Source organism: Homalodisca vitripennis, chromosome 2, assembly GCF_021130785.1.
Source record: "Homalodisca vitripennis isolate AUS2020 chromosome 2, UT_GWSS_2.1, whole genome shotgun sequence".
NCBI lineage: Eukaryota > Metazoa > Arthropoda > Insecta > Hemiptera > Cicadellidae > Homalodisca > Homalodisca vitripennis.
Genome location: NC_060208.1, coordinates 3,298,639 through 3,542,431, shown reverse-complemented (window position 1 = coordinate 3,542,431; position 243,793 = coordinate 3,298,639). Strand labels below are relative to the sequence as shown.

At 35.5% G+C, this 243,793-nt stretch overlaps 4 protein-coding genes, 1 long non-coding RNA gene and 1 pseudogene across 8 annotated transcripts in view; 3 read left to right on the top strand and 3 right to left on the bottom strand.

Moving 5' to 3' along the window:
* The first annotated feature begins 923 nt into the window (after positions 1-923).
* LOC124356066 lies at positions 924-1,774 on the top strand. The gene is made up of 2 exons (XR_006921780.1): positions 924-978; positions 1,072-1,774. It is a non-coding gene; the product is annotated as an uncharacterized LOC124356066 (long non-coding RNA).
* Positions 1,775-3,714: 1,940 nt separating this feature from the next.
* LOC124356065 (probable chromo domain-containing protein LHP1) lies at positions 3,715-67,356 on the bottom strand. 2 transcript variants are annotated; one of them, XM_046807231.1, is made up of 6 exons: positions 67,210-67,356; positions 55,165-55,412; positions 24,399-24,629; positions 11,347-11,502; positions 10,532-10,644; positions 3,715-6,297 (listed from the first exon to the last, which is right to left on the bottom strand). In XM_046807231.1, the coding sequence occupies exons 2-6, from the start codon at positions 55,402-55,404 to the stop codon at positions 6,279-6,281; spliced, it is 759 nt and encodes a 252-aa protein (XP_046663187.1). In that variant the 5' UTR covers positions 55,405-55,412; positions 67,210-67,356; the 3' UTR covers positions 3,715-6,278. The 2 variants fall into 2 exon arrangements, with proteins under 2 accessions (XP_046663187.1, XP_046663188.1); XM_046807232.1 differs by having other exon boundaries at positions 67,214-67,346.
* Positions 67,357-68,363: 1,007 nt separating this feature from the next.
* On the bottom strand, positions 68,364-74,019 carry LOC124356063. Of its 2 annotated transcripts, none has more exons than XM_046807227.1 (2): positions 73,914-74,019; positions 68,364-69,486 (listed from the first exon to the last, which is right to left on the bottom strand). In XM_046807227.1, exon 2 carries the CDS (start codon positions 69,468-69,470, stop codon positions 68,520-68,522), a length of 951 nt encoding a protein of 316 aa, XP_046663183.1. In that variant the 5' UTR covers positions 69,471-69,486; positions 73,914-74,019; the 3' UTR covers positions 68,364-68,519. The 2 variants fall into 2 exon arrangements, with proteins under 2 accessions (XP_046663183.1, XP_046663184.1); XM_046807228.1 differs by lacking the exon at positions 73,914-74,019 and adding an exon at positions 69,594-69,870.
* Positions 74,020-84,384: 10,365 nt separating this feature from the next.
* Positions 84,385-113,616, bottom strand: LOC124356062 (heterochromatin protein 1-like). 2 transcript variants are annotated; one of them, XM_046807225.1, is made up of 5 exons: positions 113,225-113,616; positions 107,183-107,689; positions 106,265-106,420; positions 97,942-98,051; positions 84,385-84,648 (listed from the first exon to the last, which is right to left on the bottom strand). In XM_046807225.1, exons 1-5 carry the CDS (start codon positions 113,390-113,392, stop codon positions 84,621-84,623), a joined length of 969 nt encoding a protein of 322 aa, XP_046663181.1. In that variant the 5' UTR covers positions 113,393-113,616; the 3' UTR covers positions 84,385-84,620. The 2 variants fall into 2 exon arrangements, with proteins under 2 accessions (XP_046663181.1, XP_046663182.1); XM_046807226.1 differs by lacking the exon at positions 84,385-84,648 and adding an exon at positions 91,510-91,930 and having other exon boundaries at positions 113,225-113,615.
* Positions 113,617-144,102: 30,486 nt separating this feature from the next.
* LOC124356060 lies at positions 144,103-164,364 on the top strand (annotated as a pseudogene).
* A 55,787-nt stretch (positions 164,365-220,151) lies between these two features.
* LOC124356059 (longitudinals lacking protein, isoforms H/M/V-like) overlaps positions 220,152-243,793 on the top strand; it is a 24,467-nt gene continuing 825 nt past the window's right edge. The window contains exons 1-4 of the mRNA XM_046807224.1: positions 220,152-220,307; positions 227,044-227,217; positions 231,676-232,423; positions 234,607-243,793. The exon at positions 234,607-243,793 is cut by the window's right edge and continues 825 nt beyond it. Of these exons, the coding sequence (XP_046663180.1) occupies positions 227,044-227,217; positions 231,676-232,423; positions 234,607-234,821 (1,137 nt within the window). The 5' untranslated portion in view covers positions 220,152-220,307 and the 3' untranslated portion in view covers positions 234,822-243,793. The remainder of the gene's footprint in view (positions 220,308-227,043; positions 227,218-231,675; positions 232,424-234,606) is intronic.

Sequence of the window (243,793 nt, the reverse complement as noted above, 5' to 3'; positions counted from 1 at the left end):
GGTACCCCCTTGTATGTAGTATTGGAGTAAAGTATTCTGGAATTCAGTGCACAGACTACTGCAAACTGTGGTACCATGCAGCATGTATTAGTTTATCTGAGAAAAAATTACAAAGATGTCAAAATCAGAGATAGAGTCCTGGATTTGCAATGACTGTAGTATAGTTAAGACTCCTAAAAACTCCTCCACTAAGGACAACTCTTTCTTGACAAAGGACAGCAACCAGCCATCAGAGCTTGAAGAGGTGAAGTAAAAAGTGCTAGACCACGAAATGTTAGATGACACTGACTTGGAAACCTCTTTGACGCTAGCTGCGGAAGCTGGAACTGCACTACTCAATGAAAATAGTAAACTGAGAGAAGATATCCAAAAAATACAAGGATATAACTATGCTCTGGAAGCCAAATTGGAAGATCTTCAAGTAAACGAAGAAAAATATATAACTAAAATTGAAGCTCTCCCGGAACAATTACAAGACACAATTTTACAACTAGAAAAAAGTAAACAACAACAAGCTGAACTATAACATATTTTTGAAGATCACGATCAAAGCCAAAACCAGCTGCTTACACAATACTCACTGAATACCATTAACTATTTACATGAAAGTGCTAACGGTACACAAAATTCAAAATCCTAAACTACAACAGAAATCCAAACATGCAATGTAATTTTAACTCCTAACTCAAACACACCACTACTCTTGGGAGTAGCTCAACTAAGGCAGAGACAAGATGTAAAGAAACATAAAATTAAGGATCTTGCTGCTAAGCTCATCAATAATTCTAATCTTGAAAATGCCAATGACAAAAAAGTTCTTCATCCTGGCCACTGTAGGGGAAATAAAGCCTTGTTCGAACCAAAGGCCCAGAAAAATGCCAGCCATAGAAAATCAAAACATTTGGAGAGAAAAGGTAATGTTTTAGCATCTCCCTGCAGGTTGCAAAAAGTAAATCTGTTCTACTCTATAGGCAACAGGTTTGACTGGGGGAATCAGCTAAACCCCAACTGAAAAACTGTCCACATCTTTGACAGAAGAGACCAACCTTTTGACAACTCTACAGGCAACAGGTTTGACTGGGGGAATCAGCTAAACCCCAACTGAAAAACTGTCCACATCTTTGACAGAAGAGACCAACCTTTTGACAACTCTACAGGCAACAGGTTTGACTGGGGGAATCAGCTAAACCCCAACTGAAAAACTGTCCACATCTTTGACAGAAGAGACCAACCTTTTGACAACTCTACAGGCAACAGGTTTAACTGGGGGAATCAGCCAAACCCCAACTGAAAAATTGTCCACAACATCTTTGATAGAAGAGACCAACCATTTGACAACTGTACAAGTGAAAAAAGTAACTGACCTGTTGAATGAACCCCTGTCAATCAACTGCAACTACTCAAAAAAATCTCTCTGTCAGGTTAGTTGTAAGGATTCCTCCCCCCCAAAGTGATGATGAAGATTTTAACATTATTGTAGTGAAGACAGATGTTCACCATCCCAACCTTGCACCTAAACCACACAAACCAGTTAATGATCTTACAACCTCATCTACTACTACACCTGCAAACCACCCTTAAACTCAAAGATATTAGCAGAGGGACAAACTCTACATGACTTTTTCAATAGAAATATAGCATTTTACAAAAGACAGATCATTAACAACAACATCATTACAGCTCATACTGAAAACCAGATTTTTGTAGAGGCAATACACAGGAAGAAAGCCAAACTGAAGCACTCTCAAAAAACAAGAATCTTCACGAAAACCATTATTTTCATAAACTCTCAGCTGCAGAAGAACAGAAAACAACTGAACTGACTATTTTGCATCAAAATGATTGGCCCAAGAGGTTAAAAAACTGACTGACCCCAAAAAAAAATTGCTGACTTCCTCAATAACACTTCTACACTAGCTGACAATGCTCTAGCAGCCAATTCAAAACCAAATCTAGTGTTAGCAACTCCAAACTTCACAGACCCTAACTTGTTCCTATTTCATGCTACAGTCCAAGAGGTAAAGAAAATTATGTACTCTCTCAAAAGCATAACATCAGCTGGAATGGACGAAGTATCATCTAAGCTTCTAAAAGCGTGCTGTAATGAGCTTGGTTATCCTCTGACACTTCTAATCAATAAATCTTTCAAAGAAGGAAAATTTCCATCTCAGCTCAAGTGGGCCAAAGTCATACCCATTCTTAAGCAGAGTAATGCTATAGAAGTTGGTAACTACCGTCAAATATCATTGATATCAACGTTCTCCAAAGTAATTGAGAAAGTAGCATTGTCCCGGCTCATGAACCATCTCTCTGAGCATGATATAATCACCAAGCATCAGCATGCTTTATAAAAGGACGGTCTACAACTGCTGCTGTGATTAGCCTAGTGGAGTTTGTAATCGATCAGTTGGAGGCGGGCAACACAACTAGTTCCATCCTTCTAGATTTCAGCAAAGCATTCGATTGCCTTGACCATACTCAGCTGTTGAAGAAGTTAGAAGGCATTGGTATCAGAGATGTTGCAGGAAGATGGTTTGAGAGTTATCTGTCAGACAGACATCAGGTGGTTGAACTAACACACACAGAGAAGAGATGTACTCAATCAGTGAGATCCAAACCGCTTCCAGTTTTAAGAGGTGTACCACAGGGCTCTATCCTGGGGCCAGTTCTTTTTATTTTACTGTATTTACAAATGACCTCCCCAGTTATTTGGAAGAATACACAACAACCATAATGTACGCAGATGATACAGTTCTCCTTCTCAGTGATAGCACACCTCAAACCTTGGAAGTCTCAGCTCACATTGCTACAGAGATGGCTGTTCAGTACTGTCTTAACAACAATCTCATTGTAAATGAGACTACATCCAAGCAGCTAGTCATGGGGCGGAAGAAAGATGAGGTGGGATTGCTGCCAAACATCGAAGCTGTGGATGAAGCAATAGTACCTAGGTATTACAAACTTGACAATGGTCTAAAATGGACCACACATGTTGACAACCTCTGTAAGAAGATGGTTTTGGGAATCTATGTAGTCAAGAGGATTAAGGCCATTAGTGATAAACAAACTGCAATTATGGCTTACCATGCAGTCTTTAACTCTCATCTTAGATATTGTCTTCCAGTATAATAAATATACAAAGACCTCTTATTCTACAATAAAAGTGCATCCGAATTCTTGCAGGTTTACAGCCCAGAGATACTTGTCGAAAAGCTTTCATTGAGCTTAATATATTAACTGTAGTATCTCTGTAAATACTACAAACAATAACAACTTGGCAAGGGGAAGAGACCTGCACACATACAACACCCGCCGGGCTGCAAATTTCTCTTTACCAGCACATAGAACCGCATTGTATTGGAGAAGCCATCATAAATGGGTGCCAAGCTCTTCAACATCCTACCCGAATTCATCAAGTCACAAGAAGAGAACAATGTCATCAAGAGGGAGCTGAGAAGATGGTTACTGAACCACCCCTTTAATACAATTGACGAATTCTAAAACTGGAGGACACAGTGGAACTTTGAAGCTTAAACACCACATTTTAAAGATTGACTCACACTAAAGAATTAAATTTAAACCACACTCACTATGTATTTTGTAAAATGTTGACGCTATTGTAATTCTTGAAGAATGTACAAATAAAGATTATTGTCTATTGTCTATTTAACGAATTGACGCCAACTTTTACATGAGATCTGGGTTGTAACCTTGTATATCACACACAAAAAAAAAAAAAATATATATATAATGACGTTTTGTCTAAATAAAGTAAAATTAGAGTGAAACATAGTTTGTTTAGTGAGAATCAATCAAAAACTTAATCAGTGTTAAATACTTAATACTGCTAAAGAAACTCATAGCAATGACAATGTCAGGGTGGCCACTCAAAACATCTTTTCAAATTCCCGGTTTTTTCCAGGTCGAAAATTTTCGATTATCTAGTCTATTTCCAAACCAAATAGACAACTATAATACTGTATTTAACACACGCCAAGTGCATTTTATCGCCAGTAGCAGTATTTGCAGGAAATGCCACATCGGATCCAATTCGGAAATACAAAGATGATAAATAAATACCAACACAGCGCTACCGTTGGGCAGACTGCAGCCCAGTATTGCGTGGTCAGAGGTCTAAAAGTGGACGAACTTTCGGTACAAGACAATGATTTCGCCGGTACACAAGGTCGGTTCAGTACAATCAACAAATAAACCAAATACTTTCATCTGAACTCTACTTAATTAATTTATCTTTTGTGGGGGGGGGGGGGGAAGATAAAGAAAACCACGTTACTTTAATGGAACTAATGGCAAAGATGCAGGGAAATGAATATATTTTAAATTCCAAGTCATTTTTTCTTTTTAAGTTATAGAAATGGTAGGTTATAAAATAAGCCTCCAGAATATATTACATTTACGTAAAAATGTATGGATGTATATTTATAGAGAATATATTTATTTACAACTACGCAAAGTACGAAGTACGGATAAAATACGAATTCAGTCTGTTTACTATCGAGGAGCTAAAGTTCACACATAGAACCAGCAGACACGATAGCGTTGAAAAATATAGACACAGAAAAAACGAACTTCAACTATAATATTATTTATAAATTACGTTATTCTGTTGTTATATATTTCTAAATTGTTTTATAAACAAAGAACTACAAAAACATGTTTCACCAATCGATAATTTGAGTACCGCCGATGGTTTTTGTCCACGAATAGACAGTGCAGACTCAGTCAGTTAGATTACATTCTTGTTGTTGTTACTACGAAATGCCGCTCTGACGACGAAAACTGATGAGCGTGGCTGATTCGATCGGCTGGCCGTCTGCCGTTTGTAGACTGGCAACAACATTAAGTTGCATGTACAATGAATACTGTAGCTTAATGTGAACAATATAAGCAATTTTACTCACGAGAAATGTCGCAAGTACTTGTATCGCTGAGTATTCCGGGAGTCAGGACGAAGTCTGTTCACACACGACAGTGATGTCTCGGCAATGTTAGCCGACACTGTTCTCCAGGTCTTGTAACCGACTGTCCGGTACTGGTTGCAGCAGCGCTCGCGAGAGCTCTTGCGCCCGTTTAGACTAGCGATGTTTAGTTGGACACAAAACTTGCGCCATTTTTTCCGGTGTAAACGCAGTTCAGTCGAGATTTGGATGTGATCTTGATGTCAACACATAACATCACTTCCTTTGTTTTAACCTATGTAATTTGATGACAATCGGCACATGTGTGAGGAGCAATCGTTCACAGACCAACCGAGGCCTCGGCCGCGATACGAGCAGTTACCGGTGGGCGGTGAGCGCTAGATTGGGCGGGGACTTAAAAGTTTAATGTTTGTGTTGTACATATGGGGAACACCCGACACTAGCCATGGCACACGTGAGCAGCAGGGCAGTACCACACGATGGCACTTATCCGCCGCCAATTCTAAACATTAAGTGCCGCTCAACCCTCAGCTTAGTCTGTCATTGCTGTGCAACAGGACGCAAACGCCCCTATGTATAAATCCAACTGACATTCTGGTGTACTCAAACACCCGGGCTGCACCTCTTATCAAACCGTCAAACATTATATTATTCAACGAACCGAACTCTGAAGCCTGTTTATAGCACTAAACATTTTAGGCTTGTGCTATCTAACTAACACACGTCTTTCCAAAACACAATTTTCTCAAAAGAATAAGAGTGGACAACTTCGTCCGGAGACCCCACTTCGGCGACTGAATAATACTTAAGTACAAAAACCCCGTTTGTATCGCGGTTACTACCGCTCTGCTGCATTACCGCTTAAAGCGTACCGCTCGTTTAGTGCCGAAGTCAGGAACGATCGGTCGGCCGATTTTAATTGTTTAATGCATTGTTACGTACTTTTGGGGGAGGGGAGGCTTGCCACGGCACAGGAGTAGAACTAACCAAGATACACTAGTGGAGGTAACCTCAGATCAAACGGCGTCAGAGTAGCTCACGTACATAAATCGATCTTCATTCACATTTTCACGAGCCACGTCGCGTAAAATACGATGTTTCGTGATTAATGATCAGTTCTTGATACGAGAAGCTGCCAAATTATGTCTTGATTTAATAAGATCTTGAAGACGGGAAAAGTATTTTTAAAATTTTTCCGATTCTCAGAAAAATGGCCGGCTTATTCCTGGTCAGTTAAATTCCCGGCTTATTCCTGGTTGGGTGGCCACCCTGAATGTGAAATACTTCCACGAAAGACATTGACTGCTCCACTGTCTTCACTGTTCATTGCTGATCTCATCAATCTTCATAAAATGGCCTGAAAAAGGGATTATTAATTAAAATAAACCGTTTTAATCCATAAAGACACACTATTTAAACCACAAAACCTGTATTTCTAAAAGGTGTAGCTATTTCATTAAGATTTACTTGTTAAATCACCCGATTATTACTTATTTTAAGGATTTTTATTTGGGTATTTTGAGCATGATGAAAGTAATGTGTTATCAAGATGTGTAATAAGGAAACTTAACATGGTGATAGTATAAAGGAGATAACGAACGGAATAAACCGTACACTTCCGACTATCAAAGCCAATCCATCCTTGCGAAATTATGTGTTATCACTATTTGTTACGGTGGAGCGATGATTATCTGTAAGGTGAAATTACAAACACAAGCAGCCGCAGCTGTCTGACTGGTCCACTGTTCTAGTGCACCGGAACACATAACCTCACTTATTATTGCTGACACCAGTGTTGTTTGTTATGCTGTGAAACATAAATGTCTTGTGTGTAGTCTTTCTTACAAACTTACAATTATAAAAGGGTTAAATAAAGATGCAAGTCTTTGAAACACTTATAAGACTTGATAGTAATTTGTGCTACTACATCGTGCCAGACGTTACACTTTGTGGGATCGTGTTAGCAATAGTCTGTGGCTGACACCTAACCTTCCAGATCTTGTAATGTGTAATAAACCATTGCATTCACATGTCATCCAGTTACTGCCAGCTGATATATCAAAATTCTTCCATAGCCATAGTTGACTATAATAGCTAAACTTTATATATTTGGAAGACAATTAATAATATTATCTTTAATAACAAAAATGTGTAATTTTTTTGCTGTAAAATATAATACAAATACTTTGTTACCATAATTATGAAATAAATGTAACAATGAATAAGTATAAAAATATTGGCTATGTAACAATTTAATAAACTATACAATAAACAAACAACTGCAGAAATATAACAATAATAATAATAAATGTACCAGGTGTCCCACAAAGAGTTTTAAACGTTTGACTTTTTATTATATGCCCATTTATGCACCGAGCATTTTCAAACTCGACACAATTCATTACATAGATTTTAAAAATATTCTATGAAAATTTCACCTTTCTAGCAATTGTTGAAACAAAATTATGGCATTTTGAAAATCTATACTTAATTAATATAAAACAGTAACAATACATTTTTTTTTTTTTGTAAAATTATTTATTGTCATGTTGTAGAGAATAAAGCATTTCAATCAGAAAATTAGAACATAGCCTATACAAAACCTACAATTACAGTCCACAATTATTCAAACTGTAATCCGTCCACAGCAACACACTGACAACAGCGCTTAACAAATTAATCGTAAGCTCTTACAAAGAAATTCTGCGGCATCCGGAGAAGTTCCTCTCCAATTGATTGATTTAATTCCTCATCATTATTGACACTTGAGTATAAACTTGTTCCTTTAAGTAACCACATATAAAGAAATCACACACAGTTAAATCTTGGGGTTGTGGTGGCCAATCTAAAAAATCACTTCCACGACTAATCCAATGGCCGTGAAGGTTGTCATTTAGTAATCGCTTGACAGGATTTGGGAAATGAGGAAGAGCACCATCTTGTTGAAAGATTGCTTGATCCATTTCTGGAACCATAAAATGAGGCAAACTTGTTCATTTAAAACCTGTTCATACCTATTCCCAGTCATTGTACTGTCTGAAATGTTGTAAGTTAGCACCCCATTACAACTGACAGCTGCCCCAACAGTAATTCCTTTTGATCTGAGTAGAGCCTGTTCAAGAATGTGTGGATTACCGGTGTTTTAATAACTAGAAAGTGAACTCGTCTGAAAAAACAACTTGAGTATGCCAATTAGGATCTAGTCATGAAACTCAATGATATGAAAACAAAATTCCACTCTCCTGTCCGGATCATCTTCAAGAAGATTACAGACTAAGTGGCTTTTGTAAAATTTAATTTTGTTTTCCTTAATTATTCTCTGAACTGAAGACTTTGGAACACCAGTTTCAAGTTCAACCTTCCTTAGTGATTTCGGTTCACCTGAAGAGTGGAGCATTGATGCGCATATTAGTACTTCTGTTTCCTTATTTGATACTCTAGAGTACTTTTTTATGACTCTTCCAGTTTCTAACAAAAGATTTTCCCACTTAGTTATTGTTGGATTGCTAGGTGGTTCAACTCCTAGGTAGGCAACCTGAAAATGTCTAATTGCTTCTGTAATGTTGCCAAAAGCAATAGCCCACGAACAACACTTCACTTTTTGTTCAACATTAGAAGCTATTTCTCGAAGCTCTTTCAATATCAGTAAAACTGTAATGGAGGAGGTTAGGTTATGGTTTTATAGCACAAGCAATATTCTTCAATTAAACAGCTGTTCTTTAAAACTGCAATGCAGTAATCAAATCAGGTAATTCATGAAATTAATTGTAGTTTCTATTAGTAAATTACGCTCCAACTACGACTAGGAATTCAAAGTCAACGATTCTTTTTAATGCTCAACACCAACCATAACATAAGACTCACAAACTTACGAGGGTAATTCAGAAAGTAAGGTCCGTTTTTTTATTTAAAAAGAACCATAACAGATTTTTAAAAAAAACTTGTTTTATTTGATTCCTGACATCAATCACTATTTTTCTACATAATTTCCACTTTTGTTTAAACACTTGTCATAACGATCTATAAGTTTTTGAATGCCGGTGTCATAGAAGTCGGCCGGCCGCCTGTGACGATAACCAGTCTTGTACTGCTTGTTTCACCTCGTCATCAGTGTCGAAGCGCTTCCCGGCTAGGAACTCTTTTAGGTAGTAAAACAAGTGGAAGTCGCTCGGCGCCAAGTCTGGGCTGTATGGCGGGTGTTCTGTTTCCAACCAAACGATTTGATGAGATTTTGGGTTTGGTTGGCAGAGTGGGGTCTGGCATTGTCATGCAGCAACGAAACTCCAGCTGTCAATAGGCCATGTCGCTTCTTCTGTATTGCTCGTCTAAGGTTAGTCAGAATGTTGCAATAAGTGGCCGCATTTATTGTTGTTCATCGCTCCATGAACTCAACTAGCAATATCTCATATCTATCCCAAAATATTGTCGCCATAACCTTGCGTGTGGACAATGTTTGTTTTGCTTTCACTTTAACCGGTGACGTCGAGTGACGCCACTCCATCGACTGGCGTTTCGTTTCTGGGGTTATGTGGGAAACCCATGTCTCGTCACCCGTCACAATGTGGTCTAAAAGGTTATCACCTTCCTGATGATATTGGATCAAAAATTAAAGAGCAATACCCATTCTTCTTTTTTTTGTGTTCTTCAGTAAGCAGCCTGGGAACCCAATGTGAGCACAATTTGCGAAAATCCAAAATTTCAGAAACAATTTTAAACAATGTGGTTCTACTCACGTTTGGAAATTCTATTGCTAATGAAGAAACAGTAAATCGCCGACCTTCACGAATTTTTTCATCGACGGCTTTCACCAAATCTTCGGTGATCACTGACGGACGACCAGATCGTGGTTCGTCATGGACAATTTCCCGTCCATCTTTAAAAGCTCTCACCCACTTCCGCACTTTGCTGTTACTCTTTGCATTTGGACTGTACACTACACTTATCTGTCGATGAATATCCGCTGCTGAAACGTTCCTTGCTGTCAAAAACCGTATCACAGACCGTATTTCACAGTCGGCGGGACGTTCAATAGTTTTAAACATTTTAAAAAGGCACAGACAACAGCAGACTACAACGATTTCACTGCAAATGGCGTCGTTCTGCGCGCAATGCATGCCGGAAGTCAGGGCGCATGCGCATTTGGCTGCTCGCTTACTGTTTGTCTGGTTAACGTGAATGGGACCTTACTTTCCGAATTACCCTCGTACAAAACAACATAATCATACAAATTTACATTGGCTCTGGAACATTATGTACAGCTAGGTGTAACATCACTTTGTAAAAGACTATTGTAAATTTTCATTATTCAGTAATAACATCAGTTCATATAAAATAGGGTTTTTTTTAAATTTTAAGTTGAATAGTAGTTTTAGATTCTGATAATTTATAGTCAATAATGTTTCCAACTTCTTACAGAGTCTTAATATTAAGAACTAGTTAACTTTCTGTTAGTTAAACAAGTGTCAAGTGATATTAACAAATTGTGGAGCTGGACTTATGAAAACCATATGACTTTATAATGAAATCTATGACAAATTTCTATAAACACAATGTATTGACTGAGAAATAAAAATCTATTGTCTATAACTTACCGAAATCCAGGATTACGCAGTCTATACCCACAATGTATCCTGGCTTGTGGGACAGGAACAATTTGTTTTCTTCGACTCATCCTTCTCAACTCCTTTGGGGAAATTTCCTTTGCCTTAGGAACAAAACACAATGAATGAAAGATTTTAAATTTAGCACATAATTTTACCAACTGTCTGTGGGATAGTCAAACCACTCTGTTCAATACTATTATTATTCTAAATGTAACTAAAAATCTAGAAAATCTAAGTTCAATTTCAAAGGGTATATTTTTTATCAAATAATTAAGATTTGCAAAATCATTAGCTCTTAATTTTATTGATATGGAAGCAGTTATAGCAATTCAAAAATCTGACAGCGTCAGTTGTAACTATTTATTTATTTGTGGTCTTCATAATCATATATAGATTACATTTTACATTACATTTTATTCAGTTGTTCATCAAATCCAAATCCAAATGTACAACATAGAAGGTTGTATTTCACAACATTTGGTTATATTTTTAAGTGTTCAAATATTACAGTTGTAGCCAGTTTAAATGCAGAAACACATTATTTTACTGAATAATACTTACTTATAGTGTGTAACAAGTAATTCACATTTGTTCTAAAGTCTAAGTCTAATTGCTACTACATTTAAACTGTATCGGTAGTTTAGGTGATGATTTAAACCTTTTCATGCATTGTTATGTGGAAACCACCCATCGTTGAGCAGAATGGAAAAAATTCTCACATTGAAATTAACAACACAAAATATTTAAAATACAGAAAGGAAAACAAAGAACTTGTAAGAAAAAAGAACTCCGCTTCAACATACCTTTTGAACTTTTTCCATGAATTTCTCAATCAAATCTTTGCAGTTCAGGTGAGCCTCTGGTTCCCAGGTGTCATCATTGGACTTGTACCCCTTCCAGGAGACAAGGAACTCCCGAGTTCCATTCATTCTGAAGTGTACATCCTTTATCTTGTTCACCTGTCATTAAACAACTCTCAGTACCGCCCACTCTACTCTTCCTGCACTGATACACAAAAATTGATAACCAGTCCTTTATTTGGATGCTGGACTGTTGGAATCAAAATTTTATCCTTACAACTTGTAAATTTGCACCCAATTATAGTTTGATTTTTTACCATTTGTTACAAACTCCGTAAATGGTAGTGAAAAATAATGATGGTGATAGCTTTGTACCACACTAAAAAACAAAACAAAATAGAAAATTTGTTGATAATTCTTAATAGATGGTTTGTCTGTGATGTTTGATTAGTTCTTGCATGTTCTCTAAACTCGTAGGTTCTATATAAACTCTTGAGTCCACATCAATACTAGTAATAGAGGGTAAAATAAGTGATGGCCATATCTAGTAGGCAGTTTTATTTTTTGTTCAAAATTTAAAAGAAATCATTGTGCCAAAAATTGTTTTTTAAGACACAGCAATAACAAATATTCAGTTTCAAATAATTTCCATGAAACGTGGTAAAATTTTGCTTTGCCAACAAAAGCATCTTTATATTCTACCTTACAGTTATTTTCAGTATGTTATTTATTTTTAGCTTTAACTTATATTGTAAGAGACTTAAATTTCCTAAAAAATATTAAAATGGTGAATGGTTTGGAATGTTTTAGAATTATATATATTATTATTTCTCTAACTGCTGGTCGTTTTTCTTTGTGAAAAAATAATGTTTACAATAACAAGTCTTATATTTATTTTTTAAGAAAGAAATAAATAATACTAAAAACATATTATTAATACTTATCATAATTTCTGCAACACCTATCTTTGAAAAACTTGAAGTAAGTCAAATGAAATGTTTTTATTCACTTTATTTTATCTCAGTCCACAAACACATATATCAAAGAAAAACTAATTATTATATACAAAAGATATACAATTTAATAGTGAAAAAGGTATATATCAAAGTTGGATAATTGCTTCAAAATAAAAATTTAAAAATAGGCATTAAACTATTTACACATGGTTTTTTTCTAACTGTAGTTAGCTACATGTTGAATGATTTGCAGGATTACCCAAAATGAGGAAACTTTATGGATAAAAATTTTCAATGATACATATAATTAGGATTTATCAACCCTTTTTGTCTGAAATTGCATTTAGGGGGAGCGAGACGTTTAACACCACTAAATATGAGTGATGTTATATGTCGTTCTACTAATTGGAAGCCAGTGTAGAAAGTAGACGGACCCAGTATTTCTTTAGGGCATCGGTCTTTGTAACATCCCTTCTCAGAGCATTAAGGGGCGTCTGGGAACGCAGACAGGGTTATCAGAAATCAGGCATTAACCATATAGTTTACTTTGAGAAAGAATCTAGTGAAGATTCCCAGGGAATACAGAATCACATAAAATTTCGAAGTAAATAGACAAATCTTGACATTGAGGGGTCACAAGCAGCAAAAAATAACATATCCGAAACCATTATCCGGGATGTCGCCTCATCACTAATGGCCCGCTGTGGGAAACCAGTTCCGTCCTTGGAGGTCACATGTGTAGACCCGAAAAACCCACTGGCCAATCAAGATTCAGAATTCATGGGGTGCGGCACAGTAGGGGAGGCTCCGCCTCCTCTGGAGAGGTAAGTACCACCTCAGTATATAAACCAAAACTTAGTCAAAATTAGTATGAGTTTGGAGTCAGAAGTAGTGAGTCAGGATCCAGTCGAGTTACGAGTTCAGAGTTCTGCCCAGTGTCGCTAGTCGTGCAGCCATGTCTTTGTTGGGCCTCTTACCATGGTGCTATAGGTAAACCGCTAACAAAAAAACCTTGGTTGATTTGAATTCACGCAGGGTGGGGTAAATATCCCTCCACCGCCCCTCCAAGCATCCCCACCACTGCTCGGCGCTCACTCTATTTCAATCTAATCAAATCAGCTGACTAATCCGGCTCAGTCGGTATCGTTCACTGCTGCGACCCGTTCAGTTGAACCGGTCAGTACAGAGTTACTAAGCCTTCCCGCTAGAGCATGTTTTACCGGTCATCGTGTTGACTGAACAAAATGAACGACTGGATGTAATGACCAAGTGAACGAAAGGATCTCCTTGCAAAAATGTGTTCGGATAGAGGAAGAAACAACATATTTTACAGTGAATGGATAGATATATAACAGTAAATGTATTGTTTCAGGAATCTATTAAATGTAAATATATATTATTAATAGAAATGATTAACAAAAATTAACTGTATGTTACTATATGCATTACTAAATATTTTAAACGTTAATACTTATGAACAATGGACTTGGTTGATTGATGTGCCTTTGATCTATCATAAGATTATTTCCTCCAGGGAGTTGCTAGTCTCCTACGGAGCGCCTCCACAGGTGGCGGATAGTGGAATGCTCGCCAGATATGGCGGGTACCGGGGAAATAAAATACCCGGGGCGGACCAAAACTAGCACCAAAGGGCACGACGGTTCCACATGTTAGTGGCGGTTTTCCCGAAAGCGTCTGTTTCACATGTTAGTGGTGGCTAAATAAGTATCCTCTGCGGCTAACAACCGTGGTTGTAATTTGGAGCTTCGCTCCATCTAAGGTTGATAGTCCATCATGAAAAAGTCTTTTGGGAAAAAAATTCCACCGTCCATCCTCTCAAGGAAGGAGAAGACTACATCGGATTCGGTGGGTAGTCGCCTAGAAGGCAAAAATGAGTCGGAACATTCAAAGTTACCAGTTTATAAAACTCAGATGCATAAAATCAAACACAAATCAATCCCTCAAACTAAACCCCATATAAAACAGCAACTCTGAACTTAACCCCTTAAGCAACTCACTCCAAGAACTCGAAAAAAAGTCTGACAGAATGTGACACACAGAGTAGCGAGGAAAGCTTGATAGTAGCCGCCAAAATCGGATCCGCTTTACTCCAGGAAAACAACTACTTAAAAAAATGAAAATCGTAGACTCCAAGACAAACTGAATAGTCTAGAAGCCAAAGTAGAGGAGTTAGAAAACTGCGAAGGAAAGTATGTCGCACATATGGAAAGGCTCCAAGAAAAGATATCCGAGCTCGAAGCACAGTTGACCACAGGAAAAACTGTATGTGGTTGAAGCACAAACTATTTTTGAGGACCATGACGGGAAACAGATCGAACTTATTAAAGACTATGAAAATAAGATTGAAGAATTAGAGAGTACAATTATGACACTGCAGCAACAGACACCTGAAAAAAACTGACAGGAGGCTCAGGACTACAGGAACTCAAACATTGGCCCCTGACTATCAAAACAAATAATACCTTTCCCCTCAGTTCTCTTGGAAATCGGACTCTTAAAAAACAGCCATAATGCCATGGAAGAAAAGTTTAAAAGTCTGGAAGCAATAATAAACACCCTCCACCCAAACCTCCATAGAAGTCACCCCCTCCACCTGCACCACAATCCTTGTCAGTGAACTCAGAGATGCTAATCCTTAAGAGGAGGCAAGACCAACTGGAGCAACAAATGTCAGCACTTCTAGACAACACTCACCTTCATCTAAATGAGTCTGGAAGAATCCTACCTACTAACTTTATAGCATCTAAATCTACTCAACAATGCAAACATAAAGATGATCCTCTAGATTCTACCCTGAATAAGTCTACCTCAGGGAACAAAAGGAAATCAGGAGTTAGACGGGACGCAAAGGGAAAGAAACCTCTTTAGTGTGTCTCTCCAAGCTCAAAAAATATAAAAAACCACAACATGGGTAATTTTAGAAGGATTTGAGATGTGTAACAATAATGCTAAAGCATTCCACAGGACTGAACATTGGTAACACCTTACAGGTGACGTCCGTTTTAGACACACACGGAGTCGCTAAAGCCTCAGTAATAAAGCCTCCGATGAATGCAAGATCACGAACTAAAGATGAGGAGTATAGAAGTTCTACACCACAAACATTGATTACTACATTTCGATCATGACAAACAATCAATTGCCGAATGCTGATTGCATTGAATCTAATTCATTCACGTTCAATTCCGGCCTCCTATAAGCCAACAATCTCCATCTGAATCAGGCCAGCGGAGCCCACCACGAGCAGAAGATGAACAGCACAAATATTTTTTAGACAAGACCGGCCTCAGCAATCTCAAAATGAAAACAGCTTTACCATACCCCAATTGAACAAGGAACACTTAAAAATTCTACAACCAAAACGTTGACAGGCTCAGCAACAAAATTGACATAATAACTCATCTTCTTCAACGACTTGAGCCTGATATTCTAATCCTCACTGAGCATGGTCTGAGCAATGACCAGCTGCACAATACTAACCTGACTGATTATACTTTGATTGCTGATTTCTGTCGGCAGTTTCATAAAAAAGGAGGTGTGGGTATTTTCTGCAAAAACTCACTAATAACTCTAATTGATCCAATCTCTATTGAAGTGAAGAGTGTAGAGATGGTTTGTGTGAAATGGCCCTTAAAAGAATAAAAACTTCAGGATCGGTGTCTGTACATTGCAGGTATTTATAGAAACCAAGGCAACCTAGAGGAATCCCTTGAGATTATATCCCAATGCATACAAGTGGTACCGATATGGAGGTGTCCGATAATTGTTATGGGGGACATCAACATAGACTGCCTAAACGTTAACAGAGACAACATGCTGTTGGAGGATATAATGAGAAGCTGTGGTATGTTCAGAATTTCTCTTCCATCCACTCGCATAACACCTTTTTCACAATCATCAATAGATTGTGTGTGTACTAATGTAGAAGATGAAACAATAACAGTGGAAGTTTTTGGATGAGGGGATCTCTGACCATACGGCACAGCTCTGTATGCTACACCACCAGCAGGTAAAAACCAACAGCCCAGATGACTGAAAAACGACAATTTTCTGAAAGGAACATGAGGGACATTAAAATAAAACTACAACAAGAATCATGGGAAGATCTGATTACTGCTATAGATGCAGACACAGCCTACAATTTGTTTAGTAACACCTTGGGAATGATAAATAAATTCTGCTTGCCCACTAAAAAAATCTAGAGTAAAAGGAAAAAGGAGAAATAAAATAACAGATGCTGAGGCTGAAAGACTACGTAAAGTTTTTTTACAAGCACAGATTTGTATACAACACTACTGGTCAATTGATTCATAAGCAAGACACTGCCTCTAAAAAGAAAGCCTATGATTTAAGACTTAAAGAGTTAAGGCGTAAAGAAATAAACAGACAAAATTCTTCATGCAGAAAATAAGTCAAAGGCCTTATGGGCAGTAGTAAATAATGAAAGGAAAACAAAAATATCACATAGTCCGAAGGAATTAATGGATCCGGTATTAGGGAAAATTACTGACTCTACCCAGATCGCTGATTACCTAAATTCTAGGTTTGTTACAGCGGCAGACAAGGCTCTAGAGGCTAATCCAAAACCACCCCTACTTGTAACTGCTCAGAATAATGTTCCACCCTTAACACTCTTTCCTACCACTTCAGACGAAGTAATAAAGATCATATCTTCTTTAAAAAACAAAATGTTCTTATGGAATTGACTTGGTATCTTCGAAGCTGCTGAAATTTTGTGTAATGGAACTGACGGACCCAATAACTCTACTGATAAACCGATCATTCGCAGAAGGGAGGTTTCCAACAAGGCTTAAATTGGCGAAGGTTATTCCCCTTTTCAAGCAGGGTAGCACCTCTGATGCTAGTAATTATCGACCAATATCGCTGATATCAACAATATCTAAAGTTTTTGAAAAGGTGGCCCTGAACTCGTCTTATTACTCACCTCCTGGAAAAATAATTTACTAACTAGTCAGCAAACATGGTTTTATCAAAGGACGTTCTACATCAACCGCTATAGTTAGTCTAATAGAACACATTATTGATCAACTTGAAAAATGGCAATACCTGTGCATCTGTTTTATTAGACTTTAGTAAAGCATTTGACAGCCTTGATCATAAACAACTCCTAACAAAACTGAAAGCTCTTGGAATTTCTGGAATTTCAGCGAGTTGGTTTGACAGCTATTTGACTGATAGACAACAACTGGTTCAGCTGGTTCATTCGGACAATGGTATGACTCGTTCGGTGAGATCTAGCCTGCTAACAAACTCGAGAGGCGTACCTCAAGGCTCTGTAATTGGGGCCTGTTTTATTTGTACTTTTTACAAATGACCTGCATAAGTATCTGCAAGAATTTGCTACCACTATTATGTACGCGGATGATACTGTGCTTTTATTAAGTAACCAAGGAAACAGAGCCACTTGAAGTGTCAACGTACATAGCACTGAATGTAGCCACCTCAGTACTGCCATCAGAACAGCCTGGTACTAAATGAAAACAAAATCGCAACATTTAATAATGGGAAGAACGAAAGCTTGAAGCGGGAACTCTACCTAACATAGATAGAGTAGAAGCTGCCAAGTATCTAGGTGTTATAATTGACACAAGTCTTAAATTGGACCTCTCATGTTGACAGTCTCTGCAGGAAGCTAAGTTCTGGACTTTATGTAATCCGAAGAATAAAGACAATTAGTGATGTGCAGACGGCAAAAACTGCTTATTATGCACTTTTTGAAACACATCTTCGGTATGGTATTTTAGTTTGGGGTATATCTAGTTCGTCAAATATACAAAGAACCCTAATCTTACAAAAGAAGTGCATACGAACACTAGCTTGGGTTGCAGTCTAGAGACAGTTGTAGAGCTGCTTTTGTTGATCACTCAATTCTAACTGTAGTATCACTCTATATACTCAGTGTAATAACTTATGCCCATGAGAATAACTTCACCCGTGGCCATGACGTACACCAACACAACACTCGCTATGCTGCAGACTTCGCTCTTCCCCAACACCATTCTGCTCAATTTGAAGAAAAGCCATCCTATATGGGAGCGAAGTTGTTCAACTGCCTGCCTGCTGACATCAAGTCCCAAGAAAACATAAAGAAAACATTAAAGACCTGGCTGTTGAAAACACCCATTCTATTCCATAAATGAATTTTTATTCTTGGAGAACTTTGACATAAACATGTAATAATATTGACACAACTAATATTTGTTCTTATAATGTGATGTTATATATTTTTGACGCTAATGCCATTCTCTATGATTGTTGCAAAATAAAGTACATTGTCTATTGTCTATTGTCTATTGTCTAATCACTTATATTGCGACACACACAACATCAATTCTCTACTGAAGACAGGAAAACTCAAGAACTTCACAGATGAATTGGACCGGCAGAATATTCTACTGGCAGGGCTTCAGGAAATGAGAAACACTACAGAGGACCCATTTGAGTCTCAGGGGTATAGAATTTATAATGGGAAACCAGGACAAAGGGCCATGGTACAGTGCCCACAATTTGGTACAGGATTTATAATGAATTTGAAGATAATAGATTCTGTAATTGATTTTAAGGCTATATCACCTAGAATTGCAACTTTAAACCTGAAGACTGCCACCAAAATATATACAATAATAAATGCCCACGCCCCCACTAATGAGAAAAACCATTTGACAAGGACTATGCAAGAGGTGGAGGATTTCTGGGACCTCCTGGATCAAACTATAAGTCAGACTGATAAGAAGCATGTAAAGATTTTAATAGGGGATTTTAATGCCCAGTTAGGACAAGAAAAGAAATATCAAAATGTAATTGGAAAATGGGCTGCCCATAAACATACAAATAGAAACGGACAAAGATTAATAGAAATCTGCAGAACCCATGGATTTATCTCTAAATCAACATACTTTAAGAGAAAGCTAAACAAACTTAAGACATGGAAACATCCAGACTGGATAAAGGGGGAATGGCAATTAGACCACGTATGCATGGATAAATTCTTCCACAAGGAGATCTACAATGTCAAAGTGCTGAGAGGAACTGATACAGGTTCGGACCATTACTTAATAAAAATTAAAATCAAGTTGACTCCACTAAGAAGAAAGAGACAACAAACAGATGTGAAGAAGAAAAGAACATTTGACCCTCATCAACTAATTCAAAATGAACAATATAGAAAAGTTACAGAAGGTATAAAGTTAACTGAAAATTTGGAGGAAATAAAACAAATTCTCAAAGAACACGCAACAAATTTGGCACCACTAAATCCAAGGAAAAAACATGCTTGGTGGAACCACGACTGTGACGAAGTGCATGAAAGAAGGCATCAGGCTTGGTTGAAATTTCAATCTCATAAAACCGAGGAAAATGCCAATAACCTCAAGAACACAAGGAAACTATTCTCCAAAATTATTAGAAAATGTAAGAGACAATATGAAACACAGTTAATTAACTCTATAGAGAAGAATTACTATAGAACCAACTCTAGAGACTATTACAAAGCCTTTCATACACAATTACAAAAGTACAGCCCTCCGACATTATTGTTGAAAAACAAAAATGGAAAAACTGCACATAACAATAAGGAGAATGCTGAAATAATGGCAGAAGCATTTAAGGAACTCCTGAATTGTAAGGAACCGGAGGAAATTTTGGAAATCAACACTAATACTCCAATAAAAACCAAACCTGTAAATATTAACCCCCCTACAGTAAAAGAAGTGGAAACTGTACTTAAAGAATTGAAGAACTACAAAGCAGGTGGTGAAGACCAAATGTTTGCAGAGGTGTGGAAGTATGCTGGAGTATCTAGTCATACCTCTCTTCATATGATACTACAGAAAATTTGGATTACTGAGAAATTTCCCGATCAATGGACTATAGCTATAATTCACCCTTTACACAAGAAAGGTGACAGATGTAATCCAGATAACTATAGAGGTATATCACTCCTCGATTGTACTTATAAGATTTTTTCAAAGATTCTCTACAACAGGATTAAGGACCAACTAGATCAAGAACTTGGAGAATACCAAGGAGGATTCAGGCCTTGGAGAAGTTGTACAGAGCAAATAATTACACTAAAGTTAATTATGGCATATTATAGAAAACAAAATAAACAACTCTCGATAACATTTGTTGATTTCAAGAAAGCCTATGATTCCATTCATAGAATATCACTATTAAAAATACTGAGACATTTTGGACTTCACCCCAAATTAATTAAATTAATAGAACTAACATTAACTAATACAAAGTCTAAAATAAAGTTTAGAGGAGAACTTTCAGAACCATTTCAGATAAAGACTGGCTTAAGACAAGGTGATGGATTATCACCGCTTCTTTTTAACTGTGCATTAGAGTACGTCATGAGGGAATGGGAAAGAAATAACCAAAAAAACATAAAGATTGGATATCAAAGGGACAACATTAATCTGAACTGTCTGGGGTTTGCTGATGACTTAGCTCTTTTGGCCAATGACATTCAGGAAACAAAACAGCAAATTAAATCTTTACAAGATATAGCTCAGAAAATTGGTTTTAAAGATATCGTTTGAAAAAACAGAAGTTTTATTAACGCAGCCTCCACTTGCAAATAAAATAAGGTTGGACAACCACAATATAAAAATTGTGCAGAAATTTAAATACTTAGGAGAAGTAATCACTTATAACCTGAATGAAAAACCATCTTGGCAAAGTAAAATAGACAAACTAACTAAGATTAAACATGCTACTAAGAATACGTATAATAAAAAATGTCTTTCAATAAATACAAAATTAAGACACTACAAAACAGTTGCTCTGCCACAAATTACATATGCAAGTGAAACAATATTTAAAACAACAAATACTATTGCAATAGATAAGGTTCTTAAGATGGAGAGAAGAATAGTCAGGACTTGCTTAAACAAAAACTATTAAGTAGACGGAGTTTAGAGACTAGCTTCCAATGAAACAGTCTACAAAAATATAGAACCCATTACAAGTATAATTAAAAAGAAACGAATATCATTCCTGGGGCATTTGTTAAGAACACCTGAAAATAGAATTAGCAGGAAAATAGTAGAAAAACTGTGGTATAGTAAAAGTGACATTAAATGGATCACAGAATTAAAAGAAGATATGAGAGAGTTACAAATTACAGTAGAGGATTTAAAACACAAGACAAACACATTGAAGATATTGAATGACAAACACTCTACACTACAGCTGAAAAGAAACAAACAACGAATAGGAAGAGTGGTTCCGGAGGAGGAGAGGACATTACGCTCGGAAAGGATGAAGAAATATTGGGTGGATAAAAGAAGAAAGACTAGAAAATATAAAGTGACTAAAGTGGTCCAATGTAGGCCATAAAATTATAAATAAATAAGATTATTTCACTACAAATGTTTCAATAAATTACTAAATATCAAACAGACACATTGCATTGTTTGAAAATAATTTATTTTTATAAATAAAAACACATTTTAAACATTTAATCGATTAAGTTACCACCACTTTTCATAATACCCAGGCTGAGTCATTAAAATAATATTACGCACACTACTACACAGAACGCCTCCTCTCAGATCGACCCTGCACATCGCACCTATATCGACCATGTGTTACCACATGATAACCTTTTAAATGCTAATTGGCAATCAATTTTTAACAGCACTAATGTTAATGTTTTTACATTACAACTTCAGAATATTATTACAATTTCAATAGACAATCGAATAAATTTAAAACGAGGTCAAAAAAGCTAAAACCATGGATTACTTCAGATTTAGTCCATGCTATAAATTACGTCCAAAGAGATAAATTACGTAAATTAGTGAAAAAGCAACCATTTAATGTGGAGCTTAAAACCCACTATGTCAATTGCAGGAACATTTTAAGCAGAAATTTAAAGCAACTAAAAAATATTATTTTTGTGATAAATTCGACCAAGCTAATGGGGAGTTAAATATGTTTTGGGGGGTTTTAATTAAATTGAGTGGTAGAGGGGTTTAACAAAGTTTCTTCCCTAAATAAATATTTGCCAAATACCAAATTATTCAATGACAAAATTAAGCTTGAAGTAGCTACCGAATTTAATAAATCCTTTACTAATGTGGGTCAGAACTTGGCGAAATCTAATGGCTCAAATATAGATCTAACAATTTTTTTCGAAGACAGATCTTATAGGCTTCATTCGACGTTTAACTTACGCACTGTTACAAGAGGTTATACGTTACGTATCCAGTTTGAGAGGAAATTTCGCTCTTGGGCACGATTCAATACCTGCAAGTATATTAAAAAAAAATCACAACACATTTATTTTTTGTCAAATAAAATCCGCAAGTACATTTTTGCCATCAGACAATTACGAGAAGTACTCACAGATAAGGAAATTAAAGTGGTCTATTTTTCTTTCGTTCAATCCCAACTTTCATTTGGTATTATAGTCCATGGTGCTGCTTTCAAAACTATTCTTGAGCCATTAATTTTTGAACAAAAAACGATACTAAAAATAATGTTCTTTAAGAGTAGAACATATTCTTTAGAATTAATTTTCTTCGAGGAAGAACTAATGACTATAAGAAATTTGTTAATCTAAACCATTCTTATTTACTTATACATTAATTTTCATACTATTTTAGCGTTGAAAACTTATACTCATAACACACGGTAGGCCTACTCGCAACAAGTCGTTATTGCAGTTTCTACATTTAAAAAAAAAACATTCAGCGTAACAAATTTGTATTATATTTCTCAAGTTTTGTACCGTAACGTGTGTTTGAGTTACAACTTCGCTTCTGTGTTGCGATTACCTAATCTTTACTGGTTTAAAAACGCGTGAAGGATGGGTTACTATTGTTACATGGCGAAGAATTATACAGACTTATAGTCCCTTGTTATCGCTGAACTTCTAATCATCCTTCCTCGCTATTTATTGTTATTCGGTCTGTCCTTCACTATAATTACCATAATTAATACTTCATACGACAGTGCAGCAAAACTAGATTTATACTCGGTTACGTATCATTATCAATGTGACTCATCAATTGCCTGCGTGGTCACTGTTGTCATTGCCATCCAGCCGGATTAAAAATAAATTCTAAAACCATTAATAATATCAAAAACTACTAAACTACTATTTTTTACTTATAAAATCATTTGTTCTATTATTAGTTTTGAGTTCCAATATTCACGACCAGAGCCTACGCACAGGTCCTAGGCCCATGTAGGCTCATCCCGGTTATACTACTCTTCTTATTTCAAATTTTAATTGAATTAAATAAAATTAATGCAAGGTTTATTATAATAAGAAATAATTAACTACGTATAAGTACCGTATTGTTACACTCTGAGACATGATTTCAGACATCGTATATATTTACTTACGTTTATTGCAAAACGTGTATATGTGTTTTATTGTTCTATTTTTAAGAAAATAAACCATTTTCATTTCCCCTGATTTGGAAAAAAGTATCAAATTTATTCAGTTGCCTGGTCAAATTGAACAAAACTTTCAAAGTGAACGGGTCTTTTGAAACACTCCGATCCGAATCACTCGTTCACCTGACTGACTCGTTCGAATTGAACGGTCCAAATAAGTAACTGCAGTATAAACAATATGGCGCGAGCAAGACAAGATTTAAACAGCTGACAAGAAGATGCTCCGCCCACTCACCAGTCCCCCCCGCCGGAGGGGGGCCCCTCCTCCACTGTGCTGCTCAAATATTTGCTTCTGCGCAGGTTTCTTTATTAGCGGTTCAACTATAAGTCACGCTATCCCTCAGCTCTAGATTATATCTGGTAGTCTCCAGTAATAAGTAACACTTGTAAGAACAACTTTAGATCAATGTTTAATTGTCATGTAAATGCTTTGGATTAATAGAGTATCACCAGATCAAAGAGAAAAGAGAGGCCAACACAAAAAGAGATGGCTGGACAATGTTAAGGATGATTGAGACAGGTGGGAGTGAAATGGTAAAGACAAACTACACAGTACGGGGGTAGGTGGCGTCACAAAGCCAAGAAGTAAATAATTCTCTTTTTAAAAAGTACGGATTAAAGTAGTATAAAATAAAAACTTACTTCATAATATGTTCCATCAGTTTCAGAATCATCATCGCTCTTTTCTGGTCTTTCATACTGTGAATCGTTTTTAACACTGGACAGAGGAATTTTCTTATTTTGTTTCATCATCTTTTGAGGTGATATTTTGGATTCTGTTTCTGTATTTTTAGATCGTCCTCTTTTCCTGGATACCTTAACTGTTTTATCATCACTCTTTTCATTATCTGATGACAATTCTGCCATGTGTTCCTAAAATTGATAGTTGTTAACACTTTGACTACTGAGTGCCACAGTATGTTAGTTTACACACTACGTAATACTACTGTACCATTGAACGCAAATGTGTTATAATATACAAATACAATACTATCAATCAATACTCACAGTAAATTATTTTGAGAGTATTTTAATATTCACAATGAAAATACAGCACTGGTAAACTAAACTTTATTAAAAGCCCAAAGTTGACGTTGATGAGATTCCGTGTTTATAAAAATTGAAGAACAATGGCAATCAAAGGATACATTCCAATTAAAAAGTTATTACTAGTTTACATTAAAAAAATATTTGGAAATATATATGAATATGAAATTCATGCTATTCTAATGTATCAGAATCAGAATCAGAATTATCTTTATTTATAATCATCAAGATTACAAATGGTGTCAACGTTTTAAACAATTACAATGGCCTTTTATTCTGAGGTGGCTGGGTCAGTTCTGGAATGTTCCTTGTAGGAATTCCTCGAGAGAATAGAAAGGTCTGTCCAATAGCCATTTCTTCAACGCTGCTTTCAGTAAGGAGCTTCTCTTGTGTTGCAGTTCTTGTGGTAGCCTATTGAAGAATTTCCTTCCGATGTACGATGGTTTAGATTCATACAGCTTCATGTGGTGTGCTGGGAGGTTGTACAGTGCGCCATTTCTGGTATTGTGACTGTGAATGTCTCTATTTCTTGGCAGATATTCTCCATCGACATGTAACACTACTTCTAATATGTACAGGGAAACAACTGTCATAATGTTTAGATTAATGAAAGCATCTCTACAACTTTCCATGTGTTGTAGGTCTGCCAGGACTCTGACTGCTTTCTTCTGGATGATCAGAATTCTTTGTAGATTTGTGGCTGATGTGCCACCCCACACTGCAAGGCCATATCTCAGCTGGCTTTCAAAAAAAGAGAAGTAAGCTGTTCTAGCAGTTTTCGTGTTACTAAGGGATTTTATTTGTTTGATCATAAACATGCTGGTGTTAAGTTTTTTGCAGAGGGAATCTATATATGGTGTCCAGGTCATCTTCTCATCAATTGTCAGTCCCAGGAACTTAACACTTGTCTCCATTTGTACTTCTGGTATAACTTTGACTTCAGATGCTCGTCTTCCAAATGCTATCTGGCTGGTTTTGTTTGGGTTTGCAACCAAGCCATTTCCATTGCAGTACTGGTATGCCATGTTTAGAGCAACATAGCATGACACTGCTAGGTCGTCTGGTGATTGTCCATTCAACAGAAGCGTTGTATCATCAGCATACATTAAAGGGGAGCAGAAATCACCTAGGTACTGTGGCATGTCGTTAACAAACAAGATGAAAAGTGCTGGTCCTAGTGCCGACCTTTGAGGCACTCCTCTTTGAACTGGGAGAGGTTTCGATCGTATTTCCTCTGTGATTCCTCTGTGTGTGTGCTTCAGTTCTACTAGCTGTTGTCGGCCCTTGAGGTAACTTTGAAACTATTTGTTAGCAGTTTCGCTTACTCCCATGTGTGTTAGTTTTTTAATGATGAGTTCGTGACTGAGGCAATCAAACGCCTTACTTAGGTCGAGTAGAATTGCTGTTGAGAAATTACCTGCCTCCAAGTTGTCAACAATGGTTTCAGTTAGCTTTATCATCGCTGTGATGGTAGATTTTCCTGTAGTGAAACCATGCTGACAATCACTGAGAAGGTAGTTTATGGAGCAGTGATCGAGCAGTCTCCTTAACACAATCTTTTCACAGACTTTAGAAAAAGTTGAAATAAGTGAGATCGGTCTGTAATTGCTTACTTCAGACTTTTCACCATGCTTAAACTTGGGATAGATTTTTGAGATTTTCAGTCTTGAGGGAAACTTTCCTTCTTTGAAAGATTTGTTAAAGATAGTGACAAGGGGGAAGGTAAGCTCGTCCACACAGTGTTTCAGCATTTTGGAGGAGATCTCATCTATGCCAGCAGAGTTTTTCGGCTTTAATTCAGAGATGATTGCCCTGACTTCTGATGTATCTGTATATGTGATGGCGTTTAGTTTTTTTATTGGCTCATGGACTATGGGTTGAATTGCTTTTCTCTCAGAGTCTGGGATTCTACTTAGAGTTTCTTCAGCTGTATTTATGAAGTATGTGTTAAAGCAGTCAGCAACTTTTTTGGGACAGGATGATAATTCTCCATTTATTTGGAGTTTGAGCTCTGAAGTGCTTTTCTTTTTATTTCGAGCGTTATTTATCACTTCCCATGTGGCCTTTGATTTATTTACTGCCCTTTCTATGTATTTAGCGGATGCCTGTTGTCTAAGTAGCTTGAGTCTTTGATCATAGGTTTTCTTTTTTACATTTGCCTCTTCTTTATCGGTTTGATTCCCTGTCACTTCATATTGTCTTTGATATGTTAAATAGTCTTCTTTTAGTCTGAGTGCTTCCTTGTCTGAGAAGTGTTTTGGCTTGTGTTTTCTTTTAGATCTCTTGTTCTTCCTGGGGCATGCTGAGTCCAAGGCTTTTGTGAGGATGAAGTTAAACTCATTGTATGCTTCCTCTGTGGTAGGAGCTTTGACTACATCCTCCCATGTTTCCCTAGAAAGCTGCAATTTCAGTTCATCCAGGTTTTCTAATTGCAAGCTCCTACACACCTTGATAGGTTGTTTAGCAGGGAGTTTTGTGAGGATTGTACAAATTTGTGCGGTGTGGTCTGAAAGTCCGGCTTCTATTACTTTGCTTGTGATTTTCTCTTCCGTTATGTTGGTACAAATACAGTCTATTGATGTACTTGATAGCATAGTTATCCTTGTAGGTGGTAGGTTCAATCTATGTATGTTGTGAGATGCTAGTATTTCATTTAGTTTGATCATTTTCCTGTTCGGTTTGAGAATGTCTATATTGATATCCCCCATAATAAGTGTTTGGGAACTTTCTATTTTGGTAGTATCAATAGCGCTGGAGAGTTTATTCAGTGCCTCATCTATATTTGCTTCTGGTGGTCTGTATATACCCAAGATATTAAGGTGTGTCCTATTCCGTTTTATTTGGATCAACGACATTTCACAAAGAAGTTCCTCACAGTGCTGTGATATATCTATTGGTTCTGTGTACTCTGCAAGATTTTCAGCCACAAATATTGCTACTCCCCCTTTTCTATGGTGTTTTCTGCTGAAATGTGATTTAAGGCAGTACCCTGGTAATAGTTCTACATTTTCAATTTGGTCCGATTTAAGTCCATGTTCACTTAGAATTACTATACTTGGTGTATGTGTTACAGTCTCTATAAAATGTATCAATCTGTTGGCCTTGTTAGAAACTTCTTGAATGTTTTGATGAAGGATTGTTATGTTATGGTTTGGTTCAGTGTTTTTTCCCTGGTTCTTTTCTTGGGGCTTGTTACTAAAAAAGACCTTCTATCCTGAGAGTAGGTGTTGTTCAGCCCTGCCATTTGTGTTGAGCAGATATTTTTAATGCTTTTCTCAAAAAAATCTTGAATCGTTTCAGTTGGTTCAAGTTTTGTCGCCGTGATTGGAGGGGATATTGTAACCTTAAATTTGTGGTCGCTTTTTTTATCAAGGCCCATATTTTTAGTCCAGTCGTATTACCTGATTGAAAAATAAATGTTTCCTTACAGCAAACTAATGGCACAATTTTGTCAAATACATCATAAATAAATAAAAAAAACCATTCCGAACCAAAATCGTCTATTAGGGGGTATAGGAGGGGTGGTTTTTAGGGGGTGAGTGGTGGAAAACGGTTTTTTGCAATTTTTGAGTAAACAATGCATCCTATTGAAAAAAGTCAAATTTAAAAGTTGTTGGAAATAAAAAAATCTACAACTTATGTAGTAATCATTTTTGCCCTAACCTCAAAAAATTTCCCCAAAAAAATTAAAAAAACCGTTTTTTTGGTTTTTAATTTTTTTCTTTTTACAAAAATGGTTCGATTGAGCTGAAAGTTTGATCAAAATATACTTTGTTCTATTCTAAAAAATACTGTATTTTTTTCATTAAGAAATATTCAGCCATTATAATAAAATTTTCACTTTAAAAAAATATTTTGATAATATTCAATCACCATTTTTGAAACATTTTTTTTAATAAAAAAAGGTTTCTCTGACGGCTCATTATTTTCGTTTTTTTTTTTGTCTATTTTGAAGAAATGAAATAAAAAATATGTAGTTTAATTGAAAAAAAACTGCAGAAAAATTGAAAATAAACAAAATATTGACATTTTTCATTATATACATTGTATTATTTACGTGGAAAAATTGTTATTACTTTATTTATTTAAATTATAATTTTTTTTATACCCCAGTGCTATTTGTAAGCATTAGCAAAATAATAATGAATCATGCATATTTAACAATTACGTGGAAATCTTTAAATAAATCAAAAAACAGAATTCAGAATTCGAGTATTAGTAAATTTTTTTTAATTTGTATTTTTCATCATATATTTTTTTATTTCTTTACAATATTTTTTTACAATTTCTTATTGAAATTGAATCAAGAAACCATTATTTCTTTCAAAAAAGTTTTTTTTTATATTTATGTTTTTTTTTCAGTGAACTTAAAAATATAAATATCTTTTTTTTCATATTCTACGTCATCTGATCGTGATTCATACCTTATTCTACTTAATTTTTTTTTTCCCTGCTTTTTTTAAATGTAATGAATTGTATCTCCTTTCATTGAAGTAAAACACAAGATCGTTATCAAAACTATCACTCAATTTTTTAAAATGTATTTAATGTTGGGATATCACCATCAAAATCTTCTTTAATTTCGTTAAGGGAAAATTGGCACTCGGATGAATTTTTTTTAGTTAATACACGCAGTAACTTATGAAATCTTTAGAATCTACACTCGATGTATGTCTACAAGATGTTGAGCTTGTCCATCATAAAAAGATGACATGCACCTATTATAATAATAAGCTTGAACTTCATCTGATTCTTTGAGAAAAATTCAGTCTAACTAACAGACTTTTATTAAATGATTCTGAAACATATCTTCCCTTTAAAGTTGATAAAATTTTTCTTTAGTCTCAACCTACTGCATGCCGCGAAATGCTCTATTTTGGTTACAAGGTTCTTCACAAAAAACACAATGATGCTCAAAATCAAAATCACATGGCTTCTTTCATAATCTTCTTCCCGATAGATTTTTTTCTTGTTTGTTCTTTGGAAGCTGTAACAATTGATCGAGGTCTATTGTATGCCGATTGACAACCATCATGAATGTGTGCTTCAGTCAATTTCTGAAATGTTTTGTACCGCTGATCATTCCTTTGTTTACTTGACGAAATAAGAGTATCTATCACTCGACTTTTTATTTTCACCAAAATCTCCATCGCGGGCATTTACAAATGATACAAGAAGGTACGTTTCCACCATTTACATGAATCTATAAAATGCAGAAAGCACGATAAAATTAGTATACTGAAAATACGTAAAAATTACTAGATAAATAGCATGCGTAAAATTGTATGTACAAAGACAAAGATTTATGATCTGTATTATTTTAAATAATTTTTATTGAATAATTTGTATAAAAATTTTGTTTCGCAAAATTTTTAAAGTTTTACTTACGATTTGTATTTTATATGGACAAAAATCTTGTAAAGTGCTAATCACGAGGCTTATTTCACGACACTACTCCAATATAACTTGACTGACGACAAAGCAGCTTGATTATTGAATGCTTAGAAAAACATACTGAGACCCGTATAATAGAAGAATAGGATTTGACCCGCCCTTTTGCTTCAAGGACACTATTATATACCTGTACTATATATACCTGTAATCCAACTTACACATTCAACAATGTTTCTAAACTTTTCAAAATATTCGAAAACTCTTCAACATAAAAAAATTATAATTTTAAATAAATAATAACAATTTTTTCCACGTAAATAATACAATGTATAATGAAAAATGTCAATATTTTGTTTATTTTCAATTTTTCTGCAGTTTTTTCAATTAAAACTACATATTTTTTATTTCATTTCTTCAAAATAGACAAAAAAACGAAAATAATGAGCCCGTCAGAGAACCTGTTTTTATTTAAAAAAATGTTTCAAAATGGTGATTGAAAATTATCAAAATATTTTTTTAAAGTGAAATTTTATTATAATGGCTGAATATTTCTTAATGAAAAAAATTACAGTATTTTTAGAATAGAACAAAGTATATTTGATCAAACTTTCAGCTCAATCGAACCATTTTTGTAAAAGGAAAAAAAATTAAAAACCAAAAAAAAACGGTTTTTTTGTTTATTTTTAATTTTTTGGGGAAATTTTTGAGGTTAGGGCAAAAATGATTATTACATAAGTTGTAGATTTTTTTATTTCCAATAACTTTTAAATTTGACTTTTTTCAATAGGATGCATTGTTTACTCAAAAATTGCAAAAAAACCGTTTTCACCCCTAAAAACCACCCCTCCTATACCCCCTAATAGACGATTTTGGTTCGGAATGGTTTTTTTTATTTATTTATGATGTATTTGACAAAAATTGTGCCATTAGTTTGCTGTAAGAAAAAACATTTATTTATTTGACCATTTTTAACTTCTATTTCTCCTGGACTATTTGTTCTCTTAGTTGCTGTTGTAGTGATAATTCTTGTTTTTTATTATACTGTGTGTTATCTTCTTTGTTATCCCTACTTTTTGCCATCTGGAGTGAAACACTGAAGAAATTCCGTTTTCTTTTAGATGGTGATTTGGTGAGCCTGTGTTGAAGGCGGCTTGACAGACTGAAGGTTCCAGTATTGCGGTTAATGGTGGTGTGAGGTGTTAGTGATGTGTTCGGGAGAGGCTCCATGTGTGTTGCTGATTTTTCCTGTAGAACCTTAACCGTCCCAGCATCTGTCAGTTCCTCTGAATTAAAATACTCTGGTCTCCATTCAGCTGACTCGGGTAGACAAGTCAGTATTGTTTTGTGGGATAGTTCAGGCTGAGACTCGGATCTGGTACATTTGGGTTGTAAGTTATGGATGAGCTTAAATTGTGACACGCTGTCAGATGTGAGGTAAGGCTTAAAGCTTTCTAGAACAGTTCTAATATAAGTCTTGATTGCGTTGTCATACTCCATTAACCTAAGTTCCAGTGTTCCATTTACATGTTTTGAATTTTGGACTGATGAGTTTAGGAGTTTTAGTTCTTCTTTTTGGGCTAAAATGCTATGCTTGAGCTTGTCTGACTGCTTGTTTGTCTCCTTAACTGTTACTTCCAGGTGTTGTATTTTTTCTTTTAAGGCCTTGTTTACAGAGGACAGCTCCTTTATTTGATCTGTGTATGTGGTCGTGTCTGTATCAGCTTGTTTAATAAGGTCTTCATTCAGTGCATGCTCTTGTTCAAGCTTATTTCGGAGAGATGATAATTCGTTGTGCAGATTATCATTTTCATCTTTTAGTTCTTTTACTACCTCATTTACTATACTGAGATTGTCTTCGAGTTTAAGTTCATGTTGGGATTTTTCTTGTCTAGTTTCATGTAACTGTTGTTTCAGATAGTTGTTCTCATTTAATAATGCATTTCCTAGTTCTGCAGCTAGCGTTAATGATTGATTTAGGTCCAAATCTTCTTCTAATGACAGGTCTTGTATTTTTGTTTTCAGGTTTTCAATATTTGCTGCGTTGTCATCAGATTTACAAGTGTCACATATCCATGATTGTATGTCATTGGCTGTAAGATTTTTGAATTTTTTAAAAGTCCATGTTAAGCATTTTGAGTGATACCACTTTTTACAAGTGCTGGTGCATTGTATTCCCTGGTATTTAACTCCAGTTTCACAGATTCCACAGGGAAATTTAGACATTTTTTTCTGTAGTCAATTATTAAAATTAAAAATGAAATATTATGCTGTGTTATTATTTATAAGATGCTATATGGCTTGTGAGTGATGAAAATCCATGCTTAGTTTACTATTATATTTAATAATAATTATCACTGAAGGTTGCATCTAATGGAATAATGTTTGCAAATGTCTTCCAGATCAAAGTTCAACCCAAATCAGGCACAAAAAAGTAATAATACTTTCCAGATAATTTTTCTTAAAGTACTGAGTTATTTGTATTTTAACATTAATTTTTGAAGAAGCAAAAAGATTACTGGTCAGAGGGGGATTTGAACCGCAGATCTCTAGGTTTATAGTATAGTGTTCTACTCCCTGAGCTATCAAGTTGATATCTAGGGACTGATGTAAATTACACATAACAATAAAAAATATTAAACGTGCACAATTTCTAACCTCGCCTATATAAAATGATTCTATTCTAAACAAGGTTAGTTATTTTTTAATAAGTAAACAAGATTTCAGCAGCCCAAGACGGGACAGTGAGGAGAACGAGTTCAGACTAAAATTTGAGGTTTAACTCTAACACACTTTGTACATGGTGAGGCGGATCACCCGTGTAAGATGTTTAGCGGTTGAATCAAGAAACTTCTTCGTTTCAATGTAAGCACCCATATTTCGGGCCTAAAGAATTATGGAAAATAATTTGTAACAAACAAAAAAGGAACATTTTACCACGAACAGGTCATTATTGAAAAGCCCTACCTCATTTTAAAGATTTCTATTCACTGTTCATTTTGAAAAAATGTTTTAATTTATTCCGCTTCCTTTATACAGAGTAGTCTAAAATGTCACAGTTGTACAGTTTCACAGATTGTAGTTAAAAATTAATTAATTAATTTTGTTATCTCGTTAAAAAATTTTATCTATCTAAGGTTACCAAAGATGTATTCTTTTGAAATTATGTTACAGTTGTTCCTTTTCAGCACATTCCCAATATATATATATATATATACACACATACAAGTCGTTTGACAGGTATTTGGTCTTCCGATCATATAGTTTGGTTATTTAAATGCATATGTGACAGATACGACCAAATACAAAATAACTGAATCGTAAAAAGTAAGGGCTCTGTAGTGTAATGGTAGCACCATTCACCCGGCAAGTGAGAGATCCGGGTTCCAAGCTCTGCGGGGCAAATACTTTTTGTGTTCAAAGTTTATTCAAATTATATATATATCAAATTTAAGATACTTCAAACTCGAAAATCTACAAAATTCAAGTAGGTATCAAGTATCATAAAGATATGTACTTTGAAAGATGGTATTCCAACCTGAATGGGTTAGTCCTCACCCTCACAGGAAAATTGTCTTTTTGTTTTCTTGATAAATTTTCACATCTTTATGGGACAGGAACTTACAACTTTGCTTTGTTTCCAAATGGAAAAATCGAGATTCGATTGTTTAGCACCGATTTAGGGTTACTGTCACTCAAGCACCACAGACAAGTTCGTTCAAGCAAAAATAGAGGCATCTGCCGTTATCTAAATTGCATCCCAAATTTGACGTTATGTGTGAATTATTATTTTACCTAAAAACACTTTTAAATGGACTTTGGTTAGTTTTTAGTTGCATATCTTACAAATAAATGTGGATGTACAGTATGTTGATCTAATATTCAAATGTTTCTGCGCCATCTGTAAATTGTAGGGAGTGCGTATACATGCCCCCTTTATCCTAACACCCTATACAACCACATATCTTGCTTACATGTCCTGTCTATTTCTGACAACACATCGCACAACTACTTCGCAGGTCTGACAGAGAGTAACAATGTTTAGATAACTTAACAATAATAAACAATCAAAATGTTAATATGAACCATTAGAGTTGATATGGTACTCAAGTGATCACCATTATCATAACACACAATATAATCAAATTCCTATACCTCAACAATACTCTATTTATTCAGAAACCTTCCACTACAAACAGGAGTAACACTGTATGATAAACTTCCTGAAAATATACAATTAAAAACCTATATCACATAACGTAACAGCAAGCAAACTAGGAAGGTTATGAATAACTACAAAAGGTCTAAGTTCTTAACGGGCCGTGCTCCTGTTAATGATGATAACCTGAAAATTGTAAAAAAACATAAGCATATCTTTGTTTCGAGATTTGCTGAAGGTGTAGAAAGTGAGAACATTAAGCAATATGTAATTGCTCGTGTGAAAGGTAATAATAACTGTGAAGTGACAAAATTAAAAAGTAGGTATCCAGGATACAGTTCATTTAAAGTGGGTGTCCCATTGTCCCAGTGGGATACTGTGTATGATGAAGGTGTAGAAAGTGAGAACATTTAAGCAATATGTAATTGCTCGTGTGAAAAGGTAATAATAACTGTGAAGTTGACAAAATTAAAAAAGGTAGGTTATCCAGGATACAGTTCATTTAAAGTGGGTGTCCCATTGTCCCAAGTTGGAATACTGTGTATGATGAAGGTGTAGAAAGTGAGAACATTAAGCAATATGTAATTGCTCGTGTGAAAGGTAATAATAACTGTGAAGTGACAAAATTAAAAAAGTAGGTTATCCAGGATACAGTTCATTTAAAGTGGGTGTCCCATTGTCCAGTGGGAATCCCTGTGTATGATGAAGGGGTGTAGTAGAAAGTGAGAACATTATAAGCAATATGTAATTGCTCGTGTGAAAAGGCAATAATAACTGTGAGGTGACGAAATTAAAATAAGTAGGTATCCAGGATACAGTTCATTTAACGTGGGTGTCCCCATTGTCCCAGTGGGGAATACTGTGTATGAATGAAGGTGTAGAAAGTCAGAACATTACGCAATATGTAATTGTAATTGCTCGTGTGAAAGGTTAATAATAACTGTGAGGTGACAAAATTAAAAAGTAGGTATCCAGGATACAGTTCATTTAAAGTGGGTGTCCCATTGTCCCAGTGGAATACTGTTGTATGATGAAGGTGTAGAAAGTGTTAAAAAAAAACAAAAATAACATTAAGCAATATGTAATTGCTCTTAGTGAAAGGTAATAATAAACTGTGAAGTGACAAATTAAAAAGTAGCCAGTAGGTATCCAGGATACAGTTCATTTAAAGTGGGTGTCCCATTGTCCCAGTGGGATACTGTGTATGATGAAGACTTCTGGCTTGAAGGTGTAGAAAGTGAGAACATTAAGCCAATTATGTAATTGCTCGCGTGTGAAAGGTAATAATAACTGTGAGGTGACAAAATTAAAAAGTAGGTATCCAGGATACAGTTCATTTAAAGCTGGGGATGTCCATTGTCCCAGTGGAATACTGTGTATGATGAAGACTTCTGGCCTGAAGGTGTAGAAAAGTGAGAAACATTAAGCAATATGTAATTGCTCGTGTGAAAGGTAATAATAACTGTGAGCGGTGACGAAAATTAAAAAGTAGGTAACCAGGATACAGTTCATTTAAAGTGGGGTGTCCCATTGTCCCAGTGGAATACCTGTGTATGATGAAGGTGTAGAAAGCTGAGAACCATTAAGCAATTATGTAATTGCTCGTGTGAAAGGTAATAATAACTGTGAGGTGACCCCCCCCCGAAATTAAAAAAGTAGTGAATCCAGGATACAGTTCATTTAAAGTGGGTGTCCCATTGTCCCAGTGGGATACTGTGTATGATGAAGGTGTATGGTAGAAAGTGAGAACATTAAGCAATATGTAATTGCTCGTGTGAAACGGTAATAATAACTGTGAAGTGACAAAAAATTAAAAAGTAGGTATCCAGGATACAGTTCATTTAAAGTGGGTGTCCCATTGTCCCAGTGGGATACTGTGTATGATAGAAGGTGTAGAAAGTGAGAACATTAAAGCAATATGTAAAATTGCTCGTGTGAAAGGTAATAATAAAACTGTGACGGTGATCGAAATTTAAAATTGTAGGTATCCAGGATACAGTTCATTTAAAGTGGGATGTCCATTGTCCCCCAGTGGAAAATACTGTGTATGAATGAAGGTGTAGAAAGTATGGAGAACATTAAGCAATATGTAATTGCTCGTGTGAAAGGTAATAATAACTGTGAGGTGACGAAATTAAAAAGTAGGTATCCAGGATACAGTTCATTTAAAGTGAGGGTGTCCCATTTTGTCCCCAGTGGGATACACCTGTGTATGATGAAGGTGTAGAAAGTGAGAACATTAAGCAATATGTAAGTGTAAATTGCTCGTTGTGAAAGGTAATAATAACTGTGATGTGACAAAATTAAAAAGTAGGTATCCAGGATACAGTTCATTTAAAGTGGGTGTCCCATTTGTCCCTGTGGAATACTGTGATATGATAGAAGACCTTCTGGCCTGAGAGGTGTAGAAAGTGAGAACATTAAGCAATATGTAATTGCTCGTGTGAAAGGTAATAATAACTGTGAAGTGTGACAAAATTAAAAAGTAGGTATCCAGGATACAGTTCATTTAAAGTGGGTGTCCCATTGTCCCAGTGGGATACTGTGTAAGATGAAGGGTGTAGAATGTGAGAACATTAAGCAATATGTAATTGCTCGTGTGAAGGTAATAATAACTGTGAGGTGACAAATTAAAAAGTAAGGTATCCAGGATACAGTTCATTTAAAGTGGGGTGTCCCATTGTCCCAGTGGGATACTGTGTATGATAAAGGTGTAGAAATGAGAACATTAAGCAATATGTAATTGGCTCGTGTGATAAGGTAATAATAACTGTGAAGTGACAAAATTAAAAAGTAGGTATCCAGGATACAGTTCATTTAAAGTGGGTGGTCCCATTGTCCCAGGTGGGGATACTGTGTATGATGAAGGCGTAGAAAGTGAGAACATTAAGCAATATGTAATTGCTCGTGTGAAAGGGCAATAATAACTGTGAGGTGACGAAATTAAAAAGTAGGTATCCAGGATACAGTTTATTTAAAGTGGGTTTGTTCCCATTGTCCCAGTGGGATACTGTGTATGATGAAGGTAGTAGAAGTGAGAACATTAAGCAATATTGTAATTGCTCGAGTGAAAGGTAATTAATAACTGTGAGGTGACGAAATTAAAAAAGTAGGTATCCAGGATACAGTTCATTTTAAAGTGGGTGTCCCATTGTCCCAGTGGGATACTGTGTATGATGAAGCTGTAGAAAGTTTAGAACATTAAAGCAATATGTAATTGCTACCCGTGTGAAAAGGTAATAATAAAACTGTGAGGTTGAACGAAATTAAAAAGTAGGTATCCAGGGATACAGTTCATTTAAAGTGGGTACGTGTTCCCATTGTCCCAGTGGAATACTGGAGTATTGATGAAGGTGTAGAAAGTGAGAACATTAAGCAATATGTAATTGCTCGTGTGAAACGGGTAATTAATAACTGTGAGAGGTGACGAAATTAAAAAAGTAGGTATCCAGGATACAGTGTTTTCATTTAAAGTGGGTGTCCCATTGTCCCAGTGGAATACTGTGTATGATGAAGACTTCTGGCCTGAAGGTGTAGAAAGTGAGAACATTAAGCAATATGTACGGTAATTGCTCGTGTGAAAGGTAATAATAACTGTTTAGAGGTGACAAAATTAAAATAGTAGGTATCCAGGATACAGTTCATTTAAAGTGGTGTGTCCCCATTGTCCCAGTGGAATTACTGTGTATGATGAAGACTTCTGGCCTGAAGGTGTAGAAAGTGAAGAACATTAAGCAATATGTAATTGCTCGTGTGAAAGGTAAATAATAACTGTGAGGTGACGAAAATAAAAAGTAGGTATCCAGGAAAATTTACAGTTCATTTAAAGTGGGTGTCCCATTGTCTCAGTGGAATACTGTGTATGAAGAAAGGTGTAGAAAGTGAGAACATTAAGCAATATGTAATTGCTCGTGTGAAAGGTAATAATAAACGGACTGTGACGGTGACAAAATTAAAAAGTAGGTATCCAGGATTACAGTTCATTTAAAGTGGGTGTGTTCCCATTGTCCCCAGTGGAATACTGTGTATAATGAAGACTTCTGCCTGAAGGTGTAGAAAGTGAGAACATTAAGCAATATGTACGTAATTGCCTCGTGTGAAAGGTAATAATAACTGTGAGGTGACAAAATTAAAAGTAGGTATCCAGGATACAGTCATTTAAAGTGGGTGTCCCATTGTCCCAGTGGAATACTGTGTATGATGAAGACTTCTGGCCTGAAGGAACTTATGTAAGTCGGTTTGTATATAAACGCAAAAGTTCTGGGGAGAAAGGAACCCATGAAGCTTCTTTTTTGGAAAACGTACAGGTGAATTCACAAGTCACATAGTTTATGGTTCTACACACTCCACTAAGGATGAGTCTCAAGTTGAGGTTAGTGACAATGCATCTTTTGAAGTCAAACTTGTACTTATTAATCTTCAATCAATAAAAAACAAATTAAACCTATTGGACATTTTCAATCGTACTATTTTATGTGATATACTGTGTGTCAATGAACATTGGTGTACCCAGGGTGAAATAGGATTATATGTACCTGATGGATATTTTCTAGCTGCTAGCTATTGTAGACCTTCTCCCTATGGTGGAACTGCAATTTTTGTAAGATACTCTTTTCAATATCCATTTGAGGTGGTAAATATTGACATTTACTGTGAGTGCAAAATATTTGAAGCAGCCATGATTGTATCCAATGCTGTCGGTCTGATCATTTTAACTGTGTATCGTACCCCAGATTCCGCAATTGACATTTTTAATGATAGATTATCTGAACTTTTGGACTTTATAACTAGTAACCCTAAATTCTGTAAGTTGAAGATTGTTATCGCAGGTGACATAAACATTGATCCTAGAGTAAATAGTTCACAAACTATAAAGTTCATCAATATGCTTAAGTCTTATGATTGCTTTTGTTTGAATTTTCAACCCACTCGTGCGGAAGCGTGCTTGGATAATTTCATTTCCAATCTCCATCCAGCTACTTATACTTGTAAAACTGTCCAACCTCACCTCTCCGATCACCTTGGCCTGCTGCTGAATTTCGAACTTCCAGTTACAAGCTCACAACCCCGTAATGCGGGTGAAAAAATAACCTACAACTATAGACTTTTAAATTATGTAAATATTAATAGATTGAAGTATAGGTTAAGTAATATTAACTGGCCATATATTTTCTCAGTAGCTAATGATCTTGAAAGTGCCTGTTATTCTTTTCTACAGTCTCTGTCATTAAGCCTTGATGAATGTTGCCCTCTAGTTACTAAAACTAAAACTATTTCTAGGCCTAGGCCTGCCAAAAACTGGTATACCCCTTTCTTAGGAAAACTTAGGCTATTGCTAGATTTAAGCCATCAAAAAAGCAAAAATGATCCTAGCCTGTTACAAAATCATAGGAGAATCAAGAAGTTTTAAAAAGAACAGATTGATATTGCAAAAAGGAATGCCAATGATAAATACATATTAGAATCTCGTAACCCTTGCAAAGCGGCTTGGAATGTCATCAATGCTGAAACTGGGCGTAGTTTAAAAAACAATTGTCAGTCTAAACTTCCCTTTTCTGCCGATGACTTCAATAACCATTTTGTTAATATATGTAATAATGTAAATAGTAGTAATGATAATGTAAATACAGCTAGTGCCATAGAGATATTAAACTCAACCATCAAGAGTCCTCAGGTATTGCCTTTTAAGTGGAGTTATGTTAACCCTGTTGATATTCATAACACTGTATGTAGGCTAAGTAACTCCAAGTCTGAAGATGTCTTTGGATTATCCAATTTTGTTTTAAAGAAAGTTACAAAAGAAATTTTGTATCCCTTGACAATTCTTATTAATTGGATGCTCAGTGTTGGTGTATATCCTAGATGTTTAAAAACGACTGTAACTGTGCCGATATACAAAAAAGGCGATAAATTAAATGTTAATAACTACCGACCAATTGCTTTGGTGCCTGTTGTGTCCAAGATAATCGAAAGCATTATTAAATTCCAGGTTGAACATTATTTTGAGCCGAATTGCTTACTCTCATCGGAGCAATTTGGTTTTAGACAAAACCTCTCCACTGTTAAGGCTGTAGAAAACATTGTCTCCTATATTATTAATGGTTTTGAAAACAAAGAAGAGATATGCACTTTATTGTTGGACCTTAGTAAAGGTTTTGACATTGTACCTCACTCAGAACTCATTGGAAAGCTTAACCATTATGGACTCGGAGATGTTGAACTATCTCTTTTTAGTTCTTACTTGTCTGATAGGTACCAGTTTGTCAAACTAAGTGGCCAGAACTCTGATCTCAAGAGAGTGACTAGGGGGGTTCCCCAGGGCTCTGTCCTGGGCCCCTTTTTGTTCGTCGTCTTCATTAATGACCTCCCAAAATTTCTACCAAACAAGAGTATCTTATATGCTGACGACACTACTTTGATGTGTTCTAGTAAACTTCCTGAGCTTAATCTTGTTATGATGGACTATATGAAAGAGAGATCCTACCTTTGGTTTACTGCAAATAGTCTAAGAATTAATGAGGATAAGTCAGAGGAAATAATATTTAACCTAGGTGTCAACTCTGCAAATAAGTCTGTTAAGTTGCTAGGTTTCCATCTTGACTCAAGGCTTACATAGAGAGCACATACTGATGCCTTGTGTGCTCGTCAATGTAGAGTTATCTTTTTACTTAAGAAACTTAAACTTTGTACTAGTTGTAATTTAGTTTTAAAGGCTTATTTTGCTCTTTTCCACTCTCACCTTCTGTATGGCACCCTTCTCTGGGGTGGATCTAGTGGTGCTAAAGAGGTTTTCTTGTGCCAAAAGAGGGCTGTGTGTACAATTTTTAATATTAGCTATAGTGACACCTGTAAACCATATTTTATAGAATATGGTATACTTACGCTTCCTTCAATTTTTATCTTACAAATTTTATCGTATGTAAAAGAAAACAGAATTATTTAATTTAAGAAGCTCAGTCCACAATCATTATACTAGAAACCAACATTCTATTGATCAGACGTTTGCTAGACTATCTAAAACACACGGTGCATATCTTTATTTAGGCGTTTAAAACTCTTTAATAAGTTACCATTAGTTGTAAGAGACATTTCATGTAAAGATTTTAAGAATTCAATGACTAAATGGTTAAAAGAAAAAGCTTTTTATTCTGTAGAAGAATTTTATTCCTGTAGTATAAGTGATTGCATTTTCATGTAAATTGTGCTATGTTGATTTTTATGTGTCACTAGCTGACCCAGCGAACTTTGTTCCGCCTTAAAGGCAATATCACATGATCACATTTTGTACTTTTTAAAATTTAGGATAATTGTAAAGAAACAAATATAATTATTCAATGATTCTTTATTTGCCATTTATTGTAACACCTTGTGATAAACCATTTTTTGTTTTTTTTTATTAGGCGCGAAAAAAAACAAATACGCGGAAGGTCTTCCGACCCGTGAACATGCCACATATAATGGACCATGGGAAAAACATGGATGTTCGAGATTAAGACCACAAACTTTTAACGATTGGCCTTGTGACTTATTTACAATCATGGCGAATGCAAGACGGATCAGAAATTGAAGTTGTTTAAATTCAAAAATGGCATGTCGGTTGGGATCATCGGGAGATCCTCGGAATGAGAACTAACTTCCTCACCTTTGAATTTTCCTTTGAGTATTGTGGCGTAAATAAAATTGTTCATCAATTTACTTACCACCAATGTGTTCCGTTGCACAGTTTTGGGTGGTTTAAGTTTTTAAGCATGATTTACAACAACCAAACTTTAGTTGTAAATTGTGCTGTGGTAAGCCAGGTACATCCAAGGAGTTAAAAATTCAATTGGATAGTTGGTGGCATCACTTTCATTCGCTTCAACAGTCAATAGATTTGAAAGAATGCAGTGTACCAATGATCTCATTCTGAATTTTGTAGTTTAAGTCATCTACATCTTTATTCTTAGCTGCCAAAATTGCTCGCTCTCTCAACCATTCATTATTTTTGAGGTTAGTAATGATCTTTGAGAATTACTTTGAGTTGATGACTTCGTCTTTCGATGAGACAAATTTATAGAAATTCATGAGGAAATGAAATCAATTCCACTCGATTCGTCGACAGGTACTCGACCATTTACCAATAGTCAGCAATTGCTCAGAGAAAGAAAAATCTTCAGCCAGATGTTATCGTTCAGGCAATGCAACTCTCATGTTTGTTGTCAGCTGAAGTTTTTTTAACATAGTGCCATAGATTCGATGATTTGAGGCAAGCATTTATCTCGTAGGCAGCAGTCGATCTGGGAATTAACTGGCAATGTTTGGCAGAAATCGCCAGGCAGAAAAATCACTGCCGCCTCAAAAACATCTCGAGTCCATTACGTAGATTCTTGCAATGTTCGGTTAAGTGCTTCCAATGCACGTTTATGTGCCATTGTGCATTCGTTGTCCCAGGTGATGATCTTCGATTCTGATAAAACTGTTGGCCACAGCAGCAGGTGTGCCATATTGAGTTTTTATTTTTTTTTTTTTTTTTTTTTTTTTCCTTCTGAGGGAAGAGGACACTTTGTCCCCGCACTTAGATCCTAAAAGGACCTTTGCGCCTCCCTTACTTTTTATTTGTGCCCTCAAAACCGAGAGGCTTTTGCAAAAACCAATCAGATTTTAAGGGCTCCTGTTCTTTGATGTCCTTGGGGCTGAGGAGGTATGCTCCCAGGTATCTTTTCCTAGTCTCCTTACGATGGGCAGGACAATCCAACCAAATAGTGCTCCGCTGACTCCTCCTCCTCCTCCATCATATTGCATGTTGGTTCTTCAATAGATTCCAGATTTAACGGAAATTTTAATGCAGAATGTGCCGTACACATCCTTTTAGCAATGTGGCTGCTATTCCCAGAAGAAGCAACTGCAACCGCAGTGTTGGATCTGCTAGCGCACGAACAGTGGCTAAAAACTACTGAAAATGAGGAATGTCTTACAGTTCCACCAGGGGCATCCAGGAAATAGAAACCACCATTTCCATCATCAATTGCCTTCATTAATGTATCATAAACTTCCATTGTTGGGGATTCATTCAGGGGTACATTCGTTTGAACTTCTAAATCTAATTCCTGGTGATCATATTCACGTTTACGTTCCAATTCTCTCGATTAAATGCGTCATTTATTTCACAATTTGGCACTGGCATTCCTAACCTGAACTAATAAACTACCGCATATTGAGATACCACATGTCTTCGATCAAGAGCAAGGCCCTATTATGTATCTCCTAATTCATTGCAAGATTGGAATGTCTTGAACTGACATGAATTTACCCCCATGTAAAATATCTTCTGCTATATTATCCTTGTATTTGTGCCAAAGGTTAGATGGGTTTGATGGAAAGCATGTCGAAATGATGATAGCAAATAATATAATCTGACTTGGAGATGCAGAGATAATTGCTTTCAATTGCAAAAAATTAAAATTTGAATTTATTATCTGGATATAAAAGAAACATCTTGAAATAAAATTGCAGAAACAGTTGAAAAAAATTTGCTGTTTCTCTTAAACTTACTCTATGCTTTCAAACTATAAATTTAAAGCAATTTAAAATGGTAATTAAATGATATAAACATATTTCTTTTGTCGCATTATACAGGGTGTCCAAAAAGTCCCGGGTCGGTTAAATATTTTTCAAAATATTTAAAAATAGAGCTACAAACCTTACACAAAGTTACTGGACATAAAAAAATCTATTTTATCACATTATTCAATGATCTGCTACTTCCTTCCTCAGGGGGGCGGCCAGCTAGGAGTCAGAAGAAAATCTCAAATGTAAGCATTGGTTGATATACATATCAAATAAAAGGTCTTTATTAGTAGAGTGCAGAGCCGCAAACCCGACCTCAGACGGATAACGAGTCGAAAATGACAGCCGTTTTGAGTTCGGGGTTTGCGGCTCTGTACTCTACTAATAAAGACCTTTTATATTTGATATGCATATCAACCTATGCTTACATTTAAGATTTTCTTCTGACTCCTAGCGGACGGCCCCCCCCAGAGGAAGTAGCGGATCACTGAATATATCTGATAAAATAGAGTTTTATGTCCAGTAACTTTGTATAAGGTTTTGTTGCTCTATTTTATTTCTGATATTTTGAAAAATATTTAACCGACCCGGGACTTATTGGGACACCTTGTATATGTTTTACAAAGAACAGCTGATTAAATTTGAAAAGGCTCTTTCACGTCTTAATAACATATGTTCGCTGCAATGCATTTCTTACGGGTATTTCTGTAACATTTAGAGACCAGTGGGGCAGAATCCTAAAAACGGGAAAAAAAAATCGGGATTAAAAGTATCCTATGTCCTTATCCCAGTTCTTAGCTACCTACCTCTCTACCAATTTTCAGCCAAATCGGTTCAGCCGTTCTTGACTTATAAATAGTGTAACTAACACGACTTTCTTTTATATATATATAGATGTGATTTATAAACTGTTTTGTTGTAGGCTATTTTAATTTTTAATTTATGTGCTCCTATATGTTGGTCATATTTATATATTTATTTAGGCCTACTAGTGCTATTCTGACGTTGTCAATACATTGTTATGTGGGATGACAATAAAGATTCTTGATTCTTGAACTCAAAATAAAACTTGGCTAATATTTACTTAACCCACGCTAAAAATGTCACAGTTAAGAGGTATCAGTTGTTTGTTGCTCCTGGCTTGTGCAAGCGTGTCTTTAAAGTGGTCGTGCTCGCTTATGAATTGACGGATTTTGTTGAAATAAGTACTATTGCAATTTTAATGAAATTGTTCGAATAGTTGTTGTCTAGTTAATTTATATAACTAAACTAGATTTTTTTTTATTTGACATTAAACATTTTCAAAAACGCCATTTTGTTGAAATTAAAGAAAATAACACAATTTTTTTAAAAATTTTCCTCTTATCTACACAAACCTATGTGCCAAATTTGGTTCCTTTTAAGCTTAACTAGTTTTGCAGATAGTACATTTTTTATAAAAAATACAAAATGGTGGTTAGTGACAAAACAAGACATTTCTCAACCTATATTTTTATGAAATTATTTGTTTGAAATGATGAATACTATAAGCCACAGAAGTTTGTGACATCCTTTAGTGAACACCCTCTATAAAAAACCCCAGGTTAAAACCAACACACAGCAAGAGACTCACTAACTCAGTGCTTCCACATGCCATCATCAACTCCTGACCAGGGCCAACCAAATCAAAGAAAAAGTGAAATACCAACAAATAATAAAAATACATCTAAATGGCATGTTTTGTATAGCATAAATGATTAAGGTAAGTTGTCAAAATATGTAAATACAGTAACTATAGATGACATGAGTAGTTTATTAGTAGGGAATAATAATAAGAATAAGAATGATAAAAACATATATAATAAGATAATTTTTCGAAACATACAAACCCTTAAAAACAAAACATTGCTACTTGACAGTTGTTTACAAAACATAGAAAATATACATTTAATCTGCATCTCTGAACACTGGCTTAATCAAAATGAGGCTGTGAATTCAAATCCACTTGAGTACTACTGTGCCATTTGTTTTTGACAATCTAATATTGATAGTTATATCTTTATATCACTCTACTGCTGGAGATCCTGTGATTTTCTTTAAAACTTGCATATTTACTGCATTTCACTACTCAGTGGCATATTACACTATTATTGTTGGTGAGGATTTAAATATACATTGCGATATTACCAAAAAAATTGAAACTGTTATTGTTTTCTTAAATCTTTTAAGACAATTTCATTTTTAATGTACGAATACCAAACATACAAGAGGTAGAAATTGCCGTGATAATGCACTTATCAGTCCATCAACACACCATTTCCAACACCACAAATGTGACATATCCCTTTTCCTTTTTCAGACCATTATGGCATTATTGATAGTTCATAATGTTACAAAAAACAGTTAAATACCACCTATAAACACTAAAATAATTTGTGAATTGGTATTTCCAAAGTCAGTTCTGCATAAATTGTGTGACCACCTGGGTTCTTATCATTGGGTTGATGTGTATTATTATCGTAACAAAAATACTGTAGAAGAAGGGAATTTTCATACCTTCTTTGAGATTATACTGGATACTTTCAATGTTTTAAGAGAGTTATACAAAAACTCAACAAAATTATCATGACTGGTATACAAGTCATCTGGTACACAAAGTATAGCAAACAACATTTATTCCTCCTAATAGTTTCAATAACTATTTTATTGATTGTATCAAACAAATCAAACAAAAATAGGCACTCCAACAATTCCACGTGAGGATTTATTTAAAAATACAAATTCTACAATAGACTGTTTTAAATGGAGTCCTTTAACTCATGACCAGATTTTAAATGCATCCAGAAGACTGAACAAGTCTGACAACAAGGATGTTTATAACATGTCTAACAATATATTAAAATCAATAATACCTACAAGAGTTGTACCTTTGAGGCGCCACCGACTTTCGCTCAAGGCTAAAGGAAAAACATCCTGAAGAATTTGTAAGATTAAAAGATTCTTGCCGCACCATCCATTCCTTTATAATTCACTCCACACAACATCTCAATGCAGGTGGAACTTACAGGAGGCTGATTGTTGATGAGGCACTCATGCCACATGCCGGAGAAATATTCTTTGCAGCAGCCTTGGCAAAGGTAAGAGAGATAATCTTGATTGGAGACCAGCACCAAATTCCATTTATAAATAGAAATCCAAAGTGCAATGCAATGTATTATGACATTCTGAACATTGAAAAAACCACAAAAACCCTCAATCACACTTACAGATGTCCTGTCACTGTAGCAAAGCTGCTATCCAATATGTACAAAGGGGGTATGACTTCAAGCAATGCCATCAGTAACGAGCTTAAGAAATTACCTTTGCTACCCTTCCTGTGGATAAAGAAAAACATCAAATCTTGGTTTTCAAACAATCAGAAAAGCACGAGCTGAAAAAGTGGGGATATAATTGCTCTACCATCCATGAATTCCAAGGAAAACAAGTCGCCCACATAGCAGTGGTAAGAATGTCAAAAGATGAAGAGGAAATTTACAATTCAAACCCCCACTGTGTTGTGGCCGTAACAAGACATACACAGTATATATCGACATCAAAAGAAAATGTGTTGACCAAGTGGATCCAATGCACTGCGCGCAATATACAAAAGAAGATGTGTTGACCAAGTGGATCCAATGCACTGCGCAATATACAAAAGAAGATGTGTTGACCAAGTGGATCCAATGCACTGCGCAATATACAAAAGAAGATGTGTTGACCAAGTGGATCCAATGCACTGCGCAATATACAAAAGAAGATGTGATGACCAAGTGGATCCAATGCACTGCGCAATATACAAAAGAAGATCTCAGTAAACATTTCTCACAAAATTTCAACATTCGGCCTTTTTTAGAGATTGGTTCAATAAAGAAAGAAAGGGACAAGGCAACAAATTGACAAGTCTTAACCAAAATGTAGCCAGAAAGTAAAAAAAATATGAACAACTCACAATACTTCACCAAAATATGGACAGGCTTTCAAATAAAATTGAAAGATTAACTCACCTGTTGGAGGACCTTAAACCAGACCTCCTTGTAGTGACTGAACATGGCTTAAAGCAGGCAGAAATTCAGAATACCCATATTCTAGGATACACACTTATTGCAGAATATAGTAGAACCAGCTACCAAAAAGGTGGTGTAGCTATTTATAAAAATGACAATGCTAGGTACACCATTACACCTACAGATATAACAAACCTCAGCATCGAACTACAGTGTGAGCTAATATCTGTGAAAATAAAACAGGGCCAGAAAAACTTACACGTTGTTGGCATCTACAGAACCCAAGGAAACCTGGACTCGTCCTTGGATATCATCTCTGAAACCCTAGAAAAAGCACAAACATGGAAAAATCAAGTTATTCTCATAGGCGATACCAATATTGACTGCTTGGAGCCAAACCTTGAAATGACAAAATTAAACGAAGTTATTCTTAGCCACAATATGACACGCCTCTCCCTGCTTCCTACAAGAATAACACCTACTACAATAAGCTCAATCGACTGTATCTGCACAAACCTAGGCAATGATGATATCCAGGTTGACATTCTCAATGCCGGACTCTCAGACCACACAGCACAGCTCTGCAAAATAAATACCTCTGCCCCAGAAGCTCAGAATCAAACTTTTTATTCTAGGAAATTCAACCAAAGGAATATTTTGAACTTAAAATCTATCCTTACCCATGAAACCTGGGAAAGTGTCTTCATTGAACATGAACCAGAGGATGCTTATCGTAACTTAGGCAAGATTATTGCAGGAGCTATTAACCAATCCTGCCCAATGGTAAAGTCAAGAAAAAAGACCAGAAAACAGAGTTCTATAGCAAACTACGAAGCTGAGGTACTAAAGCAAGAATTTCTACAGGCTCAGAACAAATACCTACTGAGCGGAACAGCAGAGGACAAAATTACAATGTCAAACAAGAAAAAAGACTACGACCTGAAACTGAAGACTCTAAGACGACAGGCCACAGCAGTCCAAATACAGCAAGCTGATGATAAAACCAAAACAATTTGGAGGGTTATCAACAGAGAAAGAAAGCCAACTCAAGACACAGAAAAATCAATCAAACTAGAAATAAATGGCCTCAAAACCAACAATCCTCAAAATGTTGCTAATCATCTCAATGAGTTCTTTGTTAACATAGCTAATGACACCCTTGCACAAAATCCTCAAAACCACAATCAGCCTGCAGAAATCACAGAGGTACGCTGTCAGATACCTGAGATGTCTCGTCAGTTAACAAATGAGCAGGAACTGACTCAAGTGATCAACAGCCTAAAGAATAAAACATCTGCTGGAGTAGATGATATATCCGCCAGTCTACTAAAAAAGTGCAAAGAAGAACTTGCTGGACTGTTAACATACATCATCAACCGCTCTTTCCAGGAAGGAGTTTTTCCAAGTGGGCTTAAAATTGCAAAAGTTAACCCAAAATTCAAGAAAGGAAACCATCTGGACCCAAAGAACTACCGCCCAATCTCATTAATTCCCACATTCTCCAAAGTATTCGAAAAAATAGTACTAAACAGACTTCTTCAACATCTATCACTCAATCAACTGCTCACACCACATCAGCATGGATTTGTACAGGGAAAATCAACCACATCTGCCATAATAGCTTTAACTGAATATGTAATAGATAATCTAGAAGAAGGAAACACACCAACCGCAATTTATTCTACTTGATTTCAGCAAAGCATTTGACTGCTTAGATCATACACAATTGTGTAACAAGTTGAGAAAAATTGGGATTAGTGGGAAAACTGCAGATTGGTTCAAGAGCTATTTAACTGGAAGAAGTCAGATGGTTGAACTTAAATACACTGAAAAGGGATCTACACAAACAGTAAGATCAAAGTCATTGCCTGTAGTGAGGGGAGTTCCACAGGGCTCTGTGCTGGGCCCCATCCTTTTCATCCTGTTTACAAATGATCTCCCTCGATATTTGGAAGACTACAGCAGGACTCTAATGTATGCGGATGACACCGTACTCCTCCTTGGAGAAAAAACCCCTGAAGCCCTTGAAATCAGCTCGTTTGTTTCCATTAACATGGCAATACAATACTGCCAAAACAACAGCCTAGTAGTTAATGAAGAAAAAACACAACAACTGGTCTTTGGCAGGAGAAATGGTGGGGTAAGCAGGATCGCAGACATCGAAGGCCCAGAAGAAACCAAGTATTTAGGTTTAATAATAGACCAGAAACTGACATGGACCCCCCACATTGACAGCCTGTGTAGTAAGCTGAGTAGCAGCATCTACGTGATAAGGAGGATAAAAAACCATAAGTGACACCAGCATAGCCAAGATTGCATACCACTCACTGTTTGAATCAAATCTTCGATATGGTCTTGAAGTATGGGGGAACTCGTCAGTAACCAACATCAGACGTCTGCTTATCCACCAGAAAAAATCAATAAGAATATTAGCAGATATTGGAAAGAGAGACAGTTACAGACCAAAATTCCGTGAACTAAAAATCCTAACGATTACAAGTCTGTACATCCTAGCTGTGGCTACTTACGCAAGCAGGCTACAGCTCCAACGAGGTATGGATAGGCACGGCCACAACACCCGACAGGCTATGAATTACACACTTCCAGTCCATCATCTAACTCTTTTTGAAGATAAGCCTTCCTACATGGGAGCGAAGTTCCTGAACCTGCTACCAGAGACAATAAAAGACCCCAGCATCAGCAGCACCAGACAACGCTTAACGGCTTGGCTTGTGGAGAGACCATTTTACACAGTTGAGGAGTTCATGAACTGGAGAACATCACCGGTATTCCAGTGAGAGCTACACAACCCTCGTAGTCGTAACCATCACCACCGACAGCGCCTTAAAGCTCAACAACTATATATGCTTTTATTTAAATCTCTGTAATGTTTTGACGCCTATTCTGTACTCTAAGTTCATGAATAAAGTATTCTGATTCTGACTGTCATAATGTAGCAGTGTTTGGCTGAAGGGGTTTTTTTCCAGAACAATTACAAATATCCAGGATCTCTCCTATTTACAAGGGGCCAGAAAAGAACCCTGAAAGTTATAGACCCATCTCAATTATACCAGTTTAATCTAAATTAATAGAAATAGTAGTCTATGATCAAATGAGCCACTTTTTTTAAGTAAATAATATTTGTAATATATCATCTCAGTTTGGTTATTGACAACCTAGTCAAAGGTGTCATTCAGGCTTATGAGTGCAAAGCAAAAGTGCTCAGGCAATCTTTTGTGACCTGAGTAAGGCCTTTGTTTGCGTTAATAACTCTGACCTAATTTTGAAACTAGAACATTATGGAATTAGGGGATCATGTTAAAAAAATTCTTTGCTCACATTTGACTAATAGGTGACAAAAAGTACTTTTGAATTAAATGGTTAAATGAAGGTATGGTAGAGTAAAGAGTTCCACAGAGCTCTGCACTTGGTCCTTTCTCCTTTTAATTGTAATAAATTATCTCCTTTTTTCAGTCATGACAAAAACAATTCTTTATGCAGATGACACTATGATGTTTAATGTTTCAAATAGTTTGGATGAACATAAAGTATTATATGAAGTTACAATAAGGAATTGTTCAGTTCCAAGCAAATGGATTTCTTTTAAATGAGGAAAAGACCCAAAATACAGATTTTAGCATAAGACCTACAGTAAACATTGAGGTATATTTCTCTTCCTCAGTAAAGTTTAATGGAATTTTCATTGACAATCACTTAACATGGACAACACATGTTTAAAATATAGCTACTTGTTTCTCAAGATTTGTTTATTTATTGAGATGCCTAATTACTTGTGTTCCACAAAACTATATTAGAGCAACCTACTTTGCTTTTTTTCTACCTGTTTTTAGATATGGTTTAATATTGTGGAACAAATGAATAAATGAATTTATTTCCAATTAATATAAACATAATTATAACATTATCATTTTTGGAAATTGACTGACCACTTTTACAAGTAGTGTGGCCAGTTAGTAAATTGAAAAAATAAACAATAAATTCACATTTACGAGAGTCTAGCATCATATATTACTTTGAGCCGCCATTTGGGTATCTACAAAAAAATATTTATGCAATAATACAATTCAGAAAATAAATTACATACAATAAACAAACACACAAAATAAATAAATTATACACCACAATACATACACAAATATAATTAACAATAAATATCAATAAATTACCAATAAACAATTATGATAAGCGATATATAATATATACATAATTACATAGACCATGAAACTCTTTACACCTTATGACATCACAGTACTCAAATAGCCAATGTCTTGCTGCAAAGTAAGCCAAATAATTACTTGTTGACAAAATTTTTTTAATACAATACTTAAATCAGTAGAATTTTAATAATCCAAAAACAACTGTAAGAGAATTACTGGTGCCAGTCACTTAACTCATTATCAACCTCTAATATAAAACTTAAAATACAAACTATTAATACATTATGCCTGTTTGACCTAACTGTGTATGCTCTCAACAATTCATATAATTTAACCTTCAACCATAATATTCATACTAATAATACACTAAACATTCATTTTATTTCAACACTTAAATTGTACAATAAATTAGACCCTATAATAAACAGTTACCCTAAAAATATATTTTTGTATAAATTATATATCTGGCTTTTGTATAAATTATATACCTGGCTTTTGTATAAATTATATACCTGGCTTTTGGAAAATCTGTTTTATGCAATAGAAGATATTTTTGCAAGTGGCAATAGTTTCTAATTTGTTCACTCAATATTTATAATATTGCAATATAATATATCATGTAAAAATGATTCAACTACATTTAGTTTTTGTAAGTTCTAATGATCTTGTGTTTTTAATACATTTTAATAAGTTGTCAAACTGTTTTCTCATTGTGTGTGGTTATTGGTTGTTAATTGTTGCGTTTTTAAAACTATTTATATATTGAATACTTGATCTACAACATTTATTTATTAAGATGTTGACCTGTTTGATGTTTAGTATGTTTTAACTGAAAAGAGTACTATCTACAAAGTGTAGTGGTAGAATATCTGTTGTTTGAATCAGATATTTTTTAGTTTCTGGGTCTTTTAATTAATAATAATTCATCTTTACTCATAACATTTTAAACTTTAATTTGTACGTTGTAGATTATTAAGTTTTATTGATCTATTAGTAGCCTATAATAAGTTAATTAGTCAACACAGATTAAATTTTGACTTTACATGTTTCTGTATAAACTGCTGTACTTGGACTTAGTCAATGATTGTAATATATTAATATGACAATAAAGATATTATTATTATTGTACAGTTTCCACACAGGGGTAGAAATTATAAAACATAAAATAATATAAACAACTAATTTTAAAATAAACTTTTAATAGTTTTGATGCCTAAAGTTTATAAAATATTCTTGAGATTTCCTATTATTAAAAAGTTATTAAATCGTAGAAAGAGTGTCAATTTAAAATATTTTTTATAAACCATTGTTTATATAATGCTGAATAACATAGCAAATAAAATCTACAAACTTTACACAATATAACACAACTATTTTCATTAACTTTTTTATGCAATAACTATCAACTCTCGCATTGGGAGGACGGCTTGAGGGGAGGAGCATATCAGATATCTTAAATGCAAGTCTAGGTGAACTTGTTTGAATAAGATCGATATTGGACTTTCCCACAACACCCAAATATTCCTTTTATTAACCAAAATTCAATATTCAAAGTTTGAATATCTTTACAAAAATCCAAATTGAATACTAAGAGTGCTCTATTTTCTTATAAGATATTCTTAAAACATTTATTCTATACAAAATGGCAGCCGTTTACATGATTAATAGTGACATTATTTCAACAGCTTCCATTTTGTAATTAACACGCGAGAGATCGCACTCACTTCCTGGACGCGAGAGGTCGCGCGACGGCAAATTGCTCACGCTCGTATTTTACTCAAATTGCAGCTTTAATTTGGTGAGAAAAGTTAAAAAAAAAAAAACTGTGTGTTGTCTCTATTACAGTCTTTCAGTATATACTAATAAAAGTAATTGGGCACTTAAGTTATAACAAAGAGAAATATTATTATGATACACTGTATATTTGGTTCGGAATTGGTGACTTTTTGGTACGAAAAAGGTCGCGTGTGAGCAATTTGCCGCAATAATATAAATTAGGCTTTTAAATTAAACATATTATTACCATAAAGTATTTTATTATGAGGAAGAAATAAATTTTATAATATGTATATTTTCTTAAAACAAAACAAATTGCCTCAAAAACGTTATAATATAATAATAAATCAATATTTAGGCAAAAGATTACTAATTCAGTAAAATATTATGTACAAATGAAGAAACCTATTTTATATAAAAGAAAAAATTATAAATTTTAACGAAAAATTAAAATTTCTTTCTAAGTTTCATAAAAAGTTAAAATATAAAAACCCCTACATTTTGTTTACTAATTTGTTTCAGTGGACATTATCGTCTAAGCTAACTGAAGAACTGTGTAAGTATTCGAAAACATTACAAAAAACACAAAAACATTAAAATATTGAAGATTTAGAAATATTTCCAATATTCGCAGATTTAACATATGCACTACGGGAGAGATCGCGCGAAGGCATATTGCCGCGGCAGGTGCAGAGCTACAACAAAAATTCCACCACTCGCAAACAAAGCCGGCGACAGATTAACGGTTGTCAAGGTCAGGCGCAGGGATGTACTGGGAGGGATAAAACGAGACCCTGTTATCCTGGGGCATCACTGCAAACGAAAATATAAAGAAATCAAAAAAGCGCGGCAAACTGCCGCGGGCGCGATCTCTCGCGTGTTAATAAAATTTATGATATGTGGTTTGTGCCATTTTTCTAATAATAAAGACCTTTAAAATGATTGACCTGAAAAAGTAATAGAGGGTCTACTCTTGCATTTACAATTTCCTAGACACTCCCCATAAGACAAGCGTGTGTGATGGTTATTGCGCAAAAAATTAGTTACGATAGCTCTATAACGTTGTGCAAAGTTTGTAGATTTTATCGGCTATGGTTTAAAAATATTAAGGTGTTCCAGACATTTTAGACACTCCATATAGATTTACCTAACTTAAATTTATGTACAATCACAGAGCTTTTTCTGAAACAAACACATAGACACAAATGATGGGAGTACAATAACACAAATATTACATTTTTATACATAATCTCTAATGTTTAAATATTGTAGGCCTACGCAAATCTTACCTCCTCATTTTCAGTATCAATTTCAGACTCAATGTCACCAACATCAGTATTCGCTTTACTTCGTTCCAGCTTCTTATTCTGAGTTTGGTTCTTCTGTTTAGGAATTCGTTCTACTTTCTTTCGATATTTTGTGTTTTTGTTAATATCACTTTTACCCCTCAATTTCTCTTTTCTTGGTTGACCACTTCTGCTTTTTTCTACATATTTATCATTTTCAACATCATTATTTTTATCAGGCATGCCTGTGGCTGTTTGGAAAACAACATTGAGTTAGTTAAAACTACAGATTAATCCTGTAAGACTGACAGTTAACATAAACAATAACTTGCACTACCTATACTTGGCTAACATTATATTTATGGAAAGGAGATGTGATATCTCTATGGCTTGGTCGTATATCCCTAATGTGTTGTCAATATACTAATAACATTTTGAACACATTTTACACATATTAATATGTTCTCAATATACTAACTTTTGAAACACATATTAAAAAAATGTAAAGAGTTTGGTAAACGATTTAAAAAAATACAATTTAAAAGCTAGTGCCAGCAGTCTAAAGAAACTATCAAATACATAATTTCTACCTACTTACAGGACTAATACACCGTGACTGACACACCATTGCCAAATGTCACCTAATGCAGAAAGTAGTTATCTTTTTAGCACTGTAACAGCCATTTTATTTAGTGTCCTACTTTACTCGCAATAAACGTAATCAGTGCTTTCTCAAACCAATCCATTCAACGTCATCTCCACAAAAGGCTCCACAACCAAAGCAGAAAACTATCACCCAATTTCACTGATCTCCACCTTTTCAAAGATCATAGAGAAGATTGCACTTTCGAGAATGCTGGTCCACCTTGAACACTATGACCTAATAACAAAAAGTCAGCACGGCTTCCTCAGAGGAAAATCTACAATCAGTGCCATCACAAGCCTTACTGAATACGTCGTCGACTAACTTGAAGACAATAATTATGTATCAGCAGTCCTATTAGACTACAGTAAAGCCTTTGACTGCTTGGGGCATGAGCTGATTCTTAAGAAACTGTCCACACTAGGGATTCAAGGCAGAGCAAATGACTGGGTGGCTAGCTATCTCGAGGGACGCAAGCATATTGTTGAAGTAAAGAAAACTGCAAATGGACAAAGCTGTACTTACAGATCCAAAGAGGAGTCCCACAGGGCTCAGTATTGGGTCCATTTTTGTTTGTACTTTTTAGTAATGATTTTTCACATCATATCAACACTGACAATGTAAAAACTATTATGTATGCAGATGATACAACCCTTCTTATAACAAATGACTCCACACTGGGCCTGCATGCAGACATTGACACATCAACAAACAAAACTCTGCAGTACTGCTTGAAAAATGACCTGGAAATTAATCCAACAAAGACCACCCAAATTAATTTTAGCAGAAGACAAGATCAAGTGCCTAACGTTCAAAACATCACAATAGAAAAACAATCAAAACTATTAGGCATAGTGATTGATGGTGATCTTACCTGGACTGATCATATTAACAGTTTGACCAAAAAGCTTGGATCTGGAATCTACGCAGTAAGAAGAATTAAGTGGATAGGAGGACTGCAAGTGGCAAAGACAACTTACCATGCTGTTTTTGAATCCCGTATAAGGTATGATATATCAGTAGGCCTATGGGGAGGAACATCTGCCCATAATCTTAGCAAGATCTTATTCCTCCAAAAAAAGGCAATAAGGACACTGGCAGATCTGGGACCACTTGAAAGCTGCAGAGAAGCTTTTAAGACTTTAAAACTCATGACTGTCATAGCACTGTACATCTACTCTGTAGTTGTCCAGACAGTTGAAATGGAGTTACCAAGAGCTAAGGATACTCACTCCCACAACACCCGGAGAGCAACTGACTACCTCCTTCCTGGACACCATACTACACGGTACAGCAGGAAACCATCCTACATGGGAAGAAAAATCTTCAACACCTTAGCTCTCAACCTGAAAAATCTTGGAGGGAATGAGTTGAAGAAAAGCTTTCAAGACTGGCTCATGGAGAGACCCTTTTACACCATAACAGAATTTTTTGACTCTGTAAACAGTACATTGTAAAGCAAGAGACCTGGATTTTAATTCATTGTAAATTTTGACGCCATTACACTTCTTTATGCTGATGTAAATAAAGAACTTTTGACTACTGACTATTGACTATTGACTATTGACTATCTGATAACGGGAAAGTACTGATCTGAAATTTCCCTAAATGTCAATGCGAAGTTCACCAACCTGCACTGCTGCCAGCAAAAGAAAACATCCCTCAAGAAAGTATCTAAATATCAAATTCAAATCACCTCAAGTCCTCTTCAGTCAGAGGCGGCACCCGACACTTAAGTAATTTTCATGTTTTTTATTTTCCTAAGACTGAATGATCATTATACTAAAATATTAAAGAGAATGAAGTTGATCCAGAATTGCTCAGAATTATCTAGGGCATTCTGACGCAGCTAATACTGATGGTTGAAGGTACTCATGTGAGGCCAACATGAACTATATTCTCAAACAGTTGTTGTAATAACAATACCGTCGTTCTTTAGAGCCAAAATCCCTCTAAATTCACAATTTCTGATTTTCAATTTTCAAGATAACAAGAAAGTAAACATCATTCGTGACCAATACAACGTTGATTCAATACCGATTGTTTGGTTTAGCTCCAGTTCACCTTCCTCTCATGTGCTGCATCAAAAATCTGATGCTGTTGCAGACTTGACTCCTAAACTTTGTAATCATGTTCATCTGAAGGATCCAAAAATAGTCGGTGATGAAGAACAAAGAAGCTCAAAACGAAACGCCCTGCATCATTTCAACCTCAGAGACACCCAGACTACAAAAAGTAGTGTAATCTAGGTGAAGAGGTATTCTCATTGTCTCACAAGGTGCACAATTGATTCATTACCACAATATCACGTTACGCAAGCGCAGATGAAAAACAAAGAAATATTTCTACATAAGAGAAAAGTAGTTCCGCTTTAAAAAAATATTTTAAAACTTTGTTACTTCATATTCATCTCTTTAAATTTTTTCACTCTTGAGGACGATACAATAGGTTAGTAATATGAAACTCGAATTTTGTCAATCCTGCCATTGATTTCATACCTGCCATTAAAAAAACAAGAAGGAACTACCGGTTGAGTTCACAGATATTAATTACAGAAATCGGGCTATTGGTAGTAGCCTCTTCCTGTTTCATGGTGACATGACAGCTGTTTCTTATAAACTGAAACAACAAGATTGTTTCTTTGACCTCTGCAATGCATCCAGGTGCTGTCAGTGAGGACTCTGGAAAACCAGAAGCTATTATGACGTACAATTCAACAAAAGGAAGCGCTGACAAATTCGATCAGATGTGTCAAGGAATGAAGCTATCACACTGGAAAAGAAAAACCAAAATCAAGAATGGAGTTCATGCTGAGTCTGCATGAAAAGTTAACGTTTTTCACTCAACAATCTAGACTTATGAACTGAAATCTATCTGTTTACTTGAAAAGATGTATTGAGAATGTTTTGGGACAGCATCAAGAACCTGCAGTAGTTGATCAACAAGGACCTCGAAAGTACTGTTCATTTAGTGACTACTAGAAAAGCAAGTAATTATTTATGTTTTATTATATATGTCATTATATTTAGGATGTAAAACATTATAATCCACATTAGTAGGCTAGCTACTATATGTTTTCCCTGTCATGTTGAGTAATTAAATCTGAGCATACATTTTTAGGAAAGATTTTAACGTTTGCCATTTATTGTAAGTATGATTTGTAAAATCATATTTTGATTTTAACGATATTATATTTTTTCCAGAATAACTACAACTTACTGCCATTGTGGACAAGCTATATGTGGCGGACATCAACGTAAAAGATGTCCAGACTGCGTTTAACATGTTCATTACGCAAAAATCTATAGAAGTATGCATCAAGATTTAAAATTTATTGTTTTTCAACTAGTATGTAAATGTAAATGAAGAAAAATAATGTCACTTAATAATTTAACTGTTTTATTTTTTAGTCCTATTTCAGCAAATATTCCACAGAGCATTCATACGCACACACACTCTCACATGCTTTAACACACGTATCCCTACCTTAAGCAAGCACATAGGCAAGAAAATACACAAACACAACACACAGGCATGCAAATAAACCTTCACATAACCTAAATACACATAAAAATAACACAAAAAAATAAACACATAAAAATACATGTATGCCACGTAAAATTTACATATCAGTAGTAAACAAGGGAATTTCAAAACACGGTAGTGTTCTAGGGTTAAATTTGAAACTTTTTATGCTTTATTGTTTTTAGGGGAGCAGGGCCATACCTAAGAATATAAAAATTACTTATACATTTTCTCTAGTATCAGGGTCAACAAAGTTAATGAATGATCCGAGGCGTGCCTCTCCAGTGGCTCAGGTCATTTTTAAGCCACAGAACTCAAATTGTCCAGATCTCAAACAAATTATCTGAACCAATTCACCTGAGCTATGGTGTCCCACAGGGCTCAATTCTCAGTCCAATTCTCTTCCTGATCTATGTCAATTATGTAGGTTCGTCACTTCTGCACGGAAAACTTGTGCAGTGTGCTAATGACACGACTCTCTGTTTCACTACCAAATTGATTCTGGAACAGTAGAGTTTTCTTGAGATCAACAACTGCGTCCAACATTTCAACAGGCTCAATCTTAAGACAAATTCTGCAAAATCTAATTTTCAAAATTTTGCTTTGCGATCAGTAGACAGGCATGATGAGCCAGCTGTTATGTTGGCTGATACAATGCTGGAAGAAGTCTTCTGCTCGAAATTCGTGGGAATCTACCTAGATCGAGGGTTGACTTGGAATAATCACATCGATCACGTTTGCTCCAAATTGACCTCAGGCATTTATGTTTTGAGGTCTCTAGCCAAATACTGCCCGAGTCAGGTTCTGATGATGGCGTATTATGACTTGATTTATCCCCATCTCACTTACGGGTTGGTGTTGTGGGGAGTTTGTGCAAACAATCAATTTATGAGAGTGTTCAAGCTGCAAAAACAAGCGATCTGCATTATCGCTCTGTTGAAATTTAGAGAGTAGTGCAAGGAAGCCTTCAAAAAACTGTTAACGCTGCCTAGTCTCTACATCTTGGAAACAACTCTGTTTTGTATTTCTAAATGTACCATGACGAATGGCCAAGACATAAGAATAAGAATAAGAATAAGAATTCGTTTATTGTCATAGAGCTTACACGAGCATCGACACAAGTCATGTATAAAATATAAAAATTAGCATAAGTCCAGACAAGGAAAATTCAGTACCCAAAATATGAAGTTGCCAAAACAGTCACACCACAATTTAAATTATTTTAAAATATAAATAAATAAATAACAAATTAAAACAGGTATATAACAAATAAACAAATAACAAATAACAACAACAAGTAAAACACGGCCTCAGAAATTACAACAACAGAATTATATAACATTGATAAATTTTTTAATATAGTTTGTATAAATAAAAAACCATGACATTAACATTTAAAATCTAATCATTAAAACTAAATAAGTTATGTCTAGAAACTAACAGTTCTACAGTCAAAAAATTCTTTCAATGAATAAAATGGATTGACTAAAAGCCAGGAATACAATTTTTGTTTAAATTCATTAAAACTATATTTCAAGATAAGTGGTCTTAAACAGTTGTATACTTTCAAAGCAATAACTGTGTGACTATTAATAGTTTTGTTTAGTCTATAAAATTCTATGGATACACTTTCTTTATTTCTGGTGTTATACATATGTCTGTCACTGTATGTCTTCAGAGGTTCAGGATGTTTGAGTATGTAGAGCACAATATCAAATATATATAAGTTAAATATTGTTTGAATTTTATTTGCAATAAAAATTGGTTTACAGTGAGCTAATGGTTGACAACGTGCAATAATTCTAATGGCTTTTTTTTGTATAGTAAAAATTTCTGATATCCTACTGCAGTTTCCCCATAGAATAAGGCCATATCTGAGCACTGATTGAAAGAAAGCAAAATATGCCGTTCTGAGGTAATCAGTGTGCACACAACACGTGAGACGTCTTAAGAGGTAAACAATCCTGGAGAGCTTAGCTGATAGGTGATCAATGTGGGATCCCCAAGTTAAATGATCATCCACACAAACACCCAACAACTTCACATTATCCAACAATTCAATATCAGAATAAATATTGTAATTTACTTGTCTGAGGCTAAAAACTATATGCTGTGTCTTGTTTTCATTCAACAAAAATCCATTGGAGTTAAACCACAATGATGCTTGTTGAATGGATTCCATTGAAATTTGTTTCAATTCATTCAGATCATTACTACTACTTAAAATGGTTGTGTCGTCTGCATATAATATAGTTTTAGAATTGACTGAGAAAGGTAAGTCATTGATAGCTACCAAAAACAAAAGTGGTCCGAGAACAGAGCCCTGAGGAACTCCATACTCAACCAAGAGCTCTCCTGACCACCTTCCCTCGGCAAATACTTTCTGTCTACGATTACTTAAGTATGATTCAAAAAAACTAACAACATTCTCACTTAAACCATAATATTTCAATTTCATAAGGATGTCATTGTGATTTACACAATCAAACGCCCTGCTCAAGTCACAGAGAGTGGCCTGAGCAAAGTCTTTGTTTTCAAAAGCATTTAGCACAAATTTAACAAGGCTGTCTATTGCATCAAAGGTGCTTTTTCCTGACCTAAAGCCAAATTGTGACATACTCAAGAAGCCATTACTTTCCAAAAAAATGCTAATTTGATCGTATACCAAAATTTCAAATAATTTTGATAGTATTGGTATAACAGATACTGGGCGGTAACTATTTGGCTCGTTCTTGGGCCCCTTCTTATAAATAGGACAAATACGAGCTATTTTAAGTTTATTTGGGAAAACTCCCTCAAGTAGGCAGAGGTTCAAACAGTATGAAAAAGGTTCGGCTAAAGTTGTTATCACCTGTTTTATAAGAAAATTTGACATATCATATATATCACAGCTATTGGAGTTACTCAGACGCTTGGCAGCATTTATTATGTCATTGGGAGATATATGTTTCCAAGTAAATGAGAAAGATGGAATTAAATGTTTCCGAACAAGATCTTGAGTACTCGGAGCATGTTTTGACATATTTATTTTTTGTTTAATATTTTTCACGGAATTTATAAAGAAATCATTAAAGTCATCAGGAGGTATACCACTTGTTACTTTACTACCATTTTCTATGTTATTATTTATTATTCTCCATGCTGCCTTACACTTATTATTACTGGACTCTATAAGTTCAGAATTGTACAACATTTTGGCATCTACTATTGCTTGTCTATATTCTCTTTGTAAGGTCTTAATATGTTGCTGAAGCTCATTGCTGGTAGTATCTCCATTCAGTGATTTTAAAAAGAAAAGTCTATCCCTCATGGAAGATAATTCATTGTTGAACCACTTATTTTTTATCTGTGCATAATTTTTTCTAAACTTAACCATTTTAATTTTTTGAAGAAATTTGATATTATTAACTAAAATAGAAAATATTACTTCAAATACTAACTCTGCATTGTATTTACCTGAAAATACAATGAGTGATCAGGCTCAGCCAATCATATGAAGCCAATCTAATGGCTAATTCATTGATTGCAGTTTTTGGAAAAGAGACTGTTTTATAGTTGGAGTCAAATTTAACAGCTACAGTGTCCTGATATTTGTCATAAATTTTATTTGTCAGATTAATTAAAATTGCATCATGGTCTGAGAAAATAAAAGGAACTACATTACACGACAAAACATATTTTCTATGACAGTTAACAAAAACATTATCTAAGCAGTTATGACCTCGTGTAGAGTTGTTGTTCAAGTGATAAAAATTATGTTGTCGAAGGATGTTGAGCATACCTTTGACAGATTTTTTATTTGTATTTACATCAAAATTAATATTTATGTCCCCACCGACTATGACAGTATAGTTTGGCCACTTAGATGTATAAGAAAGCAAATTTTCCAGGGTTTTCAAGAAAAATATATTGTAATCGCCTGCTGTGGAGTGGTATAAAGATATTATTAAAACTTTCAATTCATCTATAAAAACTGCACAACATTCAAAATGAAATTCTATGCAGAAACTATTCACATCACATGGTCTTGACTGAACCTGATCATTTACAAAGATCAGGCAACCACCTCTACTATGAGAATTCCGGCAATAGGCTGAGATGCAACTAAATCCACTTGGGAAGGAAGATGGCAATTCAGCAGGGTTAAGCCAATGCTCTGATAAACAAATGAAAATTAAATTTGAAACATTAGTTAAAGAGGTCTCTAACAGTAATGTTTTGTTTCTGAGCCCTTGAACATTCAAAAACATCCCAAAATAATTGTTAATATGGTTAGCCTATTATGATTCTTATTTGCTTCACATGATAGACTATTGCTATTAACTAAGGCTTTGTTACATGGTGTTTGTTTTTCCTTAAAAAATAACTATTTTCAGCCTGAGGCTCTCTTGTAACATGATTGCACTCATTCACTAATTTTTGCATCAAAATAATTTTGTCAGTGTTTGGTGTGTTAAAGCCCTGTACTGGTGAAGAAATACTATTATTCACAAGAGTTGAGGACAGCAAAGATGTTCCAGGACTTTCCTCCGGAGGGAGACAGGCAGAGTATCCTCGTAGAGGTGTCTGTTGGTTTGACTCTGAGAGTTGGACATTTGGTTCCGACTGGGACGACTGCTGTAATTCTTCCAAACTATTCTCTCTAGAAGTGGGCCTGGTAGTCTGCCTTGGGAAGAGTGTAATCCTGCCACTGCCACGGCTGTTCACAGTTTGAAGGGGAACTGGTGGTATTCTCCTGTGGGTTATCTTCAGTCATTTGACTGATCTCAGTCACAGATGGGCTTTTTATGTGACCTGGTGGGGGTGTCTGCTGGCCACTCTCACTACTATCCATACATGTGTTGAGACTAGAGGCAGAGATAACTACCGAACTGGTAGACAAAGGACGGTGGTTTATGAACGCTTGCCTTCACAGGCAGGTGCTCATTTCATCAACAAATTACCAAATTCAATAAAAAAACGCTCCAACACCCAAGGTGTTAAAAACTCGTTTGAAACGCTTTTTAGTGTCACAAACATTTTAAAATGTAGACGAGTTTATAGCATAGGAGACCACCAATTAAAAAGACTGACTAAATCCGTCGCTGGAAGTGGGAATCATTGGCGAATGAATGGATGTATGTAAATTGTATGTTTTGAATGAGATCTATTGTGGGGTGTATGACAAAATTCTAGCAAGTAAAAAGTTGACTTTTGCCATGCGATGTAGAATGTTCCGGCAATTAAAAATCTGATTTGATTTGATGATTGACGGAGAAGTGCCTGAATTCTTGTCAGTCACCGAGACAGTTGTAGGCCTTCCAACAGTCGCTAACAATTGTCATACCTGGCAGAACCCATTGTTTAATTATGACAAGCAGGATGTCTCTGTCACGTTGTTCAACAGAAAAAAGGAAGAAATCTCTGCTCTGCCTTTCGATTCCCCCAAGAACCCACTATCCCTGAATTCTTCTGCCGCAACTGTATTTTCTCCTTCCAGATTTGGCCTCATCAATTTCAACAACTGTCAGAGAACCGCCAATTTTCTTCAACATCATTGAAATGTGATGGAAACACGCAGCAGAAAGAATACCAGTCCACCACAGAATGTGCGGAAACGCCAAACTCTAACGAAATATAGCGTTGTCTCAGTGGCTTCAAATGCAACAATGTGGTCACCAAACCAAAATATGTTTTTATGTCTAAGCCTGTTCTTTCAAAACAGAAACCTGCCCAGACCGATTTTTTAAAATTACAACATTTAAATCTTGTTTTTACTACTTTTACAAATTTTTCTGTCACAACGAAACATCAAAGTCTCCTGGTTCAAAAACAATACGCGATCACGCGACGAATAAATACACTCATTATTAAAAATTCCATGTTCTATTAAAAATGAAATAATCTTGTTTCAGTCAAAACGTAAACATGCCCGACAAAACACTCAATTCACTACGATTCATCAAACTAGTGGATAGTTGATCCATGATTGTCACTTGATAAAAACTACGGTACACGATATCTTGTGAAGCACCGACTTCTGTCCCAGAGCGTTCAGATAACAGATACGCCATCAGTCACGGCCACAGATAGTATTGAATTAAACAGATATCCAGACGCAGCACACAAACAGAACATTAAAAACTTAACTGTTTATGAATATTCCCTTTAAAACCATGTTATTTTGTCATTTGCAACCCCCCTAAAACCATATATATTTTTGTTCAGGAGGATGAGCAGAATACGTTGATAATGTGAAATTCGTGATTTGCGAGGTCGGCCTTTAACTCATAGATACCTTAAATTAACTTATTGTGTACGATTTGTGCATATCGAAGTTGGCATATAATATATCAAACTGTTCAATAAAAACAACTGAATAACGAGTGTAAGCCGCTTATAGATTACGAAACTTGGTTATTTTTAAACAAAACAACACTAATTATTTATTTTACTAAATCACTCCCGTGAAAGAGAAATACTTTTCAAAACTTGCCTATACTACTTGAATAAATAATAACTTCAAATAATATTAGCCTACATACTTGCAACAAGAAACATAAACAAACTAACCATTTATACATAAACAACAAAAAAATAACAAGAACGAAAATTAAATACAATATTCTTCTTCTCTCAGGCTTGTAGCAGGATTGTAAAGTACCAAACTTCATACTAATCAGTATATTTATTTGGTAAATATTAAGATCAGCGACTACCGCTCCAATCGCCGTAATTTTTTGCATACTAACACAGGTTAATTTTCACCGAAAAAAATAGTCCAGACTATCGCTAACATATAAAAACCAGTTTTTCGGCAGTACAATGTTGGCAATACAAAACACATAAATAGAAAGATTTTCGACTATCAAACTAAAAAACAATGGCTGACCATGGTCGTTTTGATGAGTTGACAGTAGTTACGTGACAAACAGGAAAGTTTCTGATTGGCCGGGAAGATCACGTGAACTATAGGACGGCTTCGATTGATCGCCAGACGTAAACAAACAAACTCACATGGACAAGGAATAATTAGTGAAGTTATTGACATGGCGTGCGATGGTTCTTATCACACGCTAAAAAGACCCTAGCTTGCCTATTCAAAAACTCAGATCACGCGATGCTTGCCCGCTGCGCAACGCTTTGCGCTGCTTGCTCTTTTAGAAAAAAAAATTAACTCGCCCAGTCCAAGTCCAGATCACGCCATGACTGCTTATACACACAAAACTCAGACAGAACTAACGCAGGTTTCATTACAGGCAAAAGATAAGTGGCGTGCGTTTATCACTGATAAGATAAGACGAGTTTATACTAGAAGTAGTACCTGGACTACTGCTCTACGAACTAATAACACCAAAAAAACTAATAAATGCACTGTCAGTCAGGTTTTTTTAAAATTTTTTTTTTCAAATTTTTTTGGGGGGGGAGGAGAGTGGTAAACGGCTACGGCGACAATCGGGACTATTTTTTTTTTCGGTGAAATTACGTTAACCTGTTATTATGCAAAAAATTACGGCGATCAGAGCGGTAGTCGCTGATCTTAAGATTTACCATTTATTTATCCACTATCGAATGCTACCCATTACTTTCATCGAAAAGCATTATAGTTACTTTATAAAGTGGCTTTTTGTGGTGATGTTTGACCGTCGCTGCAGCGATTATCTTGGATAAGATTTTTGTAGGTCTGTCTGAAAGGAAAAGGATATTGTGGTTATGTTATGGAGACCCCAGCATTTTCTCCTACATTGTTAGCCTAATCTAGTTGTGGTTAATAGACAATAAGACCTAACTATTGTTTCCAGCAAATAAAATGAATATATAGCTTAATTTTATATCTGTTGTGAATAGCCCTAAAACTTATAACGAAAATAATTAAGTTACTATAACATATGCCTACTTACTTACTACAGGAAAGGACTAGTAACACTTCTCCAAACACAAACTTATTTTATACAAACAATAACTAGATTTGAAATTAATTATTTAATTGGATTTAATGAATTATTTTATTTTATGAATTATTTATTATTCCAAATCAAACAAGTTAAAAGCCTAAAAGCCAAAACCAAATCAAATTTAACCTGCAGAAACAGAATGAAAATCAAAACAAAACAAAAGTGATTACAATTTTTTTTATCTAAATGCCTTACGGCTGACTTGGCATTACACCATGAAGTCAATTCTCACTTAAAAGAATGTTTTGCACTGGTTTCATCTGCGATTGCCTTCGATCATTATTTCACTATTATGCTATAGGCTATGTTTCTTTTTATGGTTGTCAGAAATCGATTTATTTCCTTATATAATCTTTCATCAAAACTAGATAAAAATTTTTTGAGTTTTTCTGAGGTATCGTCATCAGGTATTCTTCTAATTTGTTGGAAACATGAGTTTCTTGCATATTCAAATTGTGGACATTTCATTAGAAGATGATCCGCTGTCTCATTTACTCCTGCAGTGCAATTTAAGCACAGAGGAGTTAAATAAAGTTTCATTAGATGAAGAGTTTTTGTTAACTGTGACATGTCCTATTTTTAGTCTGATTATATTTACTATTTCCCTTCTGCTAAGTCTCATATCTTGGTACAGTACGCGCGCTGAAGGTTCGGCTAAGAGTCTTTTCTTTTTTCTTTCTTTCTTTCTTAGCTACCAAAATGTAGCTGGTTCTGCTACCATATGGGCATGGAACCACAATAGTCTTTATTATTTATTTCACTTTCCACTGTTTTTATCGCACTTTTGAATGTTTTGAATAACCCTTACTATTTATTTCACTTTTCACTGTATGTATTGCATTTAACTGATTTGTGGTGAGGGTGTTAATTTTTTTTTTTTTTTATTTCACTTTCACACTGTTTCTTTTCATGGGAAGGGGAAGTTAATTACAATTCCACATAAATGTTAGTATTTGCCTATAACCTGACTTTGTTATCAATCAATTGTTCCTGTAGTGTTCAGTTATTTACACACAGAGGGGGACAAGCTATAGGAAAGGCTTTTAGGTTACAGGATCAATGGAAATGGTTGGGGCCCACTGATCAGACTTTCTTCTTCACGCCTGAGGTCCTCCAGGCGACTTTCTACTCCGAAAAGGATTCAGACCCTGGAGATAAATACAAATTGTTAGAACCTGGAGTAGGTAACAAATATGACTCCAAGATAGTGTGGAAGAGTTCTATACTTGAATGTTAGTAACACCCAATTGCCTTTATCAAATTGACCTATTTATACTATTTAGGTACCTTACTATTTCTAACAATACGCCTAAGTCAAAACTTACCAACAGCTCTTTGAGATAGAATGGTGGCCTTACTTTCTTTTCCTTTAAATGTTGTATTAATGGTTCTCTGAAGCTATCATATGTTGGGCATTCAAAGATTAGGTGCTGAAGACTTTCTTTCACATTCAATGTACACTTGAGACATTTTTCAGTAAAGTAGCAGTTTATTCTGAATAAAGTTTCATTTACCTGTGCATGACCCAGTCTTAGCCTAATTATTGTGACTAGTTTACTTCTTCCTATCTTAGCATTCTTAAACCATGGGACCATAGGAAGGTCCCGCTGCACATCCCTATACCATCTTGCTTTATTGCTTTGTTCTACTTCAGCTTTGTATAAGGATGTCATTTCACATTTTAAATGGCTGACAAAGTCACCCATCGGAAGGACCAGATCTTTGATTACTTTTCCTGTCTGAATTGCCTCTTTCGCCAGCTTATCTACTATTTCATTTGGTGTAATACCCACATGACCAGGAACCCACTGAAGTGTTATTTTCTTTTCTGAAGAAAGGACCTCCTCCACGATTTGGGATGTAATGTTATCAATATAATCAAGTTTACAGGCTGTTTTGACTGCATGGATGGCTGCTTTTGAGTCAGAACAAATTAGTACTTTGTTACCTGGTTGAAGATTCGCTATCTCGATTGCTTTCTTTATGGCGTAAAGTTCGGCTGTGTAGCTGGAAGCTATTTTGGGTAAACAGAATTTATAACTAAGATGATTAGGCCTACCTTGTAATAATACAGCTGCTCCAGAACCCTCTGCGTTTCTCGATCCATCTGTGTAAATTTTTATGTAGTCTGAAAATTCCTCATTTATTTGTTCTATAAATAATTTTTTGAGTGTTTCAGGAGGAATTTCGGATTTTGGATTTTCCATCCGATTAATATCTACCCTGCAACATAAGTTTAAATCCAGCATAGTAATTGGCTTCTCCAGACTGTCAATTAGTCTAGTTTCTTTGACACAGGTTTGGATTACTATCCTTTCTACAGTACTTACTGATTTTATATACAGTGGTGTGGTCTTCTTGGCCCAGTATTCGTGATGATTTGCTGCCATACTTAAATACTTTAAATTTACATAAACTGGATGGTTAGGTTCAGACAGTACTTTGAAAACTAGTCTTTCAGTTAACATTTTCCTTCTGGTCTGCAAGTTGGGTACTGCTGCTTCCATTTGAAGAGCTAAAATTGGGGTTGACTTCATAGCACCCAATATGCACCTGAGAGCCTGATTTTGAATAATGTCTAGTTTATTCAAAACACTATTTGGTAAATGCCCAAAACAAAAAGCCACCATAATCTAGTTTAGCTCTGATTATACTGCAGTATACCTTTAAAAGTAGCTGAGGGTGTACACCATTCCTTCCGCAGGCCAGTGACTTAAGAATGTCTAGGTCCTTAAGAGTTTTACTCACCAAACAGCTTACATGTTGTTTTAAAATTCAGTTTTTTGTCAAAAATGATACCCAAAATTTTGAGGCAATCTCCAACTGGGATACTTACATTATTTACAGTCCAATTTGGGTTTGTTGTCTGCCTCTTCCTGCTAAAGATTATTATTTTGCACTTATTTACATTGATTGCCAGGGACAGCAGTTGACAGTACTGGGTAAGACTAGACAGGGCTTCTCGCATCCGAGCATCAACACCGTCAAACCGTGTACCACTACAGACTAATGTGAGATCATCTGCATATAAAAAGGGTTGGATCTCTTTTGGTAACTGAATTCCCACATCAGATATATAAAGTGAGAACAAGATTGGGCTGAGCACACAACCTTGGGGTAGTCCTTTGACAGTAGACCTGGTGAGGGTATGCTGGCTTCCGACAAAAGTCAATTGTCTATAGCTTAACCATTTATGTACATGAGTTATAAATCTGTGGGGAATACCCAGGACAAACAACTTACTCACCAGAGCGGGCAGAGAAACCGTATCATAGGCACTGCTCAGGTCCAGCGAGACAGCAGCTGCAATCCTATTTTGCATTAAATTCACATGAATATCAACCATGAATGCTAACAGGAAATCATTACAACCTCTCTTTTTTTGGTAGGCAAATTGGTAGTCTGGTATTAGTTTGTTTTTAATGATAAACCATTCCAATCTGTGTTTTACCATTAAATTGAAGATTTTTATCATGCATGACATTAGAGAGATGGGTCTATATGAGCTTTCCTTACCTTTTTCTTTGTTTGGTTTTAGAATGCCTATTACCTTGATGGTTTTCCATTGCATCGGAATCTCGGCTCCGGACCAGATGTTGTTAAAAACATTAAGCAGTAGAGTTTTAGCTGAAAAGGGTAACATTTTTAAGATTAAATAGCTTACCCCGTCCAAACCAGGAGCTGTTAGCTTAGTTCTAGATTTTATCGCCATATCTAATTCCTCTAGACTAAATTTTTCTTCCAATGGAAGTTGGTTTGTAGCCTTTGTAAAGATCGGTTGATTGATTTCAGATTTCATAGGAACATAGTCTGGAGTGGTAAGTTTTAAAAAGCTATAACTTAAGTTTTTATCATTGAGCAAAATCTTGTTATAAGTATCTTTGGTTCCACTTCTAATACCTCTAATTGTGCTCCAAATTTGTGTATTATTTTTATTTTCTATGTTCTCACAGAAACTTACCCAAGCTTGTCTTTTTGCTTTACGGATCACCTCCACGGCCTCATAGTGTGTAGTTCTGTATTGCCTGTATGCTAGGGGAGTCATCTTCATTGTGAAGAGTTTGAAGTTTCTTCTTCTTATAGCGACTGCCTTAGAGCAGTCCGGTGTCCACCAAGATTTTGCGTTAAAAAAACTTGCCATCTCCCTTATTTTGGTGACAGAAGTTGGGGACTGAGTCTTCTATTGCTACCTTTAATATCTTATTGAGATCCTTAATATTTATATCATCAGATTTCTTATTTGAGAGTATACTGGATGCAGTCTTATCAGCTATTTCTGAAAACTTACCCCAATTGGCTTTTTTAAAGTTTTTATGAGTGAAACTTATTATACCCGACTTTTTTGAGCCCAAAACAGTTTGTGAGCACAATTTGTTACCATTAATTTCTAAAATAATAGGGTAGTGATCACTACCCATTGAATCACTCATTACCTTCCAAGACGATATTTTATCTTTTAATTGCACAGTGGCAAAAGTAAGATCTAAAGTTGAAGGTCTTCTGCCAGGAGATCCAGTGGTGGTGAAGGACTTATCATTTAAAAGTATGAGTGGAGAGTCACTGTACGCATTGTATATATGACTGCCCCTTGTGTCTTGGCGTAAGTCAGCGGACCAATAGGGATGCTTACCATTAAAGTCGCCACACAGTAGAGAGTAATCTTGTTTATTGGAAAAAATGTTCTTCCATAACTCTGTCCTTACCTTTTTTGGAGAACAATAAATGCTATATATGTGAAGAGGCCCTGAAAGGCCCCGGATCGTGACTCCAGACACCTGAATTGGATCCTGAGCATCCAAACCCAAAACAGCTTCACAGTCAATACCTCTCCACGTGAGCGACTTGTGGATTAAAATTGCAGACCCACCATAACCATCAAACCTATCATTTCTCACAGCAGAGAAATTTTTAAACAATATTGTTTCATTTGGTTTTAGCCATGTTTCTTGTAAGACAATAACCTTAATATTGTACTTACACACAAAAAAGGATAATTCAGCCCATTTTGATTTGATTGACTGAACATTCCATTGCAGTATTTTAATTGGAGCTGCCGGTACTTCCATCAGGGGGCGAGGTGTCTACGGTAGTGCCAATACTTAAGTCTAAAAGTATACTCTTTATATTCCTTAGTACTATGTTGATCATCTCTAGAGGGTCAGGATTGGCTATTGATGCATCCAACATCAATTTTTCAAAATAAGCCTTTGCTTTAAAGTCTTCAAGTGACTGTTTTAGTTTAACACTGTCTACTTGTTTTTCTGAAGTCATAGAGAGACCTAACCTCTCATTTTTATCAGATTTGTTACTTTTGTTCCTTGTCCAGCGATTTGGTGTGTTGTGTACAATTTTTTGCTTAGTTGTGTTGTTTCCATTAGGCCTATAATTATCTCTTGGCTTCCTGAATATAGAGGACTGCCCTACATTCTCTTCATTTACTTGAGCATAACTTAAGGGGTCAAAATAATTTCCTACTGGAGTAGGGTGTGGTCTGGCCAACATATGAGGGAATTCTGTTAAACTAGTTACATCTGGTGAGACTTTTGAGGCATAGGTTTTATGGTACCGATTTTGGTGGAAAGGTTGTTTTGGATTTGGGAAGTATTGAGAAGCTGTGAAAAAATCTTCATTATATTCTGACATTCTATTTCTAATTGCTAATTGACGTTTAAACATTGGACAATCTTTCGAGAAACTTACATGGTCACCATCACAGTTTACACATTTAGGGTCTTTGTCACAGTGGTCACCGTGTGCCTTTTTACCACATGTTCCGCACAAGTTCTCGTTTTGACATGGAGAACTGGCTACATGATTGTACGAGTAGCACCTGTAGCACTGTCTGACTGGCAAAGTATATTTTTCAACAGGTACAATAACATGATTTAGTATAATTCTTTCTGGTAATGTATTGCCTTCAAAAATTATTTTAACAAAATGAGTCCTGTATGGACCCTCTTTTTGAATTTTTGGTAATGCGATAGGCTTCCAGGATAGGTACTGTACTGCAGGCATGGTTAACAAATTCATTTTGGGTCAATATCGGGTTCTGCATAGACAACGCCTGTTATCCGAACTCTGTAAGAGGGGATAAAGATATGGTAGTTTGGAAGTGAGTTATTGGTTATCAGCTTATTTGCGGACTCAGAATTCTTACAATATATAGCTACATTTCTACCCTTACGATTAATACAATCAATAAGTGACTCATTTTTCTGAAGCAACTTACCCACCGTGAATGGATTAACCTTGGTCCTGTTAGTAGAGCTAACTATAAACCTCAAAAGGTCCGGTGGCAGAAGCTTTATATAACCTCTGATCAAATGTCTTTTTGGACATTTTGGTCTGATTTGTTTGATCTTTGTTATTAGGGACTAAATTATCATCTTTACCAGATTCATCAGACTCACTGTCATGTTTACGTTTATTATTTTTCGGATTATTCTGATCATCCTTATTACTATCATTAACCTCCATAATGCTGTGTACAGCAATCTGTAATTCCTGATCAGATTTTCCTCCAACCATTATGGTTGGACCCGTTGAGACGGGCCCAAACCAGCTATTACTAAAATTGAAAGTTGCTTATATACTAAGTATTGAAACCACCACCAAAGTAGAGTGAGAAAATCACATAAATAACCACTCACCAAAAAACAGCAAAACATAAATTTACATTTAAAATAATTATTAACACTTAACACAGAAAACGTGCACAGTTCAAGGACAGACAGCATGCAGTCATAACCTCAACAACTAGGGACGAACGAAGGTACTCTCTGCGGCTAAGAGTCAACCGAGCGGACTATGGCGGGGGACGGGTGGATTGCTCGATATAACAACTGTTCTGCAGACATCCGCCAATGTTTGGCCCGCTGCAGTCGAATATTTATTATCCCTGTTCTCCCTCACAGTCGAGTATTCACTGTTGTTAGAAGTGGACAAGTGGTTTAAGTGCGTTATACACAATTCATTAGTTTAGTTAGTAGAAAAACTACGAGAAGCCAGGCTCGAGAAATTATATGGAGGGTTAGTGAGTTCATGGCAAATGAGTCGAAACTATCTAATGATAAACGAATCCCTATAAATAAATAATGTTTAGAAAGAACTGCCGCGGCTTGTGGTGTTTCAAAGACACTGATTAAGAAGATTCACCATGAAAAAAAATATGAATTCTTCCACTGAAGGGGAGTGTTCGTACTCCTAAAAAATACAAAAGAAAATAGTAGAACTAGACGACTTAGATAAATGTGTTGTTCGAAGAATCGTCCATGAATTTTATACAACTGATAGTTGCCTGCCAACTCTTCAATTGTTAAAAAACTAGCTGAATGAAAAAAAATAACTATGAAGGGGGTTTAACTAGCCTCAGAAAAATATTAGCATCACAGTAGAACCCCTCATATCCGGCCTCGGTTTTACCGCACCTCGGTTTATCCGGCCATTTCCCGGAAGCCAATATCGAAATTTATTTACCACGGCTTGCAGACGCACAGTTGCACGCACTAGTCTCCCACGACTCTTGCGTTATTTTGGTGTATCTATTTGTTTACATTTTCCTGTGTTGTCCTCAGTTGAGCTAATAGGTTTAACCTGTAAACAGTTCGTTGATTATTTCCAGTGCGGTTAGTACAGTACAGTACAATTGTTTTGTTTCATCAAGTGCTGTGTACTGTAGGTTGGTTTATCCGGCCGAATCGTTATCCGGCCAGAGGCTCGGTCCCGTGGTGGCCGGATATGAGGGGTTTCTACTGCATTAGGATTTCGGTGGAAAAAAATTTGAAAATAATAGGCAAATTTTGATTGAAGCTAGTGACATAAGAATGAAACGTATAAACTATTTACGAAGTATAAAACAAGCGCGAGCAGAGAACTCTACTATTGTTTACATTGATGAATCGTATATATTATCATCTCATGTGACTGAAAAGGGATGGAGTGACGCCAGTCTTCAAGGTTTTAAAAAGAAAATAAGTAAAGACGAGAGGGCCATAATACTGCACGCAGGGGGTGAAATGGGGTTTATTCCTGAAGCTTGCTTAATCTGGAAAGCGGGAACGAGCGAAGGAGATTATCATGATTAGATGAACCATGCGAACTTCATGACATGGACAAGAACTCAGCTCATTCCAAACTTACCAGTTAACTCTCTAATAATTATTGATAATACCGCCTATCATAACGTCCAAGTTAATAAAGCACCTAATTCAGGTACCAAAAAAGCAGAAATGATCAAGTGGCTACAAGATAATGGACTGCAGTTTGATACAATGTTACAATGTATTGCTAAGGTAGTATTCGAATTTTGAATTGAATGCTACAATGTAATACGGTTTAATCCATATATAAACCGTATAATGCCTCTATGTATAGTGTATTCGTAGAAATGCTAAAAAAAATAATTTATTGTCATGCCACATAATTATTAATTGAGGGGGTTAGAATCAAAACTCGTCATGTCCATTATGGGTAAATGTTCAGAAATCCAAAAAAACTGTTTGGGATATTTTCTCTTTTGCAACATAGTTTTTATGGTAATTAATGTGTTAAAGGATGAATGTAATGTCTAATAAGATCCATTTCAAGCCTAAAAGGTTGAATACAAGGACTTTATAGCATAAAATAGTTTGGACATGGCAAGTTTTGTTACAAACTGTTGGACATAACTAGTTTTGTTTCTTATCTTCAAGGACATGGCTAATTTTGTTACTGAGAAATAGAGAAACAATTGGTTTTATTGCTAGTAATAATAATGAAATGTTTACAGGTTTGAGAAAAAACACACTTTTATTGTTACAAAACTGTACAGTGTTACAAAATCTAAACTAGTTGTTTTGCTAAAAAAGTAATAAAATTTATTTAAAAGCTAAATAAAAGGCTTAACTAGGCTTGAAAATGAAACTATAACCGTAGCTTCCTCAATAAACTCTCGTGGTTCACACCAATCTTCATCATTGCCATTATTATTATTCACAACATGATCAGCTGATGTCAAAACTTGTTTATAATATAATAGTGAAGGTTCATTTTGCCAATCTTCACTTTAATGTTTTTTCAATAAATTATCCACATCATTGAGTTTTTCGGGTTTTACTTTGACATTGGAAGAAACAAACACTTTAGACATAAAATTAATGGACTTCCCTTTCTTACAAACACCCTTGTATTTATCAAAATCCCTCCTATAATGCTCTTCGCCTCTAACAATAACACCACCATTTCTTGATCTTTTAATAAAAATCCTTTTCTATTTATTAAATTGGAAATGCCAATTTGTTGTGCGCTTAAGCAAGTCATCCTTGCTAAGCTTCAAATCAAAAATGTCACTGACCTTACCATGTTCGATTGTGGTTCCATGATCTTTAAAAACTTGCAAATAATCCTCTGGAAGAACGATCGTATCTTTCTTCCTCAACACCTTCTCTATCCGTCCAAAAACACGATCTGGAGGAATATATTAATGCCCGACTACTGGGAAAATCTGCACTTTATTAACATGATTTGGAGCATCATGTGCAAGCCAATAGGATAACATTGCTACCACCGAAGTGTTCTTATTTTGGCCACAACACCCATCTGATATCAGCCTTACCTCTTCACGATCGTTTGTAAATTATGTATGACAAAGACTGTGATAAATTTGCGGATGCAATATCATTCGAGCCTTAAGCTGCTTCAGTTTCTTTCCAAACATAAAGAAAAACATTTTTCTTTTGACTGAGGATCTTTTGATCATCCTTTACACATAGTAAAGTTGTAATAATATAACTGGCGGGAATAGTATGCTGCCTGGTCAGGAACCTTGAGTAAGACAAGATTGTTTTGGTAATCATATAAGAAAATAACAACTCTATCATCACAGACTTTGACCTCTTCCTGGAGTAGCTCGTAATTTTGTATTATTCATTATAATGTTTAAAACTTTCACCTAGAAGTTTTTAACTAATATAATGCTCCTAGCAAGGTAATTAAAAATGAATAACAGTGTATAGGTCAGATTTAGAACCTACTACAAATACATCTCATTCCAAAGAACAACAATAAAATGCTATTGCCGGCTGTTAGTATTTTTTTTTTCAATTTACACCATGCAGTTTCCATAGTAATTAAAAACTAGGAAACTGTTCCAAATTAAAAGGGAAAGAAAAGGAAAAGTGTAGTAATGTTAAAATGGTCAGTTATGATTCTGTCAACTTAATCAGCCATCTGTTTCTAAGGGACATGGCGAGTTTTGTTACCAAGTGGACAAGGCCGGTTTTGATTCCAACAGCGTGTTGGACAAGACCAGTTATGTTTCTAACCCTGATATTTAACTATATATTTAAACAGGTTTTGGCAAGTTTTGATTCAAACTATCTATACATTTGAATAGAGGCATGCATAGAGAATAAGATCATACTCCTAACTCAATTTCTCAAAAAATTGGACATGGCGAGTTTTGATTCTAGCCCCCTCAATTAAGTTTTTCATAAACAGGATTCTTTATACAACAGTGTTTCGTATACATTCATCTGTCATAAAATTAGTTTATAAACAATACACCCCAAAACACTTTCTATTCGAATATAATACAATGAAATTCAACATAATTTCATTAAAGTTTAAAACTTTTAGTTTATCACAGATCACCACTATGGCCTAAAGTGTTTTTTTTTTTTTTTCAGAAATAAACTAAAGTGATTCTATGTTAAACTTTCAAATGGTATTGCCGTGTTGCATTTACGTGAATGGGCCATAAACTGTAGGGCAGCTGTGTCGGTGATACATTACACTTCAGACTTAATTACGGCTAACCTAAACTATGTATCTGAAAAAAATTAAATCTAAAATTAACTTCAGTTCATTCAGAAAAACTTTCCCGCTGGTGAAAGTTTCCTGACCAAATAATAAACAAAATCCTCACATACAAACTTTTTTGTATCGCAATTTTGGCACAGTTAATTTAAAAATATATTTTATTGAGGAAAAGTAATAAGACATTGAAACTTAATACATCCATTAGCATTGGCATAAACAGGAAAATAGATCTGGCTAGGTATCCACTGAAAGGTTATTCTGTTCTTGGAGTCTACACAGTTTTTTATTATTTCAAGAGACATGTTATCTTCTATTATGCCATCACATATACTTTGTAGTGATTTGATGGCAGAAAGAGAATCAGAGCAGATTAATATGTCACAGTTGGGGAGGTTATTCATAAGCTGAGAACACGTGTATAGAGCAAAAAGCTCAGCTGTATAAATCGATGCATTTGGTGAAAGTTTATATTTCTTTTCCACATTCATTTGTGGTATCAAAATTGCTGCTCCTGTACCTTTGCCTGTTTTAGAACCGTCTGTAAATATTTTGATCCTGTCTCTATAGATTAAGTTGATCATTTGGTTAACTATATGTTGGAAAACTTCCGGAGAATTATCTTTCTTAGTTAAAATTGTATCATCTATTGTATCATTAATCTGTACAGAAATGTTTGCTAGTTGAGGGGGAAATTCCCAATCAGTAGATCTGAAATTTTTCTTATTCATTTCAGGAAAGTCTGGGATGAAGTTAACCATGGAATCTATGGCCTCAATATAGAGTGGAGTCTTTTTACATTTCCAGTAAGGGTTGATGTTGATCAGTAGTTGTAGGTATAGGCATCTGTATCGATTTTGGTTATTAATATCTGTGATAGTTTTATACACAAGTCTTTCCGTTAAAACTTTTCATCGCAGGTTTAAAGATTCTACAGCTGATTCAGATTGTAAGGCGATTATAGGAGATGATTTGAGGGCTCCTAAAGCTATCCTTAGAGCTTGGTTTTGATTTTTTCTATTTCGAACAATCTATGCTCTGAACAGTTCCCAAACAGAAACGAGCAGTAATCAAGTTTAGATCTAATTAAGCTTTTATAAACTGTAATTGCGAAATGAGGATTAACACTGTTTCTTCCACAGGTAATCATCTTGATGATATTTAGATCTTTACTGCATTGGTTTATTAAGTTGTTTATGTGTTCATCAAATTTTAATTAATTATCGACCGTTATACCGAGCATTTTAACTCTTGACTCAATTGGGAGTTGTTGACCTTCAACTTTAAGATTTACAACATTGTTTATCCTCTTCTTTCTAGATACAACCATAGCTTTGCATTTACTCACACTTAAACTAAATCTCATATTATTGAAAAGGTTATCAATATTTGTGAGTGAGGTCTGCATTTTAACCAGTACTTGATCAATTTTCTTATTACTTGAGTACAAAGCCACATCATCATCAGCATATTGTAGGGATATGACTCCTTCAGGCAAACAATTGTTTATTTCTGCCAAATATAATGAGAATAGCAATGGGTTCAAGGTGCTTCCCTGAGGCATACCTTAACAGGTCACTCTAGATGATGCCTTGGTTTGAAACCAAATTAAGTGATCTACCTACAAGCCATTTTGACAATGAATGATAAACTTTTTTGAGAAAAACACCATAAATGTACATTTTTCTAAACAGATAGGGTAAATTTACACTATCATATGCACATGATATGTCTAGACTTGTTAATATTAATGTTTCGTTAAAAGTTCGAGCAGTTTCCATATCCAGTATTAGGTTTAGTAGATAGTCGGCGCATCCTTTGTTTCTTCTAAATCCATACTGAGTTAAGGGAATCAGATTGTATTTCTCTACATACCATTCTAGTCTTTTTTTATCATACCATTCATCACCTTAATAAAAACGGAAATCAAAGAAATCGGGCGGTACGATTCCTCATGATCTTTTTCTTTACCTGGTTTAAGTAGAGCTATGACTTTTATATCTTTCCATTTTTGTGGTAAGCTTAGGTTGTTCATTCCAAATATTATTATATATATTCAGTAGTACGTTTAAGGCCTCCTCAGGTAGGTGAGTTATCATACTATAGGAAATAAGGTCATTTCCTGGAGCAGTACCTTTTTTCTTTGTTTTAAGAACTGCAATTAACTCAGTCATTGTGAAGTTTTCTTCAAGTATGAGATCTGTATCCTTTATTTTTGGTGTGGATATCTCTTCAGCTTGTGGAACGTGATCTGGGACAATGTGTTTCATAAACTTCTCTGCTAGGTGCTGGTCTTCTTTGATAAGTGATATTTCATTATTGCTTTTGTTTGTTTTCAGTTTTCTTATGACCTTCCACGCAAATTTGCTATTTTTTTCTCACCTATGTTTGCACATAATTTATGCCATTCATTCTTTTTTGCCCTTTCGATTGTGTCTTTAGCTTTTAACTGAGCTTCTTGATATTTTTGGTAACTAACAGGGTTCATATCCATCTTGAATTTCTTAAAACTAAGCCTTCGTTGAGCAATTGCATAAGAACATTCAGCAGTCCACCATGATTTTAGTGTAAAGCCTTTTTGGTTACTTAAACTAGGACTGTTCCATTCGGGTATAGATTTATCTGCTGCATTGTTCATAATTTTTTCTAACATTTCTATTTGGATGTTTAAGGACTCGTCGACAATATTTTTCATATTTTCTTCCACTAATTTTGAATATTTTTGCCAATTTGCTTTCTGAAAGTTCCTTCTTGGTGTTTCTACCTTGGATGGTGAATGTTTAACAGAATTTAGAGTCATTACTATTGGAAAGTGGTTGCTCCCCATCGCATCAGATAGGACTTCCCAGTTATCAAGATGTGTGTAAAGTTCAGGGGTTAAGAATGTTAGGTCTATGATTGACTGATTATGAAATAAGCTCGGAATGGTAGTGAAGGAATGGTCGTTAGTCAGTATAAAATTTGAGTTACTGAAATTCCTAAAGATGTCATTACCTCTTTTGTCAGGTTTTTTGCAGTTCCAGAACTGATGGTGAGCATAAAAATCTCCACAAATCATTGTATTACCTTGATCTAAGCTAAAAATATACTCTAGCCAGAAGGAGCAATTTATTGGTTTATTGGTACAATACAAGTTGTATATATTTAATGATCTAAAAGAGTTTGTTATTGTTATGCCTAGGATTTGGATATTATGTTCTTTGATTATTTTTGCGGTCAGAGAGTTATGAATAACGAAAGCTACACCTCCATAACCATCTTCTCTATCAAGTCGTAATATTCTGAAATTGTTATTTCTGATCGTATCATGTGGACAAAGCCATGTTTCTTGTAGGATTGCAATATGAATCTTGTTTTTTGTCATATATTGAATAAGTTCTGCCCATTTTTGTTTGATAGACCTTAAGTTCCATTGAATCAAATTTAATTGATTATTTTCTTTTCTGTTCATTGCAGAAGTTTCGTGGATTAGGACCAAAAAAACACTGTCTTTGGGGTCTATTTGTTTGTTTCCTGATTTATTTTATGTGTTTTTATTATATGTCTGGATTGTATTTCCAGGTTTTTGAGACGCTAATAAATCTTTAAAGAAGTTGTGCTAGTAAGTCATCTACTTTTTGTTTATTAATGACCCCTTCGCCTTGTATTTTGGTTCTCAATTCTTTAATTTTGTAATTTAATAATTTTTTAAATGTCCTTTATTCGCAGGCGTTGAGCGTTCGATTTTCGGATTTTTGTTTGCAGGTTGGTAAGATATATTGTCGATACTTGAACTGGAGGTCCTACTATAGGATTTTTCAGACAAGTTTACCTTTGGTTTGACGAATCTTGGTTTGGTATTGATAGGTTTGTCAAGTGTTGTATTGCTGGGTTCTATTATATCACTGAGTCCTAGAAATCTATTACTTGAGAGCAGAAGGGAATTATCACTGCCGGTAATTGATGGAGGTTGACTGTAGAATGCAGTCTGCTTTGTTATAGTTGCGTATGATTTCCTCTGGATGCTGTATGGATTATGTTTTAGGTTATTTGTTGGGAAGTGTTTACTTGCCGTCAAAAAATCTTCTCTATGGATATACATCCTTTGCATAATGTTTTTTTGTCTCTCATATTCTTTGCACGACTTACTGTTGCTACTGTGGTTACCATGGCAGTTGACACATTTTTTGACTGTGTACATTCACCATTGTGAAACCTCAGTCCGCAGTCTCAACATATCTTTTCAAATTTGCAAGGAGACTTAGCTACATGACCATATTGAAAACAGTTATAGCATTGCTTGATAGGCAACATGTACCGTTCAATGGGTATTCGCACATAATTTAGATATACAAAATCTGGAAGCTGGTCTGATTCAAATATTAAAGTCATGAATGTGTGTGTTACTTGTCGGTTTACATTGTAAATCTTTTGGCATGAACTATGGGATAGGGGGACTTCTCTCACTTATCACTTCTTGTTCAGTAATTTCAGGTTCGATATACGCAACCCCAGTGATTTCCACCTTACTGGCTAGTATAAAAATATTACAATTCTTTAAATGAACACAATTTACTAACTCATTTGCCGAAAAAGCATCTTCACAAATCAGTTAGATTTCTGCCTACTCGTTTAATATGGTCAATTTTATAGTCTCCATTTTTAAATATTTTGCCTATCAAAAATGGGTTGATTTTTTCCCGTCCCTACTTTGTATGATTACTTCATACGGTCCTTTGTTTGATTCGTTGTATAATCTCGACCGTCTAATGTTATGTCTTTTTGCCACATGATTTGTGTCCAAACTGGAGGCATTGGGTCTAGGATTTTGTTCTGTTGGATTAATACAATTATCGCCTTCACAGAACTTTCTTTTCTGTTGGCCTACATTAGTAGTGTTATGGTCTGATTGTACTGTAACATTTTCTGCAAAATCATGATTGACGTTTGTATTTTCTATTTCTAGACCTATAATCGAAGCAAACCGCCAGTTGAGTTTCCATTTCCAATTTCTGTGATTCAATATCTCCTGGAGGGGAGTTTGCTGAACCTGACATTTTGTCAGGACCAACCTACCGGAATAAATAAAATGTGTGTAAATGTGATGTATAATTTCACAAAATTTCAAAGGATAGAAATTTGATGCCTAATAAATGTCTAATTTTGCCAATAGTGGCACAGACACAACACACACCTCAGTTAAACCATAATTTTTTGAGGTTAATCAAATGGAAAATGATATTTAGGTAAGTTTTAAAAAGGCAACCACAGGTATAAATTTAACATTGAAAACTAATTTTTCAGATATTCTGCAAGTTTCCTGGAAAAATCGTTTGTGTGTAGTAGTATTGGTACAAAATACATAATTATGTAAAGAAATGTTATAACAAGTTGTTTAGGGTTAATACTGGACATAAATATTTGTGACTCAACAAAATTCAAGTCAGTTTCACAAAATTCAGTATTTCCTGCTCTACTTGCAGCAGAGGCAACAAGCACATTTTCTATGTTGCAAAATAATACATATTGTTTAAACCTATTTAAGTGTTAAGTACAACTTGTTTAGGAAACAGAAAGGTGAGTGAGGATTGTGCGCCTGATGAGCCAATGAGACTGCCACTTTACCTATTTAAGTGTTAAGTACAACTTGTTTAGGAAACAGAAAGGTGAGTGAGGATTGTGCGCCTGATGAGCCAATGAGACTGCCACTTTACCTATTTAAGTGTTAAGTACAACTTGTTTAGGAAACAGAAAGGTGAGTGAGGATTGTGCGCCTGATGAGCCAATGAGACTGCCACTTTACCTATTTAAGTGTTAAGTACAACTTGTTTAGGAAACAGAAAGGCGAGTGAGGATTGTGCGCCTGATGAGCCAATGAGACTGCCACTTTACCTATTCGTCGAAGCGATGTGAAGGTTCGTTTTGAGCCTCTTTGTCACCGACTTTCTTTGATCTCTTTAGATGAACCTCCAGATTCCATGAGTCAAGTCTGAGACAGCGTCAGATACCAGACGCTGCAATAAATAGGAAGGTGAACTGGAACTAAACTCAATATTCAAATAGTTTTTGTTCTCAAATTTCACATAAAATTTTCGTTATTAACACATTCATGCCTATGTGGGGTTCTATAGCCTCACTTACTCTTTCGTTAAACCCGGCTTGGGGTTCTACGAGACCCATACCTTTACTATTACCTCAGCTCGGCTTAGGACTCGAAAGCCTCACACTTCAGTGACTTATATAGTGAGTTTTACCCAGTCGCATTCACAATACTTCTACTTGTCAATAGGAATATAAAAATCAAAACAATGGATAAAATAAAGACTTTTGGAGATAAATAAAAGCATGTACATAAGATACATTTTATTTACTGAACAAAAGGTTATAAATATAAACAAGTTTAGTGTTTTTTGTTGAAACACCCCAAACACATATTTGGCTCATTTGGGCAGCCACTGCAAAAGGTGTTAACTTTTTTGGTTTTGTTTCTTGCCTCTTTGGTTCCTACTTCAAGGACTTTCTCTTGATAGCACTGAACACACCTCTTTCTACTTTTCCGTGCTGGTCCTTCCCTTTTCAACAGTTTATGTTTTGGTACTGGTCTCTTTCGACCTGAAATAGATAAAAAATAATAGCTTTTTTAAATAAGGCTAATCAATTACATGAGTAACAAATTGTAAATACAGGAAGTGTTTGTTTACTTTATGCTATTAAATAGTATCCTAATGACATGCATTTTTTTAGTTGCAATAGTGATATTCTCAAATAATAATAATCATGAAATATCATGAGCATGTTGAATAAAAAAACTAGCAAGATCATAATAGGTAGATCTACCTGTTTGTTGAAGCAGTAATGGAGGAACAGGAGCAGAGGTGTCTTCAGCTTTGATTAGTTCTCGCAGTAGCACTCCTCTGAACTTGATCATTTTCTGCTTCTTTTAAATAACAGTGTTCCTTAATAACCCTTGTTCCCAGCAACGGTTCCACTGCAACAGTCTTATGCAACTTTGTGGTCTTCCAGAGTAGTGTATAGTCAAATGAGAGGTGATCAAAACAAATCTACTCCTTTCTTGGCTAAGTTGTAATCCATAACTAATGTAGGTTTCAAAATTGGCTCTCCAGCTCTATTTCTCTTTCCTGTAGGTACTATATTTTTTTTTGGTAGCGGCCCGCCTGCCCGGCCATTGGTGGTGGTTCGGAAGTCACCTTTAAGCCGTTGGTCCCCAGGTTAAGTGTTAGAGAGGGCTTCTTAGCCCTAACTTCGCCTGGTAAAATAAGACATTCTTTACTTTTTTTTTTTTTTTTTTTTTTTTTTTTTTTTTTTTTTTTTTTTTTTTTTTGCAGAGTCTTCAGCGCAAGTGAATATTATCAGTACTCTCCGTTTGTCCTGCCACTTGATTTTTATTTCCATTTTCCTTTACATGTAACTCTTCTTTTTTTATTTTTCCCTTAATGAAATCTTTAAGAGTTCCTCACCCGTCTCCAGAAAGGTATTTTTTTTTTATTTGGCAACAGCATACTGCTATAAAAGTTATCACAGTATAACATTCTTCCTTCCATACTCAGACCTGAAACTAGGTATTTAACAACCTTTTGTGCTTGATCTTTAGATTCTGACGAATTGCCCTTTGGGATATGGATTCATAGGAACATAAACAGTTACTTTGTTATTATTCGGAGGCCACTCTGTTGCTACCTACTATTTGTTATTAGGCTATATAAGTAAATACATACTGTATGTATGTATTATGAATAGAAAAAAATAAAGTAAAAAACAGCTCTGTACCGTTAGTTTTTTTTTTGTTTTTACCAAGGGCTTTGATTTTTATCAACCTTAGTTGCACCCCATACTCATCTTCATTATCATGAAAGTGCCATCATTTTAGTATAATGTCAAAGCGATTTCTAGTCATAGTTTTAATGATAGGCTTCTCATAAATACCAATTGCAATTTAAGTCTTATTTGCGGTGCAGAGCTGAGTCCCATAATAATTATTTCCAGAAACTTCCTCATTTTTGAGGGTGTGCAGTCGAGCCAATCTCTCACAATTGAATGTCTTTTACAGAACCTAAAGCTAATGTTTGGTGAGCAAAACTGTTGGTTTCTTCCACCATAAAATGTATTGTATCATCAGTGACAAACTGCTGAAAAATTTCAATTGGATTAGAAATATCCAAGTTATACTGTAAGCCAGGCTTTCCTATAAAAGGGTCCTGGCGTGTACATGTACAGACATCCCATGTACAGGCTCTACATTGTTATTTATATTCAACTGATTAGCAGCTACAGTTGGTCAACTTCATCATCTGAGAGACTGTCTACTGAACCTAAATCATTATATTTATTTTCTATCATTATCTACTGTCATCTTCATCTAACAGTCACTGTGTTTCTAGAGCCCCATGGTGGTCTCAGTGAATTCATTACTCATCCATCCTGGCAAAATTAACTAAAATAACTACTAAATACATTGTTTGAAGGTTATTTTTGATGATGGAAGGATTATGAAGGAAACAGGATTTTTCCGGACATTTGCCATCGTTCAGTGAAACAAGAAAACAGTAACACTACGTTTCGAGATCTGCAATCTGATCTCTTCTTCAGGTAAAGAACTGACTTAGGCGTGCCACAACGCTTTAGTAAGATTTGTTTATTTTAACCTAGTTTGTAATTATGTATTAGGTTAGTTCTTTACCTGAAGAAGAGATCAGATTGCAGATCTCGAAACGTAGTGTTACTGTTTTCTTGTTTCACTGAAAGATGGCAAATGTCCGGAAAAATCCTGTTTCCTTCATAAATACATTGATTAAAAAAAACTATACTTTATGTTTTACAAACATTTTTATGGTTTATACATATATGTATATAGATATATAGTGCAAAATACATATGACATGGTAATAACTCATTAAAATCACGATAGTTGTGAATGTGTTAAACACAGACTTATGGATTTACAAAGAGATTTTTAGTTTTTTAGGAATTTCCAGAGCTAATTTTTATCCTAAAAATCCAGTAATCTCTGAGGAAATCCGATGATATGAGAACATTGGCCTCATGCCACGGTACCCATAATCAGAGTAAATTTGTTATGAACAGCCAGGACTCCACCACTTAGAGAGTTCCACCACTTTGGACACAAGAGATCTTAGTGCAGCTTCCCTGTCCACTTCTTCATGAGGGACCCAGGCCCAGCAATCTTTACAGGGCTCAGATGTTTACACTCAGACCCACCCCTTTATCTCTCCTTGGTCAATATGTGTACCAGATACGAGTTCCCTTTTCAATAGAAAGACAACCCTGTTGTGTCATTTTTGGCATTCTGATATGATCACCAGGAAGGCAGGGTTTAAGCTGTGATCGCATTTTGAGAAACGAGTCGAAAAAATGTGACGGTGTTGGGAAATGTTCTTGCAAAATTGTGACAAAACATGAAACAATAACTAACCGCAAAAAGTATATAGCATTTTTTAAATCAGTTTACAGCGTCAAAAATATTAATTTCCAATAATACTGTACATGAAATTTGTGATAATCAAGTAACAAGCAAGCTAAATTTTTATTTACCTCCCGCAATTTTCACTCAATTAGTTAGTTTGAAGTTAAAGTTTATCAATACTTTTGATGTGAGAGTAGTATCCAACGAACTGCCATGTTTGTTGATATGGCACCGGTGCTAATACACCGTGGCTTGCACTCATGCGACTACGAACAAAAACAAACATTTTACTCTTCTAAAGTCTTGCCTTGTCATGTGTAACTAGTACTGGACATTGTTTGAGGTCATGTTACAGTCAGATTTTATTTTGAAATGTCAAGACATTAAAAAAAGACTAAGTATAACAACTTAAGCAATTTGTTAATGACCTCTATTGGAGGTACTTATAGAAAGGTCTCATTTTCAATGAGGTTTAAACATTGGTGTTTACAAATCAAAGAAGGCTACAGAGTTAATGGTGTTGGTAAGGCCTAATTAGTTTTTTAAAGGTAAACTTATGTTAAAAGTAACTTGTTTTAAGAAATAAAAAAATCATCATACTATTTAATTTTATATTGAGAAGACTTTTTATACATTTTTACAATAAATTTTACATTTTACTGTCTAAATATAGAGTTTTAATCAAACATTTTAAGAAAATCTTTGATCTTGAATGATTGAGGTTCTAAATATTTTAACAACAGTATATTAATTAATGTGAATATTGGTTCTGGAAGCTCAAATATTATAGAACTTCATACTTTTTTTCAAAACACATTATTTGAATCTCCGTGAAACACCAATGCTAGTAATAATTGCTTGCTGTGACAGAGCAGTTTAAACCCATAACCTCAAAAGCCATAGCATTTTTTAACCCAAGATAAATTAGTTAAAAATATAATTTAATATTTGGCGATAAAGAAACAAAACAAGTACTACTCTAATGCCAATCATAATGAAACCTTAACCTTCTTCCCATCAAAGGATAGCTCATCATACAAGTGCAAAATGTATTTGGCTCCTTGGCAAAAGTTCCATGTTTTAGGGTACTCTAAAAATAAAATACAATAAAAAGTGAGATATAGAAAATGGTGTTACAATATAAGTAAAATATATTAGAACATTACAAAACCTATAATGGGATTAGCGTACTGTTTAACCTAATAACAATAATGATTAAGCTAAATATTTAACATAAATTATGAAATTAAAAAGTTACCAATTTTATAAACAAGAAACAACATTGATAATATCGTTATAACTTTAAAGTTTTGTAATATAATATTTGTTTGCTTCATTAACAGGTATTTATTAAAAGTCCTTAGAATTATAATTGAAATTACCAAGGTGAGTTGATCATTAACTCCTTTATTTGTTGTGAGATACGTCAGGAATTTCATGTTTGGACACTGTTTTCATGGAATAAAATGCAGAATTATAAAATTACAAGAACATAAGATGCTAATCTAGCCTTTCCCTCGGTTTGTATTCTCCCCACCACTTTTATTTCTCATGGGAAAAAATTCAACAAATCAGTCTCATAGCTCGGAGTCCTATAGCGAGGCAACTCACAGGAAAGAATCCTACAGCTGATATTCTTCACTATGGGATTCTTTGTTGTGGGACGCCTCGCTGTGAGATTCCTACCTATGAGAATTCCCGTTATGGGATTCTTGATAGATTCTTCACTATGGGATTCTTTGTTGTGGGACGCCTCGCTGTGAGATTCCTACCTATGAGAATTCCCGTTGTGGGATTCTTGATAGATTCTTCACTATAGGATTCTTTGTTGTGGGACGCCTCGCTGTGAGATTCCTACCTATGAGAATTCCCGTTGTGGGATTCTTGATAGATTCTTCACTATAGGATTCTTTGTTGTGGGACGCCTCGCTGTGAGATTCCTCCCTATTAGAATTCCCGTTGTGGGATTCTTGATAGATTCTTCACTATAGGATTCTTTGTTGTGGGACGCCTCGCTGTGAGATTCCTACCTATGAGATTTTCCGTTGTGGGATTCTTGATAGATTCCTCACTTTAGGATTCTTTGCTGTGGGACCCCACGGTTCATAAAATTATTCTTCATATTAAAATTATTTGCTAAAATAACTGCTATAGATAATAAAACAAAGCATTCCTCCACCAATTCTCCAAGTGAATGTTTTTCTCATTCTGAAGTGCTTATCATATCTTAGAATATTGTAGTCACTATAGAACTCCCTGTATTCTATTGCATTATTCTGTATAATGTGATGAATTATGTTCCTAGTACCTATTTAATTTTGTCATCATGAGAAATGTCTCTTTTAGTTCCAATGGCACCATGGTGGAGATATAATACTTATTATGAATTAAAAGTTTATTTAAAAAAAATATATATTTAGCAATAAATTATGACACCAAATACACAAGAATAAATTGTATCAATTTAATTTAAAAAATTTTGCAAAAATACATTATATTGAAAAATTATGATGCTAATCAATTATTCTATCATATATTGGTCCTAATTTTGTATTTTTTTAAATAGATTTATCCCCAATTCCTGATTACCTAAACAACTTCTTGAAATGCAAATAATAATTCAGGTAAGTTACTCATTATTAGAATACAGATTACATAACAGGCCATACTGATCTAAGTAGTATAATTAGGTTAAAATTAATAACACACTATTGATGTAGTAAAATCACAACTGATATTGTTTTATTATTTGTACATGTTTAATAAATGAGAACACAACAAACTCAACACATACAAATCTTTACAACATCCATTACTACAATCCATTAATATTTAAACAAAAAAAATGTTTTTTTTTCCAAAATAAAAAGAAATAAATTACTAGTTTATAAAATAAACATTTTATATACGAAATAATTCTAAACCAAAAGAAACACAACATCACAACAGTCATCTCTATACAGATCAATTTTGTTGTTTTATCAAACAACAATCAAATAAATTTTTAAAATATTGAATAATAAAACTGAAATATAAAAAATATATATAATAAAATGTCAGATTTCACAAGTATAATATTTAACTAAGAATAGAAATACACACTCACTGTACAAATACTTACAATCTAAAGATTTGTTTGATAAACTTCTATTTAAAATAATGTGGCTTAGGAAAACTACATAGTGATTTAAAAAAAACAAAATTCTCCTAGTTGCTTATTTAGTACATTAAAAATCATAAAATTCTACTCATCACTACAGTAACTATACTGGAAAACTAAAAATCAAAAGTAAATTTACTAGAATTATATATTTATAAGTGAGTTTTATTTATAGAGTAAAATACAAGGTATGTTTGTGTGCCCTGCTCCAAGCTACTTAGATGCCACACCAAGACTTTGTTCAAGTTTGGAAGCTGAGTGAAGGCGTTTATCTGTCCTAATTGGACTAAAAAGAAGTTAAGTTTTCTGCTCCAAAACGAATATAAGGGTGTGATTCTAACCTTAAATGCAAAAAACATTTGATGGAAATGACTTAACATTTTAATTTAACAATAAATATTTGTGTTTTAATACATTTTTATTGAGGTATTGTTCTCTTGTACAGTGCAACCTCGTTAAGTGGGACTCCTTTATGTCGGATCTACGGGTAACCCCGGATCAGTTCACGAACATTTAAAATTAGCTTTATGTCGTCCGCTCAGACTGTAGAACGAGGGGCGGATGTTTGTTTATCAGTAGACTGTTAATAGAACTCAACTACATGTATTTTGACTTGTTGCGACAAGATGCCGTTAACAGGGAGGATACTGACGAAGAAAAATACTGAAAATATCACAGCTATAAGCCATGCAGAAGTAGCAAGTCATTTGGGCGAGTTAATGGTATATTTTGAGCAACAAGAAGAGACAACATCGGCCGAGCTTCTCATGTTGAAAAGAACTGCACAACAAGGAAACAACATTCAAAGCTGACGCAACTCAAATTTAAAAAAGTTTTCATGAAAATGATACTGCTGTAAACAGTATTATACTTTCGTGATGTGTATTTGTGTTCTTTCCGCAGTAAACAAATGTTGTATTGTTTGTACATGATGTTCTTTATTTCTTAATTATTCTCTGTTTAACACAGATTTTCGTTATGTCGGATCGGCTGCAGCCTGACTAGACAACAAGGTTGCACTGTACTTAATTTTACTATTTTTTACATTATTACGCATAATTAAAAAGTAACTCAGGGGCATAAATAAATTATTTTAAAACAATTGTTTGGTTGTCTATAGTTCTTTCACCTAATGAGAACAAAAAATTCATCTGAGATAAAATTGAAGAACATTTGTATTTTTTGGGTACATTAGAACGACAGACAAACATACCTAATAATAAAACTATTTATGTCCTTAGTCATAATACAAATCTTTCTGAATGCACTGGCATTATTCCTGATAGCACGGTCTGAAAAAATATAAAAAACATTAAAACTATGAACAAAATATATGTATTTTTCTACAGTAAGGATGATTAGTTTAACTTCATTTAAATGGAGTGTTCCTGAAATCATGTTCTGAAACAGGTTTGATAAATTTAATACTAGAAATAATAACCATCGGCCCCTTGATTGTGAGGTAGCAGTCATCAGATTTCTGACGATCCTGTACCATTTTACTTTGAGTCGGAATGTAATGATTTATTGGATCAGCATTGAATCAAACAAAAAATATAACCAGCATAGAAGCAAACGTAAAATCTAAAACCCAGAACTCAACACTTTAAGATGGGAATTCTTAGATGCCGACGATCAGTATCTCTTAAATAAAGGGCTCAGATGTTAATCAATATTCAACCAAATAGCACAATCACAAAAATAAAACTAAAACCATCTGGAATATTATTAACAAAGAAAGGCAACAAACCACTGCCCAATCTCACAAGTTTCAACATTTTTAAAAGTTATTGAAAAAATAGAACTCACTCCCCTTTGAAACAACTACCTGACACATAACCTGTCACTGAACAACAACATGGTTTCACCAAAAGTCGACATTTACAGCTATTATTAGTATTTTTTAACACATCATCAACCAAGTAGAAGCTAAGAATACAACTACAGCATTATTTTTGGATTTTAGTAAAGCATTTGACACCCTTGACCATGAACAACTGTTAACAAAATTGAATACCATGGGAGTACATGCCACCGAGGCTGAATGGTTCAGAAGTTACCTGACCAACAGAGAACAGATAGTTGAAATCCGGCAAACCCAAAATAATAAGATTGTCAAGTTACATCAAATCCACTTCCAGTTCTGAGGGTGTCCCACAAGAATCAGTCCTGGGTCAGGTTCTTTTAACAATATTATTTACTAACAATCTACCCGAGTACCTGAATAAAATTTTCCACGACTTTGGTGTATGCTGACAACACGGTTTTGCTCCTTTTTGAAAAAACCTCAGAAAACCGGGAGATTGGATCATTTACAGCAATGAATATGGCAGTACAATATTGCCACCAAAACGATCTTGTGGTTAATGAAACTAAAACTCTGAAAAATCTGTGCACTTGCTTAAAGTCCAAGCAGCAGCAGAGGCAAAGTACTTGGGACTGACAATAGATGAAGACCTCAGATGGACAATTCACATTGTCATCCCGTGTTAAAATAATACAAGCAGTCAGTGACATAGCATCAGCTTAAACAGCTTACTGTGCCTTACTCCACTACGGTCTCGGGTGGTTCTACCAACAAGAATCTTCAGCGCATACCTGTATGTGCTGGAGGCAGTAGCCTTTGTGGGTGACAGTGGCTTTCCTAGAGGTTGTAACACCAGACGAGCAACAGATTTCCATCTGCCTGCACATCGTCTTTCTATGTTTCAGAAGCCCTCACACATGAACTTCAAACTGTCGAATTACCTACCTGAAGACTTTAAAGAACTCAATGCGAGGACATTCAAGACTAAAATGATGCTGTGGCTGCTGCAGAATCACTTTATACTATTGAAGAGTACTTAAAAGAAGGGAACTGAAAATTAACTGGTCTCTGATCTTTGTGAATTACAGTTATAACAGATATAATTTTTTTTTCTCTAAAAATGTATTCTAATTTTAGTTCTTTTCAATTAACAGAGTTACAATCTCAAAAAATGTTTAAATAAAAAATGTTTCTTTTGTCTATTGTCCAATGTTTAAGACAACGATGCAACCCTAACATAGCACATATCAATGAAAAAGATTCTGAATTTTCATTTTCGTATATAAAACATAACTGACCATTCTTTATTTGACTAAAAATAGTAAAATAGAAACTAAAATAATTTGTAAATGTCAATATTTAGGCAGTAGACCAGTTGATGAATTAATGGTATTCAGTAACTTTGACAGTAGACAGTTCAGATTTTCACCACTGAGAAGTTCCAATTCTGAAGCGACTAAGTGGTCAACAAAGCGTTTGTATGTAGGAGTTATAGTTTTCATGTAAAATATTTTTGAAATGATGTCTTTATTTGTAAAACTACAAACACACAAAAGTTCCAGCAGTTAGAAAAGAGACATTTTATTTTATTTCTACAATCAATATTAAACATTTTTAGTAATGTTATTTATACCAAACAAGAGTGTAAGACTTGTAATGCCGTTTGTCTGGCTTTGTAATTGTTTTTTGATCAGCAGTCATCGTGACAGCTGTTTCAGAAGCAACCATTTTGTCGTTCACTGAACCAACTATTCTGCCAATATCTGATAAGAGACATATCACTGCAAGCCTGGACGTACAGGCAGTTACCTCAGCCTACCCCCTCCCCCCCACTCACATCAGCTGGTTCTCAGTATGAGATGACACTGTCTCGATTTGTTCTCGTTGTTTACATCCGTTTTTGTTTGATTATTCTGCATGCTTTATTTTATTATTATTTTTGTTCATATTTTGTGTCATAGTGTAAACACATGTTACCTTAAATCATGAAAGTAAAGGATTCAGGAATATACATGAGAAGTAAAGATGAACAGTAACGATCACTAGACTGTTGAATTCAATCTCTAGTCACCGAGTCATTTATCCTGCTGATGAATAATTTAATCATTGTTTATATTAGTTAAGTTGTTATAAATTGTCAAAATTTACCACTTTGATGAGATGACTTAATTCTACCAATGTTTACTTCGTTAATTAATTTAATTTGTTTAAATTGATATAAACTTTTCTAATTTTACTGATTCGAACTAATCACTGAGTTCACTTTGTTGTAAGTTAATTCAAATTTGATTATTGTTTATATTGTTTGCAAAAAGTTCTTAGATTCTACGAGTTAATTAGTTATTTAGATGATTATTTACATGATTTTATTCTGAATCAATGTTTATTATTATTATTCATTTGAGTTTAGCTCATTACATTTTATGACTTAAGCTTGTCTTTGTCTTTATAATAGGTATGGAATAATTTAATACTTATGTAGCCTGTTAGATAGATATGTTTATAATTAGCTACTGTTTATTTCCAATATTTTGCCAAAAGAATGTTTATTATTTTATTGTTTAATATACACAGAGACTTACAACAAATTTCTCTGTTCTTCGAAGATTGTACCAATAACTTTATTTACTGTCCATAAGGTTTATCCATAAGGTAGGCCTAGTTAATTTTAATGTGTAATAAATTTTAAGTTATCCATTTTGTCAATTTAGTTTTATGTTGACGTTTAATTCAAATTTAAGTTAATTTTTTCAAAGTGAGTATCTTAAAACACTGTTCAAATCATAAGTTAATAACAGTGTAAACCAATTCACAACTTAAAGTAAGTCATCTTGAAGAAATAAAGAAACTTATTCTCTTAATTTCGTAGTTTAATTTATAAACTAAGTTTGAATCTAATATAGTGAACATGTTTCCAACACGTGCTAAGACTTTGTATTTGACTAAATATGATAACTCAGTTGATAGTAAACTACAGTATGTTTGAATCTAATATAGTGAACATGTTTCCAACACGTGCTAAGACTTTGTATTTGACTAAATATGATAACTCAGTTGATAGTAAACTACAGTAAGTTTGAATCTAATATAGTGAACATGTTTCCAACACGTGCTAAGACTTTGTATTTGACTAAATATGATAACTCAGTTGATAGTAAACTACAGTAAGTTTGAATCTAATATAGTGAACATGTTTCCAACACGTGCTAAGACTTTGTATTTGACTAAATATGATAACTCAGTTGATAGTAAACTACAGTAAGTTTGAATCTAATATAGTGAACATGTTTCCAACACGTGCTAAGACTTTGTATTTGACTAAATATGATAACTCAGTTGATAGTAAACTACAGTAAGTTTGAATCTAATATAGTGAACATGTTTCCAACACGTGCTAAGACTTTGTATTTGACTAAATATGATAACTCAGTTGATAGTAAACTACAGTAAGTTTGAATCTAATATAGTGAACATGTTTCCAACACGTGCTAAGACTTTGTATTTGACTAAATATGATAACTCAGTTGATAGTAAACTACAGTATGTTTGAATCTAATATAGTGAACATGTTTCCAACACGTGCTAAGACTTTGTATTTGACTAAATATGATAACTCAGTTGATAGTAAACTACAGTAAGTTTGAATCTAATATAGTGAACATGTTTCCAACACGTGCTAAGACTTTGTATTTGACTAAATATGATAACTCAGTTGATAGTAAACTACAGTAAGTTTGAATCTAATATAGTGAACATGTTTCCAACACGTGCTAAGACTTTGTATTTGACTAAATATGATGACTCAGTTGATAGTCAACTAAGTTAAATAGTATTAATTATTATAGCGAAACTAGGACCCTGCTGATAAACTTTGTTCTTTTAGAGGCCTAGTTTATATTTGCCCAAACAAGTCCAGATGCTGTTTCTCAAAACCTCTCTTTGTACCCCAAAGTAAGGTAAATAAGCCAAATACGTGACCTTAAGCTACATTGAAAGCAAGTGTTATTTATTAGTAAAAATAACTTTTGTGCATATCTTATGTATTTTACTGTCAAGATAGATATGACTAATGCTAAATTATTTAACTCAAAAGAGTAGAGCGTAGTTGTACATATATACGCCCCACTCCGTGATTCACGGAATTATGTCCGTGGTTTATGAATATTGAGACACATTATGATATTAAGTCTTAAAAATATAGATTTTTTTGTTTTTTTAAACTGGCAAATATTTATAACATCTAATTCTAACCTATGCAATCAATATAATCAAAGTTTGAGGATACTGGTATCTGACGACAACTGATTCTCCATAAAAGTCGGAAGCAAGAGGCAATTATTTGAATTGAATTAAATTTTTTTTTAAGTTTTTATTTTTGTAAATCATACATACGAGTAGATTTCTTGGCAGTAACTATTGAATACAGTCAACTTCCGATTTCTAAGGGGGGAACAACCGTGTTGCAGATTAATCGGGGTAAACTCTTTCAGTGAAAATAATAATAAAAAAAGTATTATCAATGCATATTAAAAACAATTGTGCATCATATTTTGGCAATTTTACAATTTTTTTTCTTTTGTTCTCTTAACAAGAAGCTTAGAAATTGAACCTAGTCCTATAAGGGCCTTTGTGTTGCTTCTGGAGTGACAGGATATTTTGGATGGGTGGATAGGTAAAGTTAGGATAGGGGCGACCTCCTGTCGAGATCCATGAAGAAGAATTTAGGGCACTAATCTCAAGTCATGTCCCCTCGGGGAGAAGAGGAAGCCAACTCTGTACCAGCCTCTCCAGTGAAAGCAGGCAGGGGGTGGCACACTCTTATGTCTAGGCTGCAACAACCTTTGACTCTTAAGGAACGAACCCCACCAATTCCAACAGCCATCTCACAGAGTAGACTAAACTTATCGAATTACCCTTGCATTCCAGAATATCGACATTTGCGGTTAGCGATGTGCCGCTCCTGGACATCCATACGGTTGTACTCCTTTCTTTTCCCGGAAACATCCTTCATTGTTATTATTAAAGAGGGGGAGGAGGGTCAAGGTCATACACGGAGCAGCAATAAAATGATGTTGTGTTTGCTACATTATTTGGAGGGACAGGTAGACAGTTTGCTTTGTGCCAAAATGGTTATATTGAAGTTATGTTTGACAATAATAAGAAAGGAAGCTGCTGCAACAACACAACAAACAATCATTAATTTCTTCTAAACGAGTTAATAATTAATCATAACTCAACAGCTAAGCTGTAAATATTGCACATTTGTTATTCATTGTCGTGGGTATTAAATTGGTAACTTACTTTTTTCTCAACTAAATAAGACGATATAAATGGATTACAAATGCTCTTATAAGGTAATTAACTGAAAACCACTTTATTTAGCAAGGCTCCCTTTGTTTTAACCATGTTTTTGGTTTGACCAAGGTCTGTACAAGTACTGTTCACCAGCTGTAAACAATTGTTAGTATCGCAGTGGTTACAAGCTATATGGCTTACCTGACACCTCCCTGTCGCTGACTTGTCCTGTGCTGGCCTCTGTTGTTGGGTACGTATCGTTTGGTCGGAGTTCTAGACTCTCTTAGTTCTCTCGCTGGCACACTCTTGGCCTGCAACATTTCATCTCTCTCATCTTCTACAGCTAACTTTTACAATCAACTAAAATTCATTGGCCTTTTAAAGTAAATATGTATGATATATACTCGGGACACCACCTTTCTGGGAAATAGAATTTTTAACTTTTTAGTCACTGTTACAACTTTGCCCATTTCCCCAAAATAAGATTTTTAAATTTAAAGACCCATTAAGTGACACCTCATTTGACAGGTCTTGATAAAAGAAGAAGTACAATGGGAACCAGAGCTTTATATTTCAACCCAGAAAAAATGGCAGCTTATTGAAATTAATTCTGTTAAAAGCATGGATGGATCCTGCTCAACATCAATGGACAAAGATAGAAAAATGAACCCCTCTGTGAAACAAAAACGAAACAATATTCCTAAAACGGGCTTTATGGAGGACAGTTTAACATTTTTAAATGTTACAGTAGTAGCACTAGTAATTATAATTATGTTACGCAATAAAACGGCGAAACCTTACTAACAGGTGTTTTATCAGATGTTCAAACTGCTGCCCCAGGACAGTTTCACAATGTCCAACACTGTTGTAGAAACATGAAACGGCATGCTATATGGATTCACAAGGAAAATTTGAATTTCCGATACTATTCTGTCCCTAAAATACTGAGATTATTTGTTATTACTGAGATTTCGTTTTTGTAGATGTTGTTTTTAATGTGACTCCACAAAAAGTAGTCAAGTGAAGGTAGATCTGACGATCTTGGTGGCCACTCGATACTTCCTCTTCTGTATCCAGCGATTTGACCACATGCAGACCGTGGTGTGGAGGTGCTCCATCCTGCTGGAACCAAACTTCATAACAGTTGTTGGTTGCTACTTGGATAGCTAGATAAACCTAATTTTATAAAATTTCCTAGTATACCTCAGTATTAGGTTTCCATCAATAAAAAAGGGATCAATAAACTGATCCCTCACAATGTGAAACCACTATGCTGGGTTTGTTGCTCTCTCATCCAATGAGGGTTAACATCAGCCCAATAACGAGCATTGTATCTGTTAACGTTACTGTTTAACATGAAAGTTGCCTCATCTATATTTATATTTGTTTTTGTCTACTTTCTCCACTATATTGCTGATAATCGGAATTCCAGGTCATATCCGTCGTTTATTCTGCTTTAGATGTCTTCTTTCAATTAACAAATTTTATACAAATCTACACTCTGCTCGAGATAAAATTTGAATCGTAAAATTTTCAACTCGAGTCTACGCACAGGCCATTAAGGCCCATATAGGCTCTTTTCCCATTATTTTAATTTATCCAGAAATTATGTAGCAAATTTAATGCTGTTTTTACTAGGTATGCGTGTATGGATGTGGATATGTATGTATATGTATGTGTATATACATGTATATGTATATATATATATAATACTAGCTGTTTCCCGCGGCTTCGCACGCTTTTCGTAAGTTTTGCCCGCGTATGAGCATTTCTGGTTGAAGTAAATTATATTTCCAACCCCGATGTAGATTTTACCTTGATGTCACGATCAAGAAAATATGTCAAAAATGTATTGTACATGCATAATGTATTTTATTACAAAGTGGTCTACCACTCAACCTTTAAGTTCAACCAAAAATTTAGTTTAGACAATTATACATCATAACTTAGCGCCTTCAAATAGTGTTTCACTGTTTAATATACGTATCTATCTCGTAATTGCAGGTTATAATGTGCAGGCGCTTTGAAAACTTTTCTTCATTTTATTATATAAAATTTTATAAAATTATAAAAATTATATAACATTTTATATAAAAGAACTGTATCAGAAGGAAAAAAAACATTACAGATATAAAATTAATGAGGCTAAAATGTTACACAATAATGAATTTATTGCAAATTCTAAAAACAAGTGCAAAGCAGCATGGAAGGTAGTTAGAGAAGAATCTGGTGGAAACAGTAGAAATCTTGAGTGTCCAATTAAGTCTAATGATTTTAATGACTACTTCATTAATGCACCAACAGAAATGAACATTAACAAACCTATTGATGTCATGGGAGCAACATTACTTGTAAATCAATACTTACATAATAATAATTTAATAATGCAAAATAAAACATTTTTCTGGCAAGCAATAACTGAACAACAGGTAAAAAAGATTGTCAGTAATTTTAGCACATCTAATAGTGAAGACATATATGGGTTATCAAATAGAATAATCAAAGAAATCATTGATTTTATAATTTTCAAATGTGTCCCAGATGTGTTAAAATTTACAAAGGTAATACCAATCTATAAGAAAGGAAAAAAGTCTGATCCATCAAGTTACAGACCAATATCATTAATCCCCGTAATAAGTAAAGTTTTTGAGGCATGTATTAAAGATCAATTATATAATTTTTTTGTTAATAATAATTTGCTTTGTGTTGAACAGTTTGGTTTTATACCAGGTTTGAATACAATTAAGGCCGTTGAATGTGTTATTAATTATGTTTTGAACGGTTTTGAAGATAAAATATTGACATGTGCTACTCTGATTGACCTGACCAAAGCTTTTGATTGTGTCTCTCATGAAATATTATTGGAAAAATTGCAATGTTATGGTTTGGGGGGTGTGGAACTTGGCTTAATGACATCCTACTTGTGTAACAGGAAACAAATGGTATATCAAAATAATGATGGATCTAATTTTCAATTAATTAAATCTGGTGTTCCCCAGGGATCTGTATTGGGACCATTCCTATTTTTAATAGCAATAAATGATTTCCCAGGAATATACCATGCAAATCGGTATTATATGCAGATGATACTACTTTAGTTTGGAGTGGAAAAGACATGAGAAAATTGCAAATAGATCAGAATGTATCAATGAATATTGCAGAGAGCTGGTTTAAAACAAATCATTTAAATATAAATAAAAAAAAAGACAGAATCAATTATTTTTTCACTAACTAAATTAACTGAAGCAGAGTCTATTAAACTACTTGGCCTATACTTAGACAGCAGTTTTGAAATGGGATGTACATATAAAATACCTTTGCAAAAAGCTATCTAAAATCATTTATTTACTAAGAAAACTTAAACTGTGTGTTAGTAGTGATATGTTGATCAATGCGTATTATGCCTTTTTTCACTCTCAGATTGTATATGGCGTTACTTTATGGGGAAATAGTACTTATATGGAACAAGTTTTTAGATGGCAAAAATATGCTATACGGACCATAAAAGGACTGGACAATCGTGAATCTTGTTTTCCCATTTTCAAAGAATTAAAAATAATGACACTCCCATGTTTATATATATATTTCTGTCTAATAAACGTAAAAGAAAATTTGCATAAATATAAAATTAGATCTGATATACATAACTATAACACAAGAAATAACTATGCCCTAGATTTACTACCTGCTAGACTTACAAAAACAAATAACAGCATATTTTGCATGAAAAATCGATTATTTAACAAATTGCCTCAATCCGCTCACACTGTCTCTGTTAATAAATTCAAATATTGCTTGAGAAAGTGGTTAAAGGAACAAGTTTTCTACAAGGTTGATGACTATCTAGCTACTGATTATGGTAAATTTAAGGACATCTTTTACTAATTTTTAATCAAAGCTAAATTCAGATTAGATAGTTAAATGTATGTATTTTAATGAATTTTGATGTAATGTATATAGTCTATTCACTGTTCATTGTTTTAAATTTTATTAGTTTATGTTTTTTGTGTTTTTTAACTGTTGTCTAATTATTTATTCATAAATGTATGTCTTTTAGTCTATTAATAATTTACGTTTTTATTGTTGAAGCTATTACAGTGTAGTTTATATAGTGTTATAACTATTTATAATGTTTTATATTTGTTTTAATTTTTACTTAAATATAGTGGTTATATAGTATGTCTTTTAATCTATTGATAATCTATGTTTTTAATGTTAAAACTATTACAGTGTACTGTATATAGTGTTGTAGCTATTTATTATGTTATTCTACATTTATTTTTCTATATTTATTTAAACCTTCATTTAAATATAGTAGTTACCAACAACTCAACAAGCAATAAAAAGTAAAATTATGTTGTATTGATATTGACGAAATCTATTGCATCACTGTATGATTAATGATGAATAAAATCTTGAATCTTGAATCTTATTCGTTTATATTCACGACATAAGCGAATAATTCAGATAATAACTATCCTATCTTCTAAGTTAGACTAAATTACGGATACATGTGAAATTTGATTGAAATTGGTTCAGTCGTTTTTGGAGTTTATTGGCAACATACATCGTGACTCAAGATTTTTATATATATAATACTAGCTGTTTTCCCGCGGCTTCGCACGCTTTTCGTAAGTTTTGCCCGCGTATGAGCATTTCTGGTTGAAGTAAATTATATTTCCAACCCCGATGTAGATTTTACCTTGATGTCACGATCAAGAAAATATGTCAAAAATGTATTGTACATGCATAATGTATTTTATTACAAAGTGGTCTACCACTCAACCTTTAAGTTCAACCAAAAATTTAGTTTAGACAATTATACATCATAACTTAGCGCCTTCAAATAGTGTTTCACTGTTTAATATACGTATCTATCTCGTAATTGCAGGTTATAATGTGCAGGCGCTTTGAAAACTTTTCTTCATTTTATTCGTTTATATTCACGACATAAGCGAATAATTCAGATAATAACTATCCTATCTTCTAAGTTAGACTAAATTACGGATACATGTGAAATTTGATTGAAATTGGTTCAGTCGTTTTGGAGTTTATTGGCAAAATACATCGTGACTCAAGATTTTTATATATATAAGATGTATATTTCATCTCTTTATTCATTTATTTATGGTGACATAAGTCTTTTTTATATTATTTTAGCGTAATTATTTAATGTTAATTATTTTGAATTGTATTACTAGAATAGTTTTGTATGTTTTATATTAATTAGATAATATACAAATGCTACATTTGTTATCATTTTCAATGTAAAGATTTATTTTGTATTTCATTTTTTTGTGTGGAAATAAATGTGATTTGATTTGATTTTTTGATTTTGATCTGAGAAAGCAATGTTGTTTAATATAATTGTATTATTATAAATGTTCCGCATCTTTATTTAAAAAAATTCTACTTGACAATAAAAAATGGTCCTCATTTAGTTCATGAACTCAACAATTTTTGTATTCTTTATAACCACTGTAATGTAAAACTTGATGTTTGAGATGTATCTAATTATGAAAAACATTTCTTGTTGAGGCGTGAGGATCTTCTGCAACAGACTGTAAAATGTCAAGTGACAATGCTTAGTTTGTAGCCGATTTTGGTCGTCCAGGTTTGGAGTGGTCTTTAATGCTATCTGTTTCCTGGAAACACATTGGATTGTTTTTTTAACTCCTGATTTAGATACAGGGTTTCGATTGGGATAAGTGTCATTAAATAAATTCCTTACTTCATCATAAGATCTCACCGGGTCTCCATAGCCTCACATCAACAGGTTCTATTGTTCACTTAAACACTCCATTTCAGTGTAAAGTATCACAAAAACACAACTTAAACGGCTTTCATTAGCTTTCATCCAAAACTTTGATTCCAAAAAGAAACTGAACATGATACTGGACTTCCTCAAAAGTGATGAGATAAGGAAGGCCTGTCCTGCAGCAGGTGGAAAGTGGTTGTCTATTGAAATGATTTACTTTCTGAATGTGGATGTACATGTTATGCCTCAATTAATCTTTAATTAATTTCAATGAGCTGCCATTTTGTACTGGGTTTGGATAATTTCCACTGTTCTTCTTCTTTTATCAAGACTTTTCAAATTACGTGTTACTTAATAGAAAGGTGTCCCAAGTTCCACCCCTCTATCTTTATCCATCAAGAACTAGTGTATCTATACTTTTAACTCTGTGTGTGTGCGTGTGTTTACAGAGTTTACAAAAACCTATATTTCAAAAATTTTATATAAGTTTACAAAGTCAGGTGCTTAGAAGCACGTGTGACTTATTATTACAATAATATGCAATACACTAAACAAAATATACATGCAGTTGGCAAGTAAATATTTTTTTTCTTATTTTTATGTTTTCTTCTACCATGGTGCACAAATACTATCTTCTTACTATCAGTCCATAACATATACTAAATTTACTACTTATACAATCCAGATTTTAACAAGAATCATGTAACAAAAACAAGGTAAAAAATTAACAAACATAAATATATTAAGTTTTAACAAAAAAATAAATATATGAATAATAATTATTAAATATCAAATATCAATTATTGGTCAGAACACTTTCTATCTCCATGCACAACCAAAGACAGTAAGATCAACAAATAATATTCAAATATCAACAAGCATAAATATTATAAATAGATTTAACAAACAAATAATTATCAAAACAGCAATAGAGTATTAAAAATTTCAAAAATATCAACAAACAAATATATAAATAGATTTAACGAAAAAATTAGTATCACACAGTAAATAACAAATATAAATATTAAAGACAAATATAACACATTCAGACAACAACAACAACATAAAATAGTATATAAGTATTAATAGAATATATAATTTTCATTACTTTCCGCTACATAAATTTTAATCTTCATTTTAAATATGGGCCTCGAATAGAATATTATGTCATTTCCTAATTTCAAAATACATTTATTTTTTTTTTTTTTTGCCCAATATGACAAAATTGTTTTTGAGCTATTTTCGTTACTTTGGGATTATACCGACCACACCCAGACAAGAATCGTTATTTGACATTTTTCTTGTACTGATTACTAGATTAGCGTAGAACAATATTTCGTCAATATGAAACAGGAATTGTCTAATCGCAAACCCCTCCCCATCCTCAGACAGAGGTCAAAGTCGAGCGGTCTAGTAGACAACGTGATTGCAGAGTCTCGCCGCCCATTCAGCTGGTGCGTTGCTTTGTTGTACTTCCGTGTTTTACCCCTACATTTCTCCAAATACAAAAATTCAACAAAAACTAAACTCTTTATTGAAAAATACACACAAAAACTTGTTTTTATTCTTGATCACACTCCGCCACCCAAAATGCGAGTGCCTCCGGCCATCAGCATGGGCTTCTGCAGCACCTCGTGCTGCCCCGCGCTGATGTCAACGAAAGAAAAACATCCCTCGAAATAGTACCTATCAGTAAAATGTCAAATTCTAGAGGGGCTGATCAGAAATATAAATTGAAATGTAATGGAAAGGTAATTATCTACCGTGCAAAAACTTAAATAATCATGTGATGCCGCGCGGCCTGCCGCAATCGGGATTCTTGAGAAAGATAAGATAACAGCGACAACAATACCGATCACAATACCTGGAAATGCTTGTTGATTGATGGAATGTTAGTTCTGTTACTCAACTACATCGTTTTATAATGTTCTAAGTTCATTGAAAAAAGTTTAAGCGTTGAGGGTATATAACGGAATCTGACCCCATTAGCAATTGATAATCGTCATGTTTGTTTCTATAAATTTATATTTTGTGTTCTTCATACTGGTGTGGTCGGTATAATCCCAAAGTACCCTATTTTCTTTCTAAAACATAGGACAAGAATAAATATAAATGGGCGTGTGTGTGTGTGTGAGAGAGAGAGAGAGAGTGCGTGCGTGCATGTGTGTGTAATAGAGTAATATTTTTGTATAATGAATTTAAAACAACATTTTATATGAGATAAAAGTTTAATAACTGTACATCCAATAGGAATAAAACTATTACAATTTGTTTGTAATATGTGCCAAACTGTGAAACAATTTGAATGAAACTGTGCAGAAACACCACAATAAACTATCATGGCATCGGTGCTGAAACACCACAATAAACTATCATGGCATCGGTGCTGAAACACCACAATAAACTTTCATGGCATCGGGTTAAGAGCTGAATGAAGTTTTAAATTTTATTTATAAGGACGAATTTTAAGTTTTAAAATAGTCTTTCTACATAAAATACTTCAGGACAATTCATTTACCAAAACAAGCTGAAACCATTAATAAAATCTTATAATTTTATTTCTTTTAACTTTTGACAATAGTTATAATGAAAATAGTAATTTTATCTATTAGTGATGACCATAAATAAAAACAAATTACTAAGATAAGTTTGGAAGGTGGTACTTGGCAGAAACCAATGATAATTTTGTGTTATTTGAAGTTTTTGGACTCGACGAGTGGTGGATAAAGATATAGAATCAAACAGTGCGGAACATGTGATAGATACCTTGTCCACCTTCTCCATGAACTTCTCTATGAGATCAGGACAGTCCAGATGTTCTTCAGGTTCCCAGGTGTCATCACTGGGCCGATAGCCTTTCCAGCGAATCAGGAACTCTCTGCTTCCATTCTTACGAGTGTGCACCTCCAGAATCTTCTCTACCTGTCAAACATCTCACTTTAGTCCATGCAATTGGAACCCTGGCCACTTTATTTTGTTAAAACTGCAAAAGTATAAATAACGAAAAACCCTAAAGGTTTTATTTCAATTGCTATTGTCTTTTTACAGATTTTACATGATTGGTATTTTTTATGTGCTTTGAAAATAAATGGCATTTTTGGGAATAATAAAACTGACTTACTTGATCAAATATAATTATTTTTTTAGAGAATATAATACCAATAATTTTTTTTCTTTAAGCTCATAATTAAATGGGTAGCTAACCCTAGAAGAGGCATGTGTGCCACATATTTTACTACAAAGGTTTAAATATAGTGATTATGTAAGTAACTGAACCAAATTTATCCTTCTTATAACAATTAAATTGTAAAATCCAGAACAAAACAGCTGACTAACCTTTAGAATTGAGCTAAATTACTTTATTTTCATGACAGTGGGTACATGTATATTTAATTTATTTTCATGACGGTGGGTACGTATCTATTTAATTTATTTTCATGGCAGTGGGTACATATACATTTAATTCATTTTCATGACGGTGGGTATATATATATATATATATATATATATATATATATATATATATATATATATATATATAAATTCTAACACTAAATTCCAAGATTTTTTAAAGGTTCCCAACTGGCAGACACAAAAATATAATCAGACAAAATCATATTCTACAACAAAATTTATCTGGAATAAATATAGAGAGAAAAAAATTATAATTATAAAATTACTTACCTCATAATTTTTCCCATCAGTAACTGATTCAACACTGTCATCATCATCATCATCATCATCCTTCTCTGAGAATTTTCTGTTTTTGTCCGGTGATTCTTTTGTTTCCTGTTTTGATTTTGACAAATCTTTTTTGGCTCCTTTACTGACTTTTTTCTTTACATCAACATCTTCACTGTCACTTTTATCTTCATCCTCTTTTTGTAATGTAACTTCAGTTTTTGATTTTGACCTTTTTTTTGCCTTTTTATTGGCTGGTTTTTTATTTCGTTTTTTGGTCCTCTTTTTTCCTTTTTCAGCATTGCTTTCTTCATCAGACTCGCTGTCCGATTCTTCCTTGACCTTCTCAATCAGTTTTGGATTGTCTAACTTGAAAGCATCCAGAACCTCTGAGCAAGACTGCAACACTGACTCGTTCTCCCAAGTGTCATTGTCTTCCTTGTAGCCCTTCCATCTCACCAGGAACTGCCTCTTGCCGTGGTACACTCTTGTATGAACTATTTTCTCAACCTACAATTTTAACTGATGTTAGGCTACGAAAGTTATACAATTCATAACATAAGGCATACTTAATTTTGATGTGGAAACCACTGGATACAAGTAATTTAATACAAAAACCCCCCTAAGAAGGGGGGCCCTCCTGTTTGGTGCTGCTCAGAAATTTGCTTCTGCACAGGTTTCTTTACAACCGGTTTACCTATAATAAATAGTAATGGAACTAAAACACTAAACAACAATTAGATCAGGTAGGCCTAATAGGAAAAATCTCATTTAAAAAAATAGAGAAACAATAACCAGAAGACAAACATCTTGAAACCTATAAAAGACACTTAATCATCTTACTTGTTATTTCGTTTATTTTTTACTTTTATTTTGATGAAGTCACTTTGAAATCAAATATGATGTTTGCCTACAACCAAAAATTGTATACATCAGTTGATTTAAGTTAATTTTAAGTTATTAATCATCAGCTAATTATATTGATGGAAGAGTAAATATGAAATTAATGACCAGAGTGCAAAATACAAGTTAATAATACTGAAATCAGGAGAATTTTAACCAAATAAACCTCGTTTTTGTTCATATAGACCTTCTGAGAGTAAAAGTTTATATTGCTGCCAATACGAATCATAAATCATTAAATTCTAAAGGCTCACAAATGACTGAGGCTATTTATTTAGTGCTAGCTAAGAAATACAACTTGACAAAGCAAACAAAATATTGTAAATTAATCTAAACTTAACTTCCTATCTTGTAAGAAAAGTAGTTCCGATTTTAATATTCTAAAATTCATTATTTGCCATTTTAATCCCTTTAAAACCTTAAACATTTTGTTCAAGAGGCCGATTGCAAGTATTTAATAATACAAATCTTGTTACCAATGACAATAAAAGTAAATTTTAAAATAATGCAAACAAATTTAACCAAACTTTCTACAATTGTATAAATAGTATTCAAAACGGTAAGTTTTGTTACTTTAGGTACATTATAATAGTTATTGTTTTTTTTTAACGGACATTGCTTAAAAATTAAATTTTTAAAAAGAACAGATAACTATTAAATCTTGGAAAAAATTTTTATTTCATAAAAAGCACTATAGTACAAGATATATGACTGCAAACCTGGTGATATGGGCAGTCACCACACCCACTTCCCCCTCACCTTGCAGTGTGAGGCGACAGGACGACATCTCGCTTCCCGTTGTTTACATCTGTTTGTTCTTAGGTTTTGATTATTCTGGATATTTTTATTTAATTATTATTGTTTGCTTAAGTTCTATATGGTCAGTGTAAATGTGTTAATTTAAATCGTGAAGGTAAACGATTCAGGAAGATAGGTGAGCAGTAAAAATCACTTGATTATCGTATCATAAGCTATTCTTCTGTTACAGCTGACAACACCGTTCCACAGCCCAGGCTTGAATTGATGTGTCTCGTAATATAACAGTTGAACCATCAGCGTAGGCTACAGCAGCACCAAAGATGACAATTGCAAATCTCATTACCGATGTGGATAAAAGTAAAATGGGAATAACACAAAGAAATTTAACCAAACTGTCTACAAATGAATACATAGTATAAAAAACATTAATTGATTACTTTAGCCCAGGGCTGCCCAACCTACGGCCCGCGGGTCGAATCCGGCCCGCGAGTCAGTTTTATGTGGCCCGCCTTGTTGCCAAAACAACCAAATTTGTTTACAAGCATTAGAAATATTAAATAAATACAAATTTTGAGAACCAAGCAGTCCAGCCGATTTCACGTAGAACGAGCCGTATTCATTTGGTGGAGTATGAGTGTTGAAAGAAGTAAAGTAGTTGCAGACAGATTTCACTGACTACGGTGGTGGCTGCCGGCTGGCGAATAGAGCGCGCATAAAGCACGGCACAGCGCGTGGTGCGGCGACGTAACCCCTACCCAACTCAAGGTCACCACTCGCCACGTGACTTGTTTATTTCCACTACCTCATTTATGGTGGTAATTTGTATGTCCTAGTATCCTAGTAGGATTAATTAAAATCAATGTATTCAATTTATTGGTGACTTTTTTATTGTTCCCTCAGAATTAGAGCAAACATCCAAAAGTCTGGGTTTATATTTATTTCTACTAAAAGAACCTAAAAACATAATATATTATAAACCTTTACCTAACAACTAATAAATAATAAGAAATTACAATAATCAGGAAACAAGGGCCAAATAACCTTAAAACTCATATTTTGCACAAGATTTCTGGAACAAACCTCGGGCAATACGTTTTGTTTGGGGTTCCAAATCCCCAGGGATGTTGGCCCGCCATAGGCTTTACAATATGGCCCTTGGGTAAAAAAGGTTGGGCACCCCTGCTTTAGCCAATTCAACAATATTTCTTGTTTTTCAAACGGAAAATGCTAAAAAATTGAATTATAAAAACAACAGATAACAATTAAATTTTGGAAATATTTTTTAAATCTTGTAAAACGCATTATAGTATGAGACATGTCATTGAAATCTTGGCCATATAGACAGTCACCAAACCCCACTTTCTCCCTCACATTGCGGTGTTGCTGCATTTTCACATCAACTGATTCTCAACCCATGCTTGAGTTGATATATCTCATACTATAGTAGTTAAACGATATTTAATTGCACCAACTTTTCATTTTAGTAACATCTTTTAAATAAAAAAAAGATAGTTAACTTTAGAAAACTATACAAAATAGCACTGATGTGTCAAAGACACATCAAAAGGACACTATGATTTACTGGGTCTTTCTCAGTTGCAAGATATTTGTTTTGTTATGTTTTCTTTATTATTTAAATGTAATTTTTCCCATCACCTGTCTTAATATTAACGTTTGTTTAATGGCCTTGGTTCCTTTATTATTTATGACATTAAGTTACGTAATTATTTAAACTATTTCTATTAATTTGAAACAAATAACTTTAATTTAGTGTTTAGGTTTATTGACTGGTAGTTAAATATAAAGTATCGATGATTGTAATAAGAAATATAAAAACCAGGTCCGCTTATCCTACTCTGCCCATTATGAATTGCTAAAAAAACTTACAGCAATGTATATTTCTCTGCTCATGGAAAAATTTGCTATTCTAAAAGTTATATTGCTACTATATTTAGGATAATATACAAAGTAAGAACACTATTATAGCCTATCAATGTGTTATACAATTACGGCAAACAGGAAAAAATTTCAAATACGCACTTATTTATTAAAAATATTGAAAAAAAAAATTAATATAAACAGTACAACATTAGGGTTGAGTACGATAAGTAGTCCTGGTTTTTATATCAATACTGAAACTATATTACTTAATTATAACTAGTTATAACCAACTGTTACTGATTTTGAATTATAACTAACTTGTATAAACACTAAATAATAAACACATCTTTTGTAGACAATAACAGACAGTCGAAAGCTCACGTAGGACCATGAATCTTAGTTTTAAAAGTGGCATATTATGTGACCTGCTTGCAGATCATCTCTATATTTATACAGAAGAGAAATACGGTTTTCTAGAGAAGATACTTTCGATAACTTCTTCTAAGTGCTTAATCTTTGCTACCAAAGAGAAAACATAAATATTTAGCATATTTCATATTTTCTGCACAACATATTTCACAACAACATGTTTGTTATATTGTTATGATTTATTTATTACTTATTACTTTTTCTATTTCCAGTTCTCATTGCTTGTTTGATTTTTATAGCTCTTTTGTTCTTTGTGAGATTGTCACTATGTATGTTATATTAATTATTTTAATTACAAACATGATTTATATTATAAATATAGATATTTTGATATGATTGATAGACTCATATTCAATATATGAATTTTAAGTATTGAACATTTTATCAATCAATATAAAAACCGGGTCTGCTTATACATTTCCTTCAGGACAAAATTTCCAGGCCAATTTATAGGCTAGGCCTATTCTGAATTTTAAATACATGTGCATACTTTATTGCAAATTTTGTTTTTACTTTTTCGTTAACCTTTTTAAATTTCTAAAGTAATTATTTTTTTGTGTAGGGTACGATAAGCGGACCCGGTTTTTTATATCGAAATTGGCAAACTATATTACTTAATCATAACCATCAATATAATCAATCAATACTTAATAATTATTTTGAACAATTAACTTAAATAATCCATATCAACAGCTGTACACATTTTAAAATAATACTCGTAATGTAATATTTTAATTTTATATAGGCCTAAGCAACACTTTATTATTAAAAATGGCAGTCAATTTTAGAAAACTACACGACATTGTTTTGAAAGATGATAAGACATGTTTTTCGTGACTTCAACATGTTAGACTCGTACCGAAAAACCCATTATGTGAAATTTGTGGGAAAGAAACAATTGTAACTGAGAGGAGCAAATATGGTCGTCTTCAGTTTTCCTAATTTTGGTTATAATTTGTTTGATCACTGTAAATATTAAATTCACATTTTAATTAAAAACATATAATTGTTATTGAGGACTATAGGTACTTTTATATTGATTGATATTCTAGGATTTGAGATGCGAATATTAGGTATCGATGACTATATTCTTCGATATAAAAAACCGGGTCCGCTTATCGTACCCTAACCCACTTTATATTTAAAGTTAATATTTATCTAGGTTTATTCTAAATTTTACAAGGACAGTCTGCAAAACCTCATAAAACGGGTATGCATATAAAATATGATGGAAGCTCCAGGGTTAACTAGCCTACTTATTTCAGCCTCTGAGCTTGGAATTTTTTAATTTTATAACTATAAGTGGGTACGGTCCAATAAGCGGACCCGGTTTTTTATATCGAAATTGGCAAACGATATTACTTAATCATAACCATCGATATAATCAATCGATACTGATGAATTATTTTTAACAACTTAAATAATCTATATGAACAGCTGTAAACACTTTCAAATAATACAAGGTAATATTATAAATTTCACGTAACATTGTGTATTAATATGGCCGTCAATCTTAGGAAGCTTCATGAAATTGCTTTAATAGACGATAAAATATGTTTTTTATGGCTTCAGGATGTTGGGTTAGTACCTAAGAATCCATTATGTGATATTTGTGGAAAGGTAACAAATGTAACTGTCAGAGGAGCTAACATGGTCGTCTTCAGATGCAAAAAAAGAAGGTAATGGTAGACACAACTTTAGTAAAAACGTTTTCGTTCTGTTTCATTTAGTTAAAGTTATGAGTTTCCCTGATTATTTTGGTTATGTTCATTTATTATTTGTTATCATTAAATTCACATTTTAATTTAAACATATGATTGTTATTACTTTTATATCGATTGATAGTCTATGATTCGATATGCGAATATTAGGTATCGATGATTATATTCTTCGATATAAAAAACCGGGTCCGCTTATTGGACCCTACCCCTATAAGTAAACTAGCTTATTTGCATTGCTGCTTAGTTATAAATATAAGCATATTATGTGCACAATGACTACTTAAATTTGAATTAATTTTACTAAACTCACTAAATTTTACGTAGGCTAAGCTAAGCTCTATATTGGACTTACTTCATAGTTTGAGTTGTCATTTTCCTTGTCAGTAGAACCATTAGTATCTTCATTATCATTATTAGGATTCACTTCCTGTTTTTCATTATCGTTTGTATCAGTTTCTTCAGGTTTCGTTTTGTTTACATCTTGTTTTTGTTTCTTGGCCTTCGCTGATGTACGAGCCATTTTAGCGAATTTAAAGATTTTTGATAAAACAAAGGAAACGTCTATTAGCCTATTGTATCCTAAAATACTAGAATTAAAATGGCTCGATTCCAAAATCCTAAGACTATAACAAGTACAGAATATAATTTTAACATGCCTTAAAGTTTTGTTATTTTTATGCGCTTTCCACTAACTAGTCGACAACAAACAAATACAAACAAACTACTACAAACAAAACGATGGCGTTTGTACATGTACATTTGCTTTTTTCTGGTTTTGTTATAAAAAGAGGGATATTATGTCTTCATGAAGCCAAATGGTGCAACTTCATTCTTCTTTCTTGTTTGCTATATTCAGCGGGTTTGGCTACTTTGGTTATGGAACATTAATAAGTATTTATTTTTAATCGTATTTTACTTTTAACACTCAGTTAATGAAATCACTTTTAGACACTGCTTCTTGCATAAGGTTGTTCAATTTGTTCCAAAGTTGTTTTTTTTATCTGGTGTTGAGATTTACCGTGTTGATTTTAATCACTTTGGGAAGAGAATTAGTAGTCAAGATACAAACATTAGTCAATGTAACAGACTGTATACTTAATTATATTTTTAGCACTTCCAATTGTCTGTTATGATAAAGTATGTTATATTGACTTGTAATAAGACTTGGTCCATACAGCTCATTGTTGAAATTATTTCAATTGTCTGCTGTATTTATAAGGTTGATTTAACGGAGTTTTTGTTTTTTATGCCAGTACCCAGTACTTATGGTGGTAAGCCCACCAAATATGTTAGTTAAGATTAAATGGGTGATCTGGTTCTTCTTCTTTTGTGCAGTGGGGGTAAAGCTGCCTTTGCATGTAAAGCTGTATTTAAAGACGTCATGGCCCTGAAAATATATCTTATTAAAGTGTGGTTTGAATTACTTCTAAGCTATCAAGATTGGCTTTAAAGCCATCTCTGAGAAAGAGGCATTTGCATTCCAGCTTGGTTCTAGTTACACTTGTATAAACCTTTGTAAGGCGTTGGGGGTGGGCATCTTGCCTTCCGCAGGCTAGAGATCTAAGAATGTCAAGATTCTTTAGACTACCCTGGAACACTCTATCTTCCACCAGAACATCAAATTAAAACCCTTTCATTACTTTTTGTCCATTTAAATACAGTATTTTGGGAGGTCACTGAAATTTTATTCATTCAGAACCTGCAACAATGCCTCAAATCTAATGTCCCCTTTGTCTTTATAAGATTGTACAACAGACATAGGCCTTCTCAATAACTTGAGAATCTACTCCAATCCCCTTTTTGAAACTCCTATTTAAAAGCTTATATTATCAGGATTTGATATGGAAATAAGTGTAAGACTATTCTAGTTTGCGAAATTAATTTCCACACAAATAAGAAAGTGATCCAATCATCCAGTTATCCATTAGGTTATTGAAATGAAATGAAATATTTCTTTATTTGAGGCGAAATTAGGGCCTCATGGCCCTTTCTTACATTTAACCTCATATAGACAGTGGAGGATTTCCCATTAGACACGATAGGCAACTGCCTAGGGACCGCAGGTATAAAGGGACCGCAAACCCCAAAAATAAAAAAAAGATTTTCCTCCAGTACATAAAATGGTTTTATTCATATAAAACGAGTTTTTCAATGTACAGTAGACTAGACTCCCGATTTACCGCGAGCGGGTTAACCGCGATGCTATCCGCAAAGAAAATTTTAAAAACCCGTAAATTTACGCTACACAAGAATTGTAGTAATTTAAATGCGCGATCGCCTTCGTTCATCTTTCCGCGCCCCGTCTATAGGGCCGTCCTTCCGTGCGCTCAGTATAGTTGCCGCGCCCGCGCCAGACGACCAATCACAGAGTGGGGGAAGCGGTTAAGCCCGACACGACACGACAGTAAGGCTCGATGCACACTTGCGTATTTGCAAGTAGCGTGCACGCCGCGGGCAAGCTGCGTGCGCTTGGCTTGTTTTTCCCGTCAATACATACTACAGCGGTTTTTCGGCGTCTTCAGTCTCTTTGCACCTCCCAAGCAGCATGGAAGGTCACAGACAACGTGTTGCATTTGCGTTTGCTGCGTATGATTATTTATACAATGACAAAAAGCGAAGTATGTGGGTGCATCCCTTAGTTAGTGCTCGTTTGTTAAAAGGGGCGTTTGTTACGCTTTTCCAAGATCTTCGTCGAGATGAGAAGAAATTTTTCAATTATTTTAGGATGAGTGTAGTATCATTTGATGAACTTGAAGCAAAACTAAACGACACAATCAAAAGTAAAGATACTAGATGCAGACTATCAATACCTCCTATTGAAATGTTAGCTGTTACTCTCAGGTAAGCATAACAATAAATATATAACAACTACAGCACGACCTGTCACATCCGGATCAATGTGGCGACAGACCGATCCGGATGTGAATAAATCCGTACATCACCAGACCATCTAAAAATAGCTGTTAGAGGCCTGAAATAGCTAACGATTGTTGGGTTTTAAGTCTTTTATTTACGTTTATGATGTTTTAGGCATATAATATAATATAGGATGTGACAGGTTGTACTGTATTACCGTATGATTAAAATATGTGTAACTGTCATTTTAACTGTCAATAACTCTAAACAGAAAATATTCAAAAACTACTTTTTTATTTCCAAAATTAACATTGTTGTTTTTTAATAAAGACTTAATTCAATAGGCGATTGTAGAACCAAGCATTTGATTGAATATACTATTCAAACTGGAGTAGATACTGTTATGTAACTCGATAAACTAAAGCAATAGATTGATAAAGAGTCTAGATCGTCTGCTATTCAATTCGGAACTATCCAATTTATTTTATAAGTAAAATTCTTTTAATTAAGTTGTCACACTTTATTGATGTATAAATGGAAAATGGAGAACTACTACGCATTTCCGGGTAAAAATATATAACTTAAGGGACTTAAAAATGTATGGACATAAATTGGTAGAATCGTGAAGAAATATTTCTTTTATTGAAAATAGTAAAAACAAAAATTTAGTATTTGTATTGCAGTATTTGTTAAACTAAATAATACTGCACTTACTTACAACATGTTTTACAAATGAGTTAGCCTGTAAATATTCTATCGAGGCTAATTTGTTGAATACTCGCTATCAAAAATGTCCATGGAGTCTCCATAATTTGAGTTCACTGACGAAGACCCGTAAGGTGAAAGTGTGGTGTAAGAGGGACCTGACGGAGAACCAGATGGATTGCTGCCATATCCTGTACCTGACAAATGAGATGTAGAAGAACAACTTGTTGGAGCTGCAGAAAATGGTGGATGATTTTGATAGGCTCCTGTACGCTCAAGTGATCTATAACGACTTATCAATTTCATGACTTCACATCTAAATTCCAGTTTGTGATCCAGGGACAGACTTTTAACGGCAGGAATGATGGAATCAAAAAATGACTTGTCATCATCAGGTACTTCTACAGTAGGAGTTGGTGCCTTATTCATAAACTTAATTAAGGATTTTCAATTATTCTCCGTCGTTTAGCTGCTGGTATTTTTCTAAATTATCTGAAGGATCATCTGTAGGTGTCTCACTTGTCGCTTGGTCAGAAGAATTTTTGTGTGGAGAAATACTGTCATCGTTATTGTCATTTTCCTCCTCCTCCACTATGCTGTTTTCAGTTGGTACCGCTTCTATTGTCTGTTGCAGAAAAGACAGCTGTCGTGCATACAGATAACGTCTTCCGGACAAAGCTCCCTGTCCAGATTTGTCTTTCTTTATCTCTGTTTTCTTGTAGTTGTCGATAATATTCTTCCAACGCTTCATTAGCTTTTTGCATAAAACAAACACAGTTTAAAAAAAATACAATTACATTTGGTTCGTTAGGGGCCCTGTGTTTATACATTGGTGTTTTAAAATTCCTTAGACTATATTACCCTATACTGAAAATTACATTATACTTTTGAAAAATAGTGCTATGGCTACTCAGATTGTTAGTTTTAATCATGCGATATATAATTTGGGTTTTTCATAATTGATACGGTTTCTTTTATTTTCAGATACTTAGGCAGTGGGTGCACAATGATTGACCTTCACTATCGGTACAGGCTTGGACACTCAACTGTACTATCTTGTACTACTCAACGGGAAACTGGGTGAATGAAACTACTTTTAGTATATAATAACGGCCGTGGGAATAACACACTGGACCGGAGTATCGAGGTTACGGTTCATGACTGAGGTATTTAGAGGTGGTGGTAGGACAAGGAGGGGGGAGCGTCATCCCTTGGCCAATAGGATTTATTCATACGATATCCATTGCCAACATATTACATACACTGTAAGAATAGATATAGTCCTGCACTATATAATATACCACAGATATCACATCAACGATTTGCAAAATTGTTAGAAAATGTGTGGGACAGTGTGGAAAGTCTTGGCGAAAGAGTGTATTCCGGAATTCTCAGAGCAAAGATGGTTGGAAACTGCCGAAGGATTTCAAAAGGAGGCGAATTTTCCCAAATTGCTTGGGCGCGTTAGATGGGAAGCACTTACGTATCGTGAAACCAGACTTAGCTGGATCACAATTTTTCAACTACAAAAAATTTCACTCGATAGTACTATTTGTTGTAGCTGATGCTTACTACCAGTTCAGTTACGTTGAAGTTGGATCTTGTGGACGGGAATTAGACAGCACAATATTTGAAAAGTCTAAATTAAACATTTTGTTGAATAACAATAAAGCTTGCATTCCGAAAGGAAGACCTAGTCTGCCTGATACAGCGGAACCAGTAATGCCTTTCACTTTCCTTGAAGATGAGGCATTTAGTCTATCTGAACACATCATGAGACCATTTACTGGTACTTTTCTCTCTCACTAGAAGCGGGTTTTCAATTATCGTCTTTGTCGAGGTAGACGTTTTGTGGAATGCGCATTCGGCATTCTCACCAATAAATGGAGAATATTTCACAGACCCATGAATATTGACTTGAGTCTGACAATACTCATTGTCAAGTGTTGTTGCGTGCTTCATAATTTTGTGCGTCAGAGAGATGGTGTCATTTTTGAAGACACATTAAGCGTGCAAGGTGTGTTTAATATAAACAATGATGTTCCGGCTGTACAAGGGGGTAAACCACTAAATGCTAGAAGAAACTTTTTAGCAGATTATTTTGTTAGCAGTGTTGGAAGTCTACCATGGCAAGATATGTACATGCAAGTTTACATAAGGGGGTTTTTATGTACCCCTGTTTTTTATAAGGGGTAACTAATATTTTTGAAAAATATTTTGTTAAGTCTTCACTTTGTAAATTTAGCATTAGCATATTCATAAATAAACTAATTACAACAGCTTACGGTGTACGTGTGTATTACATTAAGACCTGCCTTAAGTGGCATGAACAAATACCACGATGGGATAAATAGTCACTTTATATGTTTAACCCTAGTGCCACCATATTAACTGCTCGGCGCCCAGCCCAATTTTGATATATATTTCTGTAGAAAACTGTAAAAATAGAATATTGATCCAAACCATAAATATGACATAAGTTTTTGTACATTAATTTTTTTTAGGATAAATTTGTAAAACTTACCTATTTCATTTTTTTCTTTGTCGGATTTCTCATTAAATCCTTCGAAGAACTCCTCACAAACGATGAACCAGGCTCCTCTCTTTTTAATCCTGTCATGGTAATGTTCTGATGTCGTATCCCATATGACAGGCTGGTTTTTGACAGCAGCAATAAACAGTTCAGTATCGACGTTGATATCCATCGCGCGGTCAATGTGTACTCGCTGATTGCCTAGCAAAGACTGCCAAGCCGCCAGACTTGTTGTGCAAGCCGCGTGGACGCCGCGGCGTAGCAGTAGTGGCGTCCTTCCGAGCTCACGCTGCTTGCAAGTCGCTTGTTAGTCGCTTGCACGCTGCGGCTCCGCTCGAGTGTGCACTACCTAACTAACAACTCACTACTGCTAAACCGCCGGCGGTCATACGCAGCTTGCCCGCGGCGTGCACGCTACTTGCAAATACGCAAGTGTGCATCGAGCCTAAGATGCTCCTGCTAGCTCCCGCTTGACAGCTAGTGTAGTGATCGGCACTACCCCAGCAGGGTTGAACGTTGTTGTTGACGGTTCTGTTCGAGTATAGTTGTTGATATATGTTTTAAACGTGCTGTTACATTTAATCTATGAAGTACGAGTATATTACTAGTATACTATCTATTTTTGTTTTAGTTTAGTAACAGTTCAGTCATTCGTATTTCAGTGAGTATGCCTAGTATGAGTGAAGTGAATTACTGAACAGTGAACAAAGTACCTAACTGACGTCCATCAGTCCATCAAAGATGTCTCAAAATTTGCATTCAGCGAGTGGTGCTTTCAAGCTTAAGTTAAAAAAGGCAAAAGATGATGCTGCCTCTAAATTATTAGATAAAACCCTTAAACTAAACACATTTTTCATAACCTCCAAAACACCTACATTTGACATCAAAGCGACTGGAGAAGGATCAGGGACAAATGCATTACAAGACGTGTCTACACGTAGTTGTAGCTCGGAAACAAGCCCTGAAAGTAGTTTTTTAAGTAATAAACAAGACGCCCTTCACGATGATGATAAATACAAACACTCAGTTATACACAGCCTTCCGGATTCAAATCCACAAATACAGTCTACCAGTAGTCTTAATGTACCAGAGAAGAATGTTAACTTTGATTTAACTGATCCAAATTGTTGGAGGCCATTGACCAACGAAATGAAAGACATTATAATTAAAAGCTTACCAAAGCACCTATCAAAAATTACAGATTGTGACTTTTCAACATCTAAGCGTGTGTATTCAGATAAAACAACGCGTTATGCCAACAACAGCATGCTGTTTACGCGCATGAAAAATGGACAATTACAAAATAGGGAACGGCTGATGTATTCACATTCTGCAGGTTGTTTTTATTGTGTCCCTTGTACCCTATTTCACAATGAATCAATTAATTGTGACACTGCTTTTACAAATAGATTTAATGATTGGAAGAATGTAAGCCGCCTTCACAACATGAAAAAAGTTCAGCTCATACAAATAGCACCCTTTCTTTTGTTAAGAGAGGAAATGTTCTTGGTAAAATTGATTCTGCATTGCATCAACAGTACATGAAAGAAGTAGACTACTGGCGTAAAGTTTTATCACGCGTTATTCACGTAATAAAGTTCCTTGGGTCTCGGGGATTGGCCTTTCGGGGTTCTAAGAATGAAGTGTTTGGTTCTTTAACAAATGGGAACTTCATGGGAATACTAGAGGTTGTAGCTGAGTATGACGATTTTTTAAAAGCATATCTTCAAACGCATGGCAATCCTGGAACAGGAAAAGTGAGTTACTTGTCAACAACGATATGCAATGAATTGGCTGAAATAATGCATAAAAAAATTGTTTCAACCATCGTCGAGGAGTTAAAATTAAGCAAATACTATTCTATCAGTATTGATTCTACACCCAATATAACTCATCACGATCAGTTAACATTTATTGTTCGTTACATTGTAGATGATGAGTGTCCAATAGAAAGATTTTTAAGCTTTATCAGAATAGACGATCACACTGGTGCCGGAATGGAAGAAGTTGTTTTGAACATGTTGGCTTCCCTAAAAATACCTTTAGATGATATGAGAGGCCAGTCGTACGACAATGCCGTGAATATGTCTGGTCAGTACTCAGGACTTCAATCACGAATCAAAGGCCACAATCAACTTGCGGAATTCATTCCATGTTCCGCTCATTCATTGAATTTAGAAGGAACACATGCAGCTAGCTCTTGCCTTCAAGCAACCAAGTTATTTATGTTTATCCAAGAACTATATGTTTTCTTTAGTGCATCAACTTCAAGATGGGTGACCATTGAAAACCTGATAAAGGACAGCGATAGTAAACAAAAGCTTTTACCTAAGAGACTTAATACTACAAGGTGGTTAGCCAAGTGGAATGCTTCAAGAGCTTTAATTGTTAACTACTGGGAGTTTCTTCTTGCAGCACTTGAAAAAATAGCGGAGAACCCACAAGAAAAACCAGAATGTAGAGTTGCAGCTGAGGGTCTATGCAATTCGTTTGGCAAAATTGAAATAGCAATACTACTGGTAGTTTGGAATGATATCCTTGAACGTTTCAACGCTGCTAGTAAAACCATGCAAAGCACAAGTGCTGACTTGGGAATGGTTTGTAATCTGTATAAATCACTTACAGATTACGTACAGACCCTTAGAGAGAGATATGATTACTATGAACAAAAGGGTATGGAATTAATAAAAAGTGAGGTAGCTAACTACGAGGAAGACACGAAAAGGAGAAGGAAGAGAAATAGAATGTCAGATGAAGACGAATTAAATGGCACTGATAATGATACCAGTAGCTTTGATGGAAGACAAAACATGATTGTAAATACATTTTATATTGTTATTGACAATATAACCCAGGAATTAGACAACAGGTCAAAAATTTATTTTGATCAAAATGAGGTTTTTGGTGTTTGGTATAACATGGACAAACTAAATGATGAAGAAATTCGTCAAAAAGCGTGTGGTTTGGTGGATAAATATTCCTGGGATCTCACATCTGAACTTGGGGAAGAACTGATCCATTTTAAAGCGTTTGTGGAAGAAGCTGAAGGTATAGAAGAAAACGCAAAAGAACATCATTTACCTGCCTACTATTTAAAATTTATCAGGGAGAAACAACTGACAACACTCTTCCCAAACATTGATACTGCACTAAAAATCTTATTATGCATGATGTCTTCAAATGCATCGGGAGCACGGTCATTCAGCATTCTCAAACGTGTGAAGAATTACCTACGCAACTCAACCACTGACACCAGGCTGTCCAGCCTAGTTGGGTTTTCTGCAAATGCTGAACTGTTGAATGAACTGAATTTTGATGATATTGTAGACGAGTTTGCTGCATTAATAGCTAGAAAAAATTATTTGTAAGGAAATATAAAACATAAAACTATTCATGTAATCAATGTATAATGTCACTAATATGATTTGAATATTATAAAGTGTACAAAGCCACTAACTTAGTTTTAATTGTAAGTCCCAACCTTTTTTATTTTGTGTAGTTCTGTTTTTTTAAGTAGGGGGGGCCGCAAGTTAACATGTGCCTAGGGGCCGCTAAGGTCATAATCCGCCACTACATATAGAAGCTATAACAAATATTCTTATTTTTTAAATAATAATAAAACTAAATATTTTGCTGTAAAAATTGTAAATATGAATAACAAAAAGTACAACTTTATTGAAGAATATAAACTAAAAAATATATATAATGATTAAAAAGGTATATAAACTTATTTTTAAACACATACTCACACAAAAATAATAACATATACCTGTACTTGTATGTAATGAATATTACAAACACACTACCCTCACACACACTACACATGCCAGTGCAACCGCAGCGAAAGAGACCTATGCCGACCTCGCCCCCACCATCTGCCCCAGATAGTGCTCCCTCAGCGACTCCACGAACCGAGGACGACTCTCTAAGGATGTTATGCTACGAGGAAGGGAATTCCACAGACGACATGACGTTACTACAAAAGACTTGTCATATACAGCAGTACTGTGCAACGGCATGCGGAGCACAGACGAACCAGAGCGAGTTCTATCCACACCACTTTGAAAGACAAATTGGAAATCGTTTGAGAAATAATTTGGAAAGCCAGAATTTTAAAATTGAATGGACCAATGTTAAGATTTTTATTGATCTGAGGTCATTTAACTTCAAGATCTTTGAATTAATATAATAGGGCGTTATATGCTCATCACTCTAAGAGATATTTTTACGTTTAAGTTCAAATGTTGCAAAAGTAAGGTCAAAGGACCCGTGGGGGAATGGCATCCTCATCGGCATCAGCCACTGTCCCAGATGGGATCGTGGGTGATGTACCATCCTCGTCTTGTGCTGCAACTTCTAAAGGAGTGGCAGGGCAAGGGGAGGAAGCCACCTTCCCTTGTCACTATTCCAGTGACAAGGGTAGAAAACCTTTTCCCCCTCTTAGTTTGGCCCTGAAATTGAGAGTAGCTACCTATCCCTTCCTTTCCTGATGGTCCCACCCCTACTTTACCAACAACCCCAGACTAAGGTGTTATGCGACCCGTGCTGAGAGTCTCGTGGCACTGGGGGTATATTCAGTGTCTACAACGGAGCCTTCTGGGAACCAGGGGACACCCAGTCGTAATTACCCTTATCTTCCTAATCGGGTCACTGGGAAGATGGACCGCAAAAACCCGGTTTCTCGTGGGATCAGAATGGAGAATGAACCAAACCAAAACAAAACCAAAACTGAAACTCAAGAGGTAAGCGAAACTCAACCAGAAGAGCTACCGATTGAACAACTAAGAGTGTCTGAGATGACCCCAATGGAGGAAGACAGACTTCTCTTGTCAGAAGGCGAAGTTCGGCCGGAAGAGCCAAAAAAGAAGCGGCTCTCGAGAGGCGAACTACGAAAGCGGAGGATAGAAGAGGCTATCGCTAGAGGTGAGCCGATAATCCCCCGGAAAGAAAGGCAGAAGAGGTGGGAAGAGAAAAACCGAGCTCTGATGAAACCAAACAACGAAGCCGGTTCCTCAAAAGGGAACTTGGTTGTTGTTGGGGCCTCAGAGCAAGGGAAAACTCATTCCGCACCAGCCCAAAAACAACAAACCCCAAGCTATTCAGGTGTGAAGAGGCAGCGATCGCAGCTGACACCTGAAGAACAAGCAAAGGGAGGGGAGAAAAGAAGGAAGGGGCATGATGGAGGTGTCACTAAGAAGACACCCGAAACATATGCCGAAAGGATCTCTGTGGAGAAGCTGGCTATTGCCCGGCTCGAACACCCAGAAGTGAAGCTATCGACGGAAGAAGCCAACAACCTGAAGAAAGTGCTGGGCAAACGCGCCTTTAAGGGCAAAAACGTTAGGATGTCCAGCTGTCATGTTGAAGGTGGAGCGATAGTGGTCGGCTGTGTTAACACAGAAACAAAGGTGTGGCTAGAGAAGCAGGTCCAGGAGCTGAGTCCTTTCGAAGGGGTTCAGCTGAAAATGGGCCCAGCTAAAAGTCTGGTAAGGATGTTTAAAGTATCCACTTTTATCCCTAAGGACATCGAGGTGGACAGCAAGCAAGAGCTGTTCGAAGCCCTCAAAAACCAGAATGACCTTGACACGGATCAATGGACTGCTGTTGGAGGGAAATCTAGTACCAACGGCGAATTCCTGGTCCTTCATGTGGACGAAGACTCCCTGAAGAAGCTGAAGACTCTGGCGATGCGCCCATTTTTGGGCAGTGACAGGATCACCTTCAAGCTGCAGGGAGGTAATGATCAATAGTGGATGACAGCGGTGCTCCAGATAAACTTACACCACAGCAGAGCAGCTACGGCAACACTCTGCCAGAAGATCCTGGCTGACGACATAGGCGTGGTCCTGATCCAAGAACCATGGACCATTGGCAGCCGTGTGATGGGGATGAGCACCGCTAAAGGTAATTTGATATATGATTCTGGCAGTAACAACCCTAGAGCATGTATATATGTCAGTAACAAAATCAAATCACTAAAAATGGCACAAATGTGTTCTAGAGACACAGCCGTGACAGAGGTTCACTTGCAGACAGGTGATGGCAACATCAGAATCCTGTTTGCATCAGTTTACCTCCCATACGATTCTCCAGAACCACCGCCAACTGCGGAGATGAGGCGGTTTGTGGAGTTCGGAACCCTTACGCGGAGGCACCTGATTGTCGGTTGTGACGCGAATGCCCACCACACCGCTTGGGGGAGCAGCAACAGCAACAATCGGGGTGAGTGCCTCTTGAATTTCATAGTAGAATCTAACTTAGTTATTATGAATCAAGGCTGTAAACCTACTTTTGTACAAAGAAGAGGTACAGGGGTAAGAGAAGAGGTCTTAGATATAACTCTGACTAGCAACTTTATTGCAACTAAAGTTTTAAACTGGAGTGTGCTTGATGAAGCATCTGCTTCAGATCATAAGTATATCTCCTTTGACATGAGGTCGTATAAAATAAAGGAGACCTATAGAAACCCAAAGAAAACAGATTGGGTAGCTTTCAATGCAGAGCTAAAAAACAATCTAGTAAGGGAAAATGGGTATCAGGGGCAAGGGGTCGAGGACATGGCGAACTCTTTGAAAAACGCCATGATAGAATCGTACCACAAAGCCTGCCCCCGTGATTGAGAAAAACTCAAGGAAAAAAGCATGTTGGTGGAACCAGGGGCTGGAAACCTTGAGGAAAAACCTTCGCAGAGCATATAATACATGCAAACGTGCAGGGAACTGGGATAGGTACTCTGCTGCTCTAACAGAGTACAATAAAGAGGTGAGAAGAGCTAAGAGAAACTCGTGGAGAGAATTCTGTCAGAGTATTGATAAGGCTCCTGACTGCGCAAAACTCCAAAAAGTCCTAGCTCGAAGCCCCACAAATGCGGTGGGTACTATACTTAGGGAAGATGGGACTCACACCAAGGATCCTGAGGAGACTCTTCAGTGTTTACTGAATACACACTTCCCAGGATCGTTTCAAACCAGTGAAACAGTTGTTAGTGAATGGCGGCGAGAACCTAGAGATAGCTCGTCTAAGGTGGACTGGAACTGTGCAAAGACTGTCATCAACTACTTAGGGATAAAACGGGCCTTGGAGTCTTTTAAGCCGTTCAAATCACCAGGTACCGATGGCATTTTTCCCGCTTTACTGCAGGAGAGTGGGGACTTGGTGATACCCCTGCTCCTACGACTGTTTAGAACTAGTCTAGCGACAGGAGTCATACCCTCATCTTGGAGGACCTCTAGGGTTATATTTATCCCGAAGCCAGGCAAACCCTCCTATGAGGTTGCAAAGGCTTATAGACCAATAAGCCTAACATCCTTCTTTGTCAAGACCATGGAGAAGGTTCTGGATAGGCATTTAAGGGACACAGTCCTCATCAATCGTCCCTTACATCCAAATCAACATGCCTATCAGAAAGGTAAATCTTGTGAAACAGCCCTACACTGTCCTGGTTGGCAAGATTGAGCAAGCTATTGAACAAAAGGAAATAGCTTTAGCAGTGTTCCTGGACATAGAAGGAGCTTTTGATAATACAAAGTACTCACTCTATAGTGTCTAAGCTTACATCCAGGGGTACGGAGGAAACTGTTGTTAGGTGGATAAGTAACATGCTTAAGAGCAGAAGAGCACAGGCATCTCTGTGCGGAATCACAAGAGAGGTCAAAACGCAGCGAGGATGTCCACAAGGAGGTGTATTATCACCAAGCCTGTGGAACATAGTTGTGGATGACTTACTCTGGACTCTGAATGAACAGGGTATGTATGCTCAAGGCTATGCAGATGATGTTGTTTATACTCATAAGAGGTAAGCATATGGTAACGTGTCTGGAAATGATGCAGAGAGCACTGGCCATTGTGGAGCGATGGTGTGACGAAGAAGGACTTGTAGCAAATCCTTCGAAGACCGTCATGATACCATTTACAAGAAGAAGGAAACTGGAAATCACACAGCCAGTCCTATGTGGGGGCCAGATACAGTTAAGCAGGGAGTTCAAATATCTAGGTGTCAAACTGGATGATAAACTCACCTGGAATTGTCATATGGAATACATAATCAGACGATCTCAGACTACATTGATGATGGTGAGACGTGCAGTAGGATGCACATGGGGGCTTAGACCCGACATGTCACACTGGCTGTACACCAGAGTCATTAGGCCAATGATGGTGTATGGCTCAGTGGTATGGTGGCCAAAAGTCCAACAGGTGACTGCCGCAAAAAACCTGTCAAAGGTACAGCGGTTGGCATGCTTGGGGACAACGGGTGCCATGAGAGGAAACACCAACCGCTGCTATGGAAGTAGTGCTAAACCTCCCACCCCTAGACATATTCGTCATAGGAGAGGCTAGGATGGCTGCCTACAGACTGAAGTGCAATGGGAACTGGCATTATCACCATGCTAGTAAGCACTCCAAGATCGTTGACATTCTCAAACTGGATATTCTAGAAAATGATGTCTGACAGAATGGCAAAGGTTACGGACTGGAAAAAACCATTTCAAGTCAACATTGTTGAGAGGAAGGAATGGTCAAAAGGTGAGCCTGACTACATGAAGAAGGCTCTAACCTGGTACACGGACGGACGGGTCAAAGACTCTGAAGGGTACTGGGGCAGGGGTCTGGGGAGCCAGACCGAGGGTTAACTTAAGCTTTAGCCTAGGTAAACTGGCAACTGTCTTTCAGGCTGAAGTTACAGCCCTTGCAGAATGTGCAAGAGTTAATGTGGAAAGGGGCTACAAAGGCAAAAACATCTACATTAACTCGGACAGCAGGGCTGCTCTGCAGGCCTTGGCCAACCATGACTGTAATTCGAAGGCAGTCTGGGAATGCCATAAGGTCTTGAAATTGCTGGCGAAAACCAATAAAGTTATTCTAACTTGGGTGCCTGGACATAGAGGAATCACAGGAAATGAAGGGGCAGACGGTTGCGCTAACTTGGGAGCCAACCGTCTTCTTACCGGTTCCTGAACCAACGTGTGGGGTCTCATATAACTTAGCACGTAGATCAGTTACCAAGTGGATGGCTAACAAACACCTACAACATTGGAGAAACACTGAGGGGAATGTACAGGCAAAGCGGATGCTCAAGGGACCATCAAGGAACATTGCAGCAGATGCCCTTAGAATGAGTAGAACGGAGAGATCAGAAAGGTGACTGGTTTTATTACAGGTCATTGGATATTCCGAAGTCACCTGAACAGAATAGGTATTCCAGTTCAGGAAACACTGTGCAGGAAATGTGGCGAGGCTGACGAAACAGCCAAGCACGTCATATTTGAATGTCCGGCATTACAGAGCAAACGCTCAAGATCCCTAGGTGTTCTTATGCATACGGAAGAGGGGTTGGAACAGGAAGGCATTGTTCAGAAGATCTCATGGTTTTGTAAAGGCCTGGGAATTTGATACAGCTTAAACCTGGGAGAGGGTGCACAATAAGCCGGATGGCTGAGAGGCAACTACCAGGCCTAGGAAACCTGGCCCTCTGTTAAAAAAAAAAAAAAAAAAAAAAAAAAGGTCAAAGGTGAAATGTCTCCTTCCATTATAGCTTACTGGAGTATTAGTATTATCATTAAGCAGGATAAGCTGTTAGTCATGATGGGCATTAAATATTTCAGTTCGTCTAGGGTTTTTACGCCCATCATCATATCAAAGGATGTTTGCTATTAAAATCCCCGCATATCAATGAATATTCCTTTGGTTAAAGAAATAATTTTCCCCGTATTATTGGGTTTAACTTGGTTGGAGGAAAATAGTAATATATATATAAGCAGACTTTTTTTGTAATTTTTAAATTTCAACGCCCGGTAAGTGAATTAGATAGTGCTCCAATTTCCGTGCCTATAGACACCTATTTCCAGTTCAATGATTTATGTACTAGAATTTTCATACAAACATAATCATCAGATCTGCAATTTCTTACAATATTAAAATGTTTAAAGTTACGCTTTTCTGCCTATAAACCCAGGTCTCATGTAATACAAACGGTTTGTTTCATTACTTAGATCAAAATTTTCTAACTCCTCTTTGATTTAATAGAGTGGATGTTCCAATGTATAATTTTAAGGGGTGTAAGTTTTACAAAAATATAAAATTTTGTTTTTGTTTCTTTCCTGTTCTATGATTTATAAAGAATCATACAAAATACAACAAATGGCATAGTATCTATGTTTATCACCATAAAACATATTTGTAGTGGAGCTTGTTCTTGCTTTTGGAGCATCGACGGATTACATTATTTAGTGATAAACTAACAAATATGGCATTTTCTGTTTCCTGTTGGTAATTTACTAGGCCTAGAGATGTCTTCATCATATAAATACTCCATTCACAAGTACATGTAGGGTATGTTATTTTCCATATCGCTACTAACTAGTGTAAACTTCAAACTCTGATTCTCGTAAATTTTTATATTTTAAACACAATATTCCTTGTAACTTTTAACTATTTTAGGTATATCAATACAACATATATCACAATTATTTATAGTATACTGTAACTTTTATGCAAGGATAATACTGTAAGTAAAATACAAGTTTATAAAAAATAAAATAAAAACTATTACAAAATAGTCAAAAAACTTATTTAAAGTCATACATTTTAAACTAGTTGAGGCGTAAACTGGAGCATGCACAAAGTACTTTTCGTGCACTTTAAAATAAGATATCAAACAATAACACTGGTTCAGTAGTCAAGCGTTAAAAGAAATTAAGTCTCATAAGAAAATACTCAAAAATGTGTGTAAAATAAAGATTTATTTGAGCAGTGGTAAATATTATTCTTAGGTCAAAGGAACCCAGAAAAGTTTATATAATAATAAATAAAAATAAAAATCACTAGTTTTAGTAGGGAATCCTTTCAACTTTCCACTGTTTTTTAATTATACTGCATGCCTTCACTCACTTACTCTTCACTAATTCTAAAACTTCCCAATATTTCAGAAAGTTTAAATTTTGTATATTTATGCCTCATGAGTTAAATAGAAACACTAAAGCAATTTTCATAAAAATTGAACATCCATGGGAGTTTGAAATGGGATTGCAACCTCCACTAGAACTATATTATTTATTTTCCAACTTCTTATTATACTAGAAAGATTAAATTCGACACACTCGTGTCTTATGCTCCCAACAGGCAAATCACAGATTTTCTTAAATGTAAAACCCACAGACTTGAAATGAGATTGCAACCCCTAATAAGAACTAATGTTTTATTTTTCCAACTTCCCGATGTCCTATGCATGCTTCATAGACCTAATTGTGGTACCTATATTTTTCTTTGTCGGGGCAACTAGGCAAACGCTACCAAGGCACCGCAAATCACTTTACTAGAAGTAATTTAAAAGAATTTTTGGTAGATGATTTTTTTTACCGAATAATCCTTTTCAGATCAAATATTCATTTCATCGTGGTAACAAGGAAAAGTATAATATGGTGTAAGAAATGTAATTTAGTCGAACCAGACCTAATTTAGATTCACTCGCTAGACCATAAATGGCAATTTTGAATAGATGGCAATTTTGAGTAGATGGCAATTTTGTTTATTTTGTGAACCAAAGAGTAACACGTTACTCCATGGATTAATTAGGAGTGGAATACTGAAATAATATTAATATCAAACGTGCTTACCTCCCATTCAAAGTTCCAAGGTTCCATCATATTACATCTAAGTAATTTCTCTACCATTACTACGAACTTAGTATTCCTACACACTGGCCTAAAGTAGATCAAACGTTACTCAAACTGTGGAGCTATTCAATAAAATACTATGGAATTCAATCAAATCTCTCCGCTTTAAACGTACACTACAAAAGTGGTGCACACAGAAATCTTCTCTGGTGGGTGACCGAAACATCGGAGAGCTGGGCGTATGAAAAACCCCAATACTAAGTGGGGGACAGGGGTCCTCCCGGGACAATTTTGAAATAATAGGTCGTAATATCGTTAAAAATAGTACTTATGAGCTAATAAAAGTAGGGCAAAGATTCAGGTAAGAGTGTATAAAATGTACAGTAAAATCACTCTACTATCAATAACCAGGGGAAGCTAATTCAGGGATAATTAAAATCTTATGTAACACATACAGTTTGTATAGTATATTTAAACTACAAAAGATTAATCATGACATGAAAGAAATATTGGACAAAATAGTTTAGTTTAAATCACAAAAAATGAAGACCAAAGCTAAATCTTGATGTTTCATCTCCCGAATAAAAAAAGTACAGATAATTTTATGTGAGTTTTGAAAATTAACCACAAACTAATAGACCTGCAATAACGGGAATTACATTAAAATTTAGCTTATTTCTTTATGCGTTCCTAGATATCAAACAGTTTACTAACAACAATTTCTAAGTTTTTATCGATAACATTGAAAAATATCGGATTTTGTTCATTTTCAACCAAACCCTTAACTTTGAAAATTAATAATTTGAAAACTTGTGATCTGATTAAGACCAAATGTCTATACAAGATAGATACACGTGTACTGTAACTTTAATTGTGATAGGTAAATAATTTTAAAATAGTATGACAAAAGTTGTTATTAAATTACCATCTTAACTTTTATTCTTGAAAAGTGTTGTCCATAAAACTTGGCATTGGTCATTATCTTGAGCTTGTAATTTTTTAAATCACTAATTAAAAAGTTTAATTTGTAACCCAGATTAAATTGAGCAAGTTTTGTTGATTCAACCGTTAAACCGGTACCTATTAGTTTTTAAAGCGCAATCGCCTGACTGCCCAGGGCGTTGTTGTCTTGTAGTGTAGTGAACAACAAATGGAAACAAACTTACACAGTACAGAGCTGCTTGGAACTCACTCACAACACAACTGATACGTCGAGACTACTGGAAAAGATATTTTTTTGTACCGGTTACTCGTCTGTACAGAGAGTACTAGTTACCTGCAAACCGAAAGTACCCCGTACAGGTTACTATGACAGATACTTTTACGATTACACGCTTACCGCTGTTCCTGGTTACAAAGTACTCACACTAGTTTACCAATAGCAGTAACTGGAACGTGTACCTGTACCATTGTAGGTGCTCTCTGTAACATATGAGTTTTAAATCAAGACATTTTTTTACTCGGTTACTGAAGTAGCGGCTACTGGTAGAAGCCGGTAGAAATAGTAAGAGCTAACCTCACTTTCGTCGTTGCAGTATGAAGGTGAAAGTAAAATAATTAGGGCTTTAAAACAATTATTATTACACGTGCAGTGTTGTGTATTTCGCAAATTAAAATAATTATAAGGTTGGAATTTATATATCTGATTGTTAATTATTTCAAGTTCCAACATAAATGTTATTTTTAGACAAAAATAGACTATTACGAGATCAATTATTTTGGAATAAAATGCGCTTGGGGGAAGCAGGCCCTATTCGCTCCCTCCGTCGATGCACCCCTGCACTATAAATTATTCCGAAATGGGATTAGGAGATATCCACCACAGATTATCACTTACCTCAGGATAGTTTATGTCATTTAAAATGATACTGTCTTCTTTATTCAATAAGAAATTGTTTGCAAAGCCACGGGTAACTGTTAGTATAAATATGTTACAAAAACCTATTAAAACATATATTTAGACTGAGAAAACTCTGACGATAACACATAATAATCAATATTTTTAAATTTATTCATAAAAGTGAGGTAATTACTATGACATTCAAGTGGATTAAAGCTCTGAACAATACAAATTATTATGCTATCTAAGCTAGAACAGAACTAGCTTTTGCCGAACAAAATTTCGGCCAAAACAATCCTCATATGGATGCAAGGTCTATGCTCTTGAAAAAAAAAAAAAAAACAACCACTTTTACCTATTAGACACAGAGGAGTTTGTGGTTTACCTATTAAAAACACAAACACAAATTCGATTACTTTTTAAAAGTTGCTGCGACATTCTTCTGTTGTGCTTCAATTGTACTCAGCTAAAGTTTTGGCTTCTTATACACTTTGCACTGTCACTGTCACATTGGTGTGTTGAACGGACTGTTTAACTTGTTTGTGCGTTAGAAACAGTAGCGGATTAAGAGAGGACGGAGGGAGCAATGGCCCCCTAATCCTGAAACAGGGTGGCCACCCAACCAGGAATTTAATTCACTTTGAAAAGGGAAAATATACTGGGAATCTCATTGTAGAACCCCGAAACACTAAACACTGGTTTATCTGTCTTAAGAGTTTATGAAATCAAAAAATAATTTGAACAGCTTTATGAATAGAGAGTTTATTAATCTCGTACATTATATTTTACACCACTTTGACCTGTTTAACTAAGAATGAAGATCAATGACATGTGGGCGATGATGTCACCAGTTATTTTCACTATGTGTCGATAACAATTGGTTTATTTGTCTGTGGTGTGATTGCCGATATGTTCCTTAAATCCCACCTGAGACCAATTAACTAAGACTGCCTCCACTATTACATTGCAGTAGTTTAACTTAGTTGACTTATATCTGCTCCTATATCGTATCACATCATGGCATTTCAGAGTACATACTGCAATCTTACGAACAAGCTGTGACCGGAATCACAGCCTTCCGTCTATTTGGTTACTTAATAGCTGCAAGGTATTGTTAGGTGCTGAAATAAATGTTTACTTCTGTTGTGATTCTATTCTTGAGTACAATACCTGTAATCAGAGGGCAAATACAAAATTTGATATCAAGTCAATAATAATTGGTTACTTTAATTATGTTCATGTTCTGGGGAAAACTGTGGAAATTACTACTGTGTCTAAAATATTGTAATGCAGACAATGAGAATACCTCTTCACCTAATTTGTCTCTGATGTCGAAACGATGTAGAGGTCATTTTGAGCTTCTTCATCACAGATTTTTTTGGATTTCTTCACACAAAAGTGACTCCAGATTCAAGGAGTTAAGTCTGTAACAGCATCAGATTCCAGACGATGTACTAAGAGGGAGATAAACTACAGCTAAACTCGACTCACATTGAATCACCTCTCCTTCCCACCATAGCTACGTTAGGTGGACAATGATTTTTACATCCCTTCTGCATACAATAGGAAACTGTGCCAACCTACTGAGTGGCAGGTTTCAATGACCCACAGCCATACACCATCACAGAACTCATTTTTGTCTATGAAGTTTCACTGCAAAATTTAATGTTTATAGATAAAATCTTTCTCAAAATATCCTGCCACATGATAGATTCACATTTTTGTACATTAAAGCTGTGTTTCATAGCAGTGTTTTAAAAATAAGGTCTCCACAGATGAGACTTGAGGTTAGATTAGCCGAATTGTGCTCTCATATTTTATTAGAATCCTGAAATTTTTATGTACTACTTAACCTATGCTGTCTGTCATTTAAGATTTTCTTCTGACTCCTTGTGGTCCATCCCCTTGATATGAATGGAAGAGATTTTTAGGTGTAGTACCTAATATTATTGCTTTGTCCTGTAATCGTCAAAGAACAGACTAGACAACATGTTATGCTGGACCCCACACATAGAAAATCTTTGTAAAAAATTAAACGACTAGTGTCTATGCAATTAAACAAATTAAGGCCATTAGTGACCTAGCAACAGCAAGAACTGCATATTTTGCACTCTTCGAAACACACTTAAGGTATGGCCTTGCCATCTGGGGTGCAGCTTCTGCAGAAAACATCAAGAAAATCCTGGTCATTCAAAAAAAGGCAGTCAGAACTTTAGCCGGACTGCAACGACTTGACAGCTGCAGGGAAGCATTTAAATCATTAAATATCTTAACGATTGTTGGACTCTACATCAAAGAAGTTGTGAATGTACGTGGATGGAGAAGATCCCTTGAGAGGATCGGATCTACACACCTACTGCACACGTTAATGCCAACCTCCCAGCACATCGCCTCACTCAATATGAGAAAAAAACCACATATAAAGGTTGCTAAATTCTTCAACCGTCTACCAAGGGACATAAAACAGGAAGTGGAAGCAAGCTGAAATCAAGACTTCACAGCTGGTTGGCCGAACGTCCATTTTACTCCATCAACGAGTTCCTTCAACATGACTAAAACGATTCCAAAGAACGCTTTATCTGTTATAACATTTCACTGACTCATTTAGAAATGTATAATTTGTTTTCTCTATGTGATTTGAATTATGACTATGTATAATTGACACCATTTCTGTTCTCAATGAACATGTTATTAAAGGATGTTTTGATTTGATTTGATTTGAAGAATATTAAGCTAGTGCTAGACTTAATGAAAACCCTTTATATATATATATATATATATATATATATATATATATATATATCACAAGGCATAATATTTATATTGAGAAATCTTCACTGACTAACCATCATCATGATCAAGAAATAGGGCAGCTGTTTTCATCTACTGACATGATAGTTGTATTCCGAAAGCATGCTGAAGAAATCATTTTCATCAGTGTGAAATTTAAAAGAAATGCTTTTTTCATTTTTTAAAGTATTTTTTTATTTTTTCATATATATACAACAAATACAAGGAGTATTAACACAACAAAGACAATATAAATTAATTGTAATGTGACATTCCTTATTAAAATAAACATTTAATTTTCATTAATTTTTTTTAAGTACAATTTATACTTTTAAAAGATTTTTTTGTGTTTTTAGCAGCAATTTTTAAGTATCTAAATTTTTATTTTATACACATATTTGGTAACAATCAAAGGCTCTTACACTATAGATGTTTTTATGAACTCGAAATCCTCTGAAGTTCCAATGTTAATCCTATGAGAGTTTGTTTTGTTTTAGTTTAAAACAGCTGATGGATGACTAAAATGCATGTATTGTTCAGAAAGTTATTCCCAACCCACCAATCAACTTTATACTAGATCGGTTGCCAGTAGTTGTTCACTTCTTGAACATTTTGCAAACTTACCTTCTTGTATGTAATTCATAAATTTAATTGAATTATAATTTATTTCCAAATGAGGTACATGCAAACAGTGTAAAAACTAAAATTCAAACTCCTTAAAAAAATAAACTAAATGTAACAATCAAAATGTAGTAGTAATTATAGTTTAGTTAATAATAATACAATTTAAGGATAAATGTATCTAACTAGTTGTACATTCATTTAATATTTGCAGTTAAATTATTTTTAAAAACTTAAACTCATTAAGCATTAATAAAAAGTATTAGTGACCTAGGAAATATGCATGATCTTCAAGCACAACACTTCATAAAAGTGGTAAACTTGTATATTATGGATTTTTTTCACATTTATGGCTGAATAAAAATTGTTTTTAAAACACTGACAAACAAAAACAATTAACAAAAGACTAGGAATTCATTTAGCCTAAATATTTAAAGATTTATAATAATGTTTTTTTATGTTTTTACATGTAATAATAATCTACATTACCTATGGTGGGGGGGGGGGGGGGTGGGGGGGGGGGGGGGTGGGGGGGGGGGGGGGTGGGGGGGGGGGGGGGTGGGGGGGGGGGGGGGTGGGGGGGGGGGGGGGTACCTATAGCCAAATGCACACCAAACGTTTATTTTAGGGCTGTCTCTTTCTTGTTCTCGAACATTATGAGGGAATTTTCAGTACCACCAAAATCCTACAATTGTGTCTATTCACCTTACCAGAAACATGAAAGGTTGCTTCATCAGAAAAAATTACTTTTTTCAAGAAATTGCTTTCTCCAATGTTTATTGTTTGTTCTTCGAGGTCAAGTAATCTAACAGCAAAATCGTAGCGTCGAGGTTTATCGTTAGGTTTTAGTTCAATGTAATAACTGATTTTTGTATGGATGAGCTCAAGGTGTTTGTGTCAAGATTTTTAAGACTGTTGATCGAGGTAATCCTAAATTCCAAAACCTTGCACGCCGAGTAGACTTACCAGGGCTCCTCGTAAACAATTTCTCTTACTGATCAACAATAGCTTCAGAAACTGGAGGTCTACCCAGCACCTTTTCTATGTTGGACACTTCCCGTCTGTTCAAACTGCCTATACCCAAGGCGTTTTATAGAATTGTTTACTCGGAGGATTGCGGCCATAACTCAAACGAACCTTCTTTGAACAGTTATTACAGATCTGCTTTCCATTGAAACCCAAAGAACACACATTGCTTTTTCTTGCACATCAACCATTTTGATACTGAGGTTATGTTTAGTTGTTATTGTTTAGGTCAAACTGTAATTAACAGCTGGTGTGGAAAGATCCATTGTTGACCAGCTGACTATGTCACAACACAAGTCATTAACCCTTAAAACCGAAATAGGACATTTTAGTGACTCGCCAGGGGAAATAGCGGTATGTCAGGACCGCCCGATGTTTTCGCCAGAGAAATACCGGTCTGTCAGACCGCTAGTATTTTGTTTTTTCTTTTTTTACATTGGAAAAAGCCTTTAAAGTTAAATCTTATCATTAAAATGCAAAGCTTAGATAATTAAAAGAATGTTATACTTATTATCATCAAGGGTATTTATTGTTGGATTTGAACAAAGGAATAATGAAAAATGACACTTTTTTCACATTAAGTTTGGTTTATTGAACATGGTATACGTAATAAAAAGTAGCTTAAAATAAGAGTAATCAGCACGAAAACTTAATATTCCTGGATGAATGATGAACACATCATATTCTACCTTGCACAATTTAGGCCACACTTTGGGCGGGAGCATTCCAAACAAATTGGCGTTCTTCCACATTCAATGCATTTGTATTGGGTTTTTTCTCTTTCTTTTCATAAGGGCATATGCTGCAGGTTTTTTCCTCTTTTGTAGGCGATCGTCACGCACTTCTCCTCGCTCCTGTTTCTTGTCCAAGAACAGAAAGAATGGTCTTTTTCAGGTCTGCTCTCAAGTTAGGCATTTTCTAGTCGTCTTCTAATATGAGGCTCTACTAGTTCAAAAGCCAGCTGCTTTATAAACTGAAATCTTGTCAAAAACTGGACTTCCCCGATAGCAAAGAAACAATATGAACGCGTTAACACTGGCAATATTAATTATGGCATAAAATACTGCCATTGGCCAAACGACGAGTCTTTCGATTACTCCCATAGATAGATGTCTTCATATCTAGGGTATCAACGCCACCCTTCTTAGTCTTATTGTAGTATCCTACAATTTTCAGGCTTATTTATTTCAGAATTTGTCTCAATATCGTGGTGCATCGAGGAAATAAGAAGTACGGCCTTAATTTTTCTTCGGCACAACAGAAAGTAACGTTGTGTTATTGTGGAAAGCATACAGCGAAGATCCCACACGTCTTTGCCTGTGAGGTAAAAATTCTGGAGGAATCTCTATTTTTGTGTTTTTTTTTTAATAGTGCACAACAAATGTTAATCCCCATTAGTTTTCAATTGGTCAACTAGCTCGATGGAAGTGAACCAATTGTCAGCAGTAACATTACGATTGGTTCTTTCTATATGCTTTGTTAATTTTATGACACGTCTGCTGTACTCTTCAGTAGTTGTTGTTTCATCTCTGGTGAGACCAACACTGTAAACAGTTTTTTACCAGTGTAAATAAAAGCATTACAGAGATACGAACTAACCTGAATCGGCCATACAAAAGATTTTTATGCCATATATTTTGCTGGTTTTTTGGGCATATACTGTTTGAAACGGCATTTGCCCCTAAAAGGCACAAGCATACTCATCCACAGTTACATTTGCTTTTTGGACAAAACAACCCCCTGCCATTTGAGATTAGTTGATTTGAATAAATCAGATATTGCTGCTAGCCTTATCTTCTGCCTTTGCGCTGTTCTCTTGTCGTGGGAGTCGTCAAATCGTAGACAAGATATTAAAATCTCAAACCTTTTACACGACATTGTAGCTAAAAATATTGGTCGCCCCAGTAGGATCTTTGTTGAACAGAGATCTCATATCTTCATGTCCAGATTTTAAATATTGAGGGTATAAAGAAACAACCCTAAAAAGAGCTCTTACCTCTACTCTTGATCACACGGATTGTAATTTATACTTTGATGTGTGGTCACTTATTCCTTCCTCTAAGCTCCGTCAGCTTTCTATTGGTTTCCTTCACTATAGTATCTATCATACTATCTGTGAAGATCAATTTTCCAAACGTCCTTTTTGGTTGGATTTTCGCCCACAGGCTTTAGCCTCAGCAGTAAGACCAGACAGCCCCCTAATAATATTGTGAGCTGGCGTTCGCACGATTTCTTGGAGGCTCAACAGTGCTCCACTCATATCCGTTTTTTCCATGTAAAACTTGTGGCTGCGAATCTAGGTAGTTATCTACAGTGACAACACCTACCGCAAATCCCTCCTCCAGCATTATATCTTCATCATCACTGGAGTCATTGTAGTCACAATTGGAGCTGTCGCTGTCTGATGGAACATAGTTGGGTATCTTGATCCGAATCGTCAGCTTCTGAAACTAACATCAGAAAGGTTATCATCATCGTTCAAGAGTCTCTGGATCCTGGTATCGAAGTCCACATCACTTGCTAAAATCCTTTGGTCACACAACTTGATGAAGGTTGTTGATCCATAGTGAATGAACCAGACCTTTTTCCACTACTTCCACTATTTCACTATTTCCACACCCCACTATACAAGTCAATTTACAAGTATTTACAAATGTTCACTCTATTAATACATGTCAAGTAAAGATAAACAAAGAAATAAGAAAAGTTCAAAATGTATTTTGAGCTCATTCCAGAAATATCAGTATGTAAGACCGCTAAAACGGGCAGCGCGTAGAGAAATACCGGTATAAGAAGACCGCCAGAACTCTTTTAAAAGACACAACAACTTAACTGGCTTCACAACTGGACTGGGAACTGAGCGGGGAAGAGTGTTGATCGACCGAAAAAAGAGTGGGGGGAAGGTACACAGGCGCGTACGCCTCAAGGTCAAGTAGATAAACTACAACCAACATTCACAAGTCAAAAATACCCAGCGGTCTCCAAGACCGGTATTTCGATTTAAGGGTTAAGAAGAATCATACATTACACCCCACAGTTTATAAGTGACATTTTTACTTTCTTTTTATAACGTACTTTTTATAATTATTGTAATGTAAGTGTACAATTATTAATTTTCAGTCAGTATATAAAACCTGTTTTTAAATTTACAATTTAATAAAACAATTCCCATGTTTTTAAGTTGATTGGTTTATTTATTTATTCAATCTTCTTAAATGTGTACAATAATTTATAACCACCCTGTATATTTAACAAATTAGTATTTCTAGTATTGTGGTGATGAATAGTAGTTTTTTCTTTTAGGAAACCAGTTCAAATTTTGATGAACTTGGCTCAGTACTTTCATACATGTACACACAAGGGACAGTAAGGATCTTCAGTTTCTTAAATGTTTTTTACAAGAACTTCTTCTAGAAGAAAATGTATTAATTTTTGTTGGATTTTAAAAACTTTTTTCTGCTAGTTATACAGAGTCCCACAATGTAATTCCAAACTATATAATATAATTGAGTAAATATAGCCATAGTATAGGATCATCTTTGTTTTTAAACTTATGATGTGTATATCACAGCTTATATTTAAACAAATATTATTGAGTTTTTTACATAAGTTTTTGTATTTGTCCTGTCCGTTGCCATGTGCTCATGTGCTCATCAAATATACTCTCTCATCAAGTTTTTACATCTTTGCAGCTATTTATTTTTTCATTATTTATGGTCACTGTAAACATTGCTTCTCTGTGCTGTCTGTTTTTGAAGTGAATAATATTTGTTTTTATAGTATTCGGAATCATTCCATTAACTTTAAACCACTCTTCTAAATTTAACTATAGTTTTGTTTTACTAATAATTTCATCACATGTAAGTTTTTTCTCCCTTGATTATAGCTGTAGGTTATCGACAGCATATAAAACTAATTTTGTCTTGTGGTAGATCATTTGTATGCAATGAATAGCAATGGTCCTAAAAAGGTAACCATTAGGATTTGTTAAAAGGACCATTGCTTGCTCCTGTAAGAGAGTGGTGGTTTACTGCCTTTTCTGTGAGCAAGGCCCTTTATCCAGTCACATACTTGATCATCAATACCACGTCCTTGAGACCGCATTGAAAATCACCTGTATTGTCTAAAGCTCCTTTCAACGTCCATAAAGACATCTATGGCTACTTCTTTTGCTGCCAGCACCTTCTCAATCCTGCATATCAGTTGATGCAGGGCTGTCGCATGATCTTCCTAAAGTGTAGGCATGCTGATTTGGATGTAGAGAGCGCTCCAGGAGAGATCCCTCTCAAACAAACCTAGCAAAGGAGAACAGACAGATATATCAGTCTAAAGGGCTTAGGTCGATCCATGCTTTTTTAGAACTCCCCTGCTTCGGTATAAACACTACCCTAGATACCCTCCAACAACAACACAGATTCCACAACACAGCAGGAAGGAGAATATCCAACCCCTACTGCAAACCAATCCGGCCTCACTCTGTCTCCCCCCAGGAGCTTTATACAGACTAAACTCCATTGTGAGTGAGCAGCACGCCCTTGTAGGTCTTCCCTCTACATGAATGATACAGTCCCGGAAAGTTTATTCCTATCATGGCTTTTAGAACTCCCTCCGGTTCAGTTAATGTAATGTATACCTTGATCGTTCCTGAGACCACAATTGCGGCGAGATGGGATATTTTGTTAATAGTTTCTGAAGCCTTGTACAAGTCTGCACACTGTGAATGTCAGTGCAGTTTCTTGCAGGCTGGTCTGTTAGCTGTATGAACCTTGCGGTTGTACAGTACAAATCTCCACACTGTGAATTTCAGTGCAGTTTCTTGCAGGCTTGGTCTGTTAGCTGTATGAACCTTGCGGTTGTACAGTACAAGTCTGCACACTGTGAATGTCAGTGTAGTTTCTTGCAGGCTGGTCTGTTAGCCGTATGAACCTTGCGGTTGTACAGTACAAATCTCCACACTGTGAATTTCAGTTCAGTTTCTTGCAGGCTGGTCTGTTAGCCGTATGAACCTTGCGGTTGTACAGTACAAGTCTGCACACTGTGAATGTCAGTGTAGTTTCTTGCAGGCTGGTCTGTTAGCCGTATGAACCTTGCGGTTGTACAGTACAAGTCTGCATACTGTGAATGTCAGTGTTAGTTTCTTGCAGGCTGGTCTGTTAGCTGTATGAACCTTGCGGTTGTACAGTACAAATCTCCACACTGTGAATTTCAGTGCAGTTTCTTGCAGGCTGGTCTGTTAGCTGTATGAACCTTGCGGGTTGTACAGTACAAGTCTGCACACTTGTGAATGTCATTGTAGTTTCTTGCAGGCTGGTCTGTTAGCTGTATGAAACCTTGCGGTTTGTACAGTACAAATCTGCACACTGTGAATGTCATTGTAGTTTCTTATGCAGGCTGGTCTGTTAGCCGTATGAACCTTGCGGTTTGTACAGTACAAGTCTGCACACTGTGAATGTCAGTGTAGTTTCTTGCAGGCTGGTCTGTTAGCTGTATGAAACCTTGCGGTTGTACAGTACAAGTCTGCACACTGTGAATGTCATTGTAGTTTCTTGCAGGCTGGTCTGTTAGCTGTATGAACCTTGCGGTTGTACAGTACAAAGTCTGCACACTGTGAATGTCAGTGTAGTTTCTTGCAGGCTGGTCTGTTAGCCGTGAATGAACCTTGCGGTTGTACAGTACAAGTCTGCACACTGTGAATGTCAGTGTAGTTTCTTGCAGGCTGGTCTGTTAGCTGTATGAACCTTGTGGTTGTACAGTACAAGTCTGCACACTGTGAATGTCAGTGTAGTTTCTTGCAGGCTGGTCTGTTAGCCGTATGAACCTTGCGGTTGTACAGTACAAGTCTGCACACTGTGAATGTCAGTGTAGTTTCTTGCAGGCTGGTCTGTTAGCTGTATGAACCTTGCGGTTGTACAGTACAAGTCTGGCACACTGTGAATGTCAGTGTAGTTTCTTGCAGGCTGGTCTGTTAGCCGTATGATAACCTTGCGGTTGTACAGTACAAGTCTGCACACTGTGAATGTCATTGTAGTTTCTTGCAGGCTGGTCTGTTAGCTGTATGAACCTTGCGGTTGTACAGTACAAATCTCCACACTGTGAATGTTCAGTGCAATTTCTTGCAGCTGGTCTGTTTAGCCGTATGAACCTTGCGGTTGTACAGTACAAGTCTGCACACTGTGAATGTCAGTGTAGTTTCTTGCAGGCTGTCTGTTAGCCGTATGAAACCTTGCCGTTGTACAGTACAAGTCTGCACACTGTGAATGTCAGTGTAGTTTCTTGCAGGCTGGTCTGTTAGCTGTATGAAACCTTGCGGTTGTACAGTACAAGTCTGCACACTGTGAATGTCAGTGTAGTTTTCTTGCAGGCTGGTCTGTTAGCCGTAATGAACCTTGCGGTTTGTACAGTACAAGTCTGCACACTGTGAATGTCAGTGTAGTTTCTTGCAGGCTGGTCTGTTAGCTGTATGAACCTTGCGGTTGTACAGTACAAAGTCCTGCACACTGTGAATGTCAGTGTAGTTTCTTGTAGGCTGGTCTGTTAGCCGTATGAACCTTGCGGTTGTACAGTACAAGTCTGCACACTGTGAATGTCAGTGTAGTTTCTTGCAGGCTGGTCTGTTAGCTGTATGAACCTTGCGGTTGTACAGTACAAGTCTGCACACTGTGAATGTCAGTTGTAGTTTCTTGCAGGCTGGTCTGTTAGCTATATGAACCCTTGCGGTTGTACAGTACAAGTCCTGCACACTGTGAATGTCAGTGTAGTTTCTTTGCAGGCTGGTCTGTTAGCCGAGTCTGCACACTGTGAATGTCCTATGAACCTTGCGGTTGTACAGTACAAGTCTGCACACTGTGAATGTCAGTGTAGTTTCTTGCAGGCTGGTCTGTTAGCCGTATGAAACCTTGCGGTTTGTACAGTACAAGTCTGCACACTGTGAATGTCAGTGCAGTTTTCTTGCAGACTGGTCTGTTAGCTGTATGAACCTTGCGGTTGTACAGTACAAGTCTGCACACTGTGAATGTCCATTGCAGTTTTTCTTTCTTGCAGACCTGGTCTGTTAGCTGTATGAACCTTGCGGTTGTACAGTACAAGTCTGCACACTGTGAATGTCAGTGCAGTTTCTTGCAGGCTGGTCTGTTAGCTGTATGAAACCTTGCGGTTGTACAGTACAAGTCTGCACACTGTGAATGTCAGTGCAGTTTCTTGCAGGCTGGTCTGTTAGCTGTATATGAACCTTGCGGTTGTGTACAGTACAAGTCTGCACACTGTGAATGTCAGTGCAGTTTCTTGCAGGCTGGTCTGTTAGCCGTATGAACCTTGCGGTTGTACAGTACAAGAGCCTCGTGGTAGGTCTGCCAATTACCCCAAATCTTTGCTCTCCTGAATAGAGCCCTGCCTTCCTTAAAAGGCCATTGCTTTGCTTCACCAGGCTACTTTGAACCCTTTCCAATTAATAACAGGACAACTGAGCTCAAATAAACTCACAATTGTAGATGTCAGATTGTCAGAAGATTTGTCTGGCTGCACTATATTGTAAATCCGTTTCCAGATTAGAAGTTTTAACCCTTAGGTTAATCCTGGTATGACACCAAGTCTGCATTTCTCTGATTCCAATACTGAACTTTTTCAAGTTTCCAGGTCTCCAATTGTAAAGCAGACGTGAGCATGATCAGAGAGGGAGGGCTCGTCAGACACATGCCAGACGCGTATCTGATTAACCATACCCCAAACCCCCGTCATCAAGGTCACATCCATCACCTACCTGTGCGTCCGCATGAGAAACGTAGGAACATTACCCACATTTGCAATGTCATCAGACTGCAGGACATTATATACTCCTGAAAGACTGACTTACCTCTGCTGTTTGTGGTTGGTGCTGCTTCCACACCTCATTGTGTGAATCAGCATCACAGCCAATCGATAATAAACCGTTCCTCTCAACATGATTTAGCGAGGTAGCTTCCAGAGACTCTCGGTAGGTCATGTTGGGAGGAGCGGTTGGGAGTTGGTGATTGGCTGTGACATTAAGTTGGCCACATTCAGAGTGTATTTGAAACAACCATACCAATTAATGATAAATATTAGGTAATTGATATGAGAGTTCTCACGTGATTTTTCATATTGTGATAATCCAACCATAATTACTAATTTTTATCATAAATTCAGTTGTTTTACAATATGAAAACTATAGCATCTGATGGCAATGTTCCTGTACCTCGTATATTTGTCTGTTTGCAATGTGTGCAGAAAGCCGACAGGCAAGTATCACGTGCAGGTGTGCACCACCACCCCCTGCTGGTTACGTGGCTCCGACGAGATCCTTCGGTTGAGTGTGTCAAGAGCAAACTGAACATTGACGTGGGATAGACCAGCAGTGACTGTCAGTTCACTCTCAGCGAGTGGAGTGTCCTCGGCGCGAGTGTCAACGCTCCCATGGTGCAGATCAACGACGACTACTATGTGAGTGTTTAAGTCATGTGTATATGTGCTCTGTAGGGCTGTGATAGTAAATTTTTCAAATCAATCTGCAATCAACATTTTTTAATATATTATGCCAAAAACCAATTGGTGTAATAGATTAAAAACAATAGCATAAATAATTCATTCAAAGTCGTTGTGTTAAAGTTTGTGCACATAACATACATTAAATAATTGTGTGAGTATTTTTTTCAGATTAATCTAATAAAAATCTACATTTAGTTTTAAATAACTTATGTTCATTTAATGTTTAGAATTATCACAAAATAAATTGTGAAAGCCATTCACAACGTAAGTTCACTGTGGTGCTCTTCTTACTTCTATGGGGCGGCCTATTGCCACGCACTTAAGCCTCAAAGGCCTTTTGCACACCCAAGGACCTATCAGTCTACGGTTTCAAGCAGTTGCACAAACCATAGAAAACATCCTATCAGGTCCTTCTGGGGAAATTTACCAACCCTTGTTCCTAACTACCAAAGATGGCGTACCGCTCCCCTTGCTATTGTAGAACAATCAAAGAGGCAGGTGCTCAGCAGTTTCATCCTGCTCATCACACATTTCTACATAGCGGATCCTCCTGAAGGATGCCGACTCTGTGAAGATGCTTCCACAGATGACCATGTCCAGAACTAAAAAATATTTTTTATTAAATGAAGAAAACATAGTTAATGAGACTATTGTCATTTTTGCAACTTAATGAAAAGGTTTGTCACTGTTTGTTTTTTCTAACAATTTTTTTAATATCTGCTTGTAACTGATATAGTAGAACACCTCGGGTAACTTTCAATGTTCAGTACTGCTTGATATTTTGACTTTACAAGCCATGTTGAAAATCCAGACTGACAGAGGTATGTGGATGAAACACTGCATCAACTTTGCAGCTTCCAAAACAAATTGTAGGTAAAACAGGAAGAATGTCCATTCCTTGTTCCTGAATGTGGTCAGAAAGGACATCCATATCGATTTTAAATGGATACCTCGTCAAATTAAATTGCCAGTTCTCTCTGTCTTGACATTTGGAAAATATTGATCAATGAAAATTAATCCATCTTCAGTACAAATCACTATACATTCTTTTCTTATGCTGTGATTTGGCCATTTTTATTCCTACTACAACAACATACAACTTGTCTCTTCCACTTTTTGTGTTTACTGGTCCAACAAATTACACCACTAACAAATCATTTAAGCATCAAGAATTGCACAATAATCAAACTGTCACGTAAGCATTACGAGAATTGCTTGCAAACCAACACTTTCCTATTATTCTAATTCACTGATGCCTCCACAGAGGAGACATGTCTCCCACGCACTCATGTTAGACCTGCTGGTCTAAGGTAACATTTAAGTGTCAGTGAGTAAGAATTATTTTTGAGCATGCATTGTCCAAACTCTCCATGAAATGGATTTATCAAGTGTTTAGTACTTGATTAAAAAGATTTAAATGTAGAATCTTTAGATTTATTGTTCATAGTACCAGTAATAATTTATTTTGTTCAAATCTGTTAATTTTTTCATGATATATCAGAAACCTCCCAAATCCATGATAAAACCACATAAGTCGGCTGTACTCTTCAAGTGGCTGTAGTCTTGCCATAAATATTGTATATGTAATGAATGGTAATGACTTGTGGTACTATTTACATATCCAAAACTATTAAATCACAGCGGTTGATTCAGATTGGTAGTAGTAAAAACAAAGTAGTTTTGGTACTTTGGGATTATACCGACCACACCCAGACCATGAAATCGTATTATTTGACATTTTGCTTCTACTGATTACTAGATTAGCGTAGAACAATATTTCGTCAATATAAAAACAGGAATTGTCTTATATCGCAAACCCCTCCCCATCCTCAGACAGAGGTCAAAAGTCGAAGGCGGTCTAGTAGCACAACGTGATTGCAGTCTCGCTGCCACGTTCAGCTGGTGCGTCTCATTTGTTGTACTTTTCCGTAGAAAATGCATCCCTACATTTCTCCAAACACAAAATTTTACCACAAAAACAAACATTACCAAACAAAAAACTAAACGCTCTTTATTGAAAAAAACACTCAAAACATGTTTTTATTCTTGATCACACTCCGCTCACCACAAATTCTACGAGTGCCTCCGGATCCATCACACGGGCTTCGCAGCACCTTTGTGAATGTGGTCAAGATGTTCTTGAGCGGCCAGTCTGATAAGTTCCAATATAACTGTACATAACTGTACATATCCCTCTTTTTATAACTCCTGTTTCACAGCAACTTCTTGTCCAAGTTGTAAATCTTTTGTCATGTGTCTAAGAAAAGGTTTCTTGAGCGGGCGGACCAGTTTGTTTCTTCCTACAATTTTTTTTACATCCTCCCTTGTAAAACTCCTGATATAGCTCAACAGCACACCTGCTTTCAAGTTGTAAATCTTCAATGTTTCATGTCGCTTGTCCAAAGGAGTTTACAAGCCATGTTGAAAATCTGATAATGTTCCAATATACATGTGGTACTTGAACACTGCATCAACTTATATCTATGTATCAGCTTTCCCCTCTCATAAACAAATGTCACAAACAGCAAGAATGTCCATTCCTAAATAGTTTCCTGAAATGTGGTCAAAGGATGTCTGAGCTGGCCATATCGATCTGATTTAATATGTATTACATCCCTGCACTTCAAATTAAATTGCCAGTTCTCTGTCTCAACATTTGGAAAAATGCTTGTCAAGATTGTAAATTAATCCATCTTCAGATGGTACAATCACTATAACATTCTTTCTTATGCTGTGCCAGTCTGGCCATTTTTATTCCTACTACACAAATATACAACTTGTCTCTATTACTCTCATATCCACTTTTTGTGTTTAACTCCTGTCTCCAACAAAAACTTACACCACTAATTGTAAATCTCCTGTCATGTGGTCAAGATGTTTGCACAATAATCAAACTGTCACGTAAGGTTACGAGAATTGCTTGCATAACCAACAATTTGTAGATCTATTCTATCATATCCCTCATAACTATGCCTCCACAGAGGAGACTTGTCTCAAGTTGTAAAATGTTAGACCTGTCGATGGTCTAAGGTAACCATGTTCTTGTCAGTGAGTAAGAATTATTTGTATCAATTGCATTCCCTCTTCATTACTCCATGTCTCAACAGCAACAGGATTGTTATCAAGTTGTTTAGTACTTGATTAAAAATGTTCTTAAATGTAGAGTCTTTAGATTTATTGTTCAATAGTACCAGTACTACACAAATTATTTTGTTCAATGTTAATTTGTATCATATATATCAAAACCTCTGTCTCCAACAGCAACTGCTTGTCAAGTTTTTAAAACCACATAATCGGCTGTACTCTGGGTCAAGTGGCTCTTGAGTATAGAGGCCAATAAATATTGTATATGTAATGAATGGTAATGACTTGTGGGTACTAATCTTCGTATATCCAAACCTCTCTAAATATTCACAGCGGTTGATTGCAATTGGGAGTAGGTATTAAAAACAAAGTAGTTTCCCTGATGTGTTTGTAATGGAGCGGTATATTATAAACTGTGTATACAGACCAGTGTTAGTCGCATGAATCGTTATTTGGACATTTGCCCTTCTACTGATTACCGGAGAGATTAGCGTAGAACAATATTTTTCGTCAGTGCTAAAAATCTGAATTGTCTTATCGCAAACCCTGGGAGATCCCCATCCTCAGACAGAGGTCAAAGTCGAGCGGTCCTGTAGACAACGTGATTGCAGTCTCGCTGCCCGTTTTCAGAGGTATGTGCGTCGACTTTGTAGTAACTTCCCTGTTTCAAAAGTTGTTTTACCCTAACATTTCTCCAAACACAAATAATTCAACAAAAACAACTACTGGATTACCAAACAAAAACTGAAACTCTTTATTGAAAAAAAACACTCAAAACCTAACCCAACCGAATCCCCACTCATCCCCCGCACTCAACACCACCCAACAGAAGGTGCTACAACACTCCGGCCATCAGCACAACCTTCGCAAGCCACCCCGTCATGTGGTCAAGATGTTCTTGAGCCGGGCCAGTCTGATAAATCGCACCCCAATATACAGTACATAACTGTACATATCCCCATCTTCATAACTCCTGTTTCAACAGCCCCCCACAAACCTGGTCAAGTGTAAATCTTCCAGTCATGTGGTACAACTAAACGATGTTTTTCTACTTTTCTCCTGACGACTAACATTTGAAGAGTGGGCTGGGGAGAGGGGTGCGGGCCAGTCGATTCTATGTATTACATCCCTCTTCAGACGAACCAGCACTGTCTCAACAGCAACTGCTTGTCAAGTTGTAATCTTCCTGTCATGTGGTAAAGCCCCACACCCTGTCTTGAGAGGCCAGCGTCGCTGTTAACACAACCTTAGAACACCCAATATACACGAGCCAAAGAGACCTACCACGTAAAAGACAACCAACATCCACCTTCATAACTCACACCATCAACAGCAAACTGCTTGTCACCCGTAAATCTTCCTGTCATGTGGTCAGGATGTTCTTGAGCGCGTCACCCAGTCTGATTCTATGTATAACATCCCACCGCACAACTCTTCATAACTCCTGTCTCAACAGCAACTGCTTGTCAAGTTGTAGAAACACACTTCCTGTCATGTGGTCAAGATAGTTCTTGAGAGGCCACCACTGATAATGTCCTAAAATATACTGTACTACACAAATATGTAGATCTATGTATCATATCCCTCTTCATACTCCTGTCTCATACAGCCACAACAACTGCTTGTCCAGTTGTAAACGGACCCCCGCCCGGGGGTCAAAGATGTTCTTGGGAAGCCCCACTGATAATGTTCCAACAAGCCACACTACTACACAAATATGTAGATCTATGTATCATATCCGCTCTTCATAACTCCTCTCTCAACAGCAACTGCATTGTCAGAGCTACCCAAACGCACAGATAGCCTAACTGTCATGTGGTCAAACCATGTTCTTGAGGGTACCAGTCTGATTCCATCATGTGATCCATATCACCATAGTGTACTTCCCCTCAACTCCTCCCGACAAACTGAGCCAACTGCTTCGTCAAGTTGTAATCTTCCTGTCATGTGGTCAAGACCGCCCCAACCAGAGGCCCACCCAGATAATGTATCCAATATACTGTACTACACAAATGACGCAAACCATGCAACAAAAACCGCCACCTCTCATAGACTCCTGTCTCAACAGCAAAACCGCTTGTCAAGTTGTACACATCTTCCTGTAACTCAATGGCAGCACATCGCACCCGCCAGTCTGATAATGTTCCAATACATGTATTACACAAATATGTAGATCTTCGTATTTATATCCTCCTAGCATTTAACCCGTCAATTAAAACTATATTTTCCCTGATGTGTTGTAATGGTGCTGTATATATCTGTGTATACAGACCAGAGGTTACGGGCACCCATTAATCAACATTGCCATGCAACAAACCGTCACACCGTATTTTCAGTGCTAAGAAATCTGATCATTTCCCAGTCAAAACCCAACACGTTATATGCCTGGGAGATCAAAATAACCTCACGCCGAACAAGCCTCGCTAACACCCGACCGTCTGTCACTCTTTCTAATCACAAACCCACAAGGTAGATGACATTGTCCACAACCCTCTGTTCAAAAGTTGTCTTCATTAAAAATTGTCAAGTACAGCTGTGAAACCGTACAAGAATTTATTTACTACTGGATTACAACCCCCCAAAGGCTCCCATCGTGGTCCTATTGATTTCCACGTCTTTGTTAACATGTCTTTCTCGTGTTTTAAAAACTCAACATCTCTCTTTTTGCTGATGATGTGAAGTTGTATCCATTGGTCATCTCTCTCTCTTCAATTGAATTTCTTTCTAGAATAATCTTATGTTGGTAGAGGGTTTGTGATGTGAGGCGAATGGCCTGAAGCTGAACACGGACAAGTGTATATGTATTACTTTTTTACAAGATTAAAACGCTCATATTTCCAGTACCAAGACTTCATTATATTAACCTTACAAAGATGGAAAAAAGTCAAGGATCTAGAGACATACCTTCCTCCTTGTTTTTTACGTCAGAGCCTCATATTATACATGTTAGCGCTAAAGGTAATACACATCTTGGCTTCATCTTTCATGTGTCATGGTTTATTTTGTTAGTATTTGAGGATGTTAAGTGCCCCCCTCCTCCCGCTTTCACTCAGTAGTAATGATACAACTTGGTTAGAAGGTCCCTCCATTTGTTCCCTGACAAACGGGCAAGTACTTTGTCTCCCACACCCTTCCACAGATATTAGTCTCTTAAGTTGTGGCAACATCAAAAGCTTCTTACATATTGGCATACAAATTTGGCAGACTAATAATATTAGAAAATTACATGTGTTAGTATAATGTTATGTCAGGGTTTTTCTATAAGTTTTTAGATTATTCAAGAATGCTTGTTTTAAAATTAAGTGTTTGGTGACAGTATTGTAACATGCAATTTGATTGTAGGAGGACCTCACTGTGCAAGATACAGAATGAAATTTTATCTGATCTAAAGGCTGGCAAGAAAACCTAAAACCGGACCGAGGTAATTGCATCTATAACATGAAGATAGTAAATTAGCATTAGCAGTTAATTTAATTCATAAAAATAAAAAGTTCAAAATTTGAGGCAAATTTAATTTGAACAATTGTAAGCCCTCCGATATTAGCCCAGAGAGGCTCATGGTTAATAAAAGGGATTAGCGTTTTGCTGCCACCACACCCTAGCTCGTAGGGAAATTTAGAATAGTGGTTGAGAAAGGGTCTTGAAATAATTACTCACGTTTCTCCTTTGTTTGAGTCCAATCTATATATCAAAATGCACTAAAACACTCGTAGGCGCACCCAAACTACTATATGTGTGTACCGTGTGTGTTCGCATCTCACTCCACCAAAAATAAACTTACTTCACACACTCTACATTGCCAATCCCTCCGCCTACCTCCGAGCCCTCAACTCGACTGCCGACCCGTGCTGACGAGTGCTGACCCCTTTGCATTTCCTCAGCACGGCCAGGCACCTCACATCACGCGGTTAAAGGGGACTTGGGTTAGTCCAGTTTAATTTACACACTGTGTAATTACTAAAATACCATCTAAAAATTACTATATTAAAATAGTAGTGTGCGTGCGCGCTACATCACTCTCCCTTTTCAGGAAAGATGGATCATACAGAATTTTCATGGTGATTACATCTTAGATTCTCAGAATATAACAAACATTTACAATACTTCAAAAAAAAAATGTATAGGATAACATTTTACATTACATCATTTTTTTCACAACTTAAAAGGACAAAATAATAGTATTTAGGCTGCGTAAGTTGCGTAAGTACTTATAATCTACAATTTAATTCTACTTGACATTGACAATCACTTAAGATATACGTCCTCCTAACTACATTACATTTCTTGAGCTTGGCAAGTCCCCACATATTTATAACAAATATAGTCTTTGCAACACTTGACCTGACTGGTTCAGCACTACAATGAATTTCACAATACCGTACTTCAAGGCGGGCTTGGTGTATTGAATTGAACAAAGGAAGACTCCTGAATAATTTTCTGCGAGCGGAGTTTCCATGTTCTACTACTCGAATGGTTGGGAGGCTTGCCGCTCAGCAACTGAGGACATCCTCCTCGCACAGGTTGGCATTTTCCCTGTGACAAAACAAAACTACGCAAAGTACACTGTTCAAAATGAACAAAATAAACATTGAAACTATGATAATGTAGAAATAGTTCAGTGGGGTTTCTATACTTTCTTTGATACTAGGGTACAAAACATGTGTATCATTTAAAAGCTTGTTAAGGTCTAGTTCTATGTGATTATCTTTAAAGATTGTTCCTTGACTTTTTGCATTGTTTTCAGATAACAAGCTACTGTTTTTAGAGATTAGATTTTCTTCTTCGTGAGATAGCAGAGATTAATCTTTGGGAATGTGCAAAATGGTTAATGTCAAATTTATATTTTATATTTTCCTTGAGTCCTCGAGAATAACTTATTATATTTACCAAAGATAGCGCAACTTGAAGCCTGTTTTAATATTCCAGACTTGTTTTAAAGTTAATTCTAAATAACCCTAGATGTGGGTGGAGAGATAACTGAGTTTTCTCCATCAGAACTCCTCATACAATTAAGTATGACTTTATATGGTTCCTTTAGGCTATAGATCCAATCATTGCCGTTTTGGATCCATACAGGTGAAGTTACATTTATGGTTAAGGTTCGTGAACATTTTTCTGTGACTAGGTTTAGATCCCATGAATAGAGCGAATATACAATCATTAACGCTATGATGCAATACATTTATAGAGTTAGGACACAAATAAAAATGACTTAGTCTAACACTGACTTAGTGTGTTAAAATCGATAGGTTGCATAAATACTGTCTCTCTTTGGAGATCAACAAATAATCAACTTGTACATTCCATTTTAACCAATGTTGAAGGTTTGAGTTTGGTACAATGGAATAACTTCTACTTTATAAAGTTCAAGACGTCTGTCTTGCGAACTTAAAGGTACAGTTACGATCAATCTAATTCCTGTCTTGGTGGCTAAAGCATGAGCAGTGCAAAAGGTGTAAATACATAAATACGTCCTCTTCATTAACTGGTATAATTAGTTTCAAATGACGAGGTATGACTTTTCCTATGTCAAGCAATATGTTTACAAAAACTCATGGGGTCAGACTGGTAGTAATTTGCTGCTTATTCTACCTGTGTTTAACTAATTCTAAAGCTTGCCTAAAACTCAACAATTCTTAACTTTGCTTCATCTATGGTTTGACCTAAATGACGTGCTAGACTGACAGATTTTAAATGTTTTGTTAATGAACGATGTAGCATAATGTTTTCTTGTTCGAATCCTTGGAGTGAAGTGATTAACATGCTATTTGAATGAGTAAGTTTTAGTCATTATCTCTGATATGGCTTTAGTATTTGTTACCATCTTTTCATTCATGTCTTTCATTAAGGTGATTTGGTTTTCTCTAGAACTCAACAGTGATCCGCTAATCTTTTTTATCTCTTCAACTTTACTATTAACTTGTTCCATATCTTCGCTAGTGGGCACACCAAACAACCATTTCAATGCATATCCTCCTGCATCAACTAGTCCTCGCTTGGAGCTGTTCTGTAGGTAGAAGTCTAAATAAGTCCACTTACATCGGATTCATACTGGTCTATCCCGGTCTTAATTCTACTATATTCGAAAGCAAAGTCCTCATCCCACACATTTACACTAGTGTTCGTATAATAAACTAAGTCTGTGCAACAATGTCTTAAGTGACTCAAGTTCGTCTCTTATTTCTATCATATTAAAATCTAATACAATCTTCCATTCATCCTCGGAAATAATTGTGTCATGAAGTTTCTTGAAAACGATTCCCTGTGTCATTTCATTCTCTGCCATTCCTGTCTCGACAAAGAGTACAAGTATTCCTGAAATCATCATTTAGATCCTAATAATTGTTTACTTCATGAATATCCTGACTTATTCGAATTTATTTTTATTACGTACAGCTTGATCTTATGTTTCTTATCTTAACCTGCGTAGATATAACTTCTTTCCTTATAGTGTACTCAATCACACATTTGAAATTGTTTGGATCCTTTAATTTGGCTTTTATTCACACACCTTGCATACCCATTCATCAACATTCGTTTCACAGTCATACAACATTCATACTCACGCATACAACCCATTCAATTCGGAGTAACTATTGCATTCTACTTTGTACGTGGTACTCTAAAACATCTTTTACTTACACATCAGACAAGAAGCATAAATATACTAACGAGGAATATTTTAGTGTATCATATAACATCCTCAAATAACAAACAATACATAATTATTCAATACATTGCGTTTACTTTTAACTACTAAATAAACGATGCAATACACGTTCACTGTCATAACAATATGTTTATACATTCCTATTATTTAATAAACTTCATAGTCTTTGAATCTACACGTTTTTCTTCTATCTCTTATGGATCTAAAAGGGCCTGGTTCGCTCTTCTGCGGTTCCTGGGCTTGGTTCTCTCCTGTCTTGTTCTTCATTTTGTCCGGCTACTCTATTGAATGCCTCTTCATGGTCTTCGGTCTCTTCAATGATTTCTTCCTGTTCTTCTTCTTCTGCTACCTGAGCAGCTTTTGGATCATTTTGGCTACTTCCTTGTTCTTGCAACTTAAACTCGGTGACAGGTTTTACTCGATTCACATGTACAGTTACATTCTTCCTTTTAATTCGGAGTACGACATTCAAATCTGATATAACCTTGACAATTGTGTATGGACCTTTCCATGGTCTAGACAACTTCTTCACTCTTCCTTTTTTCACTTGGGGCACGTGAAGGTATACTCGTTGGCCCTCTTCAAATTTATTTAGCTTAGAATTCTTGTCGTATTGTCTCTTTTGCTGGGTTCTTGCATGGTCTTGGCATTGTTGAGACAAATTCCTTACGGCATTCAACTTCATCTTAAAGATCTTCGACATAATCAGGGTAACCATCATCTTCTTCTGTGATCAATAGATCATCTTCTAAGGGAGTCTTCATCTCTCTTCCAAAGACTAGCTCAAAAGGAGAAAATCCTGTTGAATCATGCACTTGAGAGTTATAAGCCATATTTACCATTGGTAGGAGCTCGTCCCAGTCTGTTTGATTTCGGTTGACATAATGACTTAGCATCTTGGGTATGGATCTATGAACTCTTTCTGTTCTAAAACTACCATTGCTCATGGGATGATATGCGGTGGTTTGAAGTTTCTTTATTCTTAGTAGAGCACACATGCTTTTCATTATTTCGGATGTGAAATTTGAGCCTTGATCAGTAATTAATTCACAGGGTACTCCCATCTTCGTAATGACTCTCTGCACAAGTGCTCGGGCTATTGTTTCTGCAGTTTGGTCTGGCAATGCAATAAACTCTCCGTACCTTGTAAAATGATCTATAACTGTCAGTATGTATTTGTTTTTGGAGCTTGTTAGGGGTAATGGGCCAACAATGTCACATGAAATCCGGTATCCAAATTCTGTACTTTCTTGAAATTTACCTAAAGGTGCTTTAGTTTTTTCCGTAATCCATTCTTTTATTTGCATGGATCACATGCTCTGATAAAGGAGACAACATCTAATTTCATTTTCGGCGGCCAATAAAACTTTTCTTGGATTCTTAACATCGTCTTCTTGATACCTCCATGACCTTGCTGTCGGGATATCATGGTGTAAACGAATAACCTTCTCTCTTAACCGTCTTGGAACGACTATCAGTTGTCTGTCCTGCCTCTTTATATAGATGACTCCTTGTGGACTTGTTTTGAACTGAGGGTATTTTTTCAATCTCTGGCACTCTTCATCCTTACATTGATTTTCTTTTAATGCTGTCCACATCCAATATAGGTAGACTTTCCACAGTATTCTTGCACACAATTCTGCTCAGACAATCAGCGTTTTGATTTTTTATCCCTGGTTTATGGAATACCTTGTAGTCATATTCAGCCAATTTCAGTGCCCATCTAGTGAGTCTAACTCGAAGGATCTTTTAGCGACAGCAGCCATCTGATTGCGCTGTGATCAGTATACAAGGAGAATGATCGTCCGTACAGGTAGCATCGGAAATACTTTACTGCCCATACAACTGCTAAAAGTTCTTTTTTCTGTTACTGTATAATTCTGCTCAGCAGAGTTTAAACTGTCTTGACGGCATAGGCGATAGGGTGTTCTATTCCATTAATCACTTGTCCTAATACTGCGCCAAGTGCAAACATTACTTGCATCAGTGCTTAAGACGAATTCCTTGGAGAAATTTGGATACACTAATAAAGGTTCAGTTACAAGGATGGTCTTCAATTTTTCAAATGATGTTTCCGCTTCTTCGTTCCACTCAAACTTTTGGTCTTTTTTGGTTAATTTTGTCAGAGGTTTAGCGATGTCGGCAAATTTCGGTACATGCCTCCTATAGTAACTACATAGTCCTATAAATCCACGAAGTTCCTTTTCATTCTTGGGTCTTGGAAAAATTTTTGACAGCTTCAATCTTATTCTGACATGGTTTGATTCCATCTCTCGATACAACATGGCCTAGGAAGTTAATTTCAGGACTTTGCTATTTGGCATTTCTTCAACTGGATACTCAAATTTACCTCTTGAAATCTCTCTAGAACTTCACTAAGATCTTTAGCGTGCTGATCAATACTCGAAACTGAAGATTAGGATATCATCCATGTAGGGCAAACATGCTTTTCCTTTCAGGACCTGTGAGAGTAGTATCAACCAATCGTTGAAATACAGAAGGAGAATTGATCAATCCCATTGGCATGCGTGTATATTCATAATGACCATCAGGAGTACTGAAGGCCGTCTTCTCTTGACTTTCAGGGGTGCATTTTTACCTGATAGAAACCTGAATTCAGATCCAGTGCCGAGAAGTACTGACTGCCTCCTAACATGTCTAAAGTTTCATGTATATCTGGAAGGGGATATATTTCCGGAACTGTAATTTTATTGAGTTCCCGATAGTCTACACATAGACGATAACTGATGGTACCATCAGAGCCTGCTTTCTTGGGGACAATGAATTACCGGTGCTGACCATGGGGAAGTACTGGGTACAATTACACCTTTATCTAATTGTTCTTGTATCAAATTTTGTAGAGTACCTCTCTGTGATTGTGGCACTCTGTAAGGTTTCTTATTGATCGGAGGATGTTGGCTCGTGTTGATTTTTGTGAGTAACTAAAGAAGTACAACCCCAAATTCTCTATTCCTCCTAAGCTAAATAGACGCTTGTAGCGTTGGAGAACATTTTTTAATTTATTTTGGTCTTCAGTTGGGAGGTGCTTTAATTTTTCTTCAAGTTTTCCATTGAATTCCTCTGTCCTATTTTGTGTTAGATTTACTCGTTTCCATGCTCCTTTATTTGCTTCACTGTGTGGCTCTTCTATTTTTGCAGAGCAGCGTATTCTTGTATATCACTAAATTTTCAGAGGTGATATTTATGATTTTGGTCCAACACATTCCTTTATTCACTTTTGAAAGGCTTCTAGCGACATTGATGCCATGAACTTTTACTAACGCTGGTTCTGTAATTACTGTTTTTCCTTCCATTTGTTCCATTTGATCCTTTTTGTTTTTGCTTAATTTTACTTGAATAAGCATTTCTGAACGGGCAGGCACGTTGATGTTTGTGCGACTATACGCTAAAATGTCAGGTATTTCTTCCTTCAGGATTTGTTTTTGGTGGATTAAGGTTTTGTTGAACTTGTTTCGTGGGAAACATTGAACAATGCCAATGCCACTTCTCCTGCTTCGAGTTACAGGGGATTCTCTTTCATGGAAACTGCATGCTATCTTGTTTCCAATACTCAGAGACTTATTCTCAAGGTCAATCACAGCCTTTTTTTCGTTTCAAAACATCGTATCCTAGGATAGCAATATAATCTTCAGGGAGATCTGTTGCTAACGAAGTCACATTTTAAATCAAGTAACTCCAGTTGCAAGGTCTCTGTTACAGTGCCGTAAACGTTCATAACAGCACCAGTGATACCTCGTATTTGGATTTCAGTTGGAGTTAGCTTGTTCTGAGCCATTGTCCTATCGATCAGTGATACTTGTGCTCCTGTATCGATTACAATGAGACCGTTCACTCCTCCTATGCACCCTTGTACAATTAATTCACTCACGTTTTCTTGTGTCAAAAGTGGCAACAGCTTTGAAATTCAACTTCGCCTGTCTGAGTCCCGTGTGGTTCAGATTTAATGATTTCTGAGGTTCCCAGCGGCGTGCCTGGGTCCCTCGTTGTGGTTTAACGTGTTCGAAGCTGATCCACGTCCTCCATGCTGATACCCTCTGCTCCTGAAGGTTCCTCCTCTAGCTGCGCCTCTTCCTAATGCTGTATTTCTCATACCCCAACAATTGTTTGCTGTGTGTCCAGGTTTTCGGCAATTTTCACAATAATAGGTAGTTGTTTTCACTTTTACTTCTACAATCCCTCTCTTTGTGACCTTTCTTCTTACATGTATAACATACAATATCTACTCGCCTGGATTGGCATTCTCTGGCTTTATGGCCTGGTTTCCCACAAGTGTAAACACGTAGTATCGGTGATCGTTCCAAAAACTCGCCTTGTCTTCTCCTCAAATTCGGATGGTCTTTTCTCTAAGTTGTTTAGAGCTATCGCCGTGGTTACAGCTTCTCTGAATGTTTTAGGGAACTTGATCCTGGTCTGCCGTCCTATTTCACCATTTAATCCTCTTACAAAGGCATCCATGGCTCTTCTATCGGCCTCTTCTCTCAGAATTTTGGTTTGCTTCAGCGTTGTTTGTAACTCTTAGAGTTTTATCACTGACCCTTTTTACTCGGTCAGAGAACTGCTCAATAGTTTCTTCTCCTCTGTTTTGTCGTATGCTAGCCAATTGCTCGAAGTAGTAATGATCTGGTAGGCTATCGCCGAATCTTTCCATAAAAGCAGCTTTTATTTCTTCTAAAGTTGTTGAGTTTTTACATTTTTCGTCTGACTTTGCAAACTGTAGAGCACTGCCTGTTAGTTTAAGTTTTAAAACTTGAAGTTTTTGAGCTTCACTCCAATTGCTGAGCTCTCCAATTCCTTCGATGTTGTCAAAGAAGGGGGCGACTAGATCTGCTTTCTCTCCATCGTAATGGGCTATACTTGAGACAAGCTCAAATGACGGCTTGCTGTCTGCAAGGGTCATGTCCATCGGGTACGGAGATGTTTCAGTTTTGTTCACACACCGCGGAGGTAGAAGCGTTGGCTAACGTTTCATCTAGTGTTACTTGAAGCGACCTCACTTTTATTCGATATGGCATCAAAGGCGTCTTGGACCTCAACGGTCTTCCCTTCTAGGTGTACAGTGGCCCATCGTTAATAATTTAAAAAAAAAATTTGGTTTTTCCTCTTTGGAATACAGTAGCTATACAATTCTCTAGGTTATCAGTGATATTCAATAGTTAAACTTAAACGCTCTAAATGAAATCCCTAAAAGACGTTGACAGCAACAATGTGAATAACTAGTTTCCCTATTTTTCAGTAAAATAACTTTCCCCTTTATTTTTCCCAATTTTCGATAATGGATCAATCAAACAATAAAGTTTTTCGATTTCCAAATGATACCAATCACTAATCGGTAGTATTGAGTTATCAATGGATCAATAGTCTAACAATGCCTCGATATACAAGTATATCAATACTGTAATGTGACTCAATACAGCTGCAATAATATCAAATAATCGTATTTGTTATATGATATACTATGTGCTATTACTTATATACTCTAATAGTTAATCACATTAACTGATATCACTTTGTTTTCAGTATAATTCGAAATTTACCCTTTTTATAAGTCAGCAACAAGTTACTTTTCCAACAATTATTGCTATTATACTCTTTTACACTTATATTAAAATTTCTACGGGTTTCTTTTTTGTATACAGATATTAATGAATTATCAATCAAATTGAACAGTAAGCTAATATAGAATCATTGGCATATCCCTATTTCCAAGCAAATGATTTTAAATCAACACGTTATTCTGCTTATATTTACGCTGAAAACATGATGGACTGAATGCCCTGGAGGTGACGACCTGACATGGAGGCTTTGGCAAAATAAAATACTAGGATGTTATCCTTTTAATTTCTCTTATTTGAATAATTCTGAATCTGTTTGTCAATAAAGAAGTTTAATGCTTAAAGCCTGGCCTCAATGCTGCATTCACCATTTATTTCCAAAGCATTTTGAACCATATTATTTAACCAACTATTTACTAATAATACGTAGTCTAATCTTAGGTTTCGCCAATGATTTAATTTAATTTAATTTAACAAAGTTCCCACTGCTCACCAAATAGTGACAGGGCTGCCATCTCGAAGGCTGTGGATGATCGTGACTGCGTTGACGGAGATGACAACATCTGCGTAGACAGTGGTCGGCAGTTGGTAGTTCCGGTCTGGATCACTGGATGTCCGGTGACGTATGCCCTCCTTGTTCCTTTCTATGTTTCTATGATGACGTATGATGATGGCGTCCAACTTCCGCTTCATAGTGTAATGGCGTTGCACATGGTGTAATAAGCACACAGAACTAATCCAAGTCCATCTTCGTTCATATAAGTTGAATTTACTCGAAATTTAGAAATATAACATTGCAATTAATTTGTAAATGAATTTAGAATAGTAGTTATTTGGATAATGGAGTGTAAACTGAAATGTTCTAATAATTTTCTCAACCACGTGGTACACTTCTTTATTTCTTTTAGAGTTCTTTTAAAGTTTTGAAATCATTTTGAAATAATTTGCTGGTTTTAATTATCGTATCCCACCGCTGCCACCACTGTAAGCCCTCCGATATTAGCCAGAGAGGCTCATGGTTAATAAAAGGGATAGCGTTTTGCTGCCACCACCCTAGCTCGTAGGAAATTTAGAATAGTGGTTGAGAAGGGTCTTGAAATAATTACTCACGTTTCTCCTTTGTTTGAGTCCAATCTATATTCAAAATGCACTAAAACACTCGTAGGCGCACCCAAACTACTATATGTGTACCGGTGTGTTCGCATCTCACTCCACCAAAATAAACTTACTTCACACACTCTACATTGCCAATCCCTCCGCCTACCTCCGAGCCCTCAACTCGACTGCCGACCCGTGCTGACGAGTGCTGACCCTTGCATTTCCTCAGCACGGCCAGTCACCTCACATCACGCGGTTAAAGGGACTTGGGTTAGTCCAGTTAATTTACACACTGTGTAATTACTAAAATACCATCTAAAAATTACTATATTAAAATAGTAGTGTGCGTGCGCGCTACACAATTATTGATTATTTGTCTCACAGAAATAAGTTGTGCCTTTTCCTTTCCATTGCCAATAAAAACAATACAGTATCTTCATACAGATCTACATTTTTTACTTGTTTTGAATTTTGACTTTTACTTGACGTTGTGGTTTGCATTTTAGTAGTCAAAAGACTGTCAGTCATTTTTGTCCCCAATTCTAACAAAGTCATCTTTTCATGTACATAATATGATTGTCATACAAAAAGAAGTCATAATATGTTTAATATCTTAAACCAGTAGCTTAGAAACTGATCCTGCCGATCGATTCCACTCTTATATGGAATGTACTCTGCAATTAGTTGTGGGTTTCCAGTCTCCTTGTGTTACAGTTTCAATATGTAAACAACAGCTCTTTTATGTTTCCACTTTCCCATCATTGTTGTCTTGTGATATGTTGCAACTGATCCTGCCGGACGATTCCACTCTTATATGGAATGTACTCTGCAATTAGTTGTGGGTTTCCAGTCTCCTTGTGTTACAGTTTCAATATGTAAACAACAGCTCTTTTATGTTTCCACTTTCCCATCATTGTTGTCTCGTGATATGTTGCAACTGATCCTGCCGGTCGATTCCACTCTTATATGGAATGTACTCTGCAATTAGTTGTGGGTTTCCAGTCTCCTTGTGTTACAGTTTCAATATGTAAACAACAGCTCTTTTATGTTTCCACTTTCCCATCATTGTTGTCTCGTGATATGTTGCAACTGATCCTGCCGGTCGATTCCACTCTTATATGGAATGTACTCTGCAATTAGTTGTGGGTTTCCAGTCTCCTTGTGTTACAGTTTCAATATGTAAACAACAGCTCTTTTATGTTTCCACTTTCCCATCATTGTTGTCTCGTGATATGTTGCAACTGATCCTGCCGATCGATTCCACTCTTATATGGAATGTACTCTGCAATTAGTTGTGGGTTTCCAGTCTCCTTGTGTTACAGTTTCAATATGTAAACAACAGCTCTTTTATGTTTCCACTTTCCCATCATTGTTGTCTCGTGATATGTTGCAACTGATCCTGCCGGTCGATTCCACTCTTATATGGAATGTACTCTGCAATTAGTTGTGGGTTTCCAGTCTCCTTGTGTTACAGTTTCAATATGTAAACAACAGCTCTTTTATGTTTCCACTTTCCCATCATTGTTGTCTCGTGATATGTTGCAACTGATCCTGCCGGTCGATTCCACTCTTATATGGAATGTACTCTGCAATTAGTTGTGGGTTTCCAGTCTCCTTGTGTTACAGTTTCAATATGTAAACAACAGCTCTTTTATGTTTAAACTTTTCCATCGTTGTTGCCTCTTGATATGTTGCAATCGTTTCTCCCTTTTTCAAGCACTTCAACCACCTACTCAACAACCTCTAAGAGATCTTTGTTCCTACCTACATGCAGTATCCTAGTTATATGCAGTGATACACTAATGTAAAAGTTATCAACTTACACTGCATGACGTTTACCAAGCCTCTCTGATGGAATATGCACAACAATTTTTTCTATGTACTCACTCCTGCCAAAGCATCCAAAGCACCAGTAAATATCCAATATGTAAGCTAAATCCATTTGTTTCTGTAAGAAAATGCAGTTTTATCCCATATTTATATAAAACCATGTATGTATCCATATGAGTTGTTTGCCCATTGAATATATACAGTTCAATATTTCTTTCTATATAGTAATAAGATTTATCATCTTGTTATTATAGTTATCTGTGGCTGGTCTTGTTCTGTGTAAACGGTCTTCAGAATCAGATAATGTACACATCTCAAAATAAATATAAACTTGTCTTATTATATAAATTTACCAATTTTTAATAATATATTGGTCCTCCAATAGTATTGGGTACTCTTTCTAAAAATATGTTACAGTTGTCACTTTTCAGTACATTTACAATTTTCAAATTTAGGATATTTGAAATACATCAAACCTAAAACTCAAACAGCAAGGTATGACTTTCATTACACCTATCAATAGCTCTCCTTAAAACTATAATTTTTTTGTATTTAAAATGTTGATTATTATAAATATTTCTTTGTTTAACAGAAACGGGAGGTTTGCGGCAGAGCCAGCCAAGGGTCTCACTTCACTCACAGGAGAGCCTCCCGGCCCCGGCTTTGGAGTCCGTCCTGATCTATAAACGATGAACACATCATTTAGTATAAATACTTAACTACTCATTGTAAATATAATATGTCACTGTTAACTTGTTTTCTTAACTACCACTTGTGAAATATGTACTATCAGATGTTCCTATTCAACTTTTGTCAACTTGTCTTTTCCGTGCCAAGCACTTCATTTGAGTAATAGAAAGAATCACAACAAAGTTCACTCAACTCTGTTCTACAACATACTTTATTTGTGACTCAACATAATCTGAACAATACTATAATATTATCAACTGTGACATTTCAGGTTAAAATTTTAAATTTTCTGTAGTAACTTTTTGTGGTCCAAACCTGTCAAATTATTTCTATGGAAAGTTTTCGGTTGACTCTTCCAATTTCTATTTTAAGACATTTCTGTTTAATCATGGTTCTGATGTAATACATTTGAGGTGTGGTGGGCTGTTGGTACGTATCAGATGCAAATCAGAAAAAAGGCATAAAAGTCTAGCTCATGGGTATGAATAAAATTGACAACACTGTATAGTGTCAGATAGTCACAGCAATATAATGCTGTGACAAATCAAAATATATTTTAGTCATGAACAATTCAAAATCATGTAAATGACCATTATGCCATTCTTCTGCCATCTGGGTCCAGTATGTGGCCGTTGGGAGTGCAGCAGTTATTGTTGTACAGATGGGCCGAGGGATCTGCACCCACGGGCCGGCAAGGGAGAGATGCGTCTTTTTTAAGAACATTGGGCTTTCTCTTAGAGCCCATCCTTCGGTATGCTCGTGGCCTAAGAGGTAAGAACTGGAATATTTATTGATTTATTCAGTCTCGTGGTTATATTAAAATAAAAATTGTTCCGATAGTTCAGTTCCTTTAAATCAATCGCAGAATGACAGCGCGTAGGTGAGGTCAATGTTTCGTGGATGGATAGTAGACCCTCAGCCGCGTGCGCAGATCTTTTTAAAAATAAATAAATAATGACTTTATTTTCAAGCGAATTTCAGTATTTACAAACTGCTTTTCAAATTAACTCAGGTCAATTACATAATAAGCTGAAACAGCATAAAATAAAGTATACATAAGTGGCTACCTAATAACTTAAGTTAATTTCTTTTAACTTCCTTTTAAAACTACTTAAGGGTAGGGTTTTAACAGCAGGTGGTAGGGCATTGTATTCCTTGGGTCCAAAGTTCGAGAATCCCCTCTTGCCCCTCTCCAGGTGAACCCTCGGCAGTTGCAGCATGGCGTCCTGCCGAGTATGACATTCCCTGACCGCCAACCGCAACATCAATCTTTTGTTCAGGTACGCAGGTCTACCAGTGTCAAGAACCTTGTGGACAATGGTGACAGTTTGTCTCCTACAAATCTCCTTAATAGTTAACACACTTGCTTTCCGGCGGTAACTTGTAATATGGTCAAATTTACGAATATTGTAAACAAACCTTACTGCACAGTTTTGGAGCCTATGAAGAATTGTAAGTTGTTCCTGACTCAAGCTGTAACCAAACACGGGAAGTGAATATTCAATTATAGGGAAAATAAGGGCCTGCACAAGTTGCAACTTTGCAGCCTCGGGAAGAATATTCTTCAGCCTGTAAAGCATCCTAAGTTTGCACATAACTCTACGATGTATCAACTCAATCTGGCTATTGAAAGTAAGCTCCGAGTCTATGCTGACTCCAAGAATCTTCAGCCTATCACACCTTAATAAATCAACACTATTGAGCGAAATATTTCCCATATCAGCATTTAGGGTCTGTTTACCAAAGTGCATGACCGAGCACTTTTCAGGGTTCAGCCTGAGACCGTGATCTTCTGACCATTTACTAACTGCTAACAAATCATTTCTCAGCTGAATACAAGCCTCGTTTGCCTCTGAGGGATGGTAAGATAGCAAGAGTTGACAATCATCTGCATAGGCATGCAATGAACAGAAATTTAACTGGCTGTCCAAACCTGCAACATACAAAATAAACAGAATTGGCCCCAAACAACTCCCCTGGGGAACTCCTACAGCTTTAGGTAACCATTCTGAAAACCGACCATCAACCTTTGTCACTTGAGACCTGCCTCTCAAATACGATGAAAACCACCTCAGAGACAAATCATCGAACCCGTAAAACTTCAACTTTGCTAGTAAGACATCATGATTTACCGAATCAAAGGCTTGTCTGTAGTCCAGGGCAGCTACGACACTGCACATTTTGTTATTTCTGGCCCTGCAGACTTCATCGACCATATTTAAAAGTGCAGAGCAAGTGCTGAAGCCTCTCCTGAATCCTGACTGTGTTTCGGACACGATTTTCTCATTTTCAATATATGAAATAATTTGTTCTGTCACGACCTTTTCCATCACCTTTGATATAGTTGGGAGTAAAGAAATAGGTCTAAACTGAGAGGCAGTAGAAGCATTTGGTACCTTGGGGAGCGGAACCACGACGCTTTTCTTCCATGCCGTCGGATAACAACCATCCATCAGTGATTTATTGATAAGGTGAGTAATTACTCCAGAACAATATGGACTTAAGCCTTTCACCATATGGATGGATATACCATCTACTCCGAAAGCTGATGAAGAAATGCTGTTTATTACTTGTCTTATTTCATACTCACTCACTTGCCTAAATTTAAAATCACTCCTGGTTTCACTGTGTGAGTTATTTTTATAAAAATTAAGCATATCTGTACTTGAGGTGTTTCCTGCACCCATTTGAGCAAAGTAAGTGTTCAATACATCTGGAGTTATTTTGCAGGTATTCGTATTATCTTGACCAGTATTCATCGCTCCTTCTCTTCGCATCGCCTTCCAGAAAGCTTTAGGATTTTTCAGATCTAAATTTTTTTTTAATAATTTTTCTTTGCAAGCATTATGGCATTGTTTAAATTATTTCTCAATTTGCAATAAGATTGCTTAATGGTGGGGCATTTTGTTTTTACATAATCGTTCCTCAATTTATTTTTCGTTACGGTTAGTCTTTTTATGTAATCGTCACGCCATGGTGCTCTATCTTTAGTGACACGCTTTCTAACTAACGGAACACATATGTCAAAGATATTTATTATAACTTTTGTCAGTTTATCGGTCATTTCATTAATACACTTTAATTCTTTAATCTCGTCCCAGTTAGTGTTTGATGCAAGATCTCTTTGCCCATCTGTAGGCTACTATTGAGTATTGGTATATCGTGACATCTGTGATGGTATCTTGTGGAAATGTATAGGTGTAATAGTTCAGAACTCTACACTTCTCAGGCCATGTGTGCACTCAGATGTGACTGTCATAATGAATAGCTTCTGACATATACATTCACAAAAAAGTTAACTTGGCAAAATCCAACAGCCAGATTGTATTTCTTAGCAGTACTATACATTCCATTATGATACCAACATAAAATGTTAATAAATCTGTTAACACATTCACGATGGCGTGTACCCCATCAGGTAAACTGCCATCATGTACCCGATTGGGTAGATCCATGAATATTCCTGTTACACGTCGCTTATCGTCTACAGACTCTATAACTCTATCGATTCAGTTATAGTTAATTTATATTTCTAAATCTTTGTTGTTCTGTGCCATTAAGATTATTTACTTCTAGATGTTTAACTAATCAATGATACTTGATTCTTTCAACAATTGTTGAAAATCAAAGTAAAATGGAAATAGGATGATAATTTTGAATATTTGTTACTGACCCTTTTTTTAAGACTGGGATAACCTTTGAAATTTTTTCAGGAAATATGCCTGTAACAAGAGAAGAATGTGTTGGATGTAATAATGGTTTAATTAAGGAATGCTTTACAAATTTTATCGATTTTACTGGAATTCCATCATAAGCAGATGATGATTTATTTTTAAGCGAGTCTAAAATTTATTTCAATTTGGTTTCAGAGGTGGACATTGAAATTTAGAAAAATGTATGCTGGTATTCTTGTTTTTATGTTCTGGCTCTATTGAAGGAAGGTCTTGTAACAGTGTATCTATCACATTTATAAAATAATCATTAAAGGAGTTAGCAATAAGAGGTGGATCACTAATAAATTAATGTTTTGAGATTTTAAGACAAGATTCCCTTTTCAACTACTTTATTTTTTTCTTTTTTTTTCTTTATGTGTAATTGATGTCTTGTTAATATTTTATGTATTTTTAATTTATGTAATGGGAAAACAGAGATTAAAATATTTTCTGAAGATACTGTAAAGCAATCATACTTCTCATTAAATCGAGAATAAAATACTGAATACCAGGTTACGTTTTCCAATAGAGATTTAAAAAGTACCATATTGTTAGGTGAGAATATTCTTCCAAAATAGGTCATGGCTTTTTGGTTTTTTACTTGGCTTTGCAGAACTTCAAGCATTTTTCATGATCTTATAAACACGTTGTAATGCCAGAAACTTTAATTTCAATATTAATATTTATCAGTAAATTGTCTATACAGGATTTGGTACCATGTATCTGTACAGGTTGATGCCACTCTAGTCGGAAAATCAATTAAGTAATTCACTCCAATATGCTTTTAAGTTTCTTTGGCTCTTTAGATTCACCTGATATGTTAACATTAAAATCTCCTGTAATGATTAAATATTTCTCTTTTCCTACAAGAAATTATATGAGAGTTTGACCTATGTAAAAATTCTTTATTGTTAAATTGAGGTATTCTATAAACACCTACCAATATAAAACTGAACCTCTCTATCTTAAATTTAGCTAAATTGCATTTAAATAAGTTCAAAAATAGTTGGGAAAACCAGCTGCCCCCCCCCCCCCGATCACCTCCTCCAAGACCTATTCCCAATTTGATGAGGCTGTACAAAAACATGAGTGTGTTCCAGACATTTAATAGCTTGTGTTGTTAAGGATTCCTCAACAGTATTTCCCTTTTGAGTACTTTAGACGTAAACATATTCCAGTACAACTCTATAGAGTCATCAGTAATATATTTTGATTCCATTGACATGCAGATTGAAAGTTTATTGGAAGTACTTGTTTGCATGTTTAGAGTCTCAACATCCTGACATTCATTAGTGTTATGTTTAGGTGTGAATAGACAACTACTGGGAGGTGGTCGAGTAAGCAACAAATCTGAAGTGTTTTTTCTTAGGAGAAAAACTAGTAAACTTTTATTGTACTTTGTTTTATGCTTGATTTTCAAACATCCTCAATTTCTTTTAGTGCTGGAGCATAAACGTCATTTTTCATCTTTTTCTCCTGTAAAATCTTGTGTTTTTGTTCTGCTTAGCTGGACAATTCGCTCAATCTACAAATTCCTCTGTCTTTAGAACCATACAAAATTACATTGAAAATAAAAGACTTTACTCTTTTCTCTACATTTTCAATCACAGCTGGCCATGCAGCATGTCCCTTTAACTTGACTACTTGGCTACTACAAGGTCACCCGGCTGATTTAATTTGTCAGTCTATATAAATGTTTATTTCGGCGTTTAACATTTAATAATTACAAAGTGTTTTTCTTGTATCCAATGTTGTTTGCTTCTGTAATTAATTAGATATGCATAATTTCATAATTTGTCACTAAAGTTCAGAGTTAATACAGACTCAGTCAGAGATAATTGACCATTCACTAATACACAGCTAGCCACTGTACACCTGCCACAGGAAGACTGAGTTATATAATGATGAACAGCAGCTATCAACAATCGACAATCTATAATTGTGAAGCAAAATACTATTCTCCTGTTCAAAATATCTATCCAACAAAAAATTCCAGTTTTAGGTATGCATAACAAACATGTGCTTGAGATTGTTGAAAAAGTAAGTAGTAATTATTTATTAATTAGCTATTTCAATCCTTATACAAAATAAAAATTTACGTTTGCATATTAGCTTGATACTTATGGTGTAATGTTTGAAAATTGAAACTTGCTAAGAAAACTCTGAAAAAAACTAGAGAGATAAGCACTCATTAATGTACACATGCATCATAATTTAAGTCATTCCAGCTAATGTATACAAAGGCAGTTTATTATCGGATAGAAGACAGAAACAAGGGACATGTGATTTGTAATTAGCTCAAATGACCTTCCATATAAATACTGATGGAATTTTTTACTCAGAAGAATACTTATACCGTATGAAGAAGCATCTGTCACTAGAATTATACGATACTAGCCTTGTAGCATTTATATGGAAGGTCTTCCCAGTCTTTTATAAGTGTCTAAGCCAATCATCAAGTTGCACATGACTAAACAAAATGGTGCCTAAGGTGATTTTTGTAACAAGATGGACAACTTTTCGGTAATCAGTTACAAAAATGTTAACCTGCATTGATAGAGCCAATTGAAGAAGAACTGACTCTGAGCCAGGTTAATAAGCAGATGTGTGCTTAGAGTCAGTTGAATTAGTGCAAAGTCAAGTTTATCAAAGGATTTCTTGTGAGTAAACGATTTTCCATTCTTCTAGATGAAATAGTGAACAATTCAAATTGAGGAATAATAGCATTGCCTGTAATAATGTGCCTGGCGGCTTGTATAGTCCTCATAAGTTATAGGGTCTCTTGTAATGATGGGTCTAGCGCCGGACATAATCAATTGTGGGGTGTAAGCAAAACTATGACATTCCTAGTACTGTCTTCTACCGATGATTATTTACAATCCGTTTTGGAACAAACAAACTCATGAGCGACCCCATTTAACTCTGCAATCCATTCCAAGTTTGCTTGACCAGGCTTCATAGCTAAAAATATGTACCTTGAGCCCAAAACATAAATATGAGATTTATAATATTCAGAGAATTTTTTTTTACTATGTCCTCAAACCATTTATTGCCAACATCACTAACACCAAACAGCTCCTGAAATGAATTGTTCATCTCAGAATCAACTCGTGACAAAAAGAAAGCAGGTTTTTGGTCTCCAGGCTCAACATCATAAACAAGAAACCATAGTTCCAAACAAAGATAGTAAGAGTCCCAATTATCCATAGCTGTGATTTCTTTAAATGGAGGAATTGATGTTGAACGTTTACAATTGATCTCTATTTCTGTAAAAAGTATTAGCTTGTTTTGTATTGGTTTTGAAAGTAAATTTACATTGATTCAAGAAAATTCAAAATTTTGAGTTCAATTCAATTCAGTCTCATTAACTAATGAAATAAGAAGTGAATAAAAGACAACCAGGCCCGTGCTCAGACTGGTTTTGTCAAACAATTTTAGCGGGGCCTGCAACACGTCTACGAGGGTGGTTTCATAAGTCTGGTAAACATAGAATAAAATATTGTTTTATTGAAGGCAAAAACTCACTTTACTTCTCAACATAGTCTCTTTGCAAGGCTATAACACTTAGTTCAACGAGTTTCCAAATTTTTCAACCCATCAACAAAGTATTTCTTTGTTTGAAGTTTTTGCCGATGGAAGGATCGTGAAAGAAACAGGATTTTTCCGACTTTTATTTAAATCAGGAATCACAACCACCATGTTGTGCATGCGTTAACTTCACTAACTCTAAAACGTGCACTTAGGTAACTACAGAATACAGGTCACAATAGGTCTGCATTTACCGACCAACCATCTACAATGGGGAACAGGGGTGAGCCTTTTTTTTTAAAGATATGACTGGGATATTGCCCAAAACCCTTCCTTAACTGGAGGCTTTATCCATCCAGAATATCCTGTAGCACAGGACTAAGTGCAATATCTTCACTGCCTAGTAACCAGAAATTGTAGTTAACAATAACTCTCAGACTTATCATGAAAAAGTACATAAAACGGTCATAAAAACAAATGCAGTTTGATGTATGATGCTTTATTTAAAAAAAGTGTCAATACTAAAAGTTAAAAAAAAACTAACTAAAAATTTCATAAATGTATTGACCAGGAAATAATAAAACAGCAGAGAAAGTTGCCATGTTGACAAATTTGAGTGACAAACATGTCGGACACTTGGGCTTTAATTTTGAGAATATAAACTCAACACTGTGCATGAAAAGTTATGTAATGAGTGGAGCTCATCACATTGATCTTATAAAAACAACTTTGTCTTACTAATTATTTCAGGTGCAAATGGCATATACAATGAAAAAAACCACATGTCTAAAGATACGCAGTGATGGCTCACAGGCAATGTAAAATCCTAACTGGTACAATACTAATCAGGTGTGATTTGGCTTTTAGCACCAAATTAATACAGATTCATGAGAGCTAACACAGCTATACACATATACATAGGCTATTCCACTCTGTTTCTGGATCTGACGGGCTTATCTGACTAATGTTATGATGCATCAGGAATACATCTTGACTACCTAAGCAAAAATTATTAATTTGGAAAATAAACAAATTCATTTAAAAAACTAACACATACTAAAATGTAATATACTCAATACCAGAAAAATGGCACATGATAAATGTAGATAAAAATAAAGATGATGAAATTAAACATTTTAAGAAGTGTAAAACCAGCGCCTTCTCTCACTAGAATTCGGCTGATGTAAGTAACTCTCAAAACACGAGTGCAGGTGTTGCAGTCAGTTTTAGAAAACATTCTGGTAGACCATTCCTCCATTCTGAATTTGTGAACAGTAACCTGACACATCAGACATCTGAGGTTTCAACAACGTTTATGGTTTTGTGACTAAGCCTGAATAAAAAATGAAACCAACATCTGATAATTACCAAACGCCTTTGCACTACTCCAATAAGATTTTTCAAATAGAAACCTCTGCTACCCCATATGATGGTCCATGACAAAGAATCACCTAAGGATTTTTCATAAAAAATAGTCAATGTTCAAATGAACGCTGGAGCAAATATAAAGACTGTCGCCAGACAGGAACCTTATGCTAAAAGAATTTTGTTTAATGGACACACACACCGAGTTCATCATTTCCCTGCAACATTTGGTCTCAGTGCAGAATCAGAACATAACTAACACTCCAGCTGATTGCTGCCTTGGAGAGGTCTATCTACTTTAGTGGCTCAAATGTCACAGGACCTTACAGTTCGCTAAACGATCTCACAGACTTCCCAGACATGCCTACGACAACAAATGCATATTTTAAATTCCTGGCAGATCTGGAGATGTCAGTCCCTTGAATAAGGTTAGGAGTTATCTGGATGATGGTGGTGGAGCTGATAGTTTGTATTTGACCAATACCAGTGTAAACAGTGACTAAATGCACTAAACAGTATGTACATGATCTGTTATGTGTAGAGAGTCGACATGACTGTAAAATAATTAGCTTATTTTATAATTAAAATGAATATACAAAGTTTAATTAATAAGGTAGATCGTTTGCATTCGTAGATATTTTTCCAACTCAATTCTGCATTCAATAGTATCTGTTAGCGTTGACTGACATCTAGTTCCGTTAAAAATAAATAAAACAAATTCATATAATTTGATATTTAAATATCAATTTATTAAAAAATCATAAGGAAACTCAAACCAATGTTTTAAAGAGGGAACCAGAATTACTAGATTGAGAAAGTCGTATATTGATATTGTTATAATAAAATTAAAAACTTTAAAGTTAAGTCTTTCTGATCACACATCACAAGCAGTTTATATAAACAAGGAAATCTTAATTAAAAAAAGCATTGTAATGACAAGGATGATATAGAATAAAAATAAACTGCAAACTGTGTAATGTGCAGCAGGAGACACGACATTCATGTCTGCCCCAAAAACAAGCAATGGAGAATATATTGAAGACGTAGCTTGTATTGGTTATCCTTTTATATCAAATATCACTTAATTTATAATAACAAGCAAACCAATAATTATACCGAGCCCTTCAACAGCAGAGCTGTCCTCATCAGATACTTCACAAAAATCGTCAGAGTGGGTTGATTAGTGCCTTCAAACCCTTTTATACAATATTGGTACACTTATGTAATCAAATAGCAGGTATTAAATGAAGGCGTTCTAACTCACAATCGAGCATGACACCATGTCAATCAATAAGTTGTTTTTATATATATGTTGCCAATAAAATCTTAATTATTGTAAATGATATTATGTGGGATATGAACATAATACTCTATAAATAATCGTCACATAGAGATATACATTTTTGTTTTAGAGCAATTCAATTTTTGTTTAATAACAATCATGGTTCGGACATCTATAATTCCTTGTATAAGAATGAGAATATGTTAAAGTTGAAAATACGGTATAGAAACACATTAATTGTGAATTCTGACTTCAGTGATATATGAATAATTACTTTATCCTTTTATTTGTAATAGTATATTACATAAACACGTTATTTTCTGAACCCCCACCGACAATCATGAGAGCAACGCGAGTTTGCAGTCAGCAAGTCGACTGTGACTCGCACGTATGTCCTATTGTGTGAGTTATTTTCTGAACCCCCACCGACAATCATGAGAGCAACGCGAGTTTGCAGTCAGCAAGTCGACTGTGACTCGCACGTATGTCCTATTGTGTGAGTTATTTTCTGAACCCCCACCGACAATCATGAGAGCAACGCGAGTTTGCAGCCAGCAAGTCGACTGTGACTCGCACGTATGTCCTATTGTGTGAGTTATTTTCTGAACCCCCACCGACAATCATGAGAGCAACGCGAGTTTGCAGTCAGCAAGTCGACTGTGACTCGCACGTATGTCCTATTGTGTGAGTTATTTTCTGAACCCCCACCGACAATCATGAGAGCAACGCGAGTTTGCAGTCAGCAAGTCGACTGTGACTCGCACGTATGTCCTATTGTGTGAGTTATTTTCTGAACCCCCACCGACAATCATGAGAGCAACGCGAGTTTGCAGTCAGCAAGTCGACTGTGACTCGCACGTATGTCCTATTGTGTGAGTTATTTTCTGAACCCCCACCGACAATCATGAGAGCAACGCGAGTTTGCAGCCAGCAAGTCGACTGTGACTCGCACGTATGTCCTATTGTGTGAGTTATTTTCTGAACCCCCACCGACAATCATGAGAGCAACGCGAGTTTGCAGTCAGCAAGTCGACTGTGACTCGCACGTATGTCCTATTGTGTGAGTTATTTTCTGAACCCCCACCGACAATCATGAGAGCAACGCGAGTTTGCAGTCAGCAAGTCGACTGTGACTCGCACGTATGTCCTATTGTGTGAGTTATTTTCTGAACCCCCACCGACAATCATGAGAGCAACGCGAGTTTGCAGTCAGCAAGTCGACTGTGACTCGCACGTATGTCCTATTGTGTGAGTTATTCTCAGTGCACTTGAATGAATGTCTTCTGTTTTGTAGACCGCAAACCCGGCTGTGACACGTAATTATCTTTCTAGGGCCGCCACATGTTGTGGGGGGGCCTGCGAACTCAGAGGATCCGGGCTCCGGCCTCAGTCATTATTTTTAAAAAATGAGCTATAGATATTTGTTGTTTGAAATTGAAAAAATGTATTACATTAAAATAGCTACTACAACCGACAATAATGCCGATTTTACACTACAGTGATGTTTGATTACTACCACAAGAATCACGAATACGAATATATTTCTAGTACAGTTTCAAACCCACAAGCCGCGAAAGCGGTAATTCCCAGCAGGCTGTAGTCGGTTGTGTCACAGACAAACATAACCTAACCTACACATAGACTGTTAGTGGTTATGGTGCGCCACTTGTAAAGTGTAAGAGTGGCCAATCCTGTCCCCCGACATGCAAGAGCGCTCGAGGTATGGAGGTATGGAGTACAGGTGTATTGAACGGACCCGTTTCTGCTCTAGGAACTAATACTCGGTTGTGTCACAGACAAACATAACCTAACCTACACATAGACTGTTAGTGGTTATGGCGCGCCGCTTGTAAAGTGTGAGTGGCCAATCCTGTCCCACGACAAGCAAGAGCGCTAGAGGTATGGAGTACAGGTGCATTGAACGGACCCGTTTCCGCTCTAGAAGCTAATGCCTAATAGTCGGTTTGACGACTGCAACGGGCTCGTAATGTTTGGGGCTGGAGTCAGTTTATTATTGTTCCAATAGAGTAAAAAAGAAATACAAAATTTATTTACATAATAAACATAAATATAAACAGAGAATAAATTGGGTTCATCTAATTAGCGACTTATCTCGGTGTGTTTACTACAGTGTTTATGTACTTGAAATACAACTGATATACAAGAGGTGAACCTCTTAGTGGTTTTATTCTTATGTTACTGGTCGTTCTTAATATGTTGCAATTCCCAATAAAAATGGCCGGGGTGAATCTAGCTGTTTGCCTGTCACGGTTGGTGTTTCCCAAGGTTCTATACTTGGCTCTCTTTTGTTTATTGTGTATGTAAATGACATTAACAAATTCATCGATGGCCATTTTATTTAATACGCTTACGACACTAGTGTCATTATCCAAGCGGAATCATTTTACATCCTCGCAACGGAACTGTCTTCAACTTAAATAATAGTGTCATGTCATGGTTTTCTTCGAATGATTTATTTTTAAACACTGAAAAAACACAATAATACATTTCAGGCCCAAAAGTAATAGATGTAGTGAGGCTTTCTTGATTGATAGTAATCTTGTTCAGGAATCAAAATCTGTATGTTTTAGGACTCTATGTTGATTGGTTAAACTTGGATTAGTCAAAACATAATATTAATGAAATGAAATGAAAAATGACTTTATTAGAGGCGAAGTGTGTGTCAAAAACTAATTGCCTGTATGTATTCATTGAGTTATTTGTCCACATTTGTAAGTGGAAAACACTTAGATAATTTTTCCTATTCTCACGTATGGGCTGATATTTTGGGGAACATCCTCAGTCAACTCTGTTAGGAGGGTTTTAAACTACAAAAACCTGTTTGAGTGATATGTGTCCTGGGTAGTCGTGACAGTTGTCGGGCGGTGTTCACTAATGAAACCGTCTTTTTGACTTTATCTCCATTGTGTATATTTTCTGTTTCGATGTTTACATTAAAACACCTGCAATCTTTCCTTACACATAATCACCTGCATCCCACCACAAACAGAGATACTTAACATTCCGCATCACCACAGCAACATCTTCAAAATATCCATGTCATATGTTGGTCCCAAAATATTCAATGCTCTGCCTCATAGTTTGCAGGCTTCTTCAACTGAGGTATCTTTTACAAACAATTTAAAGCAGTACTCGATAAAACATACTTTTCATTCGGTGGACGAGCTGCTGAGCGGAACTCCTAGGTCTAGGCTATTAAGTAATGCGTTGACGATCACTTTTAGATTTAATGAAATTGTTTTATGCTAGCAATTAATATTTTAAGTAATTATATTTATTAAATGTACGCCTACTATATAGTATATCAATAGTTCTGATATTATATAGTAAAAAATATTTAAAGACTATATGTTCTAAGCATGTATGTGCGTTTGAACAATACACATTTGCATTTGATTGGACGACGAATAGAACATTGTAACCACCACTTGTACGACGTAGCGGCTTCAAGAGTCAGTCGCCACAAAGAATGACTTCGTCGGTGATGTTCCTCATCTCATCCTCAAGACAATCGATGGTCCAAGGAAAGTTCGCGATGGGTGGATTCGATAGAAGGAGAAATCCCTGTTCTTCGCCTGAACGAAGCCGATTACCTGGACAGATACCTTTCGAGGTCAAGAATCCAGATTGACTCAGTGCCAGAATGATCCAAGAACCACTCCGGGGGGGGGGGCGAGGGTTCTGGATATTGCTTACTGAGAAGCGAGATGTCACAGCCTCGCTCAGAGGCAAACCGGTACAGCGCATAGTTTACTGTTTTGCTCCTCCGCATGCTCACTGAAGAACTCTTACCATTTCTTCTGAGAGCTGAGTTTCTGTAGCGCTTGTTTATAAGCCCCACAGCGAGTAGATCCAGCGGAATGTTTCACGTGTTCGCCCATTAAGCCTACTTCCGAACACAAATCAAATCAAATTTATTATTGTTTCGTAACAGTGCAACACTGCATGCAACATTCTCATAATCATACGTATAATATTTATAAAAACTATTTTAAATATAATATTATTTATACATGCCGTTTCAAATTTAATGAGATCCCAAAAAAATCACTTAACATTCTATTGAAAAATACAAGGACGCAAGACTCAGCGGCGGTGCGAGTACTGGCCTCGTGGTCCTGGCCACTGCACTCGTAGCGGATACCGCTCCTGCCGGGACTGCTGCAACGATTGGCTACATGACCAAAACCCAGGCCATTAAAACACCTGGAAGCCGTGAGCTTTTCGCGTATGCGACATAAGACCCACCAAATCTTGATGTAGCCCTCGGCTAGAAGTTTTGCCGCATCTCTGGAATTCAGGGTAAGAATTGCCATCTTCTGCCCACGAGAATTGGCCTTCGATACAGTTGGAGGAATTTAGCTGTGCTCGTGCAGCCCTAATACTACCCTTTCAAAAACGAACGCTATCTGTGTGGCGGGTTGCGTTTACGTGCTAGCCGCTGAGATGAAGGCGCAAGAATCTTTTAACGACTTTAAACTCACGATTTCGATTTGCCGATTATTATTCACACATACGTTATTTTCAAAAACACGTTAAACAACAATATAACAACTGAAAAACAAGGATAAGTCCTATTATTGTTATTATTTGGTATTCTATTATTATTTAATTTACAATCACTTCAATAATATTTAATTAATTTAAATGCTAGAATATAATTTTCTAATAACAAATGTTACTTAAAACGATTGTTTTTTCATTGGAGTTCTTCAATTCCACTCAAGTTGTCCTCCTCTTCTGCTGTCTGTATCCGAACCAACTAATATAATAAGGGATTTTATAATATTGTCAATCTGGGGTTCTGCGGCTGCATAGTCCCTTTCGATTTTCTCTACGTGCTTGCACTTTACTGACCACTCTTCTGCGCCCATACTTGATATCTTGTCTTCGCATAGAGCTTTAGCTTGATACATAGTGAAAGATGTATTTCTCATAACCACATGATGTTGACTTCGGCCCAAATTAACTCAATGGGATTGAGGTCTGGGTGGTAGGGCGGAAGTCGTAAGATGTCGTGACCCTCTAGTTGAACAGTTTCGTCCAAGGCGTACCGGACATGCCTTGGTTTATATAGCTGCACAAGTTTGTAGAGTTCAGGATAAAAGGATATCGTCGCAGAATGGTATTCCGTTTTTTGAAAGCCACAACTTCATATCTTGCTTCCTACTTTTTGAAGTAGAAGCTTTATCAATTTGTATGTTATGGTAGGGCGCGTTATCGACTACCAGTACTGAATTTGGTTCTAAATTCGATAACACTTTTTCCTTTATCCACTTCATAAAAATGTCCCCATTCACATTGTCTTGGTAGTCTCCACTATGGTTGCTTGTTTCCAACATGTAAAAGCATTGGGCAAGAACCCTTTCTCTCCATCCGCATGGATAATTGTTAGTCTCTTGCCCTTGGAAATCGGCACGTGTAACCCTTCATTTGAGCCATTTGACCAAGTTTGGTTAGATACGTGAGACGATAGTATATAAGTTTCGTCTAAATAAATTATGGGGCGCCCTTGCTCCCTGTAATTTTTCAACGCTCTCAAGTATGTTTATCCTCTTCTCTCGGATTTCTGGCTTTTCAATTAATAATTTCCTATTGTTTGCCGTCCTTCTCCAAGTAAATTCCAGGTCCTTTAATACACACCTAAAACTTTTCTCACAACCCTGGAAATATATTTTGTCCCTTAGCGCCTCCCTCAAAAGTTTTGCAGTCGGTATTCGATGTTCTTCAACATGCAAATTGTCAACTATTCTACGTCGTTGACGGTTTTTGTTTGGTGTAGTAAAACTTGCCTCACACATGTTACTAACCTTCAACTTGTTAAGTTAACTGTTTATTTTAGTCACAACTCGCTCTGACACTCCAGTTGCTGCAGCAGTTCTTTGGCGAGCCTTTGACAACGGAATTTTAACAGTTTGATGATCTGCCTCTTCCTTCATAAATGTATAAACATTATTCACAATTTCGCGAGCCCGACTATGAATAGGCTTTTGACTTTTGACTTTAACTTAACAGACATTATCGGTAAAAGCGAAGCACAAGCTACACTCAGCACTGTCACAAAACAGATTGATTGTGGCGAGTGCGATGAGTTATTTGGGCCAATACGATTCCTGAAAGGAGGGTTTTAACCATGAGTCAAAGGAAATGTTTTCGGGACGCAGCGCATAATGCTACCCCACCACCCCTCCCGCCCATCACCACACACTCCAGGTCACGCGCACAGCTAAAGTCCTCGAACTGTACTTCCCGGCACGGGTCTTCTTCAATGACCTCGATTACGACGCCCATCTCATCGTGCCTCGCTTACCCTCCCTTTTGCCAGCTCGATCTTCAGGTTGCTGGGGAGGCGGTTTCTTCCTGGACTTCTTCCCGGCGACCCTGGACCAGGTCTCTGAGTCCGTCTCCACTGGTTCTTCCGCCTTCTTCTTTTTATCTACCTCGGACTCGGCAGGACTTGGAGCTGGGCGTTTAGATGCGGGGCACAGGGGATGCTTCTGTATCGAGCGCGAGACCACCCCACATGACTGCCACGGTGTCCTAAGTCGGAGGACGTGTTCAAGGCTGGTTTCAAGTATACAGACAGCCTCCTTCACCTCCTGGCTGATGTTTTTCTGTCGAAGAGTCGCAGTCTTCATCGCTGTCAATGTGCTCAGACATTTAATAAGGATAATAATAGAATATACAAAAAACACAGTTATAACTTGTAATGCAAAAATACGTTTTTGCAATCTAATTTACTGGACAGGATATAGCTTATTAATAAAACCCGCTTCGTCATGAAATGTATACGAATGTGTGTCGTTATGATGAATATTGTCGTTACCTCCAAAATATTGAAGATGGGTAGCTTATAACCTGTTTTGTACCGTAGCTCTTCCGTGTGTAACACATTCAAAATAATTAAATTTACCATTTGACTAGTACAGTGACTTAGGCTGATTTGTGACTTAGATTTAGAACTACTCGGTTCATACCTTAAAGATATTTCGATTTAAAAAACATGCTAGATACCTGCAGTGCAGAACTCGTGGTCATTTCAATTATAGAAAGGAGAAGATTGCGTCAGTAACAATGACAAGAGTCTTACAGCTACTACTATACTTTGCTATATTGGATTATATTAAAACATTTATAGCTACTTAAACAAACATGCTAGATACAGTGCAGAACTCGTGGTCATTTCAATTCTAGAAAGGAGAAGATTGCGTCAGTAACAATGACAAGAGTCTTACAGCTACTACTATACTTTGCTATATTGGATTATATTAAAACATTTATAGCTACTTAAACAAACATGCTAGATACAGTGCAGAACTCGTGGTCATTTCAATTCTAGAAAGGAGAAGATTGCGTCAGTAACAATGACAAGAGTCTTACAGCTACTACTATACTTTGCTATATTGGATTATATTAAAACATTTATAGCTACTTAAACAAACATGCTAGATACAGTGCAGAACTCGTGGTCATTTCAATTCTAGAAAGGAGAAGATTGCGTCAGTAACAATGACAAGAGTCTTACAGCTACTACTATACTTTGCTATATTGGATTATATTAAAACATTTATAGCTACTTAAACAAACATGCTAGATACAGTGCAGAACTCGTGGTCATTTCAATTCTAGAAAGGAGAAGATTGCGTCAGTAACAATGACAAGAGTCTTACAGCTACTACTATACTTTGCTATATTGGATTATATTAAAACATTTATAGCTACTTAAACAAACATGCTAGATACAGTGCAGAACTCGTGGTCATTTCAATTCTAGAAAGGAGAAGATTGCGTCAGTAACAATGACAAGAGTCTTACAGCTACTACTATACTTTGCTATATTGGATTATATTAAAACATATAGCTACTTAAAAAAAAACATGCTAGGTACAGCGCAGAACTCGTGGTCATTTCAATTCTAGAAAGGAGAAGATTGCGTCAGTAACAATGACAAGAGTCTTACAGCTACTACTATACTTTGCTATATTGGATTATATTAAAACATATAGTTATTTAAAAAAAAACATGCTAGGTACAGCGCAGAACTCGTGGTCATTTCAATTCTAGAAAGGAGAAGATTGCGTCAGTAACAATGACAAGAGTCTTACAGCTACTACTATACTTTGCTATATTGGATTATATTAAAACATATAGTTATTTAAAAAAAAACATGCTAGGTACAGCGCAGAACTCGTGGTCATTTCAATTCTAGAAAGGAGAAGATTGCGTCAGTAACAATGACAAGAGTCTTACAGCACAGAGTAATAAGTTATATACCTTATTACTATGTTCTTACAGCTACTACTATACTTTGCTATATTGGATTATATTAAAACATATAGCTATTTAAAAAAACATGCTAGGTACAGCGCAGAACTCGTGGTCATTTCAATTCTAAAAAGATGAATATTGCGTCAATAACAATGAGTCTTGCAGCTTTAGTGCTAAATAACCTACGCTACACTGAGTCAATGTCAACATGCTGACTCAAGTATACTGGATTACTTTGCTGTATTGGATTATATTAAAACATCTAACTATTTAAAGTAGACTGAAAGAAAATCATAAGATATTCGTTAGATGAGATTATAAAAATTAATGTAGTTGTAACACCAATCAAGATTTTATATACATTTTTAAGGGGAATTATCATTCCAATTCATTTCACAGTCTCACTTAGTAAACTCTGCTATAAGACTTTGATAGACTGACTGGATTGGAAACCAGCTCGTTTGAGTTTACGGAACAAATGTTAATATTACCACTTCGTGTATAAAAATGTGTAAATATAAATTACTCGTGATTACCCGAGCGATTAATAACTTACTCTGTGCTAAACATCAGTTGACGAATGTTGAAATCAGAAGTGTTACACTATCAAGCTTCATCTATGCTTTCAAGACAATATTATAAACAAATTTAAATTGTGGTTAAATTATATAAAGTTATCGTTTTATTTCCATACAAGACAGTTGAGTACACGCAACGTACTATAGCTGTGATGGGAAGGATCGATTCAATGTGAATGTTGAGTTTAGCTTCAGTTCACCTTCTTGTTAGTCGGGAAAAAAGTGGATTCAATCGTGCACCTAATGTAACAATGAGAATATATCTTCGCCTTATCCTGTAGTCCAGGTGTTTCCGATGTTGAAACGATGTAAAGAGTTCATTTTAAACTTTTTCGTCACCGACTTTTTTTGGATCTCTTCAGACGAGAATGACCAGATTCCAGGAGTCAAGTCTGAGACAGCGTCAGATTCCAGACGCTGCACTAAGAGGAAGGTGAACTGAAGATGAACTCAACATTCAAAGTTGAGTACATATAACAGACTCTTTAAATTAATATTTGTTGTTATGTAATGATTTAGAGGTTAAGATGGGATTTTTCGCAACTCTAGAGACCAGTGGAGCGTATCTGGGGTTTCAAACTAAGAAGAGGCCAGTGTGTTAACCAGAAAGCCTGACAATAACATTTCAGTACAATCGGTCCAATAGATTTTACGTGATAGAGTAACACACATACGAAGATACACACAGAGAGACACCAGTAGATATTTATATAATAGGATAGACTACAATAAATTGTATAACAACTTCAAGCCTGCGCAATCTACGCTCATAAATACAATTATGAGCCCTACATCGTCGACAAGTATGCTGGCGGGCGTCATTTTGAATAAAGGCATTAGGCCTACCGATATAGTACCACAAACATTGTACATGTTTAAGTAATTTCGTTTTTCAAAATACGACTATCATGCAAAACTGTGAAATAAAAACCTATACAATTCAGAGACAAAGTTAGTACGGCACGGCACGTACTACTGTACACAGAAAACTGTACCAACCATATCAACATTCAATGGTATAAACAAATTGTAGTGGTGGTAAATCCTAATAATATTAAAATTTCGATAGTGCCTTTGATTGTTAGTTTTGCTTTCACGCGTAAACTGTTCAACCGATTGTACTGAAATTTTACATAAACATCCTTAGGGTCCCCGGTATGAATATAGGCCTATTCTTATCTCGGAAGTACCTCCGAGCTACGTTCCACTTGTAATAAATAATGTAAATTAGTAATACAACGGCAATTGAGATTATTTACAATAGCTATCAAATAAAAATTTGAACACTTAGCCTATGGTCTGTACAATAGTTATATTATTTAAATACACAAATTTATGTTTGTATTTGCTAATTTAGCACACCCGTAATCCGGCTTCGGTTCAAAAATATCCAAACCTACAAATTGTACAGCATTTGTTACCAGCACTTTCGACATTCAAGTGTAAAAAACAATTTATTGATTTGTTGTAAGCACATTTTAAATAATTCTTTTGGTTGTACCGTTTTGTAACAAATAAAATAACAATGTTGTTACAGCATTTAATAATTACGTTTCTGATTGCATTATTACTAATGTACAATTATAAATTAATTAGTTTAACTCATTTCGAGGAAAAACTTATAAATAGATAATACTAGCTATAGAGATGAAAGCCGATGCTATGATAAATCGATTACAGGACGTAAAAGGGACATTTAAAGCCAGAATACAGGATGTCAAAGTTTAAGTTGAGTGTTCTGGAATATTTGTTGCACACATTACCTTGACTTCTACTCAGGACGGTATCTTTGGTTAAATGAAAATTTTTAAAGAAGGCAATGACCAAACGTCTGTCTAATAGAATACAAAGCGCTCTCTGGCTTTATAACTCCTCTGTCAATCAGATCAGTGAAGTACAATAATCATTACTAGATTTACGACGGTTTGATCTTGTTTAATTTTAGTAGCGAGATAAGAAAGTGGCAAATAGACGGTCTAGGAATGAAAGAAAACGCTTTTACGTCTTTGCGGCGAAACACAAATTACTTTGAAACAGGAAAGATTGCCGCACGGTTTGCAGCAAGACACGTGCCGGGTATTATATTTGTAATCCATCCGTACAGCGTAGAACGAAACCTACTAATACAGTTATCACCCTAGAACCTGCAGAAACGTGGCCTTGACTTCCACCCTCGTATCGAGTAGGTTCTAGTCTCATGTTTAAGCCAGAAACATTCCACAGCGTAGAACGAAACCTACTAATACAGTTATCACCCTAGAACCTGCAGAAACGTGGCCTTGACTTCCACCCTCGTATCGAGTAGGTTCTAGTCTCATGTTTAAGCCAGAAACATTCCACAGCGTAGAACGAAACCTACTAATACAGTTATCACCCTAGAACCTGCAGAAACGTGGCCTTGACTTCCACCCTCGTATCGAGTAGGTTCTAGTCTCATGTTTAAGCCAGAAACATTCCACAGCGTAGAACGAAACCTACTAATACAGTTATCACCCTAGAACCTGCAGAAACGTGGCCTTGACTTCCACCCTCGTATCGAGTAGGTTCTAGTCTCAAGTTTAAGCCAGAAACATTCCACAGCGTAGAACGAAACCTACTAATACAGTTATCACCCTAGAACCTGCAGAAACGTGGCCTTGACTTCCACCCTCGTATCGAGTAGGTTCTAGTCTCAAGTTTAAGCCAGAAACATTCCACAGCGTAGAACGAAACCTACTAATACAGTTATCACCCTAGAACCTGCAGAAACGTGGCCTTGACTTCCACCCTCGTATCGAGTAGGTTCTAGTCTCATGTTTAAGCCAGAAACATTCCACAGCGTAGAACGAAACTTACTAATACAGTTATCACCCTAGAACCTGCAGAAACGTGGCCTTGACTTCCACCCTCATATCGAGTAGGTTCTAGTCTCAAGTTTAAGCCAGAAACATTCCACAGCGTAGAACGAAACCTACTAATACAGTTATCACCCTAGAACCTGCAGAAACGTGGCCTTGACTTCCACCCTCATATCGAGTAGGTTCTAGTCTCAAGTTTAAGCCAGAAACATTCCACAGCGTAGAACGAAACCTACTAATACAGTTATCACCCTAGAACCTGCAGAAACGTGGCCTTGACTTCCACCCTCGTATCGAGTATGTTCTAGTCTCAAGTTTAAGTCAGAAACATTCCACAGCGTAGAACGAAACCTACTAATACAGTTATCACCCTAGAACCTGCAGAAACGTGGCCTTGACTTCCACCCTCGTATCGAGTAGGTTCTAGTCTCATGTTTAAGCCAGAAACATTCCACAGCGTAGAACGAAACTTACTAATACAGTTATCACCCTAGAACCTGCAGAAACGTGGCCTTGACTTCCACCCTCGTATCGAGTAGGTTCTAGTCTCATGTTTAAGCCAGAAACATTCCACAGCGTAGAACGAAACCTACTAATACAGTTATCACCCTAGAACCTGCAGAAACGTGGCCTTGACTTCCACCCTCGTATCGAGTAGGTTCTAGTCTCATGTTTAAGTCAGAAACATTCCACAGCGTAGAACGAAACCTACTAATACAGTTATCACCCTAGAACCTGCAGAAACGTGGCCTTGACTTCCACCCTCTTATCGAGTAGGTTCTAGTCTCATGTTTAAGTCAGAAATATTCCACAGCCGGTATGTGACAATAACGAATTATTAATAATTATATCTGTATTAAAAATGAACAACATGACATAGAGTCGTGCCAAGTAGTGAAGTATTAATTGTGAGTTGATCAAGAGTATCGCAATGTGGCACGCAACACATTATTTTCTATATATAAGGTGAGAGTATCGCAATGTGGTGCGCAACACATTATGTGATATATATATATATATATATATATATATATATATATATATATATATATATATATATATATATATATATAAGGTGAGAGAGTATCGCAATGTGGCACGCAACACATTATTTTCTATATATAAGGTGAGAGAGTATCGCAATGTGGCACGCAACACATTATTTTCTATATATAAGGTGAGAGAGTATCGCAATGTGGTACGCAACACATTATTTTCGGTATATAAGGTGAGAGAGTATCGCAATGTGGTACGCAACACATTATTTTCTATATATAATGTGAGAGAGTATCGCAATGTGGTACGCAACACATTATTTTCTATATATAAGGTGAGAGAGAATCGCAATGTGGCACGCAACACATTATTTTCTATATATAAGGTGAAAGATTTTCGCAATGTGGTACGCAACACATTACGTGATATATATAAGGTGAGAGAGTATCGCAATGTAGCACGCAACACATTATGTGATATATATAAGGTGAGAGAGTATCGCAATGTGGTACGCAACACGTTATTTTCTATATATAAGGTGAGAGAGTATCGCAATGTGGCACGCAACACATTATTTTCTATATATAAGGTGAGAGAGTATCGCAATGTGGTACGCAACACATTATTTTCGGTATATAAGGTGAGAGAGTATCGCAATGTGGTACGCAACACATTATTTTCTATATATAATGTGAGAGAGTATCGCAATGTGGTACGCAACACATTATTTTCTATATATAAGGTGAGAGAGAATCGCAATGTGGCACGCAACACATTATTTTCTATATATAAGGTGAAAGATTTTCGCAATGTGGTACGCAACACATTATTTTCTATATATAAGGTGAGAGAGTATCGCAATGTGGTGCGCAACACATTACGTGATATATATATAAGGTGAGAGAGTATCGCAATGTAGCACGCAACACATTATGTGATATATATAAGGTGAGAGAGTATCGCAATGTGGTACGCAACACGTTATTTTCTATATATAAGGTGAGAGAGTATCGCAATGTGGCACGCAACACAGTATTTTGAGTTGTGCTTGACAGTAAGCTCACCTTTTCTGATCATGTCACTCATGCTATCCAGCGTGCCCTTGGTAGGCTGAGGGGTCTGTACAGATTTAGAAGTCTGCTGCCAGAATCCGCTAAGCTCCGGCTTATGAGTTCTCTTGTTCTGTCTGTATTTTATTACTGCTATCCTGCATACGGCAACAGTATCTCTAGGGGTGACATAGATCGGATTCAAAGACTGCAAAACTCTGCAGTTCGATTCATTTTCAATTTGAGGCGCTTTGATCATGTGTCACCCTTCCGAGATGCTGTCAGTTTGTCCCCCATGGAAAATGTATGCAGGATCCTGACATGTGGCATGATCCACAAGGTGCTTGCGCTGGGTGAGCCGCGGTACCTGGTCGAGAGGCTCCAATTTCGGGAGGAGGTCTCTCAACGCAGTGTCCGCCATGGTGACTTGCTTCACTTTCCCAGAGTCAAGCATGAGTTTGGGAGGAGGAGCTTTTCTTACTTTGGCCCAAAGTTGTACAATGACCTCCCCCAGAGCCTTAAACAGACTTCTGTTACTGTTTTTTAAAAGTAAACTAAGAAAAATGATTGTACAGTAATTTATTTGTCTTGCTTGGGTGTTATATTTAGTCTATAGGTTTTAGTTTTTAATTTTATTTCCCAGTATTGTAAATAGTGTAAGATATGACAAGAGTTGTTCTGTAAAGCAGTTGTTATACTGAGAAACGCTTGCAATAAAGGCATTTTTATTTATTTATTTATTTATTTTCTATATAAGGTGAGAGAGAATCGCAATGTGGCACGCAACACGTTATTTTCTATATATAAGGTGAGAGAGTATCGCAATGTGGTACGCAACACATTATGTGATATATATATATATATATATATATATATATATATATATATATATATATATATATATATATATATATATAAGGTGAAAGAGTATCGCAATGTGGTATGCAACACATTATTTTCTATATATAAGGTGAGAGAGTATCGCAATGTGGTAGGCTACGTAACACATTATTTTCTATACAGGGTGTACATAAAGTCCTGCACGGGTATAATATTTTCTGAACGATAACAGATAAATAAACAAGATTTGGTACATCAATACTACACCTAAAAATCTACTTTTAGAAGGAACTATCAGTTTTCTGTAATATCATGGGGACGTCCCGCAAGGAGTCAGAAGGAAATCTTAAATAGGAGCATAGGTCAATATGGACGTCATTTTAAAGGGCTTATCTAGCAGAGTTTAATGCCGCAAACCGCACTCAAAAAGATTGATCCAGTACAAAATGGCGGCTGTTCAAAGATTTTACTTGGTTACATTTTATTAGTAGCCATAACCCCAGTAAAGCAAAACTGCAACCAAACAAATACTGCAGCTAACTACTACATTATGCTTGTCAGTTGTACAGAAGTGAATTATGACATTAGTTATCCTCAAGGATTACAAATTTGGTCCTAATATATTGATAACGGGGAAAACCTGATAACAGTAACAATTAGAAATCTCTTATCTTTGGGTCGCAGTTAGGACTTTCCTATTAGCCAGTCTATTCATAGTAGGCTATTCTAGTTTTCTTGTTTTAGTAGTGCTGTCCATCCATTTTATCAGTGCGCTTTAGTACAAAAGAGTTTGTCGCATTGCTTGTAGTTCTTCAACTACACTATGTCGCTTGACGAACGTGAACGTATAACACTTCTTATGATGGTTGGTTGGGGAAATAACAGACGATCACACGAGGAAGCATGCCATTTATTTAATGACTACTTTCACGAGAGGCAGCCAATTTCTAGAACAACTGTAGGGAGAACTGTTCAACACTTTATGAATACAGGAAGTGTTTCCGATCGTCATAGGTCGCTGAGATTTCTAATTGTTACTGTTATCAGGTTTTCCCCGTTATCAATATATTAGGACCAAATTTGTAACCCTTGAGGATAACTAATGTCATAATTCACTTCTGTTCAACTGACAAGCATAATGTAGTAGTTAGCTGCAGTATTTGTTTGGTTCCAGCTTTGCTTTACTGGGGTTATGGCTACTAATAAAATGTAACCAAGTAAAATCTTTGAACAGCCGCCATTTTGTACTGGATCAATCTTTTTGAGTGCGGTTTGCGGCATTAAACTCTGCTAGATAAGCCCTTTAAAATGATGTCTATATTGACCTATGCTCCTATTTAAGATTTCCTTCTGACTCCTTGCGGGACGTCCCCATGATAATACAGAAAACTGATAGTTCCTTCTAAAAGTATATTTTTAGGTGTAGAATTGATGTACCAAATCTTGTTTATTTATCTGTTATCGTTCAGAAAATATTATACCCGTGCAGGACTTTATGTACACCCTGTATACAGGATGATTCATAAAGTTCTCCCCCCACTTCTACAGCACATTGTACTAGTAAAAATAATGAAAAAATGTTAAATAATAAAAAACATAATATTTAAACGTATAATTTTGTTAAGCCACAAATGTATAAAAACATGTCAATCTTTGAAGTATAACTCATGAATAACATTTCACATTTTTATCTTCATCCGTTATAACAAAATGCCTAAATTCGTTACTTTCGATGCATGTAAGTTCAAGTGGAGTGACAAAACATTTAAGTGGAGTGACAAAACATTTTTCCAATATTTTCTGTTTTCAGTGAAGTTATCTGAGGGGATTAGAAATTTAACATAACAAATATTTTCCAGCCCCAAAATTTATCAATCCACCATCTTTTGTTCAAAATATTAGTCGTGTTAAAAATGAGAAAATGTCCACGCTGGAAAAGAATTTGTTGTCCTACGAGTAGGGTATACATTTACTGTTAGTCCCGCATCCCCTGCCTCTTATACAGGGTGATTCATGAAGTTCTCCCCCCACTTCTACAGCACATTGTACTAGTAAAAATAATGAAAAAATGTTATATAAACATAGGTCCGAAAACGCACGAAACAATGTTTTTTTAAGTTTGATGTACAATAACTTTGTTAAATTGGTAATAAATACATAAAATCAACAAACATTAGTTGTAGAGAATTTAATTCTGAGAAAATTGATATAATCAAAGTCTAAAATAAAACAGAAATAAGTACCAAAAAATCAATTTTATTCAGTATAATACATTGCTAGCTGTAAAGAATGCTGTTTTATGTATTTATTACCAATTTAACAAAGTTATTGTACATCAAACTTAAAAAAAACATTGTTTCGTGCCCCAATTTTTTGCATTTAACCCTGAATCCCTCAAAAACTACTACAGGTACAGTTCTGAAACCTATTTTATTAGCTTTATCAGGTAAAAATACATAAGAATCCACGATATTTCTTACTTAATTAACCTTTCCAAAAGTTCAGTATGGCTTTATTTTACTCTTTACCCAGGAATTCAGGCGAAATCTTTCGCTAGCTGTAACTCGCTAACGAAGCGTTTTCGGACCTATGTTTATATAACATTTTTTCATTATTTTTACTAGTACAATGTGCTGTAGAAGTGGGGGGAGAACTTCATGAATCACCCTGTATAAGAGGCAAGGGGTGCGGGACTAACAGTAAATGTATACCCTACTCGTAGGACAACAAATTCTTTTCCAGCGTGGACATTTTCTCATTTTTAACACGACTAATATTTTGAACAAAAGATGGTGGATTGATAAATTTTGGGGCTGGAAAATATTTGTTATGTTAAATTTCTAGTCCCCTCAGATAACTTCACTGAAAACAGAAAATATTGGAAAAATGTTTTGTCACTCCACTTAAATGTTTTGTCACTCCACTTGAACTTACATGCATCGAAAGTAACGAATTTAGGCATTTTGTTATAAGGCATAAACAATAACGGATGAAGATAAAAATGTGAAATGTTATTCATGAGTTATACTTCAAAGATTGACATGTTTTTATATATTTGTGGCTTAACAAAATTATACGTTTAAATATTATGTTTTTAAATATTATTTTCTTCGCGAAATTAATGTCTACAAAGAAAAACATGTCACATCATGAAGATATAACTCAGGCACAAGTACAAGCACAATCATAGGCACAAGCGGTTCGGATTTCACAATGTTTTCTTCTGCCGTTTTTATTTGGTCCCGATTGCAAAATGGCTAAAGTTCCAAACACAAATGCCTGCAATTGCAGAGAAAATTTTCTCTTCTATTAAATCTAATCCCAACCCATAAATATAGGTACCTATAAGTGTATTTCTATCCGTACAGGACATACCAATATTAAAACTATCTTACACAGCACAGCCGTTGTATACTCAAACTGTTGTTGAAAATATGTGCATTACATAAAACTTGTATTCAGGAGAGTTAGTCTTACCTTTAGCCTTTAAAATATTAGTTACTTGCAAAGGACTAAGTAGGCTACACGAAACTACATAGTCTACAAGTATTACTAGTGCAACAATTACAATGTTACAATACAATAATATAAACTGTATTAACCTCTAAAAAAGAATGTTTCCTTCTATGACGCAGAAAACAAAAAAGGGTCACAATTTCCCACCATTTCCATGTGGCTTCCTGCGGAGGTGAAAGCTTTGATTTATCCTCTCAGTTCCAGCTACATTATAATATTTTATTTTTCTTTGGTGTATTTTTTTACCTTTTGCACTGTGACATTGTCTGATTATCTGGACAAGAAGTAATTGTAAGAATATAAGTTGATACGAACACACTCACACAACGTTGGGTCCGAGTCCCGGCGGAGCAAGTACTTTTGTGATTCAATTTTTTAATACAACATTAATGAATGTAAATCAAAGGTATTTGGTCTTGCGATCATATAATTGTTTTGTTATTTTAACACCTATGTGACAGATACGGGGGGCTCTGTGGTGTAGTGGTAGCGCACTCACCCGGCAAGTGAGATATCGGGTTCGAGTCCCAGCGGAGCAAATACTTTTTATGATTCAGTATTTATTGAAATCACACACACACACACACACACACACACACACACACACACACACACACACACACACACACACACACACACACACACACACACACACACACACACACACACACACACACACACACACACACACACACACACACACACACACACACACACACACACACACACACACACACACACACACACACACACACACACACACACACACACACACACACACACACACACACACACACACACACACACACACACACACACACACACACACACACACACACACACACACACACACACACACACACACACACACACACACACACACACACACACACACACACACACACACACACACACACACACACACACACACACACACACACACACACACACACACACACACACACACACACACACACACACACACACACACACACACACACACACACACACACACACACACACACACACACACACACACACACACACACACACACACACACACACACACACACACACACACACACACACACACACACACACACACACACACACACACACACACACACACACACACACACACACACACACACACACACACACACACACACACACACACACACACACACACACACACACACACACACACACACACACACACACACACACACACACACACACACACACACACACACACACACACAAATATGACATATTTATTTTGTATTTAGTCAAATGTGCTCTGTGAGCACCTGACATTGTACGCTTTCAAAATGTTATTGGCAATGAAGTCATTTGTAAACTCTATAAATATATCTTTCTTATATTGATATTACTATATCAACATAAGAAAACTTAATAAAAAGCTAATAAAAAGAAAGTTATTAATTCGTTAAATTTAAACAGCAGAAACTAAAACTACTTGCAAACACGATCAAAACAAACCAAATGATGAGGCAAACAATTCATAGATCAAATTGCGATATTGTTGGGCGCCCGTTATTTCAACATTATTTAGTAGATATTTGACACTTGGAGAGGACTTTTCTGTATAATTTGGCAGATATTTGATTTAAGTTTTTTCACGTACCTACCGAGCCCCTGCCCCTCCCCCCTTAAGAGCGATAATATTAACATCCGTTAAAGCTTTATTGCTGTAGACAAGTACTGTACCGTATATGAATCATATGCATATATACATGTTTCATATAATAAATTTGAAATTTCTATGATCTCGATACGTCATATTGATAAAAAAACAGCTTTATTGTTGTAGACAAGTATATGAATCATATGCATACATACATGTTTCATATGATAAATTTGAAGTTTCTATGACCTTGAGATATCATATTGATACAAGAAAAACGGTGTGAATTTATCTCGGGATTTTTATTCATTTTGGGTACATTTACCTAGCAGAATGTTTTCCTAAAACTCAAATTGTTCAGTAAATTCTATTTGTATTCGTTTTAAATTATTTGCTATATCTCATCCTCCTTGGTGTCCGTTCATTTGACATTGCATTTTCATAGTTTGTACGCCTGTTTATTTAAAATATTTTGTTTCATATAGTGTTATAAGAGTCCACAATAATGAATGTTGTAATATTTAACATTGGTGGTGGTAGAGCGCCGGGCAGCCAGCTACATCGTCACGGCACGGCAGCTGGGAGCGGCGGCGGCGGTGGTGGTACAGCGCCGGGCAGCGGTCCAGCCAGCTACATCGTGACGGCACGGCAGCTGGGAGCGGTCGGTGTAGTTGTAGCGGTGGGAGTGAGGAGGGGAGGCAGCGGTGTTGCGCATCGAGAAACTTGGCAACACCGCTTGGCCGAGGCTGTATTGAACGCAACAACAACCGGGACGAGTTCACAGCCACTCCCGCTGCCATCTTGAGTTTGTAATTGCGTCAGCCATTCCACCATTTAATCTATTCATTAAATTTTTTAATAAATGTTTTCTTGAATCGTCTAAATGTAAAACTGCGCAAACGTTGTTATAAATGTGTTATTGCTATAAAATAATAAATAACTCTAGAATACGGCAACCGATTTCAATGCTATATATTAACCCTCACAAAACTTGATTTCCTTCTACATTTTAACCCTCACAATTAAATTACATTGTCAGGTGTAATGTTGCAGTTTTAAGAAATTAAACAGTTCTCGGCATGTATTGTTTATACAGTTAAGTGCACACAGTGGTACATCTGATCAGACGATGAGATAACATCTTCGTGTAGTAACACTGGATAGGTAGATGCTGAGTAACCGGACATGGCTCCTTCTATCCTAGATGTCTCTGGTGTCGAAACGATACGAAGAGTTCGTTTTGAACGTGTTTATGCATCTCTTCAGGCAGTAACCTCTTCGTGTAGTAACACTGGATAGGTAGATGCTGAGTAACCGGACATGGCTCCTTCTATCTTAGATGTCTCTGGTGTCGAAACGATACGAAGAGTTCGTTTTGAACGTGTTTATGCATCTCTTCAGGCAGTAACCTCTTCGTGTAGTAACACTGGATAGGTAGATGCTGAGTAACCGGACATGGCTCCTTCTATCCTAGATGTCTCTGGTGTCGAAACGATACGAAGAGTTCGTTTTGAACGTGTTTATGCATCTCTTCAGGCAGTAACCTCTTCGTGTAGTAACACTGGATAGGTAGATGCTGAGTAACCGGACATGGCTCCTTCTATACTAGATGCCTCTGGTGTCGAAACGATACGAAGAGTTCGTTTTGAACGTGTTTATGCATCTCTTCAGGCAGTAACCTCTTCGTGTAGTAACACTGGATAGGTAGATGCTGAGTAACCGGACATGGCTCCTTCTATCCTAGATGTCTCTGGTGTCGAAACGATACGAAGAGTTCGTTTTGAACGTGTTTATGCATCTCTTCAGGCAGTAACCTCTTCGTGTAGTAACACTGGATAGGTAGATGCTGAGTAACCGGACATGGCTCCTTCTATCTTAGATGTCTTTGGTGTCGAAACGATACAAGAGTTCGTTTTGAACGTGTTTATGCATCTCTTCAGGCAGTAACATCTTCGTGTAGTAACACTGGATAGGTAGATGCTGAGTAACCGGACATGGCTCCTTCTATCCTAGATGTCTCTGGTGTCGAAACGATACGAAGAGTTCGTTTTGAACGTGTTTATGCATCTCTTCAGGCAGTAACATCTTCGTGTAGTAACACTGGATAGGTAGATGCTGAGTAACCGGACATGGCTCCTTCTATCTTAGATGTCTCTGGTGTCGAAACGATACGAAGAGTTCGTTTTGAACGTGTTTATGCATCTCTTCAGGCAGTAACCTCTTCGTGTAGTAACACTGGATAGGTAGATGCTGAGTAACCGGACATGGCTCCTTCTATCCTAGATGTCTCTGGTGTCGAAACGATACGAAGAGTTCGTTTTGAACGTGTTTATGCATCTCTTCAGGCAGTAACCTCTTCGTGTAGTAACACTGGATAGGTAGATGCTGAGTAACCGGACATGGCTCCTTCTATCCTAGATGTCTCTGGTGTCGAAAACGATACAAGAGTTCGTTTTGAACGTGTTTATGCATCTCTTCAGGCAGTAACATCTTCGTGTAGTAACACTGGATAGGTAGATGCTGAGTAACCGGACATGGCTCCTTCTATCCTAGATGTCTCTGGTGTCGAAACGATACGAAGAGTTCGTTTTGAACGTGTTTATGCATCTCTTCAGGCAGTAACCTCTTCGTGTAGTAACACTGGATAGGTAGATGCTGAGTAACCGGACATGGCTCCTTCTATCCTAGATGTCTCTGGTGTCGAAACGATAGTCAATAGTCAATAGTCAATTTTTTATTGCGGAGACAAAATACATTTGTATAGCAAACGTCAAATAGGTTACAATTTGGACATACATACCACATCGAGCTCTCATTCAGACATACATTTGATCACTCATTCCATGTTCATCCATCGCCAATAATTCCCACTTCGTTCTAGAGTCAGTCTTGTTATTGTGTGGTCTCCCAGTCATACTCCAGAAACTCTTTTATATTGTAAAATGCATTTGACGCTAAACAGCGTTTTAAACGAGTTTTTAACGCCTTGAGCGTCGAGGCTTTTCTTAATTCATTAGGCAATCTGTTAATAAAATGAACCCCTGCCTGTGAAGGCAAGCGTTCATAAACCACCGTCCTGTGTCTCCCAGTTCGGTAGTTGTCTCTGCCTCTAGTCCCGTACGAGTGAATGTCTCGGCCCGTAATCAAGGCACATTTAGACATACAATACAACGTTGTTTGTAAAATGTAGAGGCTAGGCAGAGTTAACAGTTGCAACCTTTTGAAAGTTGACCTGCACGACTCTCTAAACTTTAATTTTGCAATGGTGCGGATCGCTCGCTTCTGTAATTTAAACACTCTTGAAAATTGGTTCCTTGCACAGGCACCCCATAGTACCAATCCGTAAGTGAGGTGTGGATAAATCAAGCCATAATACGCCGTTATCAGAACTTGTCTTGGGCAGTATTTGGCTAGAGACCTCAGAACATAAATGCCTGAGGCTAATTTTGAGCAAACGTGATCGATGTGAACATTCCATGTCAAACCTTGATCAAGGTCAATTCCAAGGAATTTTGAGGAATAGACTTCTTCTAGTATTGTATCCGCTAACATAACGCTAGGTCCATACTCAAAGTCTACTGGGTTTAAAGTGAAATTTAAAACGTTAGATTTAGATGAATTTGTATTTAGATTGAGGCTATGAAAATGTTGGACACAATTGTTCATTCCAACAAATGCGTTTTGTTCCAAATCTGATTTCGAAGATTCGTTAAAACAAAGAGTCGTATCATCAGCATACTGCACGATTTTCCCGTGTGGTAGTGATGATTTTATGTCATTAACATAAAGCAGGAAGAGAATTGGACTGAGAATGGATCCTTGAGCAACTCCATAACTCATATTTACAGAATTTGAAATATGATTAGAAATTTGGACAACTTGAGTTCTATGGCTTAGGAATGAACTAAGCCATGTGAGAGGCACGCCTCGAATGCCATGCGATTCCAGTCTGTCAAGCAGTGTAATATGGTCAACACAATCGAAAGCTTTAGATAAATCGAGAAACACACTTAGAGTGTGATTTCGACTTTCCAATCCCTCTACAATCATATCGACAAGACCCACAATTGCATCTATTGTCGATTTGCCCTTTCTGAAGCCAAATTGGTCATTTGAGAGCTGATTGTGTTTATTCAGAAACTGAAGCATTCGCACTAAAAACAACTTTTCAAATAGTTTGCTTAAAATAGGCAAAATAGAGACAGGCCGATAGTTATTCATGAGTGTAGGGTCGTCTTTTTTAAAGATAGGGGTTACTTTTGACATCTTCAGGAGTGAGGGAAAAACTCCCAAATGAAATGAGGAATTTATCAAGGCGGTCAGAGGCCTCACAATATGCTTCGAGCATTTTTTTATGAGCCACATTGAGTTTGAATTAAGATCATTCGATTTTTTGGCTGGGAGCTGCTGAATAATACTGACGAGTTCTTTCTCGTCGACCGGTGCCAAGCACATAGAGGCTGATGGAATTTGTCTTCTCGTGGAGTTTGCTACAGGAGCCGATGGCCTAACGATACGAAGAGTTCGTTTTGAACGTGTTTATGCATCTCTTCAGGCATCTGTGGACTCCAGATTCCAGGAGTGAATCTGTCTTTCTTTTGGTAAACTTCTCTTCAACATGAATTGAAATGGCTTTATCTCAACCATGATGATTTTTATACTAACGTGTTCGTCGTGTCTGGAATCGTTTACTTTTTTGTATGTTGTTCTTCCAGGCTTCGCTGAGGTTGCATGCAAAATGTCAGATCTATAGCGTATTTCATTCTAGAGGTTTCCTGCAGACGGATAGACAAAAAGGCAATCATACAATAAGTTGACTGTAAAATTACGTAGGTATCATAGAAATTATTTTTGTAGAAATGAAGTTTCACGAAAAATTTAATGTGCACTTGGAATCTTTCTCGACATGTCTTCCCACATGATATAGTTACATTTTTGTTCATTAAATTGGTTTCATATCAGTGTTTACATATCAAAAGTCTACACACCAAGTTACTTATAGATAGGCTACATTTGTTAATGTATCACATATTAGAATCTGATGGGTGTTTTGAGTTTGTTTACAAATTTAGGCATTTATTCTGGTAGTTACTTGTTGCCATCATGATAACCCATAAGACCAATGTACAAATATTCGCTAGCGCTCGGCCAAATCTCATGGAGTGACATGCACCGTCATGTCCAGAGGTCAGTTCTTTATCGAGATATCGAGCGGACAGACTGACATAAATGCAGTTTCCAGCCTCAAGTGTGATAGGCTTCGCTAAAGCTCAGCTAACAAGATTTCACACCTCGGGAAGGATGCAAACTCCAGTTCTTGTGTTGTAACACATAATGATAGGAGGTATTCGTAATGCTGTAATTTCAGATCCTCATAATGAGTCTGTCAAACTTCCCATACGCTACAGGGAGCTAGTTTTGTAGACTAATTACACGTTTAACTTGCTTGTGAAATTTTAAGTCAACAGTCATTAAACTTTATCTTGATAAAGTTAAGAAGGGGAGGAGGGTACGTAATTGGCTTGTATGCAACAACGAAATAACTAGCACAACCCCTGAGATAAGGCAGGCTAACATTTTAATGTTTATAGCACGGAGAAAACATATTTTCTACAGTTATGTCAGATATGAGATATATAGCAGGTAGATTGTAAGGAATCTCACGGGCCAGATGTTGGGCGCTCTATCATGTACTAGTAGGCATAGTGGTAATGTATATAAACTAACGATTAAGTATCGTTATATTTATAGCACGGAGAAAACATATTTTCTACAGTTATGTCAGATATGAGATATATAACAGGTAGATTGTAAGGAATCCCACAGGCCAGATGATGGGCGCTCTATCATGTACTAGTAGGCATAGTGGTAATGTATATAAACTAACGATTAAGTACCGTTATATTTATAGCACGGAGAAAACATATTTTCTACAGTTATGTCAGATATGAGATATATAGCAGGTAGATTGTAAGGAATCCCACGGGCCAGATGTTGGGCGCTCTATCATGTACTAGTAAGCATAGTGGTAATGTATATAAACTAACGATTAAGTAACGTTATATTTATAGCACGGAGAAAACATATTTTCTACAGTTATGTCAGATATGAGATATATAGCAGGTAGATTGTAAGGGAATCTCACGGGCCAGATGTTGGGCGCTCTATCATGTACTAGTAGGCATAGTGGTAATGTATATAAACTAACGATTAAGTAACGTTAGTTTTATAGCACGGAGAAAACATATTTTCTACAGTTATGTCAGATATGAGATATATAGCAGGTAGATTGTAAGGAATCCCACAGGCCAGATGTTGGGCGCTCTATCATGTACTAGTAAGCATAGTGGTAATGTATATAAACTAACGATTAAGTAACGTTATTTTTATAGCACGGAGAAAACATATTTTCTACAGTTATGTCAGATATGAGATATATAACAGGTAGATTGTAAGGGATCTCACGGGCCAGATGTTGGGCGCTCTATCATGTACTAGTAGGCATAGTGGTAATGTATATAAACTAACGATGAAGTACCGTTATATTTATAGCACGGAGAAAGCATATTTTCTACAGTTATGTCAGATATGAGATATATAGCAGGTAGATTGTAAGGGATCTCACGGGCCAGATGTTGGGCGCTCTATCGTGTACTAGTAGGTATAGTGGTAATGTATATAAACTAACGATTAAGTAACGTTATTTTTATAGCACGGAGAAAACATATTTTCTACAGTTATGTCAGATATGAGATATATAGCAGGTAGATTGTAAGGAATCCCACAGGCCAGATGTTGGGCGCTCTATCATGTACTAGTAGGCATAGTGGTAATGTATATAAACTAACGATTAAGTAACGTTATTTTTATAGCACGGAGAAAACATATTTTCTACAGTTATGTCAGATATGAGATATATAGCAGGTAGATTGTAAGGGATCTCACGGGCCAGATGTTGGGCGCTCTATCATGTACTAGTAGGCATAGTGGTAATGTATATAAACTAACGATTAAGTATCGTTATATTTATAGCACGGAGAAAACATATTTTCTACAGTTATGTCAGATATGAGATATATAGCAGGTAGATTGTAAGGAATCCCACAGGCCAGATGTTGGGCGCTCTATCATGTACTAGTAGGCATAGTGGTAATGTATATAAACTAACGATTAAGTAACGTTATTTTTATAGCACGGAGAAAACATATTTTCTACAGTTATGTCAGATATGAGATATATAGCAGGTAGATTGTAAGGAATCCCACAGGCCAGATGTTGGGCGCTCTATCATGTACTAGTAGGCATAGTGGTAATGTATATAAACTAACGATGAAGTACCGTTATATTTATAGCACGGAGAAAACATATTTTCTACAGTTATGTCAGATATGAGATATATAGCAGGTAGATTGTAAGGGATCTCACGGGCCAGATGTTGGGCGCTCTATCATGTACTAGTAGGCATAGTGGTAATGTATATAAACTAACGATGAAGTACCGTTATATTTATAGCACGGAGAAAGCATATTTTCTACAGTTATGTCAGATATGAGATATATAGCAGGTAGATTGTAAGGGATCTCACGGGCCAGATGTTGGGCGCTCTATCGTGTACTAGTAGGCATAGTGGTAATGTCTATAAACTAACGATTAAGTAACGTTATATTTATAGCACGGAGAAAACATATTTTCTACAGTTATGTCAGATATGAGATATATAGCAGGTAGATTGTAAGGAATCTCACGGGCCAGATGTTGGGCGCTCTATCATGTACTAGTAGGCATAGTGGTAATGTATATAAACTAACGATTAAGTATCGTTATATTTATAGCACGGAGAAAACATATTTTCTACAGTTATGTCAGATATGAGATATATAGCAGGTAGATTGTAAGGAATCCCACAGGCCAGATGATGGGCGCTCTATCATGTACTAGTAGGCATAGTGGTAATGTATATAAACTAACGATTAAGTAACGTTATTTTTATAGCACGGAGAAAACATATTTTCTACAGTTATGTCAGATATGAGATATATAGCAGGTAGATTGTAAGGGAATCCCACGGGCCAGATGTTGGGCGCTCTATCATGTACTAGTAGGCATAGTGGTAATGTATATAAACTAACGATTAAGTAACGTTATTTTTATAGCACGGAGAAAACATGTTTTCTACAGTTATGTCAGATATGAGATATATAGCAGGTAGATTGTAAGGAATCCCACAGGCCAGATGTTGGGCGCTCTATCATGTACTAGTAGGCATAGTGGTAATGTATATAAACTAACGATTAAGTAACGTTATATTTTATAGCACGGAGAAAACATATTTTCTACAGTTATGTCAGATATGAGATATATAGCAGGTAGATTGTAAGGAATCCCACAGGCCAGATGTTGGGCGCTCTATCATGTACTAGTAGGCATAGTGGTAATGTATATAAACTAACGATTAAGTAACGTTATATTTATAGCACGGAGAAAACATATTTTCTACAGTTATGTCAGATATGAGATATATAGCAGGTAGATTGTAAGGGATCTCACGGGCCAGATGTTGGGCGTTCTATCATGTACTAGTAGGCATAGTGGTAATGTATATAAACTAACGATTAAGTAACGTTATTTTTATAGCACGGAGAAAACATATTTTCTACAGTTATGTCAGATATGAGATATATAGCAGGTAGATTGTAAGGAATCCCACAGGCCAGATGTTGGGCGCTCTATCATGTACTAGTAGGCATAGTGGTAATGTATATAAACTAACGATTAAGTAACGTTATTTTTATAGCACGGAGAAAACATATTTTCTACAGTTATGTCAGATATGAGATATATAGCAGGTAGATTGTAAGGAATCCCACAGGCCAGATGTTGGGCGCTCTATCATGTACTAGTAGGCATAGTGGTAATGTATATAAACTAACGATTAAGTAACGTTATATTTATAGCACGGAGAAAACATATTTTCTACAGTTATGTCAGATATGAGATATATAGCAGGTAGATTGTAAGGGATCTCACGGGCCAGATGTTGGGCGCTCTATCATGTACTAGTAGGCATAGTGGTAATGTATATAAACTAACGATGAAGTACCGTTATATTTATAGCACGGAGAAAACATATTTTCTACAGTTATGTCAGATATGAGATATATAGCAGGTAGATTGTAAGGGATCTCACGGGCCAGATGTTGGGCGCTCTATCATGTACTAGTAGGCATAGTGGTAATGTATATAAACTAACGATGAAGTACCGTTATATTTATAGCACGGAGAAAACATATTTTCTACAGTTATGTCAGATATGAGATATATAGCAGGTAGATTGTAAGGAATCCCACAGGCCAGATGTTGGGCGCTCTATCATGTACTAGTAGGCATAGTGGTAATGTATATAAACTAACGATTAAGTAACGTTATTTTTATAGCACGGAGAAAACATATTTTCTACAGTTATGTCAGATATGAGATATATAGCAGGTAGATTGTAAGGAATCCCACAGGCCAGATGTTGGGCGCTCTATCATGTACTAGTAGGCATAGTGGTAATGTATATAAACTAACGATTAAGTAACGTTATATTTATAGCACGGAGAAAACATATTTTCTACAGTTATGTCAGATATGAGATATATAGCAGGTAGATTGTAAGGAATCCCACGGGCCAGATGTTGGGCGCTCTATCATGTACTAGTAGGCATAGTGGTAATGTATATAAACTAACGATTAAGTAACGTTATATTTATAGCACGGAGAAAACATATTTTCTACAGTTATGTCAGATATGAGATATATAGCAGGTAGATTGTAAGGAATCTCACAGGGCCAGATGTTGGGCGCTCTATCATGTACTAGTAGGCATAGTGGTAATGTATATAAACTAACGATTAAGTAACGTTATATTTATAGCACGGAGAAAACATATTTTCTACAGTTATGTCAGATATGAGATATATAGCAGGTAGATTGTAAGGAATCCCACGGGCCAGATGTTGGGCGCTCTATCATGTACTAGTAGGCATAGTGGTAATGTATATAAACTAACGATTAAGTAACGTTATTTTTATAGCACGGAGAAAACATATTTTCTACAGTTATGTCAGATATGAGATATATAGCAGGTAGATTGTAAGGAATCCCACAGGCCAGATGTTGGGCGCTCTATCATGTACTAGTAGGCATAGTGGTAATGTATATAAACTAACGATTAAGTAACGTTATTTTTATAGCACGGAGAAAACATATTTTCTACAGTTATGTCAGATATGAGATATATAGCAGGTAGATTGTAAGGAATCCCACAGGCCAGATGTTGGGCGCTCTATCATGTACTAGTAGGCATAGTGGTAATGTATATAAACTAACGATTAAGTAACGTTATTTTTATAGCACGGAGAAAACATATTTTCTACAGTTATGTCAGATATGAGATATATAGCAGGTAGATTGTAAGGAATCCCACAGGCCAGATGTTGGGCGCTCTATCATGTACTAGTAGGCATAGTGGTAATGTATATAAACTAACGATTAAGTAACGTTATTTTTATAGCACGGAGAAAACATATTTTCTACAGTTATGTCAGATATGAGATATATAGCAGGTAGATTGTAAGGAATCCCACAGGCCAGATGTTGGGCGCTCTATCATGTACTAGTAGGCATAGTGGTAATGTATATAAACTAACGATTAAGTAACGTTATATTTATAGCACGGAGAAAACATATTTTCTACAGTTATGTCAGATATGAGATATATAGCAGGTAGATTGTAAGGAATCCCACAGGCCAGATGTTGGGCGCTCTATCATGTACTAGTAGGCATAGTGGTAATGTATATAAACTAACGATTAAGTAACGTTATATTTATAGCACGGAGAAAACATATTTTCTACAGTTATGTCAGATATGAGATATATAGCAGGTAGATTGTAAGGGATCTCACGGGCCAGATGTTGGGCGTTCTATCATGTACTAGTAGGCATAGTGGTAATGTATATAAACTAACGATGAAGTACCGTTATATTTATAGCACGGAGAAAACATATTTTCTACAGTTATGTCAGATATGAGATATATAGCAGGTAGATTGTAAGGGATCTCACGGGCCAGATGTTGGGCGCTCTATCGTGTACTAGTAGGCATAGTTGTAATGTATATAAACTAACGATGAAGTACCGTTATATTTATAGCACGGAGAAAACATATTTTCTACAGTTATGTCAGATATGAGATATTTAGCAGGTAGATTGTAAGGGATCTCACGGGCCAGATGTTGGGCGCTCTATCATGTACTAGTAGGCATAGTGGTAATGTATATAAACTAACGGTGAAGTAACGTTATTTTTATAGCACGGAGAAAACATATTTTCTACAGTTATGTCAGATATGAGATATATAGCAGGTAGATTGTAAGGGATCTCACGGGCCAAATGTTGGGCGCTCTATCGTGTACTAGTAGGCATAGTTGTAATGTATATAAACTAACGATGAAGTACCGTTATATTTATAGCACGGAGAAAGCATATTTTCTACAGTTATGTCAGATATGAGATATATAGCAGGTAGATTGTAAGGGATCTCACGGGCCAGATGTTGGGCGCTCTATCATGTACTAGTAGGCATATTGGTAATGTATATAAACTAACGATGAAGAAACGTTATATTTATAGCACGGAGAAAGCACATTTTCTACAGTTATGTCAGATATGAGATATATAGCAGGTAGATTGTAAGGGATCTCACGGGCCAGATGTTGGGCGTTCTATCATGTACTAGTAGGCATAGTGGTAATGTATATAAACTAACGATGAAGTACCGTTATATTTATAGCACGGAGAAAACATATTTTCTACAGTTATGTCAGATATGAGATATATAGCAGGTAGATTGTAAGGGATCTCACGGGCCAGATGTTGGGCGCTCTATCGTGTACTAGTAGGCATAGTTGTAATGTATATAAACTAACGATGAAGTACCGTTATATTTATAGCACGGAGAAAACATATTTTCTACAGTTATGTCAGATATGCGATATATAGCAGGTAGATTGTAAGGGATCTCACGGGCCAGATGTTGGGCGCTCTATCGTGTACTAGTAGGTATAGTGGTAATGTATATAAACTAACGATTAAGTAACGTTATTTTTATAGCACGGAGAAAACATATTTTCTACAGTTATGTCAGATATGAGATATATAGCAGGTAGATTGTAAGGAATCCCACAGGCCAGATGTTGGGCGCTCTATCGTGTACTAGTAGGCATAGTGGTAATGTATATAAACTAACGATTAAGTAACGTTATATTTATAGCACGGAGAAAACATATTTTCTACAGTTATGTCAGATATGAGATATATAGCAGGTAGATTGTAAGGGATCTCACGGGCCAGATGTTGGGCGTTCTATCATGTACTAGTAGGCATAGTGGTAATGTATACAAACTAACGATGAAGTTACGTTATATTTATAGCTAGGAGAAAACATATTTTATACTAAACGCATAATCTAATAAATATCCTAATTTAATGAAACGAGTGTTAAATATACAATTCAGAAGTTGAATGTTATCAGAATATTTGAAACTTGAGTTAGTTATGGCATAATATAAAATAAATCTTAAAATTAGTCTAACATTAAAAATTGCTTTTAAACAAAGAAAGTTTACAACTAATTACTTAGGTTGTTTCATTTGTTTTTTGAAACTTTATCTAGCTCCATTTAAAGTATTAATATATTACAACCAACGAAATAAACAAAAATATAACTAAATACGAAACAGTAAAAATGTAAAATATAGTAAATACATATTTAATTGTCCTTCGTACTTGGCAATATTATTTTTATATACATACATTGTTAGACTACATCAGACAATATTTTGTGTAATAAAACAATATTAGCAGATAAAAAAACTATTTGAAATAGGACAAGGGCATGGCTTGTTTGAACTACTTATTTATTTTGGAAGTGCAAAAGTACAATAAATGTCTAACACATATTTTGGAACATCACACGCACACAGTACAATTTATTAATGTCTATGCTTGTTTTTACCTCGATTGGTGGGGGGAAGTATGGCTAACAGTCAGTAACAGTGTGATGCTTGAGCCAGACCTAGAAGGAACATCACACGCACACAGTACAATTTATTAATGTCTATGCTTGTTTTTACCTCGATTGGTGGGGGGAAACATAGCTAACAGTGTGATGCTTGAGTCCGACCTAGAAGGAACATCACACGCACACAGTACAATTTATTAATGTCTATGCTTGTTTTTACCTCGATTGGTGGGGGGAAATATGGCTAACAGTCAGTAACAGTGTGATGCTTGAGCCAGACCTAGAAGGAACATCACACGCACACAGTACAATTTATTAATGTCTATGCTTGTTTTTACCTCAATTGGTGGGGGGAAATATGGCTAACAGTCAGTAACAGTGTGATGCTTGAGCCAGACCTAGAAGGAACATCACACGCACACAGTACAATTTATTAATGTCTATGCTTGTTTTTACCTCGATTGGTGGGGGGAAACATGGCTAACAGTCAGTAACAGTGTGATGCTTGAACCAGACCTAGAAGGAACATCACACGCACACAGTACAATTTATTAATGTCTATGCTTGTTTTTACCTCGATTGGTGGGGGGAAATATGGCTAACAGTCAGTAACAGTGTGATGCTTGAGCCAGACCTAGAAGGAACATCACACGCACACAGTACAATTTATTAATGTCTATGCTTGTTTTTACCTCGATTGGTGGGGGGAAATATGGCTAACAGTCAGTAACAGTGTGATGCTTGAGCCAGACCTAGAAGGAACATCACACGCACACAGTACAATTTATTAATGTCTATGCTTGTTTTTACCTCGATTGGTGGGGGGAAATATGGCTAACAGTCAGTAACAGTGTGATGCTTGAGCCAGACCTAGAAGGAACATCACACGCACACAGTACAATTTATTAATGTCTATGCTTGTTTTTACCTCGATTGGTGGGGGGAAATATGGCTAACAGTCAGTAACAGTGTGATGCTTGAGCCAGACCTAGAAGGAACATCACACGCACACAGTACAATTTATTAATGTCTATGCTTGTTTTTACCTCGATTGGTGGGGGGAAATATGGCTAACAGTGTGATGCTTGAGCCAGACCTAGAAGGAACATCACACGCACACAGTACAATTTATTAATGTCTATGCTTGTTTTTACCTCGATTGGTGGGGGGAAATATGGCTAACAGTCAGTAACAGTGTGATGCTTGAGCCAGACCTAGAAGGAACATCACACGCACACAGTACAATTTATTAATGTCTATGCTTGTTTTTACCTCGATTGGTGGGGGGAAATATGGCTAACAGTCAGTAACAGTGTGATGCTTGAGCCAGACCTAGAAGGAACATCACACGCACACAGTACAATTTATTAATGTCTATGCTTGTTTTTACCTCAATTGGTGGGGGGAAGTATGGCTAACAGTCAGTAACAGTGTGATGCTTGAGCCAGACCTAGAAAATTTGCCATTTACTGACTACTCGTATAGCGCAACAATAGCCGATCTTTACATGTGCTGTAATACTGGTATAGCGCAACAATAGCCGATCTTTACTTGTGCTGTAATACTGGTATAGCGCAACAATAGCATATCTTTACTTGTGCTGTAATACTGGTATAGCGCAACAATAGCCTATCTTTACTTGTGCTGTAATACTGGTATAGCGCAACAATAGCCTATCTTTACTTGTGCTGTAATACTGGTATAGCGCAACAATAGCCTATCTTTACTTGTGCTGTGATACTGGTATAGCGCAACAATAGCCTATCTTTACTTGTGCTGTAATACTGGTATAGCGCAACAATATCCTATCTTTACTTGTGCTGTAATACTGGTATAGCGCAACAATAGCCTATCTTTACTTGTGCTGTAATACTGGTATAGCGCAACAATAGCCTATCTTTACTTGTGCTGTAATACTGGTATAGCGCAACAATAGCCTATCTTTACTTGTGCTGTAATATTGGTATAGCGCAACAATAGCCTATCTTTACTTGTGCTGTAATACTGGTATAGCGCAACAATAGCCTATATTTACTTGTGCTGTAATACTGGTATAGCGCAACAATAGCCTATCTTTACTTGTGCTGTAATACTGTTATAGCGCAACGATAGCTTATCTTTACTTGTGCTGTAATACTGGTATAGCGCAACAATAGCTTATCTTTACTTGTGCTGTAATACTGGTATAGCGCAACAATAGCCGATCTTTACTTGTGCTGTAATACTGGTATAGCGCAACAATAGCCGATCTTTACTTGTGCTGTAATACTGGTATAGCGCAACAATAGCTTATCTTTACCTTTGCTGTAATACTGGTATAGCGCAACAATAGCCGATCTTTACTTGTGCTGTAATACTGGTATAGCGCAACAATAGCTTATCTTTACTTGTGCTGTAATACTGGTATAGCGCAACAATAGCCGATCTTTACTTGTGCTGTAATACTGGTATAGCGCAACAATAGCCGATCTTTACTTGTGCTGTAATACTGAACTCAGTGAAGCCTGTAGGTTTTGGTCTGTTTCGGATCATGGCAGTCTAAGTCGGTTTTCGAATCAAATGTATTCTGACATCTGATTAAACGTTTGGTCCAATTTTGGGTACGCCACAGGCTCTAATGTTTGACGATGGACAATGTCGGTTGTCCAGAATATTGCTTGCTCCAGACTCATGTACTCTACAAGACATTTATAACATTCCAATTGGGGAAACTGATTTCTTATTAAAATAGAATGCTCACATTATATATGCATTTTTGTAATCAAAGAATAACTTGAAAATGTGAGTGGTCTCTCACCTTTCCTATCAAATAGTTATATTTTATCTCCAGAGATTTTTAAAATAAATACAAGAACCTAATTATAGTTAAATGTTGCCGATATCTCACTTTTACTCTAATTAACAAATTATTTACATTCATTTCTAATTGTTGCCGTCTCCAACCTCCAGTAAATTTCCCGATGATACGACCAACATCTCTACAGGATGTGTGGTCAAGTTATTTGATATTGGAGGGATTTAATGTGTTTTGCCCGAATGATCCTCTATTCTTATATAATATAGAAGGAAAATTGTTCTGGGAAACAAATGTCAAGGCTTCGGTTCACTGTTAGCATTGTTGAGGACCTTTCTCAAGAGTGGCTTGATAAGAATAATCAGCCCCGAAATATGGCCAAGAAGACGGAACATTAACCTTGGAATATGAAGAGGAGCTGCGTTGTTTATAGTAAAATTAGTACTACAGCTGGAGGATATAAGAGAGACTTATTTGTAAGAACTGTAAGAGAGGTGTTCATCCCATTTGCTTTGGTGGGATGCTAGAAAGCCTCAAATCAATAAAGTATAAATAATGTACATAGATCAGTGAAGTGTTAACACAATAGTACATGGGGTAAGCTTTTTTTAGGTGAAGTTATATATTTAGGTTAGAATTATATATACTTTAGTCCTGTGTAATAGAAAAGCCCCAAATATCTTTTTGAAAATAATTTAAGTGTGAAAAATATGTTTAAAATATTTAAATACATTTAGTTTTTAACTTTTTTTATTACATAAAATAACAAATTATAAAAATAAATAAAAACCATATTTTATTTGAAAAAAGCATTTATAAGGGGGGGGGATATAGTAAAACAAACAAAGATTTGATAAAAAATAAAAAAACATCTGACGATTTGTATGAAGCCTTGCCAAAGGTTGAAAAATGCCTTGGCGTTTTTGGTACTTTTAGAAGGGCTTGCAAAGGGTTAAATTGTGAACTATCACAAAAACATTTTCAGATGGTAAAATTTAATTTGGTAAAAAAATAAGAGTGGACCGTTAATCTTGTGTCGGTCGGAGAGGAGGAGAAATACATTAACATTAACGGTTGGGTTAAGACGGTGGAGTGGAGGGAGTCTTGTGTCGTGGCAACACCGCAAGATGTGCCAAGCCACCCCAACAGCGTTGCCAAGTTTCCTGACGCCCACCCGTGGCAAGCCAGCCCTGCCAGATCAATATAGCCAACCCGTTTTTTTGTTTCTACGCAGTTCGGCCGGGTTCATATTATTTTTATTGATTCAGCTTATGAAATTGCTAATCCCTCTACAACTGATGTGGCAAACAGAGATTAGATTATATGATATTTATAGTTTTTAAACTGTGTAGGCCCTAAGCCAAATAATAAAATCATAATAATTCATATTCATATATTTTTTAGCCTTGAAGTAACGTGTGTCTGTTTTAATGATACAATGGACTCACCAAATACTTACAAATGTTATCACCACGCATCAATGCCGCTTAAAGAATTTTAATTTATTTTATTAGAAGAAATATGCTGCTTACATTTTAATTTGAATAAAAAGGAGGTTCACAAATTAATTGTTTTAAAATATATTACGTAACGAAAATAAAACTTTGTGCTAAAATGATCACAAAGACTCGACATGTTTAATAAAGCTGTTAACATTAACATTAAACATTATACAGTATTTAACAAATAATAGACAACATACAATCAGTGGATTTGCAACTTGTTATACTTCTACTGTATTATACGTCTCAGCTGTAAACGATAAGTAACTACAGTTTACATTAAACATTATACAGTATTTAACAAATAATAGACAACATACAATCAGTGGATTTGCAACTTGTTATACTTCTACTGTATTATACGTCTCAGCTGTAAACGACAAGTAACTACAGTTTACATTAAACAGTATACAGTATTTAACAAATAATAGACAACATACAATCAGTGGATTTGCAACTTGTTATACTTCTACTGTATTATACGTCTCAGCTGTAAACGACAAGTAACTACAGTTTACATTAAACATTATACAGTATTTAACAAATAATAGACAACATACAATCAGTGGATTTGCAACTTGTTATACTTCTACTGTATTATACGTCTCAGCTGTAAACGACAAGTAACTACAGTTTACATTAAACATTATACAGTATTTAACAAATAATAGACAACATACAATCAGTGGATTTGCAACTTGTTATACTTCTACTGTATTATACGTCTCAGCTGTAAACGACAAGTAACTACAGTTTACATTAAACATTATACAGTATTTAACAAATAATAGACAACATACAATCAGTGGATTTGCAACTTGTTATACTTCTACTGTATTATACGTCTCAGCTGTAAACGACAAGTAACTACAGTTTACATTAAACATTATACAGTATTTAACAAATAATAGACAACATACAATCAGTGGATTTGCAACTTGTTATACTTCTACTGTATTATACGTCTCAGCTGTAAACGACAAGTAACTACAGTTTACATTAAACATTATACAGTATTTAACAAATAATAGACAACATACAATCAGTGGATTTGCAACTTGTTATACTTCTACTGTATTATACGTCTCAGCTGTAAACGATAAGTAACTACAGTTTACATTAAACATTATACAGTATTTAACAAATAATAGACAACATACAATCAGTGGATTTGCAACTTGTTATACTTCTACTGTATTATACGTCTCAGCTGTAAACGACAAGTAACTACAGTTTACATTAAACATTATACAGTATTTAACAAATAATAGACAACATACAATCAGTGGATTTGCAACTTGTTATACTTCTACTGTATTATACGTCTCAGCTGTAAACGACAAGTAACTACAGTTTACATTAAACATTATACAGTATTTAACAAATAATAGACAACATACAATCAGTGGATTTGCAACTTGTTATACTTCTACTGTATTATACGTCTCAGCTGTAAACGACAAGTAACTACAGTTTACATTAAACATTATACAGTATTTAACAAATAATACTGTATAATGCGATACAGTATAGGATAGGTTTGTGCGTGTGGTCGGGGTCAGATTGGGTTTCGAGTATTTGGATGTGCCGGTGCGTGCTGTGGAAGAGTTTCTGGGCCTGAATCCTCTCATTGTGAGAAGGCAGTTGCACGACCTGACATTTCTTCAGAGGGTGCTTGTTGGTGATCTGGACTGTCCTGCCTTGCTTCGTTTGATCAACATCGGAGTTCCCGGCCGGACTCGCTCCGCGGACTTCTTCTGCCGTCCCTCATGTTCTACCAACCATGAATTGAACAGCGTCATCCCTCGTCTGCACAGGCTTGGAAATCTGGTCTCCGCGAACTATGATTTCTTCTACGACAGCACCTCTAGTCTGAGGACTTTATTCCTATCCTTAGAGCACTGACTTCCGAAATCTATAACCAATAGCGGCACTTAACTGATTTCGGGTGTACTTCATTAACAAAGCTCATATCTGTCTTTATTATTTATTGTATTGTATTTATTTTAATCGTCTCTTAGGCTATTGTGTATTCGGCATCTTCTGTTATTAATTATTTAAATTGTTATGTATTTATCTTTTCCGTAGCATGTTCAAGTTGTTACGTATTTGTAGTAGTTACTAGTATATATTACATTGTTAATTTTTCATAGTCTATTAGTGTTATCGTTGACTATCATTATGTTGTTATCAATTGTTTTCGTCTTCTGTTATTAATTATTTAAATTTTTATGTATTTATCTTTTCCGTAGCATGTTCAAGTTGTTACGTATTTATAGTAGTTACTAGTATATATTACATTGTTAATTTTTCATAGTCTATTAGTGTTATCGTTGACTATCATTATGTTGTTATCAATTGTTTTCGTTTCTGGTTCTTGGTGTTACTCATATATCTAGTTATGTTATTTTCATTAAGGATCTAGCTTTTTACTGTACAATTTTGTTAATGTTACTTATTAGTGTTTTCGTTGTCTATCTTATGTTGTAATCAATTGTATTCGTTTCTGGTATTTAGTGTCACTCATCTATCCAGTTTGTTATTTTCATTAAGTATCTAGCTTTTTACTATACAATCTTGTTAATATTACTTATTATATATTTATCCATAATCTAATTGTAGTCATGATGGCTTTTATTTTATTATTGCAGACAGCCATCTGCAATCTGTGTTTAGTTTTGTAATTGGCGTATTGCCGTGAATAAATAAATAAATAAATAAATAAATAGACAACATACAATCAGTGGATTTGCAACTTGTTATACTTCTACTGTATTATACGTCTCAGCTGTAAACGACAAGTAACTACAGTTTATTGTTGAATGATTTGCAATACTTAGATATTTGTAATATTATATTGTATGTTTTATTTCTTTGCATCGGTGTTCTTTTATTTAGTGTTAGGCCTTTTTAGTTTGGTTTTTACTGGTACTCCTAAATAGACTTTCAATTCTTTAAAAAATATACATTTAAAAAAATGTCTATATTTTATTTATTTACTGAGATATATTGATGACATTTAGTGTGGTTGCTCATTTGCAACAGATGCTTTGTTTAAAATATACATAAATGCGTTTATTATATTTGATATAGGTACCTGTAATAAATAAAAAGTAAGAAAATGTTTGAAAAGGTGTTAAAGCATGTTAATTTTAGCATAACAAATTTACAAGAACAAAAATTTGCAACAGTTATTATTTTATAATTTAGTATATCTCATATGAATAAAAGATTTAAATTTTTCACAATTGGTTGAGCACAATTTCTTTTGCAAGGGTCTGCAAAACGAGCTGGGATTTTTAATGGATACATTGCAGTAAATTACCTGGATTTTTGGGAAATATGGCTGGGATCTGAAGTGCGTGTACCAATCCTCAGCCCTGCAACTAGCTAACCCGGCTTGGAACTCCATGCCCTTGCCGTTCTTGATTCTGCAACGTTCACGTGATCCTGTGTTTGTAGTATGTAATAGGCAGATCCCTTGAACGTTATCGTATCTGGCTTTATACTACGGCTTTACGATGTCATCGAGCAGGGTTTATACTATAACTCTAAGATAAAATCCTCATTATAGAAGTGGAAATCTAATTTTATTTAATTATTTTAATAAATACACTTAGGTACATTATAAATGATTTCACTGCAGTATAAATATGACATTTGTGTTGGAACTTTTTCTTGTATTTTACTTTTTGGCAGATTCTAACGCTAAATACATCTCAAATGAGGTTCTATACGAATATACCGTTCACAATATAATTGCGTTTGTATGCAGTCTCTTTTTCATTTCGCGCAGTTGTGAAAACGAAAGTACCGGCGCCCAATCAGAAACAAAGAGGATGATTTGGCTTACAGCTGCACTGCAGTTTGTGGGTTTGATGTAGTAGCCGATAACAGAATAATCCTAATGTCTGTATCGGTGTCGCAATCAGAAACAAAGAGGATGATTTGGCTTACAGCTGCACTGCAGTTTGTGGGTTTGATGTAGTAGCCGATAGCAGAATAATCCTAATGTCTGTATCGGTGTCGCAATCAGAAACAAAGAGGATGATTTGGCTTACAGCTGCACTGCAGTTTGTGGGTTTGATGTAGTAGCCGATAGCAGAATAATCCTAATGTCTGTATCGGTGTCGCAATCAGAAACAAAGAGGATGATTTGGCTTACAGCTGCACTGCAGTTTGTGTGGGTTTGATGTAGTAGCCGATAGCAGAATAATCCTAATGTCTGTATTATTAGTGGATTATCAGTACTAATCTTATGTATAACGTGCAATTGTTTCAACCTATGAATTTGGATATTTATTCTTTACATTTTTGTTTTTGGTAAAATAATTATTTTTACTTAACCTACTGCTAAGAGTGTAATTTTTTAAAATATATTTCTAATTTCTTGTTTATATGATTTTACTGTACAATTTTGGGTAATGTTGACGTCTTACGGTTTAAACCTATATCACATTGATTTTATAAGTAAACTAAAATGATTTTGGTTTCGATCTCGTTCTAAATATTGAATATTAGTGTTTCCTAAAATATCTATATTAATTAGCGATGGCCGAATCCTGAATGTTCGAATATCAGTTCTGGTTCTGAATCTCGAACTGACATCTAAGTCGATCTCCGTCTTAGTATTATTGGACTAAAATCACTCTGATATTATTTTATTCGCACATATAAACAATATAGCATTTATTTACTTTCGGATGCTATTTGATAACACAGGAATTTGCAGAGGTCCAGAGAAATGACAATTATTTATTAACTATGACTAAGTAATATCCTCCATCCCTACTTTCGTTTTATATATTATAAAATAGTTTTCCAGAATAGATGCTTCTCATCTGAACAAATAAAGGCATATATAATTTGTTTATTTATATAACATATTTTTCAGTTAAAATGTTTGAAAAAAGTGTTGAATCATGACAAAAATACTAAGATATTGAAATAGATAATCTTTATGTCTACTTATACAAGTACACAAATGTTGTAAACTAAAATAAACGATCGTCTGCTTACCGCCCACCAACCCAGATAACCGTATTGACACAACAGACGCGCAGCAATACACCAACATTGATAAACAACATATGATTTACAAAACTACAATAATTTAATATGTTGCTGTTCTGTCTACTGTTGTCTGCCGATCAGCTTCAGCTAGCGTATAGACGCGCCAGAGTGACCAGACGTCCGGCTTTAGAGCATTGACATATGTTCAAACTGACATTGATAAACAAAATGTGATTTATAAAACTACAATAATATAATATTTTGCTGTTCTGTCTACTGTTGTCTGCCGATCAGCTTCAGCTAGCGTATAGACGCGCCAGAGTGACCAGACGTCCGGCTTTAGAGCATTGACATATGTTCAAACTGACATTGATAAACAAAATGTGATTTATAAAACTACAATAATATAATATTTTGCTGTTCTGTCTACTGTTGTCTGCCGATCAGCTTCAGCTAGCGTATAGACGCGCCAGAGTGACCAGACGTCCGGCTTTAGAGCATTGACATATGTTCAAACTGACATTGATAAACAAAATGTGATTTATAAAACTACAATAATATAATATTTTGCTGTTCTGTCTACTGTTGTCTGCCGATCAGCTTCAGCTAGCGTATAGACGCGCCAGAGTGACCAGACGTCCGGCTTTAGAGCATTGACATATGTTCAAACTGACATTGATAAACGAAATGTGATTTATAAAACTACAATAATATAATATTTTGCTGTTCTGTCTACTGTTGTCTGCCGATCAGCTTCAGCTAGCGTATAGACGCGCCAGAGTGACCAGACGTCCGGCTTTAGAACATTGACATATGTTCAAACTGACATTGATAAACAAAATGTGATTTATAAAACTACAATAATATAATATTTTGCTGTTCTGTCTACTGTTGTCTGCCGATCAGCTTCAGCTAGCGTATAGACGCGCCAGAGTGACCAGACGTCCGGCTTTAGAACATTGACATATGTTCAAACTGACATTGATAAACAAAATGTGATTTATAAAACTACAATAATATAATATTTTGCTGTTCTGTCTACTGTTGTCTGCCGATCAGCTTCAGCTAGCGTATAGACGCGCCAGAGTGACCAGACGTCCGGCTTTAGAACATTGACATATGTTCAAACTGACATTGATAAACAAAATGTGATTTATAAAACTACAATAATATAATATTTTGCTGTTCTGTCTACTGTTGTCTGCCGATCAGCTTCAGCTAGCGTATAGACGCGCCAGAGTGACCAGACGTTAGGAGGACATGTCCTCCTGTTCTCCCGGCTTTTGAAATAGTTATAACATGTCCGGCTTTTTGGCAAACGCTGAAGAGTTCAAAAATAGTAGCAACACATACAAACATTCTTTCGATTTCCGAAGTCCCGAAGATAGACTATGAAAAGTTGTTGCATGAGAACTTCTGTTAGATTCAGTTGTATGTTGAGTGTTGTCTGTAGTGTCCCTGACTCACTGTTGCTTTTATCCGCTCAGCTGCACTGGTCCTACTACCTCCATGAGAACTGCTGTTAGATTCAGTTGTATGTTGAGTGTTGTCTGTAGTGTCCCTGACTCACTGTTGCTTTTATCCGCTCAGCTGCACTGGTCCTACTACCTCCATGAGAACTGCTGTTAGATTTAGTTGTATGTTGAGTGTTGTCTGTAGTGTCCCTGACTCACTGTTGCTTTTATCCGCTCAGCTGCACTGGTCCTACTACCTCCATGAGAACCGCTGTTAGATTCAGTTGTATGTTGAGTGTTGTCTATGGTGTCACTGTTGTTTTTATCCGCTCAGCTGCACTGGTCCTGCTACCTCCATGAGAACTGCTGTTAGATTCAGTTGTATGTTGAGTGTTGTCTATAGTGTCACTGACTCACTGTTGTTTTTATCCGCTCAGCTGCACTGGTCCTACTACCTCCATGAGAACTGCTGTTAGATTCAGTTGTATGTTGAGTGTTGTCTATGGTGTCACTGTTGTTTTTATCCGCTCAGCTGCACTGGTCCTGCTACCTCCATGAGAACTGCTGTTAGATTCAGTTGTATGTTGAGTGTTGTCTATAGTGTCACTGACTCACTGTTGTTTTTATCCGCTCAGCTGCACTGGTCCTACTACCTCCATGAGAACTGCTGTTAGTTTCAATTGTATGTTGAGTGTTGTCTATAGTGTCACTGACTTACTGTTGTTTTTATCCGCTCAGCTGTACTGGCACTATTACCCGTACATTTTCTATTTATTCATTATAAATGATAGGTTTATTTTGTTATAATACGTTGTGTATGTTTATGTTTATAGCGATATTTTCTTATATAAAGCTTGCTAATAGAATGCATTATATATGAATAATATAAATGATAATGAACCAATAAAATAAGTGAATTCCAAATATTTCAAAACATTTATTTTTAATGTCATTCTAAAAAATTGGGTTCAAATCAGTTACAATTTCTAAAGAGAAAAATTTGTATTAATTAATTATTGATAATTTTGACATCCCATCTTCACCATTGACACATGATTAAAATACAAAGTCTTTTATGTTTTTGAGCTAATGTCATTTGGGTGCAAAATTAGATTTGTGGTATAAGATAAATAATATTGAAGTGGCTGCACATTTCGAGGAAGCTATCCCCCCTCCCATGCAATAATGTAGGCCTACGCACTCGAAATTTTAAGTGCTTTCCCGCCTACTACAGACTAAGGCCTAAGAAGTACAATTTAACAATGGGGGAGGACAGATTGAATGTGTTGTTTGACGAGTGTCTACGGAAATTCTTTAAGGAATCTCATAAGTGGATTGAAATAGGAGTTAGAACAAATCTTTTTATGCCCAAAAACTATATTAGTACAAGACCCATATAAAATCTAGTTCTAGTTTTTCATGCAAATAATTAGACCTAGTAACCAATCAAGGACTGAAAAATTTTCTTAAAATTTGGCTTCAGTTTCATAATATTTAGCTTGATTCTGGGTACGGCTTGCTTGGGTTTGTTAACCGAAACAAATAAATAGTATAAATTAGCAAATAAAAGGTAAAATTCGTAAAAATGTTCATTTTTGAGTGTCTATACTTCGAAAAGTAAAATTTTTGTTTCAGCACAGACCAACTCATAGGTAAAATTGGTCAGCAGTGAATGTGTTTAGCCACACAATGCATCCTTCATTTACAATAGCAGTTTATATACTACTGAATCAAGAATTGCCCAGTGTAGTAATAATAAAGTTGCGACAATATTATATGGTTGCACTGTACATTTATCACAGAATCCGCAGGAGCAAACATAAATTTCTTCAAAAAAACAAATTAATAAAACTCGATTTTTTACATACTCCATAGTGTGTAAAGTAATTTATAATGTTCAATCTTTAAGTTTGATCCAATTTGTAATTTCAATAAATACTAAAAGGTAATACTATAATATTAACAGGGCTCCTAAGCAAGTATCATTATTTTAGGCTTTTATAAAAATAGTTTCAATATACTGATACAAATCCACCAATTGTTTTACTTCAAATAATTAAATATAATATCCTATTGTCCTCCAATAAAATGAATATCTTTTGTAAAACTATAGAGAGAAATGAAATTCCCCAGTTACGTCACAGTTTCGGTTAGAAGATAAGATCGCCAGCCTTAGGTACAAAATTGTTCGTTATTGTACCATCTAACAAAGCTTGAGCTTAGTTTGGAGTAGGGAGGTAAAATAGATACGCCATATTGTTACTAGTATTGATCGAGCGAGCAGGAGGAGGAGTCAATGGCTAGTTTTGATCTTCTGCGCACGGGTTCTGAGTCGGTTGCACGAAGTCTCGGCTAAGCGTTACTCTCTAGAGCCACTAAAACGGAATATTTCCGTTTTGTAGGTGTTCGTTTTTCTATGTTCTCAACAGTGACGCTACCAAGCTTCGATGTTGCAGTGAAGCTTCGAGAACGTCATTACACATCCAACATTGGAAGAATGAAGTAGTCGCGCTCCTCGAACACTATAATATTCAAGGTGAGATTATATTATCATGTATCAACTAATTCGTTATCTTTCTCGGTTTATTTTCTTAAACAATCCTAACAAGGTCAATGTAAATTATTTATGTGCATCTTGAAACAGCAGTTTGATAAATATTCTCTCAAAATTAAAACTCAATAGCACATTCTGCCATTTTCATAATTTATTATCTGCTATTTCTATCTGCTATTTCGCTACATTGTAATCCATATTCAAAAACTTTTATAAATCCCTATGTTGTGTGTATGCAATTTCGATCTGCAGTCTCACGAAATTTGATTTTTTAACTAAGTTCTTGCTGCAAAAGTTGGGAAAATCCAGCTTGGTTGAGCTTATATACTATGCTCTAGTCTAGCAATATTTTAGTAGTTTCAAAAACAAACTGTGTAATAAAAAGAAAATGGTTTAGAAACAAAATTTTGGGTATTTATTTACAATACCATGACCATGAAAAATGGACTTTTTTTCATGGGTTGGGCATTTATAGCCAAGTATTATTATCACAGGTGCATATAAACTGGGGGGAAAGTATATCATTGTATTATATTGTAGAGATGGAAAATGTCGTTGTTTAGCTGCAACGCGTTGCGACGTTATTCTGCCAACCGATAACAGGTTGCGGCAACGTGTTATTTTAGCAACTGTTATCGGCTGACCGTTGCGGCCTCGTCTATCCATTGCGCAACGTTGGTTTCAATAACGTTTTCCAGTGGCTGTTTACCTATAGAACGTTACTGAAATACCGTTACTAAAACATGGACCACCATTCAGTTAACGGACTTTGTTACTATTATTAAAGTGTACAAAATTTCGTCATTTAGCTGCTTAGTCTAGTTACTATAATTTATTTTGAGATAATTAAAAGTATCTTTTGGTTCAATTAAGTACAAAATACAGAATCCGGGTTTTTATTGTTTGAATGTAAACATTTCACAGCGCATTGTACATTTACACTATAGATAAAACATTAAAATATTCAAACTGAAAAAATGAAATATTTTTAGTGTATTAAATATAATTTACACTAGGGATTACTTTATAAAAGCTATAGACAAAATAATACAAACCAAATAAAACGTTTCTGTAAATATTAATTATATTAAATGAACACACCCTAGGCTTTTTTTTTATAAAAGTAATTTATATACAAGACTAAAAGTTTCTTTAAAATACATTTATCTTAAAAAATAACGTGTTTTAATTGCCCAAATTGGTATTTACACGGAAAATTGACAGTAAAAATAAAACCGTTAAATACGTGTTAGTTACACTACTAGTATGTAAATGAAGAATACATTAAATGGATACATTACATCTAAAATATAATTATTACGAATGTGAAATACATATTTGATTATAAAATATATTGAAATAATTATAGCCTACAACTTAAGTAAGGATTTTGTAAGTGTAAAGTATAAACGTTGGACAGTGATATTTAGCTATAAAAATGTACTGCTGTGATGTATACATACATATTTAACTGATAACTTATATTAACTACAACAAATAGTAACACAAATGACGTTTATAATTGCAAAATGTATACATAAAAAACTATTTATCACAATATAAACAAAATGGTTAACACTGCTATTTCTAATTAAAATCATATAGGAACACTTTATAAATTACAAATATATACATACATAAACAAATTTGTTCAAATGTACATTACAATTACACTGTCAAATATTGTACTTTAGATTAAATGAAGATACACGAATGTATGGAGAATTCAAAGACACAATTAAGCATATTTAGAAAATAAAATGGGCAATATAACCAAACTGTACACTATGGCTTCATATAAGATAATTGCAAGAAAATGAATTACATAATTTTCATATATTTAACTTGCAGAACTTATATATAACTTAAATTTTTTTTGATTTCTATTTACTGTAGAAGATTTAGATTTCCATTCAAAAACAGCAACTGCTCTGCTCGTTTTGAACTCAGTCTTGATCGGCGTTCTGTCAAAAAATTTCCTGCTTTAGAAAAAAGTCGTTCACATGGGACGGATGTAGCCATGACGTTAAATTTTAATTTCACCAATTTGCTCATAATAGGGTATACATGTTGATTCTCTTTCCACCAGCCCATAGGATCTTTTTTCCGTCCTAGATAGCTGTCATCTAAGTACCGGTTCAACTCGACAATTGCAGCGGAGTCTTCGTACCTGAAACCAATTCCTTCATAGCAGTGAACTCCAAAAAGCTTACAACGCGTTAAAGTTAAACAAAAGTAAATACGTGTAGTTACAAGTAAAAACCCTAATATAATTTATTGAAAATTCTAAATTTATGAATAAAATTTTAAAGCGGTTTACCTGTAGGTTTCTCCTTGGCAATTATGTTGTCAACGTCCTCCCAGACGGAAAATTTTGCGGAATCTACGTTGCCATCTTTGTTTTGAGTGTTACCAATTTCTTCATCATCTGCTGTGCAAGGTTTGCCATGTGTCTCTGTCCAGATTGCAGCTAAAAGTTCTGTACATGTTTTTTTTGATCAATTGCTTTGCAGTTTCGTCTTTGAAGACAGCAAGTTTGAATCTGGGATCTAAAAGAGTAGCAAGTGCTATTGTTTTTTGCTGTGTTCAAACATTTTCCATGCGTTTCTCGAGACCATGCAGCAGTTCATTAATAATATTTTGAATAACTGGTTTGAATGGCTCCTTTTTTTGCATTTTTTAACACACGGACATCAGGCCTCTTGTTAGGGGTATCACTTGGCTACCTGTCCACGTAGCGTTTCCCCACTAATCTGTGAAGTGACCTCCTCAAAAGGACGTAAGATTGTGCTTAGCTCTTTGCATAATCCCCACTCTTCCTCTGACAAAACAGGTAAATTTTTTATTTATTAAAGCGATAGTAGTTTTTTTTACCGCGTCCTGCAGCTCTACAAATCTGGAAACCATATAAAATGTAGAGTTCCATCTCGTTGAAACCTCTTGAATAAGTTTTTTTGGCTCAAGGCCCATATTTTTCTGGGATATCAACAGTTTTTCAGTTGCATTTGTGCTCCTTTTTAAAAAAAGTCACTATCAATTTTATTTTGTCAATTAACATTTTTACCAGCTTTAACGCATCCTGAAGAATCAAGTTTAAGGTATGGGCAAAACAACCAAAGTGCTTCAATTTCAAGTCCTTTTGTACCGCCCCTTTGATGTTACTGGCATTGTCTGATACTACGACTAAAATCTTATCAAATAAATGAAATTTGTCAACAATAGTTTTGATCTCTTTTGCTAGATTAGCACTTGTGTGAGAATCAGACATTTTAGAACATTCCAACAATATCGACTTTATTTCATAATTTTTCTGAAATGTAATGGACAGTTTACACCCAAATAACTTTCAACATTTGTAGAAGTCCAGGTATCAGTGGTTAGACATACACTTTGTACTGAGTTTAACTCATTCCGAACAAAAATTCAAGCATCTCTCATGTTCAGCTGGAATCATACTATTGGAAATTGTTTTTCTACTTGGCAATTTATATATGCGGGATTCAAAGCCGACACAAAGTTAACAAAACCTCTGTCTTCGACAATTGAAAATGGCTGAAAGTCAGTAATAAACAAACTGTAAGAGAAGTTTATCGAGTTTTTTACGTTGAGTCTCACTCAGCTTTTTTAGATTGGGGTAAAAATGATCTAATACTTGACTGGTTACCGTCACTAGAAGATGAAAAATATGCACTTAGTGGATTTGAATTGGTTAGCGCTTCTGAACTTGGTTGTTCGGGTTCATTACGTAAAATTGATGTAGAGCCTATTGTAGAGTTTTTTAGTAGAAATTAAAAGCTGTCGTAGGGCTTGGCAAGTTAGTTGAAGTTTTTATCTTTTTTTGGTAAATTTACAGTAGGATGGCGCTTTTCAATGTGGTGTCTAAGATTAAGTTATAGTTGACTTATAATTTAATACTTGCCCACATAAATCGCACTTAGCAGTTTTTTATGTCAGCGTCAACCACAGTATAGTATGTCCACAAGTAAACTGGTTTTTTGCTTCTTGTTACCACTCATTTTTAATATAAATTAATTACAATGTAGATATTTATAAATAATAAAAACAGTAAACACAAATTAAACGTGTTATTTCACATAACTTAATCACTCTACAATTATTTGTCAAGAATTATTTTTAAAGAAAACATTAAGAAATATAGTTATTTTAAATAAAAATTTAAACCACATATAGTTTAATAAGGCAGAGATTACACTGTATGTTGCTCTTGAACAAATTAAAACAATTGTACTGCGGGTGTGGGGAATGGGATCATAATAGTAGAATTAAACAAAGTGAATAATCAGGTCAGGTTTTTCATGTCCGAACAGGCACCATCCCCTCCCCCAAGCCGCAATGTCGCGTCTCCAGTATTTTGATTATTTTACTTTACTATATTATCGTTACGGGTGGTGTTGTAATAAACAGATCAAGCTGCTGTTGTCATTGTCAAGCCGTAGATAGATTCCCGGCAATGAAAATAATTGTCATCCTACAACTCTGTTGTTTGTCATAACACCGTTGCTCAAATAACAGGTGAAGAGTTTCCAGTCTGCCGCTATTGACTGTTACCAGCACAGGCTTACCGTTGCCGGCAACGAAACGAATGAATTCATTGTTCGTTGTCATCCTGTTATAACAGGGAGTTTCTGATAACACGTTGCGGGGATAACTGTTTGCCGCGCGGGCAACACTGTTATTTATCCTGTTATGTTAAATAACGCCCATCTCTATTATATTGAAGCCTTTCGGCCATTATTGCATTAAGGATGGAAAATAACCGACAAAATTTTGTCGAACAACACTTGGAGGGTTAAGTTAAGGATCAGGGGCATCACGTGATCTGGGATTCGACTTTTGCAAGCTCGAGTTAATTTTTTTTGTAAAAGAGCAAGCAGTGCGCAGCACTGCGCAGCGGGCAGGCATCGTTGACAGGATTAACGTCATCATTTCAGTAAAATTGCCAGAGGTACTGTCAAAAACAGAGTTTTCAGAGGATTTCAAAAAATCGTAACTCCTTTGATTTTTGTTGCCGACGAATTTTTTCTTCACTATTGTTTTCAGGAAAAATTGTAGTTTTCAGGGAAAAAAAAATTAACATACCTTTCCATGGTCACGATTTTGTAAATTGATACCAAATTTTGTTCTTGTGTTGGTATCTGTGGTATAATATGAAAGATGAAACAATTTGCCTATCAACATATTAATATTTATAGTTATCTTGTAACTTCAATATACAACTGAAGTATGTATGTATATAAACCTATTTTATATAAAGCCTACACAAAGGTAATAAGCTAATGTATGGTTTATTGTGGGAAGAATATGTGTAAGCTAAAGTAAATTTGTTCCAAGTTCCTACTAGCCTCTCGTAAGAAAAGTAATTGTCATTATTTACTTTGGCCACTTCAAACTAGGCCTAGGCTATTTGCCAAAATTTCAACATTAATTAAGAAATAAAAATGAATAGGATAATTTATATATATTAGAGAGAGGAAACCCTAAATATTAGAAATTGCAATGGAAATGTCCGTGGCCATCAATAATGTTAAAACTTTTAGGTTATATTTCAAATAGTCCCAATAGCTAGGGGACTGGGGAATCATGATTTCTGGGTGGGGGGGGGGGATAACAAACTAAATCCGAACTCAGAAAGGCCAAACCTAAATGCTCCTGGCCAGCAGAGCTAGGGTTGCAATATGAGGCTAGTTCCGATATTTGTTATAGATCGATATCAATATCAAGATTGAATATCGATGTACCGATATTATCGAATCCAAATATCGATATCGTTAATAATAAGGGAAGGGGAATGATAATAAATTGGTGTATACAACCTTTGATTGTAGGAGTGTGTGTAACTAGTATAATAAAAAAACAACTTACGAGTTCATTTCCAAAATAATGTTTTTAATACAAGTACAACTTTATACATAAAAAAATAAACCATTAGGCTATTTAAAGATAAAAAAAGTTAACTAAGAACCATTTGAAGCACAATTATTGAAAAACATTGGTCAAAGTAAGAATAAAAATTACAATTTAACATTTCAATACAGGCCTAAATCTATAAGAATCTAAATTGAGTTTTAAGAACAACAATTGCATTTTAAAAAGCAACTATTATATATGCTTAACTGAACCAAGCACCGTCTGGTTGCCAGCTGGTAACAAATGAAAACCATCCTCAAGTAACTTAGTAAAATTTTATAGTTCACATTTGAGAGTGCCCAATTCCGTCCTACCAAAAATTTGTTAGTAATAATTGATGATTTAAAAGCAACTAGCTCACTAAGTAACAAAATTTAAACTCTTAAAATAATAATTTAATTAAAAAAAAATTAATGGCAACTTCCAAAATTTTTAATTAAAACAACAAAAAATGTTTGGAAACTAGAATAGAGGAGTGGACAGGTATAAGCGTCAACATAAAAATAGAAACTGTAGAAAAATTTCCTGGACCTCTAAATTTTCTTGTGCACTAGAACAGAGTAGTGGACAGGTAGGTTACAAGTGTTAACATAACCCTCCAAAGTAGGAATTGTAGAAAAAATGCCTGGACCTCTAAAATTTTCTTGTGCTTTATTGTTCGGTTCAGCTTTGTTGGCCCCTGTTGATGCAGATTACCATTCCCACCTTTTTCCTGTCCCTCTTAGCACTTAAAGTATTGTAGGAAAATTGATTCAGTTTTGATTTCTAATACGCGTCACATTCTTTCCAGATGGCTACGGATCAGCAATTTTGTCTTCGTTGGAACAACCATCAAAGTACTTTGATCTCAGTGTTCGATGCCTTGTTGGAGAATGGAACTCTAGTCGACTGTACGCTTGCTGCAGAGGGCCAGTACCTGAAAGCGCACAAAGTGGTCCTGTCAGCATGCAGTCCCTACTTTGAGGCAAGTTCCTAATTTAAGACTGCTTTCCTTAATACATATTGGAAGTGAAATGAAAAAACTTAGCTCTTCAATGCAGGGATGCCAATCTGACTTCACTCAAACCATGTTCATAACACTACTTTTACTAGCTACACTGTTGTGTTTATACATAGTAAATAACTTGTAATAACTTCAATGAATAATTTATATATATGAACAAGTAACTTAACAATTTTTAAAAGATATAATTTGAATGCTTATAAACACAGTGGAGTTATTTAATTAAAGCTAAATGTGACGAGAAGTCTTGTCAAAACACTTTCACTATAAATTGAACATGCTTACTAACAGAATATGCCATTGTGCATAGTAAATTTATTACATAAATGATGGGTGAAAGCTGATGGTAGTAGGATGTTTATTGCCAACTCAATTAGTACAGTTTCTATTTGTATCATGATTTATCTATAAGTGAACATAATTTCACTTACACTGATTACCTCATACTTCTTAATTTTTCACAGGTAAATTGAGAAAGTTGTTAAAATTGTTGGTTATTTACATTAGCGTGACCATGGAAAATAGACTTTTTTTCCATGGGTTGGGCATTTATAGCCAAGTATTATTATCACAGGTGCATATGAACTGAAGAGGGAAAGTATATTATTGTATTATATTAATGCCTTTTGGACATTATTGCGTTAAGGAGCAGGTGCATCACGTGATCTAGGATTCGACTTTTGCAAGCTCGAGTTAATTATTTTTCTAAAAGAGCAAGCAGTGCTCAGCACTGCGCAGCGGGTAGGCATCGTTGACAGGATTAACGTATTAGTCAGTAGTACTTTCTACACCGAAAATGGAAGTCCCAAAATTCGTTTACAACAAATTCGTTGCCACACTTTCGCCTAGTCCGGTTATAAGTCCTGTGGTTTACATAAAATTGTAGAACTCCATACTCGTTTTACGAGTTGCTTCCACGTGAGATACCGAACATCAACACAAAGGTGTGCCATTAACAACTACTGAACTAGGAGGTTAAGAATAGACGCGGAGGAACAACAGTAGTTCAAAATGGCGTCCCTTCTTTATTTGAGAAGGCGCGGAGTAATACCAAACTGTCAAATATGGATAGTGTTGCCAGAGGTACGATAATTATATCGTAAAGGTACGATAATTTCATTGATTTAATGTGCCGGTAAGATACACAATGGGTAGGCCTAGTTAATTCGTACAATGAAAGAATTTTGACAAATTTATACAAGTAACAAACCAAAAGTTAATTATAACATAATTTATTATACGAACATAACATACTTTTTCATTAAATGTGTTTGGTACGATTATTTTAAATGAAAGTACGATAATTTCTCGTTGTTGGTATGATAATCGGTTTTCAAAATCTGGCTAGCAGAGTTATAGGAAACTGTCAAAAACTGAGTTTTCAGAGGATTTAAAAAAAACGTAGCTCCTTTGATTTTCGTTGCAGACAAATTTTTTCTTCAATATTGTTTTTAGGAAATATTGCGGTTTTCAGGAAAAAAAGAACATACCTTTCCATGGTCACAATTTGATCAATACCAAATTGTTTAAAAAGTAAATTTTTAATTAGCCTTACAGTGCCAACAGCCTGGTAACTGGAATGTTTTAAAATATATATACAATGGCAGATTAGAATATTTCCTTGTCAATCATTTTTTTCAACCGAAAAGCTTTTGTTTTCATAGTTGTCAGTCTTGCTATAAGCCAAATCATGCATGTGCATGGGTAATTTATGTCTGAAGTGAAGTATTAGTAAAGTTCAAGGTCCCCACTGAGTGAAAGTTCCCTAAAGAGTACCGAAATGTCAACTTTGTAACTGATATTTCTTTTTATCATTTAAATAACCAAATTCATGGAGGGCCTATCCTTTTTCTTTCCATCCCCCTACGGTGTTATAGTTGGTTATCATAGTTATTGATATAACATAGTAAAACCAGTAAAGGATTTAGACATTAGTACATTCAATATATGAAATTTAGTTCCTCTTAAAAAAAGTAAGTAGCGTTGATTAAAATGTGATGTAACGTTTTATTTTGGATGAAAATATAAAATTGGTTTATAAGTTAAAAATAAAGTTCTTTCAGTGTGCTTGATTTTTATTGAACACAAGGTTTTTTTGGGACTTATTTGAGTGTTAAACCCAAAAATTAAAATAATACAAAGTTAAAATTTTATTATCTATTTTTCTTGTAGTATTGAAAGGTTTTGGAGTATACAGTGTTAGTGTACAGGTTCTGTATGAAACAAAAAATAATAAACAAGAGGCTAATAAGAATAAAGAGTGACATTTCATAAAAACTTTGTGGTAAATTTCTAAAAATGGTGCGGCAATTTTTTATCACCTGTCAAAATACTGTTTGTATATTGAGTAAAATTCCATAAAAATTCGGACTAATGGGTGTATTTTCACGTTAATTTCATTACTTAGTTCCGTGAAACTCAATTCATTGGGTGAAACACAAATAAGTAACTTATAATCATGTCCACTTAATAAAACATGTTATGTAACGTGATCGTTAAAAGAGTGGATGAAGATTGACTACATGTGTAACGTAGTCCATTGATTTAGGGGACTGAGAAATCAGGATTTCTAAGTGGAGGATAACAAACTAAGAAAGGTATGTTTAAGAGGAGTTAATACGAAGGTTGTCAGTATTCATGTGAGATTTTGAGCTGCAATTAAGATCTACTAAACTGTTGAGGGGTAAAGTTCATATACGAGATTTGGTAGACTAATTTCTTCTATTTTTCATAAATTTGGTCAGTTTTGATTTCCATGGTATGGTGTATATTCTGAGTATATGGTGTATGTTTCTACCTTTGAGTGATTTAGTTTTTTTATGGTTAATGATTACATTAGCGACAGATTTTAGTTATGATTATTTAACACTTTTAATGCCAACGTCCCATTTTACTTTTTGAACGTCCGATTTGACCGGACGTTCAAGAAAATTATTACAAATCTAAGAATTTATATTTTTAACTAATATTATAATATGTAACTGAAAGAACTGTACTTTTCAAAATAAATTGTTATAATACACCTCCGATAATTAACTTAACGAAAATCAATTAAGAACTCTTTAAACATTTTTCGGCATGACTACTGGAAATAATATAACATTAGTTTCTTAAATGTTGTATATGTATAACTCATTATTATTGAAGATAATGATGTATATTTTTCAAGATTTGTAGGCAATTGAAATGCCCTTAACAGTGATATTGATATAAAAAAGGATATGATTTTTTTATAATGAAAATTAGGTTGAAAAATGAAATTAAGTAAATTCTAGAATGTGTTTTAGAAGTAATTTTTGATATTCCTAAATTTAATTTTTTAAATTAGCTTTTTAAATAATCAAACTGAATTTTTTACTGAAACCTTGCAAAATGCCTTCTTAATGGCTGGCACTTTAAGGTACACCCAGTAGAAAAAAACCTGGGACTTCCCCACTCAACAAATACTTGGCACTCTTTGAGTTAAAACCATTTATCAATTTCTTAACATATGCACATAAAATTAGGTTGAATCTAAAATAGTCCATAAATATAGGGGATTACATTCTAAAATGTACAAGGAATTTTGGATGTCGAACCGAATGAGAATAATTTTAAGTTTGTTGTTGCAGGCCTTTATCCACTTTTTTGTAATTTTTGCCACAAGTTTCTACATCTATGGTGATATTTTGTTTTCAATAATGTAAATTGTTGCTATTTTCTCCTTCTTTTACAATTTATTTATGAAAGAACTCAAATAAATAGGGCGGTTGGTCCCCGGGTAGGCCTAGCCTTTTTTCCAGAAGTAAATACAGCGCTTGCATGATCTGAACTTGAATTTAGGTGTTATTTTTAGGATGTTTTTCTATTTTTGTTCTGAAGTGCACAGGCGTTTCAGATTGGATCAGTAATGTGTCGATGTAATTTCCTGCACCTATATTTTTATATTTTAAGTGACAGTATTGCAAAGTAAATTACCAAATCATTATTTTAACAATAAATTAAAAATTGTAACGTTAAAGATCAAGGTTGAAGCTCATGTTTTAAAATAAAATCTAAAATGCATTTAATCAAAGGATTTACAATAATTTATAAAGTTGTCAACCCTAGAACTGCACACATGCTAAAATTTGGTTCAGTGAAAGTTCTGTACTGGGAAAAGCATTCATACATTGCCATACAGATATGTATAATTCCTATAAAATGAGGTATAAAGCGTAGATTCCAAATGAAATAGGCCACCTCAGTTAACACCTTGTCATGTAAGTTAAAACCCTCATTTCAGAACATCCCCCCCCACAGAAGGTTTTACTCATTGTCGGGAAAAACTGGTTTTATCATTTATTTTATGGATAACTAAATCCATTTATGAACCTAATAATATGAATTTACAAAGTTGTTGGTGTAACTATTGTAACAAGTGGTTTTTTTTATTTACAGACTTTACTGAGCCAACACTACGAGAAGCACCCCATAGTCATCCTAAAGGATGTAAAGTTTACGGAGCTCAAGTCCATGATGGACTACATGTACAGGGGGGAAGTGAACATCTCCCAAGACCAACTGGGAACTTTCCTCAAGGCGGCGGAGTCGCTGCAGATCAAGGGACTCTCGGACAATGGAGATGATGCAAGAGATGTAGGGTCAACAGCTCCTAAAAGACAAGACAGCACACCTTCTACCCGGCCCTCAGTTACCCAAGTTCGTACCCCTGCCGAAGCGAAGAGGCCTGCCCCACCAGGAGACCTTTCGGATGCCTCAAGAGACGGAAGTATCTCTCCCTCATCTTTGAGGAAGAGGCGGAGAACGAGAAGGCCATCTCAGGGTGACGACCCTGACCTGGATGCCACAAGCAACTGTGATCTTCCCCCTGCTCAATCCACCCCAGTTCCTAATACTACCATTGTGCCGACCCCGGTCCAAAGCCTGCCGAAACCAGTAGTGAAGCAAGAACAGCCCAGTACGATCAGCAGGTTAGACACCACCTTGCCGGAAACTGTTAAAAAGGAAATCATCGAACCGCCCAGTGAACCCCTCCTTGAACCAAAGACTGAATACCTGGACTACATGAATAATGAAAACAGCATCGAAGTGGAGGACCTCACCTTGGATGATGACGATGAAGAACTGGACACCTCTATGGACAATTCACGGCCGGGACCATCACACGGAGACATGTCAAACCAAGGTAGGGTTATACAAACTTTTATATTTTAAAACTTGGGTTGTGACATTATGTAACCAATTCGATAGTGTTTGTTTTAATCGAGTAATAGGTTTCTGACTTCTGTCTTATTACTAAAATCGTGAGACTGTAGGATACTTTAAATTTTAATATATATATATATTAAAATATATATTTATATATATATTAAAATATATATTTATATATATATTAAAATATATATTTATATATATATATATATATATATATATATATATATATAAATAAAATATTTTAAAAAAGTTCCTTAAAAAAGTAATTTTTAGGTGTAGAGTTGATGTACCAAAACTTGTTGGTTTATCTGTTACCGTTCAGAAAATATTATACCTGTGCAGGACTTTATGTACACCCTGTGTATATAATCCCATTAGAACAGTATTCAACAATATGATAGTAACCCTAATGTTTGATCAAAGAAACTTCATTCCAAAGGTATAGAATTTTTTAAGCAAGTAATCTAAAGCTTGGAACATTTTAACTAGATGACAATTTATTTTAATCCTGGAACTGGCATGACAAGTCACTTCTTTCTCTTTCATAGCTGACATTTTTTTGGTGTATTGTTATTTTAAACATTTAGGGGTGTATTATAGTTCTAATATTTGGCATGAAATACATTTTTACTATAAACATGTATGTGTGGTACATTGAGATGATCATGATATGGTAAATATTAGAATCTATAGTTGCAAATTTTATTCTAACTTATTTTTGTCTAGTTTCAGAATATCCAGGTTATGTTAATAGTTTTTAATTACTGTAAAAACCAAAAACAGAAAAAGTTGAATTGAAATTTGTTAAAATATAGGTCTTACATTAAATGATTTTGAAATATACCAAAATTTGAAAATTGTGATGCACTACAAAACTTTAAATCAATTTTTAGATCTATTTTTTGTTTTAAAAGTTGTGGCGGATGTACACGTTACTTACGGGTATGATTATAAAAAAAAAACATTATGGTTGCCTGTAAAGTCGGTTTTACGGGCGAAGATTTTACATGACAACGTCTTTTTCTCGGTAGAATATTTATTGATATGAATATTATTAAATTGCACAATAGGAACAAGGAATTGAATGAAAATAAGAATTGCACAAATTTTAACTATAGAAATATATTTTGTTTACTAAAACATTATACATAATTTGAAATTAATTAAAATTTGTTATTGTAAATGGTAAAGTTGAATAATAAAACATTTACTAAAATTGGAATTTGAAATTCTTGCTAAACACAGTTAAATTCTAACTCCGCGCGTGGTGATTGGTCGGTTTAGTTCGTTTGTTTGGTCGCACTGTTATGACAGGTTAGAGGTTATAATTTGTTATTTTGAATGTTTGACTAGCAATACGCGCTGTTTCTTCTCAATCGACTGAATTACGATTGATTGCAGAGTGATTTAAACTAATAATTTACTTAACACTATCAACATTTGTCAATAGTATGACATAACGTATAAACTCAGTTTCTCAACTTTTGTGTCAATCTAACAATTAATCAATCAATCATAGTTTACGATAATGAAATATCAGTGTACAATTATTTACCTTTATTGTTGTAGTTGTTGTAAATGACGAATCTAAGCACTCCACATTTTCACGAATAAACATAGTTATCTGCTTTATCCCGTGCGGCGGACCCACTGGACGGGCATCGTAACGTTACCGGGCGTTACACTTTTTCATGAGTGACTCCGAGCCGCAACCTAATTTAAGACGTTGTTACGTCAAAAAATAAAATGTAATTTGGATTATTGACCGTTTCATTATAATGTAGATTGGCACTCCTGAATTTAAATTGACTTAATTTATGGTCGCCAGTTTCAGGGTTGAGGTTAATTCACAATTGGGCCAAAAAATTGAAAATGCTAAGAATTAAATTGAAACAACAAATTTCACTGAGAAGTGATTGTTAAACTACAAAATATGAATGGGATTTTTAACTATAAAATTAAAAAGGGATAATTAGGCATTTCCCTCTTCCAAGTACATATCAGGCTTATGTAAATATGTACACATAAAAGAATTTGGATTAAAAATATGTCAAACAATTGCTTGTTCCACAATTATCAAAATGATTATTGGCTTAAAAAAAAGGTTTCACATCAGAAATGATTTTTGTAGTTAACCTAATGTTTTCTGTCCAGGTTACCCTCCTTGGTCAATGGGCGATCAATCTGGTACGGACGAGATATTCATGGCAGCACAGGAAGCAGTAGGAGCAGCAACAGCAGCACAACAACAAAGGGACTCACAAGGTAGGCACAAGTGGTCGACTAGTACGTACTCGCATGGCATTGGTAACTACCCTCGATATGTGAGCCCAGACTATCTGGGTGTTACTGGTGTCATGTTTATATAGAATCAGAGTCAAATCGTGAATATTTCCAAAATTTTAACACAACTGAATAATTAATGGTTTTTAAAAATTTAACCAGCAAATGCAGAATCACCTTAATATTTTTGTCCATTAATTGTTTTGACTCTGTTTTAGACTACTAATCTAATTTTGCAATTATTGTCAAAAATTCTATATCCCATTAAAAATATTTCAATTTCTATTAAGGCAAGCTGTCTGGGTTTCATTAATGGGCTACATTCTAATAATCCAGATTTGGTTGTCACTATTGCAAAATTGGTATCTTAGCTTTAAATTATTGCTATAAAGTAGACGAAGGAGTTAGTAGGATATGGTTTAGTTGAACATATCAGACTAGTTAAAATTCTTTTTTAACTATCAAATTTAATATCATTTTTATGACTATTACCATTATTTTTATTACAGAGTTGTTCAATCAAGCCTTTTCCCTATTTTCTCCTTAGTCTTAGAATTAAGTTAAAGTGTTGAATAGAATAAGGATATCTATCTCTTATCTTAATATAATTATTAAATTGTAAAGTTTATCCCAGGATGGAGGTAAGTGGTCACTGAAGGAATGGCTGACACATGCAGATTTGTGTGTGTTGTGCCTTCCATTAAATATAGTAATGACTTTCATTTTTTATTCAAAGGTAGTTAGGATTTAAATTAAGTTAGGTTAACATAGATTAAGTAGTTATCAGTCTTTCATATTTTATCATTGTACTCGTAAATATTTCAAGTTCTTCTGTTAAACTTGTTGATCTCAGATGAATTTATTTGCGTTGAAGTCTATTACTTTCAAAGTTTCATAAATGCATTAATTTATTATTGAAGTAATTTATGATGTAATAAATAGTTATAATTAGTACTTTTTCAACTTAAATAATTTATGCAAACATTAGTTAATCTAAATCTTTTAGCCAAATATTTAACTAGCGAGTTACAAATGGCTCAAGAATGGTCTTTAGAATCCATTGTTAAATTTTACACCTTGATTAATACAAGCTTCAACTCTTGTTCAATTTTGTAATTGTGGAACTTGATACTCAAAATTGTAATTTTATTGAATCTTGATTCAAACTTTAGGGATGTAAATATTGATTTAAATTTAAACTTAATTACTTTAATTCAAACTTCAAATTACTTAAATTTAAACTTGCTTAAATTCAACTTGTAATTTAAACTTTTACTTAAATTCAACTTTATAATTACTTAAATTCAAATTTTAAATGACAAATAACTAAACTTCCATCTGGTCTCTCAAGTTCTGGATGAAGAAAGAAAAGGTGGGTATATGATTTAAAGTAAGTAAACTAAAAGTTGTGCAAGTTTAACTATTATTTAAAAACCATTCAATCTGGTTCTAGTTATATTCCATTTAACCAGCTACTTCAGTGTACTAAGCTAGCAATATTTAGTGTTACAAAAACCTAAATTTGTGTCAAGTCTGGTTATGAGATATTTTAATTCTAAATAATTAATCTTGCACTTGGATTTTTATTTAGTTTTAAGTTAAATAACCAACTGAGCCTTTTGTTTAAATGTTATTTAAAGATATCTTGTCTAATAATATCATGTGGTGGCTTACTTTAAAAAGGTGTTATCCAATATCGAGTCTCACAAAACAAGCATGTTTTTTTAGTATGTTCAACACATGATATAGCATTGGTGATTTATGTATCCAAGTGATTTTGTAAGATTGTTGAGATGTATTCATACATCTTTACTAAGATGGTTCAGATGGTTATTAATACATTTTTTTAGTATATACTAAATGAGGTATTTAATGGTTTCACAGTTAAGCTTTTTAGTCAATTATAAAATTGGTCGGGTTCATGGTGAAAATATTAAAGCTACCTAATTAATATAACTAAAGTAAAACATATTAAAGGAAAACTAATTAAAAGTTACTATTACGATTTATAATTAAGGATTTAAACAACAATTTTTCAACCAAATGGTTACAAAAATCCTTGTGAAGCTTTAAATTTTTATGAACGACTTAATTTGGAGGTTTGGCTCGTGTTAGTTAAAAATTTTAGATGAATTTTTTCGTCAACATTTTGTGAGTGCAAGACTTGCTTTTGAAATGCAGTAAGTCTAAAGCAACCAATTATGAAAGTATTTAAACTGTTTTCGACTCCATATAATTTGGACAAAACGGACCATATTCCTTTGGCAAGTTTGGAATGTTTGGAGCATGTCCTGGAAAGGAGTTTGAAGACTCAAGATACACCTTGTAGGCAAGTATTGGTAAAGGTAATCGGTAAAGGTAACATCAGTTAAGTATGATTCTTTTTTATTAAATTTTATTGATAGTTGTATCACAGGAGTTGACAGTTAGCACAGGAGATTGCTTTTTTTATGAAGAAGTTAAGTCTAAAAATGTTCAATACAAAGTCAGCAATTCTCCTTTGCTAAAGAATACTAGTTTTGTTGAGAGATCAGTTGTGGGAAAAAGTGGAGGTCAAAGAGTATTTTGCAGATTTTGGGGGATCTCATTTCAATAATGGACAAAAAATTTTTGAAGTGTCATTATTTTAAGGATCAAGAACTAAAAAAAGTTCCCAGTAAATTGTTGTAAGTGAATAAACAAAAGCTTATGGGTGTTTATTACATATACAATGCTGCAGCTTTTCAACTCATTTTTGTGCCATACTTCACAAGTACACCAAAACATTGTTTAACTACAAATGTTGTGAGTTGTAGTAAGTGTGAAATGTCTTTCAAACTGCTTGCAAGTTAATAAATATGGGTTGGTATTTTAAGTCTTCCTATGCACAAAACAAATAAAACGGTACCAACAGAATATATTGAACATAAAGACCAGCTTTCTCTCTCGGCTTTTTTCTGTCAAGAACATGTTAATTTATCAACTTGGGTTGACTAAAATATCAAAGTGATTACATGGTAAAGAAGTTACATAAAGTTAAACAAATTCATGAAATTTGGGGGGAGGGGAGAGTGCTGTGGGACCAATACTCCAAATTCCCAACAACACTATTGTTACAAGTAGGCACCTAAGATGACATATAAAGCATACATTGTTATATTGATTCCACAACCCCAGAAATTTATTCTGCATAGTCTTTCTGAGATTCATGTAATATATTTATATATATATTTTTTTTATGTTTACTTGATCCATTACATTACAGATATGTAATTCAATCTGGCTGTTCAATCATACTAGAAAAAGTTTTACAAAAGAATTGTTGGAAACAATTTTTCCACTAGGAGGTAATGGCGGCTTAATTTGAGTAATTCTATTTTGGGACAAGTAAAATATATCCTCCTTTCTTGGAGAAGGACCTAATTTTGGTAATAAATATAATTGTAGTCACACAGTGGAGAGAGCATAGTACACCTCACTCCGTAGTTTTTTTTTTTTTTTAGATTTAAAAGGTCAGAATGAGACTCTAATTCTGGATAGTGTTCATTTTTGATTTGTCTCAAGATTACCGAAATTAAATATTGTGTTATTACCAATTATCTTGGCGTACACCACAATGCACTTTTGTTAGGATGGCATTTTGGGTAAGGGAGTTTTCGTCGAAGAAAGAAGGTTTTGTCATCGGTTTCTTCATTCGGCGAAGTTCGACGAAGTCTACAGTTAGAATTAAGATATCTCAATTCAATCCTTTTTCTATAGCACTTGTGCTCAGTGTTTATAGCAGAATGATTGAATTTGTTGCTAGGTAAGTATATTTTAAAATTGCAAAAATAAAAATATTGTGAACTCTCAATGTAAGAACTTTGCTAATGCACATCTTTCGGGAGGTTGTATGTACACTCGACAATTGCCGAGTACAGTACTAAGAAGAAATATTTTAAATTTACCAGATTATTTACCAAATTACCAGAACACCCAACAAGTTGGTGCACTAATACAAAAATTGTTCCTGCACAAATTTCAATTTGCAACAGTGGTGCAGTAAAGCAAATAAATTTTGGAACTGATTGCAAAAATATCCTTAGTTCACCAAAATTGTAAGGTTTCTCATTGCAATGCTTTGTACACGAGTGCTCCATTAGGTAGGCCGAGTGTCTAGTTGTATCAATGAACATTTGCTTTTAAAGCTCTGTACATTTCTTTGAGTATAAAATGGTATTTCTCATCACAATGGTAGTCGTCCTAATTTTTAAAATGCTAGTTATTCTATTGGTTATATTCTGATAGGTGGTTACTCACGTAATTGATTTAGTAAACCGATTTTTGGAGGGGGAGGGGGTACAAAACCCCCAATTGAAACTAGTAATTAAACAATATCTGTGCCGATTTTGCTATAATCTAAAAAGCATTTTCCAGGCATAGACTAGGTTCGATCCCATTCATGCCTGACAATTGGCATGATACCTGCATTATCTGGTAAAATTAATAAAATTGTATCAATTTCGTATTAAAAAGTTGGAAGCTTGTCTCGAGCGGCTAATTTGATCTAAGTTTGTTGCCAATCTTGTATTATGTATGGTGATACTAAGAAAAAAACAAATTTAAAAAAAGACCCTTTGATGCACATTCCACTATTTCAAAAATTGATTCTTAAAACAACGTTTTAAAACTAGAGAAATTTGTCATTTCGTAGCAAATATTGGATGATTGTTCACAATTACGGTCCTGAAGAAAGGTACTTTATGAATTTGTTGGACGAATTCTTGCGCAAGCTGTTTATGCCAAGTTAAGTGGATTAAATGCCAAGCCTAGTTAAATTTGCTGGAAGCAGTGAATTTTTCAATTCTTAATATCAGTTGGAAACTGCTACTAGTGTACATCTCAGTTTGCTGTAAATGTAAGTATCAAGCTCCTTGGGCGTTATGGACTTTTCAAATATAACTACTGTTAGAATGAGGGATTACCATCTATTCATGTTAGCGAAGTACAATTTGGCAATTGACGCAAATTGTGAATCAAGTCTGATTATTTTTGCAATTACCAGTTCATAGCGCAAGGTTTTCTTGAATTTGTAAACTCTTGGCCACGAAGGGTTGCATTGACCATTGACATTTTAAATGCAAGGAAATGGCCGTTTGTGTTTGATACAGGTGCATTTTTCAGTGATATCTGTTTGAATCGCACCGGTTAATTTCCTGTAATAGGTTAAGACTAGTGTTCAAAAATTTCAAACTAGACTAAAATTGTCGGTTAACTTGAGAAAGTACTCTTATATAGGGTCACTTTCGGTGACAATTTGTGACTGGAAAAATTTCGTGCGGGAAACTAGTCTGGCGAACGTTTCACTCAATTCAAATTTTTTAATTGCGGCAGACAATTTTTTACAATTGCATGCAAAGTTTTGTGTCAAACCATAAATTTTTATCAAAGTGCAATTGAGCAAAGTGGTATAAGTCACACTTCCATAGTTTTAAGAAAAATGGACATAAGAAACAATTTTGCAAATCTGGGGAGGGAGGACATTTTTCTTTTGAAATATTAAAGTAGAGGAATAGTTGGCCTGTCTGTTGATGTGTACTTCACCACCATTGATTTTTATATATATATATATATATATATATATATAAAAATCTCACTTTTTGTCAAAATAATGACTTGTGCGATTTTTGCTTAAAAAATATTGAGAATTAAATGTAAAATAAGAACAATACCTCATTTGAACACTGCTTTTAATGGCACAATTTGGTTATAAATAATTAGAATAAGACACGTTAAAAAACATAAAAAAGAAAAATTAAAATTATTCAAGATTTATTCATCATCTTCTGCCTCCGACTCGATTCACAATGGGGTTATCATAGTTTTCAGTTCCGTCGGTTAAGGAGTTGGTGAACTGGTGGGATGAATTTGAGCAGGTCCATCATATCCCTTTTCTTTAAGGCTGTAACTTTTCGTGGAGAACTAAAAAGTGGCTCTATAAGTACTCTGTTTAGATTTGTTAGTCGACCACCTTTTTTGGCTGGTGCTATGTTCAATGTAAGGAAGGGCAAGTCATTGAGGGATTCTTTATAGAATATCTTAAAAGGTTGTTCCTTGACATATCTTGGCCACTGTATATTAAACCAAGAAACTTTATCGGTCTGTTCATTCGTCTTTCTTGTTATGGATTTTTCCAATGAACTTGTAGAAAACGTCTCTGTCTGCTCCATAACTTTTACCACATACGGTTTTTTTCCTTTTGATTTTAGAATGGCATACCAATCATCAGGAACATAGATTGTTTTCCCTTTTACAAAACTCTACAACACCAAAGTCTGCATCGTTTGGGAGGAACGAGTGGCCGCTGACCATAAATTTGTGGTCGACAGTCTTTATTGTGCTTTCCGAACTTTGTATGTGGTGCATTACTGCAAGCGACATTTTGATGTTGCGATTCTCACCACCACAATTATCACTAAACATTACAACGTGTTCTATGTGGTTGGCTGACGATCTGTTTCTCTAATGTTCAATGACACGTGAAGCAATTTCCTGGGAGCCTCTTGAAGCTGTGACTTTATTCCAAACGTACATGTATCCAGAATTTGTGGATAGATCATGGCAACCTAGATTATAGACATACATATTCCTTTTATAGTATGCTGTTGAACAACTTAGAATCGGAAATGGCAGAGCTTTTTGCGGATCAAAGGAGAATGCGTACATTGTAGAATTTGTCTTGCACTCCTCCTTGGCATCTTTTAATTTTTGCCTTGCAAGATCTGCCTTACGAAGATGCAATTCATGTATGGTAGAGTGTTTTTCTTCTGCGTTCACGTACACTTCTATTTTCATCTTGTAGATATCACACTTAACACAAGTATCTTTCCTTGGGTAATAAAAACTTAAATTAAATTCGAAATTGAACACTCGACGATAAATGTCTTCACTTACTGGTTCAGCATTTATGTTTGAGCAGTGCTCCTTGTACAAAGTATACATTTGGGTAATGTTCAAACCTTCTGAAAGGTATTTCTTGTTGGTATTGTGCGCTCTTGTATAATTAGTATTAGTAATTGTATCATTAGAAGGAAAAGAGTCTATATGTTTGCGAACAATATCTAATCGAGATTCTTCAATTTTGTTTTTGGAAGGTCTTTTACCTCGCAGATCATTACCTGGATATTTCCCATCTCTAACTTTTTTTGAGCTCTAAAAATCCTGCAATCTGAAACTAAGAAAGTTTGTTTAAAATACTCTTTGCAGACATTGATGTTTTTTTTCTGGCAACTGCAGATAATACTTAAAAGTCGTACTTTTTATCCCTCGACTGCCGTCTCTAGGTCTATGCACTTTTGGAGTAGATCGCTGACATAAACCAGTAAGGTAAGCATTTTGAACTTGAAAATTTCCCATCGCATAAAACCTTTCGAACATACCTTGTCTTTGCTCTTCAGTAATTGCATCACTACATTTTAATTTACATGTGCAAGGTATGTTTGAAAATGTCTTCTTTTCAACTTTTTCCCTGTAGAAGTAAAATATTCCTTACCCGAGTTTCGTTTCAATTTATGAAGCGTTTTCGTTTTTACATTTCTCTTGCGTTTGCGAGATTTATTTTGATTGGCATTCAAAGGTTCTGGTTCTTCATCCGAGGTCCCATCAGTACTGTGTTTTCTCTGTATCTCATCAACTGCATTACGAGGATCTGGATCTGAAACAATAACAAACTAATTGAAACTCTCTCAACAAAATTGTAGGTCTAGAAGTAAAATTTGGACTCAGTTGGTAGTAGGTCTAATTACAATCCTCAGTAAATACCGTTAGGCATACTCAAATTTAACTTGAATGTAAAAGTAAAGTCACACTGTAGGCATAGGTTACCCATTTTGATACACAGTAGGTTGTTGAAACACTCTCCCAAAATTATTAGATGTAGATTTTTTCACTTTACATCTACAAAGCCCTTATCTTATGTTAAGAATGTTAATTGGTCTGTTTAGTATTCAACCTTTTACAATAATATGTAGAATAGGGTATTGAGTTAATTATTGAAGGTTATGATTTCAACACTTACCTTGATTTTCCTCTTCTGAAGGCACATATTCAGAGCCAGAGTCTTTTAACAATGATTGTACACTGTCAGAATCACTTATTTCTTCTATTTAAATAAAATTAACCTCTGCATATACAAATAAAACTTTAAAAAGTATCAAAACATAACATTCACTTGTTCAACACAACTACCAAATTGAGGAGCAAACATTCAAAAGGTGATTTCTCGCTCTGATGCAATTTTACAGGAAACCAAAAAAACCTATAGAAACTCAGAAACCTTGATTTTTTTTTATTTATTATTATAGATGGTCCGTAGATAATCAATAGACATGTCACAGATGTTAGCCTCAAAACAAACTAGTTAAATGCATTTTAATTTTGGATAAATCCCCTTTTGACCGAAACTCGAGGAGAAAACACGTTTTGATTGAATATCAATGGGATAAAACACTTTTTGAATGGTATTGATTGAAACTCAGACAAATGATACAAAATCAGTGGTTTATTTGAAATTGATACATGAACAGGTTTAGGTCGATTGAAAAGTAAAATAGTAGCCTACATTGTTGTCTACAGTTTGTTCTGGAACCTGCATCATCAGATCCTTAGCCCAATATCATTGTCCAGACAGTCACACACTTCTTCCTCTTCGTCATTGCCGTCTGGTAAATCGTACAAGATTGTCTTGTACCATTTAAAAGCGTTTTCAGGTTCATTTTGCCAATCTTCCCCATACAAAAGTTTCAGCAGTTTCTCCACATCTTTTTTCTTTTCAGCTGAAATATGATGACTGAGTGGTAAAGGTTCCAAGACCGTTTTCTTGATATTAGAAAGTTTGACACCTTTTTTCAGAAGTTTAATCCCAAGTTGTTCACTTTCATCCTCAAACCTATAGTTTTTGAAGCTATTGACCTTTAAACTTCCTTGGGATCTCTCAAAAGCAATCCGCTTCAATTCTGAAATGTATGGGAGATTTTTGAAGAGCACGCTACGTGATTTTGTGTTTAAAAGTTCCCAATCAACATCCAAAACTTTCACATCC

Bases quoted from the DNA above. Each gene is read 5' to 3' on its own strand.
- LOC124356065 (XM_046807231.1), bottom strand. From the start codon at position 55,404: ATGCCTGATAAAAATAATGATGTTGAAAATGATAAATATGTAGAAAAA. The intron at 24,630-55,164 runs GTAAGATTTGCG...TATCAATTTTAG, and splicing joins TTGATACTGAAAATGAGGAG to GAACACATGGCAGAATTGTC. The intron at 11,503-24,398 runs GTAAGTTTTTAT...GTTTAATGACAG, and splicing joins CTGATGGAACATATTATGAA to GTGAACAAGATAAAGGATGT.
- LOC124356063 (XM_046807227.1), bottom strand. From the start codon at position 69,470: ATGGAAAATCCAAAATCCGAAATTCCTCCTGAAACACTCAAAAAATTA.
- LOC124356062 (XM_046807225.1), bottom strand. From the start codon at position 113,392: ATGGCTCGTACATCAGCGAAGGCCAAGAAACAAAAACAAGATGTAAAC. The intron at 107,690-113,224 runs GTAAGTCCAATA...TTAAAATTGTAG, and splicing joins ATGACAACTCAAACTATGAA to GTTGAGAAAATAGTTCATAC. The intron at 84,649-97,941 runs GTAAGCCATATA...TATCTATTTCAG, and splicing joins CAGCGACAGGGAGGTGTCAG to GTCGAAAGAGACCAGTACCA.